The sequence below is a fragment of the Heterodontus francisci genome, chromosome 1 (assembly GCF_036365525.1).
Source record: "Heterodontus francisci isolate sHetFra1 chromosome 1, sHetFra1.hap1, whole genome shotgun sequence".
Lineage (NCBI taxonomy): Eukaryota > Metazoa > Chordata > Chondrichthyes > Heterodontiformes > Heterodontidae > Heterodontus > Heterodontus francisci.
In genome coordinates this window covers 151,504,208-151,792,565 of record NC_090371.1, presented here as the reverse complement: position 1 = coordinate 151,792,565, position 288,358 = coordinate 151,504,208, and the positions used below count along the sequence as shown (strand labels likewise).

At 43.5% G+C, this 288,358-nt stretch overlaps 3 protein-coding genes across 4 annotated transcripts in view; 1 reads left to right on the top strand and 2 right to left on the bottom strand.

The window, feature by feature from the left end:
* zcchc4 (zinc finger, CCHC domain containing 4) overlaps positions 1-2,238 on the top strand; it is a 132,527-nt gene extending 130,289 nt beyond the window's left edge. For both annotated transcript variants that reach the window (XM_068037257.1, XM_068037266.1), the window contains one exon: positions 537-2,238. In XM_068037257.1, the coding sequence (XP_067893358.1) occupies positions 537-735 (199 nt within the window). In that variant the 3' untranslated portion in view covers positions 736-2,238. The remainder of the gene's footprint in view (positions 1-536) is intronic.
* A 16,253-nt stretch (positions 2,239-18,491) lies between these two features.
* Positions 18,492-44,963, bottom strand: LOC137346337 (leucine-rich repeat-containing protein 4B-like). The gene is made up of 7 exons (XM_068009862.1): positions 44,766-44,963; positions 36,367-36,553; positions 28,597-28,700; positions 23,762-23,915; positions 20,029-20,246; positions 18,781-18,946; positions 18,492-18,667 (listed from the first exon to the last, which is right to left on the bottom strand). Exons 1-7 carry the CDS (start codon positions 44,961-44,963, stop codon positions 18,492-18,494), a joined length of 1,203 nt encoding a protein of 400 aa, XP_067865963.1.
* A 16,225-nt stretch (positions 44,964-61,188) lies between these two features.
* On the bottom strand, positions 61,189-209,847 carry anapc4 (anaphase promoting complex subunit 4). The gene is made up of 29 exons (XM_068037245.1): positions 209,760-209,847; positions 197,346-197,463; positions 185,501-185,606; positions 185,279-185,411; positions 181,579-181,653; positions 162,296-162,322; positions 162,160-162,204; positions 156,863-156,947; positions 152,388-152,498; positions 151,973-152,056; positions 151,355-151,441; positions 134,282-134,346; positions 131,504-131,546; positions 130,607-130,683; positions 119,417-119,517; positions 116,090-116,141; positions 113,193-113,248; positions 109,446-109,492; positions 107,529-107,585; positions 93,775-93,831; positions 93,254-93,347; positions 92,385-92,482; positions 92,224-92,285; positions 91,979-92,014; positions 91,732-91,833; positions 89,795-89,872; positions 74,191-74,361; positions 71,418-71,541; positions 61,189-63,928 (listed from the first exon to the last, which is right to left on the bottom strand). Exons 2-29 carry the CDS (start codon positions 197,451-197,453, stop codon positions 63,689-63,691), a joined length of 2,421 nt encoding a protein of 806 aa, XP_067893346.1. The 5' UTR covers positions 197,454-197,463; positions 209,760-209,847; the 3' UTR covers positions 61,189-63,688.
* Positions 209,848-288,358: the final 78,511 nt, after the last annotated feature.

Below are 288,358 nucleotides of genomic sequence, written 5' to 3'. Positions count from 1 at the left end.
TCGTTTATGTCATGGAATTTTCCTATTTGAATTTGGCGGACCCAGTGATATAGGCGACTTAGGTCGCCAGACTGCTGTCTGATTCCCTGACAAACCCGAGATATTCCCATTTCAAAACCAATCTGTTCTCTCATTAGTATGGGAGTGAGGAAAATCACGTGATTCCTGCATGACGTCACAGACTGTAGAACTGTGTTTTCCCTGCAGTCGAATGGTAGGTGTGTGAAGGTCTTTGATCTTCCGTGGGTGTAACTGAGAAGGCTTGCACATCGCTTTCTCCCAAGCCTTGGCAGTGTTGCCCTTGCACAACTGGTGCAAGGTGGTTCACTTACCTTCTCCCTCCCAATGGGAAGTAACTGATTTATGTTTCACTTCCTCTTGTTTGGCTGAGGTCAGTAATTCACCTTATAACTGCAGGCATGCACCCTACCACTTGGTGGCAGTGTGTTGCAATTCCTACAGCACCGCTACATGTATTACATTTAGAATTTTTCAAGCTATTAGATAATTTATGATTTATTTTGTCTTGTATACAGTGACGAGGCAAAACCACGTAAACGGAAAATATTCGAGACGGAGAGAGAGACCACCGTAAACAAATGTAAAAAACAAGCTGAAAAAATTAGTGCAGGAAAGAAGAAAACTATGAAATGGGCAACTGGGAAGTCAAAAAGAAAACAGAAGAGAAAGAAGAAGCAGCAATGTAGGGGACACACTGTGTGCAGTGCTAGATGATGATGCTTTCCTGGACAAGCACTGCCTAGTTTCTACCTTTGCAAGAAGAATAAACCATTTTTAAGGAGAATCTAGAAGTCATTCAGATTGTCGGTGAGGTGCATCTTTGCACAGCTTCTCCATCGCTACTTTCCCAGTGTCCGTGCCTTGTTTACTATAAATATTGGACATAATATTTGCTCTCTGTTGATCTGGAAGTAGAGTTGCATGAACTCTAACCCTAATCCTAAACCTAATGCGACACTTGTGTAGAAATAATTTAGAAGATCTTGGAAATGCTATTGGAGATATAAAACCACGATCATTTGTGTGCCTCCATTGGTGTAAAAATTTGAATGGCCTAAGTTTTCACCTTACTAATACAGCAGTTTTGAAATGTAAGTTTTAGATTCGAAGCATATTTTTCTAAATATATGTTCTCATTTGATTTGAATGGAAAGTTCTTTGAAACAAGTATGATCTTTTCAACTATTTTTCCATATGCAGAATTATCAATAAAACCTTCATTTTATTTGTTTAGTTTTGGCTTCCCTCTAAATAAGGTAATTTGAATCCTATTTGACTGTCAGATGCTCCTTAACAGTTAAGAGGATATGGAGGTCAAAAATTCATAGCTTTTGTTTATATTTGGTCTGCTCAATTAAAATAGCGTTTGGTGAGATTGAATTTGACTTTGGAGGAGTGCACAAGTTCCTTTCATGTTTTTTCTTTAGATTAATGTTGTATTTAAATATTTGATCCCCGTATCGTCAACTTTAAACAAAATAACTCACTTGAAAAATATCAAAGGGACCACATCAGAGATCTTGCTTCTTAAAAGTAAATGGAATCTAAGTAGTTTGGGGTGTAAGAGAAATTGCAAAATACTCCTTTCTAACAGACGATGTATCCTGTGGATTTGAATACACTGCTTTGTTCTTTTGTTCTCTTTTGAGCTATAAATCATTTATTGTTGCAACAAAGGAACATATTAATTTAAAAGAACAATAACAACACTGGTCACTCAATTAGAAATTTTGCAGAACATACAAACTGTAGCACTTGTACGTGAAAAATCTGACTGTGGCTTGTTAGGATTAACATTGCAATTTACAACATTTTTTACTTTAATCATTTTGGATGTGAATTGGGAAGTCTTTGAATTAGTTACAGAGTAATGCAGTGACGTATTGTTGCCATGGATTCTTCTCGCATTTTACCCTGTGCCAGTAATTGCCTTCAAATGTGAAGCTTATTGTTTTACTTCCATAAAAATGTAGTATTTAAATCAAAAAGAAAAATCTTGACTGATAAGTATGTGCAGTATTGAAGCCATTTTTATGATAGGCAAGTAATAGCTGAAGCTTGATATTGTGCATTTAGTTAACTCTTTTGGTTCTGCTGTGGACCTCAGCTGGTTTTGTATTCAACAGCAAAAATAATATATACTTTTTAATAAGTCAGCACTTTCCTGAGTCCATGAGTTTATTAAAGATTTTATGGGGAAAATAAAAACTAATAAGTTCAGGTCTTCACTAAAATCCGAGAGAGATTCTTTCTTATTTGTTTATCCTGAACATATCTTCAGGATAGGCTCAATATGCATTGAGTGGAAAATTACTGAACAACAATTAAGTATCTTGTGGCGAGCATCACAACTGAATCTAATACTGATAACTATTCTCGCTGGCAGGGGCATGTGTGTAGCTATCAGAAGTAGGAAGCTTCAATAGCTTTTCACTTTCCTAGCCCAGGGAAAGGATTTTTTTTTTTTATTCATTCATGGGATGTGGGCATCGCTGGCAAGGCCAGCATTTGTTGCCCATCCCTAATTGCCCTTGAACGGAATGGCTTGCTAGGTCATTTCAGAGGGCATTTAAAAGTCAAACCACATTGCCGTGGGTCTGGAGTCACATGTAGGCCAGACCAGGTAAGGACAGCAGATTTCCTTCCCTAACTGATATTAGTGAACCAGATGGGTTTTTATAACAGTTGACAATGATTTGATGGTTACCATTAAACTAGCTTTTTTTTAAAAATTCCAGACTTATTAATTGAATTCAAATTTCAGCATCTGCTGTGGTGGGATTCGAACCCATGTCCCCACAGCATTAGCCTAGGCTTCTGGATTACTAGTCCAGTGACATTACCACTAAGCCACCACCTATTGCAATCAGGCAATTCACTTATATCAGGGGCAGAACTGGTCTTGCTCAGTGCCACATTATGGAATGCATTTACTCACTGAACCACTGGGAACACTCACGTGTAATATTTTAAATTATCATGTTGTCAGCTCCAAATTCTAACCCTAACGCAGGCAAAAACTGATGTCTGGAATCAGGTACATTTTTCATTAAGGTAGGCCTTTTGTAAGAAAGACATATTTATGTAACATCTTGGAGGCTATCAACTGAGCCAAGCTGATACTGAGACATAAGTTATAGGTTCAAGTACTAATCCTACATTCAAGCACATGATATAGGCTGACACTCTAGTGCTGTACTGCAGAAGTGCTGCATTATTGGATGTGCCATCTTCTGGATGAAATATGTAAGTGAACATAAAATATCCCATGGCACTATTTGAAGAAGAGCAGAGAGTTCTCATGGTGTCCTGACTGACATTCATTCCTCAGAATGCACCACTAAATGCAGATTAATTGTTGTTTGAGATTTCCTGAGGATGTGATGAGACCCTATATAAATGTGAGCTCTTCTTACGGCTTAGAAATGTCTCAATATACTGAACATTTATTGAATTACTTTGAAGTGCAGTGATTGTTATAGAGGCAAATGTGGCAGCCACATTGTCCATATGAAGATTCCCCATACAGGAATGAGATAAGCAATAATGCCAACCCCACCACCTCATAAACCAAGAGACAAACTCTTTAAAATCAAGAGATTTGGTATAAAAATCATGAATGGCTATTTTTTCAAACACAAACCAATATAGATTGACAGTTGGTTTATAAACCTTGTAAGTGGCTTATTTAACCTCGTAACAGGTCAGAGCTCTTTCCAAAAACTATCACTGCATCTAAAAGTGCTTTACTAAAAACTTTCACTGAGTCTCACATGGAGCAAGAAGATCCCTTGCCTGTCCTCACTCAATGTCCACACACAAGTGCTTCTTCCGGTAGTGCCTGGTTACTCATCGGGACTAGGAACCACAGAGATTTTTAGTTTCCCCAATCCAGGGATTCTGACATCAATTCTGGCATCCCCACAATAAACCTGACCCAGATCCAAAAACACAGCACTGACAGCTCACATTTATAATTAAACTGGGGGAAGCAAACTTGAATGGGGTGAGAATGGATCTGGCCCAGATAAATTGGAATCAAAGGTTGGCAGGATAAACAGTACCTGAACAATGTGCTACCTTCAAAGAGATAATTTGGGCATATTTATTTCGAGATACAGCACTGAAACAGGCCCTTCGGCCCACCAAGTCTGTGCCAACCAACAACCACCCATTTATACTAATCCTACGTTAATCCCATATTCCCTACCACATCCCACCATTCTCCTACCTACACTAGGGGCAATTTACAATGGCCAATTTACCTAACAACCTGCAAGTCTTTGGCTGTAGGAGGAAACTGGAGCACCCAGTGAAAACCCACACGGTCACAGGGAGAACATGCAAACTCTGCACAGGTAGTACCCAGAACTGAACTCAGGTCGCTGGAGCTGTGAGGCTGCAGTGCTAACCACTGCGCCACTGTGCCGCATGTACAAGGTGCATTCCCACGAAAGGCAGAGCAAACAAATCCAGAACTCCCTGGATGACGAAAGAGAGATTAAGGTAAAGAAAAAATGTGCTTATGACAGGTGTCAGGTGGATAATACAACTGAGAACCAGGCTGAATATAGAAGGTTCAGAGGGGAAGTGAAGAAGCAAAAAGAGAGTATGAAAAGAGACTGGCAGCTAACATAAAAGGGAATCCCAAAGTCTTCTATAGGCATATAAATAGTAAAAGGAGGAGTGGGGCTCATTAGGGACCAAATAGGGGATTTATGCATGGAGGCAGGAGGCATAGCTGAGGTAGTAAATGAATACTTTGCATCTGTCTTTACCAAGGAAGAAGATGCTACCCAGGTCACAGTAAAAGAGGAGGTAATTAATACACTAGAAGGATTTAAAATTGATGAGGAGGAGGTATTAGATAGGCTGTCTATACTTAACTTACACCAGGGCCGGATAAGATGCATCCAGGGATACTGCGGGAAGTGAAAGTGGAAATTGCGGAGGCACTGGCCAAAATTTTCCAGTCGTCTTTAGATTCAGGGGTGGTGCCAGAGGACTGGAGAATTGCAAATGTTACACCCTTGTTCAAAAAAAGGTGTAAGGATAAGCCCAGCAAATACAGGCTAGTCAGTTTGACTTCAGTGATGGCGATACTTCTAATTCGGGGAAAAAATTAATAGTCACTCGGATAAATGTGGGTTAATTAAGGAAAGCCAGCATTGGTTTGTCGAGGGAAAATTGTGTTTAACTAATTTGCTGGAGTTTTTTGAAGAGGTAACAGAGGGGGTTGATGAGGGCAACGCTGTTGATGTGGTGTACATGGACTTCCAAAAGGCATTTGATACAGTACCACACAACAGACTTGTGAGTAAAATTATAGCTCATGGAATAAAAGGGACAGCAGCAACATGGATATGAAATTGGCTGAGTGACAGGAAACAAAGAGTAGTGGTTAATGGATTTTTTTTTGGGCTGGAGGAAGGTTTGCAGTGAAGTTCCCCTGGGTTCAGTGTTGGGACCCTTACTTTTCCTGATATAAATGGCCTAGACCTTGGTGTACAGGGCACAATTTCAAAATTTGCAGATGGTATAAAACTTGGAAACATTATGAACTGTGAGGAGGATAATGAAGAACTTCAAAAGGATATAGACAAGTTGGTGGAATGGGTGGGCAAGTGGCAGATGACATTCATTGTAGAGCAGTGTGAAATTATTCATTTCGGTAGGAAGAACATGGAGGGACAATATAAAATAAAGTGTACATCTCCAAAGGAGGTGCAGGAGCAGAGGGACCTGGGTGTATATTTGCATAAGTCATTGAAGGTGGCAGGACAGGTTGAGAACATGGTTAATAAAGCATACAGTATCCTGGGTTTCATTAATAGGGGCATAGAGTACAAGAGCAAGGAGGTTATGTTAAACTTATATAAATCACTTGTTCAGCCTCAACTGGAGTATTGCTTCCAGTTCTGGGGTGCCAGACTTTAGGAAAAATGTGAAGGCATTGGAGAGAGTGCAGAAAATATTCATGAGAATGGTTCCAAGGAATAGGAACTTCATTTACGAAGATAGATTGGAGAAGTTGGGACTGTTTTCCTTGGGGAAGAGAAGGCTGAGAGGAGATTTGATGGAGGTATTCAAAATCATGAGGGCTCTGGATTGAGTAGATAGGGAAAAACTTCCCATTCGTGAAAGGATCGAGAACAGGATGGCACAGATTTGAAGTAATTGACAAAAGAAGCAAAGATGACACGGGGCAAGATTTTTTCAGATAGTGAATGGTTGAGGTCTGGAATGCACTGCCTGAGAGTATGGTGAGACAGGTTCAATTGAGGCATTCAAAAGGGAATTAGATTCTTATATGAAAAGGAAGAATATGCAGGATTATGGGGAGAGGGCGGGGAGATGGCACTAAGTGAATTGCTCATTCGGAGAGCTGGTGCAGACACGATGGGCAGAGTGGCCTCCTTCTGTGCTGTAACAGATTCTGTGATTCTATATAGTGCCTTTAACGTAGTAAAAATGTCCCAAGGCGCCTCACAGGAGCGTTATCAGACAAAATTTGACACCAAACCATGTGAGATATTAGGGTAGGTGACAAAAGCTTGGTCAAAGAATTAGGTTTTAAGGAACTTTGTAAAGGAGGAAAGAGGAAGTGGAGGGGTAGAGAGGTCTCAGGAGGGAATTCCAGAGCTTAGGCAGCTGAAATCACCAAGTGTGGATTAATTAAAATCAGGAATGATCAAGAAATCAGAATTGGAGGAACGCTGGGATCTAGAAGAAGTGTAAAGATGGAGAAAGTTACAGAGATCAGGAGGGGGTGAGGTCATGGAAAGTCATTCCCGACCTGTGGCACTTAGCTACTCATTGGGAAATCTTTCTCAACCAATGGAGGAACCAACCTTGGATGCTTTTCGTCTACTCCTGCTTGTTGAATCAGGAATCTCAAATTTACCAAAAATAACATGCAGGTGCCACACTCTACCAGTCAGAGGAGAGGGTGGCAAATCTGAGTTTAGGAAACACACCCAAATAACTAAAAACAGGTATTTAAAATGTTCACCTTTCAGAGAAAGGACAGGTGGAATGGGTTACTGAACAGACCAAAAAGCCCACAGCTGGCTTACTGCAGTTATAATCAAATCACTAGAACTTGCCCATTTTCATAAAAGGGTGAATAGTTTGTGCAAGCTGGTGTCCCATTCAGCCTTTAGGGTTCATTATACTTTTTGAACACATTCCCTTCCTCCTTGGATGCTGAAATGAGGCACTGATTTTCAGCAGGTCTTTTTTTTTGCCTTCTCCTTCTGCTTCTTAAAGCTTTAATATTTTTTAATGTTCTTCTGATCAAATGCAATGAGGGTTGTGAGGAGTGTGGAATAGGAAAGATGAATTTGCATCAGTGCACTGAGAGAAGATGGAATTTGTACAGCCAGTAACTATGAGCATTTTTCTATATTAACAGATAAGCACCTTAAGTGACAGGTAAGTGAAATGCAAAGGATGGGTGAGGCAATTAAGTCTCTGGTTAAATAAAAACAAGAAATGCTGGAACCACTCAGCAGGTCTGGCAGCATTTGTGGAAAGATAAGCAGAGTTAACGTTTCGGGTCAGTGACCCTTCATCGGAATCAGTCTCTGGTTATATTGCATGGCCATTGTTTCCACTTTTTACCTTGGAGGCACTGTCAGGTTAGATACAGTCAGGTAACAAATGACCAACTCAGGTTTCTTTCACATTCTCTCTCTTCATATATACTGGAGCTTGCATCATGTTTTTTCACATATCTCCATTTGTGGCAGAATGATGCAATGTGTGGTACACAGGTTGTAGTGCAGTAGTGAGTGATGTGGCATTGTGGAGATATATATACATACAATGTAGTTCCCACGTCATTTTGGATAGTAGAACAATATAACATCCCTCTTTTTAAAAAAAATTGCAATACCTTTTTACTATTTGCATAACTTTTCTAAACTTTTTTTTTCTTTCGGCTAAACTAAAGAAAATTTACAATCAACTTTTACAATTAAACTTGTAAGTCTGAACACTTTATTCATGATATTCTGGTGGTAAGATATGCCTCATCTTGTGGACTTGGTTATCGTCATCCCTGTTTGCGATGAGTTGGTGCGCTGTACTGGCGATGGTGCATGTGTTGCTGATGTTGTAGAAGTTGTGCTTGGTGTTGGTGATAATGTTGCATCACTTGCTGGTGATGTTGCTGTTGTGTCACTTTTTGGTGATGTTGCTGATCATTCTCTCTCCTTTACCAGTTCTGGTGTAGGCTGAACATAACACTTTTCCTATTTATCTGCTTACCGGTTTGAGTCTCGCTGATGTATGATCTTGGAGTTTCAGTTTTACCAACAACTTTTGCTGGGTTTGAGGTTTTCTGGATTGGGTCTTGCACATGCACAAGAAGTCAGACAATGATTTGGCATGTTTGCTGAAGTGCAGACTTCCTTCAGTGATTTGTTGTCTTATTTCCTCATGGTCATTTGGAGGATGTATTTTGCTTGGTAGAGTTATCTTGTATTTTCTGCCATTCAATAGCTCCGCAGCTGATTTCATGTCAGCCTTGAGAGGTGTAGCTCGAAGTGGCTATAAGGCAAGGTTTGGGTCTTTCTTTGTCTCTCTGCATTTTATGAGGGTGTCACGCTCACACAAGGAGCAATTATGAACTATAAAAATGAACTGATGAATTAACCTTCCAAAATGGACATACTTTTGCTACAAGACAAAATGGAGTAAGAAATCAGGTGACCTCTCCTGTACTGGAATATACATAGTGACTGCTGGAGACTGAACCCATCAAAATGTCTGGACCAGCCTTGAAGGAAACATTAGAAATGCTAATGGCCCATTCAATGTTAATAGCCACCTTTTTCCACCAATTGGACTAACAATGAGCTTTGCAGACATTGAGTCTCCCGACTCAAACCCAGGATAATAGGTGTTACGAAACACCACTTTATAAAGATGAGAAGTAATCAAACACCATTGTCCTTGACATTGGCCAAGACTTTACCCTAGGCGGACGGGAATCTGCCATCGACTGAAAGGTCAGTGGCGAAACTGCTTCTACCTCACCTGGGAATCCGACCTGTATTTTGCAGGTCGCCAGGCTTCAATTAGTGTGAGGCAGGACTTCCACCCACTTGAGGTAGGAAGTCCCGCCTAACAGAGCTGCCGGCCAACCAGTGGGCCGGCAGCTCTTAGTCCCAGCAGCGCCACCGGGAGCAGCGGCCACTGCTAGGATTACAACCCAGTGTCAAGAAAAGATGTCGGAGAGCCTGGAGCAAAGGTAAGTTTTGGTTACCTCACCAGGGGTAATCGGTCGGGCCCCAGTGAGGCAAGGGCAGTTGATTGGGGGAAGGGGGGGTGGGGTGTGTTGGGGATAGGGTAGTGGGGGCGGCCCTCCATCGAGCACAGGGTGCCCGATCATGAGGGCCCCCCCGGGACGTTGAGAGTCGCCTGGTTTTGTTAAGCAGCTTCTCTCGGTCCTCAGCCACCTGACTAGCCATGGGTAAAATCCCCGTGGAGGCGGGTGAAGGCCCTTAAGTGGCCACTTAAGGGCCTTGATTGGCCTGGGACGGGTAGGCTGTTTTTTGCCGCTGCCACCCTGCGAATAGTGGTGGCAGGAGTGGCTCCCCAGAGCCTCCGACTCCATTTTGCGCCACCATCCCGCTCTTTGGGGTGGCGTAAAATTCCTGACATTGTATGAAAACACCAAGGGAGATAACCTTGGTCGCCTGACAGAAACCAAGCATAAGTTTTTTTTTTAAAGTGACTTTTCTGTGCAGAAAGGCAGTGCCAGAGAGAAAAGAGAGAGAGCCAGCAGCCAGGAGGCTGAGAGAGAGGTCTATTCCAGCCAGGAAGAGGACCCTGCTGAATACCATCTTTTAAAAACTACCTAGAGGCAGAGACGAAACTCCCTATCTGAGAGATTTAAACAAGATATTTGCAATCAGACTGTAACTGATATTTAACCAAAGATGTCTGCAGCAAAGCTGGAACTTTCCAAAGCTTAATTCCAGTGAACCAGGAAAAAGGGAAGAACAGGCCTGCACCATTTAAATTTTCCTCCCAGGAAAACAAACAAGGTTTTACCAGACCTAAATGCATGCTATCTTTTAATCTCTTATCTTTTCCTGTGTCTGTGTGTGTGTGTGTGTGTGAGATTGAGCGGGTGAAGTTGCAACTTTTTGTGTTTTGTTCAATGAACATTCACATTTTTTAAATTTACAAGAAAACCTGTCATTTGTCTGTTTATTGACTATTAAAATACCCAAGTGTTAAAACACAATTCTATCAACATATTGTCTGCGGTCAGTCGAGGTGAAGTAGGAAAACCATCCCAATTATCTCCCACCTGTCCGTAACCAGGGTCGTCTTGAGTGACTGGGCGTGTCTTTCTATAAAACCGTGCCCCTTGGGTAATGTGGTGATGAGGTTATGATGTTGAATCCATTCTGTTCAGCAAACTCCTTAAACTCTCTGGAGGTGAATCGGGTTCCATTATCACATTTTACCCTTTTAGGAATCTCTTGCTCAGCAGGACTTCTACTGCTGTGGTGATGTAGCTCTCAAATCGTTTACCTTTCTGATGAATGGGAACTTTGAGTAATAGCTACTATAAAATACCACTCTTGGTTGTGCATGAATAAGTCGTGCCACAGTATGCCATGGTGTGGGTGGTAACTCACTAGCCATCATCAGCTCTTTCAGCTGTGTATTTCTATACTTCTGGCATACACTGCATGTAGATACCATTTCTTCAATGTCATTGTATATGCCTATCCAGTACGTTGGAAGGATGAATGAGAACGGGCAGAGACTGCTTGAGTTGTGTACCTATCATAACCTCTGCATCACCAACTCGTTCTTTCACACTAAACCCTGTCACCAGGTTTCATGGAGGCACCCAAGATCACGTCGTTGGCACCAGCTAGACCTCATTGTCACAAGGCGAGCCGCCTTAAACAGTGTTCAAATCACACGCAGCTTCCACAGTGCGGACTGCGACACCGACCACTCCCTGGTGTGCAGCAAGGTTAGACTCAGACCAAAGAAGTTGCATCATTCCAAGCAGAAGGGCCACCCGCGCATCAACACGAGCAGAATTTCTCACCCACAGCTGTTACAAAAATTTCTAAATTCACTTGTAACAGCCCTTCAAAACACTCCCACAGGGGATGCTGAGACCAAGTGGGCCCACATCAGAGACGCCATCTATGAGTCAGCTTTGACCACCTACGGCAAAAGTGCGAAGAGAAATGCAGACTGGTTTCAATCTCATAATGAAGAGCTGGAACCTGTCATAGCCGCTAAGCGCATTGCACTTTTGAACTACAAGAAAGCCCCCAGCGATTTAACATCCGCAGCACTTAAAGCAGCCAGAAGTACTGCACAAAGAACAGCTAGGCGTTGCGCAAACGACTACTGGCAACACCTATGCAGTCATATTCAGCTGGCCTCAGACACCGGAAACATCAGAGGAATGTATGATGGCATGAAGAGAGCTCTTGGGCCAACCATCAAGAAGATCACCCCCCTCAAATCTAAATCGGGGGACATAATCACTGACCAACGCAAACAGATGGACCGCTGGGTTGAGCACTACCTAGAACTGTACTCCAGGGAGAATGCTGTCACTGAGACTGCCCTCAATGCAGCCCAGCCTCTACCAGTCATGGATGAGCTGGACATACAGCCAACCAAATCGGAACTCAGTGATGCCATTGATTCCCTAGCCAGCGGAAAAGCCCCTGGGAAGGACAGCATTACCCCTGAAATAATCAAGAGTGCCAAGCCTGCTATACTCTCAGCACTACATGAACTGCTATGCCTGTGCTGGGACGAGGGAGCAGTACCCCAGGACATGCGCGATGCCAACATCATCACCCTCTATAAAAACAAAGGTGACCGCGGTGACTGCAACAACTACCGTGGAATCTCCCTGCTCAGCATAGTGGGGAAAGTCTTTGCTCGAGTCGCTCTGAACAGGCTCCAGAAGCTGGCCGAGCGCGTCTACCCTGAGGCACAGTGTGGCTTTCGTGCAGAGAGATCGACTATTGACATGCTGTTCTCCCTTCGTCAGATACAGGAGAAATGCCGTGAACAACAGATGCCCCTCTACATTGCTTTCATTGATCTCACCAAAGCCTTTGACCTCGTCAGCAGACGTGGTCTCTTCAGACTACTAGAAAAGATCGGATGTCCACCAAAGCTACTAAGTATCATCACCTCATTCCATGACAATATGAAAGGCACAATTCAACATGGTGGCTCCTCATCAGAGCCCTTTCCTATCCTGAGTGGTGTGAAACAGGGCTGTGTTCTCGCACCCACACTTTTTGGGATTTTCTTCTCCCTGCTGCTTTCACATGCGTTCAAATCCTCTGAAGAAGGAATTTTCCTCCACACAAGATCAGGGGGCAGGTTGTTCAACCTTGCCCGTCTAAGAGCGAAGTCCAAAGTACGGAAAGTCCTCATCAGAGAACTCCTCTTTGCTGACGATGCTGCTTTAACATCTCACACTGAAGAATGCCTGCAGAGTCTCATCGACAGGTTTGCGTCTGCCTGCAATGAATTTGGCCTAACCATCAGCCTCAAGAAAACGAACATCATGGGGCAGGATGTCAGAAATGCTCCATCCATCAATATTGGCGACCACGCTCTGGAAGTGGTTCAAGAGTTCACCTACCTAGGCTCAACTATCACCAGTAACCTGTCTCTAGATGCAGAAATCAACAAGCGCATGGGTAAGGCTTCCACTGCTATGTCCAGACTGGCCAAGAGAGTGTGGGAAAATGGCGCACTGACACGGAACACAAAAGTCCGAGTGTATCAGGCCTGTGTCCTCAGTACCTTGCTCTACGGCAGCGAGGCCTGGACAACGTATGCCAGCCAAGAGCGACGTCTCAATTCATTCCATCTTCGCTGCCTTCGGAGAATACTTGGCATCAGGTGGCAGGACTATATCTCCAACACAGAAGTCCTTGAAGCGGCCAACACCCCCAGCTTATACACACTACTGAGTCAGCGGCGCTTGAGATGGCTTGGCCATGTGAGCCGCATGGAAGATGGCAGGATCCCCAAAGACACATTGTACAGCGAGCTCGCCACTGGTATCAGACCCACCGGCCGTCCATGTCTCCGTTATAAAGACGTCTGCAAACGCGACATGAACTCGTGTGACATTGATCACAAGTCGTGGGAGTCAGTTGCCAGCATTCGCCAGAGCTGGCGGGCAGCCATAAAGACAGGGCTAAATTGTGGCGAGTCGAAGAGACTTAGTAGTTGGCAGGAAAAAAGACAGAGGCGCAAGGGGAGAGCCAACTGTGCAACAGCCCCAACAAACAAATTTCTCTGCAGCACCTGTGGAAGAGCCTGTCACTCCAGAATTGGCCTTTATAGCCACTCCAGGCGCTGCTTCACAAACCACTGACCACTTCCAGGCGCGTATCCATTGTCTCTCGAGATAAGGAGGCCCAAAAGAAAAGAATCCAGTACACAGTTGATCTGGCTTGAAGCTTTCACTTTTCCATTCCCATGTGGCCTTCATGTATCTTCTGGAGAAGTTCTCTGCATTGTTTTGGGTATAATTATTCTGGATCTGGCCAGCAGAACACTGTCTTCTAGTGGGATGTCATCTCTGATTGTTCAATACTGCTGTATTACTGGTCGTGTTTATTGCTTTTTTTCTGGCCATCCCTGAATCACTTGCTGAGAGAATATCTGTAACTCTTCATCTTTAGTGGTCTTATTGGTTATTTGACTCAGTTTCAGTGGTGTTACATTCACTAGGTGATGTATCTTTATACCTAGATCTTTATCTCTTGTTTCTCATGTGACGACAGATAAGATAATGTATCCGCTAGCACCATTTCTCTTCTTGGGCTTGTATTTCAGAGTGAAATCGTAACTCTAAAGCCTCAAGAGTAAGCTCTGTAGTCTTGCTGGTGCTCTACACAGATGTTTGCTGTAGATCCGTTCTAGTGGAAAATGATAACTCTCCACTATAAATTTTCTCCCATAGAGATATGTATCGAATCTTTCACATCCGTACACCACTGCCTGAAGCTCTCTTTCAATGTTGGCATATCTGGTCTCTGCTGATGTTAGAGCTTTGGATGCGAAGGCTTTCCTTCGTGTACCAGGGCCCCTCCCAGTTCTTTTTGTAGAAGTATCTACTTGCAGAGTGACAGTTTTCACTCTGTTGAAGTATGACTGATTTGTCTCCTTGCATATTGCTTCTTTAAGTTTACTGAAAATCTTCTCATGCGACTCTGACCACTGGTACTCAACATCTCTTATCGGCTCTCGTAGGTTTGCTGTGTGCTCTGACGTGAGGTATGAAAGAGTTCATGTACTGGATTAAGCCAAGAAAACTTCTCAGATCTTTATTGTCTGTCAGAGCTCTCATCTCAGATTTAGCTGTGACTTTTCAGGACTTGGCTTGACTCCATCAGGTGTGTACATCATTCCAAAGAAGTGGCATTCTGACACCTTTACAATGCATTTATCTGCATTTAGCTTGATCCCAGCTTTTCTAGTTGTCTCTGTGGCATCATGTAGGTGGTAGTTATGGTCTTTCTTATCTGTACCATAGATCTGGATATCATCTGCTGTGCCAACTGCTCCTTTGCATCCCCTGTGTGTCTCATCTGTTTTCTGCTGGAACACATCCTGACTCACTTTAAGGCCAAAGGGTAGATGCAGGAATTTGTACCGTCCAAAGGGTGTGTTGAATGTTGTCAACAGCGAAGATTCCTGATCTAGCTCCACATTCCAGTAGCCATTTCTGGCATCAAGCTTGCTGAAAACTTTAACCCCTGCCTCTGCTGGTGTGATCTCTTCCAGTGTTGAAATAGGGTAGTGATTCCTCTTTATTGCTTGATTAAGATCTTTGGGACCTAGGCAAATTTGTAGCCGTCCATTTGGCTTCTCTCTCACTACGATCGATTTACCTAATCTTGTAGGCTCTGTGACTCTGGCAATCACTTTATTTTCTTCCATCTCTTTGAGCTCTCTTTCAAGCTTTCCTTTTAGCTCTATTGGTACTTTACGTGGTGAATGAATCACTGGTTTCTTCTTTGGGTCAATGGTGATGTGATACTCAAAAGCTTTAAAGCATCCAACCATCTCATCAAAATGTTCTGGATACATTTGGACCAGATCTTCTTTGCTTCTGATTGGAGGGTACTTTTCAATGGGTGTGCTACCTTCAACCTTCGTTGATGCCTCCTTCATCTCATGCTTTACTGAAATCAGCTGCAGCTCTTCACAACTGCTCAATCCCAAGATAGCTGGACTATCTGTTACAGTGACTTAGAATATGCAGTTAACATCTTTTCCTTTTTGTGTCCCTCTGATTTGGGTCATTCCCAGCTGTCGAATCACAATCCCACTGTATGCTGTCAGCATGACATTGCTTGGTTTCAGAGCATTTTGTTTGGGTTACCATTCTCTTTCACATTTTCAGGAAAGAGCTTCTGGTATAGTCTGAGCGGGATGATGTTACTCTGTGCTCTAGTATCAAGCTTCAGCTTCAGATTTATAGTTGCAGGCTTACCTCTCACCTCCTTCCATATGGTTGTGTAAATGTCCTTTCTCCGGGAACTTTCGCATCCAGACATTTCATGTATGTATATGGTTCCTGTGTCTATTGTGTCCTCAAACTCCCAGTCGTCATCCAGGGATTGGATGTTTTGGTTTCTTTTATTTCTCATTCGCCCTGTTGCTCTGTCTCTGGTAATTCCATTACCATCTACTTTTTTTGCCCTGCACATCTTTTCCTAGTGATTGGGCTTTCCACAAGCTCTGCAGTTTGATCCGTATGCAGGACATTTGTTTCTGTCTGTGAATGAGTGGAGTCATCCACATCTCTTGCACATCTTTCTTTCTGGTTTGCATTCCTTTGTTGCTGTTCACTGCATCAACCTGTTTCCTTTCCCTTGACTTAACTGAAGGTTAGCCGTTTGGGTAGTCACTGTCTTCATCGGTCTACTCGTGGCTTCATGTGCTCTGGCAGTGTCTACAGCCTACGATACTGTAAGCTTGTCCTTTCCAATTAAAGCTTTTTGTACATCAGGGTGTGCAGAATGATCTACCAGCCTTTCATCCAAGTCCTTGAATTTACACTAGCTGACTACGTTTCTCAATCTCATTAAGAAATTGTCAATAGGCTTACCTTGTTCCTGTTTTAGGCTCTGAAATTCATAATGGCGGATCTGATAGTTTGACTTTGGCTGGAGATGTGTAATGAAGTTCTTTAAAATCTTGTCTGGGTTTTGACTATTCTCCTCATTCATTTCCCAACTATTGAAAAGATCTAATCCTTCCTCTCCTGTCAACACAAGGATGTAACTGACCTTTTCCTTTTCACTAGTACCTTTCAGTAAACCACTGAATGTCAATTTGCACTTTTGCTTAAATTTTTCAAAGGTCTCCACAATGTCATCAGTCTCCCAATTCATCATGGGCTGGAACTGCGTGTTCATTGCTGCGGCGGCAGCCATCCTGTTTCTCACACGATTTACACTTATTTTTCTGGCACTAATTCAAGTTGTTTTTCACAGTCAAATTCATATTTACATCGCTCATAGGGTTTGAATTCTACTCCCAAACACCTTGCTGCCATCATGTTATGTCTTGTAGTTCCTAGAGCTTCTTGAGGAATCTCACTTTAGACACAGATACTGGAGCTTGATGATGTTTTCTCACATCTCTCCATTTGTGGTGGAATAATACAATGTGTTTGGTAGACAGGTTGTAGTGCAGTAGTGAGTGATGTGGCATTGTGGAGATGGATATACATACACTTGAACAATGTAGTCCTGTCGTTTTGAATAATGTAACAATATAACAGACCCATTCTTTGGTGTTCCCACAGCGTCTCAGTGGTGACATTAAAGCTGCAGCCGTGAGCCTCTCCCAGGGTCCTTGTTAACATGCCAACAACCCCAGGCAGGACATGGGAAGAAAAACGGGGATGGTTTAAAGAGCGAATGATTTACAGGGAAGCCGAGGCCTGGGACCAGGCTTCGCCACCATCATCATTACCGTCACCATGGTTTGGAGACTCATAAAGGATGAAAAGCCTCCACCATACAGCTGCAGACAGCACTACTCCAGGCCTCACACTCCCTTTGACGGAGTTACTGTGTTTGCGGGCCACTGGTCCCCCACTCCAGGCTCCCTCGCACCCCCCCTCTCCCCTCCCCTGACAGGGTGGGTTTGAGTCGCCATTCAAAAATTCCCAGATTCTACAGCCCTGTTTCAAGATCGCGAGTGAGGCACAATTTTACTTTGAAATCATGTCTCGTGATAAATTCATGACATTTGACATGTCTTGAAATTACTAGTTAGTCTGTTATTTTGCAATGTTGGAGGATTATTGAAGAAGAAAGTACATTTGGTACAGTTTTTGCATGTCATTTATTCTCCATATAATCTCTTTACCACCCTCCACACCATTCTAATTTGAAATGTCTGAAGTTTATTTAGTTTTGAATTGCTTTCTTCATTGTATGATCATTGCCTGTATTACTGGTTATGTAGTTTACATTTGTTGCTCTCTTTCCCCATCCACCCCTTCTCTTTAATGCACCTTAAATGACATCATTTCTACAAGCAGCCTTCAAGCTTTAGCAGTAGAAATTGTATTGTGGAGTAAGGACTGCAGTGGTTCAAGAAGGCAGATCACCACCACCTTCTCAAGGGCATTTAGGGATGGGTAATAAATGCTGGCCTGACCAGCAATGCCCACATCCTATAAACAAATACATTAAAAAAAAAAGTAAGAAACCCTTTGTATGATATTGAAGGGCCCCCAAAGGTGATGATAATCAGGGTGCTTTTGGTGTGTATCCTAAGGTTGCTTCTCAATCTCTCAAAACACTGTCTCTTGGAAAGATAGCATGGCCAATTCAAATGTAAACGTACCTGATACCTGAAGACACTAAGATTACAAATAAGGTATTTGTAAACAAATATAAAACTATTGCACCACACTGTATTTTCTACAATTTATGAAGCATTATATTTAAATTATATCATTTTAACTATGTGACTAACAACTCATGAGAAGCATTTTCTAGGTACGTAGCTATCAGCAGGAAGCAAAAGAGCCTTTGAATCCAAACACTTATTCATCTTCTAAAAATGTTACAATCTTTTTTACTACTTTAAAACTGATAGGCTGATGTTGTTCCATTCATTGCATTGGCAAATACAACAGAAAGCTTTTGTAAATCATTGCCTGTAAAAGTAGTACATTGTTGACTCTGAAGTGCTTTGGGACATCCTGCAGTTGGTATATAAATGCAAGCTTTTTCTTTCTTTTCAAATCTTCAATCGCTGTATTGGAGGCAGAGTATATAAGTAGAGATCAAGAATCAAAAATTGATGAGCTCTGGGATCATATGCCTGAACTTTGCAGTAGTAGGTAAGAGTTGCATCTATTTACGTTCATTTAAATGTTGCAGATTTTGAAAATGCAAAATGCATCCTGCTTATATAAGAGAACTGTTTGTGTCTTGCTCTTCATTCTCTTGCTGAGCAGATTCTACACTGTTGCAACCAGTCATGAGCAATGACTGTTGAATGGACTTCGCTGATGTTAAGTACATCACGGAGATGATGAGAATGAAAAGTGCAGCTGCAGCAACAATTATGATACCAGTGATTCCTGAAAAAAGGCAAAAAATAGTCACTCTTACTGGAGTGAGAAAAGCTGCCATGAAAATAAAGTAAAAATCCACAACTTAATAACTAGAATATGTAATAACATTTGAATGTTACCTTTTCCCAGAAATGAATATACAATGCCAGTTTTGTTTACATGAGATGCTTTTGGTAAAAATGCAAAATTGGGCTCTTTTGAGCAGTTAAAAAGAGAGAGTGACAGTTGGCTCATCCAGAGTCCTCTGAGGCTGTCGGGACTGTTACACAGCATATCCAGCTGTACCTGCAACTGTGAAGAACAAGAACCCAATATTACAGCCTGTATGAAATCTGGACGATACATGATGTACATTTGTTAGCATACTGTTCATAAAACCTTATCAAGGGAATGGCTATAGATTGTTATTTAATTAAAATCATGAGAATGATTCTCTATGCCTCTGACGTACTTTATCTGTTCAGTATTGGTAGGAGCAACCACCGAAAAGTCCTTGTGGAGACAAAGTCTGTCTTCACACTGAGGACACCCTCCATTGTTAGAAGGTTTGATCACCGATAAATGTTTCATGACAACGCGTAATCTGATAGACAAGTTTTGGGAGTACAATGGTTTTGTATAGTATGACTAGGGGGATAACGAAAGTAGAAAATAAACTTAGAAAGCAGAAAAAAGGTGAGTAAATATGCTAAATTGATGAGGAAGGATAGAACTGACATATATATTGGACACTACATTCTGGATGTCACCTCAGATATGAAATTTTATTATATAGATGAATATAAACAACCCATAGATCTCCAGGATTGATTCAGGGTTATAATCTTACCGATGATACAAGCCCTAAAGTTGAGGTCATCATGTGAACCTTAAGCTAGGTTACTACATTGAAATCGCAAGTGTACCACAAATAGTATGTCAGGATAAGGAAGGCTTTAAAAAGTGTATTCTGGCAGGCTGCATAAGTGTATGTGCTCTATTTTCAGTAAGTATTTGACGTAGTTTATAAGTGGGAATTTGCATTTGGAGCTGTGGGACCAAGTTCCAAATGAAATGTGGTTACTGAGTCACTCGGACAGTTCCAGGGAGAGGATATGTCAGACAGCAAAATTGTACTTGAGGTCTGAATTAATTATTTGGAGGGTAGGGGGTGTGGTGGAGTGGAATGTTTGTACTTTAGAGGAAGGTTAGAGTAATAGTGCAATTGACAATAGAGAGGAATCGAATATTGTACTTTTTAATGTGCAAACTTTCAAGACAGCCCTTGGGGTTTCATATTTGAAAAAGATGACTTCAGTTTCAACAGTTCCTTATAAATGAAATGTAAATGTTCTGCTATTAGTTTCAGAGAGATAGCACATTTGTACCTTTACAGCATCCAACCATTTTTTCATAGAGCACATGCTGGCATCACAGTGAAATGGGTTCTGGGCCAGTTTGATGCCCACAGCACCACTTGCTGATCGAATAATGGGATTGAATGTCTCTTTGGAAAGGGTGGCAAGCTCATTCCTTGACAAGTCCAATAGCCTCAGATTCTTCTGGGAGTTGAAGGCTGATTTGCTTATAAATGTAATTCCTGACCCTGTAAAAACAACTTGCTTTTTGAAATGAATAGATATAAAACATTAATTAAAAAGCAGATGAAACAATTCTGTATTAAGGGAAAGTATTGGCAATGGGTCCAAACCTTAAACTGGGCCAAACAGTGTCATTGAGGCAGGTTTATTTTATCTGACAGTTAACTGTGAATGTTGTTGTATTTGTATTTGTTTTCTTGTAAACAAGATATGATAATCAAAGATTGAATGGAGTCAGATAATTAAGTAAACCGCTTGCCTTAGCAACTGGTTAGCAAGCACAATAAAAATGATTTTGTAACCAGTCACATCAGTCAATGAATACAAAGGCTCATCAGACATTGAAAAGTGATATTTTCTGCCCCTATGCAAAGGTTCAGTTTCATACCCCTACATTTTGTTGGACAGTGTTACTAAATATTGGCAACTTAAACTGGTATCCGATCAGTTGTCTGAACTTTTTCACCTGTTTAGCAAATAAAATTGGATATATTAAAAGAAATTGAGAGGAATGAGTGGCAGCTCAGTCATTATCCGTCTCTGCAATGGATTTGTTCTCATTTGCTGTTCTATGTGTTACACAAAAACAACTTATATAGCACCTTTAACTAGTAAAACATTCCAAGGTGCTTGACAGGAGTGTTATCAGACAAAATTTGACACCGAGTCTGCTGATGAAAGTAGCCCCAAGTGTGAAAGTGTTGAAGAAATTTGATTGTCAAAGAAATTCTCCGGACTCAGACCTTGAGCATTAACAAATTTTATTGCATGATATCATGGGGAGCACACCTTTCCTAATCACGGACCGGTGCTACTCCAAAGCGCTCCAGATCTCCGCGGATTTATATAGTTCAACAGATGCCGAGCTGACAGTTTCCCAGTTATTTACAAAACCACAAGATAAGCACAGGACGGCCTACGTGACTATACACCATGCAGCATCCGAGGTCAGCTTCGCATGGGCGGCACAGTGGCGCAGTGGTTAGCACCGCAGCCTCACAACTCCAGTGACCCGGGTTCAATTCCGGGTACTGCCTGTGTGGAGTTTGCAAGTTCTCCCTGTGTCTGCGTGGGTTTCCTCCGGGTGCTCCGGTTTCCTCCCACATGCCAAAGACTTGCAGGTTGATAGGTTAATTGGCCATTATAAATTACCCCTAGGATAGGTAGGTGGTAGGGAAATATAGGGACTGGTGGGGATGTGGTAGGAATATGGAATTAGTATAGGATTAGTATAAATGGGTGGTTGATGGTCGGCACAGACTCGGTGGGCCGAAGGGCCTGTTTCAGTGCTGTATCTCTTAAAAAAAAAAAAAAATAAGGCTGTACATAATAAGCTATTATTTTCCTTAAGTCAATGCATTCTCCAGATACCACATTCGCCCGTTGATAACGTCTGTGTGGGTTGCGGTTTTACGTAGCAGGTTGCTGCAGACAAACGAGTCATTAAAGCAAAGAGCTGTAAACCCCAATGTCAGCAAAACTGCTACCACAAAAAGTAAATGTTTTTTTAAAAAGTCTGAACCATAACCCTACATTTCAATATGAAAACATGAATTGAAAATGGTCAGAACTGTAAAACATTATAAACAAAAAATGACAAACATTGGAAATACACAGTGGTCAGTCAGGAGAGGAAAAATTTGTTAATGTTTTGAGCAGAACTCTTCAGAATTGAAAACTAGAAGATAAATGAGCATTTTAGTAAAATAGGAAAAAGGGAGAGATAACAAATTGACATTAAATACCTCAATCAGAGTGGAAGTTAATGGGTTAAATGACCCGACGCCTGCTTAAAGGAAAGCAGGAAATTAAAGATCGTATAAGTGAGGGAATGAAAGACACTTTAATAAAGCAAGGGAATGTACAAACAGACGTGATAGCACGAGGCTCAGCCAAGGAAATTCAGGGGATATTTGGAAATAAACTAAAAGTCTGAGAGCAGATCTAAAGCAAAACCAAAATAAAGTTGAAGTCTGATGTTACTAATTTCGGTGCTCAATCTGTTTGGGGCTGGGGGGTGGGTGGGGAAGAGAGGGGGGTAGTGCAGCCAGCCCATGGGTTTCTCATTTTAATGTCTGCTGTTTCTGACGATTGGTTTGAGAATAGTTGGATCAGTGTAGCAGGCCAAGGAGAGAGCAGAGTGTGAATTGGAGGAATTATGGAATGGTTTTAGCACAGGAGGAGGCCATTTGGCCCGTCATGTCTGTGCCGGCTCTTTACATGAGCAACTCAGCTAGTCCCACTCCTCTGCCTTTTTCCCCGTAGTCCTGCAATTTCTTTCTCTTCAGGTGCTTATCCAATTCCCTTTCGAAAGCCCTGATTGTTTCTATGCTCTTTGAACTTGATTAGTATGTTTAATATTTCTCCTCATTTTATTTTGAATGTTATATAATTTCTAATCTCCTCTTCCAGTATCATGTCTACCTGATCCGTCTCCCTGGTAAATATTGAAGCAAATTAATGATTTAATATTTTTGCCATTTGGCTATTGTTGCCTGTGATTTTTTTCCTGTCTGTCCCTTACTGGTGCTATTCCAATCTGACTTGCCTTTTTTAAAACTTATGTACAGTACAAATTTTGTTATCCAGCACTTTACCAACTGGTATGCTCTATTATCTGGAATTTCCAAAATCTCCCAAAGCTCTCCTGGGCCAAATTTTCCCAAGTGCAGTCGATTACACTTGGCATTAGTTAGTGTAGTGATAGTCGTTGGAAAGGGCTGACTCTCAGGTGTACTACAGGTATAATGGTGAATTAACCCCAAAGGATTAAGGAGTCAACAGAAAGGGAAATCGGACAGGATGTAAAATAGGTGGCTGACTTGCTGCCATCCACTTCCCACCTGGTGCTAACAATTAAAATTGACCCTACATTCAAATTTCTGTCTAACTGTACAGTGCTGTGTCAAGAGATGGATGGATGTTTTGTTCCTGTTGCAGCTGTATTGGCAAGTGTAAGGGGGAGAGCAGGTCGAAATAGAGATGGTGGAAAAATGAAGAAGGTATTGGAGAGGGAGCGGTCCCTCTGGAGCATAGAGGAGCGAGGGGAGAAGATGTGGGATTGTATTGTGGATGGCACATGATCTGATTACAAAAGCAGGTGGGACAGAAGGTGGGGTATAAGGGTTGGAGAAGATGAGAGCAGAGATACAGGAAATAAAATAGCCACATTCAAATGTCATCTCGACTGTTGAGGGGAAACCTCAGCTGTGGAAGAATGATTCTGTCAAAATGCTTGTTTTTTTTTCTGGTTTTCGGCACTTAATTTTAATCAAAACCTGAACCCGACTTTTCTATTAAGGGACCTGCTGTGCATTTCCAACATCAGTATAAATTTCCCTTTATACTGGTCAAACTATACATAGGCTGTGTGATGAAATAATTATCTTCCTTTTGGAAGAAATTGCAATCATGTAATATCAATAAACTTCTAAATTAGAAGTACTAAAACAACTCTTGAATAATTTTAGAAGAATTACTTTAACACCCAATAAAAACACTAGCCAGTGTCCACTGTTACCTGACAATCGTAGTGTCTGTAGTTTGGTCAGTTTATGAAAGTACTGTGATAATACTCTATCAATCTTATTATCAGATAAGTCCAGGTCCTGAAGAAGTTGCATTTGATTAATGGCTGGTACAAATGTGAGGTTGAGGCCTCTGAGAATCAGCACCTGAAGGAAACAATTTAACTTCAGTCAAAGTCTTTTTGTGCTCTATATGCATGTGGAGATATTCACATCAACACTTTTCAGCTCAAAACGTTTACCAGATTCTCAGAGCAAAGTCCAGGTGATTAGTCTCAATGCCTTTCTTCATACTTGTCTGTAAATGTGCCTGACTACACCTGTGTTTGCTTCTTAGCTGCTGACTAATAATTGATTGAATTTAGTACATGAGATATGTCAGATATTTTCAGCACTTTCTCTTTTATGTTGTGCTGATCATGAATGTAAAGTTTCAGAGACCTTGGAAAATTGGACTGGTACAAACTGGACTTTTATCAGAGTCTGAATAGGATGTTTGCAGTCATTCTGACCTGTGTAACAAAAATGCTTAATTTAGACTACCATTTCCAATTTCTCGGAGTGTTGGTTACATTAGTGGCAGTTTTGTAGCATTCTGTGCTGCTGAAGTTCATTAAAGAGTATCCCTACAGGTTCACTTGGAGTGGTGAACCAGACCAGTGCCTCCACTGAAAAAAAATACCACTATCACAAGTGACACCTTCACTTCTGGCACATGGATATTAATGATGAGTGTGATTAAGGCAACTACCACTCCCACCATTGGACTCTGCAGTGCCACGTGCTCTTTTCTGTGTTGTGGAGCTATTGCCGTGTTTATGGCTGAATCTCATTCTGTTCTGGGATAATGAACTACTCTTATTCTTAAAAGTTCTTGGGGTTCCTCATTTCCACAAGGACTGGTTCAGACCGAATACTAACTCAAATTGGGTCCAAGTCAGCAAAGTGAAGCATTTGGGGTCCAGCCTTTTTGTCAGAAAAATGCATTGCAGCCTTGAGCTCTTCTGTCTAGAAAAAGGTTAAAAATAACTCTTGGTTGGCAGGGGGATCTGATTCTGTACCTTTATAAACCCTTTTAATTTAGTTTGATATTGAACTTAGAAAGTCTTAAAGTGTTGTCTCCAGTACAAATACTCCCTCACCACCCCTAAGTAGCGTAGAACACAACTCATCCTTTGCTGATAGTTTTAACTTGCTGTATTGAATTAAATCAAGTTTAGGTAAATGGCACAAGTTAAATTTCCTCTTACAATGTTGCACAGCAGGGTGGAATGTAAGATAGAATTTCATCCTCATCTTATTATGTACTGTCTTAAGGTCATTCAAAACCTAAGGAAGATTTAATTTGGTTTGGATAATTAGATCTGTACTGACTGCAATCACTCCTTAAAGAGGACTATTACTGTAACATGAAATAATTTTCCAGAATTTTGTGCTGTCAGCTGCAGATCACAAAATAACATAGGAACGTTTTGACACGTGGAAAACATTAGACTTGACAAGGCTGTCTCTTCTGCCTAATCTCACACTCGCGTCCATTTTCTCTCCCTGTCCCTCAATCCCTTGTCGCCAGAGAGACACTTTATTGCCTGTTAAGTCCAAATAGTGAAATCTTCAAAAAAAAAGTTTTAAAATGGGCTTTTCACAGAAGAAGGAAAATCTTTATTGAGACATATTTACATAAATGCTTGCTAGGAGTTGACTGATAATTGTCTGAAAAAACAACTGTTGTACCCACAGAAAACTCTGATGTAATGGGAACAGCAGAACCATGATTACTTCAGTAGATGGAAATGAATATGATAGTAAGGCACAGAATATTCGGGAATCATAGGGACATAAGAACAGGAGTAGGTCATTCAGCTGCTCAAACCTATTCCAGCCTTCAGTTAGATGATCTGTATCTCAACTCCATTTTCCTGTCTTTGTTCCATATCTCTTGATACCCAAACCCAACAAAAATACAGTCTTAAAAATTTCAGCTAGCCCAGTATTCATACTTAAAAAATTTCAGCTAACCCAGCATTCATAACCATTTTAGGAAACAGGTTCCAATTTCTCCCAAAACGTTCTCCCTGATTTCCATCTGAATGACCTAGCTCTGATTTGAAGACTATGCTCTCTTGTTCTGGATTCCTTCACCAGAGGAACTAGGTTATCTGTTTCAATTCTATCGAATCTCAAAGACATTTTAAACACCTCAATTAGATCACCTCTCAATCTTCTAAACTCCAAGAAATACAAGCCAGGTGTATGCAACATGGCCTTATAATTTAACCCTTTAAGTCCTGGTATAATTCTGGTGAATCTGCACTGTACTCCTTCCATTCTTCCACTTTCACCATCTCAACCACATCTGTTCTGACAATGCAACCTTCCATACCTGCACTACCAATATGTTGTCCTTTTAGCTCAACTGAGAACTTTCCCCCCACCCCCACCATGCATGATTGGGTCCTTGACCACGTCCATTCCATATTGCCCCGTTCCCAGAACCTTCCACCCAATCAGCCTCAGCATTCAACAGGTGCCATTTCTGCCATCTCTGGCATGACACCACCAGTACCAAATACGTCTTTCACTCCCCTTCCCCTTTCAGCCTCCAAGGAGACCATTCCCTCTTTGACACCCAGGTCTGCTCCTGAATCAACCACACCACTGCTACCCCTTCCTGTGCAAGCACAGGAGATGCAAAAACAAAACACTGCGGATGCTGGAAATTTGAAACAAACAGAAAATGCTGGAAATGCTCAGCAGGTCAGACTTCATCTGTGGAGAGAAAAACAGAGTTAACGTTTCAGATCTGTGACCTTCTGACAAAAGATCTGCCATTTTACCTCCTCCCTTCTCACCATCCAAGGCCCCAACACTCCTTCCAGGTTAAACCGCAATTTACTTGTACCTTTAATTTAGTAGACTGTATTTGCTGCTCACGATGCAATCTCATCTACATTGGGGAGGCTAAATACAAATACGAACATACGAATTAGGAGTAGGCCCCTCGAGCCTGCTCCGCCATTCAATAAGTTCATGGCTGAACTGATTACTCCACATTTCTACCTACCCCCGATGACCTTTCACCCCCTGGCTCATCAAGAATCTATCTACCTCTGCCTTAAAAATATTTAAAGACTCTGCTTCCACCGCCTTTTGAGGAAGAGAGTTCCGAAGACTCATGACCCTCTGAGAGAAAAAATGTCTCCTCATCTCTGTCTTAAATGGGTGACCCTTTATTTTTAAACAGTGACCCCTAGTTCTAGAATTGGTGATTGCTTTGCAGAACACCTTTGTTCAGTCCTCAAATGTGATTGAGTTTCCAGTCACCTGTCATTTAATTCTCCACTCTTTTCCCACTTTGATCTTTCTGTCCTCAGCCTCCACTGTTCCAGTGAAGCTCGAAGAACAGTACTTCATGTTTTGACTAGGCCCTTTACAGCCTTCTGGAATCAACATTGAGTTCAACAATTGCAGATCATAACCTCTGTCTCCCATTTTTGTACATCAGCTGTTGGTGATGATTCTGCTTTCCCATTTACACCTGTAGACATACCTTTGTTTCTTTACTTGTCCCATTACTATCTCTTCTTGCCTTTCACCATCATCCCTTTTTGTAATGTAATCTTTGCTATCTTCCACAGACCTTTCCTTTTGCTCTTTCCTCCCCTCTCACCTTTCCTCGCCTTGCTTAAAACCCATTATATCCCTAAATACTCCCAGTTTTGACCAAGGGTCACTGACCTGAAATGTTAACTCTATTTCTCTCTCCACACATGCTGGTAGACCAAAATTTTCTGTATTTATTCCAATATATCTTTTCTGAGGAGAGAGAAACAGAGTTACTGTTTCAGGCTGGTGACCTCTGATGAAAGGTCATCGACATGAAAAGCTAACTCTGTTTCTCTGTCCACAGCCGTTACCAGACCTGCTGAGTATTTCCAGCACTTGCTGCTTTTATTTCAGATTTCCAGCATCCACAGTATTTTGCTTTTATATCTTTTCTGAGACTTGGTGTCCAAAACTGAATGGAGTACTCCAAATGCATTCTGACCAAGGTTCTGTACAACTGAAGCATAACTTCCTCAATTTTGTATTCAAACCCATTAAGATAAAAGCTGACATTCCATTAGTTAGAATAGATGGGAAAGGAGGGTTGTAGTTGCTTGTGCCAAAAACACTTGGAGGTAAAGGAATTAGAACTAAGTGAAGAGGGAAAAACTACTCAGTTCAATAACATGGTTTCTAACAGCTAAAATAAAACCAGAGATTTGCTACACACTGCCAACTCAGCGTGAGAGGGAGGACAGGATTATTTATAAGGAGCATATGTGAACAGAGTAAGGTTATATTAATTGTTGAGTTCAACCAGCTAAATGTGAATCACAGGGAGCCACCCAACATGGTATTTATTTATATTCAATAAGGAGACAAATGTGATCTGGACAACTAAAGATCCAACAGTCTTGCATTAAAATCTAGTAACATAATGAAATTGATTATCAGGAACAAATTTAAGGACTATTTGCATGCGAATCATCTAGTGGATTACATGAGTTTAGAGGCAAAAGTTTCTGCCTGTGTAATCACTGACTTTTTTGAGAAAGTGGAGAGTGGAAACTCATATGATGTGCATTTAGATTACTAAAATGCCTTTGATAAAATTCTTTTAAAACTGAAACCCAAAGTAGAGGGATAAGGAATTGGGTGAAAAGAAAAGAAAGCAGCAAGTATGGTGGTAGTTATGGGAGTGATGAGCAGAGGGACCGAATAGCGTTGAACATGTACCTTCACCTTGTCAAAGCATTGTTCCCACATAAAGCTTTACACTTACCTTCATTTTTCTCAGAGGAATTAGTGCTTGATATTGAAAGTCTTGAAACTGGACCTGGGGTCCCAAGTACAGCTCCCTGAGCTCCTGCAAATCCTCAAAAGCACCTAATCAAAAAAAAAATTCCTTTAATATCAGTTTGTAACATTTTGATTTAAATCATGGTAGATTTTTGTCTTCATGCTTGGGTATTAATCTGACAGAATGGATTATCCACCTACCATAAAAACCACATGATTTACCCCAGTCTGTGAATTTGAAACAAAGATCTGATAATTATTAATGTGGTGTATTTTATAAGATAAATTTCACAAATTTGTGCTGCTAACTTGCACCTTTGCATTCTCGAGGTGCACATCGACAGAGGTCTGTGAATCTCATAGGATTTCTCATCTATGGGTAGAAAATCTAACAGAGTTTGTGAACCGCCCCACCTGACTTTCGTCTATGTGATCCAATACTCCCCTGGTGTCAGGAAGTACATCAAATTAGATTTTTAATATTCAAAAATATGTATTTTTGAAGTTGCTCTTCAACAATATTTAGCATCATGGCAACGGATTAAACAAATTAACAACTCACAAACTCAAGAATTTGTACCAGTGCTCAGATTTTTCTAGTCGGTATGGCCATTTTTATCATGCAGAAAACTGGTTTGGAAGTGGTAATATTCACGGGGATGCCATGTGTGGGCTCCATTCACTCATGAGTTCCATATTAGTTCAGGCCTGAAATTGCTGTTGCTAGTGCTTCATGCTGATATTGGTGAAAAATAGGTGAATCATAAAAATTACAGCACAATAGAAAGCCATTGTGCCTGTGTTGACGCTCGGTCTTCAACCTTTCCCCATAATAGTGGCAAGATGTTTCATTCTAAAGCACTCACCTGTCTCACCTTAATGAGTGCAAAGCCAGCATAAATATCCAAAACATAAACGTTTGAAGAAAGAAAGTTTTTTTTTGTTATGCCACAAATTAAATGCTGATGTCTGACGAATGTATGCCCTTGGACTGGATCATTCTTGTGAAGTGAGACCTATTCGCGTGTTGCAGATTTGAAGCCACAGACATCTTTTGGATGCAGGATTTCTCCAGCGGCAGATATTTCGATGTGACGTTTAAAACCATCACAGGATGCAACAAATTCCTGAAGGTCTTCAGGGACAGAGGAAGCCAGGCACTGCTGTCAATCCTCATTGCGGAGCATCAGTTTACTCTGCGCAACGGAACTGCGTGGTGACCATTCACACGTACAACCCCCATATCCCTGTGGTGGATGTGCATGTTCCTCACCAGGTACGGTGAGGTGGCTGGAAACAGCATGGAGGTCAAGGACCCATTCCGGATCTGGAGGAGCAAACAGCAGGTCAGGGTGACCTTGAAGTGGATGCCAATGGAGCCATCCTCCACCCTCCCTCCAGTTTCGCCATCTGAGGAAGTTGAGGTTTTCTGGTGTATGTGGGGCAGCTCACAGTGTATCAATTCGGTGAAAGACATCCTTTGGTCTGCCCGAAACTTGCTGGTCTTCCAGCGCAAAGAGTTGTCCACGACTGAATGTTGCAGACTGGCACATTCCAAGGTCCAGGACTACGTGCTGAGGGACGCTATACAGCTTGGGGCAGCTGCAGCAAAGGCTCAATGGGGAAAGACCACTGTGTAAGGTCCCCCGACCAAGCTGAACAAAGGGGCTGGATCCATGGAAAACCCCTTGAACTGTATCGGGAAAATTTTCATTTGCTGTAAAATGTAGAAATGTATATGGCATGACAAATGAAATGGAAGGGTTGTGAGGCAACTCATGATTGTATTGAAGGAAACTGATCACCCTTGCACTGTTTGTATTTTTTGACTTGGTGTTGTTTGAAACTGTTTGGTAATGTATTTTTTACAGATTTTTATGAATAAAATATAATTTGGAAATAAAAAAAAAAGCTCAGTGTGTCGCACCTGAGGCAAAACGGCACATATCGCCATCTATTTGCAGAATAACTTTCTGTCAAAACTGCAAGCCAGAAGGCCATTTAACGAAGGACTGTAAAGAAAACAAGTGCTGCAACCTGTGTAGGGAGGGCAGCTGTCTTTACAAGGCTTGACCAAAACGGTGTGCTACCTATACACAGGTGATTAAAGCAGAACTCCCTCAAAGGAGATTTATGCCCCATCCTCCACCAAGGTCCCCGGTGCACAAGGCAATGGGAAAGAGGGTATGGCATATGAGCAAAATGTGAAGGACACGTCAGCAATTAGCCTAACTCCTCAGCCTCCTCCAGAGAAATTAGCAGAGTCAATGGAAGAGGAGGCAGCAGCAGAACAATAAAGAGAGTGGCAAATGGTGAAAAGGAAAAACACAAAGAAGAAAACACGAAAGAAGGGAAAAGCCCCCATGCAAACTAACGGGGGACCAAGAAACTGATAAAGATAAAGTAGAAAATGAAAGTAAACTAGCGAGAAATATAAAAACAGACTGTAAAATCTTCTACAGGCATGAAAAATGGAAAAGATTAGCAAAGACAAACGTGGGTCCACTACAGGCAGAGACAGGGGAATTTATAATGGGGAATAAGAATTAGGGGCGGCGCAGTGGTTAGCACCGCAGCCTCACAGCTCCAGCGACCCGGGTTCAATTCTGGGTACTGCCTGTGTGGAGTTTGCAACTTCTCCCTGTGTCTGCGTGGGTTTCCTCTGGGTGCTCCGGTTTCCTCCCACATGCCAAAGACTTGTAGGTTGATAGGTTAGTTGGCCATTATAAATTGCCCCTAGTATGGGTAGGTGGTAGGGCAATATAAGGACAGGTGGGGATTTGGTAGGAAGATTGGATTATTGTAGGATTAGTATAAATGGGTGGTTGATGGTCGGCACAGACTCGGTGGGCCGAAGGGCCTGTTTCAGTGCTGTATCTCTAAACTAAACTAAAGGAAATGGCAGAGAAACTAAACAAATACTTTGGGCTGAATTTTATTAGCGTGTCGCATTTCACGGCGGTGCTCTTTGAAACCGGCAACTTTCCGACATGGAAGTGTGCTGCTGAACCCCCACGATATTTCACGCGGGGGCTCATTTAAATGAAGGGGGCGGAGCGGCTGCTCCCGATAACATCATCGGGGCAGCAGCTCCGTCCCCGGCAATGGTGTCCGGTGCCACCATACAAGCGCCTGTGCTATCTTTAAAGGGCTTCAAGCCCTTAACAAAAATTTGAATGTTTAAAGAAAAAGTACTTTGTAGATTTTTATTTTTAAAAATCTACAAGCTGGAGGCTCTTTCGCAACCCTGCTCATGTTTGTTTTATATGTCAATATAACGAGCATTAATTTTATTCCCACCCTGAACTTTCCCCCCCAACCATGTCACTTTTGCCCTTCAACTCATTCCCACCATCCCCACAGCCAATAAAAAACGTTTCCCCACTCCCCCTGCCCCCCACGCCCTGATAATTTCAGTCCTCCCCCCACCAGTGTGTCGCCTTGGAACTCCGCCGCCGGTAAAATGTGGCGGGGCTTTCTCGGCGCGAGGGTTGTGGCGGGCCGCTCCCGCAAGTATTTCACATGCCCCCCCCCCCCCCCCACTACGATCCACGACATCATGAGGCTGGTAAAATTCAGCCCTTTGTGTCTGTCTTCACGGAGGAAGATACAAAAAACCACCCAGAAATACTAAAAATCCAAGGGACCAGCAAGAATGAAGAACTGAAAGAAATCAGTATTCGTTAAAAAGTAGTACTGGAGAAATTAATGGGATTGAAAGTTGATAAATACCCTGGACCTGATGATCTAGATCCCAGAGTTTTGAAAGAAGTGGATGTAGAGATAGTGGATGCATTCGTGGTCATCTTTCAAAATGCTATAGATTCTGGAATAGTTCCTGAATATTGGAAGGTAGCACATGTAACCCCACCATTTAAGAAAGGAGGGAGAAAATGGGGAACTACAGACCTGTTAGCCTAACATCAGTAGTAAGGAAAATGCTAGCATCTATTATAAAGGATGTCATAACCAGACACTTAGAAAATAATGGTAGAATTGGGCAGAGTCAACATGGATTTATGAAAGGGAAATCATGTTTGACAAACCTGTTAGAGTTTTTTGAGGATGTAACTAGCAGAATAGATAAGGGGGAACCAGTGGGTGTGGTATATTTGGATTTTCAGAAGGCTTTCGATAAGGTCCCAAACAAGAGGTTAGTCGGCCTGTGTCCTGGGCCCAACCATCTTCAGCTGCTTCATCAATGACCTTCCTTCAATCATAAGGTCAGAAGTGGGGATGTTCGCTGATGATTGCACAATGTCCAGCATCATTCGTGACTCCTCAGATGCTGAAGCAGTCCTTGTAGAAATGCAGCAAGACTTGGACAATATCCAGGCTTGGGCTGATAAGTGGCAAGTAACATTCACGCCACACAAGTGCCAGGCAATGACCATCTCCAACAAGAGAGAATCTAACCATCTCCCCTTGACATTCAACAGCATTACCATCGCTAAATCCCCCACTATCAACATCCTAGGGGCTACCATTGACCAGAAACTGAACTGGCGTAGCCATATAAATACCGTGGCTACAAGAGCAGGTCAGAGGCTAGGAATCCTGAGGTGATTAACTCACCTCCTGAGTCCCCAAAGCCTGTCCACCATCTACAAAGCACAACTCAGGAGTGTGATGGAATACTCTCCACTTGCCTGGATGGGTGCAGCTCCAACAATACTCAAAAAGCTCGACACCATCCAGGACAAAGCAGCCCTCTTGATTGGCACCCCATCTACAAACATTCACTCCCTCCACCACTGATGCACAGTGGCAGCAGTGTGTACCATCTACAAGATGCACTGCAGCAATGCACCAAGGCTCCTTAGACAGCACCTTCCAAACCCGCAACCTCTACCAACTAGAAGGACAAGGGCAGCAAATACATGGGAACACCACTACCTGCAAGTTCCTGTCCAAGTCACACACCATCCTGACTTGGAATTATATCGCCGTTCCTTCACTGTTGCTGGGTCAAAATCCTGGAACTCCCTATCAGCACTGTGGGTATACCTATTCCAAATGGACTGCCGCGGTTCAAGAAGGCAGCTCACCACCACCTTCTCGAGGGCAATTAGGGATGGGCAATAAATGCTGGACTGGCCAGTGAGGCTCACATCCCATGAATGAATAAAAAAAAAGGCAAAATTAGAGCACATGGGATTGGGGGTAATACACTGGCAGGGATTGAGAATTGGTTAACAGACCGAAAACAGAGTAGGAATAAACAGGTCATTCTCAGATTGGCAGGCTGTGACAAGTGGGGTACTGCAAAGATCAATGTTTGGGCCCCAGCTGTTGACAATGATTTGGATGTGGGGACCAAATGTAATATTTCCAAGTTTGCTGATGACACGAAACTAGATGGGAATGTGAGTTGTGAGGAGGATGCAAAGAGGCTTCAAGGGGACTTGGACAGGCTAAGTGAGTGTGCAAGAACATGGCAGATGGAATATAAAGTGGAAAAATGTGAAGTCACCTACTTTGGTAGGAAAAACAAAAATACAGAGTATTTCTTAAATGGTGAGCAATTGGGAAGTGTTAATGTACAAAGGGACCTGGGCGTCCTTGTTCATAAGTCATTGAAAGCTAACATGAAAGTGCAGCAAGCAGTTAGGAAGACAAATGTTATGTTGGGCTTTATTGCAAGAGCATTTGAGTACAGGAGTAAAGAAGTCTTGCTGCAATTGTATAGAGCATTGGTGAGACTGCACCTGGAATATTGTGTACAGTTTTGGTCTCCTTACCTAAGGAAGGATTTACTTGCCATAGAGTGAGTGCAATGAAGGTTCACCAGACTGATTCCTGGGATGGCGGGATTGTCCTATGAGGAGAGATTGAGGAGACTGGGCCAGCATTCTCTAGAGTTTAGAAGAATAAGAAGTGATCTCATTGAAGCATACAAAATTCTTACAGGGCGTGACAGGGTTGTTGCAAGAAGGATGTTTCCCCTGGCTGAGGGTCTAGAACCAGGGCACACAGTTTCCGAATAAGAGGTAGGCCATTTAGGACTGAGACGAGGAGGAATTTCTTTACTCGGATGGTGGTGAATCTGTGGAATTCTCTACCCCAGAGGGCTGTGGAAGCTCAGTCATTGTGTATATTCAAGACAGAGATCAATAGATTTCTAGATATTAAAGAAATCAATATGGGGATAGTACAGGAAAAGGGCATTGAGGTAGAAGATCAGCCATGATCTAGTTGAATGGCGGAGCAGGCTCAAGGGGCCAAATGACCTACTCCAGCTCCTATTTCCTATATTTCATCAGAATGACATCGCTGTCTTCTGAAATGGCAAGTGTAGTGAGGCACCTCATGTACTGTATTGAAAAAAACTGATCTGTATTGCACTTTATGTAATGTCAAATTTGAACTGTTATGTAATGTAATTTCACAAATTTCATGAATAATGTAATTTTGGAAAGAAAGTTGTAAGCATGTCACTGTAATTATATTAGACCTGTATCAAACTATATACTCTATAAATATCTGAATATGCTGTCGATCTTTTGATGTAGTTTTTCTTATATTACAATTTCAAAAGTCCTAATGGACTGTAAAGCAGCTTGGGCCACCCTGAGATCACAAAGGGGACTGCATAAATGCAAGTCTTCTCTTTTGCAACAAATAAAAGTAAACTTACTATGAATGAGCATTTTGTTCAATGACCAAAGAAAGAGTAATATGTTGTAATTACAATATCATAAGACTCACTTTATCACATTGAAATATTTCAAAGCAGTTTACGCAATTTAATTTTGATCAGTTACCTTGGGTTGGATTTTATCTCGAGGATGGGGATCCCAGTGATAGGCCAGAAGGCCGGAGGAGATTGGGAATTGGGGAGTGGGGTTGGGGGGGGGGGGGTTACCCCACCTCGTAGCAGATCCCCTGCCGAAAGCAACGGCGGGCAGGCACTTAACTACCCACCGTTGGGGATGCCATCCCCTTTAAGGGACAAGATCCTGCCCCTAGATCTGCTGGCCAATCAGAGGGCTGGCAGCTCAGCAGTCCCAACAGTGCCATGGGGAGCTGTGGTCACTGCTGACACTGAAGGAGGCCCAGGACCAGGAGCAGCGCTGGAGTCCTGTACTGCAGATAAGCGGGGGCGGGTTTGCCGAGGCCAGTCAAGCAGGCCACGGCAAAGGGTGGCGGGGGGTGTTGAGGGCAGGGGTGTGGATGTTGGTACGAGGGCAGCCTTTACCACCAAGGGCCCTCTGTGAGCTACAGATTGCCCAAGTAGGAGGGGCATTCCGCCCCCCCAACAACCACCCCCCCAGCCTACAGGGAGGCCACCTGGTATTGCTAGGTAGCCTCCCCACGTGATGGAGTGTCTCCCTACTGCTGGTAAAATGCCAGCGGCAATGGGAAGCTGTCCTTAAGTGGCCATTTAAGGGGCTTCAATGGTCTCTGAGTGAGAAGGCTGTCCTCGGCCCCACCCCTGACAAAATTGAATGGAATCTGGAAGGCAACAGACATTCCACCCATCACCTGCCCACACTATTTTATGGAGTCCCGCGCCACTCTGCCCATCCCTAGAGGGCTGATAAAATTCAGCCCTTTTTTGACATGCAGTGAGTGTAATGGAGGTAAATGCTTAAGTCATTATACAAGCAACATCCCACAAACAGCACAAAGTTATAAGATCAATTAATTTATTTCTGGTGCCGTTAGTTGGGGGCAAAATTTGTGGTCAAGTTCCTGTCATGCGTCATGTGCTATAAACGTTTTGTCAATCTAGATGAGCAAAGGGACATACCTGATATAATTTCCTTGATGTTATTGTTGCTAATAACTAGGACTTGGAGCAAAGTGAGAGGGGCCATTGGTTTGGATGGAAACTCCATTAACCTGTTATCATGAAGATAGAGCTGCCTAAGACTGGATATGTTTGAAAATGCTGTGTCCTCTACAGCCTCTAAATTAGAACTGTTCAGAAGTAGGATCTGAAACCAAACAGAAAAGATACACATTAAGCAAATAATTTGATGATAAATATCAGCCTGATGACATTCCTAAATCCACATCTGGGGCTGAAATTTTCTCCATGGAGGTGGGCAGCAGGAGCTGGTTTGTTATCGCATCCAAAACCCACCTCCAGTGGGAATCTGATTAAAGTTAAGATTTTCACGGGAGTGAGCCCTTAATTGGTATGGAGACAGGTGTCCTGGCCACTTTGAGCCAGTGGGATAGGGAACGGAGGTGGGTCTGATAAAGTGGGGGAATGGTTTAAGCACCCTACAGCAGCCATCACTGAGGCTGGTGAGCCTGAGGAAGAGTTCTGCAGTTTGTGCCAAAGCCTTCCACAGCACCAGAGGAAATCAAGATGTCACAGGGGAGCTGGAGGTCTGGCACTAAGGGCAGGGCAGACCCTCTCTTCATGGATGCCCACCTGGATCTAATGCTGGAGGCCATGAGGGAGAGAAGGAGGGGCCTCTTCCCGGATGAAAAGAGGTCAGGAGGAGGCCACTTTGTCATGTAGCAAGGGCACCTCTCTCTTCAGCATCATCTCCCTCTGCCTCATCTTTCTCTGCTTCTCTCATCTCCTGCTACTGCTCCTCCCTCGATGAGCTGTCTCCTTCCAGGTCCACACCTCTTCATATGGCAAGGTTATGGAGCATGCAGCAGACCACCACAATGACCAAGACCCTTGCAAGAGGGTATTAGAGGGCACTACCCAACAGTCCACACACCAGAACCACATCTTCAGAAGCCTGATGGCCTGCTCAATAGTTGTCCTGCTGAGCCGGTGCCATTGGTTGTATTGCTTCTGTGCCTCTGTTTGGGGCTCCCGCGGAAGGGTTGAATAACCATCTCTTCAAGGGATATCCCTTCTGCTGTACAATCTATCCCTCCACTTTGGGGGGTTGGAGTGAAGATCTGCGGCAGCCTGGACTGGTGGAGGATGATGGAGTCATGGCAGCTGCCAGGCAAGTGAGCACGGACATGGAGGAAACTCTTGTTGTGGTATCAGATGAGTTGGACTTTGAAGGAATGGAAGCCCTTCCTATTGATGAATCTCACTGGTGGTTGCTGGGTGCCGTGATGGCCACATGGGTGCAATCAATGATGCCCTGCACCTGGGAGAATCCAATGATGGCGGCGATAGTCAATGTCCTCTGTGCCTGCTAGGCTGCATTTGACATGAAATTTATGCACTGTCCAGCCCTGACAAAGAGGGCATCAGTGACCAGCAAGATGCAGTGGTGGTCAGACGCTTGCTAGATGCCACCAAGGTCCACAGCTGATCCTTGAATGAGCCAGAAGCAAAGAAGTTCAAGGTCAGAGTAACTTTGACTGGAAGGGCATGGTGACCAGTGCTGCGAGGTGGCAGGTCTTTGTTGACGAAGGCACAGATGTCAGTAACCATCTGCATGGAGAGACACAGATTCCTGTGACACTTGGTCTCAGTCACCTCCAGGTAGCCCCGTCTTCAGCGGTAGTGTTGGTGTTGAGGGTTTGGCTTCCATTGTCTTCCTGCCCCTCTTTCCTCTCCTTTGCCCTCCTGCTGCTTGGGGTTCCACCTTTCCTGTGGAGGGTGTTGCCCTCTCCTTGCCACTGGGCCCAAAAACTGACAATCATTCCCCCATTGCCAGCTGCAGCTGCCCCTGTTCTTCTGCCTTCACAATGCCAGGGGGATGCTGACCCTAATTTGCAGATGATTTGAAACTTGGAAGCATTGTGAACCGTGAAGAGGATAGTATAGAACTTCAAAAGGGCATAGACAAGTTGGTGGAATGGGCAGATGAAGTTCAATGTGGAGAAATGTGAAGTGATACATTTTGGTAGGAAGAACATGGAGAGACAATATAAAATAAAGGGTGCAATTCTAGTTGAATGGCGGGGCAGAGGGACCTGGGTGTATATGTGCATAAGTCATTGAAGGTAGCAGGACAGGTTGAGAGAGCGGTTAATAAAGCATATAGTGTCCTGGGCTTTATTAATAGGGGCATAGAGTACAAGAGCAAGGAGGTTATGTTGAACTTGTACATGACACTAGTTTGGCCTCTGCTGGAGTATTGCATCCAGTTCTGGGCGCCGCACTTTAGAAAGGCTGTGAAGGCATGAGAGAGAGTGCAGAAAAGATTCATGGCAATGATTCCAGGGATAAGAAACTTCAGTTATGAAGATAGATTGGAGAGGATAAGGCTGAGAGGTAATTTAATAGAGGTATTCAAAATCATGAGAGGTCTGGACAGAGTAGGTAGGGAGAAACTGTTCCCACTCATGAAAGGATCGAGAACGAGAGAGCACAGATTTAAAGTAATTGGTAAGAGAAGCAAAAGTGACATGAGGAAAAACTTTTTCACACAGCGAGTGGTTAAGGTCTGGAATGGACTGCCTGAGATCAATGGAAGCATTCAAAAGGGAATTAGACAGTTATATGAAAAGGAAGAATGTGCAGGGTTATGGGGAGAAGGCGGGGGAATGAGACTAGGTGAAATGCTCATTAGAAGAGCCAGCACAGATGCGATGGGCCAAATGGCCTCCTCCTGCGCTGTAAGAATTTTGTGATTTTGATTCTATTCAATGCCCGTGACTGAATGCCCACTCTCTGTCACCTGTGCAGTGCCAAGGGCAGCTCCATTCCAAGTGTCAAGTCCCACTCACTCTCTTATGGTGTCAGGGTGATGCCCTGAAGCAGCCACGACTGCTTCCCCACTCTTTCCCCACCTCCATTCTGCATATCTGTTTCTGAAGGCATGGGTAACCCGTGTACCCCCTTAAAAATTTCAAGTTCCAGCCTTGACAAGCTTTTAAACTGTGTTAATTGGCCTCAATTGGGAGGACAGTGAGATTCCTGTCCTGTCCTCCCCCAACTCTGATAATTATTGCTGGCACCAGGATCGGCACCTTGAAATTGACGGGTGACCCTGTGCATGTATTTTTGGGGACACAACCAGGTCGTTCCTGACTTTGGAGGTGGGAGGGCCCTGAAAATTCAGCCCCTGATCTTTAGTGTTTTGTCAAGAGAACTATTGATAACTTCCAGATCACAGTGTGGGTTGTTACAAAAGTACTTCCATTTTTTGTTAAATTTTGAGGACTTGTGTTTTATTTGGGAAAACTGAAAAGGATTCCATGGATTTCTTTTTCACTGGGGTCATTCAAAGGACTGAGAGGTCTTGTTTGAAAACAACGTGTATTGGAAGTCACCTGTCTTCAGATAAATACCCAGCAGGGGCTTTTTGCCTTGGGGGAGATGTTTTTAGAGAAGATACAGGTCAAGATTTAAAGGGGTCAGGAGGCTTGACTCTTGAGATATTATTTTGATTTCACTTTGGACAGTCAGTTGGAGTTTTAAAAACCACCCTGGAGTGCAGTCACCCCAGCTCAACCTTTTCCATCTGTTTGAAAAGCCTGACAGCTTTTCCATCTCTTTGAGAAGCTGTTAGAAGCAAGTGTAAGAAATAAAAAAATTGATGCTACATTCATCTTGAAAGGCATGCTTGAAACCCCTGTTCCCACATTTCTCCTGAAACACTGGAAAACCCTGCTGGATAAATCCTCAACACCTCCTGACTGAATTGTTCCAGAGAAAGATCCCAGTGACAACTGCCTACGCATATTGGGATGCCAAACCAAAAAGAGACAACTGGCATCTTTCCATATCTTCTCTTTTTTTCTTCAAGAATTAGCAAGGAGTTGGCCAAAATATTCTTCTTTGTCTTTTTTTTGTAACAGAGTTCTAAAAAGAAAATCTCTATTTTTGCAGTTAAGCAGTGTTTGTGTGTGTGTGTTGTTACGACTGATTGCTCAAGACAAAGCTCCCAATCAAAATAAAACATTCTGATTGTGGTAGGAGAAACACACTGCTAATTCAGTCTCACCGCTCCACAGATTGCCTAAGATATCATTTTAAACTTTCCAAATTAAAGAAAACCACAGCCAAATTGACCATCTATTAACCCCCGAATGAGGCTAACCAAACCAGGTGTCTTTAGATCAACAAATTAACTGTTTAATTAGAAAAACTAAATTCTTAAACACTACGAAGGTATAAATAACATTTAAAATAGAAAAAAAAAATTAATGTCCTTACAGATTTACGCTCCTGCCGAAGTGGACTCTTCCAACGTGGAACAGTCTAAGGTTGCTTGAAGTCCTTATAGCCATCCGATGGGGGAAAAAAGGTTCTTCAACAGTAGAACAGTCCGTAGTCTAGTTCAGCAATTGAATTGATGCTCTTCTTTTCCAGTGATGCATTTCAGCAATTACAGTTCAGTAGTTAAAGGAATTGGTTATTTTCTTTTAAGCAATTAATCTGGTGTGACATCAGAATTCTGACAGTATAATAAATAGGGTTTTAATAAGCTGAGAGAGAGCTCTCATTTTCTTCAGTGTATGCTGGTCCAGCTGTCTGTCTGTATCTCAAAAGCCAGTTTTTCAGCTAGTTTCAAATGTCAATTGGCAACATTGTATCTCGTGTCCTTGGTCCTGAGTGGCTGTATCCTACGGCAATGAGAATGCATCCTTTGACTCAGTCTCTGATGCTTGCTGCGTTAAAGCAGTACTGATCCTGTTACAGCCTTAAAGGCACACTGCATACTTCCCCGAAACAAAACGACAGGATCATAATAGTGTGGCTAAGGTAAAAGGGAATTTTCATATTTCACACTGTGTGTTAATGCATTGCTTCATTACTGGTTAAGTCTTGTTTGATAATAAACTGATAATTTTGTTGTTTATTAAAGAAACCTGGTTGGTGTATTTTATTTTGGGATAAAGAGTAGTGTCCATGATTGACCGTATCGGTAACTTAATAAACATTTAAATATATGAAGTGACCCGTGGAGAAGTGGAACTAGAAAAGACAGCACACTCCTCCTGCCTCAGTTGTAACAGGATTGTCACCTTGTTTCTCATCACTATGATGAACTGTCCAGGCACAAAGTTGTTACATTGTTTATCACCATTACTATACACAGGAAAATAAGCACCGAATAAAGTAAAGGAGCCTAGGGTTGCCTTGATGTCTCAGTGGGTGAGTGCAATGTATGCAAAATTCTCCTTCCAATAATATGAATAGGCCTCTGCCCCCAAATTTCTGACATATGTTCTTGGCACACAGACTCTTCTACCAGAGCAATTATTCCATCTACTCTGAGAAACATAGAAACATAGAAAACAGGAGCAGGAGTAGGCCATTTGGCCCATCGAGACTGCTCCGCCATTCATTATGATCATGGCTGATCATCCAACTGTTCTGGCTTTCGCCCCATACCCTTTGATCCCTTTAGACCCAAGAGCGATATCTAACTCCTTTTTGAAAACATTCAATGTTTTGGCCTCAACTGCTTTCTGTGGTAGCGAATTCCACAGACTCACCACTCTCTGGGTGAAGAAATTTCTCCTCATCTCAGTCCTGAATGGTTTACCCCATATCCTTAGACTATGACGCCTGGTTCTGGACTCCCCCACCATCGGGAACATTCTTCCTGCATCTACCCTGTCAAGTCCTGTTAGAATTTTATAGGTTTCTATGAGATCCCCCCCCTCACTCTTCTGAACTCCAGCGACTATAATCCTAACCAACTCAATCTCTCCTCATATGTCAGTCCCACCATCCCAGGAATCAGTCTGGTAAACCTTCGCTGCACTCCCTCGATAGCAAGAACATCCTTGCTCAGATAAGGAGACCAGAACTGCACACAATATTTCAGGTGTGGCCTCACCAAGGCCCTGTATAATTGCAGCAAGACATCCTTGCTCCTGTACTCAAATCCTCTCGCTATGAAGGCCAACATACCATTTGCCTTTTTTACCGCCTGTTGCACCTGCATGCTTACCTTCAGCAACAGGTGTACGAGAACACCCAGGTGTCGCTGCATATTCCTCTATCTCAGTTTATAGCCATTCAGATAATCTGCCTTCCTGTTTTTGCTACCAAAGTGGATAACCTCACACTTATCCACATTATACTGCATCTGCCATGCATTAGCCCACTCACTCAATTTGTCCAAATCACCCTTCCACCCAGTTTTGTGTCATCTGCAAATTGTGAGATTTTACATTTAATTCCCTCATCTAAATCATGAATATATATTGTGAATAGCTGCGGTCCTAGCACCGATCCTTGCGGTACCCCACTAGTCACTGCCTGCCATTCGGAAAAAGACCCATTTATCCCTACTCTTTGCTTCCTGTTCACCAACCACTTTTCTATCCATCGCAATACACTACCCCCAATCCCATTGCGCTTTAATTTTACATGCTAATCTCTTATGTGGGACTTTGTCAAAAGCCTTCTGAAAGTCCAAATAAACCATATCCACTGGCTCCCCCTCATCAACTCTACTAGTTACATCTTCGAAGAATTCTAGTAGATTTATCAAGCATGATTTCCCTTTCGTAAATCCATGCTGACGCTGTCCGATTCTACCACTGTTCTCCAAGTGCTCTGCTATAAAATCTTTGATAATGGACTCTAGAATTTTCCCCACTACCAATGTCAGGCTGACTGGTCTATAATTCCCTGCTTTCTCTCTACCTCCCTTTTTAAATAGTGGGGTTACATTAGCTACCCTCCAATCTGTAGGAACTGTTCCAGAGTCTATAGAATCTTGGAAGATGACCACCAATGCATCCACTATTTCTAGGGCCACTTCCTTAAGTACTCTGGGATGCATACCATCAGGCCCTGGGGCTTTATCGGCCTTCAATCCCATCAATTTCCCCAACACCATTTCTCTACTAATACTGATTTCTTTCAGTTCCTCTCTCCCACTAAGCCCTGTGTTCCCCAACATTTCTGGTATGATATTTGTGTCCTCCTTTGTGAAGACAGAACCCCATAATAAGTGCCCCTGTTTCTGACTGTAAGGAACCTACATTTGTCTTCACCAATCTTTTTATCTTCACGTACCTGTAGAAATTTTTACAGTCAGTTTTTGTGTTCCCCGCAAGCTTGCTCTCATACTCTATTTTCCTGTTCTTCATCAATCCCTTGGTCCTCCTTTGCTGAATTCTAAACTGCTCCCAATCCTCAGGTCTGTTGTTTTTCCTGGCAAATTTATATGCCTCTTACTTGGATCTAATGCTATCTCTCATTTCCCTTGTAAGCCATGGTTTGGCTACCTTTCCCATTTTACTTTTGCACCAAACAGGGATAAACAATTGTTGCAGTTCATCCATGCGCTCTTTAAATGTTTGCCATTGCCTATCCATTGTCATCCCTTTAAGTAACGTTTCCCAATCCGTCATGGCCAACTTGCGCCTCATACCTTCATAGTTTCCTTTATATGTCAAGTACCTTATATGTTTCTTATATGTCAAGTAGATCTGCATTAATTGTTAGGCTTGTAAAATTTGATGTTTGGAATAAGGTGTTTGCCTTCTAACTTAGGTTTGCTATTTATGAGTAAGTGTGTCACAGGAATTCTGCTGAAAATTAACCTTAATTTTTAACCTCTGGAAAATCCACTTGACTACAAAATGATCCACAAAGCATTTTTGCATGAAATTCTTTCTTTAGTTCCCTATTTTTATAGCAGAATTATCCTGTTCATTTTAAATGAATTAATGCATCTCTTAAAATAACAAACAAAATAATTTCATGTGGACATGATCAGAGTTTATATATTACCATTACACAGTGCAATTATACCTTGTGTGAACTTTAAAAAGGATCTGATTTACATTCAATTTTACAGCAGTTAAGTTGGTCCTTTCTCTCATTTTGAGCAGCAAAAGTAACTTAGGTTTAAACTTCACAATACAGTCAGATTCACATTTACACATGCTCCAAAACAAACAACATATTTTGTGCATGAAATATTTCTGGAAGATAGATCATATTCTGAACAGCATTTTGGCAGTACATATTAGTACATTATTTTTGTTACTCTGCCTCTCTAAGTAAAAATTCAACCACTGACGCTATTTTGATCAAAAGAACCTTCTAATGTTCATTTCAATTAATTCTAGTAAGAAAACACTTGCTGCCTTAACTTTGGAAAAAAGATATACATCACAATAGTATTCTAAATTGAGAAGATTATTTTCCAATGTCACTTAATTTCCATAATTGCAAAATTACAAAAGTAGTACACTTATTTAAAAAAGCTCAAAATTTGCTTTAAAGAAACTTAGGTCTTCAATAAGTTTATAGTTTTTAATAAACTGCTAATGTTAAATGAAGAGACTCCAGCTTCTCACCTGTAATTGGTTGTAGTGGCTCAGGCAGTCATGATAGCTTCTTCTGAGTCTGAGGCCACTGAGGTTCAGAACAGATACATTTTTTGTAATGGATTCATTCAGTTCTAGTGGACATTGGGTTGAATAAGTTAGTGAGGTTTCCAATGAGGCAACATATGAAAACCAGGCAACTGCACAGAAAATGAGAGCAGAACCCATGTTCCCTGTTAGTCTGTCTTTTCAGATCCCCAGTTAGAACCATCAGACAGTTTTGTAAAAACAAAGATTCGTCCAGTTTTTTTTCTAACTCTGGCTTTATCAGCTTTAGTTCAATGGTAACTTTTACTTGGCTGTATATTTGATGTTCTGGAAGGATTGATACCCAGCTTGTTTAATGTTAACAGCTGTCATAATCCTGATCTGCAAAACCAGCAGTCTTGTATAAAAACTCTGTACAAGTAAAATAACAAATTATGTTTTCAACAGCAGATGCAGCTGAGGCTGCACAACTTGATAAGTAAATCTTGCTCCTTAAAATCTACTGCTCAAGAACAAAGCTATACTATTTGAAGCTCAGCTGTTGACCTTCTACAAGTCCAAGAAACGTGGGATGTATTTGGGCATTAATGCCAACAATTCTGATTTTCTTTCATTTCAAAAGTTCTTGATAACAGTTTTGAAACTTGGCTCCCGTCTATTCATTTAATTGCACTGTTCAACATCATTCTGGTTCTTGATGTGTAATATTTCTGGGAACTGGCCAATTTCCACTTTGATATTTTGACTAACTCATACATTTTGTTCAATCTTTATTCTGGCAGGTACAAATGCATCATACCCTAAACCAGGGTAGACACAATTGCAGCATGGAATGTAGCCCCAATCAATGTATCATGATTATTCATTTAAGAAGCCATCAAACAACATCAAGGACACGCTCAGATAACGTTTTATTAGAAATATGTGGGGCATCTACATATCATCTAATGAATGCTAGTGTGCAAGAGCACCTTTAGTGCTGGAACGTTGTGCCAAAAATGCCTATTAAATTTGAATACAAAAATTAACTCAGATTTGTGCACCTTTTAAGATGGATATGAAGAAGATGCTGAAGGAGTGCAGAAGGGATTCATTATGATTTTACCAGGCATGTGAAGTTTTAGTAATGAGGAATGCCTGGAGAAACTGGGACTCTTCCCATTTGAATAAAAGCTAAGGGGTGATGTGATAGACCCGTTCAAAATTATGAGAGGTTTTGATGAAGTAAAATTGTGACAAAACCAACACCAAGGTGTCACAGTCCTGTGTTATTATTTTTTCTCTTCTCGGAAATATTGTGGTGTGCCTTTGACTGTAAAAAGAACAGTGCACATTTAAGAACTCTCCAGAGGCACAGTGAGCCAGGGTGCATTCTGGTTTCCAAGCAACAGCCAGAGAAAGGGAGAGAGAGAGGACATGAGATTCAATGTTGCAGTTTGACTTATGAAAACTGGCTGGCTAAGACTGGTTTGCAGAGAAAGACTGTTCCAGCAATTGAAGGAATAAGCAGAGCTCTGAGAGAATTTAAACGGAAGGAAGAGAAGCTGTGGTATTTCTCTTTAAAAATTCTACAAAGCTTCAAGCTGACTTAATTCCATTAAAAAAAAGCTTTTTCTCTTTTACAACAAATTATTGATATCTGCTGCATTCATTATTGGGGGAAAAGAGTTTAATACTACAACAGCCGAACTGTTGAACCCCTATCTTTGGAAGGACATTCGATTTTCATCGGGCCTTGGAAGACTCCAAGTGAACTTTGATTGTGTTGTATTGGAAGACCATTCGTCAGGAATGTAATCTGCAGAGACTATTTTTTCAGTCAGCTAATTTAAAACTGAGTATATGTATACGAATGCAGGAATGAGATTTTAAAATAAGAAGTTAAAAGGTCTTTAGCTATTGGTTTATCTTAGTAGTGTTTAAGATTTTAGTTTTTTAAATAAATAGTTAATTCGTTGATATCTAAAGATACCTGGTTTGTTTCGCTTCATTCGGGGGTTACTAGATTGTTCAATTTGGCTGCTTATTTTTCTGATTTGGAAAGCTTAAAGAAATATGATGTGAATTGTGGAGCGACAGGACTGAATTGACAGTGTGTTGCTCTCACCGTGATCAGAATCATATATTTTGATTGGGGGCTTTGTCCTGAGCGCTCATAACATAAAGGAACAAAACGAGGTTACGAGATTTTATTCATTTATGCATGGGAATATTACATAATGTATAGTGATGAAAGTAGAGTCCATAATATTTTTATAAAAGGGAAGTGGTTCAATATTTGAAACAAAATACTTTAAAAGGGGATTAGGAATGGATGGTATAATGGGACTAAGTAGATAATGGTTTCAATTGCAATGGCCTCCTCCTATGATACATACTTTGGTTGTGTCTTCACAAAGGAGGACACAAATAACCTCCCAGAAATGTTAGGGAACCAAGGGTCTAATGAGAGGGAAGAACTGAAGGAAATCAGTATTAGTAAAAAAAAATAGTGCTAGGGAAATTAACGGGTTTAAAGGCTGACAAATACCCAGGGTCTGATAATCCACATCCCAGAGTACTAAAGGAAGTGGCCCTGGAAATAGTGGATGCATTGGTGGTCATGTTCCAAAATTCTATAGACTCTGTAACAGTTCATACAGATTGGAGGGTGGCAAATGTAACCCCACTATTTAAAAAAGGAGGGAGAGAAAAAACACGGAATTACAGACCAGCTAGCCTTACATCAGTAGAACACCCGGAAAGCATAAATGGTATTGGACAAAGTCAGCATGGGTTTACTAAAGGGAAATCATGCTTAACAAATCTACTGCAGATTTTTGAGGATGTAACTAGTAGAATAGATAAGGAAGAACCAGTGGATGTGGTGTATTTGGATTTTCAGAAGGCTTTTGATAAGGTCCCACATAAGAGGTTAGTGTGCAAAATTAAAGCACATGGGATTGGGGGTAATATACTAGCATGGATTGAGAATTGGTCGACAGACAGGAAACAGAGAGTAAGAATAAACGGGTCTTTTTCCGGGTGGAAGGCTCACAGTCTCAGGATATAGGGTATGCATTTGGAACTGAGATGAGGAGAAATTTCTTCACTCAGAGGTTGGTGAACCTGTGGAGTTCTCTACTGCAGAAGGCAGTGGAGGGCCAAGTCATTAAATATATTGAAGGAGGAGATAGATATATTTCTTAATGCCAAGGGGATCAAGGGATATGGGGACAAAGCGGGAACAGGGTACTGAATTAGACGATCAGCCATGATCTTTTTTGAATGGCGGAGCAGGCCCGAAGGGTGGAATGGCCTACTCCTGCTCCTATTTTCTATTTTTCTATGCTATAAAAGCTATTGTTCTATGATTCAGGTACTGCAGCACCAGATAGCTACTTGTAGCAGTACGACCACGTCACAAAAACACCACATACAGCTAGGTATAGATGATTATTGTAGTACCATCAAAAAACAAAAAATCACCAGCAGCTCTCATCACATATCTAATACCTGGTCGATACTCAAAAGGTGCTCAAAACCTGTCTGATTTTGAATGTTGAGCCTGGCTAAGGAGGGGTCAGAATTTTGCTTAAAAAAATTTGGCGCTAATGTTATGCACTTGGGGTTAGAAAACTGCAGGTATGTTTATACCGTAGTGCAGTAGTACCTGCAGGTAACAATTGATAATTCGTTAAGGATGCAGTGTGAGCTGTTATTGGGAAAACAACTAGGGCTTTATTGTCAGGATATCGAGTATAAAACAGAGAGTACAGTACTTAGGCTACATGAGGCTTCAGGACAACTGCACCCACTTTTGGTGAAGGGTAAGAAGCCTTTGGAAAAGCTGCAAATGAGGAAGGTCATAACAATGATCTTTGAGCTCTTTGTTATGAGGATAAGCGTCAATAGTTAGCATTATTTATGCTGGAGAAATGTAGTTTTAGAAGGGGATATAACTGAGATTTTACAAATGATGAAAGAATTGTCCTCAGTCCAGTTAGATTATTTTAGATGGATAAAAAGATTAGACATTATTTTGATAAAATCCACAGGCAAATACTGGGTTTGATGCCAAGAATTATTTTTGCAGTGACATCATCATTTGGAACGAACTGTTTAACAACATCATTATTCCTCTGGCGTGCGAGTACCAGGGTGATACAATGCAAACGCCATGGAACTTGGTCTTTTTCTCATCTAGCTCCTAAGAATTGATGGAACTCTAATGAGCAGCTAGGCTGGGGAAATATGGGCATTTTGAGGTTTTCTTGGGATGAGGAAAAGTTGTACTTCGAGATGATGCTATGGTTTCTGGCATTATCTGTCAGTTAAATCTTCAGATATTTACAAACCCATTTTTCTGTGTTGGCGACTGCTATGGGTTCACATTTCAATTGTTCTCTATTTATTACAGGATCACCAAATGACAATCGAATTTACCTTTAATTTTATCAATTTATCTTGTGGGATTAAACAATTTTGTTATGGAATCTGGGTATAATACCTACAGCCAATGACTGCTGTATTTTAGAATTATGGACATTGTTTTATTTAGGAAAACTAAAAAGGATTACATAGATGTTTTTTCACTGAGGTCATTGAAAGGACACTGAGAGGTCTTGTTTGAAAACAACATTTACTGGAAGTCACCTGTCTTCAGATAAATACCCAGCAGGGGCTTTTTGACTTGCGGGAGATGGTTGCAGAGAAGTGACAGGTCAAGATTTATAGGAGTCAGGAGGCTTCATGTTTGAGATATTGTTTTTGGTTTCACTTTGGACAGGGTGTTGGGGTATGAACTGTTTTGAAGGCAGTTGGAGAAAATCAGCCAACAGAGCAGTCACCATCAGCTCACCCTCTTGCATCTCCTTGAGAGCTTCCTGAGAATTAAGTGCAAGAAATAGAGAGACTGATGCTACATTTCTCCTGGAAAACCTGCCAAACTGATCTTCAACGTTGCCTGAAAAGAACTGCTCTAGAGAGATCCCAGTGACAGCTATCTACAGGTATTTGGGACGCCAAACCAGAAAGAGACAACTGACATCTTTCCATATCTTTTTTTCTTCAAGAATTAGCAAGTATTTGGCCAAAGTATTCATTTTGTCTTTCTTTTGCAACAGAGCTCGAAAGAGAAAATCTCTATTTTTCCAGTTAACTGGTGCGTGTGTGTATATGAGGGGCTAAGATTAAAAGGGAATTTTCATATTTCAATCTGTGTTTTAATGCTTTGCTTCATTACTGGTTATGTCTTATTTGATAATAAACTGATACTTTTGCTGTTTATTAAAGAAACCTGGTTGGTGCATTTTATTCTGGGATAAAGAGTAGGGTCAATGATTGGCCATATTGGTAACTGGGTAAACACTTAAGTATATGTTGTGACCTGTAGAGAGGCGGAACTAGAAAAGACAGTGCACTCCTCCCACCTCAGTTGTAACAATATCCATTGTGATATGTATTCCTCATTGTCCCATTCTTACAACTCAGGGTCCTTTCCTTGTCCTGTGGTGTAAGGCTCACTTTTTTTTTTACATCTGTGTTGACAATTCCTGTAAGATGATTCTCATGTTGTACAGAAAACAGTTATTTTAATATTGGCTCCTGAAGAAAATGTCCATGTATAAATGATTATCTTCGCATCCCAAGATGCTTGCTGACCTTGTTTTGGAAATTTGGAGCTGGTGATTCAGTGGCATCCTCCTTACAGCAGGACATTCAGGCTTCCCCTCCACTCTCTTGGTCAGTGATCTTCCTGGGCACAGTGAGGTCCTGCTCCAGGATTTAGTAACTCTGACTATTTATTGTTTACGTCACAGGTGAGTCATTAATAGCTGTTTTCACTCTTAATTGTTTCTGTAACAATTGGCTGTTTTGTCAAGAAAATTATTTGCTTATTTTTATTCTTCCAAAAATGTTGTACTTTTTACATGGGAAAATGCAATTAAATACTAACCAGATGAAGAATTAGGTGAAAATTATGCAAGTTTAATTGTCTTCCAAATTTTTTTCTTAATGTAGCTGGAGAAGCTCATTGGTCTGTTACGTGATGTTGGCTAACATTTGTGTTTTTGAGCGTTCTCTTTAAAATCAGAAATATCATATGTAATATTACTCCTCATATTTAAAAGGTAAAACTGCAAATTAAAATACCTGTTTAATTATTATGTCCATTTAACTCAGCCATCAGTGATTTGGTTATATTGATAAATGAATTCAAAAGTCAACTTTTGTCAGGAAGTTGTACATGAACTTGAATAAACCTGAAGACATTATAGTAAAATCCAATAGAAACACAAATCAGAATTGGATAGGGAAAATCTTTATGAAATCATAAATATTTTCTACCAGTTTATGTGGATCAGTTATATTAATTACAAGGCATAGCCCAAAAAATTAGATGACTTTTTCAACAGTGTGTTGAAGCAACCATTACTTCTTATATGAAAAGTGTCTGATGCAAGCGTAGAGACAAAGCTGGTAAATCAGTCTCCCTGCACAATGTAAGAGCATTGCAAACAAATTAGAATCCAGCACCGACAGTGTGCCTCTGCACAGTTGCATGTTCCCTCTTACAGAAATATCACTTCAATTGTATATTTAAAAGAACAGGTTGTCCAAAATATTTATTGCTTTATTTCTGCTTATTTTGTCTCTTTATTAAAAACACACATTACTTTGCAAAATTATATTTGCACATAGAATGTATACTAAATAGGAGTTATAAAATAAGTTTATATTGTCATATTTATTTTTCAAATAGTGAATATACTTCCAATCTTTGATTTGGTTATTTACTTCATTAAAACATACAAGGGTCAGAATTCCTCTTCTGCGGGTGGATCGGGAGAGGGGCTGAGGTTGTGGTGGGTGGGGGTGCAGGGAAATGTGCATCAAGATCTGGGTCAGAATTTCTACCTTCCCCAGGGAAGTATCCTCGAACCCATCCCAAAGTTAGGGGAATTTATATAATGCAGGCAGGTGCTCATGTCAGCAGGCAGAGACGCGAGCAGTTTCATTGTGACACTTTGCTGCATCATAAAGATTTAAGTTCCATACAAATAAAAATTTAAAGGTGCAATTTTAAATTTGCTGCTTTCCCAACAACAATCAGGCACAGAAGGAAAGCAGCTTATTAAATAAGACAGGGCCCCAAATAAAACAAAGTGCTGGAAATACCCAGCAGGTCTGGCAGCATCTGTGGAGAGAGAAACAGAAGTAATGTTTCAAATGTTAATTCTGTTACTCTCTCCACAGATACTGCCAGACCTGGTGTGTATTTCAAGCACTTTGTGTTTTTATTTCAGATTTCCAGCATTTGCAGTATTTTGCTTTTATTTTAATGCTAGACCCCAGTTCGTCCAGGGGAGAGGAAGGTCAGAGGAAATAGTGAAAATACAGCACGGGGTGAGATTAGAAGAGGAGATAGGGTCAGAAGAAAGTGAAGAGGAGGAGATGGAGGGACTTTAGCATTCAAGAATTATTGAAGTTTCCAATCTTTGACACCTGAAAGGAAGAAAAAAAGTGTTGTGCTAAAGTGCCAGATGAGGTGAAGGATGAAATAGAACTGTGGACCAGGATGCCTCTCCACGGTTGGTCAGCTGGGTGGGACTGCACTCGCCTGGTTTCATTTTTATCTACAGCGGTGAGAGTAGCCAAAGACCAAAAGGTCTGAAAATTACTGGTCAAAGACAAAATAAGTCTGAAATTGTTTTGACAAGGCATTATATAATTATAGCACTGTTAATGATCTGTAATGAATGCAAATGCTTCCAGGCAACTTCAAATGCATGGAAACATTAGTTTTCCCTTTGATTACTGCCACAACCATGGACCAATGCATTTGTATAAAATCACCAAAGTGACCTCAGCATTCCAACATTTAATACAGTTAGTACATCATATAATTGTGAAGGATGAAGTAAATTTTACCAGAAATGCCAGTTCCAATTAAAAAAAAAGCCCACCGGAAAACCATGAAGCTGTCCTAAATGTCGGAAGCAGCAGTTTCGACTCGCAGCAACTGTCAGCGAAACTGACGGTTCTGATTTTTTTTTTTTTTAACGCTGGCCTTTTGGGGCTGAAGGTTGGTAACTGCAAGGGTATCCCATCCTTTTCGTGTGAGGGGCCACGTTACAATTTTTGTCCTACATAGGGGGCCGGTGAGCAAATCTCAGAAAAGAAAAGCATTAGAAATTTATTCTACTATTAATCAAAACAACAAAAAATGTGCATCTTTTTCAACAAGTTTAAACAAGACGACTAATTTATTAACTTACTTTCTCACCACTATGTTGAATACTGATTTAGTGAGATACCTGCCATTGTTTTTGCTTGCACAAGTAGCCAATGTCTGCCCACATACTTGATGTAGCGATGCGGAGTACTATCGATGTCCATCTGTCAGGAGTCTCGCTCTCTCTAACCCTGCTCTCTCTCTGTCCCCCACCCCACCCCCGCGCCAGTGCTTGTTTAAAGGGCTGCCTGACTCTCTATGTTCCCTCAGCACCACTTCGCCCCGTGCCTCTGGCTGTGTGCTGGCCCTTCCCGCTCCCCCATTGGCCTCTCTCTTACTCTCCCCGCAGCAGCCATTGCTGCTCACTCCCTAAACGGCACAGAAACAGCAGGGACGGCTGATCCCAACGCGCCTGAACTGCGAACTGCCAATCAGCACTCACCCCATTTAAGCAGCCTGTTGTCAGTCACAGACAGGGCCAGATTGAAAGCTTTGGCAGGCTCGAAGCCAATGGCGGATTTCTAAAACTCGAATTTCAGAAACCCACCATTTGTCAAAATTTTCTCATCCCTGTATCTACCTAATTGTAGCCAGATAATCAGCTCCAATGGCTTCTCTTCCCTCTCCTGCACCATTTCCTGTGGTGTGCTCCAAAGATCTATTCTTGGCCCCTTTCTAGTTCTCATTTACACACTGTCCCTCAGTGACATCATCTGAAAACATGTCAGTTTCCATGTAGGCTGAACTTAGACCCACCCCCAGCTCTAAATTGTCAGACTGCTCATCTGACATCCACTACCAGATGTACAGAAATTTCCTCCAATATTGAGAAGACTGAAACCATTGTCGTTTGTCCCCAAAACAAACTCCAGTCCCTAGCCACCAATTCCATTCCTCTGCATGGCAACTGGCTGAAGCTGAAGACTGTTCACAACCTCGAGGTCATATTTGACCCCGAGATGAGCTTCTGACCACATATCCATGCTATCATTGAGACCATCTATCTCCACCTCTGTAACTGCCTGTCTCTGCCCTGCTTCTACTCATCCACTGCTGAAACCTTCATCCATGCCTTTACCTCTAGACTTGACTATTCCAACACAATTCTGTCTGGCCTCCTTCATTCTACCCTCTGTAAACTTGAGATCACCCAAACTCTGCTGCTCGTGTCCAACCTCGCGCCATGTTCCATTCACTCATCACCCCTCTGCTCACTGACCCACACTGGCTCCTGGTAAAGCAACATCTCAAATTTTAACATTCTCATCTTGGTTTTCAAATCCCGCTATGGCCTCACCCCTCCCTATCTCTAATCTCCTCCAGCCCCACAACCCTCTGAGTTGTCTGTGCTTCTTTAATTCTGACCTTGAGCATTCCTGATTTTAATCGCTCCATCATTGGTGGCTGTGCCTTCAGCTACCAAGGCCCTAAGCTGTGGAATTAACTCCCTAAACGTCTCTACATCTCTTTTTTCCTTTAAGACACTCCTTAAAACCTAATTCTTTGACCAAGCTTTTGGTCATCTGCCTAATATCTCATGTCGCTCAGTTTCAAATTGTGCTTTATAACATTTCTGTGAAGCATCTTGGGACATCTTATTTTGTTAAAGATGGTATATAAATGCAAGTTGTTGTTACTGAGATTAATTCAGAATTAGTCAGTGCTGCTGAAGAGAGGGGTCAAGAAAAAGCATGCATGTGGTTGCACATGCCATTGAGTGTGGATCTCAAGTGCAGTGACAGCAGTAGTTCAAGGAATGCTGAATATTTTGGAGATATCTGTAATCATGGTTGGATCCAAAACATGAAGGGTGTAATTTCATTTGGAATCCACATAGACTAACTTGGAGCTGGAGACAGTTGCTGAGGAAAGAGTTGTAGCTGTGGAAGTGAGTTTTGACAAATACTTAATTGAAAATAAACAGAAACTATTTCCAATGACTGAAGGGTTAATAACCAGGCAAAATGTGACTGGCAAAAGAACCCAATACAATATGAGGAAAAACTTTTTTTAAGCAAAGAGTGATGAGGATTTGGCGCACTGCCTGATAAGGTGCTGGATACAGATTCAATCATAGCCTTCAAAAGGGAATTGGATAAATACCTGAAGGAGAAAAAATTGCAGGGATATGAGGAAAGAGCAGGGGAGTGGGACTAACTGGACTGTTCTTCAAAAGAGTTGGCATAGATTTGTTAGCCTGAATGGCCTCTTTCAGTGCTGTACTGTTGTATGATTCCAGGCTCATTAGTATGACAGATACATGCTAAATATACAATGTCAGGGACCAACTGAGGCAGGACCATTGGCATCTTAAGATTTCAGTCCCACTTTTTTTTTACACTTGCATTTGTTCAGAATACAGTGCTTACAAGAAACATCTACTAAATTCTGATAAGTTAGGGCAAAGAAAAAGGGCCAGAGCCCTGATATAACCAGTTGCCATCCAAATTCCAAACTACAACTTGAAAATGCACCCACCTAGCAAAACTATAGGAAAATCAGGATGGCAGGGAGTAGCCCTACCTGTCTCATTTAATGACCACACTTTTACTGTGCCTGCTTTAAAGCTCTGCTCTGCCCCGTAAGAGAAAGCACAGGAATTCTTAGGCAAGACAAATAAATCATGGCAAGCCCGAGGCAAATGAAGGGGTTTCATGGTTACCCCCCGCCCTTTTATTTTTACACTAGCATGTCTGCATTTGTTACAGAGCTATCAATATGTGAAGGGTGAAATTAGGTGTATTTTTGTGCTTTTTGGGGACCACAGATGTGTTTTTGGCCAGCTGGAATATCCTATTTTGTCAGACGTGAATGTAATAGAGATTTCAGTAACAAGGTCATTGGAGTTCTTTTGAAATGAATTAGGAAGGGTTATGGCTAACTTACAAGGAGGCCAGAGTTTGGAAAATGAGTCCCTCTTCTGCTAGTTCTGTGGCATTAGGTGCTACAGTGCTGATGGGGCTGTGCAGGGTCAGGTGATCTGCCACCTAAACAGAATCAGTGTACCTGCTCTTTTGACTTCAAGCAGCAGAGGTGTGTGGAGCAATGTCACACATCACTCAGCATACAGCTGTCTATGGAGCTTAGGTGACATTCAGTTGGATGACCCCATACCAAAGGACAAAGCAGCACAGAAAGCTCAGACTTACAGTATCATAACTAGAGTGGCGGCAGGCAGACCTGGGAGGAATCGCATCCTGAGCGGGACCTGAAAAGGAGAGCAGGGCTTGAGGCCCATACTTACCTGAAGACTGGAGCAGCAGCTGGCTCTGTCTCTCGCTCTCTCTCACGCGCTGAGACTCAAAAGAGGAAAAGAAAGACTTAGTGACATCATGGGAAATCTGAAAGGTGATTGGTTGAGTAAGTAAATAGCTGTTAGTGCATTTAAATAGCTTAAAAAAGGGGAAAGATTTTTTTGAAAAAATCCTCAAAACCTACCACATAAATGATAAAGTGAGTACTAATAAGTGTGTTTTTTTTAATTAGTGTAATTTATCAAGGACTTTAGTGGGTAGTGTTTGGAATAGAACAAGGCCCCTATTGTAATTAGTATTTTTCATAGGGAGTAACTAATTAATCTAAAAGCAAGTCATGGCAGGAGAGCTCGCACCCATGATATGCACCTCCTGCGCTATGTGGGAAATCAGTGTCCCTGACGACCACGTGTGCAGGAAGTGTATCCATCTGCAGCTACTGGCTACCCGCATTATGGAGCTGGAGCTGCGGGTGGATTCACTGTGGAGCATCCGCGATGCTGAGGACATCATGGATACCACGTTGAGCAAGGTGGTCATACCGCAGGTAATGGCTGCGCAGGCAGAAAAGTGATGGCTGAACACCAGGTAGAGTAGTAGGCGCAGGCAGTTAGAGCAGGAGTCCCCTTGGCCATCACCCTCTCAAACAGATATATCACTTTGGATACTGTTGGTGGGGGGAGGGGATGGCCTCCCAGGGGAAAGTAGCAACAGCCAAGTTTGTGGCACCACGGATGACTCTGCTGTACAGCAGGGAAGGAAAAAGACTGGGAGAGCCATAGTGATAGGAGATTCAATTGTAAGGGGAACAGACAGGCATTTCTGTGGCCGCAAACAAGACTCCAGGATGGGATGTTGCCTCCCTGGTGCTAAGGTCAAGGATATCTCGGAGAGGCTGCAAGACATTCTGAAGGAGGAGCGTGAACAGCCTGTGGTCATGGTACATGTTGGTACCAACGACATATGTAGAAAAAGGGATGAGGTCTTGCAAGATGAATTTAAGGAGTTAGGAGCTAAATTAAAAAGCAGGACCTCCAAAGTCAGTAATCTCAGGATTACTTCCTATGCCATGTGTTAGTGAGTATAGGAACAGGAGAATAGACTAAATGAATGTGTGGCTGGAGAAATGGTGCAGGAGGGAGAGATTTAGATTCCTGGGACATCGGGATCGGTTCTGGGAAGGTGGGACCTGTACAAGCGGGATGAGTTACCCCCAGGCAGGACTAGAACCGATGTCCTTGCAGAGGCGTTTGCTAGTGCTGTTGGGGAGGATTTAAACTAGAATGGCAGGTGGATGGGAACCTGAGCGGGGAGACTGAGGAGGAGGAAACAAGGATAGAAATGAAAGACAGGAAACAAAAAGGCAAAGTTGATGGCATAGAAATAAACGGCAAGAAACAAATAGGGCCAGAGTGTGAAATAATGCTATGATGACGAAGAATGTTAAAAAGACAAGCCTAAAGGTATTGTGTCAATGCGCGGAGTATTCAAAATAACGTAGATGAATTAATCATACAAATGGATGTAAATGGATACGATATAGTTGCGATTACGGAGACATGGCTGCAGGGTGACCAAGGATGGGAACTGAACATCAAAGGGTATTCAATATTTAGGAAGGACAGGCAAAAAGGGAAAGGAGGTGGAGTAGCGTTGTTAGTAAAAGAGGAAATCAATACAATAGTGAGGAAGGATATTAGCTCAAAGAATCCAGATGTGGAATCTGTATGGGTGAAGCTAAGAAACACCAGGGGGCAAAAAACGTTGGTGGGGGCTGTATATAGACCCCCAAACAGCAGTGGTGATGTAGAGGATGGCATCAAACAGGAAATTAGAGAGGCATGCAATAAAGGTGCAACCATAATTATGGGTGATTTTAATCTACATATAGATTGGGCAAACCAAATTAGCAATAATACTGTAGAGGAATTATTCCTGGAGTGCGTACGTGATGGTTTTTTGGACCAATGCGTTGAGGAACCAACTACAGAACACGCCATCCTAGACTGGGTATTGTGTAATTGGAAAGAATTAGTTAACAATCTTGTTGTGCGGGGTCCCTTGGGGAAGAGCGACCACAACATGATAGAATTCTTCATTAAGATGGAGAGTGAGAGAGTTGATTCCGAGACTAGGGTCCTGAATCTAAATATAGGAAACTATGAAGGTATGAGGCGCGAATTGGCTATGGTAGATTGGGAACATTACTTAAAGGGTCGACAGTGGATAGGCAATGGCTAGCATTTAAAAAGCGCACGGATAATTTACAACAGTTGTTCATTCCTGTCTGGTGCAAAAATAAAACAGGAAGGGTGGCTCAACCGTGGCTTACCAAAGAAATTAGGGATAGTGTTAGATCCAAGGAGGAGAAATATAAAATGGTCAGAACAAGCAGCAAACCTGAGGATTGGGAGCAGTTTAGAATTCAGCAAAGGAGGACAAAGGGATTGATTAAGAAAGGGAAAATAGAGTATGAAAGTAAGCTTGCAGAGAACATAAAAACTGACTGTAAAAGCTTCTATAGATATGTGAAGAGAAAAAGATTAGTGAAGACAAATGTGGGTCCCTTACAGTCAGAAACAGGGGAATTTATAATGGGGAACAAAGAAATGGCAGACCAATTAAGTACATGCTTTGGTTCTGTCTTCACAAAAGAGGACACATATTACCACCCAGGAGTGTTGAAGAACATAGGGCTTAGTGAGAAGGAAGAACTGTATGAAATCAGTATTAGTAGGGAAATGGTGTTTGGAAAATTGATGGGATTGAAGGCCAATATATCTCCAGGGCCTGATATGCTACATCGCAGAGTACTTAAGGAAGTGGCCCTAGAAATAGTAGATGCACTGCTGGTCATTTTTCAAAATTCTATAGACTCTGGAACAGTTCCAACGGATTGGAGGGTAGCTAATGTAACCCCACTATTAAAAAAGGAGGTAAAGAGAAAACAGGGAATTATAGACCGGTTAGCCTGACATCAGTAGTGGGGAAAATGTTAGAGTCCATTATAAAAGATGCAATAGCAGAGCACTTGGAAAACAATGACAGGATCGGACAAAGACAACATGGATTTACGAAAGGGAAATTATGCTTGACAAATCTACTGGAGTTTTTTGAGAATGTAACTAGTAGAATAGATAATGGAGAACCAGTGGATGTGGTGTATTTGGACTTTCAGAAGGCTTTTGATAAGGTCCCACGTAAGTGATTAGCATGCAAAATTAAAGCACATGGAATTGGGGGTAAGGTACTAACATGGATAGAGAACTGGTTGGCAGACCGGATCTTTTTCCAAGTGGCAGGCAGTGACTAGTGGGGTACTGCAGGGATCAGTGCTAGGACCCCAGCTATTCACAATATATATTAATGATATAGATGAGGGAATTAAATGTAATATATCCAAGTTTGCAGACGACACAAAGCTGGGTGGGAGTGTGAGGAGGATGCAGAGAAGCTCCAGTGTGATTAGGACAGGTTGAGTGAGTGAGTAAATACATGGCGGAAATTGGTGGGATTCAAGGCCGATAAATCCCCAGGGCCTGATGCTCTGCATCCCAGAGTACTTAAGGAAGTGGCCCTAGAAATAGTGGTCATCTTCCAAGATTGTATAGACTCTGGAACAGTTCCTACAGATTGGAGGGTAGCTAATGTAACCCCACTATTTAAAAAGGGAGGTAGAGAGAAAGCAGGGAATTATAGACCAGTCAGCCTGACGTCAGTAGTGGGGGAAATTCTGGAGTCCATTATCAAAGATTTTATAGCAGAGCACTTGGAGAACAGTGGTAGAATCTGACAGTCAGCATGGATTTACGAAAGGGAAATCATGCTTGACAAATCTACTAGAATGCTTCGAGGATGTAACTAATAGAGTTGATGAGGGACAGCCAGTGGATGTGGTTTATTTGGACTTTCAGAAGGCTTTCGACAAAGTCCCACATAAGAGATTAGCATGTAAAATTAAAGCGCATGGGATTGGGGGTAGTGTATTGCGATGGATAGAAAAATGGTTGGCGAACAGGAAGCAAAGAGTAGGGATAAATGGGTCTTTTTCCGAATGGCAGGCAGTGACTAGTGGGGTACATAGGGATAGGTGCTAGGAACGCAACTATTCACGATATATATTAATGATTTAGATGAGGGAACTAAATGTATTATCTCCAAATTTGCAGATGACACAAAACTGGGTGGGAGGGTGAGTTGTGAGGAGGATGCAGAGAGGCTTCGGGTGATTTGGACAAGTTGAGTGAGTGGGCAAATGCATGGCAGATGCAGTATAATGTGGATAAATGTGAGGTTATCCACATTGGTAGCAAAAGCAGGAAAGCAGATTATCTGAACTTCTATAAACTGAGAGAGAGGAATATGCAACGAGACCTGGGTGTCCAGACTGATTCCTGGGATGGCGGGACTGACGTATGAGGAGAGATTGAGTCGGTTAGATTTTTTTTTTTAGATTTAGAAATACAGCACTGAAACAGGCCCTTCAGCCCACCGAGTCTATGCCGGCCATTAACCACCCATTTATATTAATCCTACACTAATCCCATATTCCTACCACATCCGCACCTGTCCCTATATTCCCCTACCACCTACCTATACTAAGGGCAATTTATAATGGCCAATTTACCTATCAACCTGCAAGTCTTTTGGCTGTGGGAGGAAACCGGAGCACCCGGAGGAAACCCACGCAGACACAGGGAGAACTTGCAAACTCCACACAGGCAGTACCCAGAATTGAACCCGGGTCGCTGGAGCTGTGAGGCTGCGGTGCTAACCACTGCGCCACTGGAGTTCAGAAGAGTGAAGGGGGATCTCATAGAAACTATAAAATTTTAACAGGACTTGACAGGGTAGATGCAGGAAGGATGTTCCCGATGGTGGGGGAGTCCAGAACCAGGGGTCATAGTCTAAGGATACGGGGTAAACCATTCAGGACTGAGATGAGGAGAAATGTCTTCACCCAGAGAGTGGTGACCCTGTGGAATTCACTACCACAGAAGGCAGTTGAGGCCAAAACATTGTATGTTTTCAAGAAGGACTTAGATATAGCTCTTGGGTTTAAAGGGATCAAAGGATATGGGGCGAAAGCAGGAACAGGTTACTGGGTTGGATGATCAGCCATGATCATAATGAATGGCGGAGCAGGCTCGAAGGGCCGAATGGCCTCCTCCTGCTCCTATTTTCTATGTTTCTATAATGTGGATAAATTTGAGGTTATCTACTTTGGTGGCAAAAAGAGAAAGGCAGATTATCTGAACGGCGATAGATTGGGAAAGGGAAGGTGCAGCGAGACCTGGGTGTCCTTGTGCCCCAGTCGCTGAAAGTAAGCATGCAGGTGCAGCAGGCAGTTAAGAAGGCAAATGGTATGTTGGCCTTCATAGAGAGAGGTTTCGAGTACAGGAGCAAAGATGTCTTGCTGCAATTATACAAGGCCTTGGTGAGACCACATCTGGAGTATTGTGTGCAGTTTTGGTCTTATCTGAGGAAGGATGTTCTTGCTATGGAGGGAGTGCAGCGAAGGTTGACCAGACTGATTCCTGGTATGACAGGACTGACATATGGAGAGAGATTGGGTCGATTAGGCTTGTATTCGCTAGAGTTTAGAAGAATGAGATGGGATCTCATAGAAACCTACAAAATTCTAACAGGACTGGACAGACTAGATGCAGGAAGGATGATCCCGATGGTGGGGGGAGTCCAGGACCAGGGGTCACAGTCTAAGAATAAGGGGTAAGCCATTTAGGACTGAGATGAGGAGGGAATTCTTCACACAGAGAGTGGTGAACCTGTGGAATTTTCTATCACAGAAAGCAGTTGAGGCCAAATCATTAAATGTATTCAAGAAAGAGTTAGATATAGTTCTTAGGGCTAAAGGAATCAAGGGATAAGGGGAGAAAGCGGGAACAGGATACTGAGTTTCGATGATCAGCCCTGATCGTATTGAATGGCAGTGCAGGCTCGAAGGGCCTGCTCCTATTTTCCTATGTTTCTATATTTTTCTCTGAAGCAAACATTTCATGTTCTAGTAATCTATGAAAATAATTTCTTCCAACCTCTCCCTTTGTTCATCGGACAGTCTTTAGTGTATGCCTCCTTGTTACCAATCTGCTAACCAGTGGGAAAAATCTTTTACTACTTACCCCATTACAACCTTTTAGGATCTTGAAATTTTTAACAGATACTCCCTTAGCCTTTCCCGTTCTCTGAAACATGCCCCAACTTTTTAACCTTTTTTCAAATTGATCCTCCCATGTCTGGTGATTTCTAGTGAATGCTGTACACTTTCCAAGTCTCTAATATCCTTCCTATAATGGGATGCCCAGAACTTCACACATGACTCCAAATGTAGTCCGGTCATGTACAAATTCGACGTCATGAACTTGCTCTTACATTCATTGCTCTTTGATATAAAACTTATAAATGTGACATTCTGATATTTTAGCAACGAACCAGTCAAAATCCAAGATGAACCCATTTGATGTAATAAGGAAACAAAATAAAATCACAGACAGGGTCTTGGAAGTTTTCACTCGGATGCATTTGAAATTACATAAATGTGAACAAAAGTAAATGAGGTAAAATCCTGAGAACATTCATATTGTGCAGAATAATAAACAACATTACTTAAAAAAGTGTCCGAACATTACAAAATACTTGCTGTACTATACAATCTTATATTTAATAATAGTGCACAAGGCAGCACAATTCAGATGGCAGAGACGACTGATTCTACACTCCATTTTAATTAGAAGTCTTTACGTTATACAGAAAATAATGTAGCAAAATATTAGATTCATTGATATGGTAATGTCAAAATTTCAGCAAGACGTAAGTAAATGGGTTATTTTGTATGTTTTTTCCTGTAGAGCAGAAGAATTAGTCAAAACTCCCTCCTTATAATTTATTGTGCTCATTAAGGTGAAGGATATTAGTGGAATACTTTCCCTCTTCCAAACACCTAGTGTCAGCATCTTGCACTGCCAAATCAGGTACTGCAGAGGTAGCTGCAAAGTAAATCTGCCTATTCCCCCTAACAATGAGGGGAAGGTTTCCTCTATGTGCCAGCTTTAGTGAAATTCTAAATGACTTTACAAAGAACAGGCTTACGATTTCACTACAATTAAAAAACAGCGCGCACAACAAATCGCACCAGCCAGTACCGACTCAGTATATATTCGTCTCCAACGTGTACAAAAAATACAAAAGCAAAATACCGTGGATACTGGAAATCTGAAATAAAAACAGAAAGTGCTGAAAATACTCAGCATGTCTGGCAGCATCTGTGGAGAGAGAAACAGAGTTAACATTTCAGGTTGATGACCCTTCATCAGAACGTCTGTGCATATAAAAAATAAACTGGATCAGTATGGAGCAGACTCGGACAGTATTTTTCACTGTTGATTGTTAAATGTAAACTGCTGTTATGACTCAAACTAACTCCAGGTTTCAGGTATAGGCTCCAGGGTGGAAGCATCATCCTCAGGCAATACAGGGTTCTCGACACCAGCAACATCATGGACATCAGAATCATCTTGAGCATTCACTGTCTCTTCCATCTCTTCCTTTGTCCCACTGACATTTTGAGACTCTGGCTCTTCCTCCTCTTCATCCACCTCTCCATCATCTTCTACATCCATTTCAAAAACACGCACATGTCGTAAGTTTGAACTGAGCTGTGGAATGATGTTAAATAGGGGTTAGTTAATACATTCGATGTGCCGAGTTCAGAATATCATAGAAATTTGTTGAGGTTTTATGCATATGCTTAATTCTTTTTCAATAAATGTTTAGGTACCACAATACAGAGTGGGCACAATGTGAGTATCCATCAAAAAAGTGAAGTAAAACTCATCAGTTGAGGTTCCTACCAGGCCAGAATCTGCTATCAAAGTAACTGAGAGACTAATGGTACTCTGTTATTAATGTGTAAACGGTATAACAACTTCAGGCAAGCAGCATATATCCAAAAGTTGCTGTGTGAGCTTTGTGAAAATGGCATTTTGCTGTCTACCTCACTATTGAAAGGCACCGAATGTCATGAAGTAGCTGTATTCACATGGCCGATACGAACTGAACCCACTGCTGATATTTAGGGATAGTAATTAGTGCAAGTACCCTTTAAATGGCACAACTGTTAATTACTGCCAATCAACCTCTCTGGCACTGTAAATTAACTATTACCCAACATGGAGTCTCATTCCTTCAAATTCTGAATTTTTCAGGGAGATTTTAAAACTGTCATTTTAATTTTTTTCTTACTTTTGCTTTCAGCCTCTTATTTTTTTAATCCAATTTTTATTTCTCTACCTGATTTGACATTGAATTCACCCACTTTAATTTACTCACCTTCTCAGTCCTGTTTATTTCATAATCCTTAAATCTGTTTGGTAAAGGAGAACCCTGTTGCTTTCCTTGTTCACTCAGGTCCTAGATGCTTTGTTTCCCTCACAGACGGAAAGAGCTGAACTTTCAGGAACTTAGTGGGCAAAAAGCGTTTGAGCTGAAGGGTGCAGGGGCAAGTCTAACTAATGGCAAATACTGTTAGATGCTCTTTATATAGATAAAATAAGTTTAGAAACATGCATATAGGTACATTAATACAAGCAGCAAGATAGGAACCAAATAATAAAACGTAGAATTTTTGGATTACAGTATTTTTAAATTATCCAGATGCTCCATTTCTGGAAGTCAAAAGGTTCTTTTTAAAAAAAATATTTACCTAGAACTTTGCATACTGTTGGCCCCACTTACTGCATATTGACACAAATCTTAGTCTTAAAACTTCAATGAAAACCTTCAGGGATAAACCCAACAGCAAACTGGTCTAAATACTCCTTGTCTTGGGAACTGTGCTGGTTTTATACAAGCATGACTCTGGCGACAACTGGATCAGCACAAGTATAGATTCTCAATATATATTACTGAAATAGCTGCGTGTACCCTAAAATACAATAGATAAAAGCATCGTTATAATGGAACTCCCCTTCCTCTTTCATCATCTTATTCCTACTATTTAAATATTTTTTTCTGTCTCCTTTTTAAGGAGCTTCCAATTTGCAGACATTGTATTTCGAGGATCAACTTATCTAATCAGTTTTTCCTGCTTTGCCATAGAGAAGCAAGCTACCTCCGTTTTACATTTTGTCCCAACAGTTGTGGGAGATCGTGTATACACACCCATTGCATTAGTACTTGAGCCTTAGGGAAGATTTATTTTCCTTTATCAGGATGTGAGGCTCCTCGAGAGGGTGCAGAGGAGATTTACCAGAAGGTTCCAGGGATGAGGGATTTTAGTTACAAGGTTAGGTTGGAGAAGCTGGGATTGTTCTCCTTGGAGCAAAGGAGATTGAGGGGAGATTTGATAGAGGTGTACAAGATTATCATAGGTTTGGATAGGGTAGACAAAGAAAAGCCATTCCCATTAGCTTATGATACGTGAACTGGGGACACAGATTTAAGGTTCTGGGCAATAGATGCAGGGTGGATGTGAGGAAGAACTTTTTTTACGCAGCATGTGGTAATGATCTGGAACTCGGTGCCTTATGAGGGTGGTAGAAGTAGACATGATCAATGATTTCAAAAGGAAATTGGATGGGCACTTGAGGGAAATAAATTTACAGGGCTACAGGGATAGAGCCCGGGAATGGGACTGGCTGGATGGCTCTACGGAGAGCCGGCATGGACTCGATAGGCCGAATGGTCTCCTTCTGTGGCAATCCCACTTAAATGTTATAACATTTAAAAATTTACTTTAAAGACAACTTCAAATACTGTAGATTGACCAGTGACTAAGTAACCCCCAAAAATGAGTGGATTTGATCAGGAGGGCTGTTAAAATCTCAAATCCGACCCTAACCCACCGACTTCTGGGTTTAACTGGCAAGTGTCTTTTCCACTCCAACCCACCCCACTCGTGACTGGACACTCCTCCCATGGCACGATCTCCCACTTAACCCTCCAGCCTTTCCAATCCCTCCCTCCCTCCTCTGCACTCTTCGGTCGCGGCCTTTTATCTCTCTCCCCCACCAAGAACTCCTCAACCGAGACTCTGTCTTCGACTTGAATTTCCTCAACTCGCTCGGTGCTACCCTAGTCCGGAGCAAGGTCGATAAAGCTTCTCAACAGCTGAAGAACAACAAGACCTCTGAAGCAGATGGAATCCCTGCTGAAATCCTGAAACATGGCAGCGATGCACACCTGACATGATTTCACAAACTCATATTCCTCACCTGAGATGAGGAATGTTTGCCAGGGGACTGCAGGGACACTGTGATCGTGACTGTATTCAAGAAGGGAGACAAGACCGATTGCGGCAACTACAGAGGCATCACCCTGCCATCTGCCACAGGGGAGATCATTGCAAGGATCCTCCTCAATTGCCTCCTCCCAGTGGCTGAAGAGCTCCTTCCAGAGTTGCACTATAGTTTTCGCCGCTGAGAGGCACCACAGACACCATCTTCACTGCACGGCAAATCCAAGAAAAATGCAGGAACAATGCCAACCGCTGTACTTTTTTGGCTGCACAAAAGTCTTTGACTCTGTCAACCGTGAAGGCTTATGGAGCATCCTGCTCAAATATGGCTGCCCTCAGAGGTTTGTCAACATCCGTCTCTATTCCACGATGATAGGCAAGCCGTGAACCTCACCAACGGAACTACCACAGACCCTATCTCAGTCAAGACTGGGGTCAAGCAAGGCTGTGTCATCGCACCAACCCTCTTTCTCCATTTTCCTCACTGCAATGCTACACATCACCTGAGCAGGTGTGGAGATAATCTACAGAACAGACCTGAAACTGTTCAACCTACAGTGGCTTCAATCCAAAATCACTCAAACCTCAGTCATTGAGCTTCAGTATGCAGATGGTGCTAGAGTGTGTGCTCACTCTGAAAATGAACTCCAGGACATTGTCAACTCCTTCGCCAAAGCATATGAGAAAATGGGTCTTTCACTAAACACTCGGAAACAAAAAATCCTCTTCCAACCGCTCTCACAGCACAACGCCACCCCCCGTCAATGAAGATCAATGGCGAGATCCTCGAAAATGTGACCATTTTCCATATATTGGGAGCCTCTTGGTGAAGGCAGACATAGACGATAAGGTTCATCATCACCTCCAATGTACCCCGCAGCCTTCAGCTGGGAGGAGGAGAATATTTGAGGATTAAGATCTTAAAACCCGAGACTAAGATTCTAGTTTACCAGGCAGCAGTGATCCCTGTGCTTCTATATGCTTTGGAGACTTGGACAACCTACATCAGGATCCTCAAAGCACTGAAGTAGTACCAGAGGTATCTCCGCCAGATCCTCCAAATGCAGTGACAAGAAAAGTGATTCAACAGCAGCATCCTCTCCCAAGCCAACCGGCCCAGCATTGGGGCACTAATCACCCAATAGCAGCTCTGCTGGGTGGGACATGTCATTCGCATGCCTGACACCAGATTCCAGAAGCAGCTGTTCTACTCAGTTGCAGCGGTGTCTACCATCTACAAGATGCACTGCAGCAACTCACCAAGGCTCCTTTGACAGCACCTTTCAAACCTGCGACCACTACCACCTAGAAGGACAAGGGCAGCAGATGCAACCAGCTGCAAGTTCCCTTCCAAGCCACACACCATCCTGACTTGGAACTATAATCGCTGTTCCTTGGCTGTCGCTGGGCCAAAATACTAGAACTCCCTTCCTAACAGTACTGTGGGTGTACCTACCCCACATGACTGCAGTGGTTCAAGAAGGCAGCTCCCCACCATCTTATCAAGGGCAAGTAGAGTTGGACAATAAATGCTGGCCTAGCCAGCGACACCCACATCCCATGAATGAATAAAAAAACGTAGAAAGGCAGAGTATTTCTTAAATGGTGAAAGATTGGTAAGTGTTGGTGTCCAAAGGGACTGGGTGTCGTTGTTCATGAGTCACTAAAAGCCAGCATGCAGGTGGAGCAATCAATAAGGAAGGCAAATGGTATTTTGGCTTTCATCGCAAGGAGACTTGAGTACAGAAGTAAAGATGTCTTGCTGTAATTGTCTAGAGCCTTGGTGAGACCGCACTTGAATTATTGTGTACAGTTTTGGTCTCCTTATCGAAGGAAGATATACTTGCCATAGAAGGAGTGCAAAGGAGGTTCACCAGAATAATCCTTGAGATTGTCTTATGAAGAGGGATTGAGGAAACTGGGCCTGTATTCTCTAGCGTTTCAAAGAATGAGAGATGATCTCATTGAAACTTACAAAATTCTTACAGGGCGTTACAGGGTGGATGTAGATAGGAAGTTTTCTCTGGCTGGTGAGTCTAGAACCAGGGGACATTATCTCAGTATAAGGAGTAGGCCATTTAAGACTGAAATTAAGAGGAATTTCTTCACTCAGAAGGTGGTGAACCTTTGGAATTCTCCACCCTAGAGGGCTGTGGAAGCTCAATCACTGAGCATGTTCAAGACAGAAATCGATAGATTTCTGAAGACTAACGACATCAAGGGATGTGGAGATAGTGCGGGAAAGTGGTTGAGGTAGATGATCAGCCAAGATCTAATTGAATAGTGGAGCAAGCTTAACAGGCTGAATGGGCTACACCTGTTCCAATGTTTCGACCACTCATCATCATCCGATGAAGAGGAGCAAAATATTGCCAGGGTGGCTGCAGCTGCAGCTCTAGCTGCCAAAGAAGCTTGCACCGGCCTCATAGAGGTACAGATAATGAACAAGCCTAAAGTCAAATGGAACTGAACGCTCTGGTTTCCCCCATCCCTCTGCATAAAGGTTGGGAACCAAGAGGTGAGATGATAATGCCATGGCTCAGTGAAAGAGCGTTGACAAAGCCCAGTATTTAATCAAACAGGTTCGTGATGTGGAAATGGACCTGCCATGTTGGCAGTGAACAAGCTGCTAAAATTCCACCCAACACCTTCAGTCTTGATAATATTTAGTTGGAGAAAACTTTTGCTCATTCAATACTGGATGTTGGACAAGCAGTCAGATAATTTAGAGACAGTGGAGGGATCAAGAGAGGTAGTGGTGATGTAGAGCTATCACCATATGTTTGATGCCTGACCACTGCTTTCAGATGATGTCGCCAAGGGCAGCACATAAATGAGAAATAGGAAGGATCAAGGGTAGAAGCTTGGCTGGGAGGGCGGTAGCGCCAGAGCTAATAGTGCAGGAGTGATTCTCTACCTATGACTGGATAGACAAGAATGGAACCAGGCCAGTGTGGCCACACCCAGCTGGAGGAAGATGGTATTATCATTGAAGTTACTGGTTACAATTTGCAAGCACCTCATGGTCCAACAGGCCACCGTTACTCACTATCTTTAATTTATTCTTTCATGAGATGTGGGCATTGCTGGCAAGGCCAGCATTTGTTGTCCATCTCTAATTGCTCTTAAGAAAGCGGTGGTGAGCTGCCTTCTTGAACCACTACAGTCCCTCTGGTGCGGGTACACCTACAGTGCTGTTAGGGAGAGAATTCCAGGATTTTGATCTAGCGACAGTGAAGGAATGGCGAAAGATTTCCAAGTAAGGCTGGTGTGTGACTTGGAGGGGTACTTGCAGGAGGTGGCGTTCCCATGTGTCTGCTGTCCTTGTTCTGCTAGGTGGAAGAGGTCGTGGTTTTGGAAGGTACTGTTGAAGGAGGCATGGTGAGTTGCTGCAGTGCATCTTGTAGATGGTACACTCTGCCACTGTGCGTCGATGGTGGAGGGAATGCCGATCAAGCAGGGCTGCTTTGTCCTGGATGGTATCAAGCTTCTTGAGTGTTGTTGAAGCCGCAATCGTTCAAGCAAGAGAAGAGTATTTCATCACACTCCTGACTTGTGCCTTGTCGATGGTGGACTGGCTTTGGGGAGTCAGGAGATGGGTTACTTGCTGCAGAATTTCAAGCCTCTGACCTGCTCTTGTAGCCACAATATTTATGTGGCTGGTCCAGTTCAGTTTCTGGTCAATGGTAGCCCCTAGGATGTTGATAGTGGGGAATTCAGCGATGGCAATACTGTTGAATGCCAAGGGGAGATGGTTAGATTCTCTCTTGTTGGAGATCTTCATTGCCTAGCACTTGTGTGGTTCGAATGTTACATGCCACTCACCAGCCCAAGCCTGAATGTTGTCCAGATCTTGCTGCATATGGACATGGATTGCTTCAATATCTAAGTTGTCTAGATTTACATACGGAGGACAGGTATTTTCATGAGAAAAGCAAGCTGCCAACACCTGTGAAACGTTTCTGCAGGATGAGTTGTTGCCTTCAGAAGATGAGAGGAAAAAATGCGAAGAAGTAGAGTAACTTTTCCCTTTAAAAAATTCACCTGGTATCCAGAAGCACTTTAAATAATGATGATGCTTGATCAGGCACAACATGAAGTTTAGATGCAAACTTATCAACTCTACTGTTCCACATCTATAGTGTGTTAGAATGATCAATTAATGGATAGGTAGAACAGTACGAGTTCCCCAGTTAGCACTAATTTGGAGTCCACAACATACCTAGCACCACATGTATTGGCAAATTTGCTGAATTCTCAACTTCACTGGCTCTAGAATGCCCGACAAGATAACTGCAGTACCATTTTCAGTCCCTAACAAAGTTGCTGCGGTTTTCTAATAATATAACAATTACAAAATCTTTAGGCACAATTATATAAGACTGCCATCACAGGGATGGGAGAAGTACAATAGGGAGTGTCCATCCTCAGTCAGAGCCACTCCCTGCCAATCAACATCAAAAGTTTGTATTTATATAGTGCCTTTAATGTAGTGAAACATCCCAAGAAGCTTTACAGGAGCATTATCAAACTAAATTTGACACCAAGCCACATAAAGAGATATTAGAACAGGCAACCAAAGCTTGGTCAAAGAGGTGGGTTTTAAGGAATGTCTTAAAAGAGACAAGAGGAGTAGACAGACAGAGGGGTTCAGAGAGGGAATTTCAGAGCTTTGGGCCTGGACAGCTAAAGGCATGACTGCCAACGATGCCGGGATTAAAATCAGGGAAACGTAAAAGGCTGGAATTGGAGGAAAGCAGTGATCTCAAAGGGTTATGGTGCTGGATGGGGTTATGGTGCTGGATGAGGTTATAGAGATAGGGAATAATTAGCCTCGACATACCAGGCCGTTAAGGTTAGGGGACAAAGTCATAGTTGAAATATATGTATGTTTATTGAATAGCACTTACCACACAGGACACCTTACGAATACCATTTACAGCAATGTACTGCGCTTTCATGTTCTCTAAAGTCCGGGATTGATTTTTAACGGTTACTGTGTGAACAGGAATTTGATTGGTCTGCTCATCTAGCCTGTAAATAAAACCAAAACTCAATTTGGAATACTGAAATGAAACTGGACATAGCATCACAAACATTTAGGATTGAAGTTTTAATTTAGTAGGACTGTTCTAATTTGTTTTATCGTTTAGAATTGAAAACATTGCTATCATTTTCACTTTATTGACAAATGTTTAAAAAGGGTGAACCGAATAGCCATTCATTCATTTTCAAAATTTTGATCTTTCCAGTAGATTGTACTGCAAACTGCTGACTTTGAGACCCAGACAAACACTATTTTGTGGGAGTTGGAGCTGGAGTTATACAGTCAAATCATGACTGAAGTTACATTCCTTTGCTTCAGTATGGCCTTCCCCAATCTAATTGTAGTTCATACAAATTAAGATCAGTCACTTCAAAATTAAGGAAACTTGCAGGGACTGTGGCTCTTTAAAAAATTCCTTCATATCATATCGTGTACACCACAATCAGTTATGAAAACTTTAAAAACTGTTGCATCCAGCACCTGAAATTATTAAAATACGTTAAGGTAATCAACAATAATCCACTTATAAAGTGATTTGTGGGAAATATTGCAGTATCACTACTTCCCAGTTATTTTGTAATTAAACAATAAAGTTAATAAAAAATCATTTAAAAACAGGTATGAGAAATATCAACATATTGTTTAACACAAGATTTGATTTCACTGAATAATTTTATGTATAATTCAACAAAACACAACAGTGCTGGCAAAAAAGTTACATAACAAATTCCCCTCCCTTTTCTAAATTAAAAGGCAACATGCCCTTTCAATGGGAAAGAATATAAAGGCATTTTGTTCATTCATAACCAATGGCCTCCAATCATATAAACAGTTTACAGGATATATATTTTGCAGATTTTGTAGGGGAAAAATCATTTTAGTTCAAATAATTTCTGACAGGACTTTGTCTATAACATGTCATGATAATAATGTCATCTAATATTCAACCACTAGATAATAGTTTGGGCAATGGAAATCTCCCTTTATTCTCTATTCTTATACTATTTAGGTTTACTTTCCTGAAAGTGGAGTAAGTGGAAGTAGTAGTGAAACTATTTTGCACTTTACATTTACAACAGCTTGTGTGAAAAAAAAGTAAATCTGTAAATCTTTTTTACTGTCCAAATATTTATAGCAAATATGATTAAATCAATGATTAAATAGCTTAATGTGGGTAAATATAACATATGAAATAGAAGCCGGAGTAAACTATACACCCGCTCGAACCTGCTCTGCCATTCTATATAATGGTTGATCTTCTGCCTCAGCTCCATTTTCCCCCCGCTCCCATATCCCTTGATGTCCTGAGAGATCAAAAATCTGTCTATCTCAACCTTAAATACACTCAACAATGCAGCATTCACAACCCTCTGTGGCAGAGAATTCCAAATCAAAATTCTGAAGAAATTTCTCCTCATTTCAGTCCTAAATGATCGGCCCCTTATCCTGAGACTGTGCCCCAAGTGCTAGATTCCCCAGTCCGACGAGGCAACTCCTCAGTGTCTACCCTGCCAAACCTTTCAGAATCTTGTATGTTTCAATGAGATCACCTCTCATTCTTCTAAACTCCAGAGAGTATAGGCCCAATTTACTCAGTTTCTCATCATAGGACAACTCTCTCATCCATGAGATCCATGGACATACCAAGAAAATAAATATCTAACAAATAATCAAAGAAATGTCAGAATATTGCAACTCCATTTTAAATTAAACTAGTTACTGTTCCAAGGTATGGCTGATGAACAGATATGAATTGGATTCCTACTTTTTTTCACTCATGATCAGACGTTGTTCCCTGCTCACTCCCACCTTACTCTGTGTCCAAACTTTGTCTCTCGAAGAGCTCAGTCCATGCCCCACCTCTGTCTAACATTAGTTCATGAATGTTCCTCTCCATTCTACAACTGTGTTAAGATTTGATTTGCTGCATCTTCACCTACCCTGGTTACTATCTAGTTTCCTCAAAAATAACTGAAGTCAGGAAATCAGTTGGAGCTAGAAGGATCTTTTGACTTTATTTAATTATTGTTATTCAGCAAGCTCCCAAATTTACTTTATTTTCTTCAAGGGAATTCCATAGTATGTAATTAAAAGAAAACACAGTGAGCAGCAAACATAAACCCGTTTTCTTGAACACACAGCTGAATAATCTGGGATGCATCATGAAGTATTAGGAGATTGTGTACTCAAAGCTGGGGACATTCACGAAGTTTGGTGCGAAGCTACAAGTCACATATGACAAACTGTTGGACCAATTGAAAGATAGGTTGAATAGGTTTGTTTTCTTTCTTGAATTGTTGAAAGTGTGTGTGTTTATTTATTATATTACAATTGCTATTTACAGGTTATATAGGGCATGGGTGAGGAATTATCACCGCAGCTGCTTCCCAAGACATTTCTTTTTGCTGCAATCAGAAATGTTACCAGAACTGGATCAACCATTTGACTGACCACTGGTTAAACAATTATGAGATCCAGTTGATTTTATGTTTCACAGATCTGATTGGTTGAGATGATCCTACAACACTACAGCATTGCACATTGACACTGAGACAAGACGCTTAAATTATTTAGATTAAAACAAAAGATACAGGATTTGAATGCCAAGTCTGGCATTAATATAGTTCATGTATTACCTTTTACCTGTATCCAAGCTCAATTCTTCCTCTGTTTCCTCACTGATGTAAATTGATGATAGCGGTAGCTGTGCCAAGATTCGACCTTTCTCTTCTTTGTCTAAGTGTCCCTTCAATAGTACTGTCAGCATTTCATCATCATAAAAACCAACATCCAAAAAGCTGAACTGACTAAAAAAAAAAAATACAAATTTTCAGTACTGAAAAATCCCCCTAAGTATAACCATAAGCCCTAGTCTGTACTGCCTGTGTTAGTCTTTCAACTATTACAGCTTTCAACACAGGTTTCCTTTGGAAAATATGCTTATATGATCAATTTCTAATACTCTGCTATAAAATAGAAATGCAAAAGACTGTGAAGCCATAGAACTCAATTTACAGGAAACTCGGCTAATATCCAACGCAAGGGAATGAAGACAAGTACTAAATAAGCAACTGAATTCAATTTAAAGGTTGTTGTTGGGTTAATTTATGTCTAACAGAAGATTGGTGTTAACATGCTGTCCAATAAAATGCCATCTCACAGGACTTTCTTCTTCTTCTTTGGCCTCCTTGTCTCGAGAGACAATTGGTAAGCGCCTAGAGGTGGTCAGTGGTTTGTGGAGCAGCGCCTGGAGTGGCTATAAAGGCCAATTCCAGAGTGACAGACTCTTCCACAGGTGCTGCAGAAAAAATTGGTCGTCAGGGCTGTTACACAGTTGGCTCTCTCCTTGCGCTTCTGTCTTTTTTCCTGACAACTGCTAAGTCTCTTCAACTTGCCTTTATGGCTGCCCACCAGCTCTGGCGATCACTGGCAACTGACTCCCACGACTTGTGGTCAATGTCACAGGACTTCATGCCGCATTTGCAGATGTCTTTAAAGCGGAGACATGGACGTCCAGTGGGTCTGATGCCAGCGACGAGCTCGCTGTACAATGCATCCTTGAGGATCCTGCCATCTTCCATGCGGTTCACATGGCCAAGCCATTTCAAGTGCCGCTGGCTCAGTAGGATGTATATGGTGGGGACGTTGGCCGCCTCGAGGAGCTCTGCGTTGGAGATACAGTCCTGCACCTGATGCCAAGGATCCTCCAGAGGCAGCGAAGATGAAATGAGTTGAGATATCGCTCTTGTCTGACATACATTGTCCAGGCCTCGCTGCCATAGCGCAAGGTACCGAGGATACAGGCTTGAAACACTTGGACTTTTGTGTTCCGTATCAGTGCGCCATTTTCCCACACCCTCTTGGCCAGACTGGACATAGCAGCGGACGCCTTCCGCATGCGCTTGTTGATTTCTGCATCGAGAGACAGGTTACTGGTGATAGTTGAGCCTAGATAGGTGAACTCTTGAACCACTTCCAGAGCGTGGTCACCGATATTGATGGATGGAACATTTCTGACATCCTGTCCCATGATGTTCGTTTTCTTGAGGCTGATGGTTAGGCCAAATTGATTGCAGGCAGCCGCAATCCTGTCGATGAGTCTCTGCAGATACTCTTCTGTGTGGGATGTTAATGCAGCATCGTCAGCAAAGAGGAGTTCCCTGATGAGGACTTTCCGTAATTTGGTCTTCGTTCTAAGATGGGCAAGGTTGAACAACCTGCCATCAGATCTTGTGTGGAGGAAAATTCCTTCTTCTGAAGACTTGAACGCATGTGAAAGCAACAGTGAGAAGAAGATCCCAAACAGTGTAGGTGCGAGAACACAGCCCTGTTTAATGCCACTCAGGATAGGAAAGGGGTCTGATGAGGCACCGCTATGCTAAATTGTGCCTTTCATATTGTCATGGAATGAGGTGATGATACTTTGGTGGACATCCGATCTTTGCTAGTAGTCTGAAGAGACCCCATCTACTGACGAGGTCAAAGGCTTTGGTGAGATTTATGAAAGCAACGTAGAGGGGCATCTGTTGTTTGCGGCATTTCTCCTGTAGCTGGCGAAGGGAGAACAGCATGTCAATGGTGGATCTCTCTGCTCGAAAGCCGCACTGTGCCTCAGGGTAGACACGCTCAGCCAACTTCTGGAGTGTGTTTAAAACGACTTGAGCAAAGACTTTCCCCATTAAGCTGAGCAGGGACATTCCACGGTAGTAGTTGCAGTCACCGTGGTCACCCTTGTTCTTATAGAGGGTGATGATATTGGCATCGCGCGTGTCCTGTGGTACTGCTCCCTCATCCCAGCACAGGCAAAGCAGTTCATGAAGTGCTGAGAGTATAGCAGGCTTGGCATTCTTGATTATTTCAGGCGCAATGCCGTCCTTTCCAGGGGCTGTTCCACTGGCTAGAGAATCAATGGCATCATTGAGTTCCGATTTTGTTGGCTGTTCGTCCAGCTCATCTATGACTGGCAGAGACTGGGCTGCATTGAAGGCGGTATCAGTGACAACATTTTCCCTGGAGTACAGTTCTAGGTAGTGCTCCACCCAGACTTTAGTCATGCGAATATTCTTGAATTTTTAAGTCTATGGCTACAGATTGTTTTAAAGTTAATTTTGCATTGGTATTTAATGTAGAAGAGAGATCCGTTACATCACTGACAGATAATTAAGAGGTCAGCTAATAAATGTGCCATTGTACTTAAAAAAAAAAACTTGCAGAAGATCTTTCACATCCTCCGGATATCCCAAACTCCCAAGCCAATTAAGCAATGTAGCCCAGATGTATAGTCACCTGACAGACAGTTTTCACACAGCAAAGTTCCTCAAACAGCAATAAGGTAGATAATCAGATAATCTTTTTTTAAAAATGATGCTTGAGGGATAAATTTTGGCCAGGAAATCAGCAAACCTCACTTGACTTTTCCAATAGTTTCATGCAATCTTTTACATTTAACTGAGCAGGTAGGACAGGCCTTGATTTAACATCTCATCTGAAAGACAGCATCTCAAACAGTGCAGCAGTATTGTCAGGAAGTGTCAGCCTAGCTTATGTGCTCAAGTCTCTGGAGTGGGACTTAAACTCAGGCAACAGTGTCAAGGCTGACAGTACTAAAAGAAGCATCAGCAGCATGTGTCTGTGTTGACATATTGATCTAAGCTTTAGTGATTACAGGGACAGAGCTAAGGAATGCCTGGCATAGTGAATATGCTAGGTTTTCACATTAAAATTCCAGGAATTAACTACAGTAGGCACAAATGAAGGAGGGTGCTTTGATAGCTGATTTGGTAAGCATGTGATACCTTATGCAGCGTTCCTTGCCTGTAATCAAGCAGGTTTGGGTGCATTCTGAAGAACGTTTTAGGAGATTTTGGAAATTTTCTAGGCCAAGTCACAGCCTAAACCAAGAGCATTAGCCAATTCTGATTGACTTGGATCGTCTTATATACTAAAAGGAAAAATGGAGAAAAGCTTAAAGAAATACAACAATTATAGTAATCAGGTAAAAGCATTCAACACAAAAAGGAAAAAAGCAAAGATGAAGAGAGAAACAAAAATAAAGACAAAAGGACAATGTACAGGAATAAACAGAAAAATAACCTGAACTGAAATCAGACAAAACAAAATATTTGAACACAAATTTAAAATTAATATGAAGAGTAAACGTGATCTGCACAAACTGGTTTCCAATGGATTAGAAGTAAACTTATTCAAAGGCAACATTAATTAAAAAATGTAGGCTGATGACTGGTTATCTTCACTAGTTTAAGATTCCTTCTACGACTGCATGCTGTTATAGATCTAGTATCAAATCTATATAGCAACACAAAATGGTCTTCAAACAATCAACAACAATTATACTTTTCTGCACCCTGTCTAATGCCTTAATCCTTTTGAAAGTGTGGTGCCCAGAACTGGACACAATACTCCAATTGAGGCCGAGCCAGTGTTTTCTACAGATTTATCATAACTTGCTTGTTTTTGTACTCCATGCCCCTATTTATAAAGCCCAAGATCCCATATGCTTTATTAACCACTTTCTCAACCTGCTCTGCAACCTTCAATGGTTCTCAATTCTATTATTCACCTGACATCCCTTTTCATACCTTACAGAATCATACAGAATCCCAGACATCGCCATCACCATCCCTGGGCATGTCCTGTCCCATTGGCAGGACAGACCCACCAGAGGTGGTGGCACAGTGGTATACAGTCAGGAGAGAATTGCCCTGGGAGCTCTCAACATCAGCTCCGGACCCCATGACGTGGCATGGCATCAGTTCAAACAAGAGCAAGGAAACCTCCTGCTGATTACCACCGACTGCCCCCCTCCCCCCCTCAGCTGATGAATCAGTACTCCATGTTGAACAGCACCTGGAGGATGCACTGAGGGTGGCAAGGGCGCAGAATGTACTCTGGGCGGGGGACTTCAATGTCCATTGAACACCATTAGTGACCGAGCTGGCCGAATCCTAAAGGACACAGCTGCTAGACTGGGTCTGCGGCAGGCGGTGAGGGAACCAACAAGAGGGAAAAAACATACTTGACCTCGTCCTCACCAACCTGCCTGTCGCAGATGCATCTGTCCATGACAGTACTGGTCGGAGTGACCACAGAACAGTCCTGCGGAGACGAAGTCCCATCTTCACATTCAGGATACCCACCATTGTGTTGTGAGGCACTACCACTGTGCTAAATGGGATAGATTTTGAATAGATCGAGCAACGCAAATCTGGGATTCCATGAGGCGCTGTGGGGCATCAGCAGCATCAGAATGCTACTCAACTACAATCTGAAACCTCATGGTCCAGCATATCCCCCACTGTACCAGTACCATTAAGCTGGGGGATCAACCATGGTTCAATGAAGAGTGCAGGACAGCATGCCAGGAGCAGCACCAAACATATCTCAAAATGAGGTGTCAACCTGGTGAAGCTACAACCCAGGACTACTTGCGTGCCAAACAGCATAAGCAGCAAGCGATTGACAGAACAAAGCGATCCCACAACCAACGGATCAGATCTAAGCTCTGCAGTCCTGCCACATCCAGCCGTGAATGGTGGTGGACAATTAAACAACTAACTGGAGGAGGTGGCTCCACAAATATCCCCATCCTCAATGATGGGGGAGCCCAGCACATCAGTGCGAAAGATAAGGCTGAAGCATTTGCAACAATCTCCAGCCAAAAGTGCCGAGTTGATGATTCATTTCGGACTCCTTCTGAGGTCTCCAGCATCACAGATGCCAGTCTTCAGCTAACTGGATTCATGCCACGTGATATCAAGAAACAGCTGAAGGCACTGGATACTGCAAAGGCTATGGGCCCTGACAACATTCCAACAATAGTACTGAAGACCTGCGGTCCAGATCTTGCCGCGCCCCTAGCCAAGCTGTTCCAGTACAGCCACAAAACTGGCATCTGCCCGGCAATGTGGAAAATGCCCAGGTATGTCCTGTACACAAAAAGCAAGATAAAACCAATCCGGCCAATTACCACCCCATCAGTCTACTCGCAATCATCAGAAAAGTAATGGAAGGTATCGTTGACTGGGTTGTAAACAAAGAACAAAGAACAAAGAAAATTACAGCACAGGAACAGGCCCTTCGGCCCTCCAAGCCTGCGCCGATCCAGATCCTCTCTCTAAACATGTCGCCTATTTTCTAAGGTTCTGTATCTCTTTTCTTCCTGTCCATTCATGTATCTGTCTAGATACATCTTAAAAGACTCCATCGTGCCCGCATCTACCACCTCCGCTGGCAATGCGTTCCAGGTGCCCACCACCCTCTGCGTAAAGAACTTTCCACGCATATCCCCCCTAAACTTTTCCCCTTTCACTTTGAACTCGTGTCCTCTAGTAATTGAAACCCCCACTCTGGGAAAAAGCCTCTTGCTATCCGCCCTGTCTATACCTCTCATGATTTTGTACACCTCAATCAGGTCCCCCCTCAACCTCCGTCTTTCTAATGAAAATAATCCTAATCTACTCAACCTCTCTTCATAGCTAGCGCCCTCCATACCAGGCAACATCCTGGTGAACCTCCTCTGCACCCTCTCCAAAGCATCCACATCCTTTTGATAATGTGGCGACCAGAACTGTACGCAGTATTCCAAATGTGGCCGAACCAAAGTCCTATACAACTGTAACATGACCTGCCAACTCTTGTACTCAATGCCCCGTCCGATGAAGGAAAGCATGCCGTATGCCTTCTTGACCACTCTATTTACCTGCATTGCCACCTTCAGGGAACAGTGGACCTGAACACCCAAATCTCTCTGGACATCAATTTTCCCCAGGACTTTTCCATTTACTGTATAGTTCACTCTTGAATTGGATCTTCCAAAATGCATCACCTCGCATTTGCCCTGATTGAACTCCATCTGCCATTTCTCTGCCCAACTCTCCAATCTATCTATATTCTGCTGTATTCTCTGACAGTCCCCTTCACTATCTGCTACTCCACCAATCTTAGTGTCGTCTGCAAACTTGCTAATCAGTCCACCTATACTTTCCTCCAAATCATTAATGTATATCACAAACAACAGTGGTCCCAGCACGGATCCCTGTGGAACACCACTGGTCACACGTCTCCATTTTGAGAAACTCCCTTCTACTGCTACTCTCTGTCTCCTGTTGCCCAGCCAGTTCTTTATCCATCTAGCTAGTACACCTTGGACCCCATGCGCCTTCACTTTCTCCATCAGCCTACCATGGGGAACCTTATCAAACACCTTACTGAAGTCCATGTATATGACATCGACAGCCCTTCCCTCATCAATCAACTTTGTCACTTCCTCAAAGAATTCTATTAAGTTGGTAAGACATGACCTTCCCTGCACAAAACCATGTTGCCTATCACTGATGAGCCCATTTTCTTCCAAATGGGAATAGATCCTATCCCTCAGTATCTTCTCCAGCAGCTTCCCTACCACTGACGTCAGGCTCACCGGTCTATAATTACCTGGATTATCCCTGCTACCCTTCTTAAACAAGGGGACAACATTAGCAATTCTCCAGTCCTCCGGGACCTCACCCGTGTTTAAGGATGCTGCAAAGATATCTGTTAAGGCCCCAGCTATTTCCTCTCTCGCTTCCCTCAGTAACCTGGGATAGATCCCATCCGGACCTGGGGACTTGTCCACCTTAATGCCCTTTAGAATACCCAACACTTCCTCCCTCCTTATGCCGACTTGACCTAGAGTAATCAAACATCTGTTCCTAACCTCAACATCCGTCATGTCCCTCTCCTCGGTGAATACCGATGCAAAGTACTCGTTTAGAATCTCACCCATTTTCTCTGAGTCCAAGCATAACATTCCTCCTTTGTCCTTTCTGGTAGTTTTCGATTCGGGGAGGTGTCCCAGAGTCGAATAGTCAGATGCCACTCGATGTCTCTCCAGGAGAAATTAATGAACAGTCTATGATGGGTAGGCATTCAAGGCAGTTCGTCTGCAGCAGACATCACACAGACCTTTCAGCAACAGGTCTATTTAAATTGTAAAGTAGCAGTTTAACAGTAGAAACTTCCTTGAGAGTTCACGAACTTCCAAAAAAAATACAAAAATGTAACAGGACTCACACTCTAAGAGGAGATTTTTCTGAGACTGGAGACTACCTTCAGCAATGCAGGCTTCCTCTCAGCAAAGCAGCCTCTCTCCATAGAGCAGTGTTCCTCCCGAGTATTGCAACTTCTCTTCCTCTGAGTCTTTTCGCTCTCTTCAGGCATAAACAGCAACAAGGGTTTTAGCTTCCATTTATTAGATATTCTGAACTCCTTCAAAGTTGTTTTAACCTCATGAAGAAATCAGAATTTCACTTGATCTGGAAGTTATTTTCAGGAGAAAAAGTGTTTTCTGGGCTATATTCCTGGCCAGTCTCCAGCAGTAACTCTTTCAGCTGCTCATAGCCCACTGGTTTCTACTTTCACTGCCAAAATGGAACTGCAAGCTTTCTCAATAGAAGTCATAAGACTGTCATAAAACCATCAGGTTGGCTGGATGCAAATTGCCCTGCAGTCTGGACTCCTTCAAACACTAAACCTGTTATTGTCCACAGAGGTTTTTCAGTCTTAAAGGCACAGAGCTCCTAGTTTTATTAAAAGAACAAAAGTGCTTATAACACTCCGAAACCCAGAGTTCGAGCTCTTACAGCTGACATTTCCTGTATATGTGGCTATCCAGGACACGACAAGCATCCTGGGGTTCCCACATGGAACAGGATGTGCACTCCACTGGTCTGAAGTGTTTACTAAGGAAGTGGAATCTGACAAAATATTGGGAGAAGCGAGGAGGGTAGAGGCAATGGATAGGAGAAAAATTGAGGAGGGGAGGTACTAAAAAAGCTGGCTATGCTTCGGGTAGATAAGTTACCTCGTCTGGACAGCTTGCATCCCAGGTTGGTAACGGAAGTGGGGATGGAGATCGCCAGAGGGCTTGCCATAATCTTTCAATCTTCCCTGGATATGGGGGAGGTGCCAGAGGGTTGGAGTGGCAAATATTCAAGAAAGGGTGTAAGGACAGTCCTAGCAACCACAGACCAGTTAGTTTAATATCAGTGGTGGGTAAGGTTATAAAAACAATAATCAGGAAAAATCTTAACGGATACTTAGAGAGGGTCGAGTTAATTAAGGATAGCATGGATTTGTAAAAGGCAGATCATGCTTGACTGATCGAACTGAATTTTTTGATGACGTAACAGAGAAGGTTGATGAAGGGAACGTAGTGGATGCTGTTTATATGGATTTCAAGAAAACATTTGACAAGGTACCACATAAAAGGTTAGTTAACAAAATTGAGGCTCATGGAATAGGAAGGTCAGTGTCCAATTGGATAAAAAAATTCCTTAAGGACAGAAATCAGTCAGTCGCAGTAAATAGTTGTTTTTCAGACTGGAGGATGGTAGACAGTGGTGTTCCCCAAGGGTCAGTGCTGGGACCACTGCTTTTTTTGCTGTTATGTAAATGACTTGGATCTTGGAATACAGAGTAGAATCTCAAAACTTGCTGATGCCACCAAACTTGGAAGTATGGCAAACAATGAGGATGAAATGAACTGCCTGCAACAGGACACAGATAGGCTAGCGCAGTGGGCAGACAGCATTTAATACTGACAAGTGTGAGGTGATGCATTTTGGTAGAAAGAATAGGGAGAGGCAATATATACTTAATGGCGTAGTTCCAAAGAGTGTGCAGGAACAGAGGGGCCTGGGGGTGCATGTACATAGACCTTTGAAGGTGGAAGGACATATTGAGAGAGTGGTTAGTAAAGCATATGGGATCTTGCGCTTCATAAACAGAGGCATTGAGTACAAAAGCAGGGAAACTATGTTGAACCTTCATAAAGCTCTGGTTAGGACCTAAATAGACTGAACTGCGTCCAGTTCTAGTCACCATACTTCAGGAAAGATGTCAGGGTCCTGGAGAGGGTGCAGAGCAGATTTACCAGAATGGTTCCAGGGATGGAGGACTTTAGTCATAAAGCTAGGTTGGAAAAGCTGGGTTTGTTCTCCTTAGAACAAAGGAGTTTGATGGGAGATTTAATAGAAATGTACAAGATTATTACAGGCTTAAATAAGATAGACTAGAAAAAACTGTTCCCATTAACAAATGGTACAAGGACTAGGGGACACAGGTTGAAGATTTTGCGCAAAAGATGCATGGGGAATAAAAGAAATCATTTTTTTACGCAGCGGATGGTAATGACCTGACAAAAGGGTGGCGGAAGCAGAGACAGAGACAATCAATGACTTCAAGAGGAAGTTGGATGGCCACCTGAGAGAAATAGACTTGCAGGGCTACAGGGATCGAGCTGGGAAATGGGACTGACTGCATAGCTCCATGGAGCGCTGGCATGGCCTCGATGGGCTGAGTGGCCTCCTTCTGTGCTGTAAATGATCTTATGACAATAAAGAGCTCCCAGCATTTCTTTTGTGTCGATGCTCACTGTTAAAAATTACAATGGCCTATCAAATCCCGATATATCTATCCGTTTGCCAAATGTGTTATCAAGGATCCTTAAAGTTGAAATGAATAGATTAAAATCCTGTGTTGACATTGGTTCATTTGATAGAGACATTAAAAATCTATCAGATTTGATTTGTATATACAACAACTATACAAATAAAAAGATTCCTTTTTTAAGGTAAGTTGACAAACTGGCTTTAGATACAATTACAACAACCCTGCATGAATATACAAATCGACTTAGGTTAGCATTGATACCTACGTGCCCATTCAGTTCACGTACAGACACTGATTTTTTATTTGCCTCAGTAAACTAAGTGAAGTTCGGGATTCAGTGTTTGCTGAGAAGCTCCCAGCACCCTTGGTGTCCAGAGGTAAGTGGTTTTACTTCAATTCAACATCAAAGTAAATAAAACTGCACCATTTTTTTGCACTTAGAACGCCAGGCCACATCCATTATTTTTTTTAACCGAATAACCGAAAAGTATAACATATGCAAGCCAGAATGAGTGGAACAAAAATTAAAAATATTTTGTGGTACTTTGGCTTTTAGTCAATGAACCTTGCATTATGCTTCATTCACACAGAGTTATATTGAGTATTCAATAGTTACGGTGCTTAAAGCAACACCAGTGCATCGCTATAGCAATTGTAGGTAAACTGTTAAAGATGACCACATTCAGCATATGAATATTTGACCTCCTTTCAACAATGTTTTCTTATTTTCAAACATCATCTCTGCTCTGGGTATACTGAATGGCTGGGTTGATTTGCTCTGATAAAATGTACACACCTGACAAATTACAACCTGTCTTTCCTCTTTCCAGATGCCTACTGATCTGCTCTATATTTGTAGCATTTTCGGTATTTATTTTAGACCCCCCTCCCCCAACATTTCATCAGTCTATTCAGCTTGTAATGTAGACGCTCAGCAGCTGACACCAAAACAGAAACAGATGTGGTTGAACAGCTTTTAAAAAAATTATTCATGGGATGTGGGCGTCGCTGGCCAGGCCAGCATTTATTGCCCATCCCTAATTGCCCTTGAGAAGGTGGTGGTGAGCTGCCTTCTTGAACCGCTGCAGTCCATTTGGGGTAGGTAGACCCACAATGCTGTCAGGGAGGGAGTTCCAGGATTTTGACCCAGCGACAGTGAAGGAACAGCGATATAGTTCCAAGTCAGGATGGTGTGTGACTTGGAGGGGAACTTACAGATGGTGGTGTTCCCATGTATTTGCTGCCCTTGACCTTCTTGTTGGTACAGGTCACGGGTTTGGAAGGTGGTGTCTAAGGAGCCTTGGTGCATTGCATCTTGCAGATGGTACACACTGCTGCTACTGTGCGTTGGTGGTGGAGGGAGTGAATGTTTGTAGATGGGGTGCCAATCAAGCGGGCTGCTTTGTCTTGGATGGTGTCGAGCTACTTGAGTGTTGTTGGAGCTGCACCCATCCAAGCAAGTGGAGAGTATTCCATCACACTCCTGACTTGTGCCTTGTGTTTGGTGGACAGGCTTTGGGGAGTCAGGTGGTGAGTTACTCGCCTCAGGATTCCTAGCCTCTGACCTGCTCTTGTAGCCATGGTATTTATATGGCTACTCCGGTTCAGTTCCTGGTCAATGGTAACCCCTGGGATGTTGATAGTGGGGGATTCAGCGATGGTAATGCCGTTGAATGTCATGGGGAGATGGTTAGATTCTCTCTTGTTGGAGATGGTCATTGCCTGGCACTTGTGTGGCGCGAATGTTACTTGCCACTTATTAGCCCAAGCCTGGATATTGTCCAGGTCTTGCTGCATTTCTACACGGACTGCTTCAGTATCTGAGGAGTCACCAATGGTGCGGAACATTGTGCAATCATCAGCGAACATCCCCACTTCTGACCTTCTGATTGAAGGAAGGTCATTGATGAAGCATCTGAAGATGGTTGGGCCTAGGACACTACCCTGAGGAACTCCTGCAGTGATGTCCTGGAGCTCAGATGATTGACCTCCAACAACCACAACCATTTTCCTTTGCGTTCGGTATGACTCCAGCCAGCAGAGGGTTTTCCCTGATTCCCATTGACCTCAGTTTTGCGAGGGCTCCTTGATGCCATACTCAGTCAAATGCTGCCTTGATGTCAAGGGCAGTCACTCTCACCTCACCTCTTGAGTTCAGCTCTTTTGTCCATGTTTGAACCAAGGCTGTAATGAGGTCAGGAGCTGAGTGGCCCTGGCGGAACCCAAACTGAGCGTCACTGAGCAGGTTGTTGCTAGGCAAGTGCCGCTTGATGGCACTGTTAACACCTTCCATCACTTTACTGATGATTGAAAGTAGACTGATGGGGCGGTAATTGGCCAGGTAGGACTTGTCCTGCTTTTTGTGTGCAGGACATACCTGGGCAATTTTCCACATTGCAGGGTAGATGGGAGTGTTGTAGATGTACTGGAACAGCTTGGCTAGGGTCGCGGCAAGTTCTGGAGCACAGGTCTTCAGTATTATTGCCGGAATATTGTCAGAGCCCGTAGCTTTTGCAGTATCCAGTGCCTTCAGTCGTTTCTTGATATCACGTGGAGTGAATCGAAATGGCTGAAGACTGGCATCTGTGATGCTGGGGCCTTCAGGAGGAGGCCCAGATGGATCATCAACTCGGCACTTCTGGCTGAAGATTGTTGCAAATGCTTCAGCCTTATCTTTCGCACTGATGTGCTGGGCTCCCCCATCATGGAGGATGGGGATATTTGTGGAGCCACCTCCTCCAGTTAGTTGTTTAATTGTCCACCACCATTCACGGCTGGATGTGGCAGGACCGCAGAGCTTAGATCTGATCCGTTGGTTGTGGGATCGCTTCGTTCTGTCAATCACTTGCTGCTTATGCTGTTTGGCACGCAAGTAGTCCTGGGTTGTAGCTTCACCAGGTTGACACCTCATTTTGAAGTATGCCTGGTGCTGCTCCTGGCATGCCCTCCTGCACTCTTCATTGAACCAGGGTTGGTCTCCTGGCTTGATGGTCATGGTAGAGTGGGGGATATGCCGGGCCATGAGGTTACAGATTGTGGATGAGTACAATTCTGCTGCTGCTGATGGCCCACAGCGCCTCATGGATGCCCAGTTTTGCATTGCTAGATCTGTTCGAAATCTATCCCATTTAGCACGGCGATAGTGCCACACAACACGATGGACGGTATCCTCAATGTGAAGGCAGGACTTAGTCTCCACAAGTACTGTGCGGTGGTCACTCCTACCAATACTGGCATGGACAGAAGCATCTGCGGCAGGCAGATTGGTGAGGACAAGGTCAAGTATGTTTTTCCCTTGTGTTGGTTCCCCCACCACCTGCCGCAGACCCAGTCTAGCAGTTATGTCCTTTAGGACTCGGCCAGCTCGGTCAGTAGTGGTGCTACCGAGCCAGTCTTGGTGATGGACATTTAAGTCCCCCACCCACAGTACATTTTGTGCCCTTGCCACCCTCAGTGCTTCCTCCAAGTGCTGTTCAACATGGAGGAGTACGGAGTCATCAGCTGAGGGAGGGCGGTAGGTGGTAATCAGTAGGAGGTTACCTTGCCCATGTTTGACCTGATGTCATGAGACTTCATGGGGTCCGGAGTCGATGTTGAGGACTCCCAGGGCAACTCCCTCCCTACTGTATACCACTGTGCCACCACCTCTGCTGGGTCTGTCCTGCTGCTGGGACAGAACATACCCGGGGATGGTGATGGCAGTGTCTGGGACATTGTCTGTAAGGTATGATTCCGTGAGTATGGCTATGTCAGGCTGTTGCTTGACTAGACTGTGGGACAGCTCTCCCAACATTGGCACAAGCCCCCAGATGTTAGTCAGGAGGACTTTGCAGGGTCGACCGGGCTGGGTTTGCCATTGTCGTTTCCGGTGCCTTGGTCGATGCCGGGTGTTCCGTCCGGTTTCATTCCTTTTTATGGACTTTCTAGCGGTTAGATACAACTGAGTGGCTTGCTAGGCCATTTCAGAGGACATGTAAGAGTTAACCACATTGCTGTGGGTCTGGAGTCACATGTAGGCCAGACCAGGTAAGGACAGCAGATTTCCTTCCCCAAAGGACATTAGTGAACCAGATGGGTTTTTACAACAATCGACAATGGTTTCATGGCAATCATTAGACTAGCTTTTTAATTCCAGATTTATTAATTAAATTCAAATTCCACCTTCTGCTGTGGTGGGATTCGAACCCATGTCCCCAGAGAAATACCTTGGGTCTCTGGGTTACTAGTCCAGTGATAATACCACTACGCCACCGCCTACCCCTACCCTTCAAAGTGTGCATACTATAGCTATGTACACAATACCTCACTTACTAAATCATTTTAGTAAATCACAGAATCAGAGAAATGTTACAGCACTGACGGATGCCATTCAGCCCATCATGTCTGCACCAGCTCTCCAAATGAGCAATTCACTTAGTGCCATTCCCCCGCCTTCTCCCCGCAACCCTGCACATTTTTCCTTTTCAGATAACTATCCAATTCGCTTTTAAATACCTCGATTGAACCTGCCTTCATCACACTCTCAAGCAGTGCATTCCAGATCCTAACCTCTCGCTGTGTGAAACAGTTATTCCTCATGTCGCCATTGCTTCTTTTGCCAATTGCCTTAAATCTGTGCCCTCTCATTCTTGATCCTTTCCCGAGTAGGAACCATTTTTCCCTATCTACTGTTACGACCAGGTGAGAAAGTTGTCTAGGGGTCTTTCTCAGCCTTCACCTGGTCTTATTGTAACAGGATTTAATTTTTAAACACACTGTGGTTTGAGCTCCCCCTTGGTGAATCCTTGTTCACGGCTTTCCAATTATAAGGCAAAGGAATGAGCACAAACAGGCTTTCTTAGGTTTAAAGAAAAAAAGCAAAATTTATTAAAACTTAAATTCTAATTCGGTTAACGCCTACAGATACATGCCGCGCCTCACGCTAGCATGTCTACACTATACGCACATGCAAATAGAGACAGAAAAGAGAAGAAAAAAGAGAGGATGAGGCAATATCAGAAGAGTTTCTTGTTACTGTGCTTCGAGCTCACTGTAGTCTTTTGGTATGTAGTTCTTGCTTGTAGGTAATTCTTGCTTTTCATTGGGGCCCAGTATTCTTCTTAAACCTTGTTCACTGTAGGAGACTTTTCTCTCTTGGGGTTCCTGTGTCTTCAATGAATTCCAAAGCTGGTGAGAAAGAGATGAGCAGACAGGAGAGAGGTCTTTTCAGTCCAGGAGCAAACAGCTTTCTGTGTTCAAATTCTCTGTGGAAAGTTCAAAAAACTCCAACGGGCAGTTAGTCATGTGACTAAACTGGTCTGACCACATGTGTTTGTGTACTGGGCCATTTTAGCAGTTAACCTGGAATGCTAGCCTCTCCACCTTCAACATCTAGTAATCAAAAGTCCATTGTGGATTAAATTGGAACAGAGAGTGGTCCCTTTGTCCTTTCCAAGTACTGTCTGTTACTTTGCAAATGTCTTTCCAGTCAAGAGTCTGGTGGGTTTTTTTCTTAAAACAAGTTCTTTCTTTACTCCAGTAACAGTTTAAAAATAAATGTTCGTGTGGCGAAATATGTGCGCCTCATTCTTGGTAGGTGGGGGCCTGCATGACACTACTCTGCCGAGATCCCTCATGATTTTGAATACTTCTACCAAGTCTCCTCTCAGCCTTCTCTTCTCCAAGGAAGATAGTCTCTTAGAATAATTCACAATGATTTTACAAGACTAAATATTTAAAGCCAAAGTTCCACTAGGGCTCATGCTAAAAAGTATGAACAAGCTGGACACAGTAAAACAATCGGAATCTCACCTTTCCTTGTTACTGTCATTTCTGGTGCTACACAAAAAATCTCCAAACTCTACAGCAAGCAGCCAATTAGGAACAGACCTATAAAAAAACCATCACAAATCAGAATATTTAAATTTAAACTAGAGTCCTTAAGATATTACCTGGATGAATATTAAAACATTGCATTAAAAACCAAATACTTCTTTATTCAGATCAGTATTCAATTCAATTTTGACATTTCTGAAATTAAAAATCTCTCTAGGAAATTTTCCAATTAAACTGGCTGAAATCCAATCAAAACATTTCATTAAAGCATTGCATTATTGTAATTAAGTTAGATGTAAAATGTTTAGATCTTTAAAAGATATTTTCCAGCAAAATTAAATTTATGCTCACTAAAGTAAAGGACGTCAGTGGTCATACTTCCCTGCTTCTGGAAATTAGTGCTAGCATTAACTAGTCCCAGGCCAGGTACAGACAAGTGCATCTCTTTCCAATATGGAAAAAGAGATATCTTAATCTCAACTTCAGAAGAGCATTTTTCACTGCATCAATAAGAAGTTTTCTAATTTCTACTACAGCCTTCCTTGGGCATTTTTAGGTTACCATATTTAGAGTACTGTGCCAGATTCTGAGCAGTTTTGTGTCATGGGCACAGCACTTACAGGCTTGAAATTTCACTGAGGACCCTTATACTCAAAAGGGAGAGGTCTGCTTCATTTCATTGGGTCCTGCCCAGGGATAACCCACTGCATCACCTAGTACCCCAAGGCACTTTCTTTTTTATCATTCAAGATTTTAGCACCTGAATTTTACTTTTAAAAATAAACATATGTCTCCCCCAACAGCTTAGTGAGTTTTCTCAGTGATTAAGCTCAGCATTCAGACCAGGGAAGGCCCGAGATTTGATCCCGAGTCTATGAGTTAACTGATCTCAGCTGGTGGCATTCAGGGCACAATAACTTACTCCAGCACACCTGGATTGGAAAAGGGAAAATCCGCCAGACCTCCTGATAGTTCTATTCCAGAAAGCCAGTTGGTGAAGGATAGAACTGGAGCCAATTTTTACACATGTTTATATTTATTCACAGAGTTACACATTACTAGCATACACCTCCTAACCCAACAACCACAGTTTTAGACTGTGTCTATATATCGGGCTCAATTGAATCCCCAGTTAATGTCTACCATCTGCTTACAATTAATATACAAGTAACACTGATCACTACTCAGCAACCTCTGTTTTAAGTATTTATGTGTGGCTAGGGATTGGGCTCAACTGTAATGTTCCTGCAGTTAAATAATTTGTCACCACTCACCAAAATTCACACATGAACAACATGTGGGCCATGTACTGAGAGTGATTAGTGCTAATCAAACCATATGTATTGGCCTCAGCAGGGTTTCAAGAACAGGCAGAAAAAATGAAATGGGAGTCGGCTTGGTGGACATAACTTTTAAAAATAGTCCTAGCAGTGGACATTTAGTAATCTAGAGAGCGGTCTAATGGGTAAGCAGCTGTTACCTTGAATAAACTATGGTGCAAAGTTGTTACAGAATGAGTGGCACATTAGTTAATTATAGTGTGGTTATTTTAGATCACCACACAGAATGATGAGACAATCTTGGGGACTTTCAGCAGCTAAAGCTAGGCATTTTCGAATTCTTTTCTACACTTGTATCTATAGATCAACTGAATGTCTCTGCTGATCCTCAGTACATTTATTATGCTATAAGGATCTGTAGGATGCGATTTATAAACAAGTGATCCATATATCTCGTAAGTGGCAAATCAATTAGATAAAGATAACTGCATATTTATTTAATCATGCACTGTTGCTTCAGGTTTTGGGATTAAAATATATTAACACTCTACGCAATTTTCATAGAATCAGAAAAATAATTACTATTATAAAAGCACATGGGTTGCAAATATCACATATTGTCCCAGTTCTCACCTTGAAAGGTCTGTGGGTCTTCGCATAATGTAGATTATAGAGGATTCAATGCTGTGCATTGTGAATACAACATACTGTAGATTTGAAGACTTATCATTCCAACTACAAAGAAAACGTATGGCAGGTTTAAGTTTAGCTGCCAGAAAATTGGGGGGGAAAATGAAAATTACAGAAGAAAACTATTATATCTCAATTCTGTAAATGACTGATTGTGAACACTAACAATTAAAGATAACAGTGAACTTACAATGATGGCAGTGAAAATCTGGGCACAACACCCTCACTGAAATTAAACAGAAACAAGTATATTAACAACATACAACTGTTAATTTCAACAAAGAAGGAAACTACTCTACTAACATAGCTTGTTATGCAGGAAACAAAGTTAATATACGAGAGTTCTGTTTCAATTTAAATTATTACACTTATTTAATACAGCTGAAAAATTAATTCACTCATTTTTTTATAGAAAACATAAAAATGAAGTTTTACGTTGGATGTAGCTTATACAGAGGCATGTAGACAACTTGATGTATAGAATTTCCGATCACTTCCTGTGAAAGAAACCAAAAAGAAAATACAAGGAAAATTATGAAATTAATTGTGTCGTGGTTTCACTGTAACAAAGGTGACTGTATGAATGGAATACTTACAGCTGGTTTTTGTAGGCAACTATCAATCTGTGCTTCCACTAGCCTTTTAACATAATGTAATGATTTCTTGGGAAAATATGGAAAAAGCAAGGGGCTTTCTGCAAAGAAAATTAAAACATTTTAATTATCCTGGCACTTCTAATGAATTAACAACTGATGCAAAATCCTAAATTATGAGGTTAAAATAAAAATATCTGTAAACTTAGTATTATAGTATATATTGAGAATTTGTATGCAAGGTATCTGAAAAGAGTGCCAGATGGAAACAGAGGTTGAAAACTTATACCAGTTATTCTAAAGAAGCCCGATACCAATGTAGGAGGTTTCCCATTCAAGGTGATTTGTTGGCTTAGCAAGAAAATTCTTGGTCAAGCTAGCTGAGGCAGAGGTCAAGGTTCAGGTTTGTGGGTGCCTCTCATTCTGCAACAGTCTGTATGGCTCAGTTTTGGGCTGGAAGAGACACCTCACCTTCTAAACTTATTGGCAGGTAATTCAACAATGCTGAGTTTATAAAATGATGAGAGCCCATGGGTCAAAAGGCAAACTTTACATAATTTATTATTTTGCTGTCATGGGAAACTATCAAATGCTTGACACAGCTCCCTATACTCTGCCCCAACAACGTGCCTCAGCCTATTCCTTGAGGCAGAAGTAGGATATTTCCCAGTTAGCATTCTCCTTAGTAGAATTGCCAATTTGTGCCAAGTTCGGAGCATGGCATTAGGATCTTAGTTGAGGCTACTCAAAGTGCTATCAGAGAAAGGCATCAACTCACAAAAAAGTCTGGTCCAGATGTTAACCCAAGTCCTACACCCTAGTCCCCCTTTTACCACAAACTTTAAATTCAAAGTGCTCAGCATTATTTGTACCTTTAAGATGGACACTATTCTGCAAGAAGGAAAACCATGGATTGCCTTCAGTCTCTGGAGGAGTTACTAAGTCATCATCCTCATCTTTTAAATACTGTAAAAATATAAATTGCAATTGTGCAAAGTTAAAAAACTTCAAATTTAATACTGAAATACCTCAAAGGCTTGACTTTCTGGAGAGGAGCGAAATGTAACAGATGTAAGTAACATTTATTCGTTGAAGCTTAATCAAAAATCATCACATTTCAGCTGCATTCCTACAAGAATACACAAGTTTTCTAAAATGTCTTTGAGAGTCAACTACAATATGTACACTAAGCTATGCATTATTCTCCAATTGACTTGTTAGCTTGAATTAATATTTATAAAAAATTAGCACATCGTTCTCATATTGTAAATAGAAAGACACTTGAGACACACTATTCATAGAAATAAAAACACCTGATTTAAAATAGCATTTAGAAAATCAATATTACCAAATATTAAGCCACACAAAATTTAATGATACAAAAATGGCATACCTGACCAACTCTCTCCACATTAAAATATTGACCCTTTTGATCATAAAGCTCTGGTGCCTTCAAGAAACAAAACACAAAGCTTGGTTGAAAATCAGCACATTGGGAGACATTTTTTGCTAAATAATTTATAAACATAATTGTGGTATAGACTATATTAAAAATGTTATTTTTATCCAACATAAGGCGGCTACATTCCCTCAGTTTAGTGTACATTCAATTGTACAGCTCCAAACTGTCCCACACGAGAGCATGACTACCCGACCAAAACGGACCAGACATGTGTCAGGTTCAGGTCACTCTTCCTAGTCCGACTTTTGGGCTCGGGTCGGACGCCACGACGTCAAGGCAGGAAACGTGCATTTGGACTCCGCACTAGGCTGCAGTGAACGATTCCATCCAAGGAAGAGCACGATCTCGTCAATAAAATTGATTATATTCCGGTGGTCAGGTCGGGCACGGGAAAAAGTCAAAGGGCTCGGGCCGGGTCGGGTTTCATTTGCAGACCCGAGCAGGCCTTTATCCCACACTAAGAAAGAAAAATCATGATGCAGTTGGGTTAACAGGATGAACATCTATCAGATGAAAGAGGACCAAACCTATCCAGAAGTAATCGACAACTCTGCTTCCTTAGTATTAGCACACAGTTAGAATTATACCAAAGGAGGACAAAAAATGGCACTGGAACTAAATGTTACAGGTAACTTAAAATGACATACTGTTTTAATGCTCCATAGCTTCAATTGTCAAATCAAGGCAATAATACTTGTTGAAAGTGTGCAAAGTACTTCAGTTACCTGTCTTACAGATCATAGAACATAGAACAGTGCAGCACAGTACAGGCCCTTCGGCCCACGATGTTGTGCCGAACCTTTAACCTACTCTAAGATCAAACTAACTACCTACCCTTCATTCTACTATCATCCACGTACCTATCCAAGAGTCGCTTAAATGCCCTTAATGTATCTGCTTCTACTACTACCGCTGGCAGCGCATTCCAAGCACCCACCACTCTCTGTGCAAAGAACCTACCTCTGACATCTCCCCGAAACCTTCCTCCAATCGCCTTAAAATTATGCCCCCTGGTGATAGCCCTTTCCACCCTGGGAAAAAGTCTCTGGCTATCCACTCTATCTATGCCTCTCATCATCTTGTACCCCTCTATCAAGTCACCTCTCATCCTTCTTCGCTCCAATGAGAAAAGCCCCAGCTCCCTCAATCTTTCTTCGTAGGACATGCCCTCCAGTCCAGGCAGCATCCTGGTAAATCTCCTCTGCACCCTCTCTAAAGCTTCCACATCCTTCCTATAATGAGGCGACCAGAACTGAACACAATATTCCAAGTGTGGTCGAACCAGGGCCTTCTAGAGCTGCAGCATAACCTCGTGGCTCTTAAACTCAATCCCCCTGTTAATGTAAGCCAACACACCATACGCCTTCTTAACAACCCTATCAACTTGGGTGGCAACTTTGAGCGATCAATGGACATGGACCCGAAGATCCCTCTGTTCCTCCACACCAACAAGATTCCTGTCTTTAAGCCTGTATTCCGAATTCAAATTCGACCTTCCAAAATGAATCACTTCACACTTTTCCAGGTTGAACTCCATCTGCCACTTCTCAGCCCAGCTCTGCATCCTGTCAATGTCCCGTTGCAACCTACAACAGCCTTCCACACTATCCACAACTCCAGCAACCTTCGTGTCATCGGCAAACTTGCTAACCCAGCCTTCCACTTCCTCATCCAAGTCATTTATAAAAATCACAAAGAGCAGAGGTCCCAGAACAGATCCCTGCGGAACACCACTGGTCACCGAGCTCCAGGCTGAATACTTTCCATCTACTACCACCCTCTGTCTTCTATGGGCCAGCCAATTCTGTATCCAGACAGCCAACTTTACCTGTATCCCATGCCTTACTTTCTGAATGAGCCTACCATGGGGAACCTTATCAAATGCCTTGCTAAAATCCATATACACCACATCCACTGCTCTTCCTTCATCAACGTGTTTTGTCACATCTTCAAAGAATTCAATAAGGCTTGTGAGGCATGACCTGCCCCTCACAAAGCCATGCTGTCTCTAATCAAATGAAGCTTTTCCAAATAATCATAAATCCTGTCTCTCAGAATCCTCTCCAATAATTTGCCCACTACCGACGTAAGACTGACTGGTCTATAATTCCCAGGGTTATCCCTATTCCCTTTCTTGAACAAGGGAACAACATTTGCCACCCTCCAATCATACGGTACTACTCCAGTGGACAGTGAAGACACAAAGATCATCGCCAAAGGCACAGCAATCTCTTCCCTCGCTTCCCATAATATCCTTGGGTATATCCCGTCTGGCCCCGGGGACTTATCTGTCCTCATATCATTCAAAATTTCCAGCACTTCCTCCCCCTTAACCTCAACCTGTTCAAGCATATCAGCCTCTTCCACGCTGTCCTCACAAACAACCAGGTCCCTCTCACTAGTGAATACTGAAGCAAAGTATTCATTTAGGACCTCCCCTACTTCCTCCGACTCCAGGCACAAGTTCCCTCCACTATCCCTGATCGGCCCTACCCTCACTCTGGCCATCCTCTTGTTCCTCACATAAGTGTAGAACGCCTTGGGATTTTCCTTAATCCTACCCGCCAAGACTTTTTCATGTCCCCTTCTAGCTCTCCTAAGTCCATTCTTCAGTTCCTTCCTGGCTACCTTGTAGCCCTCTAGAGCCCTGTCTGATCCTTGCTTCTTCAACCTTAAGTAAGCTTCCTTCTTCCTCTAGACTAGCTGTTCCACATCTCTTGTCATCCAAGGTTCCTTCACCCTACTATCCCTTCCCTGCCTCATCGGGACAAACCTATCCAGCAGTCGCAGCAAGTGCTCCCTAAACAACCTACACATTTCTGTCGTGCATTTCCCTGAGAACATCTGTTCCCAATTTATGCTCCCCAGTTCCTGCCTAATAGCATTATAATTCCCCCTCCCCCAATTAAATATTTTCCCATCCCGTCTGCTCCTGTCCCTCTCCATGACTATAGTAAAGGTCAGGGAGTTGTGATCACTATCACCGAAATGCTCTCCCACCGAGAGATCTGCTACCTGGCCTGGTTCGTTGCCAAGCACCAAGTCCAACATAGTCTCCCCTCTAGTCGGCCTATCTCCATATTGAGTCAGGAAACCTTCCTGGACACACCTGACAAAAACTGCTCCATCCAAACTATTTGCACTAAGGAGGTTCCAATCAATATAAGGGAAGTTGAAGTCACCCATGACAACAACCCTGTTACTTCTGCACCTTTGCAAAATCTGCCTCCCAATCTGTTCCTCCATGTATTTGTTACTATTGGGGGGACTATAAAAAACTCCCAATAAAGTGACTGCTCCTTTCCTGTTTCTGACTTCCACCCATAATGACTCAGTCGACAAACCCTCCTCGACGACCTCCCTTTCTGCAGCTGTGATACTATCCCTGATTAGCAATGCCACTCCCCCACCTCTTTTACCTCCCTCCCTATTCCTTTTGAAGCACCTAAACCCCAGAACATCCAACGTCCATTCCTGCCCCTGTGATATCCACGTCTCCGTAATGGCCACAACATCGTAGCTCCAAGCACTAATGTTGAGGAAAAGCCCTCAATAAGTTAGCCAATGGAATAGCTGCAGAATGATCTCATAACTTTCCCTGCCAGCTTCTGCCCTGCCAGGGAATGACACAGGAAGACTAATTATGATCCTTGCTGTCCAATCTAAATGGATTATTTGAACGCTGTCAGAAAGTTTCTTCTGGCCTGAAAGGATGGATGCTTTCACCAGTCAGGTACAGCAAGCGAATCAGTGCGAAAGATAAGGCTGAAGCACTTGCAACAATCTTCAGCCAGAAGTGCCGATTTGATGATCCATCTCGGCCTCCTCCTGAAGTCCCCAGCATTACAGATGCCAGACTTCAGCCATTTCGATTCACTCCGCGTGATATCAAGAAACGACTGAAGGCACTGGATACTGCAAAGGCTATGGGCCCTAACAAAATTCCGGCAATAGTACTGAAGACCTGTGCTCCAGAACTTGTCACGCTCCTAGCCAAGCTGTTCCAGTACAGCTACAACACTGGCATCTACCCTGCGATTTGGAAATTGCCCAGATATGTCCTGTACACAAAAAACAAGACAAATCCAACCCGGCCAATTACCGCCCCATCAGCCTACTCTCAATCATCAGTAAAGTCATGGAAGGTGTCATTAACAGTGCCATCAAGCGGCACTTGCTTAGCAATTACCTCAGTGACGCTCAGTTTGGGTTCCGCCAGGGCCACTCAGCTCCTGACCTCATTACAGCCTTGGTTCAAACATGGACAAAAGAGCTGAACTCAAGAGGTGAGGTGAGAGTGACTGCCCTTGACATCAAGGTAGCATTTGACCCAAGGAGCCCTCGCAAAACAGAGGTCAAGAGGAATCAGGGGGAAACCCTCTGCTGGCTGGAGCCATAAGTAGCACAAAGAAAGATGGTTGTGGTTGTTGGAGGTCAATCATCTGAGCTCCAGGACATCACTGCAGGAGTTCCTCAGGGTAGTGTCCTAGGCCCAACCATCTTCAGCTGCTTCATCAATGACCTTCCTTCAATCAGAAGGTCAGAAGTGGGGATTGCACAATGTTCACCACCATTGGTGACTCCTCAGATACTGAAGCAGTCCATGTAGAAACGCAGCAAGACCTGGACAATATCCAGGCTTGGGCAGATAAGTGGCAAGTAACATTCGCACCACACAAGTGCCAGGCAATGACCATCTCCAACAAGAGAGAATCTAACCATCTCCCCTTGACATTCAATAGCATTACCATCGCTGAATCTACCACCATCAACATCCTCGGGGCTACCACTGACCAGAAACTGAACTGGAGTAGCCATATATATACCATGGCTGCAACAGCTAGGTCAGAGGCTAGGAATCCTGCAGCGAGTAACTCACCTCCTGACTCCCCAAAGCCTGTCCACCAAACACAAGGCACAAGTCAGGAGTGTGATGGAATACTCTCCACTTGCCTGGATGGGTGCAGCTCCAACAAGACTCAAGAAGCTCAACACCATCCAGGACAAAGCAGCCCACTTGATTGGCACCCCATCTACAAACATTCACTCCCTCCACCACCGCGCACAGTGGCAGCAGTGTGTACCATCTACAAGATGCACTGCAGCAACGCACCAAGACTCCTTCGACAGCACCTTCCAAACCCACGACCTCTACCAACTAGAAGGACAAGGGCAGCAAATGTGTGGGACACCACCACCTGCAAGTTCCCCTCCAAGTCACACTGGGCGGCACAGTGGTTAGCACCGCAGCTGCACAGCTCCAGCGACCTGGGTTCAGTTCTGGGTACTGCCTGTGTGGAGTCTGCAACTTCTCCCTGTGACCACGTGGGTTTCCACCTGGTGCTCCGGTTTCCTCCCACAGCCAATGACTTGCAGGTTGATAGGTAAAGTGGCCATTGTAAATTGCCCCTAGTGTAGGTAGGTGGTAGGGAATATGGGATTAATGCAGGATTAGTATAAATGGGTGGTTGTTGGTCGGCACAGACTCAGTGGGCCGAAGGGCCTGTTTCAGTGCTGCATCGCTCTATGACTCTATGACCATCCTGACTTGGAACTATAGCGCCGTTCCTTCAGTGTCGCTGGGTCAAAATCCTGGAACTCCCTTCCTAACAGCACTGTGGGTGTACCTACCCCACATGGACTGCAGCGGTTCAAGAAGGCAGTTCACCACCACCTTCTCAAGGGCAATTAGGGATGGGCAATAAATGCTGGCCTGGCCAGTGTCGCCCACATCCCATGAATGAATAAAAATAAAGCAATTACATATGAACATAAGCAATAGGAGGAGTAGGCCATTCGGCCCCTCAAGCCTGCCCCGCCTTTCAATAAGATCAGGGCTGATCTGATCCAGACCTCAACTCCTCTTTCGTGCCAGCTCTCATAGCCCTCAAATCCCTATTATTTCAAAAATCTATCTACCTCCTCTTTAAATACCATCAGTGATCTCGCCTCCACAACACTCTGGGTTGAGAATTCCAGACATTCACTACACACAGAAAAGAAATTCCTTCGCATCTCAGTTTTAAATGAGTGTCCCCATATTCTGTAACTATGTCCCCTAGTTCGAGATTCCACTACTAGTGGAAACATCTTCTCAACATCTACTCTGTCAAGCCCCCTCAGAATCTTGCACATTTGATATAAGATCACCCCTCATTCTTCTAAATTCTAATGAATAAAGGGCTATCCTGTTTAGCCGTTCTTGATAAGTCAACCCCTTCATCCCATGAATCAGCCCAGTGAATCTCTTTTCAACTGCCTCCAATGCCAATATATCCTTTCTTAAATACGGGGACCAAAACTGCACATCGTCCTCCAGGTATGGCCTTACCAACACCCTGTACAGTTATAACAAGACTTTCCTATTTTTAAACTCCAACCCCCTAGCAATAAAGGCCAAAATTCCATTTGCCTTCTTAATTACTTGCTGCACCTGCATGCTAACTTTTTGTGTTTCATGTACAAGAACACCCAGATCCCTCTGTGCTGCACTTTTTAAAAATCTCTCTCCATTTAAATAATAGTCTGCCTTTTGATTCTTCCTACCAAAGTGCATGTCCTCACACTTTCCTACATTAAACTCCATCTGCCAAGTTTTTGCCTACTCATTCAACCTATCTAATATCCCATTGCAGATTCCTTATGTCCTCATCACAACATGCCCTCCCACCTATTTTTGTATCGTCAGCAAATTTGGATATATTACACTCTACTCCTCCTCCAAGTCATTAATATGGATAGTAAATAATTGAGGCCCTAGGACTGATCCTTGTGGCACTCCACTAGTTATGTATTTCCAACCTGAAAAAGACCCATTAATCCCGACACTCTGTCTTCTGTGAGTTAACCAATCCTCAATCCATGTTATTATATTATCTCCAATACTGTGAGCTCCGATCTTGTGTAATAATCTTTTATGTGGCGCCTTATTGAATGCCTTCTGGAAATATAAATACACTACATCTACCATTCCCCCTTTACCAACTCTGCTCGTTATATCCGCAAAGAACTCTAGCAAATTTGTCAAACATAATTTCCCTTTCACAAAACCATGTTGACTCTGTGTGATTGTGTTAAGCTTTTCTAAATGTCCCGCTATTTTTTCCTTAATAATGGACTCTAGCATTTTCCCAACAACTGATGTTAGGCTGACTGGCTTTTTTAAAATTCATTCATGGGATGTGGGTGTCGCTGGCTCGGCCAGCATTTATTGCCCATCCCTAATTGCCGAGTGGCTTGCTAGGCCATTTCAGAGGGCATGTAAAAGTCAAACACATTGCTGTGGGTCTGGAGTCACATGTAGGCCAGACCAGCTAAGGACAGCAGATTTCCATCCCTAAAGGATGGAAACCAGATGGGTTTTTACAACAATCGACAATGGTTTCATGGCAATCATTAGACTAGCCTTTTTTTTTTAAATTCCAGATTTATTAATTGAATTCAAATTCCATCTTCTGCTGTGGTGGGATTAGAACCCATGTCCCCAAAGCAATACCCTGGGTCTCTGGGTTACTAGTCCAGTGAGAATACCACTACGCCACCGCCTCCCCTCTATAGTTTCCTGCTTTTTATCTCCCTCCCTCCTTGAACAGGGGTGTCACATTAGCGGTTTTCCAATCCACTGTGACCCTCCTGGAATTCAGTAAGATCTGGAATATTTCGACCAATGCCTCCACTAGCTCTGCAGCCACTTCCTTTAAAACCTTTGGATGTAGGCCATCAGGTCCTGGCAACAGGCAGTAAAAAGAGCAAATGGTATGTTGGCCTTCATAGCGAGAGGATTCGAGTACAGGAGCAGGGATGTTTTGCTGCAATTATACAGGGCCTTGGTGAGGCCATATCTGGAATATTGTGTGCAGTTTTGGTCTCCTTATCTGAGGAAGGATGTTCTTGCTATAGAGGGAGTGCAGCGAAGGTGTACCAGACAGATTCCTGGGATGGCGGGACTGACGTATGAGGAGAGATTGAATCGATTAGGATTATATTCACAGGCGCTCAGAAAAGTGAGGGAGGATCTCATAGAAACCTATAAAATTCTAACAGGACTTGACAGGGTAGATGCAGGAAGGATGTTCCCGATGGTGGGAGTCCAGAACCAGGGGTCAGAGTCTAAGGAAACTGGGTAAACCTTTCAGGACTGAGATGAGGAGAAATTTCTTCACCCAGAGTGGTGAGCCTGTGGAATTCACTACCACAGAAAGTAGTTGAGGCCAAAACATTGAATGTTTTAAAGAAGGAGTTAGATATAGCTCTTGGGGCGAAAGGGATCAAAGGATATGGGGGGAAAGTGGGAACAGGCTACTGAGTTGGATGATCAGCTATGATCATAATGAATGGCGGAGCAGGCTCAAAGGGTCGAATGGCCACTCCTGCTCCTATTTTCTATGACTTGTTTGCCTTTAGTCCTATTAGTTTGTCAAATACTTTGTCCCTCATGATAGAGACTGTTACAAGATCTTTCCTCCCATTAGCTCCTTGCTTATCTAATATCTGTGCAATGTTTATAGTATCCTGCACCGTGAAACCGATGTAAAATATTGGTTCAAATTATCTGCCATTTCCCTGTTCCCCATTATCAATTCTCCAGTCGCATCCTCCAAGGGTCCCACGCTCACTTTAGCTGCTCTCTTTCTCTTTATATACCAGTAGAAGCTCTTGCTGTTTGTTTTTATATTTCTTGCCAATTTAATTTCATAATCAATTTCTCCCTCTTTATTAGCTTTTTAGTCATCCGCTGCTGGTTCCTAAAAAAATCCCAATCCTCTGGCCTACCGCTAATTTTCGCCGCTTTGTATGCCTTAGTTTTTCATTGGATACTCTCCTTGACTGCCTTTGTTAACTACGGGTGGTTCATCCTACTCATTGAGTCCTTCTTTTTGACCGGAATAAATTTTTGCTGAGTGTTATGAAATATCTGCTTAAAAGTCTGCCACTGCTCATCCACTGACCTTTCCCTCAGTCAATTTTTCCAGCCTGCTTTAGACAACTCTTTCTTCATACCTCTGTAATTGCTCTTGTTTAAGTTGAGGACACTGGTTTGAGACACGAGTTGCTCGCCCTCAAACTGAATTTGAAATTCTACCACGCTACCCCCAAGAGGATCCTTAACTACGATATCTCTTATCAATCCTACCTCATTACACATTACTAGATCTAAAATAGCTTGTTCCCTGGTAGGTGCTGCAACGTATTGCTTTAAGTAACAATCCCTGATGCACTCTACAAATTCATCTTCCATGTTACCTCTACCAACCTGATTTGTCCGCCCTTATTACGTGCCTACATTATTTCCCGATTTATACTTTGTCCTTCAGTGAGGCAACTCTTTGGGGGCCTAGAAATGACTTCCACCCAAACTGATTCCATATCATGATCTATTGCACCTATATCACTACTCATCACCGCAGTGATACCTTCCTTTATTTAACAAAGCTATCCCACCTCCTTTTCCTTTTTGCCTATTTTTCTGGAACTTCGAATACCCTTGAATATTGAGTTCCCAGCCTTGGTCACCCTGCAACCACGTCTCTGTAATATCTATCAAGTCATACTCATTAATTTCTATTTGTGCCGTTAACTCATGTATCTGGTTACAAATGCAGTGTGCATTCAGATAAAGAGCCTTAAGCTTTGAATTTTTGCCATTATTATTCATTCTGGTTCTAATTTCTGCTGCACTCTTCTGCTTATATTTTCTGTCCCTTCCTGTCACATTTTGATTACCGCTCACCTCTTCACTACCCTGCACCTCTGCTCTCTCGTTTCTTTTCAATTTTCTAAACTTCCCTTCAATTGAACCCTCCCCCCACTAATTAGTTTAAAGTCCTATCTACGATTTGCCAGGACACTGGTCCCACCATGGTTCAAATGGAGCCTGTCCCAATGGAACAGCTCTCTCCTTCCCCAGTACTGGTGCCAGTGCCCCATGAATCAGAACCCATTTCTCCCACACCAATCTTTGAGCCACGCGTTTACCTCTCTAATCTTATTTACCCTCCGCCAATTCGCACGTGGCTCAGGTAGTAATATAAAGATTATTACCTTTGTTGTTTTGATTTTTAATTTAGCCCCGAGCTGCTCATAGTCCCTCAGCAGAACCTCTTTCCTCGTCCCACCTATGTCGTTGGTACCTACGTGGACCACGACAACTGGACCCTTCCCCTCCTACTCCAAGTTCCTCTCCAGCCCAGAAGAGATGTCCTTAAATTTGGCACCAGGTAGGCAACACAGTTTTCGGGACTCCCTGTCTTTTCTGCAGAGAACAGTATCTATTCCCCTAACTATGCTATCCCCTATTACTACTATATTTCTCTTTTCTCCCTCCACTTGAATGGCACTCTGAACCACTGTGCTGTGGTCAGTTCGCTCAACCTCCCTGCAACCTATAGGAAAGCAAATGCTAAGTTGCCCTTTATTGCAAGAGGGCTGGAGTACAAGAATAAGAAGTCTTGCTGTAATTGTACAGTGCTTTGGTGAGACATCTGAAGTACTGTGCACAGTTTTGGTTTCCATATCCAAGGAAGGAGATACTTGCCTAAGAGGGGGTGGAACAAAGGTTCACTAGATTGATTTCTGGGATGAGAGGGTTGTCCTATGAGGGGAAATTGAATGAAATAGACCTATACTCCCTGAAGTTTAGAATAATAAGAAGTGATCTCATTGAAACATAAGATTCTGAAAGAACTTAACCAGGAAGATGCCGTGAGGCTGTTTCCCTGGTTGTAGAGTCTAGAACTAGGCGGCAAAGTCTCAGGATAAGGGGACAGCCATTTCGGACTGAGAGAAGGAAAAACTTCTTCACAGAGTTGTGAATCTTTGGAATTCTCTACCCTAGAGAGCTCCGAATGCTCAGTCATTGAATGTATTTTTCTTTATTCATTCCTCGGATGTGGGCATTTATTGCCCATCCCTAATTGCCCTCGAGAAGGTGGTGGTGAGCTGCCTTCTTGAACCGCTGCAGTCCATGTGAGGTAGGTATACCCACAGTGATATTAGGAAGGGATTTCCAGGTTTTGACCCAGCGACAGTGTAGCAATGGTGATATAGTTCCAAGTCAGGTTGGGGTGTGGCTTGGAAGGGAACTTGCAGGTGGTGGTGTTCCCATGCAACTGCTGACCTTGTCCTTCTAGGTGGTAGAGTCAACGGTGTGGAAGATGCTGCCAAAGGAGCCTTGGTGCATCACTGCAGTGCATCTTGAGGACGGTACACACTGCTGCCATTGTGCGTCGAAGGTGGTGGGAGTAAATTTTCATGGATGGGAGACCAATCAAGCAGGCTGCTTTGTCCTGGATGGTGTTGAGCTTCTTGAGTGTTGTTGGAGCTGCACCCATCCAGGCAAGTGGAGGGTATTCCATCACATTCCTGACTTGTGCCTTGTAGATGGTGGATAGGCTTTGGGGAGTCAGGAGGTGAGTTACTCGCCGCAGGTTTCCTAGCCTCTGACCTGCTCTTGTAGCCACTATATTTAAATGGCTACTCCAGTTCAGTTTCTGGTCAATGGTAGCCCCTAGGATGTTGATAGTGGGGGATTCAGCGATGGTAAGGCCGTTGAATGTCAAGGGAAGATGGTTAGATTCTCTCTTGTTTGAGATGGTCATTGCCTGGCACTTGTGTGGTGCGAATGTGACTTGCCACTTATCAGCCCAAGCCTGGATATTGTCCAGGCTGAGATCGATAAATTTTTGGAGTCTAAGAGAATCAAGGGATATGGGGATCAGGCGGAAAAGTGAGTTAAGGTTGAGGATCAGCAATGATCGAATTAAATGACGGAGCAGGCTCGAGGTGCAATAAGACTGATTCCTGCTCCTATTCCTTATGGTCTTTCAAGTAACCTGTAATAAATTCAATAAAACATTATTACTACCAAAAACTCTTCACTGAATTACAAGAATACATTAGAAATTATATTATAGATTATATTATGCCAATATCATCACCCTCTATAAGAACAAGGGTGACCGCGGTGACTGCAACAACTACCGTGGAATCTCCCTGCTCAGCATAGTGGGGAAAATCTTCGCTCGAGCCGTTTTAAACAGGCTCCAGAAGTTGGCTGAGCATGTCTACCATGAAGCACAGCGCGGCTTTCGAGCAGAGAGATCCACCACTGACATGCTGTTCTCCCGTTGCCAGCTACAAGAGAAATGCCGCGAACAATAGATGCCCCTTTACGTTGCTTTCATAGATCTCACCAAAGCCGTTGACCTCGTCAGCAGACGTGGTCTCTTCAGACTACTAGCAAAGATCAGATGTCTACCAAAGCTACAAAGTATGATCACCTCACTCCACGACAATATGAAAGGCACAATTCAGCATAGCAGGGCCTCATCAGACCCCTTTCCTATCCTGAGTGGTGTGAAACAGGGCTGTGTTCTCGCACCTACACTGTTTGGGATCTTCTGCTTCCTGCTGCTCTCACATGCGTTCAAGTCTTCAGAAAAAGGAATTTTCCTTCACACAAGATCAGATGGCAGGTTGTTCAACCTTGCCCGTCTAAGAGAGAAGACCAAAGTACTGAAGGTCCTCATCAGGGAACTCCTCTTTGCTGACGATGCTGCATTAACATCCCACACAGAAGAGTGTCTGCACAGACTCATCGACAGGATTGCGGCTGCCTGCAACGGATTTGGCCGAACCATCAGCCTCAAGAAAACGAACATCATGGGACAGGATGTTAGAAATACTCCATCCACCAATATCAGCGACCAAGCTCTGGAAGTGGTTCAAAAGTTCACCTACCTAGGCTCAACTATCACCAGTAACCTGTCTCTCGATGCAGAAATCAACAAGCGCATGGGAAAGGCTTCCACTGCTATGTCCAGACTGGCCAAGAGGGTGTGGGAAAATGGCGCACTGACATGGAACACAGAAGTCCGAGTGTATCAAGTCTGTGTCCTCAGTACCTTGCTCTATGGCAGCGAGGCCTGGACAACGTATGTCAGCCAACAGCGACGTCTCAATTCATTCTATCTTCGCTGCCTCCGGAGAATCCTTGGCATCAGGTGGCAGGACCGTATCTCCAACACAGAAGTCCTCGAGACGGCCAACATCCCCAGCATATACACCCTACTGAGCCAGCGGCGCTTGAGATGGCTTGGCCATGTGAGCCGCATGGAAGATGGCAGGATCCCCAAGGACACACTGTACAGCGAGCTCATCACTGGCATCCGACCCACTGGCCGTCCATGTCTCCGCTTTAAAGACATCTGCAAACGCGACATGAAGTCCTGTGACAATGATCACAAGTCGTGGGAGTCAGTTGCCAGTGATTGTCAGAGCTGGCGGACAGCCATAAAGGCGGGGCTAAAGAGTGGCAAGTTGAAGAGACTTAGCTGTTGGCAGGATAAAAGACAGAAGCGCAAGGAGAGAGCCAACTGTGTAACAGCCTCGACAACCAATTTTATCTGCAGCGCCTGTGGAAGAGTCTGTCACTTTAGAATTGGCCTTTATAGCCACTCCTGCTTCACAAACCACTGACCACCTCCAGGCGCTATCCATTGTCTCTCAAGACAAGGAGGCCAAAGAAGAAGATTACAGAACTATACAAGTTTATAGTTTGGCTCTGGAAAGCCATCAATTTCCTAAAGGAGCAGTATTCTTAGGCACTTCCCTCTTTCCTCCAATTGCAAACCCGCATCACATATGAAAACTGAATGAATCAAGAATAATTACAATTGAAAGCTTACCTCTTTAAAATGCTCAGACAGAAAGTCAGCAACAAAGGATACATCTCTATGTGTCATCTGTATTTAAAAAAAAAACTTAAAATAAATGGTTGGTGAATAATAAGTTTCCATTTAATATAATAAGCCTCATTAGTTTCTTTAGAGATACTGAAACAGACCCTTCAGCCCACCGAGTCTGTGCCAACCATCAGCCACCCATTTATATTAATCCTACATTAATCCCATATTCCCACCTTCCCTCAATTCCCCTACCACCTACCTATACGAGGGGCAATTTACACTGGCCAATTTACCTATCAACCTGCAAGTCTTTGGCTGTGGGAGGAAACCGGAGCACTCAGCGGAAACCCACATGGTCACAGGGAGAACTTGCAAACTCCGCACAGACAGTACCCAGAATCGAACCTGGGTCACTGAGGCTGCGGTGCTAACCACTGCGCCACTGTGCCGCCCCCAAAGTTCCACTATTCTGGCCACTAACAAATTTACATTTTAACTTGGTGTCTAATGACATGGTTTTGACTGATTTGCAACAAAACATTCAAAATGACATGGTTCCAAAACCATTACAAATATACCTTTGTGAGCCATACTGTAAGATACAGACTCTTGAAACATTTGGACTAGGAGTCAGACAATCATCCTGGCAGACCTACTCTGCCATTCAATTAGATCATGGCTGATCTGCAGCTCAACTCCATTTTCTTGCCTTTGCTCCATATTCTTTGCTACCCTAACCTACGAAAAAAGTGAAACTAAGAAGGAGGCTGAGCATCAGTTTTGACTGCATTTGATTCCAATTACAAATTGTAACCTCTACGACTAAAGAAATTGATTGTTCATAATATCTGCTGCTGATCAATGCCCTCAGCTGGTAAACCTCTATGAAATAAAATGCCATTTAACTGTCATTTTCTTCCAAAAGCAAAGAATAATGTTACTAAATAAAATTGAGTTGTTGTTGCAGACTACAGTGCATTTTTTGGAAGCATCAAATTACACTTTAGTTCTGTTCTGATTACACACCTGAAATGTTAACCAGTTTGTTCTCTTTACAAGCAGACTGACCTTACTACACTATAGCTATAGCTTGATTACAAGAGGCAGTTGGCCAATTACAAGCAGCGTTTTACATTTGGTTATTTTGCCCATCTCTGCAATGATGTATCCAAAACACGGACTGCAAACGCTAAAGAACTTTATTTGCAACTGTTTCATCAGGAAATGCTTAAACTGAAGAAAATGCGATGACTTTTCTTAAACAACTGGAATTTAAAAGACAAGTCAAAGTGGAAGAAAACCTTTAGGGGGAGCTGCAATAGTGTTTTTTAATTCCAGGTGTTCCCCCAATTTATAGTGGAACAACATATATAACTTAAAGATAATAAAAACAAAATAAAATTCTTAGGAAAAAGAACATTAATTTTCCTACCTGTACTGAGACCTTCCAGTTCAGGGCTTCCTTACTGTTAGGCCACAATGCAGCATCACAAATGTTTATGTTCAAATCCCACCATGGCCTTGCTTCTCCTCATCTCCATAACCTCTTCCAGCCCAATAATTCTACCTTTGAACTCCCTCTTCCTCTGTCTCTGGCCTCTTATGCATCTCTCCCACCCTTTCAATCCACCATTGGCAGCTGTGCCTTCAGTTGCTTAGGCCACACATTTGGATCTCCCTCCCTAAAGGCCTCTGTCTATCCACCTCTTGCTCCTCTTTAAAACCTATTTCTTCAACTACATTTTTTTGGTCACTCCTTCAATTTAGGCATTTTTTTTTCTCCATCCGCCTATGTGAAGCACCTAGGAAGACTCTTCTCTGTTAAATATACTATATAAATGCAGGTTGGTTTTGTCCTTGTTAATGTTAAAAATAAAAATCCAACTCTACAGCTTTGAATGAACTACTGTAATTTACCTTGTTTAGTTCCGGCAAAACATGATCATCAGACATCCTCAACATTGCTGAAAAACAAAATGAGCCTGATTATACCATGAGCATTTGTAGCAATATCATATATATTAATTGAAAATATTTAGATAACACTTTTCAGCTCACACAATTATGAAAGACAATGTTGCAAATACTGTCACTTGAAACAAACATCAGTTTAGCAAGCTGTCACTTAACCCTTGTTAGGTGAAAAAAAATCAAGTGAGACAGATAGAAGTAGCAGCTAGCTATTACTGTAAAAATCTGAAGCTTATGGGCTACTGACTTGAGCACGGAAAACTGTGAAAAGTTTAAAATAATTGTTTAACTACAACAGTTATATTAAGCATATATTTTTAAATTACTATATAGATATATATAGATTATATCAGATACAAGAGAAATGCCACGAACAACAGATGCCCCTCTACATTGCTTTCATTGATCTCACCAAAGCCTTTGACCTCGTCAGCAGACGTGGTCTCTTCAGACTACTAGAAAAGATTGGATGTCCACCAAAGCTACCAAGTATCATCACCTCATTCCATGACAATATGAAAGGCACAATTCAACATGGCGGCACCTCATCAGACCCCTTTCCTATCCTGAGTGGCGTGAAACAGGGCTGTGTTCTCGCACCCACACTTTTTGGGATTTTCTTCTCCCTGCTGCTTTCACATGCGTTCAAGTCCTCTGAAGAAGGAATATTCCTCCACACAAGATCAGGGGGCAGGTTTTTCAACCTTGCCCGTCTAAGAACGCAGTCCAAAGTACGGAATGTCCTCATCAGGGAACTCCTCTTTGCTGACAATGCTGCATTAACATCTCACACTGAAGAGTGCCTGCAGAGGCTCATCGACAGGTTTGCGGCTGCTTGCAATGAATTTGGCCGAACCATCAGCCTCAAGAAAACGAACATCATGGGGCAGGACGTCAGAAATGCTCCATCCATCAATATTGGCGACCACGCTCTGGAAGTGGTTCAAGAGTTCACCTACCTAGGCTCAACTATCACCAGTAACCTGTCTCTAGATGCAGAAATCAACAAGCGCATGGGAAAGGCTTCCACTGCTATGTCCAGACTGGCCAAGAGAGTGTGGGAAAATGGCGCACTGACACGGAACACAAATGTCTGAGTGTATCAAGCCTGTGTCCTCAGTACCTTGCTCTATGGCAGCGAGGCCTGGACAACATATGTCAGCCAAGAGCGACGTCTCAATTCATTCCATCTTCGCTGCCTCCGGAGAATCCTTGGCATCAGGTGGCAGGACCGTATCTCCAACACAGAAGTCCTCGAGGCGGCCAACATCCCGAGCTTATACACACTGAGTCAGTGGCGCTTGAGATGGCTTGGCCATGTGAGCCGCATGGAAGATGGCAGGATCCCCAAAGACACATTGTACAGCGAGCTCGCCACTGGTATCAGACCCACCGGCCGTCCATGGCTCCACTTTAAAGACGTCTGAAAACGCGACATGAAGTCCTGTGGCATTGATCACAAGTCGTGGGAGTCAGTTGCCAGCGTTCGCCAGAGCTGGCGGGCAGCCATAAAGGCGGGGCTGAAGTGTGGCGAGTCGAAGAGACTTAGCAGTTGGCAGGAAAAAAGACAGAAGCGCAAGGGGAGAGCCAACTGTGTAACAGCCCCGACAAACAAATTTTTCTGCAGCACCTGTGGAAGAGCCTGTCACTCTAGAATTGGCCTTTATAGCCACTCCAGGTGCTGCTCCACACACCACTGACCACTTCCAGGCGCTTATCCATTGTCTCTCAAGATAAGGAGGCCAAAGAAAAATAGAGATGATTTATTATATTGAGTTATCTTTAACCCTGGACAGACTTGCAGCCTAATCCATATTCACATGCATAATTTGATAGGGTATTGCAGAAAGGGCCTGAGGCAGTGTACCGTATTTACAAGAGCTGAATTTCAGATGTGAGGTGGAAGTGATGGCTCTTGACAGCACATGATCAAGTATGACATCAAGGAGCTCTAGCAAAACTGAGGTCAATGGGGGTCAAACAGAAAATCCTTCAGTGTTTTGACTAATATCTGAAAACAAAGGAAAATGGTTGAGGTCATGCAAGGACTGCAGAGGTGCAAAAAGACCCACCACCACCTTCTCAGGGCAACCAGGGGTGGACAATTAATGTGGTCTTGTCAGGGTTCCCCATATCCCAATATCAAATTTTAAAAAGTACACTAGGAACACATAACAGAACACAGATATAAAGTATAACTTCATGAATTTAAAAATTGATAAAGATAATTTCTTTCTTGGAAAATAATTGATCTAGAGCTGGCTTACTATATTTGTTCATTTTTTGGAACATAGCCCTTCAGTCCCTCGAGCCTGTTCCGCCATTCAATTAGATCATGACTGAACTGCATCTTAACTCCATTTACCCGCCTTGGTTCCATACCCCTTAATACCCTTGCTTATCAAAAATCTCAGTTTTTACATTTTCAATTAACTTAGCTAAAGTCTGCCGAGTCGAAGAGACTTAGCAGTTGGCAGGAAAAAAGACAGAAGCGCAAGGGGAGAGCCAACTGTGTCACAGCCCCGACAAACAATTTTTTCTGCAGCACCTGTGGAAGAGTCTGTCACTCTAATATTGGCCTTTATAGCCACTCCAGGCGCTGCTCCACAAATCACTGACCACCTCCAGGCGCTTACCCATTGTCTCTCGAGACAAGGAGGCTAAAGAAGAAGAGCCATAATAGCTTTTTAAGCGAAAGAGTTCCAGACTTCCACGACCCTTTGTTTGAAGAAGTGCTTCCTGATATCACCCCTGAATGGACCGCTAAATTTCTCTACTCCTCCACAGTTCCTAGCTTCTCACCATTTAGAAAATATTCTGATTTGTCTTTCTTGAATCTAAAATGGATTATCGTGCACTTTTCCACAGTGAATTCCATATGCCATAGCTTTGCTCACTCACTTAATCATCCAATGTCCCTTTGCAACTGTCTGCTTCCATCTACATTACTTACTATGCCACCTAAGTGTCATCAGCAAACTTCAATACACAGCTCTCTATTCCATCTACTAATTATTTCTAAATATAGTGAAAAGTTGAAGCCCCAGTTCAAGTCCTTGGAGGACACCACTAGTCACATCTTGCCAATTGGAGTACAAATCCATTATCTCCACTAAATGTTTCCTACTTCGTAAACAATTCCATACCCATGTGAAAAGATCGCCTCCTATTCCACTCTTTCATTTTTCCCCAACAGTCTCTTGTGTGGAACCTTATCAAATATCTTCTGGAAGTCCATATAAACAACATTCTTCATTTTTCAATCAGTGATGACCAGAATCGAGCCTTGTTATGAGATGACTGATAGTTAAGTGGTTATTTAACCAGACGTAATGGAATTCCATGAAATTGCTTTTAAAAATAAGTTGATCAACCTTTGCCCATGCTCTACTCACGTCAACAATTTCTATCAGAGCGAAGGATAATGCAATGAACATATTTCTAACTCTACATTCAGTATCCAACCTGTGTGTCTGGTACAGCTTCTCTTAAATACCCCGACAATGTGCATAATATGCTTAACCTTGTCCAACCTACTGCTGAATTAGACTCTTACGCTCAACAGCTTGTCTTTCATTCCATCTTGTTAGCTGGATCTAAGTCAAGGACCCACAAATAAAGCATCATTTAAAATTATGAGATGGAACTAAAATGTGTTAAATAGAACATGGAAGTAAATGAGATTTTGTTCACCTGCATATAGCCATCGGAAAAATGCCTTGAAGCTTTTCATACTACTGTCTATAACCCTGAAAAAGAACAGGCCATCTTAATATTAAAATCAAGTTTGCTATTAATGGTTGTATTCAAGATGACATCAATATTTTCTTAGTTTCTGACATGGTGTGACATGTTTCTGACACGCGATAGGGATAGCACTAATGACTAATGAATGTCCAAGTTCAGAGGAGAGAGTGACAAATTTTCCACAATTCTAAAAAAAAACACAGAAGGACCATTCAGTACAATGAGGCGGGGGGAGGGGGAGGAATTGCATAACATCAGGTTCAAAGGCAATTCTACATACATGCACCATAAAAACTCTTGAAATTATTTTATATATTATTTAACCTTAATGAAGAGTCATCTCTAGAAATATTATTGGGGGGGAAAAGATTTCAGTCTAATTTAGATAAGAATTCATATTAGGCTTAATCATGTGGAGGTTCCAAGCTAACTAAAGCACCTCCTATATGTATTTTCTTTCAGTTATTGCATGGGAAGGGGGAATTCGGGCCTCCTCTTTCAAGAGGAGAAAAGGCTCTAGAACCTTCTGCTGATAAAGTCACTTATAACTTGGGACACTCACCAGTAGGAGGAAAGATAAGGTTCCCGAAAATGTGTGCACGCAGTTGACTTTTGCCAATTTTGCTTTCAGTATTTATAAGCGCTGTTTTAAACAGTCTATGAGATAGCCCCCAGATATTGAGGTACACAGAGAGAAATTTAATTTCCCTCATTTCCCAGTATGCCCATATCTTTCCCCCTACTGTATTTCATCATCTATCTGCAAGTATTTATTTGATTATGCACCTCTCTCTCCCAAACTATACTCTTCCTTTGATTCTATCTCATAACTTCCCTTTAATGCCTATGTTGTCTCTTCCTCTGCCCCATGGAAAAGGAAGCAGACCAACTGTTTAAAATTTTTCTTTCAAATTTCATTAATTTTGAAATCTAACCTCATTTGGGTTTTCAAGCAAATGCCCTTAACTATTAACTCTTGAGAACTTAAGAGTAATCTGAGAACTCAGATTTTGTGGTAACAGTCAGGCTGTCAGAACTAAATTGGACAGCAACCTCCAGTGACCTCACGTGCAGTCAAACACTAAAAACAGGAAAGTGCTATTTAAGTTGCCTTGCTCCTCCATAAGCTTTGTCATAATAGTATCTCATAACATCACCCGACTTCACCTGTCTCAGCTCATCCTCTGCTGAAACCCTCATTCATGCCTCCATTACCTCTAGGCATGACTATTCTAACATATTCCTGGCTGGTCTCCCACATTCTGTCCTCTATAAACTGGAGATCACCCAAAACTCTGCTGCCTGTGTCTTTACTCACACCAAGTCCCGTTTACCTCACTGACCTATAACTCCCAGTCAAACATCATCTTGATTTTAAAATTCTCATCTTTGTTTTCAAATCTCTCCATAGTCTCACCCCTCCCTACCTCTAATCTCCTCCAGCCCCACAACCCTCCAAGATATCTGCGTTCCTCTAATCCTGGCCTCTTGAACATCCCTGATTTTAATTGCTCCACCATTGGTGGCCGCATCTTCAGTTGCCTCGGCCCTAAGCTCCGCCGTACCCTCCCTAAACCTCTCCGCCTCTCTACCTCGTTTTCCTTCTTTAAGACACTCCTTAAAACCTCTCTCTTTGACCAAGCTTTTGGTCATCTGACCTAATATCTCCAAATGTGGCTCGATGTCATATTTTGTTTTGTAGTGCTCCTGAGAAGCACTTTGGGATATTTTGTTATGTTAAAGGTGGTGTCTAAATATATGTTGTTTTTGTTGTCGTTGAAAGACTCTGCATTGAAACACTTAGAAGGGTTTGATGCTGTGGTACTTACATGATAGAGACCTATTAAACATGCCAGAAAAAGTTAGGGTTTGCCCATCCCAGTGCAAGTAAATTTTTAAGGGAGTGATAAGTCTTAATTACTACCAAACAACCTTTCTGGCACTAGAAACTAACCTTGATATGTGGAGTGCATTCCTTCAGATTTTAATTACTGTTTGAGATTTTAAAAAAATTATAAACTGATTTTTTTTTTAAACTTTCTCTTTTTGTCTTTTCACTTCCTCTTAATCTCACCATTCTTTCCCTCTCTATTTTGCTTTCAGTACATAATTTGGAAGTGAATTATCTGTTGTAACTTACACTTCCTGGTTCAGACTTTGTGGGTCTCAGCAAGGATTCTTCAATCTGATTGGTTATGAAGATACACAATTGCTTTCCCTGCTCACACAAGTCCCAGATCCCCTGTAGAGATCGTTGTGCTGAAATTGATTCCTAATCACTGCAAGTTTCAGTGAAAAAGCCCATAGAAAGTCTGTGGGCAAGTATAAGTATAATAATCGGCTGGTGCCCTTCGTTCTCTGCTGACCACAAAATCTGAGTCAATGTTAATATTAAATTATTATCCATGTTAGAAATATTACAAAAATATGCAGATCTACATGATTTAGAACTATCTATTTATTGACAACAGAGTAGAAATCAATGTCTTCACTGAACTTGAAATGTCAGAATTTCTCAGGGGTGTTGTGCAGACAAATATTTTTAATGAGTAGAAGCTCTTCAAAAAAAAAACTACATATGTGGCCTAAAAAAGCACTTATTTAAATGTACTTCTACCTAAAGTATTATAATCTTTTAGTATGCTATACATGACAATTTGTCACATCCTGAACTATGGGTTTCAACTACAGGTACCTATTTTTACAAGACACTCGGTTTTCATACATTTCATCATCCACAGTTACAATTGCTACTTAACTGCACTTATTACTTGTTACTGGTGAATCAAGATCTGTACACAAAACAAAATCTTACCCAACACCTTACTTTCATTTGCACTTACTGTAACAATTCATTTGCTTTCAATATAAATGTTCCCACAGCATTTATGGCATCTTTGAAAGAAAACAAATAATTTACTTAAGTAAAATATTGAAAAATAAAATATCAAAATTTAATCTTGGGGTGATTTGGTGGTGTTCCAATATGCCATATCAATATGCCATATCCCAAAGAATTTTAAGACATGGATTTACAGCCTTGATTCCTGAGCCACAAGTTTCCTTGTCTTAGCGTTAAGTGCTTTGGGTATGTAATTGGACAGCATGTGATCCTGGGTTGGTTTTGAATCTGTAATTGTAACGAGAAAGAAAAATTCTAAGGGGAGAACCCACTGAAAAAAAGTTAAAGATAGTATCAAACTTAAAGAAAAAGCATATAATTGCACAAAGATGGGTGACAGGTCAGAAGATTGGACAGAATGTATAAAAAACAAAGAATGACTAAAGGATTGATGAGGAGGGAAAAATTGTCAGCGTTGGTCCTATACAAAGTGAGTTTGAGGAATTAATGGAAAATAAGGAGAAAGGCAGATGAATTGAACAGGTATTTTACATCGGTCTTCACTATAGAGGATACAAGTAACATCCCAGAAATAGCAGTAATTCAAGAAATGGAAGGGAGGGAGGGAGGAACTCAAGTAGTGGTACTGAGCAAATTGTTGGAGCTGTGGGCTGACAAGTCCCCAGGTCCTGATGGACTTCATCCTAGGGTCTTAAAAGTGTGAGATAGCTGATGCAATGGTTTAATTTTCTAAAATTCCCTAGATTCGGGAAAGGTTCTATTAGATTGGAAAATAATGAATGTAACTCCTTTATTCAAAAAGGGAGGGAGACAGGAAGCAGGAGACTACAAGCCAGTTAGCTTAACATCAGTCATAGGGAAAATGTTAGAAGCTATTATTAAAGACTTTATAGCAGTGTACTTAGAAAAATTCAAGGTAATCAGGCAGAGTCAACATGGTTTTGTGAAAGGGAAATCATGTTTAACCAATTATTGCAGTTCTTTGAAGATGTAACATATGCTGTGGATAAAGGGGAACCGATGGATGTACTGTACTGAGAGTTCCAGAACACATTTGATAAGGTGCCACATCAAAGGTTATTGTGGAAAATAAAAGCTCATGATGTAGGGGGTAACATATTAGCATGGATAGAAGATTGGCTAACTAACAGGAATCAGGCAGTAGGCATAAATGGGTCATTTTCTAGTTGGCAAAATGTAATGAGCGGTGTGCCACAGGGAACAGTGCTGGGGTCTCAACATTTTACAATTTATATAAACGACTTGGATGAAGGGACTGAAGGAGTTCACGGGGTAACAGCGAGAGGGGACCGGGACATAGAGCCCAGGAGAGCGAGCGAGCCAGATTTCACCAGGAAACAGCAAGAGGGGAGTGGGGCATAAACAGCCCGGGGCAGGGTAGGGGGTGGGGGGAAGAGGGGGGCGAGAGAGAGAGACAGAGAGAGAGAGAGAGAGAGAGAGTGTAAGACTGGATAGGCTCGGGTTGTTTTCCTTAGAACAGAGGCAGCTGGGGGGGTGGGGTGACTTAATTGAAGTGTACAAAATTATGAGGGGCCGAGAGTAGACAGGAAGGACCAGTTTCCCCTTGCAGAGAGGTCAATTGCCAGGGGGCACAGATTTAAGGCGATTGGTAGAAGGATTAGAGGGGACATGAGGAAAAACTTTTCCACCCAGAGAGTGGTGGGTGTCTGGATTCGCTGCCCAGATCGGTGGTGGAGGCAGAAACCCTCAACTCATTTAAAAAGGTACCTGGACCTGCACCTGAAGTGCTGTAACCTGCAAGACTATGGACCAGGTGCTGGAAGGTGGGATTAGAATGGGCGGCTAGATTTTTTTAGCCAGCACAGACACAATGGGCTGAATGGCCTCTTTCTGTGCTGTAACTTTTCTATGGTTGCTAAATTTGATGACACAAAAATAGGTAGGAAAGTAAGTTGTGAAGAGGACAGAAGGAGGCTACAAAGGGATATGGATAGGTTAAGGGAGTGGGCAAGATCTGGCAAATGGAGTATAATGTGGCAAAATGTGAAACTGTCCATTTTGTCAGGAAGAATAAAAAAGCATATTATCTAAATGGTGAGAGATTGCAGAGCTGATTTGCAGAGAGATCTGGATGTCCTAGTGCATGAATTGCAAAAGATTAGCATGCAGGTTCAGTAAGTTATTAGGAAAGCAAATAGAATGTTATTCTATTGCAAGGGGAATTGAATACAAAAGTAGGGAGGTTATGCTTCAGTTACACTGGACATTGGTGAGACCACATTTGGAGTACTGTGCACAGTATTTAAATATCCTTTATTTAAGGATTTAAATGCATTAGCAGTTCAGAGAAGGTTTACTAGACTAATACCTGGAATGGGTGGGTTGTCTTATGAGGAAAGGTTGGACAAGCCAGGCTTGTATCTGCTGGAGTTTAGAAGAGTAAGAGGCAACTTGATTGAAACATATAAGATCCTGAGGGGTCTTGACAGCGTGGATGTGGAACAGATGTTTCCTCTTGTGGGAGAATCTAGAACTAGGGATCACTGTTTAAAAATAAGGGGTCACCCATTTAAGACAGAGATGAGGAGAATTTTTTTCTCTCAGAGGGTCGTGAGTCTTTGGAACTCTCTTCCTCAAAAGGCAGTGGAAGCCGAGTCTTTGAATATTTTTAAGGCAGTAGATAGATTCTTGATTGGCAAGGGGGTGAAAGGTTATCAGGGATAGGTGGGAATGTGAAGTAATCAGTTCAGCCATGAACTTACTGAATGGCACAGCAGACTCAAGGGGCTGAGTGGCCTACTCCTACTCAAAACTTGTATGTTTGTATGTGACAATACTGGGGACAAACAGAGAAGCATTGGAAAAGTCCTGTGAGCAGGTTGCCTCCGTGCCTCATAAGACAAAAACTGGTCTGTGTTTTGTTTGCATATAATATCAATTCAAACCAGGAACGAATAAGCAATAGCTCCAATAAAGTCAGCCATTGATGTGAATAATAAACTACAAGAAAAAGCATTATAATTCCTAAAATTCCAGGATAGAGCACCATCATTACATCCTTTTAAAAAACAAATTCGATGTGTTTGTGAAATACAAAGTATGAGGACTGCACTAACAAATGTTTAAGTTATCGAGAATATCTATTTTAAGCAACAGAATTCTGATCAAAAGTTAAACAAGTCATTTAAACAATACAATGAATAAAGAATTCAACAGGTCATTAGTTCTCAACAATAGTTTTTATTGTTTCAGCTTAATGGTCAGCTGCGTTGTAAAATTGCAATGGTATTAAGCATTTAAAGGCTTAAAAACATTTAGAATGTACCTTCTATGGCTGGCACATCTAACCCTAAAGGTTGGTATTTCTGTTTCCACATAGCCATTCCCTTTAGCTCATTTAAATGATACAGGAGAGCCTCTGAGCCACTGTGTGTGATAGTGAGACAGAAAAACATCAGCTTTGCAAGATAAAAGAAAATATTACACATCATAACTTAATTCTGCATCCTAAAAATATTACCATATAAAGTAGGATATTTAAACTACTGCGAAAATAAATTGCCACATTTCTAAAAGCCTGTTCTCTCTATGACATTTTCTGTATGTCACACACATTATTTGGAAATCACCATTCTGTAACAGTCACACTTACAGCTTCATAATTCTAGCACTCCATGGAACTTCATAAACCCCAGACCCCCCAACTTGAGACTCACCAACGAAAGGAGGAACTTGCATTTACATGGCACCTTTCATGGCCTTAGGATATCCCAAAGCACTTTACAGCAATGAAGAATGTCTGGAATGGGCAGTTAAATAGCGCCATCGATGCCTAATTATCATGTAAACTACTGAAATCTGCTACCAATATAAAACCTCAACAGAAAATTGGAATGAATGTTACATGGGTGGAAATCTAGTGTACTAGAACTCTGCTCATTTTCCAATCACCTTACTGTCTGCTTCACACCTGTTAAGTGGGCAACCAGAAAAACTACCTTAAAAAGCTACTAATCCAACAGGGCACAGGGACTGAATTGCCTTCTGTAAATTTGACTTAATGAGGTCATTTAGGACCAAGGTGGATCGTTTTTCCAATTGCTGTAACAAGGTATGGTGGTGTATGGTACAAGATGAGCAACCCTGAGCTCATGAGCTTAAATCTGACTTTCACAAATTGTGAAATTGATTTCTATGTATTACGAACCAGTACCCAGAAAGAATGACTGTGTAAGCTACTAGATTGCTGTAAAAACTCATCTGGTTCACTGATGTCCTTCAGGGAGTGAAACCGGTCACCCTACCTTGTCTGATCTTGTGCAGACATGCCAACTTTTGTGATTTGATCATGAGAGTCATGATTTCTCAACCAAAACCAGCCTCACTCACAATATCCTAAGAGGGTTGCAAAATCTCACAATTTTTCTATTGCTGACATTTGCTCGGTGAGTCAGGTCAAGACCACGTTGAATCAGCCCCATCCTATGGTAAGACATAAAGCTCAGCAACAAGGCTATGTGTGCAATTGTGAGACTGAATAATCTGATCACTTTATTGTGCAGTGTGCAGGTAGACCAATCTGTTCCATTATGGCTATAATTTCAGGGTGGCTCAGTAGCGCAGTGGTTAGCACCTCAGCCTCACAGCTCCAGCGACCCGGGTTCAATTCTGGGTACTGCCAGTGTGGAGTTTGCAAGTTCTCCCTGTGTCTGCATGGGTTTTCTCCGGGTGCTCCGGTTTCCTCCCACAAGCCAAAAGACTTGCAGGTTGGTAGGTAAATTGGCCATTATAAATTGCCCCTAGTATAGGTAGGTGGTAGGGAAATATAGGGACAGGTGGGGAAATATAGGGACAGGTGGGGAAATATAGGGACAGGTGGGGATGTGGTAGGAATATGGGATTAGTGTAGGATTAGTACATATGGGTGGCTGATGGTCGGCACAGACTCGGTGGGCCGAAGGGCCTGTTTCAGTGCTGTATCTCTAAACTAAACTAAACATCACGTTTCAAAGGTTCTGCTTATCACACACACAGTTCCCTCAGTTTTTTTTATTATTCATTCATGGGATGTGGGCGTCACTGGCAAGGCCAGCATTTATTGCCCGTCCCTAATTGTTCTTAAGGTGGTGGTGGTGAGCTGCCATCTTGAACTGTTGCAGTCCATGTGGGGTAGATACACTCACAGTGCTGTTAGGAAGGGAGTTCCAGGATTTTGACCCAGCAACAGTGCAGGAACGGCAATATAGTTCCAAGTCAGGATGATGGGTGGCTTGGAGGGGAACTTGCAGGTGGTGTTCCCATGCACTTGCTGCCCTTGTCCTTCTAGGTGGTAGAGGTCGCGGGTTTGGAAGGTGCTGTCTAAGGAGCCTTGGTGCGTTGCTGCAGTGCATCTTGTAGATGGTACACACTGCTGCCACTGTTCGTCAGCGGTGGAGGGAGTGAATGTTTGTGGATGGGGTGCCAATCAAGTGGGCTGCTTTGTCCTGGATGGTGTCGAGCTTCTCAAGTGTTGTTGGAGTCCATCCAGGCAAGTAGAGTATTCCAACACACTCTTGACTTGTGCCTTATAGATGGTGGACAGGCTTTGGGAAGTCAGGAAGTGAGTTACTTGCTGCAGGATTGCTAGCCTCTGACCTGCTCTTGTATCCACAGTATTTATATGGCTACTCCAGTTCAATTTCTGGTCAATGGTAACCCCGAGGATGTTGATAGTGGGGGATTCAGCAAAATCGTAATGCCATTGAAGGTCATGGAGAGACGGTTCGATTTTCCCTTGTTGGAGATGGTCATTGCCTGGCACTTGCGTGGCGCGAATGTTACTTGCCACTTATCAGCCCAAGCCTGGATATTGTTCAGGTCTTGCTGCATTTCTACACGGACTGTGTCAGTACCTGAGGAGTCGTGAATGGTGCTGAACATTGTGCAATCATCAGCGAACATCCCCACTTCTGACCTTATGATTGTAGGAAGGTCATTGATGAAGCAGCTGAAGATGGTTGGGCCTAGGACACTACTCTGATGAACTCTTGCAGTGATGTCATGGAGCTGAGATGATTGACCACCAACAACCACAACCATCTGTAAACATTAAGGTTTCAATACTTACCTCAGCCACACTGTAAATATATAAACAAAGTGACTCTTGACAAAGCAGAGCATGCGCAGAGTGATCACGGACATCATCAGTGCGTGCGAACAATTAGCAGCTTGCCAGTATGAATGCGCGCATGACGTCACCATGCAATGTCACCACCCCACAACAGGCATCTCCACTCACCCGAACAGTACCCCGCTCCCTCCCACCATCCCTGCTTCAATCACTGCTTCACCCCGCTCGACTGCTCACTCCTCACCACGCTGCTGCCTTCTCTCAGTCACTCGCTCCCGCCCCACCGGCCACTTTCCCACCTCAGTCACTTGCTCCAGGCCTCTCTGCTTCCCCCCCTCAGTCCAGGCCTCATCGCTGCTTTCCCCCTCCCCTTGGACAATCATTCCCTGCCGCACTGCCTGAAGAAACAAAGCCGGCCGTGAGACGTGATGGGGCGACGTGGCCGAGAGGAGGGAAGTGGCGTAGCCTGGAGTGAGTTAGGGGTGTGGGGGGAGTAGAGAAGTGGCGGGCGAGCAGCCGGTGGCGGGGGGAGTGGCGAGGCCTGGAGCGAGTGGCTAAGGGAAGGCAGCAGGAAGCGAGCAGCGAGAAGATGGCTGCAGGAGGGAACGACGAAGAGAAGTGTGATGGCAGGAGGGAGTGGGGAACTGTTGGGGGTGGGATGGAGGCAGCGATGGCGACCATTGAGGGGATTTTCGAGTTGAATTTGTTTTTTTGTGATAAATTGAGCAGCGCCATCTTTATTACTGGCAGCTGCCTGAGACGTCGCAGACAGTGACGTTTCAGCAGATGAGGCTGCATTTGCGCATGTGCCAGTACTGCGCCACCTATTGGCTGTTAGCAGGAAACGCAGCTATATATGAAAGCTTTGATTCTCTTTTTTTCTCCCGTTCCCTCTTTCTTGTTCTCACTGTGTAGTCCTTATTTCGTCTGCCCTTCCATTCAGTTTTTTTTGTTTTACACTACTGTATCGCTGTCTGTCGAATGGCCAGACAACCCGCCAAGAAAAAGCTGAGTTTAGGTTGGAAGGTTGAGGCTAAATTTTGTGACCTCTCTGCCATCAGATGTTTGGCTGCTGCACTGTCCCACAGTCAGAGCACTGATATAGTACTGGGGGCTGGAATTTATAAGCTTGCCGTCGAGCTTCAAAAATGGTGGTCCGCCCATGTGGACCACACGACACTGAGCCATGATATTCAGCGCAGCGGCTTATTTAAATGGCTGGAGCGGACCACCCCCACCCCCCCAATGATGTGGAGGGGACAGAGGATCTCTCTTTGGCAACGGCATCAGGTGCCACTGCACAGGCGCCGATGCCATTTTTAAAGGGCTTCGAGCCCCATCATTACATTTAAATGTTTAAAGGGATATGGGTTTTAAAAAATTAAAATAAATGATCTACCCCCTCTCCCACACCCCACCCAACGACCACAGATCTAATTCCTTGCCCTCTTCCTCCCCCAAAATACTTACCTTCTGCACCTGACCTTCCCCTCCCACAATAAAGTTCACCAATTTTTATCTTTAACCCTTCCCACCATCCCCTACACCAATATTAGTTTGACCCCGCTCTCCACCCCTCCTCACACTGACATACTTACCTGCTGCCCCCTCCCCACCAATGTCCCGCATCGGACCTCCACACAGAGGTCCGAAGGCCCGGGGGTACCAGCCAGCGGCACCAATATTGGAGCGGGACAGACGTCGGGAGTGGGTAAGTGATTAATTCATTTATTTGCATTGTTATAAGTATTTAAATTCTGCTCCCAACACTGAGTGGTGGGGTGGAGAGGGGGGGGGAAATGCAGCCGCCATGAGGCCTCGCCGCTGCTGGCAATATGGGGCCGGGCCTTCCTGGGTCGGGCCTCTGCTGGAGGCATTTTCCAGACCCATCCCCCACCAAGACCCCCAACGTCGGGGGAGCTGTAAAATTCAGCTCTACGAGTAGGGTTTGGGGGAAGAGAGGGGTACTAATCATGATCAACTTTCCTTGGTCACTGATCTCTTGCACTCTAAGGAAGCAGCACTTTACTGTGCAGAAATTTAGGTTTCCCTACCTTTCCCCTTGTGGGAATGTACCTTGACTGTACCCAAACCATCTCCTCTATAAAAGCAGCCCACTGTTCCGTTACAGATCACTCTCATCCCACTGAAGTTGGCCTGGCTCCAATTACATACTTTTATTCTAGATTGGTCGTTGTCCTTCGTTATGGCTAACCTAAACCTTAAAATACTATGATCACTGTTCACTGTTCCCTAAATACTCCCTTACTGACCCACATCATTCCTCAGAACCAGATCCAGCAATGCCACCTTCCTCATTGGGCCAGAAACATACTGGTCAAGAATATTCTCCTGAACACACTTCAGAAATTCTTCCCCCCCCCCCCCCCACCCCTCTTTGTGCTTTACACTAGTACTATCCCAGTCTATATTAGGACAATTAAAGTCCCACGTTATTACCACTCTATAGTTTTTGCACCTCTCTGTAATTTGCCTGTACATTTGCTCCTCTATATCTTTCCCACTAATTGGTGGGCTATAGAATTACACCCAAGAGTGTAAAGGAACTCTATTGTTTTTTTAACTCTAACCAAATAGATTCTGTCCTTGACCTCTCCAGAACATCCTCTCTCTCCAGCACTGTAACATTATCCTGAATCAATATTGCCACCCCTCCTCCTTTCTTTACTTCCCTATCTTTAATGAACACCTTGCACCCAGGGAAATTTGTTACCCACTCCTGCCCTTTTTTGAGCCAGGTCTCTGTTATTGAGCTATTTGTGCCTGCAGCTCAAACTTATTTACCATGCTTAGTGCATTCCCTCTTACTCTGACCCCACTTAATAGTTTACTATTTCTTACTCCAGTACTGTTTCTCCTAATCCTTTGTGCAACTTCTTTCTCTTTTCTAATGCTACATCCCAGTTCCCACTGCCCTGCCAAGTTAGTTTAAACTCCTCCTGACAGCACTAACAAACCGTCCCACAAGGACATTGGTCCTGGCTTTGTTGAGATGCAACCAGTCCAGCCTGTAGAGGTCCCAACTCCCCCAGAACCAGTTCCAAAGTCTCAGAAATCTAAAATCCTACCTCTTGCACCAACTCTCCAAGCACTGAGTCGGATCTATCCTCCTATTTCTATACTTGCTAGCGAGCGTCACCAGGAGTAAACCAGAGATTACTACCTCCAAGGTGCGCTTGCTAGTCTCTTCCAAGACCCTGAAAATCTGCCTGCATAGCCTCATCTCTCTTTCAACCTACGTTGTTGGTACCAATATGGACCACCACCTCTGTCTATTAACTAATCCCCCACAGAGTGCTCTGCAGCTGCTCAGTAACATCCTGGACCCTGACACCAGGAAGACAACTTCCATCCTGGAATCACATCTGCAACCACAGAAATACCAGTCTGTTCCCCACCTGTAGAATCATCTATCACTATTGCTTCCTCCAGCACCCCGTGTACAGCCGAGCTACCCGTGGTGCCATGGACTTGGCTCGAGCTGCATTCCCCAGAGAAATTATCACCCCGTACCAGTACTCAGAACTGAATACTGATTAGAGAGCAAGATGCACTCAGGGGATTCCTGCACCACCTGCCTGGTTCTGCTTGGCTGTCAGACGGTCACCCATTCCCTGTATACTTCCATAATCTTGAGCTCCGGGTGGCCACCTCCTAAAAACTGCCATCTACAAAACCCTCAGTCTTGCAGATGAACTGCAGTGACTCCAGCTGCCGCTCAAGCTCTGAAACCTGGAGCTCAAGTTCCTCCAGCTGACGACACTTCCTGAACATATGGTTGTCCAAGACATTAGAAGTGTCCTGGAGTTCCCACATGAGCAGGATGCGCAATCCAAGGGATTGCTATGCCCTGCCATGCCTCTAATTATTAGACTAACTAAAATTTATCAGCAAAGAACTTTATACTTTAAAAACAAACTTAAGATTTAAAACCTGATTTAATTATTTTAGTTCCTTATCTTAGATCCTTACCACAAGACTTATCCTTTTTACTGATCTTACTTCCCTTTGGTTCTGCCACTCCTTCCTCTCCGTACTGACACTGACATCACTCTTTCAATTTCTGCCTGTGCTATTTCCGGCCACAAGCCTACTACTCTGTTGCTGCACCTTTTATCCTGCTCTGTTCTCACTCCTCTTGATCTGGGGTTTGCTCTGCTCAGCACACAATCTTCCTGTTCTCAGACCTGTTCTCTCATTGCCCCTTTTCTCACCCAGCTCCCACTCCTCCTGGTCGAATGACAATACAAACTTTTGTTTTTAAAATGACTATTCCATTCACTTGAGGATCCACCTGAACTTTAACCTCAGGAATCTAATCCTACAAAAACTAAGAGTGACAGCCCTTTCTGACAGTGTCTGGGGTTGAAATGAATCAGCTCTCAGAGATTCAAACCCACAAGACTGTGGATTGAAGACTTGGGGGAATTAATGATTGTGGATGCTTGGGCTGTCACATCAGGTTTCTACTTGCCAAAGGCTGCAGAGCAACTTCTCTCCCACACTAGCCTCTCAGCGATGTTCCAGTCTCTAAACTTGCTCTAATGGGGAGTGTGTACGTACCTGGTGAGCTAAGTCCAACATTAACTTTGCAAGCAGGCCCAAGGTTCAGCTGAATCTACAGCAAAGGCATCCAACCAATTGGTCCTGCTCCAGAAACATACTTATCTAGTTCAGGACCCAGAAAGCACGATGTTACTCATATCAGAAGTATATATCTGTGCACTTCTAAGATCAAGAAGAGTTGATAGAGTAGGCCACCTTGTGTTCTATGTTAGTGGCAGTCTGTTAGCCCAGTTTTGAGGATGGACTGTGAAGACTGGAAGTGCTGTGTATTAAATTCCCCTTTTGTGTGGTGGTGGTGTTGCTTTGCTGCCTGACAACTGATTTGCAGCAAGTTGTGAAGAATTGAATAAATAGTTGAGGGTGAAAAAAATCTGCACGGCTATGGGGAAAGAGCACATGGGATTAACTAGATAGTTCTTTCAAACAGCTGGCACAGGCACAATTGGTCGAATGGTCTCCTTTGTGCCATATCATTCCATGATTCAATGTGAGTAAATGGGAAGTGACTTGGTACCCTGGAACTCTATGCTTTCTTCAGGTCTGGATCATTTATTTGGAGTCAGCTGCATTGAGAAAAAATTGTTTTGCTGCAGATTTTCTGAATTTACAAGCAGGTTCTGCTTATTTAGAAAATTCACTTTTTGGAGAAACAGAGGGTAGGGGGTGGGGGAGAAGAAATACAGCTAAGTATAATTTTTCTAACCCACCCTCAAATGCAAGTATCTGCTTCATTCAGAGTATAAATCCAACAAATTTAATCCAAGACCTGGCTAAATTTCAGTTTTATAGACATTTTCATCCCTCTACTGAAGACACTTTTCTTCCTATACCAGCACCATTGTTGTGTGCTTTCTCAATAACACTTCTTCTGTGCATTGTGTCCTCCACCTTTACAAATCTGACTCATTCTATTATTTTCCTTTAGTCTAATTAGAATCTCCTTCAAGATCAATTATTTTTAAAAGGGAAAACTAAACCATAATTGTTGCTGTTTATTTTCTTAGTTAATTTAGGCTCACAGAGTCTGGAACAGCACCAGTTCAGAATACCATTATATATGTAAGCAATGACATTAAACAATTCTGATTTTTATTTAAAAAATCTTTGGTTAATCACCTACTTTATAGGTTTTTTTTCCCTCAATAATTTTAAAATATCTTTCATCACGTATTGCATAGTTGTAGGACCGCAAATCTGTCCTGCTCTGAAATATTTTCAATTTTTGAAGTGATTCCTTTATTAGCCGAAGTATAGAATATAAGAGCAGGCAGGTTATGCTGGAACTATATAAATCATTGGTTAGGCCACAACTTGAGTACTGTGCGCAGTTCTGGTCACCTCATTACAGAAAGGATGTCATTGCACTAGAGACGGTACAGAGGAGATTTATGAGGATGTTGCCGGGACTGGAAAAATGCAGCTATGAGGAAAGATTGGATAGGCTGGGGTTGTTCTCCTTGGAACAGAAAAGGCTGAGGGGAGATCTGATTGAAATGTACAACATTTTGAGGGGCCTGGATACAGTGGAGGTGAAGGGTCTATTCACCTTCGCAGAGAGGTCAGTGACTAGGGGCATAGACTTAAAGTGATTGGTAGAAACATTACAGGGGAGATGAGGATAGGTTTTTTCACCCAGAGGCTGGTTGGGGGTCTGGAACTCATTGCGTGAAAGGGTAATTGAAGCAGAAACCCTCACCTCATTCAAAAGAAGTCTGGATATGCACCTCAAGTGCTGTAATCTGCAGGGCTACAGACCAAATGCTGGCAGGTGGGATTAGAATGGGTGGAACGTTTTTTGGCTGGCACAGACACTATGGGCCAAGTGGCCTTTTTCTGTGCAGTAAACTTTCTATGATTCAGACACTTAAAAAAGGCAGCTCTGAGTTGCAGCCTATATATAATTTATACTGAATGGCTATCACTTGTTATTTGTATGTTTGTATTAACTGGCACTATCACATTTCCAGTAACTCAAATTTGGAGGTGGTGGTACATACGCCACTGTAGATAAATGTATTTTAATGTATTAATTCATTAAGCTGGGACACGTGGGTTACATTTCATCCTGTAAAATGGCAGTTGTTTCAGGCAATAGTGACTGTGGTCGGAGGGTGGATCCTTCTTTAACACTTGCGGGTTAACAGGTAGGATTTTTAAAAAGTTTTTTTTTCATTAAAAAGAATCACAGTTTTGGTAAAGAGCTCTGACTTGTTAGAGATTAAGTAAGCTGCTAATGAGGTTATAAACCAACCATCAATCTATATTGGTTTAACTTTGAGAAAAATCGAAACTCATGATTTTTATACCATTGCTGTATAAGTGACTCCAGTCCCATAATTAACCAGGGATGGGTAATAAATACTGCTTTCTTGTGTTGCCCACATCAATTAAAAAGATTTCACTGTAGCAAATGTTTTTTTCATGTTGGTAGTGAAAAATTGGGTCAACGTAATTATCTGCCTTCCTTTCTTTCATGGATTAAAGTATCCATGGACAAGTAAACACATTTCATTTAAAAGCTGGAGCAGCAACTGGTTTTACTTTTCATGTGAATACTCAACAATTCCTTCCGCTTTGAAATTTTGACTAGCAATTAATACAATTGCGCAGTTAGAGATGTCATTTCAATGAATGATTGTGACAGGTAAAAATTAACGAGGACAAAAAAAGCTATACCCAACAGTCCCAAAGCAGTTATGCTTTTCAGATTCATAATCAATCTTATCTTGTTTTTCCAACTAGTTCTGTCTGTTTGACATCTGTTGATCGGGCAACTGGAAAATTTACCCTACTGTATGTAGAAATAACAAAACTTGCAGTGTAAGTTGACTTTATAGAACAATGCTGCTTTCATTTAGTTTTTAATTTGTTTCAATTGGCAGTGTTGCACAAATTTGACAAATAGTTCCCCCCAGTTTAATGATTAACTTTTAACATGGTTATTATGAAGTGGTACCTTCCGTACTGCTATTGAAAGCTCTGAATTTGAATTTCTTCCCTCCTGGAGGTCTGATATTTTTGTTTACATGCCAGATTCCTGGACTTCATTTTGTTGCTGCATTCCACTACAATAGTATCATTGAAGCAAAGCAGGTTTTCAGTTATATGTGCAATCTGTGGCTACAGTCAGGTGCCGACTAGATAGATAGCCAACACGGTGGTGAGAGAAGGGAGACTCTCTGGAGCACATAGCTCACTCCACTTTGCTGCAGTCTGTTTGGGCCTTTGACACCTGATTTACATAAAATAGCTCAGATTTTAAATCCACTATTCATTGATTTGCTTTTAAGCAATTTGAAAATTGTTCCTTGGTGGAGGCTGGAAAATCCATCTTCACTGCATAAATGATTCTGGGGTTGGAAACTCGGTTGAAATCAAGAGTACATCTTCACGGTAGCTGGAGCTACGGCCCCAAAAGAAACGTCCCCGACGCAAGAAGAACTGGAAAATCCTGACCCACAAACATAGTGTTGCAGCAAAACTGAAATCACTTCACAACAATAACAACTTGTAGCGTGAATGCAACAGCAAACAGTTCACTGTTACATTCCATTCTAATTTTTTTGGATCTTTCCTTAAGATATCATTCAGTAGAGAAACTTACAGCCAACATCGAGATTGCATACTTTGTTTGATCAACATAAAACATTTTTTAAAACATATTTGCTTAATATATTCCAATTGCAATGCAATGGAAACAAACCATCCGTTACAGCTATTAGCTAGTATAAAGGCTTGGAAATTTAATTTAGCCTAATAAACAATCCCAAACTGTATATACAGTCCCATTTCCTCCATTATAAAAGGATGATACTTTACCTTTGTAAGTGACTAATAACCAGTTTCTGAATACTAGAATAAGACGACTCAATGGACTGTCCAAGCTTCTTTAAACCCTGTTAGTTTTAAACAAAGCAAAAGGTTTGTTTATGTAAAAAGTAACCAATTGTACTAATCACAAATGGACAGCATCAAGTTAGGGAGAAATGAAATCCATACCGTCAACATTTATGTTGGCATCTTCAAAAATCACTATTACGGTTTATTAAGAAACTTTCTCCACATTCTGGGCTTGTTTTTCTGGCTTGGCAGGACTCCCTGCGCCGGGAAGAAAAGGCGGGGGAGAATCCTGCCCCAATCACGGGGCCGGCAGCTCAGTAGTATCAACAGCAGCTCCAGGAGCGATGGCCACTGGAGGTACTACAGAGGCCTTGAACCCAGGCCCAGAGCTGGAGATCCGGACCAGAGGTCAGTGAGGTGCAGTCAGCAGGGCCAGTTGGGAAGGGGGCGAGCGAAAGGGAGGGTGGACATGCAGTGCAGGGAGAGGGGGGGGTCCAGAGAGTTGGAGTTTTTCCTGGCAGGGGTCCTCAATGGGCCACATATTGCCCACGGAGCAGCCCCCCCCAACCCCAACAAGCCTGCAGGAAGAGCACCTCATATTACTGGGCTACCTCCCAACATGGTGGAAGCCCTCCCCGCCGCAGGTTAAATTCCAGTGTCAGAGGAAGAGGCCCTTAAGTGGTCATTAATATGCCACTTAAAGGACTCAATTGGCCTCTGGGTGGGAAGGCAGTCGTCAGCCTATCCCACTCCTGACAAAATTGCTTGATGAGCGGGGAGAGGGGTGGAGAATGGGAGAATGGGCCCCCCGCTTCAGACCCTGCCTGAGAGGAGCCAATAAATTCCAGCCCTCTGTGTATCTTTTAATACACTCACCTTAACTGTTAGCTGGTTCATTAACAAGGACTGCAACTCTGGACTACAAAACAAAACAAGAAGTGTAAGTCACAGCCAGAAAATGTAAAAGTGTTGATTTCTTGTCTATTTTTACCCAATATATTATGATATAATCTGCTCCACTACAAGCTACAAGTTTTACATTTTTATATTTTGCACCCTAGCCCCACAAGCATTGTTATGGTTCAGTCACAGAGATAAGATTTTCACTGTTCATTATTGCAGGATTATAAGTGTGTGCATGGAGAATATATTTACTATTTTGCTATAAATAGCCAACAGAGATGTCCCCCACCCCGAATGGGTTTTCAAAATCAAGCAGTGATTGTGCACCTTGTTCCATTCCTCTTACCTCTCATTCAAAATCCTTGGTCTCTATTGCCCTCCCAAGCACGATAAAATATTTCTCACTGAGCTATCTTCACTGCTTTCCTCCCTCAGACTCTGCATTAAATGATCTCTCATCCTCAGTAATTTCAACTTCCATGTCAACTCTTCAAGCTCTCTCTCTTCAAAGTTCACTGCCCTCTTATCTTCCCTAAATATCACTCTCCATGCAAACTTCCCTCCCAATATTCATGGCTACCCCCTTGACTTTGCCATCACATGTGGACTTGCCAATTCCATTGTATCAATCACAGATAAGGCCATCTCTCATCACTTTCTTGCATCGTTCTCCATCCACATGCCTTCCATGCCCCAACCCTACCTCCTTCAGTATCCGTACCTGAAAAAAAACTATCCCCAATTCACTTACAGTTCCACTTTCAAAATCCCAACTGTCTAGCCTTTGGCCTTCCGCTTGCCACAACATTTCTGCAGCAACTGATTTGTTCAACCGCACCCTCTCTTCCACCTTTGATGCCCTAGTCCCCAATAAAATTATTACTGTCCCTCATCCTGGCCATTCCCCTCGTACGGCCTTCATCTCTGCTCCATAAGTCCATGGGATGCAGACTTGAAAGAATAGGGCAGACAACTGGTTTAGCCATCCACTGCTAGATCTGGCTGGAACACATAAAGCACTGTTGGGGCCAGCCCTCGTCTGCTAATACTGCTTACTAACCCCCCAGGATCATCTTGGAATGCAAAGATAATCCCACTTTATTTTCTCTACTGAAAACTGATACCTTAAAACCCCTCTCTCCCGTCTTCTTCACCGTCACGTCCAACAATAAGTGCGAGGAGCTCATGGACTTCTTTGTCACTAAGATCAAGACCATCCAATCAGCTGCCTCTGTTGTGTCCCTCCCTTCCACTAGCCCACCAGCCAAAGTTTCTCTAAAGCTTCCCCCTGACCTAGCCCTGAACTCTCATCTTTCTCTAGTTTCTCTCCCATCTCCCCTCATGCCCTCTGAGCTCATACTGTGCACGAGAACCACCTCCTTCTCCCTCGACGCTATTCCTAGTATGATCACCTGACTTCCCCTCCTGGTGCCCATGTTAGCTGATATGGTTAACCGTTCTCTCCAAGCAATGTTCCTCTCTTCTTTAAATCTGCCATCATCACCCATCTCCTCAAAAAAACCAACCTTTGACACTACCGTCCTTGCAAACAACCACCCCTTCTCCAACATCCTTTTCCTTGCCAAAGTCATTGAACGTGTTGTCGTCTCACAAATTCATGTCCACCTTTCTGGAACTCCAAGTTTGAATCCCTCCAATCAGGTTTCCACCCCTGTCACAGTACCGAAATCATGACATAGCGTTAGTTTTCACATTTACACTGACAACACCCAGCTCTACCTCACCACCTCACTCGACTCAACTATTGCTAAATTGTCAGACTGCTTATCTGACATCCTGTACTGGATAACCAGAAAGTTCCTCCAATTAAATATTGGGAAGACTTAAACCATCGTTTTCAGTCCCCACTCCAAATTCCATTCCCTCGCCACCCATTCCATCCCTCTCCCTCCCTGGTGACTAAACCAGACAGTTTGCAACCTTGGTGTCATATTTGACCACAAAATGAGCTTCCAACCACATGTTCGCGCCATCACTAAGACCACCTATTTCCACTCCCAGAACTTCGCCCCGTCTTAGTTCATGTGTTGCTGAAACTCTCATTCACGCCTTTGTTACCTCTAGACTATTCCAATGCAGTCCGGGCTGGTCTCCCACATGCTACCCTTTTCAAACTTGAGGTCATCCAAAACTCTGCTGCCCATGTCTTAACTTGCACTGTTCACCTATAAGTCCTGTGCTCAGTGACCTCCGCTGGCTCGGGGTCAAGCATCGCCTTGATTTTAAACCTCTCATCCTTGTTTTCAAATCCCTCCAAAAGCTACAAATAAAGAAGCTATGAAACAATGAAAGCAAGTATTTTGATGTTTGATAAAAAGCCTCGACAACTAGCCACGGTGTAAGTAGGCAAAAGTGAAATGGACACAATCTGCATGCCTATACTTTTATAGATATAAAAAAAAAGTTTCTCATCATTAATCCATGTGTACTCTACCTTAATATTAGTGCAACAAAAATACAAATGCAAAATAATGTGGATACCGGAAATCTGAAATAAAAAGTGAAAATTCCAGAAATACTCAGCAGTTCAGGCAGCGTCTATGGAGAGAGAAACAGAGTTAATGTTTCAGGTTGATGACTTGTCACCAGATCTGCCAAATATTTCCAGCATTTTCTCTTTTTATTTTATACTTAATATCAGTGTGGCTGGTAGCCAAATTATAATGAACATTCACAATGTATTATAAGCAGATTTTATTAACCTGAGGCAAATTGTTTCAATTAACCAACCTAGCTTTACCCCACATTAACAGTTCCATGAACTCCTCCTGCACTGAAGTTTTTGTACTTTTCTCCTGAAAACAAAAATATAAAATTTAAGAGTTTTTGGCACATAATCTCTCACCAGAGATTCCATCTGTAGCATAGGTTATTACACAGCAATGGAAACAAATTAGCAAAATTAAATTCCACACCAGAGTCATTAACAATGAGAGGGGAAGAGTGGTCTGGAAAATATATCCAGCGAGTCAAAATTACATACGAACATACGAATTAGAAGCAGCAGTAGGCTACTCGACCCCTCGAGCCTGCTCCGCCATTCAATAAGTTCACGGCTGAACTGATTACTCTACATTTCCACCTACCCCCGATAACTTTCCACCCCCATGCTTATCAAGAATCTATCTACCTCCGCCTTAAAAATATTCAAAGACTGCTTCCACTGCCTTTTGAGGAAGAGAATTCAAAAGACACATGACCCTCTGAGAGAAAGGATTTCTCCTCATCTGTCTTAAATGGGCGACCCCTTATTTTTAAACAGTGACCCCTAGTTCTAGATTCTCTCACAAAGGGAAACATCCTTTCCACATCCACCCTCTGAAGACCCCCCAGGATCTTATATGTTTCAATCAAGTCGCCTCTTACTCTTCTAAATTCCAGCAGATACAAGCCTAGCCTGTTCAATCTTTCCTCGCAAGACAGGATTTAACAGGCGATGCACACTAGTCATTATATTGCTCCAATATGCATTTTAAAAATATCTTTTTGCCTAAGTTAGGGGCAGGATTGACAAAGAACACAAGAAATAGGAGCAAGAGTAAGCCATTCAGCGCCTTGAGCCTGCCCCACCATTCAATAAGATCATGGCTGATCTGTCCCAGGCCTCAATTCCTCTATCGGGCCTGCTCCGCATAACCCTGGACTCCCAGGGATTTCAAAAATCTATCTACCTCCTCCTTAAATACAATTAGTGACCTAGCCTCCACAACTCTCTGAGGCAGAGAATTCCAGAGATTCACCACCCTCTGAGAGAAGAAATTCCTTCGCCTATCAATTTTAAATGTGTGACCCCTTATTCTGTAACTATGTCCCCTAGTTCGAGATTCCCCCACCAGTGGAAACATATTCTCAACATCTACCCTGTCAAGCCCCCTTAAAATCTTACATGCTTCAATAAGATCACCTCTCATTTTTCTAAACTCCAATGAATAAAGGCCTAACCTGTTTTAGCCGTTCTTGATAAGACAACCCCTTCATCCCAGGAATCAGCCTAGTGAACCTTTTCTGAACTGCCTCCAATGCATATATGCTTCCTTAAATACGGGGACCACAACTGTACACAGTACTCCAGGTGTGGCCTCACCAACACCCTGTACAGTTGTAATAAGACTTCCCTATTTTTAAACTCTAACCCCCTAGCAATAAAGGCCAAAATTCCATTTGCCTTCCGAATTACCTGTTGCACCTGCATGGTGACTTTGTGTTTCATGTACAAGAACACCCAGATCCCTCTGTACTGCAGTATTTTGTAGTCTTTCTCCATCTAAATAATAATCTGCCTTTTTATTCTTCCTACCAAACCTCACACTTTCCCACACTGAACTCCATCTGCCAAGTTTTTCCCACTCACTTAACCTATCTATATCCCTTTGCAGATTGTTTGTGTCCTCATCACAACATGCCTTCCCACCTATTTTTGTACCATCAACAAATTTGGATACTTAACACTCTGTCCCTTCCTCCAAGTCATTAATAAAGATAGTAAATCTATAGTAAAAGGAAGAGAAATATCAGGCTGAAAGGAAGCTCAATGTGGAAGCATGAAATGGGATCTGTGAGCAAGTAATGGAGAGATACAGCACCAAGTGACTATTTGGGACATGGCAAAATGAATATGCAGCTATAAAAGGGGCATGCAAGGACGGTTTCCAAGTTCGATACTTCAGGACACTGTTTCCATAAAACAGCAGTACACCATTCTTGGCAGCAGATGCTGACCAGACACAGTGTTGTGTACAATACCTGCAGAAGCTAAGAACAGATGCTGTAGAAGATAGCAGGGTTTAAAGAACCTGACCAGGCAAGATTATCTGCATCAGGGACATTGCCCAAGATCGTAAGCCACAAACCATCAAACTGTTCTCCATTTACCCATGTCAAGCCCTCATGCAACTGTTTGTAGCCCTTTCATTGCAAATCATGTATGCCAGGACATGCCTTCAAGAGGTAATGGACAATTGTTTCACCTGCTCACATATTCCAAAGGCATAACATCTCAAAACGTTATAAAGTAACATTGCTGAATGACGTGTAGCCACTTGCTGACACATGGCGTACACATTACATTTGTACTATTCCACCTTTCAGGATGATAACGTTATTCTTCTGCTTGTACAAGATGCGACAGAGAAAGGCCTTCCTGGTGAGATGCAGACTGCAATGACACATATCTTGCAAAATGCCCATGTAGATCTGCTCTGGGAGCCCACACAATTGGGTTATTGCAGTTCTGTGCGATCCTCAAGTGCAGGCGATCATCCCTCCAATCATCTTTCTGCAACTCATTCTCAATCTCCTTGGGGAATGCCCAGCCACATAGCTTGAGCATCCAGTGCAGCACAAGCAGAAAATAGCATGTAGCTTATGCCAGTGCACTGTTGGCAATCACCCTCCAAACTTTCTAACTACCCCAAGCCAGTGTACAAGTGCTACCAGTGCACAGCAATGGATAATGTTCTCATATGATTGGGAAGATGGTCCAGACCACATTATTTATTTGGAGCATAAAGATTCTTGCATATGATCAACTAACAAAGACAGGCTGGAATAACTCTTCTAACAATGCTCGTGAGGACCAAACTTTCCCCTTGCCATGTAGTTGTTCATTTGCTAGTTTATAATATTTTAAGCATTTGGACCTTATCATGCAACATAATGCTTGATGATGAAATTATCCAAAGTCTCACTGCCAAATGAAATGTCACAACTTTTTTTTTAAACAATCTCAAATTCAATCCCCACTCTGTGTTCATCTATATAGAAAGTGACAGTACAAGTGGTCTATAAAATTTACTCGGTCAGGACTTATCTCTAAGATTATAGAGATATGGTTCTGTTATGATCCCGTAGTTTCTTTTTTTCAGGAAGAATGTGGTGTGCCTTTAAGGCAGCAAGCTCTAAACATTGAGTCAAAGCGTGCGGTCTCGGTGCCCGGGATACACACTCTGACTGAGCATCGAGAGATACATTGTTACAATTTAATTTTGAACTGGCTTATAGTGGAAACAAATTGTTCTACACTGAGACACAGACAGACAGCTGTGTGTTAGCACCTGAAAGGAGCGCTCTCAGACTATTTAAACCGAGGGAAGAGAATTTAGTCTGTTTATTTATTATTCTCTCAAAATTCTAAAAGGTCAAGCCAAAACAAGAGATCTCTGCTAATTTAAACTGAAGGAAGGGAAGCTAGAGTGTGACAATCTTGAATCCCTCAAAAATTTTAAAGCCAGATTGATTCATTAAAAAGTGTTTGCAAGTTGTTAATTGTTGGAATTCATCGCAAGAGGAGGAAAGCATCAATTTCAATTTCTGAATTAGACTACGGACTGTTCTACTGTTGACGAACCTTTTTTCCCACCCCATCGGACAGCTGTGAGGGCTTCAAGCAACCTTGGACTGTTTTACATCTGGCAGGAGCATAAATCTGCAAGGACTCTAATTTTTTCTATTTTAAATGTTATTTATATCCTAGTAGTGTTTAAGAATTTAGTGTTTCTAATTAAACAGCTAATTTGTTGATTTAAAGACACCTGGTTTGGTTAGCCTCATTCGGGGGGTTAATAGATGGTACAATTTGGCTGGGTCTTTCTTTAATTTGGAAAGTTTAAATGATATATTAGGCGATCTGTGGAGGGACAGGATTGAATTAACAGTGCGTTTCTCCCACCACAATCATAATCTGACTGGAGCAGTTGGTCGTAACAGTTCGCATCAAATTATGATCATCTGATTTTTATGTTCTCCTATAAGGGAGAACAGAATTAATGAATGAGACTTTTGAGAAGTTACATCACTGACTAAATAAATCAAAAAAGCAGTTTTGATATCGAATACCCTCATAGCACCAGGTCATTGTACCAGTTGCACTCTCCTTTGAATGTCTCCCAGTTGTTTTTGGTATGAAGGTCTTTTACCTTTGAAAGTGTACTTGTAGAATTCTGAAAATTTTTAGGATTTATCGTATCTTCGGCAGAGTTTTAATCAGTTTAAATTTATCCTTTGGCTTCTCAACAGATTAACATCCAGCGTAGGTCATCAATCATCCATTGTCTTAAGAGCTACAATATCTTGGGATTAAGATCTTGAACCTATCTGGTAGAATATTAACTGCTCTCTGACTTGGAGTAGCAAAACAAAGTGTTTTTTTGCTTAGAAAGATCGCAAAAAACAGAATATTTACTTGTTTTGGAAAATAAAATAGTTGTGTGCAAAATTCCTTCACTGTCACTGAGTCAAAATCCAGGAACTCCCTTCCTTACAGCACTGTTGATGTGCCTACACCCCAAAGACTGCAACGGTTCCAGATGAGAGCTCACCACTACCTTCTCAAGAAAAATTAGGGATGGGCATTAAATGCTGGCCTAGCCAGTGACACCCACATCCCCGAACAGATAAAAAAATGTAACAGCCGGCCTTCCCAGAATGAATGATAAAGGTCAGATTTTTGAACCCATGAAGTAACTGTCTCTTTCCTACTATGTATGAATCCACTCAATCAGCAATGACGACAGAAGATTCCTCAGCTGGACGGACAAACCACACTGTGAAAATGAAGAGAACATCCAACGTTCAAGCAATAGGAAAAAAACCTACTTCCTATTGGTCACAAGTCCTGTAGGTGGACCACACTCCGGGTCTTAGTGGGGTGGATGCACAGGAGCCACAGAATGGGAAGTACCTAAAATTGGAGCATTTCTGAACTGGCTCCAGCATGAGTGATGGGTTGCATGCTGGTATGAGGTTCTGGAAGCCCAACTACAGACACAAAACAAGATGCGCGTGTATGAGAAACTTGTGTAGAAATTGGATAGGAAACTGGCTTTTCTCAGTCAGAGTAATTGTCGTTAGCCTCTCTTGGAGTCCTTCAAAGACTTTCAGCAGTTCTTTGACTTAAAGTGGAAGCACCACTCCTGTTAACTGAAGTTGGAAAAGCTGCAGCTTCCAGAGGTTGCAATAAGCTGGCTGGAAAAACATTGAATGCCTTCGATATATGTCCACAGGCAATGTATCACGCTCCTGTATCCAAGATGAACAGCCTGCTTCTGCAGCAAGGTAGTCTATAATCAATCCTCAAGCAAGGGAATAAACAATATCATGGAACTATTTTTTTCTCCTCTGTTTAAAACGGTGTGCCTTTAAGACTCTGTCTAAAAACAGTGTACCTTTAAGAGTGAGAAGCTTTCATATTGTGTGCCAGCTGCACCTGCTTCCAAGGCAACAGCAGGAGAGAGAAGGCATGTTCTGTAATTGTGTCAACTGACTGTGTGTAAAAGACTGGCTGTAACTGGTTTGAACGGGAGACAAACGAAGCGTGCTGTACACTGAAGGAAGAAGCTGTCTATTTCTCGGCAGAAAACAATCTGCATTGAGCTCAGACTGTTTGCCTAAGGAGAAAATGTACCCCTGGAAAGAACATTTTCATGTTGGAGGTAGTAAATTCCGTTTTACTTCAAACCTCTAGTCTGCTACAGAAATAACTCTCTCTATTGCCTGTTCGTGTTTGCTGGAATTCTCAGTAACGTTTCTACTAAAAGACTGCCAATTTAAAAATCCAAGTAGACCTATTGCTGTGCTTTTCGTTGAAAGACGCCTGCTGCAGCTGAACTACTTTGAATGCCTATCTATTAAAGACTGTTTCATCAAATTTTCCTGGAGACTTCAAGTGGCATCTGATTACTCTACTCTGGGACACCTCATCAACTGGGAACATAACCCACCAGGACTTACAACCTAGCTACTTATTTTATTCCCAAGCAACACCATTTTTTAAACAACCAGTTATCCGTGTTTTCTTGAATGTATGTGTGTGTGCATGGGGTTAAAATAAATAAGTTATAAGGTCTTTAGACATAAATTTATCTTAAGTGTTTAAGACTTAGATTATTAATAGTTAATTTGTTGTTCTTTAAAGATACCTGGTTTGGTGTATTTTATTCTGGGAGTTAATAAAGTGTTTAATTTGGCTGTTTTCCAGTTAGGTGGGAAAACTTTAATATGCTGCAACCTGTGGAGTATTGGGACTGAATTGACAATGCACTGCTCCTGCTACGGTCGTAACAACAAGCATTTAAATAGCACCTTTTACAAAGGAAAATTGACCAAGACACTTCACAGATACTAACAGTGAGCCAAAAGGTATTTGGAGGGGTGACTAAAGGTTTAGTGAGAAAGATAGGTTTTAAGGAGGGTCTTAAAGGAAGAGATAGAGGTGGAGAGAAGAGGAGTTTTAGGGAAAGAATTCCAGAGCTTAGGGCCTGGATGGATGAAAGGAGAGCACCACTGATTTGGTGAAGGGAGTGGGAACTGTGGAAAAGACTAGAATTGGAGAAAGTAAGTTCTTGAAAAGCTGTAGGGCTGTAAGTTTTAGAGATCTTGAGGGATTTGAACACAAGAATGAGAATTTTAAGATGCGGGTGTTAGTCGAACAGGAGCCAATGTAGGTCACTGTGCACAGGGGATGATGGGAAAGCAGGTCCTGGTTGGCGGAAGGGAAGGGATGTTGGGCAGCAGAGAGTGGGATGAGCTCAAGTTTATACAGAATGGAGACCAGGAGAGCACTGTGTTAGAAGATCTGGAGGTGACAAAAGCATGAATGAGGGTTTCAGCAACAGATTGGTTGAGGCAGTGTGAAGACAGGCTATGTTACGGAGGTGGGTGTAGGCACTCTTTGTGATGGAGAGTATACGGGGTCAAATAGGATGCTGAAGTTTCGAACAGCCTGGTTAAGCCTGAGATGGAGGGCAGAGAGACCAATGTAATCAGTGGTAAGGGAATGAAGTTTATGAAGGATTTAGTAATGAAGAAGATCTTGTACCATTTCCACCACAGCTTAACACTGTGATAATTGCTGATGAGCAAACCCAACCAAATGGACTCGACAAATAGTAATGCTTGATAGTGAAAGTAGTTCAGCTGTTTTGGACTCACATTTGGACAATACAAATTTAATATCCTGGATAGTCACCGTACCATGATGGGAGAGAGTCTGAAACATGATTGCTGAATTAGTGATCAGTGTGGTAAACAGAGATCTATAGAGATGCAATGGAACCACTACGTTTCATCTACTCTGATTCACGTTTTCACAATTCACCCCAGACTCCTTGGGCAGTGGTCTACAGGGAAGTGGACTGGGCAAATTCCGTCAGCTAGCGTAATGAACGTTGGACCTTGTACCATGATTATGTGTGGAAGGAAGAGAGGGAGTGGGGAAGGAAACGGGGGAAGAGGTGGAGGGGGAAGAGACGGAAGAGAACGAAGAGGTGATTGTGGGGGGGGGGTGGAAAGAGGGGGGGGGGTGGAAAGAGGGGGGGGGGTGGAAAGAGGGGGGGGGTGGAAAGGGGGGGGGGGGGTGGAAAGGGGGGGGGGTGGAAAGAGGGGGGGGGTGGAAAGAGGGGGGGGGTGGAAAGAGGGGGGGGGTGGAAAGAGGGGGGGGGTGGAAAGAGGGGGGGGGTGGAAAGAGGGGGGGGGAGGAAAGAGGGGGAGGGAAGAAAGAGGGGGAGGGAGGAAAGAGGGGGAGGGAAGAAAGAGGGGGAGGGAAGAAAGAGGGGGAGGGAAGAAAGAGGGGGAGGGAAGAAAGAGGGGGAGGGAGGAAAGAGGGGGAGGGAGGAAAGAGGGGGAGGGAGGAAAGAGGGGGGAGGGAGGAAAGAGGGGGGGGGTGGAAAGAGGGGGAGGGAGGAAAGAGGGGGAGGGAGGAAAGAGGGGGAGGGAGGAAAGAGGGGGAGGGAGGAAAGAGGGGGAGGGAGGAAAGAGGGGGAGGGAAGAAAGAGGGGGAGGGAAGAAAGAGGGGGAGGGAAGAAAGAGGGGGAGGGAAGAAAGAGGGGGAGGGAAGAAAGAGGGGGAGGGAAGAAAGAGGGGGAGGGAAGAAAGAGGGGGAGGGAAGAAAGAGGGGGAGGGAAGAAAGAGGGGGAGGGAAGAAAGAGGGGGAGGGAAGAAAGAGGGGGAGGGAAGAAAGAGGGGGAGGGAAGAAAGAGGGGGAGGGAAGAAAGAGGGGGAGGGAAGAAAGAGGGGGAGGGAAGAAAGAGGGGGAGGGAAGAAAGAGGGGGAGGGAAGAAAGAGGGGGAGGGAAGAAAGAGGGGGAGGGAAGAAAGAGGGGGAGGGAAGAAAGAGGGGGAGGGAAGAAAGAGGGGGAGGGAAGAAAGAGGGGGAGGGAAGAAAGAGGGGGAGGGAAGAAAGAGGGGGAGGGAAGAAAGAGGGGGAGGGAAGAAAGAGGGGGAGGGAAGAAAGAGGGGGAGGGAAGAAAGAGGGGGAGGGAAGAAAGAGGGGGAGGGAAGAAAGAGGGGGAGGGAAGAAAGAGGGGGAGGGAAGAAAGAGGGGGAGGGAAGAGAGAAAAAAGAGCAAGAGAAAAAAAAGAGAGAAAAAGAGAAGCGAGAACGAGGAAAAAGAAAAAGAGAATGCCTGCTCTCTGAAGATGTACAGCGAAAGTTTCAGTAAGAACAGAGAAGAGGGTAAAAGAGGGGGGGGTGTGGCATTGTTAATCAAGGAAAGTATTACAGCGGCAGAAAGGACGTTTGAGGACTCGTCTACTGAGGTAGTATGGGCCGAGGTTAGAAACAGGAGAGGAGAGGTCACCCTGTTGGGAGTTTTCTATAGACCTCCGAATAGTTCCAGAGATGTAGAGGAAAGGATAGCGAAGATGATTCTCGACAGGAGCGAGAGTAACAGGGTAGTGGTTATGGGGGACTTTAACTTTCCAAATATTGACTGGAAATACTATAGTTCGAGTACTTTAGATGGGTCTGTTTTTGTCCAGTGTGTGCAGGAGGGTTTTCTGACACAGTATGTGGACAGGCCAACCAGGGGCGATGCCACATTGGATTTGGTACTGGGTAATGAACCCGGCCAGGTGTTTAGATGTAGGTGAGCACTTTGGCGATAGTGATCACAATTCGGTTAGGTTTACCTTAGCGATGGGCAGGGACAGGTATATACCGCAGGGCAAGAATTATAGCTGGGGGAAAGGAAATTATGACGCGATTAGGCAAGATTTAGGATGTGTAGGATGGGGAAGGAAACTGCAGGGGATGGGCACAAACGAAATGTGGAGCTTATTCAAGGAGCAGCTAATGCGTGTCCTTGATAAGTATGTACCTGTCAGGCAGGGAGGAAGTTGTCGAGCGAGGGAGCCGTGGTTTACTCAAGAAGTTGAAGCGCTTGTCAAGAGGAAGAGGGCGGCTTATGTTAGGATGAGACGTGAAGGCTCAGTTAGGGCGCTTGAGAGTTACAAGCTAGCCAGGAAGGATCTAAAGGGAGGGCTAAGAAGAGCAAGGAGAGGACACGAGAAGTCATTGGCGGATAGAATCAAAGAAAACCCTAAGGCTTTCTATAGGTATATCAGGAATAAACGAATGATAAGAGTTAGAACAGGGCCAATCAAGGATAGTAGTGGGAAGTTGTGTGCGGAATCAGAGGAGATAGGGGAAGCGTTAAATGAATATTTTTCGTCAGTATTTACAGTAGAGAAAGAAAATGTTGTCGAGGAGATTACTGAGATACAGCCTACTAGGCTAGATGGGATTGAGATTCACAAGGAGGAGGTGTTAGCAATTTTGGAAAGAGTGAAAATAGATAAGTCCCCTGGGCCAGATGGGATTTATCCTAGGATTCTCTGGGAAGCCAGGGAGGAGATTGCAGAGCCGTTGTTGTTGATCTTTATGTCGTCATTGTCGACAGGAGTAGTGCCGGAGGACTGGAGGATAGCAAATGTTGTCCCCTTGTTCAAGAAGGGGAGTAGAGACAGCCCTGGTAATTATAGACCTGTGAGCCTTACTTCGGTTGTGGGTAAAATGTTGGAAAAGGTTATAATAGACAGGATTTATAATCATCTTGAAAAGAATAAGTTCATTTGCGATAGTCAGCACGGTTTTGTGAAAGGTAGGTCGTGCCTCACAAACCTTATTGAGTTTTTCGAGAAGGTGACCAAACAGGTGGATGAGGGTAAAGCCGTGGATGTGGTGTATATGGATTTCAGTAAGGCGTTTGATAAGGTTCCCCACGGTAGGCTATTGCAGAAAATACGGAAGTATGGGGTTGAAGGTGATTTAGAGCTTTGGATCAGAAATTGGCTAGCTGAAAGAAGACAGAGGGTGGTGGTTGATGGCAAATGTTCATCCTGGAGTTTAGTTACTAGTGGTGTACCGCAAGGTTCTGTTTTGGGGCCACTGCTGTTTGTCATTTTTATAAACGACCTGGATGAAGGTGTAGAAGGGTGGGTTAGTAAATTTGCGGATGACACGAAGGTCGGTGGAGTTGTGGATAGTGTCGAAGGGTGTTGTAGGGTACAGAGGGACATAGATAGGCTGCAGAGCTGGGCTGAGAGATGGCAAATGGAGTTTAATGCGGAGAAGTGTGAGGTGATTCACTTTGGAAGGAGTAACAGCAATGCAGAGTACTGGGCTAATGGGAAGATTCTTGGTAGTGTAGATGAGCAGAGAGATCTTGGTATCCAGGTACATAAATCCCTGAAAGTTGCTACCCAGGTTAATAGGGCTGTTAAGAAGGCATATGGTGTGTTAGCTTTTATTAGTAGGGGGATCGAGTTTCGGAGCCACGAGGTCATGATGCAGCTGTACAAAACTCTGGTGAGGCCGCACCTTGAGTATTGCGTGCAGTTCTGGTCACCGCATTATAGGAAGGATGTGGAAGCTTTGGAAAGGGTGCAGAGGAGATTTACTAGGATGTTGCCTGGTATGGAAGGAAGGTCTTACGAGGAAAGGCTGAGGGACTTGGGGTTGTTTTCGTTAGAGAGAAGGAGGAGGAGAGGTGACTTAATAGAGACATACAAGATAATCAGAGGGTTAGATAGGGTGGATAGTGAGAGTCTTTTTCCTCGGATGAGGATGGCAAACACGAGGGGACATAGCTTTAAGTTGAGGGGTGAAAGATATAGGACAGATGTCAGAGGTAGTTTCTTTACGCAGAGAGTAGTAGGGGCGTGGAACGCCCTGCCTGCAACAGTAGTAGACTCGCCAACTTTAAGGGCATTTAAGTGGTCATTGGATAGACATATGGATGTAAATGGAATAGTGTAGGTCAGATGATCGGCACAACATTGAGGGCCGAAGGGCCTGTACTGCGCTGTAATATTCTAAAAAAAATCTAAAAAGAAAGGTTGTGAAGACTTGAACCTGTTTTGAGTGTCGAAGCAGGCAGAGGAGTAAAGGACCCACAGGATCATGGGAAATCACATTATTCACCGATGTCCAGGCCGGAAGTGCTCGGAGAAATGTGAGAAATTAATATTGATTGTGAGAAGTCCGGAAGATCCAACCCATTGCAACTGGGAGGAGTTTGGGACTTCTAACCACAAAGGATTCTGTCATCAAAAAAGAACCGTGTAACATTTACGTATGATGTGAGGTTTTCAGGTGTTTAAATAAGCTAAGAAAATACATTTATTTGTAATTTGGGTGTGTCAGCTACTTACAAAGTACTGTTTAGGTAACTGGAGATCTCTTTGATTTGAGTTGTTCTAATAAGTCTTAAACCGTGAAATCTTGCCGTGTAATTCGTTAAATTGGTCTGGGAGCTCATATCTCGTATTTTTCATGTTAACAGTCTCTCTGAGGTTCTATCAAATTGGGGGCTCAGGTCCGGGATACAAATTCAGAGGCTGAAAACAGGTTCACCTGAATTTTCCAGTTTTAAATGCAAAAGTAATTGTGAAATTTTGTTCAATGTTTATAAAAAGGGAAAAACATAATGAGAGTAAACTAGCCAGCAATACAAAAACAGATTGTAAGAGCATATAACAGATTATAAGTACATATAAAGGAAGAGAGTAGCTAAAGTAGACGTTGGTTCGTTAGAGGCAGAGACAGCAGAAATCATCATGGGGAATGAGGAAATGGCAGAGGCATTGAACAAATATTTTGTATCTGTCTTCACAGTAGGAGACACAAGTTCACACCAGAAATAGGCAGTAACCTAGGGGATAAAAAGAGTGAGGAAATTAAGGATATTGATATCAGCAGAGAAAAATTATCAGAGAAACTTGAGGGGCTAAAATCTGACAAGTCCCCGGGACCAGATGGCCTACATCCTAGGGTTCTAAAAGAGATAGCTGCAGAGATAGTGGGTGCGCCAGCTATGATTTTCCAGAATTCCTTAGATTCAGGAATGGTCCCATCAGATTGGAAGTTGACAAATGTTATGCCGCTTTTCAAGAAAGGAGGTAGAGAGAAAACAGGAAACTACAGGCTAGTTAGTCTAACATCGGTCGTTGAGAAGATGCTGGAAACTATTATTAAAGAAGTCTTAACATTGCACTTGGAAAAGCATAGTAAGATTAAAACAAGTCAGCATGGTTTTACTAAAGGGAGATCCTGTTTGACAAATTTATTAGAGTTTTTTAAGGATGTAACTAGTAGAGTGGATAAAGGGGAACCAACAGATGTAATATACTTGGATTTTCAAAAGGCACTCGATAAGATGCCACATAAAAGATTAATAGGCAAGATAAAGGCTCATAGTGTTGGGGGTAATATATTAGCATGGATAGACGATTGGTTAACAGACAAGAAGCAGAGAGTGGGCATAAATGGGGCATTTTCAAGTTAGCAGGCAATGAACAGTGGGATGAAAAGACAGAGAGTAATGTATTGAAGTTAGCTGATCATACAAAGCTCGGTGGAAAAGTAAACTGCGGGAAGAGGTAGAGAGGCTGCAAAGAAATATAGACAGGTTAAGTGAGTGGGCAACAAGATGGCAAATGGAGTATAATGTAAGGAAGTGTGAAGTTGTTCATTTTGGTCGTAAAAATAGAAAAGCGGAATATTTTTTAAAAGGTGTGAAACTGCTAAGTGCTGATGTTCAGAGAGACTTGGGGGTACTCGTACAAGGAACATACAAAGTTAACATGCAGGTGCAGCAGACTATTAGGAAGGCAAATGGCATGTTGGCCTTTATCGCAAGGGGATTAGAGTACGGGAATAAAGAAGTCTTACTAAAATTGTACAGGGCTTTGGTGAGATGGCACCTAGAATAGTGTGTGCAGTTTTGGTCTCCACATTTCAGAAAATATATACCGTACGGCAGTGCAGTGAAGATTTACTAAATTGGTCCCTGAGATGAGGGGGTTGTCCTATGATGAGAGGCTGAGTAAATTGGGCCGATATTCTCTGGAGTTTAGAAGAACGAGAGGCGATCTAATTGAGACAAGATTCTGAAAGGGCCTAATAGGTTAGAAGCGGAGTGATTGTTCCTGCTGGTCAGGGAATGTAGAACACTGGGACACAGGCTGGAAATTTACGCCACCCCGATGAGTGGAATGGTGGCGGGGGGAGGTAGGCGTCAAACGGAGCGGGAGGCACCGCGAGACCTTCCCAACCCACTCCTGCCTCCGCTTTCACTTTACGCAGGGCGGCGGTGAAAAACGGCCCACCTGCCCCAGACCCTTAAGTGGCCACTTAACAGCCTTCGCCCACCTCCACACGGATTTTAAGCGTGGCAAGTGAGCGTACTGAAGCTGGGAGAAACCACCTAACGAAACCAAGCGGCTTTCGAACGTCCCGGGGACTGCCCTCATTTTCTGGCACCCTGTGCCTGATGGAGGGCCGCCCCTCCTTCCCTCCCAGTCTACCACCCTTGCCTCGCCGTGGCTGACCAATTACCCCCAGGAAGGCAACCAAAACCTACCTGCCTTCCTGGCTCCCAAGCATCTTCTATTCATGCTGGGCTACAGTCCCAGCAGTGGCCACCACTCCTAGTGGCGCTTCTGGGACTAAGAGCTGCCGGCCCGCTGATTGGCTGGCTACTCAATTAGGCGGGACTTCCAACCTCAAGCGGGTGGAAGTCCCACCTCACACCAATTGAAGCCTGGGGACCCACGAAATACGGGTCGGATCCCCAGACGAGGCGGAAGAGGGATCGCCACCGACTTTTCAGTCAGTGGCTGGCTCCCATCCGCCTACTGTAAAATTTCAGCTACAGTCTCAGGATAACGGGCCAATCATTCAAGACTGAGAGGAGGAGAAATTATTACACTGAAAGGGTTGTGAATCTTTGCAATTCTCTACCTTAGAGGGTTATGGATGTTCCATCGTTGAATACATTTAAGGCTGGGATAGATAGATTTTTGGTCTCACAGGGAATCAAGGGATATGGGAAGTGGGCAGGAAAGTGGAATTGAAAAGATTGGATGCCCACCAAAGCTACTAAGTATCATCACCTCATTCCATGACAATATGAAAGGCACAATTCAACATGGTGGCTCCTCATCAGACCCCTTTCCTATCCTGAGTGGCGTGAAACAGGGCTGTGTTCTCGCACCCACACTTTTTGGGATTTTCTTCTCCCTACTGCTTTCACATGCGTTCAAGTCCTCGGAAGAAGGAATTTTCCTCCACACAAGATCAGGGGGCAGGTTGTTCAATCTTGCCCGTCTAAGAGCGAAGTCCAAAGTACGGAAAGTCCTCATCAGGGAACTCCTCTTTGCTGACGATGCTGCTTTAACATCACACACTGAAGAGTGCCTGCAGAGTCTCATCGACAGGTTTGCGGCTGCCTACAATGAATTTGGCCTAACCATCAGCCGCAAGAAAACGAACATCATGGGGCAGGACATCAGAAATGCTCCATCCATCAATATTGGCGATCACGCTCTGGAAGTGGTTCAAGAGTTCACCTACCTAGGCTCAACTATCACCAGTAACCTGTCTCTAGATGCAGAAATCAACAAGCGCATGGGAAAGGCTTCCACTGCTATGTCCAGACTGGCCAAGAGAGTGTGGGAAAATGGCGCACTGACACAGAATACAAAAGTCCGAGTGTATCAGGCCTGTGTCCTCAGTACCTTGCTCTATGGCAGCGAGGCCTGGACAACGTATGTCAGCCAAGAGCGACACCTCAAATTCATTCCATCTTCGCTGCCTCCGGAGAATACTTGGCATCAGGTGGCAGGACCGTATCTCCAACACAGAAGTCCTCGAGGCGACCAACATCCCCAGCTTATACACACTACTGAGTCAGCGGCGCTGGAGATGGCTTGGCCACGTGAGCCGCATGGAAGATGGCAGGATCCCCAAAGACACATTGTACAGCGAGCTCGCCACTGGTATCAGACCCATCGGCCGTCCATGTCTCCGCTTTAAAGACGTCTGCAAACGCGACATGAAATCCTGTGACACTGATCACAAGTCGTGGGAGTCAGTTGCCAGTGTTCGCCAGAGCTGACAGTTTACAGCGGATGCATTATTGGCTGTAGCAGAACATATGGGAGTTAGTTTAAAATCAAAAGCCAAAAAGACAGAAATCGAAGTGTTGGTTCAGCATTTTAACCTTGAAGAGCAAAAGGGTAATTCTGTAGCTCTCATATTGAGTTAACTAGAATTCAGTTACAAATGAGGCAACTGGAAAGGGAAGAAAAGGAAAAAGAAAGACAATTTCAACTTGCACTGAAACAGTTTGAATTCAAGGAGAAAGAAAAAGAGAGTTATAAAAAGAAGAGAAGCCAGAAAATTTGAACTGGACAGACAGGGAGTGACAGGAAGGCTTGACGATGAATTTGATATAACTCCTCGCTTTGATTTGGCAAGGAATAGTGACTTAGAACCTAAATTCAATGAGGAAGGAGTTGAAATGCACTTTTGTGTCCTTTGCTAAAATTGCTATGAGGTTGCAATGGCCGTAGGAATGTTTTATTGCAAAGTGTGCTTGTGGAAAAAGCATTAGAGGTGTATTCAACACTTTCGGAGGAACAGTCAAGTGATTAGAAAGTGGTTAAAACTGCAGTTCTCAATGCTTATAAGTTGTTACCAGAGGCTTACTAGCAAAAATTCAGGAATTTAAAAAAACAGGGTCAGACATTTATGGAATTCGCGAGAGAGAAGGAAAAGATATTTGATGGTTCGTATTGGTCCCTAAAGGTTGAGCAAGATTTTGAAAACCTTAGGGAAGTAATCCTAATGAAGGAATTTAAAAATAACATCCCTTCAGGAATAAGGTCCCATCTAGATGAATGTAAATTTGGTAAAATAAGTAATGCCGCAGAAATGGCTTGCTGATCCATTATGCTTTATTTCACAATTGGTGCTAATTGAACTCAATTTGATGAAATTATTTTCCTTGGAAATACTCTGTCATTATCTATAAAATAGAACATAAAAGTACCCTCTCGGCATCAAAATTGCTGTCTTATCCTGTGCCTATACATCAGAAATGTGAAGTGTTATGGCAAAGAAGAGGGCAGTCTCAACTAGAGGCCTGCTACCCGACCCGAGCCCGACGGGACCCGATGACGTGTGTCGGGTTCAGGTCGGGTCATGTTGCTCTTCCAGTTCCGGCTTTCGGGCTCGAGTCGGACACACAAAGTAAGAATTGCATTTTGCTCTGCTGGTAAGTGTTAAAAGTTAAAAACCTACCTGAGCTGGGAGTCTGGGACGTCAAGGAGGGAAACTCTGAGTCTGAGCAGTGAGCGAATAAGCGTTTCTATGATGTCATCATTCTCATGCTGCAGCTTCCAGCAGATTCAGAGTCACAAGGTAGGTAAAGGGAACATTCCGGTGGTTGGGTTGGGATCGGGCCGGGTCGGGCTCAGGTCCGATGTGGTTCTGTCAAGTTCGGGTCGGGTTGTTTTTCCCTGACCTGAGCAGGCCTTTAGCCTCAACACAGAAGCGAGCACTTCTGCGTACATTGAAAACTGGGTATGATGCAAAGCTGTAAGGCTAGTCCTCAAGTTAATTACTACACTTTAAATCTGAAAGCTCTTTAAGAACACGATTTACACTGTAGGAACTACAGAACATGCAATAAATAAAATTTAGTACATTGCACAGCTAAAATAGAATTATTTACATCAGTACTGACCTGTACAAACTTTGTTAGTCTTAAGTCCATTTGCATTAAAATATCTTCCCAGGCTTCACACATGCAGGCCAAAGATAGCTTTTGGTACTATCAGTTTAAAAAAAAACAAGGAAGTTAACAGTAAAGACTGATACAGTGAAGACCAAGATTAACTTTTTTTAAATAACAGTTGATCAATTATTATAATATCCAATCTATTAACAAATTCTCTGCCAGGCAGATACTGTTTGGTCCCTCCTCCTGAAGGAAAGAAGGCCTGGCAAGTAAGTTTGAAGCTGTAGGATCTTGTGTGCTAGAGGTGTGAAAGAGATTACAACTTTGTTTTTTGATGTTTGGTAGGTGATTGTACTTAGTTAAGTCACAAGGTGTGGTAGTAATTGAAAGCAGGCAGAACTTTTTTTGCTTCTAGGATATTTAATTGGTCTAGTGAACCAGTCAGAAAGCTAAGCTAAAATAACTTCTGTATGTACATGACAGATTGTTGCCAATTTTTAAAAAAGTCTATGTATGGCATCAGGCACAAAAAATTATAAGGATAGACAGATAAGTTCGATACTCTGAATAATTAATCTTCAAGGTGTGGACTCAAGTACTTCAGATTTGCAACTTTATGTGTACCTGGAGGAGTGTTGAAATGTGAGTGAACTTCCGGGCCATGCGAGTTACCTCAGGCAAACAATCTGATAGCAAAGTGGTATCCAACTATATAAACAAATGATAAGATCAGAGAAAAGTCAACATTGTTACAAAATTAAAACTTTTGTTCAAGTAGCCTTTGGAATTCTACACAATGCCTGTAATTGATGCTTCAACAAATAGGTATAACTTAATACAAACTAGTAGCTCATTGAATTTGATATCGTAATCAACCATAATAGTTTTCTATTGCAAGTTCAATGGGAATTTTCAGATCATTTGCGTAGCTACAAGGACATTGTTATTTGAAGATATTTGTTTTATGAAACATACAAGCCTATACCAAGTAGATTAGATATTATATATACATTTCTGGGCAAAGGTCAGGAAATCCTACCTGAAAGTAACAGATAATTGGCTCCGGTTCCTTGGATAGTTGAACTTCTGTGATTACAGACAACGCTTTCAGGTCACTGGACAAGCAAAGATCCAGACAACGACCAGCAATCTGCAGGAGAAAATCATTTTTAGTATAACATTGATCCATGTTTCACTATTCATCTTCTAAATAAAAGACAGAAACTGTTCTCCCAAAAAAATGGAAAACAAAAGAATTTTTAGCAAGTGGAACAGGCCATTTTTGATGAATCTGAATTCCACAACCTATATCCTCACCAGAGCCCTCAATCCATTTCCTTTGCCAATAAACTATTTGTTGCCTCTTGAACACAATTATACTATTCGCTTTATACCCTCCTCTGATAGCCAGAGTGTTCTTGGTATAATGTTGGACAATGTTCATCGTTCAGAAGGAATTGAATCCATAGCAGTTGAAATGTAGCAATTGGTAACGTAGGTGAGGATGAAGTTTGCCAGAGAGACGTTGTTGATGTTTTGAGTGGATTGGATACTTACGAGAAGGTGGGATCCAAAAGTCTAGTAGACTGCAGGCAGATTCATGGCGCCATTTCCAGGTTGTGGTTGGTTGTCCTTATCTGCCCACTCTGTGCTGCTTATGCCTCACTGCATATAGTTGATGGTGATGCTAGATACTTTTTGCCAAACTGTAGTGCAGCAAGTTTGTCAAGTGTTGCTTTGGCTCAGCATCCATTTTTGCCCAATTACACCTCTGTGAAATGCTTTGGGATGGTTTTCTATGTTAACGGTACTATTTAAATCCAAGCAGTTGTTACTAATGATCTGTCCAAGCAGCTGAAGCTTTGTTTCAACACTCCAACAATATGCTTCACTATGATTCTGGTGGCTGTGTGTGCTTCATTATATTGATCTCGTACCATTATCACAACAGTCTCCAGAACTTGAGTATTACTGAAAATAGAGACATTTTGTCGAAGCTTTTCATTTTGCACTCATCAGGACCACTCGCAAGACCAATGTAAGGGAAACAACAAATTTATACGGTATGAGAAGAGAGTGCTGACTGGTTGGCAAGTGGACTCTGATTGGTAGAAGTGTTGCCATGGAGAATGCACCAGTATATGGTGACTGACAATTAACTGACAAATTTTGTTTGAAACTTAAACCAGGAAGCTGGACTCTGATTGGTCAAGGCATTGCCGTGAGGAATGAACCAGTGAATGGCTGTCACTTATTTTGTTTAGCTGAAACATGCGCAATGTGTGTACATGTTCTTTCTGTCTGCAAAGAACAGGGCCCTGTGTATTAATATATGTAGCTTCCAGGACGCACAAATGCGTCACACTGCGAGCCCGACTGACCATCCTAAATTGGTTGTCAGCATAATTCTTAGCACACTGAAGGTTATTTAGCAAATGTTGTCCAATCGTGGAAACACATCTAATTTTGGACACTGTGTTTTGAGTTTTGCAAGCATGGGCTGATTGAGTGACAGCCAATCACTGGTTCATTCTTCAGGGTAATGCCTTGACCAATCAGAATCAAGCTGCCTGGTTTAAAATTCAAACAAAGCTTGGCAGTTAATGGTCAGTCACCATAAACTGGTGCATTCTCCATGGTGGGACGGAAATCACACCTGCCAAATGGACACATATTAATGTTGTCACATAGGACACTTCTAGAACCTTTTTTACTGTACATTGCACATACCTTGTTTAAGAAAACCAACAGAGTTAACCAGCTGAAAACATAGTTGCACATTTGCATTCTGAGAGACAGTTGAACACAGGGACAATGGAAATGCTCACTGATTCGATTAACAAGATAGGTCTGGGTCATCATAATCCACATTCTTTATCTGGATAAGAGCCAGAACTCCACACCCTACTGAGTGTGTCTGGGTAGTTTTGAAATCAACAACCCTCCCAGAAAATGCTGTTTCAAACAAAGAGATGATTTACCTGCTGGCCAGACTGGGGACTGTTTGAATTGTGCCTCATAGAAAGGTAACAGACTGAAAGTTGAGAACCAAGGAGGAAGGTCTCCGCTCTCTCTGTGTCTCTCTCTCAAGCAAAGTCCCAGGGACCCACAGTAGCAGCTTAAGCCTCAAGACAGAGCACCTCTTCAGCCTTCTGGTACCAGAGAAGCAAGCTTGAAATTGTGCACTGGGCCCCAGCGAGAACTCCAAGACCTCAACTTCAACCAAGGACTTTATAACAAAGATAAAATACAGTAACTATATTCCATTTGTTGCCAACTCTACTTCAACCGCCACCACCCTCCCCGCACCCCCCCCAATTCTTTCTCCCCCTCTGTATCTATTTGTGTGTGTGTTTCTCTTGTATACACGCTAGCGTGGTTGCGTCACATATTTTAGTAGTTTTAACCAAGTGATAAGGCTAATAAACTTGCATCTTTCTTGTTTAAGCCTAAGAAAACCTGTCTGATTGGTTCATTTACAATTACAATTTGAGTGCAGTGAGCCAGAGCTCACTGAGGGAGTAAGCTAAAATCACTGTGTTTTAAAAGATAAACCCTGTTATGGACAAACCAGGAAAAGGGCAAGAGGGGAGACTGAGACCCTTTCCTCATCCAGTTGTAACAATGGCAACGCCTCTACCAATCATAGCCCAACTTGCCAACCCATCAGTACTCTCTTCTCATCAAGTATAAATTTGTTCCTTCCCTTACATTGGTATTCTTGTGAATTGTCCTGATGAGTGCAACACGAAAAGCTTCGATAAAATGTCTCTATTGTCAGCAATACGCAACTCCCAAGGAAATCATGAGCCAAGGCTGGGTGATATCCTTGCTGTCCAAGGAGCAATCCAATCAATGTTTTTGCCTAGTTAAATAATGGCAGTGCTGTGGATTTTAGAAAACAATAAGGGCATTGAGACTGCTGCTGTTTTAACAAACAATGGCATGCATAATTATGTGCTTATAAATAGACTAGCTGCACAGTAATTGATGGAATTACTCTCGGTTCATGAAATCTGTGGGGTTTGGGGATTGTACAGAGGCATGTGTGCCATCAGTAATACCCCGTGCTTTGGGGAACTGGTTACACAAGACCAGGGCTCTGTTGCCCTGCTAGCTGCTTCCCATTGGAAAAGGAGTAGAGGAAGTAGCGCTGCCAAACAAAGCACCTGTCACATGCTTTATGCATCAGTGAACCTTCTAATTGCAAACCTGGAGAAATAGCCCCTGCTATTCTTTGAACAGAATCAGTTGTGTAAACATTCAAGGCAGCAGTCACCTAAACAGCCATTGGCAAGAGCTGGAACACCTCAGCCTAGGTCACAGTGGCCTGGATTTTGTAGTAATAAATACTCTTATCAGTGCTTACCATTATTATGGAGTAAATCACACAGTAACATCCAGTGTCTCACATATACAGTAAAACACACATGCCACAACAATCGTAAGTTGCCATGTAAAAGCCCATATAAAGTCCTTGGGCAACTGTAAGAATAATGAACAGCGAGTGCTGTTCCTTTGTGGTTGACCGGAAATCTGAGCCAGTATATTTCTGTGATTGCCTCTCTAGTGAATCACAAGCAGCAAAGGCAGATCTCCTCAGATACATCCAGGTAGATGTGATTTGGTCTGTAGGCGTGGGTAGTTGGATAAGGATGCATGCAGCAAGACCCCCTCAGGATGTAAACACACCTTTCTCTTATGCTTCCTTCAATCCTTCTCCAAACCCAGCAGATGTGGAGCTATACCCAGTAAGATGCTCATGTCCAGAATTGTGTTGCAGCAGCTTGAAATTAAGAGCTTGTAACAAGTCACAAATGAAAATAGGAGCTTTCAAATTAATGTAAAAAATGCAAAAACGTCACAAATGAAAACAGTAGCAAATAGTGAAGATGTAAAGAAATCAATCAAGTACTGTAAGAAAGTAAGTTGCAAAACTAATAACAAACTTTGCTTTTAAGTAACACAAGTGTTACAGCTTTGTAAAAATAACAGATTCCATATGGCTGTTGCCTGTCGTTCGTGTTTGGGGAATGTTTATTCGCTAGGTGAAGAACACAGGAAAAAAGAGCAGAGACTCACTAAGTACAGACTAAGGTTGGCTATTTTAATAATATGTGGGAGGGGATGAGGGGTCTTGCCCTTTCCCCTCATTCTTCTCTTGTATTCCAAGTGGAGTGTATATTTTGAGGAAAACCAAGAAGAAATTGGTCTTTGACACTGCACAAAGATAGGGGAGGAGCAGGCAATCAACTGACATGACCAAGACGAAAGTAATTTTTTTCCCCTATACAAAGACATTAGAACAGGGATCAGAGCAGGAGACTTTCTGACTACTAAAAAGACCTATGGTGTTTAAACCTGCAGCCGACAATTCCAAGCACTAAACCCTGTAAAAAGAACCTTGAGGCCATGGAAATAAACTGAACATACAAATTTTGTCTGGTGAGGTACAATGCAAAGATACTTGACTCTACAATTTTCACAATAAAGTCTATGCAAAAGCCGCCATACCTGTGTTACTGTTGCAATCTTGTACATTCCATATGCATATAATTCAATGAATCCAGAATCTCCTCCAAGAACAAGGGTATTTAGCCTGGCAGAAAAAGAACAGAACATTTAAATTCGAATTCGGAGGGTACTATTCATCATTTACAATAAGCAAGTTAAATCTTTCTAATCATGTGTGGCAGGAACAAACATTTGCCAATAAAACAATATCAAAAAGTCTCCAAAGATAAATTCTGCTAATCTGAAATGATACAAGGTTGTTCAGTTACAATTCTGTATTCTGGACAATATTTCTGTGTCAGACATTGGTCCAGTTAAATAACAGTAAAATTAGAAAATGCTGGAAATACTCAGCAATTCAGAGAAAGTCAGGTGTAAAAGCTAGGTTTTTTTGGGGGGGGGGGGTGGGGGAGACCAAATAGTTATCGTAATTATTATTGAGGAGTGGGAAGGGGGCAAAAGAAATGTACTTATTTAATTTTGGTGTCTATTTGAAAAAATATTTAAATAAACTGGCAGGGTTGGCTGCCCTTTAAAAATGGCATCAGTGCCTGCACACAGGCAGCTGATGCCACTGCCGGGGACAGACAGCCCGCCCCTCCATCAGATTGTGGCGGGGGGTGGGCCGTCCCGACTATTTAAATGAACCATCGCGTTTAAGGTCATGGTGGCTCTTTGGCTTACGGGTGGGCCGCCATCTTTTGAGCTCACCGCTGAGATCAGCGGCGGGCTCATAGAATCCAGCCCCATTTTGCACCATTGGCATAACTAAAAGGCGAATGTATCCTTAGTGGAAAATTTCAGAAAAAAAAACAGGAACATAGAATCTCATAATATAGTGTTCAGTGAGGAATTCTTTACTGAAAAGCTTTACGACTTCATACTCGTTTTTCATGGATTTAGCTCACTGCACTGGCCCTTATCTATATATAAAGCTAAACTCCAATTTAAAAAAATATTTGCACTGGAGACTTATCATCTCAAAAATGCTGGGTCAAGTTCTGCTCAGTTCTTATTTTCTTTACCATAGTGTGAAAAATATCCCACTATGAAGCAAGGACAAAATGTGATGTAGGACGAAATTTTTCTAGGAGAAGAAAGGCACGCAAATTTGAGTCAGTGAATTACTGGTGTACTTGGCACCGGCAATGTTGAGTATTACAAAGAATGGATTGAAAATGCACCAGTGCTGTTATCTAAATTGTAATTTGCATTCCAGCATGTCCTGGCACCCAGTATCAGAGAAGAATTCTGTTCACATTTGTGGCATTCTAAGATCCATTGCAGAAGCAGTCATAGGACCAGAAGTAGGCCATTCAGCCTCGTGTCGCTGTTCCCATTATAATAGTCAGTTATAGAGCACAGAAACAGGCCCTTCGGCCCATCGTGTCTGTGCCGGCCATCAAGCACCTAACTATTCTAATCCCATTTTCCAGCACTTGGCCCGTAGCCTTGTATGCCACGGCATTTCGAGTGCTCATTTAAATACTTATTAAATGTTCTGAGGGTTTCTGCCTCCACCACCTCTTCAGGCAGTGCGTTCCAGTTTCCAACCACCCTCTGGGTGAAAAAAATCCCTCTTCAAATCCCCTCTAAACCTCCTACCCCTTACCTTAAATCTATGACCCCAATTATTGACACCTCTGCTAAGGGAAACAGTTTCTTCCTATCTAACCTATCAATGTCCCTCATAATTTTGTATACCTCAATCATGTCCTGCCTCAGCCTTCTCTGCTCTAAGGAAAACAACCCTCGCCTTTTCAGTCTCTCTTCATAGCTGAAATGCTCCAGCCCAGGCAACTTCCTGGTGAATGTGAAAATACCTCCTGTATTCACATCTAAATCATTAATGTACACTACAAAAAGCAAGGGACAAACCCTATTCAATCAGCTCATGCCTGACCAGTACCTCTTATGATTCTAATTCCATTTATCCACCTTGTTCCATACTTCTAGATACCCTTACCTAACAAAACTCTATCAATCTCAGTATTGAAAATTTTAATTGGCCCATCATCAACAGCCTATTATTGGAAAGAGTACCAGATTTCCACATTGTATCTGGAATGAGCTGCCTGAGGAGGTGGTGGAGGCAGGAACAGTAGCGACATTTAAGAGGCATCTGGACAAGTACTTGAATGAGCAAGGCATAGAGGGATATGGAATTAATGCAGGCAGGTGGGATTAGGCATTATGGTCGGCATGGACGCAGTGGGCCGAAGGGCCTGTTTCTATGCTGTACGACTCTATGACTCTATCCCTTTGTGGGCAAAAGTGCTTCCTGATTTCACACCAGAATTTTCTACATCTAATTTTAAAATTGTGATCCCTTGTTCTGGATTCCCCCACTATAGAAACAATTAGTTCTGTATCTACCCTATTAAATCCTTTTGGCATTTTAAACACCTGTTAGATCACTCCACAATGTTTTATACTCAAGGGATTATAAACCAGGTTTATGCAATCTGTCCTCACAATTTAAACCTTGAAGTCCCAATATCATTCTGGTGAATCGGAAGGTCTGTACAAGGCTCTACACAACTGAAGAATTACTTTCTCCCTTTTGCATTCCAAGCTCCTTGAGTTAAAGGTCAATATTACATTAGCCCTTTTGATTACTATTTGTACCCATTCATTAGCTTTTTGTGATCTGCATACTTGGACATCCTCTACTGTTCCCAATTTCTCAACATTAAGAAAATACTTCGATTTGTCTTTTTTCCCCACATTAACCTCCATTTGCCGCCGTTTTGTCCACCCAATCTGTCCATGCCGCTTCATAGCTTCCTGCTCAAATGTCCAGGTGCTAAGTCCCACTATCCATCATGACAGATTCTAGTAATTTTCCCACAATTGATTAGACTGAAAGTTCTGCAGTTACTTGGTTTCTCTCTCCCTCCCTTCTTAAATAATGGAGTGACATTTGCAATTATCCAATTCAACAGCACAATTTGAGAATTACGACAGCTTTAGAAAATTATGGCTAATGCAGCTGAAATTTCCTGATCTATTTCTTTTAACACCCTGGGGCAGAAACCACCAGGTTCTGGAAGCTTGCCTACCTTAAGTTCCATTATTTTCTCTTTTTACTTATAAAATCAGTAAGTTCTTCCTTGAATTATTTTTAGTTTCCCTTTTACTGTTAGTATTTGATCCTCTGAAGATGGATACAGAGTATTCATTTAACAAGTTTGCCATTTTCTTCTTGTCCATTGTTTTATCTGTGTCTGTCTTTAGTAGGCTTACATTCCCCTTACCATTCTCTATCTCTCAATATATTGATAAGATCTTCTACTGTTAGCTTTGATATACTTCCACAAGTTTTATTTCCATTTGTGCACCTCTTGGAACTCTCTTTGTATCACTCTGTTACTTCTTATAGTTCCTCCAGTCCATTGGCTTTCGACTCACCTTCCATTTGTGTAAGCTTTTCCTTTAGCTTGATACTGTATCTTACTTCATTTGTTACCATGACTGCTGAACTACACAAGTGCAGCTTTTGCCTTTTAGTGTACTGGATTTCATTCTACCAAACAATTTTTATTTTTTTTAAAATAGCTCCCACTCTTAACCATTCAACCCAAGTTACTGTGGTCAATTCATGCCTCACCCCTTCAAAATTTGTCTTAAGTTTTAAACATTGGTTTGCCGCTCCCCCTTCCCCTCCCTTTCAAATTCAACCATATTATAGTCCTTGTTTGCAATATGTTCTCTTACTGTCAGATTGTTAACTAATTCTTGATCGCTACTCATTAAAAATTGCAGTATGGCATGTTCCCTTGTCGTTTCTAAAACATAGGTCTAGAAATTCATTTGCAAGAAAGATTATTTGAAACATTCAAAAAGGTCAACATTATCCAAACAGAATAGTTCACCTGAGAGGCATCCCTGTCACTGGACTTAATATCCACCCCATCACCAGTGCACTAAGGTTCCGGAAGCTATGATGGGTACAGTAGCCTAATGGTTACGATACAGGCGAGCAACCCAGATGTCCCAAGTTCAAAACACGCCACCATGGCAAGTTAGGAAAACTAAATTCACTAGAATTTGGTAAATATTGGTTAGCACCAGAAAATGAGAGCATGTCATAAAAATAAACAACTATCTAACGTTCTTCAGAGAAGGAAATTTGACACACTTAGCTTGTCCGGCCTACATGTGATCCAGTTCCACATTATGTGGTTGACTCTCAATGCCTTTAGACCAATTTGCAAGTGTCAAATAAAATCTGTCCTTTCTAAAGAATGCACAGCAGTAATTTACTTCAACACCAACTCCTTCCCCTGCAATACCTGTTTGTTTAATTTGTTTATGGGATGTGAGCATCCCTGGCAAGGCCAGCATTTGTTTCCCATCACTAATTGCCCTTAAGGAGGTGGTGGTGGGCTGTCTTTTTGAACCACTGCAGTCCATGTAGTGTAGGTACATCCACAGTGTTGTTAGGAAGGGAGTTGAAGGAAATGCGATATAGTTCTAAGTCAGGATGGAGTGTGGCTTGGAGGGGAATCACCAAGAAGGAGAAAAGCAGCAATGACATGAGAAATAAAACCAGAAAGTGCTGGAAATACTCAGCAGGTCTGGCAGCGTCTGTGGAGAGAGAAATTGAGCTTAACGTTTCAGGTCTGTGACCTTTCACCAGTTCTGATGAAAGGTCACAGACCTGAAATGTTAACTCTGGTTCTCTCTCCACAGATGCTGCCAGACCGGAGTATTTCTGGTACGTTCTGGTTTTATTTCAGATTTCCAGCATCCGCAGTATTTTGCTTTTATTTTAATGACAGGAGAACACTAGCAATCCCAAGTTCCGCTCCACATAATACATCACCTTTACTTGGAAATACACTACCATTTCTTCATCGTTGCTGTGTTGTGTGTGTTCTGGAATTTCCTACATAACACCATTGTGGAAGCAGCAAAGCACTAGAAATACAGCAGTTCAAGAAGGCCCTTTGCTACCTTCTATGAGCAAATGGTTTAGACAATAAGTGAAATCTTGCCAGCACTGCCCACATTCTGAGAACAAATAAAAAAAGAATGTATGCAGTGCTTGTTATCCTGGTGATACCACACTTTAAGGACAAAAAATGTGAAGAGCGACTTTGCCTCTATAAGTAATGCTAATTTAGGAAATTAAGGAAATGCACAGCTTGAGAATAATTTCTGAAATTGCAATGTTGTCGTTACATGCTACATCAAACGAAATAAATTAGCAGCCTGGTCATATTCTTTTCAGCAGCCAAACTACACACATTATTAGGAATCTCTTTTTGAGAATGGGAGAGAAAATAAAATACCTTTTATCACCTAAAAGCTTTGTGATTTCATCTGACTTTTCTTCACTAAAAAAAAAGAGAGAAAATACACATTAGTGGCTAGGTAAACAGCTAAATCTATTTTTAATTTTCAAAGGCACACAACATTTGGACATACCTGAAAATCTTTGCAGAGGTACTGTAACTGATAAGATAAAGGAAAAACAAATACATATGCATTAGAAAAACATATATAAAGTGCCACGAGTGCAGTATTCAGGGGTGAGTGGCCAAAGACAAAAAAAAGTCTGAATTTTTTTTGACAAGAAATCATGTAATTATAGTACTGTTAATGATCAGCAATGAATGCAAATGCTTTCAGGCCACTTCAAATGAGTAGAAACATTAGTTTTTGCTTTGTTTATCTTTGATTACTGCCAAGACAGTGGATTCAGCATTCCAACATTTAATAAAGTTAGTACCCACATCATATAATTATGAAGAATGAAGTAAATTTTACCAGAACTGTCAGTTCCGTTTTTTTTTAAAAAGCCTGTCGGAAAACCACGAAGCTGCCCTGAAGGTCGGAAGCAGCAGTTCTTATTCACAGCAACTGTCAGTACAACTGACAGTTCGAATTTATTTTTTTACAGCTGGTCTTTTGGGTCTGAAGGTCTGAAACTAAAAGGGTATCCAAACTTTTTGTGTGAGGGGCCACATTACAATTTTTGTCCTACATAGGGGGCTGGTGAGCAAATTTCAGAAAGATAGAGGCATTAGAAATTTATTTTACTATTAATCACAACAGCAAAAAAATGTGCATTTTTGTGAACAGGCTTTAAATGAGAAGACTATTTTATTATCTTACTTTCTCGTCACTAAGTTGAACACTGGCATTGTTTTTGCTTGCACAAGTAGTCAATGGCTGCCTGCACACCATGTAGTGATGCGGAGCATTCCGGATAGACGTTCATCTGACAAGAGTGTTCACAATTGCTCTCTACCCACCCCGCCTGTGTGTCTCTCTTCGTCCCGCGACGCACCATCTGTCTCTCTCTTTCCCCTCCCTTACCGTTTTGTTCTCTGTGTCTCTCCCCCCTCGCCCCTCTCTCTCCACCCCCAGTCTCCCTGTCTCTCTCCACCCCGTCGTTCTTCACTCCCCTATCTCCCTCCCTTCTCCCTCTCCCCCACACCCCCCCCCGGTCTTCCCCACCCCATCGCTCTCGCCCCCTCTCTCCATGCCCCCAAGTCTCTCTCTCTCCTCCTTCTCCCCAAGTCTCTCTCTCACTCACTGACAGTTCCTTTTTCTTTTTAAAGCCAGTCTTTTTCTCAAAGTTGGAATGGGAGAAGCCAATGGCAAATTTCCAATTCTTAAAATAACTTTACAATTATAATAGCGATTTAAGTAACAGTGAAAACACGAGGGAGCGATGAAATAAAGAGTTAATGTGAAACATATTCCAAAAGTAGATGAGGAAGCCCCAACACTTCCCCACCCAACTCAGTGTTGCACAGATTTGTTAAATCAGGTTTGACTAACTTTGACTAAAACTCTGATGAAGTAACAGAGAGGATTAATGAAGTCAGTGCAGTTGATGTATATATGAACTTTCAAAAGGTGTTCAACAAAGTACCACATAATAGACATGTTCGGAAAATTTAAGCTAATGGGAGTAACGGGCAGTAGCAGTGTGAATAGAAAATTGGCTAAGGGAAAGAAAGCAGAGAGAGGTGGTGAATGGTTGTTTTTCAAAATGGAGGAAAGTGTGCAGTGATGTCTCCCAGGGATCAGTGTTGGGACCACTATTCTATCTGATAACAAATTGTATTTATATAGTGACTAGAACATAACAAAACATCCCAAGGTGCTTCACAGAGGCACTGTAAAACAAAATATGACACCAAGCTACACAAGGAGATATATGGGCAGATGACCAAAAGCTTGATCAAAAAGACAGGTTTTACGGAGAATCTTAAATGAGGAAAGCAAGGTAGAGAGGGAGGGAATTCCAGAACTTAGGGTCGAGGCAGCTGAAGGCACGGCCAGCAATGTTGGAGTGATTAAAATCAGGGATGCTCAAGAGGCCAGCATTAGAGGAGTGCAGATATCTCAGAGTGTGGTGGGGCATAAGGAGATTACCAAGATAAGCAGGTGCCAAGCAATGAGGGATTTGAAAATAAGGATGAGGATTTTATAATCGAGCTGTTGCTTAACCGGGAGCCAGTGTAAGTCAGTGAACACAGGGGTGATGGGTCTACAGGAATTGGTGCGAGTTAGGACACAGGCAGCAGAGTCTTGGATGACTTCAAGTTTACGAAGGATGAAATCAGGGACGCTGACCAGGCGGGCAATAGAATAGCCAGGTCTGGAGGTAACAAAGGCACAGATGAGCATTTCAGCAGAAGAGCTGAGACAGGGGCAGAGTCGGGCGATGTTACGAAGGTGGAAATAGGTGGTCTTAGTGATAGCATGGACAAGTGGTTGAAAACTCATTTTGGGGTCATTTTGGGCGGCAGCAGGTCACTCTGATGTCTGGAGGAGGGTGGGGGCAGGAGTGTTAGGAGTGGCAGTGGCCCAGGTTGGTTTTGTGGAGTGTGGACGAGCACTCTTGCTCCTCCCAACCACATGAAAATATAGAGGAGCTTAGCTTCGGCCAGACTTCCAGCTGATACTCGTTGGAAAATGTATAGCACGTATTCCAAAATGGGCAAATGGAATCCTATGTAAGCCATAGGCCTCTGAATACCATTTTAAATAGGCCTACCATCTGACTCAGGGCAGCTTCAGCCATCCAGCCATAGGCCCAGGGTAGTATAGCCACGACCACAACTGGACAGTAGGTAATTGCCCAGTATTTTCAGGGCAAAAAAAAAAATCAAAAATTTTACCCCCGGAGGTCCAACTAGTCTGCCATTCGGCTGAACCAGCATTTGTATTTAATTACATATTTCTCCAAGGCATTTGTTCAACTTTGCCTCGAAGATAGATATAGTTGCCTCTATAACTTCCCTTGGTAAGCATTCCAGTAATCGGCCACTTCCTTAGTAATGTTGTCTTACATCCTACTTTATTCTATTCTTTTCAGCTTACAGCACATATCTCCTCCTACTGATGCTTTATGCCAACACAAATAACCCTAAACAATCTGCTGCATTCCTGAACTTTATTATTTTGAACATGTTAATCATATTCCTTTTAATCTATTCTTTTCCAATGAGAGAAGTTCCACATCCTGAACAGAAAACAAAAATGCTGGAAATGCTCAGTTGGTCAGACAGTATCTGAGGAGACAGAAACAGGGTTAATGACCAGCCTTTCATGCCCACCCTGGGAGCAGGCTGAGAGATGTAAAATCGAGTGGGAAGCGGGGGCGCTGCTCCCACCGCCTACCCATTCCTGCTGCTATTTTACTGGTAGCAAGGGAGGTGGGAAACGGCCTGCCTGCCCCAGGTCAATAAAGGCCCTTAAGTGGCCAATTAATTGCCACTTAAAGGTCTCCTTTGGTCACCGCTCATATATTACCTGTGGAGGACAGGCACTTTACCACTTTAGGGGGCTGCCCAGTAATACCTGGCAGCCTCCTTGCGGGTGGGGGTTGCCCGCAGCACAAACCGCCCTTGCTTGAATACCCCCCCCCCCCCCCACCCTCTCGATCAATTCCCCCCCAGCCTCGCCAGGGCCCAGCCAATTGTCTCCGGTGAGGCCCCACACACTTCACTCCATTCTGAGGCCTCCTCCATCTTGCTGGTCCTGGCTGGGTGCAGTCCCAGTGGTGGCCACCGCTCCCAGTGGCGTTGCTGGGACTGAAGAGCTGCTGGCCCTCTGATTGGTTGATGATCTTCCATCACAATTCAGCAAGTTAGAAACATAGGTTTTAAGCAAGTACAGGTAGAGAGAAAGGAGGGGGAGGAGGAAAACAAACAAAAGGGAAGGTCAGTGACAGAGTGGGAGGCAAAAATGATTAAATGTCAAAGGATGATGGTGAAAGGCAAAAGCAGGTGGGGGTAATGGGACAAGAAAATAAACAAAAATGGGTCTAGAGGAGTTGCAAATAAGAGCAGAATCAGCAACAGAAACTGCTGTCTGAAAAATTGAGAGGTGTGGCTATGATCTGAAATTGTTGAACTCAATCTTGGCTCCAGAAGGTTGTAAAGTACCTAATCGAAAAGCGAGGTGCTGTAGCGTGAACTTCGGTTGAGCTTCATTAGATGCACTGCAGCAATGCACCAAGGCTCCTCAGACAGCACCTTCCAAACCCGTGACCTCTACCACCTCGAAGGACAAGAGCAGCAGATGCATGAGAACATCACCACCTGCATGTTCTCGTCCAAGTCACACACCATCCTGACTTGGAACTACATCGCCGTCCCTTCACTGCCGCTGGGTCAAAGTCCTGGAACACTCTTCCTAACAGCACTGTGGGTGTACCTACCTGACAAGGACTGCAGCGGTTCAAGAAGGCAACTCACCACCACCTCTCAAGGGCAATTAGGGATGGCCAATAAATGCTGGCTCAGCCAGTGACACACACATCCCATGAATGAATAAAAAAAAATTAGAACAACGTAGGTGGCCAAGGACAGTGATGTCAGAGTGGGAGTGGGGCACAGAATTAAAATGACAAAGGACTGGAAGCGCGGGGTTACGCTTGCGGACTGAAGGGAGGTGTTCCGCAAAGCTGCGTTTGGTGTCCCTAATGTAGAGGTGACCACATCATAAGCAGCGAATACAATATACTAAATTGAAAGAAGTACAAGCAAATTGTTATTTCACCATAAAGGAGTGTTTGGAGCCCTGGATGATGGGAAGGTAGGAGGTAAATGGGAAGGTAGGAGGTAAAAGGGAAGGTAGGAGGTAAAAGGGAAGGTAGGAGGTAAAAGGGAAGGTAGGAGGTAAAAGGGAAGGTAGGAGGTAAAAGGGAAGGTAGTTTCAAGATGGCTCCTGGGCTGGAAGCTCCCTAGGAAGCTCCCTTGCTGTTCAACTCTATCCATGGCCATCTGCTCCCATCCCTAACGTTTTCTCCCCCAATCTGCCCTCTTAAACTGTTTAAATTCCCCTGGCTCTTTAAATCAGTTCATTTTAGCCCTATCTAAAAGTTAACAGTTAGTTTAGTGTATGTTACCTGGGCCCACTGCCCTCCCCCAGCCACACCTGCTCTTTGTTTTCTCAATGAAATTGATCCGGATGAAACTGACGAGAACAGCTGCCGATACTTTAATCTCCGATCCTGCTGTCTTCACAGTCCAGAGTGTCTGCAGCCACGGCATGCGGTAAGTCCATTGAGGTGAAGAAGGAGCTGCGGGACCCGAGAGAAGTCCTGTGAAAAGGTGCCCCGAACACCCAAAACATTCACGAACGGCCCCCCCGGCCGCAACTTCAAAGCGCCCGCGGGAGATGGCTCGGAGAGCATCTGCAGCGCACTGTCGGCAATGCTGCATGCCTTTATTTAAACCACTGCAAAAAAAAAACCCTTAACAAATGTAATCACCTCTAAGTCTGCCAAATGATGCTTCACCTCCCGAAGGACGTGGATGAGCTTTCCGGACGTCGATGGTGGGCACTGAGGAAATGGCTTATTACCTGCACCAGATTCCACCCCCCCTCCCCCCCCCCTTTACCCCCCTTCCACCCCCCCCCCCACACCCGTCCCCTTCCCTGCTCCACCCTCTCAGCTCACCCCCTCACAACCCCGTCCCAGCCCGCCCCCCCTCGCACCATCTTCACCCCGCACCCCCTTCCCCTGCACCCCCCCCACCCCCTCCCTCTACCCCTCCCCCTTGCATCCCCTCCTCCCACCGGCACCATCCTACACCTGTGTAGGGGCCCCAACAACCCCACTGCCTTGTGGGCGTCTCGGGAGAGACCAAGGCTAAGGGAGTAAACCCTAACAGAAAATCTGGAGCGGAACCCCGTAGGCGGTCATGTGTCACCTTTGGCATGTTTCCGGCAGTTCCTGCAGCCATACTGGTGCCAAACGTCGTGTCCTGCACTCCTTTGGACCCCACCAGAAAGGCCGAGAGGGGGGTTTTGACGACTGGGCAACTCTCAACCTCCATAAATTTGCCCAGGCATGCGCCATGGAGAGGTCACTCCATAGTTGCCTCACAGCGACTGAAACAACACGGAAGGCAGCAGTTACGGGTTATAAGTCCAGATAAATTGGCGTAGAAACTGGGCGCCACGGGTTGCCTTTGTCGGTGGGAGAGGTCATTGCACCTCACTGGACAGCTACCGCCCGCCTCAAACCGGGCAGCCCCCGGTCAATAAGGTTCTGTCCCGCCACAGTCTGCCTGCTTCAATGGGTGCTTGGAGCTCAGGGTCATTGCCCGAAAGGTGGACTGATACACCGCACCAAACAACATGAAAAAAGGAAAGAAGGTACCAGCCCTTCGCTTTGCAAGCTGGAACGTCAGAACTATGTGTCCTGGCCTGTCGGAAGACCTTACACAAATCAACGATTCTCGGAAGACCGCCATCATTAACAACGAGCTCAGTAGACTCAATGTGGACATTGCAGCACTTCAGGAGACTCGCCTCCCCGCGAGTGGCTCTCTAGCAGAGCAAGACTACACCTTCTTCTGGCAGGGCAGGGATCCTGAAGAACCAAGACAGCATGGAGTGGGCTTCGCCATCAGAAACTCCTTGCTCAGCATGATAGAGCCTCCCTCAAATGGCTCGGAACGCATACTGTCCATCCGACTGCTCACCACCTCTGGTCCAGTACACCTACTCAGCATCTATGCTCCAACACTCTGTTCCGCACCTGAAGCTAAAGACCAGTTCTATGAACAACTCCATAACATCATTAGCAGCATCCCCAACACCGAACACCTATTCCTGCTGGGGGACTTTAATGCCAGGGTTGGGGCCGACCATGACTCATGGCCCTCCTGCCTTGGGCGCTATGGCGTTGGAAGGATGAATGAGAACGGGCAGAGACTGCTTGAGTTGTGTACCTATCATAACCTCTGCATCACCAACTCGTTCTTTCACACTAAACCCTGTCACCAGGTTTCATGGAGGCACCCAAGATCACGTCGTTGGCACCAGCTAGACCTCATTGTCACAAGGCGAGCCGCCTTAAACAGTGTTCAAATCACACGCAGCTTCCACAGTGCGGACTGCGACACCGACCACTCCCTGGTGTGCAGCAAGGTTAGACTCAGACCAAAGAAGTTGCATCATTCCAAGCAGAAGGGCCACCCGCGCATCAACACGAGCAGAATTTCTCACCCACAGCTGTTACAAAAATTTCTAAATTCACTTGTAACAGCCCTTCAAAACACTCCCACAGGGGATGCTGAGACCAAGTGGGCCCACATCAGAGACGCCATCTATGAGTCAGCTTTGACCACCTACGGCAAAAGTGCGAAGAGAAATGCAGACTGGTTTCAATCTCATAATGAAGAGCTGGAACCTGTCATAGCCGCTAAGCGCATTGCACTTTTGAACTACAAGAAAGCCCCCAGCGATTTAACATCCGCAGCACTTAAAGCAGCCAGAAGTACTGCACAAAGAACAGCTAGGCGTTGCGCAAACGACTACTGGCAACACCTATGCAGTCATATTCAGCTGGCCTCAGACACCGGAAACATCAGAGGAATGTATGATGGCATGGAGAGAGCTCTTGGGCCAACCATCAAGAAGATCACCCCCCTCAAATCTAAATCGGGGGACATAATCACTGACCAACGCAAACAGATGGACCGCTGGGTTGAGCACTACCTAGAACTGTACTCCAGGGAGAATGCTGTCACTGAGACTGCCCTCAATGCAGCCCAGCCTCTACCAGTCATGGATGAGCTGGACATACAGCCAACCAAATCGGAACTCAGTGATGCCATTGATTCCCTAGCCAGCGGAAAAGCCCCTGGGAAGGACAGCATTACCCCTGAAATAATCAAGAGTGCCAAGCCTGCTATACTCTCAGCACTACATGAACTGCTATGCCTGTGCTGGGACGAGGGAGCAGTACCCCAGGACATGCGCGATGCCAACATCATCACCCTCTATAAAAACAAAGGTGACCGCGGTGACTGCAACAACTACCGTGGAATCTCCCTGCTCAGCATAGTGGGGAAAGTCTTTGCTCGAGTCGCTCTGAACAGGCTCCAGAAGCTGGCCGAGCGCGTCTATCCTGAGGCACAGTGTGGCTTTCGTGCAGAGAGATCGACTATTGACATGCTGTTCTCCCTTCGTCAGATACAGGAGAAATGCCGTGAACAACAGATGCCCCTCTACATTGCTTTCATTGATCTCACCAAAGCCTTTGACCTCGTCAGCAGACGTGGTCTCTTCAGACTACTAGAAAAGATCGGATGTCCACCAAAGCTACAAAGTATCATCACCTCATTCCATGACAATATGAAAGGCACAATTCAACATGGTGGCTCCTCATCAGAGCCCTTTCCTATCCTGAGTGGTGTGAAACAGGGCTGTGTTCTCGCACCCACACTTTTTGGGATTTTCTTCTCCCTGCTGCTTTCACATGCGTTCAAATCCTCTGAAGAAGGAATTTTCCTCCACACAAGATCAGGGGGCAGGTTGTTCAACCTTGCCCGTCTAAGAGCGAAGTCCAAAGTACGGAAAGTCCTCATCAGAGAACTCCTCTTTGCTGACGATGCTGCTTTAACATCTCACACTGAAGAATGCCTGCAGAGTCTCATCGACAGGTTTGCGTCTGCCTGCAATGAATTTGGCCTAACCATCAGCCTCAAGAAAACGAACATCATGGGGCAGGATGTCAGAAATGCTCCATCCATCAATATTGGCGACCACGCTCTGGAAGTGGTTCAAGAGTTCACCTACCTAGGCTCAACTATCACCAGTAACCTGTCTCTAGATGCAGAAATCAACAAGCGCATGGGTAAGGCTTCCACTGCTATGTTCAGACTGGCCAAGAGAGTGTGGGAAAATGGCGCACTGACACGGAACACAAAAGTCCGAGTGTATCAGGCCTGTGTCCTCAGTACCTTGCTCTACGGCAGCGAGGCCTGGACAACGTATGCCAGCCAAGAGCGACGTCTCAATTCATTCCATCTTCGCTGCCTTCGGAGAATACTTGGCATCAGGTGGCAGGACTATATCTCCAACACAGAAGTCCTTGAAGCGGCCAACATCCCCAGCTTATACACACTACTGAGTCAGCGGCGCTTGAGATGGCTTGGCCATGTGAGCCGCATGGAAGATGGCAGGATCCCCAAAGACACATTGTACAGCGAGCTCGCCACTGGTATCAGACCCACCGGCCGTCCATGTCTCCGTTATAAAGACGTCTGCAAACGCGACATGAAATCGTGTGACATTGATCACAAGTCGTGGGAGTCAGTTGCCAGCATTCGCCAGAGCTGGCGGGCAGCCATAAAGACAGGGCTAAATTGTGGCGAGTCGAAGAGACTTAGTAGTTGGCAGGAAAAAAGACAGAGGCGCAAGGGGAGAGCCAACTGTGCAACAGCCCCAACAAACAAATTTCTCTGCAGCACCTGTGGAAGAGCCTGTTACTCCAGAATTGGCCTTTATAGCCACTCCAGGCGCTGCTTCACAAACCACTGACCACCTCCAGGCGCGTATCCATTGTCTCTCGAGATAAGGAGGCCCAAAAGAAGGAGGTAAAAGGGAAGGTGGGAGGTAAAAGGGAAGGTGGGAGGTAAAAGGGAAGGTGGGAGGTAAAAGGGAAGGTGGGAGGTAAAAGGGAAGGTGGGAGGTAAAAGGGAAGGTGGGAGGTAAAAGGGAAGGTGGGAGGTAAAAGGGAAGGTGGGAGGTAAAAGGGAAGGTGGGAGGTAAAAGGGAAGGTGGGAGGTAAAAGGGAAGGTGGGAGGTAAAAGGGAAGGTGGGAGGTAAAAGGGAAGGTGGGAGGTAAAAGGGAAGGTGGGAGGTAAAAGGGAAGGTGGGAGGTAAAAGGGAAGGTGGGAGGTAAAAGGGAAGGTGGGAGGTAAAAGGGAAGGTGGGAGGTAAAAGGGAAGGTGGGAGGTAAAAGGGAAGGTGGGAGGTAAAAGGGAAGGTGGGAGGTAAAAGGGAAGGTGGGAGGTAAAAGGGAAGGTGGGAGGTAAAAGGGAAGGTGGGAGGTAAAAGGGAAGGTGGGAGGTAAAAGGGAAGGTGGGAGGTAAAAGGGAAGGTGGGAGGTAAAAGGGAAGGTGGGAGGTAAAAGGGAAGGTGGGAGGTAAAAGGGAAGGTGGGAGGTAAAAGGGAAGGTGGGAGGTAAAAGGGAAGGTGGGAGGTAAAAGGGAAGGTGGGAGGTAAAAGGGAAGGTGGGAGGTAAAAGGGAAGGTGGGAGGTAAAAGGGAAGGTGGGAGGTAAAAGGGAAGGTGGGAGGTAAAAGGGAAGGTGGGAGGTAAAAGGGAAGGTGGGAGGTAAAAGGGAAGGTGGGAGGTAAAAGGGAAGGTGGGAGGTAAAAGGGAAGGTAGGAGGTAAAAGGGAAGGTAGGAGGTAAAAGGGAAGGTAGGAGGTAAAAGGGAAGGTAGGAGGTAAAAGGGAAGGTAGGAGGTAAAAGGGAAGGTAGGAGGTAAAAGGGAAGGTAGGAGGTAAAAGGGAAGGTAGGAGGTAAAAGGGAAGGTGTTGCATCCCCTGCTCTAATACAGGAAGGTGTGGTGGGAAAGGGAGGGGCTTGAAGGGTGGACCAGGGTCTTACAGAGGAAAATTGGAAGCAAAGTTAATGACATTTTCCAGTTAGGGGCGAGAACAGGAAGCTGCACCAACACAGTCATGAATGTACCAATAATAAAAAGCTGAGGGACAGGACTGGAATAAGACGGGAACAAAGAATGGAGTGCTGAAAATTCAGAGGAAGTAGAAAAATTGAGATGGCCGATGTCACGCTGGCAGCTCCCAATGAAAAGGCCTAGAGAGAATAAGAGAAGAAAAAAAGACTTGCATTTATATAGCCTTTCACGACCAGATGTCCCACAGTGCTTTACAATCAATCAATTAAGTACTTTTGTAGTGTAGGCAATGTTGTTTTGTAGGAAACGCAGTAACCAATTTGAGCACAGCAAGCTCCCACAAACAGCAATGTGATGACCAGATAATATGGTTTTGTGCTGTTGATTGAGGGATACTAATTGGCTAGGACACCAGGGATAACTCTCCGGTTCTTCTTCGAAAGTGCCGTGGGATCATTTACGCCCTGACAGGCCATGGTTTAACATCTCATCCAAAAGACAGCACCTACAACGGTGCAGCAAGACTCCAGAAAGAGGTGTCTAGGTGGAATGAGAATTCTGAAGACAGAAGAGTCCACTGTGGGGTGGGCAGATTCCTGGCCAAAGTAGGAAGCATGGAAGTGAAGGCGGCAGAAGAGCTCAGCATCATGCCGAGCTCAAAATTAATTGAGGTGGGAGCAATAGGGGATGAAGCTGAGGCCTTTGCTGAGGACTCTTCATTCTGAAGTCTATCTCCATGTTTTATTTTCCAGCTCCCTTATTATTTTAATAGCTCTCATCAATTGAGCTACATTTTTTTTTGCTAGTGCAAATTCCAAAACTGAACACAATATTCCAGCTGGGACTTGACCAATCCTCTGTATAATTATATATAATCTATAACTATTCCATCTCAAGTATTTACTTCCTTTGATCTATTCTCCATTCTTCTTTGTATGCAATCCAACTCCAATTATCTATTTCATATTTACAGCTGTCGGGATGTTGGCTTGAAATCCTCATGGCTCTATCTACTATGACCCCAAAATCCTCTTTCCTGCCCTCTCTTAGTATTTTCCCATAATTCTCATTGCATGTTCCATGTCCCCAAATGTTTGGCTACATTTAGCTACATTAAAATGCATCTGTTCATTGTGCACCCACCTCCCCAAATAGTCTCGGTCCTTCTGTAATTTTCCCAATTCTCCGTTGTGTCAATCGCAGCTCAGTTCGTAGCACTCTTGCCTGAGTCACAAGATTGTGGGTTCAAGTTCCACTCTGGGACTTGATCACAAAAATCAAGACTGACAATCCACTGCAAACTGAGGGAGTGCTGCACTATCAAAGGTGGCGTCTTTTGGATGAGACATTAAACTGTAAAAGATCTCATGGCACTATTTTGAAGAGCAGAGGAGTTATCCTCAGTGTCCTGGCCAATAAGTATGCTGAAACATTAACCTTGTTCTCTTTCCACAGATGCTGCCAAACCTGCTGAGTCTTTCCAGCACTTTTTATTTCAGATTTCCAGTATCTGCAGTATTTTGTTTTTATTTTAGTTATCCCAATATTTATCCCTCAAGCAACATCACAAAAAAAAAAATCATCTGGTCATCATCACATTGTTGTTGGTGAGAGTTTGCTGTGCACAAATTAGTTGCCAGTGATTACACTTCAAAGTACTTAATTGGTTGTAAAGCACTTTGGGACGTCCAGTGGTTGTGAAAGGCTCTATATAAACCCAAGCCTTTGTCTTTCTTTTTTGTATTTACCCTTGTTATTTCAGTGTCATCCACAAACTGAGATGAAGTTACTTGTGTCTTCTTCTGGATCATTTATAAAAATTTTGAAGTCTATCTGCCCCAATACCAAGTCCTGTGAGACTTTTCCCCTAAATCCTGTCCAGAATACTTCCTATTCACAGACAATGTTCAGCAACTTTCAATTAGTCTCAGCACCATCTCTTTTTCTAACCTTCACAAAATGGGATTAGCATAGATTAAAACAAAAAAAAAACACAACTTTCTTTCAAATTTGTCAGGAAAACCCTATATGCCAAATGAGAAATATTAATTTAATTGGTTGGAAACTTACATTAGACCTTTTAATGGAAAATTCCTACAAGTTAACTTTTTAAAAGCTAGCAGCCAAGATGGCCACTGCAATTTAATGTGAAACACTGGGAGACTGAACTGGAGATGAAAAGTCCAACAGCCCAGCCAGAACAATGGCTTGCTCTAGGCCATTCCCACCCATTGACTTTGAAAGAGGTAACCTACTCCAAGTATACCCTGGGGCATGTAGCACCTTGAATTTCACAAGAAGATTCCAGAAAAAACCTCATTAAAAACAAAGGAGTTTGATAGAACCATGTGACTGCTTGCGCAGTTCTGAAGAAAGTAAGTTTTGTCACACAGGCAGCAAACAGGCAATAACTGAAAATACAGCAACGAAGCAGGCAGCTCTCTCTCTCTCTTTCCCCCCACCCCACCCAGAAAATATCAAGAGAAGGCCAGGCTGCGACTGGGAAACCCCCCAAGCCTACAGACTGCTACAGCCAGCAACTAGGGGAAGAGAATCAACAATCCATTCTGGCTTCAGGAGTCCTGAGCAAAGCAAGCCAACCACAGAGCATGTGGCCCAGCAAGGACTTAAAGACTGCAACTTCAGCAGAGGACTTTTGGATTTTAAATACTGTATTTAAATTCCATTTATTCTGGACTTTAATCCAACCACCAAATCTGTTTCCCTCTGTAATCTATTTGTGTGTGAGGCTCTCGTGTGAATGTGTGCATGAATGTGTAGCATATTTCTACTACTTTAAAATTGGGTTACAGTGTTAAGTGTAATAAACTTAGCTTTTTCTTGTTTAAACTCAGGAAAACCTGTCTGATTGGTTCTTTTGCAATTACGTTAAGAGGTTCAAGGTCAAACAATCACGGAGGTGGTTAGCACAACCACTGATGTAAAAAAGGAATATACCCTGTTGCGGTCAAATGAGAGGAAGGGGAAAAGGGGAGCCTGAGAAACTCTCCTCACCTGGCCATAACACTTACATTAATTTGAATACTTACAGGTTTAACAATCATACAACTAAAATCAGATCATGACTCTAAACACAAATAACCACTCATATCATCATGTAGATCTCACCCTGAATACTTAATCAACTCAAACAAATTAATCCAAAGACTTCAAGAGCTCCTGGGAATTTTATACACTTTGAGCTGGCCATTTAAAAAAACTCTCCAGCTCATACATTGACGTTGAAGAATCAAAATGTTAGAGTAATACTGCTGAGATGAATAAACTACTTCATTAATTTGCAAATATAAGAGCACCAAATTGTATACTTTGACACAGCATTGTTTTCAGAATATAAATTCAGGGGACTCTCAGTGCTGCATGTCTGCAATGAGTGTGAAGAAGGAAGTTTGCCTCCAGTAGCTGCCACTCTCTTCGGTACAGGACAAGAAGCTGATTGCTGAGTGACTAGTAAGTTATTCTAATTCGCATTGTAATAAAAAGTTTTAGTTACGTTACGGCAGGTCAGCTCGGCCAAGTGGAATATACATTCTGTGGTATGTGGGAAGTCATGGACGCACCACGTGTCCTAGACAAGCACATCTGCAGGAAGTGTCACCAGCTGCAGAAGCTTCAGCTCTGGGTTTCAGAACTCGAGTGGAGGCTGGAGTCACTGTTGTGCGAGGCAGAGGACTACATGGATGGCATGTTTAGGGAGGTGTCACACCGCAGGTTAGGAGCATGCAGGCAGAGAGGGAATGAGTGACCGCCAGGCAGTTGAAGAGAACCAGGCAGGGAATGCAGGAGTCCCCTGAGTCCATCTTGCTTGCTAATCAGTTTTCCACTTTGGATACTGGTAAGAGCGATGGTTCCTCGGGGGAGTGCAGCCAGAGCAAAATCCATGGCACCACGGGTGGCTCAGCTGCAAAGGAGGGGAGGAAGAAGAGTGGAAGAGCAACAATGATAGGGGATTCAATGGTCAGGGGATCAGACAGGCTTTTCAGCGGCAGTAAACGTAACTCTAGGATGCTGTGTTGCCTCCCTGATGCCAGGGTCAAGGATGTCACAGAGAGGCTGCAGGACATCCTTCTGGAGAGGGTGAACAGCCAGAGGTCGTGGTCCACATTGGTACCAATGACATAGGCAGGAAGAGGGATGAAGTCCTGAAAGCAAATTTTAGGGTGTTAGGAAGGAAACCAAAAAACAGGACTTCCAAAGCAGTAATCTCAGGATTATTCCCAGTGCCACGTACTAGTGAGCACAGGAATAGGAGGATTGATCGATTGAAGACGTGGCTGGAGAATTGGTGTAGGAGGGAGGGTATCAGATCGCTGAGGCATTAGGACCGGTTCTGGGGCAGGTGGGACCTGTACAAGATGGACAGGCTACACGACCAAAACATACATCCTCACAGGGAGATTTGCTAATGCTGTTAGGGAGGGTTTAAACTAGCTTGTCAGGGGGATGGGAACCTGAGGGGTAGCTCAAATTGGAAGTAAAGCTGGTAACAGGAGGTAGAAAAGTAGCAAGTGACATTAGAAGGCAGGTGAAACAAAGGTGAGCATCAACCATGCTGAGAATGCAGAATGTCAAGACGGCAAGGTTAAGGGCACTCTACCTGAATGCACGCAGCATTTGCAACAAGGTAGATGATATGAAAGGCCCAAATAGAGTTAAATGGGTATGATCTAATTGCCATTATGAAAACATCGCTAAAGGGTGACCAAGACTGGGAACTGAATATTCAAGGACATTCTACATTTTAGGAAGGACAGGCAAAAAGGAAAAGGAGATGGTGTTGCTCTAATAAGGGATGGGATCAGTACATTAGTAAGGGAGGATCTCAGATTGGAAGAACAAAATGTGGAATCTCTTTGGGTGGAGCCAAGAAACAGCAAGGGACAGCAAACATTGGTAGGAGTCATTTATAGGCCACCAAATAGTAGTGGTAATGTGGGGCATGGTATTAATCAGGAGACTAGAGAAGCATGTAGCATGGGTAATACAGTAATCATGGGTGACTCTACACATAGACTGGGTAGATCTAATGAGCACTGGTGCTGTAGAGGATGAGTTTCTGGAGTATGTTAGGGATGGTTTTCTAGAGCAGTATGTTGAGGAACCGACTAGAGAACAGTATTAGGTCATGAGAAAGGGCTAATTAATAATCTTGTTGTAAAAGAACGTTTAGAGATGAGTGACCATAATATGATAATGTAAAATTCTATGTTTGAAAGTGAGGTGGTTCAATGTGAAGCCAGGATGATAAATTTGAACAAAGGAAATTATGAAGGTATGAGGGGCAAATTGTCTGAGGTAGATTGGGAAAATACATTAAAAGGTATGACATTACATAGGAAATGGATAGCCTTTAAAGAAATATTACATAGTTTACAGCAACTATACATTCCTTCAAGGCACAAAAACCCCAAAAGTAAAGGTAGTCCACCGTGGATAACAAAGGAAGTTAAGGATTCTGTAAGATTAAAAGGCCTATAAAATTGCCAGAAATAGCAGTAAACCTGAGGATTGGGAGGATTTTAGAATACAGCAAAGGAGAATGAAGAAACTGATAAAGAAAGAGAAAACAAACTATGAATGCAAACTAGCAAAAAATATAAAAACGGACTGTAAAAGCTTCTATAGGTACACAAAAAGGAAATGTTTGGCTAAGACAAATGTGGATCCATTACAGGCAGAGACGGGAGAATTTATAACGGGGAATACAGAAATGGCAGAGAAGATAAATGATTAATTTGTGTATGTCTTCACTGAGGAACAAACAAGAAATCTCCCAGAATTAGAGATCCAAGGGATTAGGGAGAATGAGGAATTGAAGGAAATTAGTATTAGCAAGAAGGTTATATTGGAGAAATTAATGGGGCTGAAGGTTGGTAAGTCCCCGACATCCCAGAGTGTTGAAAGAGGTAGCTTTGGAAATAGTGGATGCATTGGTGATCATTTTCCAAAATTCTATAGATTCTGGTGCAGTTCCTGAAGATTGGAAGGTAGCAAATGTCACCCCACTATTTAAGAAGGGAGGGAGAGAGAAAACAGAGAATTACAGACCTGTTAGCCTTACATCAGTCATTGGGAAAATGCTAGAATCTATTCTAAAGGATGTGATAAATGGACACTTGGATAATAATGATCTGACTGGGCATAGTCAACATGGATTTATGATTGGGAAATCACATTTGACGAATCTGTTGGAGTTTTTTTTGAGGATGTTACCAACAGAATTGATAAATGGGAGTCGGTGGACGTGGTATACTTGGATTTTCAGAAGGCTTTTGATAAAGTCCCCCACAGGAGGCTGGTTACCAAAATTAAAGCACATGGGATTGGAGGTAATATATTAGCATGGATTAAGAATTAGTTAACAGGCAGAAAGCAGAAGGTAGGAATAAACGGGTCATTCTTACATTGGCAGGCTGTGACTCGTGGGGTACTGTAGGGACCAGTACTTGGGCCCCAGCTGTTCACAATATATAGCAATGATTTTGATGTGGGGACCAAATGTAGTATTTCCAAGTTCATGGATGACACAAAATTAGGTGGGAATGTGTGTTTTGAGGAAGATGCAAAGTGGCTTCAAGGGGATTTAGACAGATTTAGTGAGCGGGCAAGAATGTGGCAGATGGAAATAATGTGGAAAAATGTGAGATTATCCACTTTGGTAGGAGGAATAGATGTGCAGAGTATTTCTTAAATGGTAGAGATTAGAAAGTGTAGATGTACAAAGAGACCTGGGTGTCCTCGTCAATAAGTCACTGAAAGCTAACATGCAGGTGCAGCAAGCAATTAAGAAGGCTAATGGTACGTTAGCCTTAATGGAAAGAGGATTTGAGTACATGAGTAGTCAGGTCTTTCTTCAATTGTATAGAACCTTGGTTAACCCACACCCGGAGTACTGTAGTTTTGGTCCCCTTATCTTAAGAAGGATATTATTGCCATAGAAGGAGTGCAACGATGGTTCACCAGACTTGCTCCCGGGATGGTGGGACTGTCCTATAAAGAGAGATTGGGGAAACTGGGTCTGTATTCTCCAGAGTTTCGAAGAATGAGAGGTGATCTCATTGAAACATACAAAATACTTAAAAGGGATAGACAGGGTAGATACAGTCAAGACGTTTCCCCTGGTTGGGGAGTCTAGAACCAAGGGACACAATTTCAAAATAAGGGGGAAGCCACTTAAGACCAAGATGAGGAGAAGTTTCTTCACTCAGAGGGTTGTGAATCTTTGGAATTCTCTACTCCAGAGGGCTGTGGAAGTTCAGTCATTGGGTATGTTTAAAGCAGAGACTGACAGATTTCTAAATACCAATGACATAAGGGGTTTTGAGGATACTGTGGGAAAAAGGCATTGAAGTAGATGATCCGCCATTATCGTACTGAATGGCGGGGCAGGCCAGATGGGCTGAATGGCCTACTCCTGCTCCTATGTTCCTATGTTCAATGTTCCCAAAATATCAAAAACTTACTCTGCCATACCCATGTTAATTTTCCCCCTCTTTTTCTATATTCTTGGTTTCAAATTGGATTTCATATTATTTATCAAAATTTCTCTCATTTTATTTATATTCTTCGTTATGTTTAAATGCTAAGCTTATCTTTTATCCTATTTATACAGGCTTCATCATCTGTTTTGGTGCTGAGATCCAAATCAACATAAATATTCTTTACTTAATTGAAAATCAAAACAAAGACCAGTTTATTAGCTGGTAGTGAACCACAATATTGAAGTTTCCGTGGCTACAATTAAAACAATGAGGCCAAACTTTTGATTTTCTTTTTACAGTGCTTCAACCACTGAATGATACACCTTTGGCACTCCACAAGCAGAAACCCAAGATATCACTGTGGATTAGTTGTATTACTTCCACAATAAATTACTGAAAGCATTTCAAGTGCATCAATTTTTATTCAGCTGACTGACACAATAAAGTAAAATTGTCGAATAGTACCAACAAATAATTAAAGTCACCTTACCATTCTCTGGCATGATAATGGCCCGCATTTTGCGGTTAGTGGCGTACTGACAGCAGTCGCCACTGACCTCGACAAAAGCTGCCCACAAAGATCCAGCGATCTCTGTTGCGTTGATTTCACCTTTTCCAGCACTAGTTTGATTCTGGCGCCAAGTCAAGGGAATCTCAAGTCAACCTGCAATGATGATGTCATCAAACAGGCTGAGCAGTCAATCACATTGAAAAATTCTCAGAAGTAAATTCACCAGGAAGCAAAAATGCACTGATTATCATTCTCTTAGAGACTGAAATAAAGATTGGGTCATAAACATAGGAATAAGGTAGAATCTGAAACAACATCAACAAACTTTCATTTTTAAAAAAATGTATTAGAAACCTATGGAATTTTTAGCAATGTAGAAATCTGACATTCCACAAATATAAAATTAGTTTAGGCCAGAGAGATTGCTTCGCAGTAGTTATCACTTAGTGCACAATTAAAATCACAGTTACGCTTCATTCAAGAAGGCATAACATTTTTAGTTTTTTTTTTACAGCAATATTACAGCAGAAAAGGGGAAGTTTATGTTAGTTCAAGTGATCTATAAAGACTTCCGTCTGCAGGGACAACAACAGCACACCCTATGGAGCAGCAGGGAATTAGTGGTGGCAACTTCTGAATCTCCATGTTTATCTACCCATGTGCAGATGCCAGAAGTTGCTGTTAGCTTCACATTTGTAATGACAGCGAACGCTGACAATTTCTCCATCATTACAACTGCAAAATCCAGGCCAATGGCATTTCATTCTGGTCACATCTCATTAAATTTACCTTTTTGGTAGTGCAGGCAACTTGGGCAAGAAAAGGCTTCCTTCTTCATCTATTAAACTGGTTGAGGTAGTAGCACTGGAAAGAAGTGTTAAGAACAGCAAATGTTAAATGATAAGCTGAAATAGCTACATCTTCAGCTATATCCAATTTTTCTCTTCTTTAGAGTCTTTGGGAGCTTATATTTTATTCCCGACATATTATTATTGGTCTCTCCACATCATGTCTGCCCAAAACATGTCATTTGCTGTCTCACCTTCATTAATGTCACTTGGGATTGTACTGCAGTAACAGAATAAAAAAAAGTTACTCTCTGATCACTCATTATGACATACAGCAGTGGTCTGGGATTTTTCCACCATGAAGGATTGTTTACTCAGTGCATTATATATAAAGCCATTTATAAAGAATGTGTTTATGAAAAAGAAAAAGGAAGCATTCGTAAGGGTTGGAAGGCTGGGAACAGACGAAGCCCTTGAGGAATATAAAGAAAGTAGGAAGGAACTTAAGCAAGGAGTCAGGAGGGCTAAAAGGGGTCATGAAAAGTCATTGGCAAACAGGATTAAGGAAAATCCCAAAGCTTTTTATACGTATATAAAGAGCAAGAGGGTAACCAGGGAAAGGGTTGGCCCACTCAAGGACAGAGGAGGGAATCTATGTGTGCAGCCAGAGGAAATGGGCAAGGTACTAAGTGAGTACTTTGTATCAGTATTCACCCAAGAAAAGGACTTGGTGGATAATGAGTCTAGGGAAGGGAGTGTAGATAGTCTCGGTCATGTCGTTATCAAAAAGGAGGTGGTGTTGGGCGTCTTGCAAAGCATTAAGGTAGATAAGTCCCCAGGGCCTGATGGGATCTAACCCAGAATACTGAGGGAGGCAAGGGAAGAAATTGCTGGGGCCTTGACAGAAATCCTTGTCTCCTCATTGGCTACAGGTGAGGTCCCAGAGGACTGGAGAATAGCCAATGTTGTTCCTTTGTTTAAGAAGGGTAGCAAGGATAATCCAGGAAATTATAGGCCGGTGAGCCTTACGTCAGTGGTAGGGAAATTATTAGAGAGGATTCTTCAGGACAGGATTTACTCCCATTTGGAAACAAACGAACTTATTAGCGAGAGGCAGCATGGTTTTGTGAAGGGGAGGTCGTGTCTCACTAACTTAATTCAGTTTTTTGAGGAAGTGACGAAGATGATTGATGAAGGAAGGACAGTGGATGTCGTCTATATGGACTTCAGTAAAGTCTTTGACAAGGTCCCTCATGGCACACTGGTACAAAAGGTGAAGTCACATAGGATCAGAGGTGAGCTGGCAAGATGGATACAGAACTGGCTCAGTCATAGAAGACAGAGGGTAGCAGTGGAAGGGCACTTTTCTGAATGGAGGGCTGTGACTAGTGGTGTTCCGCAGGGATCAGTGCTGGGACCTTTGCTGTTTGTAGTATATATAAATGATTTAGAGGAAAATGTAGCTGGTCTGATTAGTAAGTTTGCAGATGACACAAAGGTTGGTGGAGTTGCGGATAATGATGAGGATCGTCAGAGGATACAGCAGGATATAGATCGGTTGGAGACTTGGGCGGAGAAATGGCAGATGGAGTTTAATTCGGACAAATGTGAGGTAATGCATTTTGGAAGATCTAATGCAGGTGGGAAGTATACAGTAAATGTCAGAACCCTTAGGAGTATTGACAGGCAGAGAGATCTGGGCGTACAGGTCCACAGGTCACTGAAAGTGGCAACGCAGGTGGATAAGGCAGTCAAGAAGGCATACGGCATGCTTGCCTTCATCGGTCGGGGCATAGAGTATAAAAATTGGCAAGTCATGCTGCAGCTGTACAGAACTTTAGTTAGGCCACACTTAGAATATTGCGTGTAATTCTGGTCGCCATACTACCAGAAGGACGTGGCGGCTTTGGAGAGGGTACAGAAGAGGTTTACCAGGATGTTGCCTGGTCTGGAGGGCATTAGCTATGAGGAGAGGTTGGTTAAACTTGGATTGTTTTCACTAGAACTATGGAGGTGGAGGGGCGACATGATAGAGGTTTACAAAGTTATGAGCGGCATGGATAGAGTGGATAGTCAGAAGCTTTTTCCCAGGGTGGAAGAGTCAGTTACTAGGGGACATAGGTTTAAGGTGCGAGGGGCAAAGTTTAGAGGGGATGTACGAGGCAAGTTCTTTACACAGAGGGTGGTGAGTGCCTGGAACTTGCTGCCGGGGGAGGTGGTGGAAGCAGGTACGATAGCGATATTTAAGAGGCATCTTGACAAATACATGAATAGGATGGGAATAGAGGTCCCCAGAAGTGCAGAAGGTTTTAGTTTAGGAAGGCATCAAGATCGGCGCAGGCTTGGTGGGCCGAATGGCCTGTTCCTGTGCTGTACTGTTCTTTGTTCTATGACTTTGTTACGCATAGCTGCGTTGGAAATCTTCCCTAACATCACACTTCACTCACCTTCTTCCTGTAACGACTGAGTTTAAAAGCACACCGAATGTTTAAAATAAAGTCCAATGCCAAGATGGAAAAGTCAGAACAATAAAGGGTTAGTTATCAAAGAACCAAATGGACTTCTCCTGACCAAGTTTTTATCAAAAATTAAAATATAGGTTGAACAAAAAGATTGGGAGAGTGCTTTCAAGATAAAATAGTGCCCCCTTCAAATCAACTGGCAAAACAGGTCTTAAAATACTTCTGTCAGTATTGAGGACTTATGACAGGCCAGATGTTATTGGAAAAATAATGGCATGTTAATGATGCAATTTCAGGAAATTAAGAAATATGCCATGAGTTGGGACTTTCCAGAATTGGTTGCTTTATTCCATGGTTTGCTTTGCACAAACAGCACCTCACCCTTAGCCTTCCTGTTATTCTGAGGAATTTGCACATTCATTGTCCATTAATCTTGCTGCAGAAAGTTAGGGCTGGTACTAACAGCGTATAAGAGTGCACTGTGATAACTATTCATACAATCCCAAATCAACCCCTCTTCCCAGAAAGAGAACCATTAAGCTATTCAGTTAAGAGATTTTAAAAATCCCAAATGTTTCCTTCCTGGCTATCTCTAAATAATCTTTTTCCCCCTCTTTATTTCTCTTTCTGTACCTAATTTTACTCTAACTCATCCACTGTAATTCTCACAGCTTCTCTGTCGTTCCTTTGTTTCTTTCTCAATCATTAAATCTCATTAGATAAAGTGATACACTATTGGCTCCGCCATTCACTGAAGTCTTAGATGGCCTGTTGCCTTCCCCACTTCATTATCAGCTCCTATTTCCAGCAAGTGCAGCACAAAGAATTTTCAAGCTTAAGCAGCTGAAAAATGCTGAATGACAGGCACTGCAAGATATCCCACTCCACCAAGATTTGGCCCAAATAAAGTAGCATTTTAGTCCTGAATGCCTCAAAACATTTGAAATTAGATTTTGCTTTCATCAAAAACAAGTTTATTAAAAAAAAATGCATCAACGTAATTGCAATGAAGACTGAGCTTATGTTCTTGATACAAAAGCAGAATACTGCAGATGCTGGAAATCTGAAATAAAACAGAAAATGCTGGAAAACACAACAGGTCTGGCAGCATCTGTGGAGATAGAAACAGAGTTAACATTTCAGATCTGTGACCTTGGTTCTGATCAAAGGTCACAGACCTGAAATGTTAACTTAGCTTCTCTCTCCACAGATGCTGTCAAACCTTGTATTCTTGGTTACCTTTTTGGATCCATCACCTCAGTCCAGTGCATACAGGTGACTAAGTTTTCCAAGGAGAAAAAATGTAGGATCTCTGCTTTTTCCACGTCACATAAAACAATTCGCCGAGTGTCTGCAAGACTAAAGGCTAAAACTAGTAGGAAAAAAAAAGGATTTATTATAAACATAATACAAGTTAACAACTACATGAGGTTATGAATTCTGGCGCATTTGGTGCTTCACCTTTTCCATCTGGCCTCCATGCTAATGAAGTTACTTCTTTCCCTGTATTTTCATTAGGTGCCAAGCTCCACACACGCTGAAAGTGGGCTAGACGATGAAGCAAAACCTAAAAATTAAACAAAAATTTTCTATGGTATTCTTTTGATATACTAGGAGTGTCTCGCCCTGTTTTACATTACAGCTAACAATAACTCTGTTGCAGTCTAAATTAAAAACACAACACATATTATCTGCACAATTGACTTTTGTACAGAAGCCTGAATGGAAACATAAAAGATTTACAGAGCAGGAGGCAGCCCATTGTGACTGCGCTGGCTGTAAAGGAGCTATCCAGCCTAACCCCATTTTCCAGCTCTTGATTATAATAGTTGCAGAGAGGACTGGACATCAGATAACTCCCTGGTCATTTTCAAATAATGCCATGGGACATTTTACATCCACCCAAGAGGCTGGGCAGGCCTCGGATCCAACATCTCACCGAAAAGGAAACACCTCCAACAGTGCAGCATTCCCTCAGTACAGAAATGTCAACCTAGATACGTGTTCCAGTCACTGAAGTGTGACATGAACCCATAGACATGCGACTCAGAGATGAGAGTGCTACTACTAGACCAAGGCTGACACTTGGTAATTGTCAAGCTTCTAGGGCAAAAATACAGGATGAAATTAATATTAAGACGTGCTAATTTAAAGACAAGTGGATAAATCCCCAGGCCCAGATAAGATGTATCCCAGGCTGTTGTGTGAGGCAAGAGAGGAGATCGCAGGGGCGCTGACACAAATTTTAAAATCTTCTCTGGCCACAGGAGAGGTGCCAGAGGATTGGAGGACAGCGAATGTGGTACCATTATTCAAGAAGGGTAGCAGGGATAAACCAGGTAATTACAGCCAGTGAGTCTAACATCAATGGTCGGGAAACTATTGGAAAAAATTCAGAGGGACAGGATTAATCTCCACTTGGACAGGCAGGGATTAATCAGAGATAGTCAGCATGGCCTTGTCGGGGGAGATCGTGCCTAACAAATTTAATTGAATTTTTCGATGAGGTGACTAGATGTGTAGATGAGGGTAAAGCAGTTGATGTAGTCTACACGGACTTCAGTAAGGCTTTTGATAAGGTCCCGCATGGGAGATTGGTCAAGAAGGCAAGAGCCCATGGGATCCAGGGCAATTTGGCAAATTGGATCCAAAATTGGCTCAGTGGCAGGAGGCAGAGGGTGATGGTCGAGTGTTGTTTTTGCGATTGGAAGCCTGTGACCAGTGGTGCACCGCAGGGATTGATGCCGGAATCCTTGCTGTTTGTAGTGTACATTAATGATTTAGACGTGAATATAGGAGGTATGATCTGTACGTTCGCAGATGACACGAAAATTGGTGGTGTCGTAAATAGTGAGGAGGAAAGCCTAGATGACAGGACGATATAGATGGGCGGTAAGATGGGCAGAGGAGTGGCAAATGGAATTTAATTCTGAGAAGTGTGAGGTGATGCATTTTCAGAGGACTAACAAGGCAAGGGAATATACAATGGATGGTAGGACCCTGGGAAGTACAGAGGGTCAGAAAAACATTGGTGTACTTGTCCACTGATCACTGAAGGCAGCAGCACAGGTAGATAAGGTGGTTAGGAAGACATATGGGATACATGCCTTTATTAGCCGAGGCATAGAATATAAGAGGAGGGAGGTTATGATGGAGCTGTATAAAAAACTAGTTAGGCCACAGCTGGGGTACTGTGTACAGTTCTGGTCGCCACACTGTAAGAAGAATGCGATTGTACTGGAGAGGGTGCAGAGGAAATTCACCAGGATGTTGCCTGGACTGGAGCATTTCAGCTATGAAGAGAGACTGAAAAGGCTAGGGTTGTTTTCCTTACAGCAGAGAAGGCTGAGGGGGGACCTGATTGAGGTATACAAAATTATGATGAGCATAGATAGGGTAGATAGGAAGAAACTTTTTCCCTAGCGGAGGTGTCAATAACCAGGGGGCATAGATTTAAGGCAAGGGGCAGGAGGTTTAAGAGAGGATTTGAGGAAAATTTTCTTCACCCAGAGGGTGGTTGGAATCTGCAACATACTGCCTGAAGGGGTGTTAGAGGCATGTACCCTCACAACATTTAAGAAGTATTTATATGAGCACTTGAAACGCCATAGCATACAAGGCTACAGGCCAAGTGCTGGAAAACAGGATTAGAATAGATAGGTGCTTGATAGCCGGCACAGACATGATGGGCCGAAGGGCCTATTTCTGTGCTGTATAACTCTATGACTCTATGACAAGCTGTATGGATTTCCAATAGGCAAGTTGTGCCTGACAAATACAATAAGAGTCCTTTGAAGGAATGATGGATTGTAATGATAGGAAGTACAATAGATGTCATGCATATTGATTTTCAAGCCTTTTGATGAGATGTTGCAGAAGTCTTGCGAATAAAATAAAGGCACACAGCATTAAAGGGAATGTAGCAGGATGATTAATAAGAAGCCAGTTAATGGACAGAACAGACTCGTGGTTAATGGATTCTTTGTGAAGTGGTAGGATACAAACAGTGGTATCCACCAGCAATTAGCATTGAGGCATGTATTCTTCTCTTGCTTAATATATGTATTATGTTCTGGCTTGGTTACACAAGCACAATATCAAAATTTGCAATGAATCAAGTGTGTAGCTAGATATGCAACTTCAGGATATAGGTTAGTAGGTTAAGAAAAAGAATGAAATTTCATAGAGAAATAAGGAGAGGAAATCTAAACTAAAAGGTAAAATGGAACAGAGAAGCAGGAAGACAGTTGAACTATAGAGTTCACAATACAGGAGGAAGCTATTCAACCCAACACATCTATACTAAGCACTCCAAAATTAATTCTACTGCCCTGTTCTCTGCCCATAGCCCTGCACTGTCCTCTGCTTCAAACATTTATCTGATTTTCCCTTTTAAGATGCAATGGTGTCGGCCTCAGCCATTTCCGATGGCAAACTCTTCCATGCTCTCACAATTCTACTTGTAAAGAAATTTCTCCTTACTTGTCCTCACACTATCTTGGTGGCTTTTTTAAACTGATGACCTCTTGTCACCAACCTCCCAACCAGAAGTAAACAGCCTTTGCCTGTCCATTCCATCAAAACCCTTGCTAATTTTAAAAACCTTCATTAAATGTCCTCTTAACCTTATTTGTTCCAATGGAAATATAGCCAGTATATCAAGTTTCTTTCCCCCAAACTATAGCTTCCAATCCTTGGCATCACCTTGTGGAATCAGCACTAATCCCTCTCAGTAGCTTTAATTTCCTTCCTATAATTAGGCACCCAAAACTGCACACAGTTCTGTTACTGTGGCCTAATCAATATTTTGTACAAAATTACTTCTTTACTCTTACATTCTATGCCCTATTTATAAAACCCAAAATGCAGTTAGCCTTTTATAAAAATAGCTTTATTAACTTGTACTCTCGCATTCAATGAATGATGCATTTGAACCCCATGGTCTCTATTTAGCCACATCCTTCAGAATTTTTTCATTAAGTGTATACTCCCATTCCTCACTTTCCTCCCAAAAAGTATTACCTCACATCCATCCACAATAAACTGCATCTGCCATTTGTCTGCCTATTCGCAAAACTGTCTATATCTTCCTTGCTGTTTCATCAGCATATTGAAATTTTGCTCCATATGCCAAAGTGCCAATCATCTTCATATACCAAGCGTAAAAGTGGGCTAGCACGGACTTCTGGGGTTTACTACTTCCAACCCTTCTCCAATTTGAAGAACAGCCTTGCTTCCACATTTCCTTTTATACCATACACTCGATTTTCCCAACAATCCTTCTAAAAAAAAAAACTTATGAAAATCTATACATACAGCACCTATTGAATTCCCATCATCTCTCCAATTGGTTACTCCTTAAAAAATTTAAAACACAACTTGCCTTCAACAAATCTGGCTGTCTATGATTAACGCATGATTATCTGAATGTTCACTAATTTTATGCCAATTATGGATTCTAAAAGTTCCTTGACAACTGCATTAGCCTAAATGGCCTATAGTTACCTAGTTAATCCTTTTACTTCTTGAACAAAGGTGTTATACTTCCTATTCTCTAGTCCCACGACTCAACTTGCATATTTAAGGATTTAAAAATTGAGGTCAGAGCCACTGCTACCTCCTCTCTGATTTCTTTCAACACTCTAGGGTGCATGCTTTCAGGACCTAGTGATTATCCACACTGAGTTTGTTATTTCTTTGAGCATTCATTGCTTTTCTACAGGTACCTCTCACAATTGTTTCATATCCTCCATCTTTGAGTGGTCATACTGTCTAACCATTCTTTTACTTTGTCTATGGTTATAACAAGTAACATACACCACACAAGTGGCAGGCAATGACAATCTCCAACAAGAAAGAGTTTCACCACCTCCCCTTGACATTCAACAGCATTGCCATAGTTGAATTTCCAATCAACAACATCCTGGGGGTCACCACTGACCAGAAACTTAACTGGACCAACCACACAGATACAGTGGCTACAAGAGATATATTCAGCAATAACTCATCTCCTGACATCCCAAAGCCTATCCACCATCTGCAAGGCACAAGTCAGAAGTATGATCCTATTTGATCAGCCATGATCATTGTTACGACCAGGTGAGAAAGAGGTCTCGGGTTCCCTATCAGCCTTCACCTGGTCTTACTGTAACAGGGTATTAATTTTTAAACAAACTGTTTTTAGTGCCAACTTGGTGAATCCTTGTTCACCGCTTTCCAATTATAAGGCAAAGAAACGAGCACAAACAGGCTTTCTTAGGTTTAAAGAAGGTGAAATTTTATTAAACTGTAATTCAGTTGATGCCTACGGATACACGATGTGCCTACGCTAGCAGGCACACGCGACACAGATATGCAAATAGAGACAGAAAAGAGCAAAAGAAAAATAAAGTGGAAAGGTTTGAGGCAATCTCTGAGGAGGGTTTTTTTTTTTAAACTGTGCTTCGAGCTCGTTGTAGAGTCCTTGATTGTAGGTTGATCTGGCTTTTCGTTGGGGCCCAGTATTATTTTTAAACCTTGTTCACTAAAGGAGACTTTTCTCAATTGGGGTTCATGTGTCTTCAGTGGGTTTTAGTTCCATGAGAAAGTGATGGGAGCAGACAGAAGAAGAGGAGGTCTTTTTCAGTCCAGGAGCAAAGAGCTTTCTGCCAGTTCAAACACTGTCCCCACAAGTTAAAACTCCCCAAGTTAGCCAGCAGGGTAGTCATGTGACTGGTATAACCACTTCTGGCTTTGTGCATTGGATGGGTCAGGGAATGGTCCTTGGAACCCAGCAGTGTCTGTTAATATGCAAAAATATCTTTCCAGCCAGGGGCTTGGCAACCCCTTGTGTCAAGTCTTCTTCCCAGCAACAATTTGAAATTTAATGGCCATGTGGCAAAATTAACATGCCTCATTCTTGGCAGTTGGGGGCCTACATGACAATCATATTGAAGGGCAGAGCAGGCTCAATGGGCTGAATGGCTAGCTCCTGCTCCTATGTTCCCAAGTGTGATGGAATACTCTCCTGGATGCAGCTCAACACCACAAAAAATGTTACCACCATTCGGGACAAAACAGCCCACGAGATTGGCACCCCATCCACTGACACACTGTGGTTGCAGCGTGCACTATCTTGCACTACAGCAACTCACCAAGACACCTTTGACAGTATCTCCCAAACCCATAACCCTAACCACCTAGAAGGACAAGGGCAGCAGACTCATGGAAACACCACTGCCTACAAATTACCCTCCAAGGCATACACCATTCTGACTTGGAAACATATCGCTGTTCCTTCAGCACTGGGTCAAAAATCCTGGAACTCCTTACTGAACAGCACTGAGTGTTCCTTCATCACATGGACTGCAGTGGTTCAAGAAAGTGGCTCACTACCATCTTCTCAAAGGCAATTAGGGATAGGCAATAAATGCTGGGCTCACCAACGATGCTCATGACATGAATGAATAAAAAAAGACTTGTTTTTAAAATGCCAATCTTTTCTCATATTTCCTTTACGCCTTTCTCATGTCCTTAATTAGCCTTCCCATTGCATTTCCAATATTCCTCAAGATTTTCTTTAGCAATCAATGTTAGTCAGTGTTACTTTTATCAGATGCCTTCTGAAGTTTCTGTTTAGACAATCTATCCAAACCTTCATTTTGTTTGGACAAAAATAGGAGTTTCCTTATTAAAACAGTCAAATTATATCCATCACTGATCGAAAAAATTACTCCTGGGTGGGCTAAGGAGACACAATGATCAAATTCAATTCTCTGAAGCAGATGTCGCTGTTTTCTGTCCCTATATCCCCAAAGGAATTGACTGAATAACAACTGCGTTCCTTTGCCTTCATCTTTCTCAACAAATTCCATTATTTGGTGGACCCGCTTTTTGCTTTGTATGAATATATTTACTTTGTACTTTATCCATCTCATAATTGATAATTCCCCACTGCTGACCCAACAACCTATTTGCTAACTTTTTTGCTCGGCGAATTTGAACAGTATCCCTTCTTACCTCACTGAACATTGCTGTTTCCAATTTAGCACCATGTAACTTTTCATTACAATTTTCCATTTTTACATTGAACTATACTGTGGATGCTCTTTGTCACAAAAATGTGCTAGGTCGAATGATGATTTTTTAATCCACTGGCTGGAAACCTGAGTATTAAACTAGTGGAGACGAACCACTCAAACCTTGCAAGCTTGCCTTCTGACCGTGAACACCGAGGCATATTCCCTGTTGCAGACTGTGTAATTGATCTGTGTTTGGTTGTGTTAGTCTGTTCAGCGATCAATTCTCACTGTGCTTAATTACTTAAGCCTGAGGGTGGAGCTCGTAGGTAGAGTACTTTCCGGAAGGAACAGAGTCTCCCTTGAAGGAATTCAGCCGCATTGCTGTCGCCTAGAGAACTACGGAATCAGCGTCCACATCTTCAAATCGGAAGCCTCAGGACCACCAAAGGAAAGTCGTGCAACCACCGAATTCAGCCTCAAGCCAGTTGAGTCAGTATCCTCCACAAACTGTATACCCTTTTATTTCTCTGGATTCTAATTCCACCAATCTATCCTTCCCCATTCTGTAACCTATTTGCTTGTGTGTGCCTGTGCGAGAAAGTTGGAATGTATTTTAATACTTTACTTAGATCGGTTTAAGTTCAATAAAGCTAGCTTCTTTCTTTGTTAAACTCAAGAAAACCTGTCTGATTGTCTTTTTATGATCACAGCACTTAAATACGTAACCACTCACTGAATTGGCAAGTATATCCACTTAAAGAAATAAATCTGTTGTGGTCAAACAAAGAGAGGGAAAAGAGAGGAACCCTTCGACCCCTCCTCACCTGATCGTAACATCTTTCTCCAAAATCCTCCTACTCTCACATCAGCGTTCTACCCCACTTCATTGCTCAGGCCCAAATCAAGCCAAATTTCTTTCTTTTCTTTACTGTCGCTGGGTCAAAAACCTGGAACTCCCTTCCTAACAGCGCTGTGGATATACTTACACCAGATGGAGTGCAGCAGTTCAATAATGCAACTCACCACCACCACGTTCTCAAGGGCAATTAGGAATGGGCAACAAATGCTGGCCTAGCCAGTCACACACTCAAACCATGAAAGAATAAAAAAAGTAACAAGTTCTAGGAATCAAGCAGAGCTGAACGTAGGATAAAAAAGAGGCAACACAGCTTTGGACGAATTGAAGTCTTTTAATCAGTTCCTGCAATCCTGAAATGTTATCATATATGTTATACAACTTTGACTTCTGTTCCATTGTGATCACAAGATTACAATCCAGATTAATTATTCATCTTGCACAAGGTTTATGCCCTCTAAATTAAACCAATTAGCAAAGTCAACTCTTAGAAATAGGAAAATGTGCAACATGGTTGCATTTGGCACTTTCACATTCAGGTTACCTTATCAATACGAGTTTTGAGCAATAAATGAAAATGTAATTCAGTGCTGATATTCTGATGAATAATGTAGCTATCATGTATACCATATCAAAAAAAATTACAAAATGTTAGAGAAATTGATACATCAGTTTCATTGACAAGATTATTTTATTGTGCTTCCCACAGATTGCAAGAGTTTATTTTAATAAGTTCCTATATTGCTAGTGTCAAAACAACAGCACCTCTGTACCTTTCAGATATCATTATCACATCACGCAGCAATGATGAAAGTGTAGTGTGCTAACTCAGTGCACTAATGAATCTCTATATTCTTAGAAATACTTGGCACTAAAAAAAATCCCGTTTCTATTAGGATCATTGGAATACAGCTGCAGTTGGTTTCAGAAGACTCACATTAGACTTATTTTTCTCCTCAGAGTTTATCAAATTCAGTGCTCTTTTCTTAGCCAGTCTTGTTAAAATATAACTTCAGAGCTCAGATAACATTTTTACACCACTGAACTTCACCCCTGTGGTTCAGGGCAACAATTGAACATTAAAAAAAAAGGTTGTTCATGAGGTGTGGGCGTCGCTGGCTAGGCCAGCATTTATTGTCCATCTCTAATTGCCCTTGAGAAGGCGGTGGTGAGCTGCCTTCTTGAACCGCTGCAGTCTTTGGGATGTATGTACGTCAACAGTGCTGTTAGGAAGAGGGTTCCAGGACATTGACCCAGCAACAGTGAAGGAATGGCGATATAGTTCCAAGCCAGGATGGTGTGCGGCTTGGAGGGAATGTGCAGGTGGTGATCCCATGCATCTACTGCCCTTGTCCTTCTCGGTGGCAGAGGTCACAGGTTTGGAAGGTGCTGTCAGAGGAGTCTGGGTGAGTTGCTGCGGTCCATCTTGTAGATGGTACATAGTGCTGCCACTGCGCATCAGTGGTGAAGGGGTGAATGTTGAAGTGGTGAATGGGGTGTCAATCAAGCGGGCTGCTTTGTCCTGCATGGTGTCGAGCTTCTTGAGTGTTATTGGAGCTGCACCCATCCAGGCAAGTGGCGAGTATTCCATCACACTCCTGACTTGTGCCTTTAGATGTTGGACAGGCTTTGGGGAGTCAGGAGGTGAGTTAGTCGCCACAAAATTCCCAGCCTCTGACCTACTCTTATAGCCACAGTATGTGTATGGCTGGTCCAATTCAGTTTCTGGTCAATGGCAACCCGCAGGATGTTGATAGTGGAGGGAAAGTGCTTGATGAAGCAGCTGAAGATGGTTGGGCCTCAGACACTATCCTGAGGAACTCCTGCAGTGATATCAAGGGCAGTCTCATCTCACCTCTTGAGTTCAGCTCTTCTGTCCATGTTTGGACCAAGGCTGTCATGAGGTCAGGAGCTGAGTGGCTCTGGCGGAATCCAAACTGAGCGCCAGTGAGCAGGTTACTGCTGAGCAAGTGCCGCTTGATAGCACTGTCAATGACTCCATCCATCACTTTGCTGGCAATCGGGAGTAGACTGAGAGGGTAATAATTGACCGGGTTGGACATTGTGCAAATACATTCTCAGGTTACTTGCTCAGCAACCTCTGTGCTCTCTCTGGGCCATATATTGTAACACTTTCTACTGCATTTATCCTTGTATCTCCTGCTGTCTGGGAAATGGAGGTGAACTGCAACTGGGAGAAACAAGCAACTTCAGTTCGGTCAACCCCACCAACATAGCTACCACGCACTTCTAATTTGCATTAATAGTTACTAATGTGATATACTGTTTATAAACTATACAATATGGCAAAATTATATATTGCAGAATTTCTACTCTCAATCATCAGTAAAGTGATGGAAGGTGTCACCAACAGTGCCATCAAGTAGCACTTGCTTAGCAATAACCTGCTCAGTGACGCTCAGTTGGAGTTCCGCCAGGGCCACTCAGCTCCTGACCTCATTATAGCCTTGGTTCAAACATGGACAAAAGAGCTCAACTCATGAGGTGAGCAGCATTTGACTGAATATGGCATCAAGGAGCCCCAGCAAAACTGAAGTCAATGAGAATCAGTGGTAAAACTCTCCGCTGGTTGGAGTCATACCTAACGCAAAGGAAGATGGTTGTGGTTGTTGGAGGTCAATCATCTCAGCTCCAGGACATCAAAGCAGGAGTTCCTCAGGGTAGTGTCCTAGGTCCAACCATCAATGACCTTCCTTCAATCGTAAGGTCAGAAGTGGGGATGTTCGCTGATGATTGCACAATGTTTAGCACCATTCACGACTCCTCAGATACTAAAGCAGTCCGTGGCCACATGCAGCAAGACCTGGACAATATCCAGGCTTGGGCTGATAAGTGGCAAGTAACATTCGCACCACACAAGTGCCGGACGTTGACCATCTCCAAGAGAAAATCTAATCATCTCCCCATGACATTCAATGGCATTACCATCGCTGAATCCCCCACTATCAACATGCTAGGGGCTACCATTGACCAGAAACTGAACTGGAGTAGCCATATAAATACCGTGGCTACAACAGCATGTCAGAGACTAGGAATCCTCCAGTGAGTAACTAATCTCCTGACTCCCCAAAGCCTGTCCACCATCGACAAGGCACAAATCAGGAGTGTGATGGAATACTCTCCACTTGCCTGGATGCATGCAACCCCAACAATACTCAAGAAGCTCGACACCATCCAGGACAAAACAGTCCGCTTAATTGGCACCCCATCTACGAGCATTGACTCCCTCCAACACAGACGCACAGTGGCAACAGTATGTACCATCTACAAGATGCACTGCAGCCATGCACCAAGGCTCCTTAGACAGCACCTTCCAAACCCATGACCTCTACCAACTAGAAGGACATGGGCAGCAAATGCATAGGAACACCACCACCTGCAAGTTCCCCTCCAAGTCACACACCATCCTGACTTGGAACTATATTGCCATTCCTTCACTGTCGCTGGGTCAAAATCCTGGAACTCCCTTCCTAACAGCACTGTGGGTGTACCTACCTGACATGGACTGCAGCGGTTCAAGAAGGCAGCTCACCACCACCTTCTCAAGGGCAATTAGGGATGGGCAATAAATGCTGGCCTAGCCAGCGACGCCCACATCCCATGAATGAATTTTAAAAAATTTATTAGCTGTCCACCATCAATTCCATGTTAAGGCATACAGCTTAATCAAATGAATTACTCTGAAAATGTTTTTAATGGAAGCTTAGAAAATGTTAAAGTGCTTTTCCTCTGTTGACATAGAATATCGCTCTTATCCTACTTTATAAGGTTCAGTAATAGAAGTTAAGCAAACCGTAATCACATGCTTCAGAGCATGTTATCATAATATTCAGAAGTTAATGTCTGGGAAAGCCAACTACAAAAAACTCTTAAAACACCACATAGTATGTGCATTAAAATATACTGTAGTTGCTGAAATACAAAGCTTTACATTGTGGATTTTATTACTTTTGCATTACTCTTCTGCATTTTATCTCTATAATATTGACGTCTTTAACACATCCGTCACATATCAGACATCACAATTTTCTGAAGAGAAATAATCATTGCAGAAAGGCATTAAAACTTTGAAATACTTGTGAATTTGCAAAATTCTCTGAAATGAGACATTGCAGTCTTAAAGGAATGTGTCTCCACTTAAGTGTCAGAGTAATACATTGTGCATTACACTGTATAATACTCCAGTACTTTTAAAGCAGAAAATCATCTAACTTATCTGAAATTATGACATGGCAATCTTGAATTATCATAGTCAGGCACTTCATTTTTTACATGATAAATGCAACAGTGACTCTCCCTTTTTGTTTACAATCCAGACTTGTACCAATATTATAAGCAATCTTAATACTGCATATAAATGTATGATTATATTCATATCACAATTATGAATCAATTTCCAGGCACAGTAATAGCACAAGAAATCAGTTACCTCTCCAGCTTTGTTAGCAAGTGCAATGAGGTCCCGCTTAGGGGACCACACCATGTAAAGTATTTCATTGGGAAGTTGCTTCTCTCCAACCTGTCGAAATGCTGGCATGACAACAAATCTGTCAATAAAAGAAAATGAGTTAGTGCCAGTCCCCGAGATTAAACACAGCACAGAACCGTAAACAGCAGAAATATGAAGAGTAACATATTCAGCAAGTGCGACACAGATTGCATACATGATACTGTGTTTGCCTTTCATAACATCTGCCAGGACTGTCTGTGTGCCATCCATTAGGATGGACAATTCCTCATTGTGGCAAGACAGGGATACTAGCATGCCACCTGCAATAAGTATACCAATTAACACAGAGTGTTAGCCAAATAAGAACAAAAATAGTGTTTGTGGTCATCTATCCCTTTCTATACATCTGAGTAGCAGATCAACTCCAGGCAGTTATCCACAGTCTTGTAAACCTTCATATTCCTCCAATCGAAGGCAAAGATAACGGACTCTCTAACCTCAGCCAAGACAGTCCAAGTGGCATACAAAACCTCCAGTCCAAGATACATCCCGGAGACAATAGCCACTCAGGCAACTCTAGTGTTCCCCAAACTAGCATGTATCCTACTGAAACCTTTCAACCTTGTCTAACAGATTGTAATTTTCCAAGACACTAGAGAAAACTACAATTACACCACTACCCTAAAACGCCACAGACCCCATTCTCTGTTCAACCTGTAAACCTATATGCATGCTCAAAAGTGATCCTGGCCACAGCCATCTTCAACTTAGTCCCCTAATAAAGCCTGAATGGTCAGTGTGGACTATCATTAGAGGTGAACCAAATATCTGATCATTGCTGTGCACCATCACAGCAAAAGTAATTACTTCCCTTTCATTTTGTTTCCTCCCTGAACGCAAAGACATCTTTCAACCAGGTGGAATGGAAATTTTTTCTTGTGTAATCAGGCCTTTGGTCAATGCTCAGGAAATGGATTAGATTTGCCCCAATTCTCTGTCCAGTGAGGGCCCGGACAAAGTTGCCCTCAAACATGCTTCTTCTAATTCCTCATCATAGCACTTTTAGCTGTAAGCAAGAGTGTGAGCTCTGACATTTATGAAGGCGCCAAACACATAATATTGCTAAATGCCATTCTACTCTAAATTTTAAACTAATCCTTCTGCTTCATCATCCAATTTTTAAAAAAATCCAAGAGCATCTAACTTTCACGATAGTAGATTAACCATTTCAAAAAATAAGGGCGTAAGTTTTGTCCCACATATTAGCAAGCAATAGCCCTTGGCATGATCAGTGTCTGGATCCAAATATTTAGGGATAGTTGTAACTCACGGAAGCAAAATGGATCAGCAGAATGAGGACAGTCTTATAACACTTAATTTCTCATCAGTACTTTCACCGACATATCAATGACAGCCTATCAAAACAACTTATAATGCATAGCCCTTATTTTGAGACTTAATAAGACACTATATCAATGCAAGTTCTTTCTTCAACTTAGTTCCAAAATAGTAATTTCAAGAAGCCTCATCAGTTCTTTGAGTACCCGTAACAACTTGGGAGCATGTGACCTTGATGAAAAACATTTGTGTCAGCATGACATTTCACAAAACCCTGTGTTTGTCTTCAGCCAGTACGGCAGTACAGTAAAAAGGGAACTGGACAAGGACTCCAATCTCAATTATATCTCTCTTTCCTTTTAGCCAGACCAGCTGGCTTACATGGATTTTCAAAAAAAAACTGTGAAAGATACCACTAGACCTACCAGAGACATAACAGCACATAGAAGAAAAGAGACAAAGAGACGGCTGAAAGTTGGAAAGCAAAGGACAGGTGGAAAGGGAAGTTTCTCAAGATGGAAACATGAGTGTATTCCATAGGGATCTGGGTTAGCACTGCAGTTACGACCGAGGTGGGAGTAATGCACTGTTAATTCAGTCCCACGACTCCATAGGTCATAGAAGATTAGTAAGTTTTCTCACCTACTGGAAAAGTGCCAAATTAATCATTTCATTTATCCCCAGAATAAAGCATGCCAAACCAGATTTCTTTAAGCAACAAAATTAACTATTTATTAATAAATCAAGTTTTATATGATAATGAGATGAATCTATATGTATGAAAAGAATTGATATCTCTAATCTTCCTAACCCTCATGCATACACATACATTCAATTGTCAATGGTTAACCGGAGGAAAACGGAAATATTGACTTTACAATAGTTGCTTAGGAATAAATAAATAACTGGGATGTAACTTTTGGTAATATTTTCCTGGATCGTTGAGGTGTCCCAGAGTCGAATAGTCAGATATCACTCCAGGTGAAATTAATGAACAGACTACGTTGGGTAGGCGTTCAAGGTAGTTCGTATGCAGCAGGCGCCACACAGATTTTTCAGCAACAGGTCTATTTAAATTTTCAAGTAGCAGTCTGACAGTAGAAACTTTCTTGAGAGTTCAGGATCTTCCAAAAATACAAAAGTCAGCAGCAGCCTTCTCCACAGAGAACAGCAATTACAGAAGTCACACTTCAGACAGGAATTCTTGAATGGAGGCAACAGCAACCTGCCCCATCTGAAACACAGGCTTTCTTTCTCCAAAATAGTGTTTCTCCACAGAACAAAGAACAGTACAGCATAGGAACAGGCCATTTGGCCCTCCAAGCCTGCGCCGATCTTGATGCCTGCCTAAACTAAAGCCTTCTGCACTTCTGGGGTCTGTATCCCTCTATTCCCATCCTATTCATGTATTTGTCAAGATGCCTCTTAAACGTCTCTATGGTACCTGCTTCCACCACCTCCCCCGGCAACAAGTTCCAGGCACTCACCACCCTCTGTGTAAAGAACTTGCATCGCACATCCCCTCTAAACTTTGCCCCTCGCACCTTAAACCCATGTCCCCTAGTAACTGACTCTTCCACCCTGGGAAAAAGCTTCTGACTATCCACTCTGTCCATGCCGCTCATAACTTTGTAAACCTCTATCATATCGCCCCTCCACCTACGTCGTTCCAGTGAAAACAATCCGAGTTTATCCAACCTCTCCTCATAGCTAATGCCCTCCAGACCAGGCAACATCCTGGTAAACCTCTTCTGTACCCTCTCCAAAGCCTCCACGTCCTTCTGGTAGTGTGGCAACCAGGATTGCACGCAATATTCTAAGTGTGGCCTAACTAAAGTTCTGTACAGCTGCAGCATGACTTGCCAATTTTTATACTCTATGCCCCGACCGATGAAGGCAAGCATGCCGTATGCCTTCTTGACTACCTTATCCAACTGCGTTGCCACTTTCAGTGACCTGTGGACCTGTACGCCCAGATCTCTCTGCCTGTCAATACTCCCAAGGGTTCTGCCATTTACTGTATACTTCCCACCTGCATTAGATCTTCCAAAATGCATTACCTCACATTTGTCCGAATTAAACTCCATCTGCCATTTCTCCGCCCAAGTCTCCAACCGTGGCGCAGTGGCTAGCACCGCAGCCTCACAGCTCCAGGGACCCGGGTTCGATTCTGGGTACTGCCTGTGCGGAGTTTGCAAGTTCTCCTTGTGTCTGCGTGGGTTTTCGCCGGGTGCTCCGGTTTCCTCCCACATCCAAAGACTTGCAGGTGATAGGTAAATTGGCCGTTGTAAATTGCCCCTAGTGTAGGGAGGTGATAGGGAATATGGGATTACTGTAGGGTTAGAATAAATGGGTGGTTGTTGGTCAGCACAGACTCGGTGGGCCGAAGGGCCTGTTTCAGTGCTGTATCTCTAAATAAATATCCTGCTGCATCCTCTGACAATCCTCATCATTATCCTCAACTCCACCAACCTTTGTGTCGTCCGCAAACTTACTAATCAGACCAGCTACATTTTCATCCAAATCATTTATACATACTACAAACAGCAAAGGTCGCAGCACTGATCCCTGCGGAACACCACTAGTCACATCCTTCCATTCAGAAAAGCACCCTTCCACTGCTACCCTCTGTCTTCTATGACCGAGCCAGTTCTGTATCCATCTTGCCAGCTCCCCTCTGATCCCATGTGACTTCACCTTTTGTATCAGTCTGCCATGAGGGACCTTGTCAGAGTGTAGCAATTTCTCTTTTCTCTAGGTCTCTTCCTCTTTGATACAGGAATTATTTTTCGAGTGTGTATTTTCTGGGCTGTATTCCTGGCCAGTTTCCAGTGGTAACTCTTTCAGCTGCTCACAGCCCCAATTTCTTCTTTCACTGGCAAAATGGAACTGAAAGCCTTTTCAATAGCAGTCACACGACTATCGTAAGACCTTCAGGTTGCTTGGATACAAATTGCCCTGCAGCCTGGACTTCAAATACCACAAGTCTCTGCAGTCACTGTTCATAGAAAATAGCAACAGGTCTTAAAGTCATATAGCCTCCTAGTTTTTGTTTTAGAAAAAAACAAAACACTTATGATAATGCTCTTATTTAATGAATACTTTATGATTTGGATTTAGGAATTGCAGGAACAATATTGAAATATGCGCCTTTACGGTGTTGTCAGCATGTGAAAAATAGGTGAGAAAATTTGCAGGAGAACGTAGACAACGTCATATGATGGGCTGACTTGTGTCACATGTAGTTCAATGTAGAAATCTGAAGTAATACATTTAGGAAATAAGACAAGGGAAAGGAAATACACATTGAAGGACAAGATTTGAAATGGACTACAGGGGGAGAGAAATCTCGGCGTACAGGTACAAATCATTAAATGTGACAACACATGCAGGTAAAGCCATAACAAGGCCAATGGAATACTTGGCTTCATATCTAGAGGAAGCATTAGCACTTGATGTTAGTTAGGCCACAGTTATACTGTGTACACTTTTATGCTCTCCATTATGAAGATATAAAAGTAACGGAAAAGGGAAAACATAGATTAACGAAAAGGAAAGAGGAATTAAGAGAGCATTAAGCGGTTAGGCCTGTTTTCACTGCAAGTGACATTATGGGATGATCAGAGGCTGAAAGATTATTTAATGACAAGGTAATACAGTAATGAAAGGACATTTGTTACAGGGTAGTATCGTGGTTATGTTACTGGACTACAATCATGAGGCCTGGACTAATGACACAGCAGCTGGGGAGTTTAAATGTAATCAATTGAATAAAATTTGGAATAAAAAGCCAATTTTTAGTAATTGTGATGATGAAACTATCAGATTGTTGTAAAAACCCATCTCGGTTATTACTGTCCTTTAAGAGAAGGAAATCTGCTTTCTTTACCCAATCTGGCCTATATGTGACTCCAGACCCACAGCAATGAGGTTGACTCTTAACTGTCCTCTGCAATGGCCTAGCAAGTCACTCAGTTGTATTGAAAGTGGTTCACCACCACTTTCTCAAGGGCAATTAGGGATGGGCAATAAATCCTGACCTTGCCAGCGATTCCCACATCCAGTGAATGAATAATAAAAAAAAAAATCACAAAGCAAATTAATCCCAAGTTTAGAAAACAATTCTTTACAGAGGTGTCTTGAAAATGGAAATAGCTGCCACAAGCCAATGATCAATATATGCTGTTTGATAAATAATAGAGTCAGACTAAGTGCGTCATTCAGAGACTAACAGCTGTTTTCACTAAGGAGGATGCTGCCAATTTCACAGTAAAGGGGTAAGTAGTAAAGAAATTTGATAGGGCAAAAATAAAGTAGTACTTAAAAGATTTACAACATTCGAAGCAGAAAAGTCACCTGGTCCAGATGGGATGCATCCCAGTTTGCTAATTAAAATAAAGGTAGCTACAATCTTCCAATTCTCCTTAGATATAGTGTTATGATCATCTAATTTATGTTTTTTTTTTAATGGTTACCTTTAGTTTTGGGGCAATTAAATTGGTAAATGCAAGGTAATTGGAATTCAAAAGGTTGCAGGACCACCCAAGATATTTACACTGCAAAGGTTTTTGCAAGTGTACTTAGAGTCAGAGGGGTGAAAGTAATAAAACAGCAGGTGGACTCATTTAGTTGGAGAACTGGAGTCAGTAAATTTGAAGAGAATTGCCCCGTCTTTGTTAGCAATGTGACTTATCTATGTGGTTATCCAGAATCAGAGATGTTTTGGAGTTGGAAGTAATTAGCTTAAATTTCTATCTAGGACATCCCAGATGTACCACATTGAAGATAGATTATGCAGGGAGCTGTCTTTTGGTCAGGTGTTTTTATTGTGTTTTGCTCACGGAAAACCAGTTTCTGTTTGGAAGCAGCTTGAATCAGGCGGAGAATCAGCCAGAAGCTGAGAAGGAGCAGAGAGACCATCAGGAACCAGGGGTGTTTCTGATTTCAAGTATTTGGTAAGAGAAGCAAAAGTGACATGAGGAAAATCTTTTTCACACAGACAGTGGTTAAGGTCTGGAATGGACTGCTTGGGAATGCGATGGAGGCAGGTTCAATTGAAGCATTCAAAAGGGAATTAGACTGTTGTATGAAAAGGAAGAATGTGCAGGGTTATGGGGAGAAGGTGGAGGAATGGGACTGAGTGAATTGTTCTTTCGGAGAGCAGGTGTGGTCTCGATGGGCTGAATGGTCTCCTTCTGCACTGTAACAACGCTGTGATTTGAAAGAAGCCCATGCTCAGGCTGAGGTAACCCAAATTTATGAGGTGTTGAAGGAAAGTTGGAGGATTCACTGAGTTGAATGCTAGAGGAGGAATCCCCAAGAAACCTCACCACAGTAGATAGCTGGGAAACTAAGGAAAATTAAAGTGAATTCCTGAGAGCTGTAGTATGCTTCAAATTGGTCCCAGGAGAATTGAATGAACCTTCAAGATCCTGTAACATATATGGGAACTCATGGGTGAAGGTAAAAGTCAAATGGTAGTGTTCTTTTGAGATTTTAAGTTTAATGTATGTGATTACAAAATATGTTAAATTGGTCGTGCTTTCTTTGTTTAACTTTTGTACAGTGACGTTTCTATTATTTAAAAGATGAAATCCTGTGGCGTAATTCTTTCAGTAATAACTGGGAGTTTGAATTTCTTTGTAAAAAAAAATTACTGGTCTCTAATGAGATCGTAACAATCGGAATAGTGCCAGAGGACTGGAGGATTGCAAATAAACCCTGTTCAAAAAGAGGAAAAAGGATAAATCTGGCAACTACAGGCCAGTCAGCCCAATATAGGTGGTGGGGAAACCTTTAGTGACAATAATCTGGGCCAAAATTAATTGGCATGTGAAAAATATGGATTAACAATTGAAAGCCAGTCTGGGTTTTTTTTAAAGGCAAATCATGTTTGTTTTTCTTAATTAAGTTCTCTGATCAAATAGTGGAGAGGGTTGATGAGAGTGCGATTGGTGTTATGTACATGGACTTTGAAAAGGCAACACATAACAGACACACTAGCAAAATTGAAGTTTAAAGGGGTAGTGGCTGTGTTTATACATAATTGGCTAACAGAGACTACTGATGAATAGATGTTTTTCAGACTGGAGGGAAGGTGCAGCGGTGACCACCCCCCCCCCCCCCCCCCAACCCCCACGCCGATCTGCAGAGATCGGTGTTGGGACTAATGCTCTTTGATGCATTTTAATGACTTAGACTTGGGTATACAAGGCAGAATTTCATGGTTTGCAGATGACACAAAGCTGGGAAATATATTGAACAGTGAGGAGGACAGCAAGAAACTTCAGGAGGATGTAGACAAATTGGTGAAATGGGCAGACACATGGCACATGAAATTTACTGCTGAGAAATGTGAAGCGTTTGATTTTGGTTAGAACAATGAGGAGTGAATGTAAACTACATGGTGCAATTTTAAAGGGGGTGCAGAGATCTGATAGCGTACTGAAGTCTCTGAAGATGCAGGACAATTTAAGAAGGCTGTTAAACGAGCAAACTGGACTCAAAGCTCTATAGAGAGGTATAAAGTACAAAAGCAGGGAAGTCATGCTGAACCTTCATGAAACACTGGTTAGGAACCAGCTGGAGCAATGTATCCAATTCTGGGCATCAAATTTCAAGAAAGATGTCAAGGCCTTGGAGATGGTGCAGAAGAGATTTCAAAGAATGGCATCAGGGATAAAAGACTTGTTATGTGGAAACAAAAGAAATTGGGGTTGTTCCCCTTTACAGTATATCAAGGGAGATTTGACAGAGGTTTTCAAAATTAAGGAGGGTTTTGATAGTGTAAATTAGGAGAAAATGTTTCCAATGGCAGAAGGGTCATTAACCAAAGGACATAGATTTAAGATAATTAGCACAAGAACTAGAGGAAGATGAGGGGAAATTTGGAAAATAAAATTTACATTTCAAGTTATGATCTGGAATGTACTGCCTAAAAAGTTGGTGGAAGTTGATTCAATAATAACTTTCAAAAGGCAATTGGATAATTCAGAGTTCTGATGGAAGGTCACTGACCTGAAACGTTAACTGTTTCTCTCTACACAGATGCGGCCAGACCTGCTGAGTATTTCCAGCACTTCCTGTCTAGACCCATCATTTTGAACACTTCTATCAAATCTCCTCTCAACAGTCTCTTCTGCAAGGAGAACAACCCCAGCTTCTCTAATCTAAAGAGTGACGAGGGGACATGAAAAAACACTGGCAGGCAAGATCAAGGAAAATCCCAAGGCATTTTATAAGTGTATTAAGGGCAAGAGGATAACCAGGGAAAGAGTAGGGTCCATTAGGGACCAAAGTGGCAATCTGTGTGTGGAGCCAGAGGACATAGGTGAAGTTTTACATGATTACTTTTCATCTGCCTTCACTATGGAGAAGGACGATGTAGGTGTAGAGCTCAGGAAGGGGGATTGTGATATACTTAAACATATTAGCAGTGAAAGGGAGGAAGTATGAGCTGTTTTATCGGGATTAAAAGTAGATAAATCCCCAGGCCCAGATGAGATGTATCCCAGGCTATTATCTGAGGCAAGGGAGGAGATTGCAGGGGCTCTGACACAAATTTTCAAATCCTCTCTGGCTACAGGAGAGGTACCAGAGGATTGACTGACAGCAAAATGTGGTACCATTATTCAAGAAGGGTAGCAGCAGGGATAAACCAGGTAATTACAGGCCAGTGAGCCTAACATCAGTGGTAGGGAAACTATTGGAAAAAATTTTGAGAGACAGGATTAATCTCCACTTGGAGAGGCAGGGATTAATCAGGGATAGTCAGCATGGCTTTGCCAGGAGGAAATAGTGTCTAACTAACTTGATTGAATTTTTCGAGGTGGTGACTAGATGTGTAGATGAGGGTAAAGCAGTTGATGTAGTCTACATGGACTTCAGTAAGGCCTTTGATAAGGTCCCACATGGGAGATTGGATAAGAAGTTAAGAGCCCATGGGATCCAGGGCAATTTGGCAAATTGGATCCAAAATAGGCTTAGCGGCAGGAGGCAGGTGGTGATGGTCGAGGGTTATTTTTGTGAGTGGAAGCCTGTGACCAGTGGTGTACCGCAGGGATCAGTGCTGGGACCCTTGCTGTTTATAGTGTACATTAATGATTTAGATGTGAATATGGGAGGTATGATCAGTAAGTTCGCAGATGACACGAAAATTGGTGGTGTCATTAAAAAGTGAGGAGGAAAGTCTTAGATGACAGGACGATATAGATGGGCAGAGCAGTGGCAAATGGAATTTAATCCTGAGAAGTGTGAGGTGATGCATTTTGGGAGGACACACAAGGCAAGGGAATATACAATGGATGGTAGGACTCTAGGAAGTACAGAGGGACCTTGGTGTACTTGTCCATCACTGACGGCAGCAGCACAGGTGGATAAGGTGATTAGGAAGGCATATGGGATACTTGCCTTTATTAGCCGAGGCATAGAAACATAGAAAATAGGAGCAGGAGTAGGCCATTTGATCCTTCGTGCCTTCTCCGCCATTCATTATGATCATGGCTGATCATCCAACTCAGTAGCCTGTTCCGGCTTTCGCCCCATACCCTTTGATCCCTTTAGACCCAAGAGCTATATCTAACTCCTTCTTGAAAACATTCAATGTTTGGGCCTCAACTGCTTTCTGTGGTAGCAAATTCCACAGGCTCACCACTCTCTGGGTGAAGAAATTTCTCCCCATCTCAGTCCTGAAAGGTTTACCCCGTATCCTTAGATCCTTATATCCTGCATAGAATATGAGAGCAGGGAGTTTATGATGGAGCTGTATAAAACACTAGTTAGGCCACAGCTGGAGTACTGTGTACAGTCCTGGGCACCACACTATAGAAAGGAAGTGATTGCACTGGAGAAAGTGCAGAGGAGATTCACCAGGATGTTACCTGGACTGGAGCATTTCAGCTATGACGAGAGACTGAAAAGGTTAGGGTTGTTTTCCTTAGAGCAGAGAAGGCTGAAAGGGGACATGATTGAGCTATACAAAATTGAGGGGCATTGATAGGTTAGATAGGAAGAATTTTTTTCCGTAGCAGAGGGTTCAATAACCAGGGGGTGTAGATTTAAGGTCAGGGGCAGGAGGTTTAGATGGGAATTCAGGGAAAAAAAATTTCACCCAGAGGGTGGTTGGAATCTGGAATGCACTGCCTGAAGAGGTGGTAGAGGCAGGAACCCTCAGAACATTTAAGTATTTATATGAGCACTTGAAACACCATAGCATACAAGGCTACGGGCCAAATTCTGGAAAATGGGATTCGAATAGTTAGGTGCTTGATGGCCGGCACAGACACAATGGGCCGAAAGGCCTATTTCTGTGCTGTATAACTCTATCCATGTAACTCAAGTCCCTGGAACCATTCTCCCAAATCTTTTTTACACCCTCTCATTCTTCCTAAGGTGCAGTGTCCAGAATTGTACGCAATACCCCAGTTTAGGCTGAACCAGTGTTCTGTAAACGTTCACCATAACTTCCTTCCTTCTTGCACTCTATGCCTCTATTTATAAGTGTAATTTATAGGCGCGTATTCCATTGTCTCTCGAGATAAGGAGGCCCAAAAGAAAAAAAATTATAAATGGTACTGAATGGCAGAGCAGGCTCGAGGGACCGTATGGTCTACTCCTGCTCCTATTTCTTCTGTTCTTAGAAAGTCCAAGATTTCATATGCCTTTTTAACCACGTTCTGAACCTACCCTTCAGGTTCAATGATGCCTGTACACATACCCCCAGGTGTCTGTTTCTGAACCCCCTTTAGAATTATCCTCTTTATTTTGTAATGTTTCTCCTCATTCTTCCTAGCAAAATGCATCACTTTGCACTTCTCTGCATTAAATTTCATCTTCCACCAGCTTGTCTACATCCTCGAAGTCTGTCACGACCACCTTCATTGTTCCAAGTTCTGTCATCTGCAAGTTTTGAAATGATGCTCTGTACACCCAAATCTAAGTCATTTATATACATCTAGAGAAGTAGCAGTCCTAGTACCAATTCCTGGGGAACATCACTGTATACTTTCCTCCAGGAAAAAAACACCGTTCACTCCTGCTGTTTCCTGTCACAGCCAATTTCTTTCTCATGTTGCCACTGTCCCTCTTATTCCATGGGCTTCAACTTTTCTGGCAAACTTATTATGTGGCACTTTATCCAATGAATTTTGGAAGTTCATATACACATCAAGCACATTACCATCAAAAAACTCAACCAAGTCACCGTACCTTAGAAAGAATATATTAGTTTTTCAAGGAGCTAAGTACAGATTCATCAAAATGTTATGACGCAAAGGGATAGATTAGGAGGGATTACATGAATTTTGCTAGTACTCCCTGGAATATAGACAAAGGGGGAATTTGTTTTTTTTTAGGATTTTTGAAAGGAATTGATGCAGAAACCTTTTACATGGTGGGGGAGTATAGGACAAGGGAGCATAACTTATAAATCAGAGCCAAGCCATTTTGGTGAGAAGTTAGGAAACACTTCTTCACACAAAGGGTGTTAGAAGTGTGGAAATTTCTCCCACACAAAGCAAATGCTAGCTCAATTTATTTTAAATCTACAAGCAGTAGAATTTTAAGTCAAGGGATATGGAGCCAATGCAGGCAGGATGGAGTTTAGGTGCAGATAAATCATCTCACTGAAAGGCAGAACCAGCTCGAGGGCCTGAATGGCCTCTGTTGCCTATTAAAGGTTGGGGGGGGGGGGGGGGGGGGGGTGTCCTGTTACAGGGTCCGTAACTGACCTGGTGCACAATATGTTTGCAGTATTATCACGATTAAGAACGTATTTATTCAGCTGTGTTTGCATCAAAAAGGTAGGTCACATCTTTAAAAGAAAGTGACTGAGGGGCTATTCTGGTGAGTGATAGAATACCGGGGTCTTCAGTGTGAGGACGGGCCCGCAGAGCGACATCCTTAATGATTTGGTCACTGCTTTCTGGCTGCCTCCAACCTCAAGCCGCCGCTGTTTTATGGAGGACAAGTTGGTACGAGTCGGGCCTGCTGGGAAAACAGATTCTGACAACTCCAAGCCCGAAACCGGGCTGAGGGAGTAATGATGAAGGCTCTTACCTGCGCCCCGCTTCCACAACAAGCTCCTTAACTCAGCACCACTCACTTTCAAACCGGCAGCACACATACACACACTCCCCGCTGCTGGAGTATCGCGAGAACCTGAAATAAGACGTTGTGCTCCGCAAGGTATCGCGCATGCGTCTGAGCACTAAGCCGGCGGGGGCGCGCGGCGTGAATGGGGGTCGGTGAGAGTGAGCCGTGCTGTTGTGAGCGGAAGTGGGCGGGTGCTGAACGAAGGGTGGCAAACCCTGGGCAATCAACTGAGGATTAGTAGGTGCTAAATTAGACGAGGCGGCAAATGCATCGCAGCCTAACTTCTGCTGCCTTTGCCACCAATTAAAAAATCGTTTTAGAATTAGTATAGGCATCCATCTGTACTAATATGAACTAATTTTTTTTTCTTTGGCCTCCTTGTCTCGGGAGACAATGGGTAAGCGCCTGGAGGTGGTCAGTGGTTTGTGAAACAGCGCCTGGAGTGGCTATAAAGGCCAATACTAGAGTGACAGACTCTTCCACAGGTGCTGCAGAAAAAATTGGTTGTCGGATCTGTTACACTGTTGGCTCTCCCCTTGCGCTTCTGTCTTTTTTCCTGCCAACTGCTAAGTCTCTTCGACTCGCCACACTTTAGCCCCGCCTTTATGGCTGCCCGCCAGCTCTGGCGATCGCTGGCATATGACTCACACGACTTGTGATCAATGTTACAGGACTTCATGTCGCGTTTGCAGATGTCTTTAAAGCGGGGACATGGACGGCCGGTGGGTCTGATACCAGTGGCGAGCTCGCTGTACAATGCGTCCTTGGGGATCGTGCCATCTTCCATGCGGCTCACATGGCCAAGCCATCTCAAGCGCCGCTAACTCAGTAGTGTGTATAAGCTGGGGATGTTGGCCGCCTCGAGGACTTCTGTGTTGGAGATGCGGTCCTGCCACCTGATGCCAAGTATTCTCCGGAGGCAGCGAAGGTGGAATGAATTGAGACGTCACTCTTGGCTGACATACGTTGTCCAGGCCTCGCTGCCGTAGTGCAAGGTACTGAGGACACAGGCTTGATACACTCGGACTTTTGTGTTCCGTGTCAGTGCATCATTTTCCTGCACTCTCTTGGCCAGTCTGGACATAGCAGTGGAAGTCTTTCCCATGCGCTTGTTGATTTCTGCATCTAGAGACAGGTTACTGGTGATATTTGAGCCGAGGTAGGTGAACTCTTGAACCACTTCCAGAGCGTGGTCGCCACTGAATTGTGCTCAAGTTGACATTCAGTTTTCTGGACGCCTAGGCCACACTTCTCTACCGGACAAAATTGTAAAGTACAGCTGGTGATACTCTGATCTTCTGTCCTGTTGTCTACATCATCCAGAGCGTCTGCGGCCATGGCGAACGGTAAGTCCAGTGCAGAGAGGAAGGAGCAGCGGAACCCTTGGGTAATAAGATGTAGTACCGAGGGGAAGCATTGAGAAAAACCCCGAACACGTAAAAAGCCACGACCCGGCCCCAGTTGACTCCATCGCGGAACGGCTCCTCAGCCACAACTTCAAAGCGCCCGCGGGAGATGTGCGGCTCGTAGTGTATCTGCAGTGCAATGTTGGCGAATTCCTGCTGGTACTGGCGCCCGAGGCTGTCGCCCACCTCCCGGAGGACGCAGATGAGCTTTCCCGGCGTCGATGGGGGAAACTGATGAAATGTTTTATTACCTGCACCTCCTTTTTCCCCTTCCCAGCTCCCCCCTCCCAGCTCATCTCCCCCGCACCCTCTTCCCCCACCCCTCCCCCCCTCGCAACCCCTTCCCAGCTCCCCCCTTGCACCATCTTCCCCCTGCATCCCCCTCGTATCCCCTTCCCACCACCCCTCGCACCCCCTCCTCCCACCGACATCCACCAATCCCTGAGCAGGGGCCCTAACAACCCCACTGCCTTGTGGGCGTCTTGGGAGAGTCCAAGGCTAAGGCAGTAAACCCTAACAAAAAATCTGGAGCGGAACCCCGTAGGCAGTCATGTGTCACCTTTGGCATGTTTCCGGCAGTTCATGCAGCCATACCGGTGCTAAACGTCGTGCTCGGCCCTCCTTTGGACCCCACCAGAAAGGCCGAGAGGGGGGTTTTGACGCTTGGGCAACTCACAACCTCCATACATTCACCCAGGCATGCGCCATGGAGACGTCACTCCATAGTCGCCTCACAGCGACCTAAACAACACGGAAGGCAGCAGTTAGGGGTTGTAAGTCCAGCTCAATTGGCGTAGAGATTGGGCGCCACGGGTTGCCTTTTCGGTGGGAGAGGTCATCGCACCTCACTGGACAGCTACTGCCTGCCTCAAACCGGGCAGCCCTCAGTCAGTAAGGGTCTGTCCCGCCACAGTCCATCTGCTTCAATGGGTGCTTGGAGCTCAGGGTCATTGCCCGAAAAGCGGACTGCTACACCGCACCAAACAGCACGAAAAAAGGAAAGAAGATACCAGCCCTTCGTTTTGCAAGCTAGAACGTCAGAACTATGTGTCCTGGCCTGTCGGAAGACCTTACACAAATCAACGATTCTCAGAAGACCGCCATCATTAACAACGAGCTCAGTAGACTCAATGTGGACATTGCAGCACTTCAAGAGACACACCTCCCTGCGAGCGGATCTCTAACAGAGCAAGACTACACCTTCTTCTGGCAGGGTAGGGATCCTGAAGAACCAAGACAGCATGGAGTGGGCTTCGCCATCAGAAACTCCTTGCTCAGCATGATAGAGCCTCCTTCAAATAGCTCAGAACGCATACTGTCCATCCGACTGCTCACCTCCTCTGGTCCAGTACACCTACTCAGCATCTATGCTCCAACAATCTGCTCCCCACCTGAAGCTAAAGACCAGTTCTCCGAGGAACTCCATAATATCATTAGTAGCATCCCCAACACCGAACATCTGTTCCTGCTGGGGGGCTTTAATGCCAGGGTTGGGGCCGCCCATGACTCATGGCCCTCCTGCCTTGGGCGCTATGGCATTGGAAGGATGAATGAGAATGGACAGAGACTGCTTGAGTTGTGTACCTAGCATAACCTCTGCATCACCAACTCGTTCTTTCACACTGAACTAAATTATACAAGTTTAAAATCCTTGAAGGTGACAGGACAAATTGAGAACAAAGTGACTCCTGACAAAGCAGCGGCCCGTTGATGTCATCAGAACAATCCAAGATGCGCACATGCACAGCCTACATCTTGCCAGGACTGAGTGATGCATGCGTGGGAGGATGTCATCGAGCAGCGTCATCGCTTATCCGCGCCTGGTCCATCTTCGTGCATGCGCATGCATGATAAATCATCGGGTATCCAGCCCCCCACTCGACTGGAGGGAGCGGCTGAAGCTCAATCCCCATCACTCGCTCCCCCCCACTTGCTGCTCTCCCCCCTTGGCAACTCGCACCAGACCTCGCTGTTCCCCCACCCCCACTCCCCTGGATGATTGTTCCCTGCTCCTCGCCACCCGGTTCTCCAGCCGCTCGCTCCCACTTCCCCACTCCCCACCCCCCTCGCCACCCTGCTCTCCAGCCACTCACTCCCCTCTTCCCCGCTCCCCCTCCAGCCGCTAGCACTAGGCCACACCACTTCCTTCCTCTTGACCACTTGCTCCTACGTCGCCCCGTCACCCCTTGCGGCCCACTTTGCTTCTTTGGGTGGCGCATGGAGAACGATCAAACGTGGGAGCGCATGGCCAAGAGGAGGGAAGCAGCGCGGCCTATAACTAGCAGCTGGAGGGGTGGGAGTGGGGAATGAATGGCTGGAGAGTGGGGTGGCACGAAGCAAGGAGTGAGGAACAGTCTGGCGGGGTGTGAGGGGGAGCAGTGAAGTCTGGAGTGAGCTGCTGAGGGGGGGAAGCGACCGGTGAGGAGGAGGGAGGAAGGGGAGAAAGCGAGTTGCTGAGAGGGGAGAGCGGCCAGTGGGGCAGGAGATGGTAGCTACGTTCGGTTGAAATCAGTCATATAAAATGTGGATAACGAATTGGCAACACATTTTATACTCTGCCTGACTTTCTTCTCCATCGATCGGGGTGCCAATTCACTATCTCCCAAAAGTGTCAGAATGTAGAAATTCTATCATTAAATTCCTTTTGTATTCAATAAGATTCCTAGAATATTCAATGTATCTGAGGATTACAGTTAGTATCCTATACTACATATTAGTATATTACTGAGCTTCCCATCCAACTTAATGTAAAGTTAATCTAAAAGCAAAATACTGTGGATTCTGGAAATCTGGAATAAAAACAGAAAGTGCTGGAAAAACTCAGCAGGTGTGGTAGCATCAATGGAGAGAGAAGCAGAGTTAATATTTCAGGTCAGTGACCCTTCTTCAGAACATTATTAATGTAAGGTTAGTTTGCTAGAACAATCTAGCCATAAGCATTTCTTGGGGTAAATTGAGCAGCGCCATCTTTAATCCTGGCAGCTGCCTGAACGTCAGACACTGACGTTCCAGTGGAAGAGGCTGCATTTGCGCATGTGCATGTATTGTGCCACCAAGTGGTTGCGTTGTCAGCAAATGCAGCCAATTGAGAATGTTGTTAAAACAGCAGATAGGATCCTTGGCTTTATTAATGGAGGAAAAGCATACAAAAGCCAGGGAGTTATGCTAAACCTTTATAAAAGATTAGGCCTCAGCTAGAGTATTGTGTTAATTCTAGGCACCACATTTCAGAAAGAAGGGCAAGCCCATGGAGCGGGAGCAAAATAGATTTGTTAGAATGGTTGGAGGGATAAGAGAGACTTCAGTTATGTGGATAGACTGGAGAAGCTGGAGCTGCACTACTTAAAGTGGATAGTTTAAGGGAAGATTTGATGGAGGTGTTCAAAATCATGAATGGTTTGTTGGTGTAGATAAGGAGAAACTGTTTCCGGTAGCAGAAGGGTCAGTAACCAGAGGACACAGATTCATGGTGATTGGCTAAAAAACAAGAGGGGACATGAGGAAACATTTGTTTTAAACAAGGCAAGTTGCTGTGGCCTGGAATGCACTACCTGAAAGGGTGGTGTAAGCAGATTCAATAGTAACATTCGAAAGAGAATCGGAGAAATACTTGAAGCGGAAAAAAATTACAGGGCTGTACGGAAAGAACAGGGAGTGAGAGTAACTGGATAACTCAACAACAAGCTGGCGCAGGCAGGATGGGCCAAATGGTCTCTGTGCTGTATCATTCTACGAGTTTATATTTCTTTCTGATAAGGCACAGAAGTAAAAGACTGCATTTAAAATAGGAGCAAGAGTAGGTCAGTCAGCCCCTCAAGCCTGCTCCATCATTCAATTAGATCATGGCTGGTTTGTACCTTAACTTCATCTACTCACCTTAGTTCCGTAACTTCTAATGTGCTTGTGTAAGAAAAATCTATCAATCTCAGTTTTTAAAATTTCAATTGACCTCGTCTCAACAGCTTTTTGAGCCAGATTTCCTCTACCATTTGTACCCTACATAACAAAAGTGACTACACTTCAAAAGTACTTCATTGGCTTTAAAACACTTTGGGACAATCTGTGATTGTGAAAGGCACTATAGAAATGCAAGTCTTTTATTTTGAATAAGTGCTTCCTGACATCATCCCTGAATCACCTAGCTCTACTTTTAAGGTTATGCTCCCTTGTTCTGGGCTCTTCTACCAGAGGAAATAGTTTCTCTTTATCCTCAAAGAGCTATGGATGTTCAGTCATTGAGTATATTCAAGGCTGAGATCAACAGATATTTGAACTCTAAGGGAATCAAGGAATATGGGGATCAGGTGGGAAATTGGATTTGAGGTTAAAGATCAGCTATGATCTTACTGAATAGCAGAGCAGGTTGGAGGAGCCGTATGGCCTACTCCTCATATTTCTTATGTACCCTAAGAACTCCATTAATCATCTTAAACACCTCAATTAGATCATCACTTAATCTTATATACTAAAGCGAATAAATAACCTATCCTCATAATTTAACCCTTTTTGCCCTGGTATCATACTGGTGAATCTGTGCTGCAACCACTGCAAGGCCAATATTTCCTTCCTGAAGTGCAATGCCCAGAACCGAACTTAAATGGGATTTAGCCACAGCTGTAAATAACTGTAACATAACTTCCACCCTTCTGTATTCCAGCTCCATTGAGATAAAAGCCAGCATTCCATTAGCCTTTTTTTTTGTACAAAGAAATTAAGGGAAGTTGCTTGGACTGCCAGAAAGTAGAAAGTGGTGTCTCGCTGAGATCCATTCAGTGACATGTTGTTCACTCGATGCAGAAATAGAAAGAAAGACTTGGATTTTGAAAGTCCCTTTCACAACTTCAGGATATCCCAAAGCACATTACAGCTAACGAAATGATTTTGAAATATCATCACTGTTAGGAAAAGCAGCAGCCAATTTATACACAGCAAGCTCCCTTAAACAGTAATCAGATAACTTCCTAGACCATCTGTTTTAGGTGTTGGTTGAGAGATTAATGTTTGCCAGGACACCAGGAGAACTACCCTGCTCTACTTGGAATAGTGCAGTAGGATTGTTTATGTCCCCCTAAGAAGGCAGGCTTGACGTATCATCCAAAAGATGGCATCTCCGACAGTGCACTATTCCCTCAGTATTTCACAGAAGTGCCGGCCTAGATATGTGCTTGGCTTTCTGGAGTCAAGCTTGAACCCATAACCTAATGTTTTAAGTGAGAGTGCTACCATTGAGCCAATGCTGACAACTAGAATGATTTGGACTTGGGAATTGGTGGCATGATGTTGAAGTTTGGAGATGATACCAAAATGGGGTGGCATAGCTAATATTGTGGAGGACCGTTTCCATGGGTCCCTAGCCAGGTAGTGAATCTGGCTGGATGTCAGGAGGTACCAAAGGAAGTTCTGTTTAAATGTGGCCCTGCCATTAGGGCATGTAATCCCCAACCTGTACTGGGCCTGCGTGCATCTTTCCACACACCCGCCCCTTACACAGACGCCACCTTAATCAAGGCCGCCTATTGTTTTAATTTCAATTCAAGGCTTATATAGTTTTATGCTACTAAGATGAAAGTGAAATGATTCAGCACACAATGACTGGTAGATGGAGCCTCTTATTTAAAAAAATTATAATTGAGGGAAGTTCATTTATTGTCTATTACGGAACATGCGCTGATCCTTTTAATGGTCTATGAACACATGAGCATGATAAGAACATCTTTGTTTCTTCGTCTGTTTTATTTGTAACATATTTGCTTTATGGTATTTTCATTTTATTTTAAAAGTGATTATTTTGCTACTTTTCAGACTGTTCATTTTAAAATCAGTGAGAACAGCATTTTCAGTAATTTTAGTGCAGTTATTTCCCAGAAAGGGTAGATTGGATGATGAGAAATGTGGTACCTTTACTTTTTTTCTTTCACCCATACTTTAATTCACCTATCTTCCATTATTACTTATATTTACATCATCTATGTGTTGCATGATTCTATGATTCTACAATTCAATGAGACAGGTTCCCAGGCCATCAGCAGTTGCATTAGATGGATCCAAGAAGACCCAGCCATCAATCTACCTTCCCTTGCTGTGAGGCATTGCCACAGCTCTGCTCGATAGTTCTTCAATATGACACAGCAGAGATTGTGAACATACTTTGAGGTAATCACAGGTACTTATGCTGCATGTACCTCCATGTGCATCTTGTTTTTAATCGATTGATTCCTTCTCCATGGTTGCTCCCTATCTCCATTTGGAAACTTTTCCTTGGCTCAAATTGAAATCGACAAAGAAAAAAAAACACATGTTGGGATGGGACAGGTGTAGATGGCACTATTTTCTCTCTGAATTGGAATACCATTGCAAAATCTTCTGACTTGCAACAAAAAATAATGAAACTTCATCATGGAGGATACAGCAACGATTTACATTTATGCGTAGAGCTCCTCATAAAGATAAATATCTCACTGGGCTATACTGGGGCAAGAGGTGACATCAAGCTGGAAGTATAAACATTTGGTGGGGGTGGGGGGAGTGGCGGGGAGGTGTGCAGACTGAAGACAAAAAATTGGATGTTATTTGGATTGGAGAACAGTTGGAAGTGAACAGTTCCCAGGAATCAGTGTTTGGCTCTCTTGTTTTTGGTATATGTAGCTGCTTTGAAATTGGATATAGGGAGCACAATAACAAAATTTGCTAATAACACAAAGTACAGGATTTGGCAAAAGCAGGGAGGACTGCACAAGACTTCAAGCAATTTATACAGTCTAGCGGAATGGGCAGACATGTGGTAGATTACCAATTACTGCCTCGTTTCCAACCTCCCTTTTGTCACCTCCCAGCTCTTTGCATATCTCTCCTGTAACTCCTTGTTTGATTCCTTCCAGTGTATTCAATTTATGCAATTTTCACAGCCCTAACACAAGCCACAAATTACATCCTCTGTGCCTCAGTGCATTATCCTTCTTCATCCTCCTTGACCTCTCCACAGCATTAGACATAGTTGATCAAGTCACCATCTTCCAAAGCCACTCTATTGTCTAACTTTGTGGGACTGTTCTTGCATGGTTTCAGTCCTATCTCACCAAAGTTATCCAGTACATCTCCAGCAATGGCTTCTCTTCCTACTACGCACCATCTCCTCACAATGCCTGATTTCCTACTCCCTCTCTGCTACCCCCCCCCCCCCCTCCCCCTTACCCCTCTCCCCATCCCCGATGCTGGACAGGTACAATGTGCCTGATGTGTGCAGTGCCAATCCAGATTCAGCTGCAGCCAAATTTAGTGACTTGGCTATTAAACACCAGTGCAAGTCGATCTCCTGGTAGGGCCTTGTGCCTGAAAATGGGGGAGGAAAGAGGTGTACATGATAGGGTAACAGCAGCCAGAAGGCTTCAATGCCTGCAATACGGTGGATGATTTTTAAAAAAATTGTACGAGTCTTTAGTGTCCTCTTCAGGTTGCTGCCAAGCCCCTTTGACCTTCAGATAAAATGGAGTCCTGTTGCAAAGACCACTGCCAGCTTCATGGGATGCTCATGTGCCTGGGCACTCCTGGGCCTCAATAAGAGGAAATAGATGCAAAAGGCCAAGAAAGCCTACTTCCACCTCATTAACTTCTTGAATGCTGGGCCTCCACCAGTTGCAGGTGCAGGCCAAGTACTGCTTTCAGGGAAACTCCAAAAACCCAATTCAATGTAAAGCAGACAGAGACATGATATAATATGTTCCATCTCTTTTCCTTGATATGTGTGCCTGAGTAATGGGTGTTCACTAAAGACTTTTTCATGAAATCTGTGCTTCTCTAAAATCAGCAGTAGATTGACCTCAGAAATGCCACTTTTAGATGTTTGTTTCTGTGGATGATGAGAGACTGACTTAATTTTTCATTTGTCATAGTTAGAAATTAAACATAATCTGTACATTTAAATAGGAATATTTTTCAAACTTTTGGGAGAAATGGCAAATTAAGTGATAAACTAATTATAAATTGCTCAATTTGCAGTTCCATTGCCTATAGTTTTGAGGGAGGGGAAAAGGAAATCCCTTATAAAAATGCAAATTTAAAGAGCTTTCAGCAGTGAAGATTATTACATAGTACGTGGACCAGAGTAAAGATGCCTCTGGGATAAACGCCAAATGTAATAATTAAGTTTTCTTCATTTTGTTCAAAAACATCATAGCAGTGATTTCATTATTATTCAATTAGTTGCTAATAGGAGACCAGCCAAAAGTAGTCATATCTTTTTTGAAGTTCGCAACTTTTTAATACTCTAGGCAAAGATCAAATAAAGTTGTGATTAATGTCCAAAGATCAAATAATTAAGTATCTATTCCTTGTGATGTCTGTGTTCTGATATTGTTTTTCCTGAGATTTTTTTGAAATGTTCTAAACTACTTAAAATTTGTGAAATTTAGAATTTTTTCAGCTAATTTGTCTAAAACACGATAAGCTGTTAAAAATTAGATTTTATTTCCTGAAGGAAAAAGTCTTAAAATTATTTATTTTATCTGTGTTTACAAGTTAGGCTTTCATGAAAAAACTTTTGGTACCTTTGAAACTCCTTCAAGCATCTTTAACTTGTTTAGGTCATAAAAGATTTTATAGATTTAGTTTGCTGAAGTAAAATGTCTCTAAAACGTTTTAAGTTGTTTAAAATGTAGATGACTGAGCTCTGTATTCATTACACTGACTTTTTTTCAAATACAGGTTGTTAAACTTAGTTTTGAATTATTTTTTGATCTACCACTTGTTCCCCTTTTTTCTTCTATCCTTCCATCTCCTGAAGGTGGTGACTCATTCTGTATGCTGTTCCACTGGTGTCAACAGCCATCCTTCACCTTTACCTCACCCAAATGATCATTTTTGATGTGAGTCTAATCAGTGAACCCAAGGCTATTTCAGTATGGAGGGAATTATAATCAAACCCAGCTCTATCTTCACATGTCCATGTGCATGCACTTTACAGCATGGCTGTAAAGAGGAGAGTGATCAGGAGAAGGAACACTGGATTTATTTTCCATAGTCCACATTTATTTAAACAGGAGGGGTTTAGCAAGTGTAGTTTTACATGTGATGCTATAAAATGTTTATAACAATGTTTGACTGAGATCAGTTAATTTAGCTTGTCAATTTGGGACTATCTTGGCCCTTATCACTGGGAGTGCATCCACCAACTATCGAGCAAGCCCCGCCCTGTATTATCTCAATTCCGGGGAATTACAACAGCAGTAATGTGAAAGAATTAGGTTTCCATCCATGCCACAGTACCAAAATGGCACTTATCAAAATCACAAATGACATCCTGTGTGACAGTGACAAAGATAAACTTTCCCTCCTCGTTCTTCTCAATCTGTCTACAGTCTTTGAAACAGCTGACCACACCATCCTCCTCCAGTGCCTCTCCACTGTCATCCAGCTGGGTGGGACTGCTCTCACCTGGTTTCATTCTTATCTATCTAATGATAGCCAGAGAATCACTTGCAATGGCTTCGCTTCCTGCTCCCTTACCGTTAATTCTGATGTCCCCCAAGGATCTATCTTTGGGCCCCTCCTATTTCTCATCTACATGCTGCCCCTCAGCGACATCATCTGAAAGCATAGTGTTAGTTTTCCCATGTATGCTGACGGCGCCCAGCTGTATTTCAGCACCACCTCCCTTGACTCCTCCAATGTTGCTAAATTATCAGACTGCTTATCGACATCCCGTACTGGATGAGCTGAAATTTTTCCAATTAGGTATTGGGAAGACTGAAGCCATTGTTTTGGGTTCTGCTCCAAACTCCGTTCCGTAGCTACTGACTTCATCCCTCTTCCTGGCAACTGTCTGAGACTAAAGCAGACTGTTCACAGCCTTGGTGTCATATTTGACCTCGAGATGAACATCAACCACATACTCGTGCCATCACTAAGTCCGCCTATTTCTACTGCCATAGCATCACCTGACTTCACCCCTACCTCAGCTCATCTGCTGCTGAAACCCTCATTCATGCCTTTGTTACCTCTAGACTTGACTATTCCAATGCAAGTCTGGCTGGCCTCCCACATTCTACTCTCCGTAAACTTAAGGTCATCCAAAATTCTGCTGTAATGTCTTAACTCGCACCAGATCCCGTTCCCCTATCACCCTTGTGCTCACTGACCTACAGTTGTTCCCGGTGAAGCACCATCTTGATTTTAAAATTCTCATCCTTGTTTTCAAATCCCTCCGTTGCCTGGCCCCTCCCTATCTCTGTTATCTCCTCTAGCCCCACAACCTTCCGAGATACCTGCATTCCTCTAATTCTGGCCTCTTGAGCATCCCTGATTTTATTCACCCCAGCAGTGGCCGCGCGTAGGCCCTAAGCTCAGGAATTCCCTTCCTGCACCACTCTGCCTCTCCACTTCGCTTTCTTCCTTTAAGATACTCCTTAACACCTACCTCTTTAACCAAGCTTTTGACCATCTGACCTAATGGGCTGAATTTTATTTGGATGGCGGGGGTCACGGCAGTGGCACCAGAAGTGACTTAACGGCCTGGAGACACAGGGCCCATCCAATTAATGAGTGGGGACCATCAACGGCAGCATTACCTGACTCAAAGGCAGGTGCTGGCGCCATCTTTAAAGGGCTGCCAGACCTGCACGCAGTGCTGTCTTGTTGCTAAGGATTGCTTCAGCAACAGTGCTGAAGACTGCTGTGGCACACCTGAAGACCCCTGCTCCCTTGTAGCAGAATGAAGACCCAAGGAGCAGACTAGGAGACTGCTGCCAATGTGACAGAGGGAAGGCACTGGATGGCCTCATAGTATACTGATGTCTCCCTGCAGGTTCTCCTCCAGGCGCAATGGCAAGGCGAGAGGGCCTCTTCCCAAGGAACGGCAAGTAGCAACTGTCCTGCCTGACCAAGTAAGCCTGGGTGGTGATTGCAGAGGAGGTCTACAGTCGTAGTGTCAACCCCCCCGAGCATGGGTGCAGTGCCACAAATGGGTCAATGACCTCCTTTGCTCTGCCAGGGTGAGTCCTCCAAACCACCTTCTTCTTTGGGACTTGCATGTGGCAAAGCGAGGGGGTATGCTAGAAGGGGAGGGAGTAAGCAACCAGGCGGTGGCAAGGGGTGCAGCAGCAGCATATCCTTTCAGATGCATGGCAGCATCTCAGCAGCAGCCATCCATCCATCTTTGCTGACCCACATCACGGAGAGCAGACATATGGAGGAGGCATTCGTGAACCACCATCATAGGCCAAAGGGCTCCCACCTGTCTAAATATTGTGCTATTCTTCCTGGAGAAACTAACAGTTTTCCTCCTGCTGCTTGCAAGAGAAACGGGCACACAACAATAAAGAACAGGCATCCTAGACATCCATGCTCTGATCCTGGCAGAGAAGGAGGCGCTGGAATTTGCAGGGTCGCACAGTGGTATATGTGTTTGTTCATGGCGAAACAGGACTGTCAACCTAAGGGAGTGAGTGCACGATTGCGGGGTCACGAGTGCATCTGGGCGACACATGATGCATCGTGTCTATGTGACCACCACCAGCAATGTAGATCTTCACTTCAGGCATGGATGGAATGAGGAGATGTGGAGCCCTTAACCCCTGGATGCTTTTGTTGTCTCATGCAGGTCTCGGTAATCCCAAAGGAAACGTGGCTGCAGAAAGCGGGGGCCAGCTGTCCATCCCTGAGGAAGAGGAGGGATCCTCAGAGTGTGCAGTGTCACATCATTCCACAACACCCTCCACCAGCGCAGATACGCTCATGTCGGTGGGTATGCGTGCCCTCCTGGCGTCGAACTCCGTGGCAGACTGCTGCCGGCCCCATCTTTTGGCACCCTCCACCCCCACCACGGAACTCGACGTCGAGGGCTTGGTAAAATGCAGCCCTTGTTGTAGCAATGTGGAGTATTCCGGATGGATGTCCATCTGTCCGGAATGATCTTCATCACTGCCTCTCCCTCTTTCTTGCTCTCTTTCCCTGTGTGCCCCTCTCTGTATTGTTTTCCCCTCTCTGTGTCATCCTCACTCTTTGTGTACCCCTGTCTCTCTGTTCCCCCCTCTCTGTCACCTTCTCTCTGCCCCCTTGATCTCTCACTGTCCCCCTCTCTCTCTCTATCCCCCCCCCCTTATCTCTCTTTCTCTGTCTCCCTCTCTCTTTCTCTCTGTTCTCCTCTCTCTGTCTGTCCCCCCCCCCCCCCCCTCCCCCTCTCTGTCTGGCCCCGAACCCCTTACAGTTGTGGGAAGCAGGAGTGCTCAGCACAGCAGCTTTGTGGTTGGTCAGTTTTTTTTTAAACTTTGCGCTGTCAGTTTCACAGCTGACAGGTGCTGACATTGGGAACTGTGGTTTCAGAACTTCAGACAGATTCAGGGTTTTCTGGTGAGTTCCGACTTTTTTTTTTAAAAGCCCGCCGGAAAATCCTGAATCAGTCCAAAGTTGGGAAACCGCTGTTCCTGCTCCCAGCACCTTTCAGCTGTGAAACTGACAGCACGATGTTTTGAAAGGCCGGTCTGAAAGAAGAAGACAATGGGAAATTGCACATCTCTGAAATACATCCGGGGGCTGGATGGAAACGTTGACGGGTCAGATCCTGGCCTGCAGGCCGTATGTTGGACAACCCTGAGTTAGACACATTACAGTGCAGCACAATATGTCTTTAAACAAAAAGGCTATGGTAGGTCAAGCTGTTCCGCAATTTCACTCTGGGAAATTTGCACCCAGTCAGCATTGCAAATACTTAAAGGAGAAACAACTGAGACTTCAGTTGTTAGAAGGCAATTTTACCCTAACTTACCTGCTGGGAAAGTGACGGGTGTGGGTGTAATGCTGATTTCACCTCCTCCCCCCCCTCCCCCCACCGCCCCAATTCTACTTTCCAATCAAGGCGGAAAACCTGCAATGCACCCAATCCTGTAGGTTTCTTCACTCCAATTGCAAAACTGATAAGATACCTGTCCTTGCTCATTATTGCTTAATAAAACACAAGTGAGGATTAACAATGCCAAAGAAACAAAACTATCTCTGTTAGATGAGCTGTCCATTATCACTGGAGCAGTCATAACTTAGATTAGGTGGAACTGAAATCAATGGAAACCAGTAGATCCAATGTACAGGGGTCCAAAATATTTTATCTGTGTTACTGATAGATCTTGTTCAAAGTCTAAGTAAACATTATAGATGCCTGCTGAAAATTATAATTCACCAATTCTGGAAAGCAAAGAAGGAAGCAACATTATTAGAAGAAACTGGTCTAGGAACTTTATCACCCCCAAAAACCATTGTGCAGGGCGCAGGCTGCATATGTCTTTAAATGTGGTTGCAGAGACCATGTGAAATTGGTGCTGGAACCTCATTATACTGAGGCACGCATGCAGCCGGTGCTACTCAAGCCACTTATTGGCAGTGCGCCAATTTGGGGTGGGTGGGATTTCAGGCGTCACTGATGACACAGCAGCGAGCACCTTTGAAAGCAGAGGAGCACTATGGCTGCAGGAGCAGGAAATTCTGGAAATCTTCAGGCATTGCTGCAGAAACTGCAGAAAGGACAGCTATATCCTCCAATGCTACTTTGGAGGCCCTTATGCAGGCAGTCTTCAATTGAAGCATTCAAAAAGGAATTAGACAGTTATATGAAAAGGAAGTATGTGCAGGGTTAAGGGGCGAAGGCAGGGGAATGGAACTGAGAGAATTACTCTTTCAGAGAACTGGTGCAGACATGATGGGGCCGAATGGCCTCCTTCTGCACTGTAACAATTCTGTGATTCAGTGGACAGAAGGAGGAAGTTCGTGGCCGAGAAATTCGATTGCATGCTAAAACGGATGTGCAGGGTGGGCGGCACAGTGGTGCAGTGGTTAGCACCGCAGCCTCACAGCTCCAGCGACCCGGGTTCAATTCTGGGTGCTGCCTGTGTGGAGTTTGCAAGTTCTCCCTGTGTCTGCGTGGGTTTCCTCCGGGTGCTCCGGTTTCCTCCCACATGCCAAAGACTTGCAGGTTGATAGGTAAATTGGCCATTATAAATTGCCCCTAGTATAGGTAGGTGGTAGGGAAATATAGGGACAGGTGGGATGTGGTAAGAATATGGAATTAGTGTAGGATTAGTATAAATGGGTGGTTGATGGTCGGCACAGACTCGGTGGGCCGAAGGGCCTGTTTCAGTGCTGTATCTCAAAAACTAAACTAAAAGTGCATGCGTTCACATTAGTGTAAAGACCATGTAAAATTGGCGCTGTCATTTCATTATAATGAGTCAGGCATGCAGCCAATACTACCCGTGCTGTTCATTGTTGTGCCTGTTTGACAAGGCGTGGGACAGTCAGGATGGCTGATGTCGCTTAAAGGCAACCAGTACTTTTTCAAGGAAAGGTGCATTTTCGTTGCAGACAGCCAGAATGCTTCTGAAAAGAGAAATGACATGCTGATTGGGCCCTCAGGTAGCCAATGCTGTTTTGAATGTCCTGATCCGTGCAGTGGACCAGAGAAGGGAGGTCTTCAGACTCTTATATGTCCATTTCGCAACCGAGAAATGGTCCGTGTGATCCAATTTCTAAGCATTTTTTTATTGTTATCTCCGATAATGTTTCTGTATATTTGTTTTCTTGCCCCGATTTTCAGTTTTTACAGTGCCCTTGTTTTTAAATTTCCTTTCTTGCATTTTTTCTATTAATAGTAGGTAGTCTTCATTTTTTTCTCTCTTATTTTCACACTTGTTCTCCACATTCCTTTTTAATTTATTTTGTATGATATTTCCAGTTTCACTGGCTATAAGTTTCTCCAGTACTAAGACCTTCAGGACACTAACGGAATCAAGGAATGTGGGGATAGGGCGGAAAAGTCGATGGGAGGTAGATGATCAGCCATGCTATTGTTGCATCGGGGCAATATGGCCTATTCCTGCTTCTATTTTTTATGTTCTTACATTTACATTCTGAGCTCAAAAGTAGTTCCAGTATATCCTCCAAAAGTTCAGTTCTTTTGCTTGATTGTTGACTAACATTGGCTGCATAGGTTTATAAGAAATATTAGCAAAGTCTCCAGTGTTCTTTTCTTTTTCTTTTGGGCCTCCTTATCTCGAGAGACAATGGATACGCGCCTGGAGGTGGTCAGTGGTTTGTGAAGCAGCGCCTGGAGTGGCTATAAAGGCCAATTCTGGAGTGACAGGCTCTTCCACAGGTGCTGCAGAGAAATTTGTTTGTTGGGGCTGTTGCACAGTTGGCTCTCCCCTTGCGCCTCTGTCTTTTTTCCTGCCAACTACTAAGTCTCTTCGACTCGCCACAATTTAGCCCTGTCTTTATGGCTGCCCGCCAGCTCTGGCGAATTCTGGCAACTGACTCCCACGACTTGTGATCAATGTCACACGATTTCATGTCGCGTTTGCAGACGTCTTTATAACGGAGACATGGACGGCCGGTGGGTCTGATACCAGTGGCGAGCTCGCTGTACAATGTGTCTTTGGGGATCCTGCCATCTTCCATGCGGCTCACATGGCCAAGCCATCTCAAGCGCCGCTGACTCAGTAGTGTGTATAAGCTGGGGGTGTTGGCCGCTTCAAGGACTTCTGTGTTGGAGATATAGTCCTGCCACCTGATGCCAAGTATTCTCCGAAGGCAGCGAAGATGGAATGAATTGAGACGTCGCTCTTGGCTGGCATACGTTGTCCAGGCCTCGCTGCCGTAGAGCAAGGTACTGAGGACACAGGCCTGATACACTCGGACTTTTGTGTTCCGTGTCAGTGCGCCATTTTCCCACACTCTCTTGGCCAGTCTGGACATAGCAGTGGAAGCCTTACCCATGCGCTTGTTGATTTCTGCATCTAGAGACAGGTTACTGGTGATAGTTGAGTCAAGGTAGGTGAACTCTTGAACCACTTCCAGAGCGTGGTCGCCAATATTGATGGATGGAGCATTTTTATAAGAAATATTAGCAAAGTCTCCAGTGTAATGTGATAACATCAATGAATCCTGCCAGTATTTCATAGAATACTTCCGATTGACGGACTACTTCAATTACAACAACAACAACAACGTATATAGCGCCTCCATAATAAAGGCATTCCACAGTAGCATCCTAAAACAAAATATGACACTGAGCCACATAAGGAGATAGTGGCCAGGATTTTACTGGGCCTGTAAGAGCAGGGTCAGTGGCAGGAGGGGCTGTAAAATGTGGTCAAGGTGCACTCGCATGGAAGTCCAATATCGTGACGTCGTTTCCGAATTTTAAGAGCAGCAGGAAAGATGGAGAGTGGGCTTCTCACAGCAACGTGGCAGGACATCAATTCAGGTAGTTTAGAAGGCAATCACCTTGAATTTAAATGCAATTAACTGAGATTTTACACTGCACTTTGGATTTTACAAATGGCACAGGGGCATTCAGAGTCCTGACCGATTAAAGTTAGTGGCAACAGGGCAAGGCTTCAGTGCTGCCTTTGCCAGCCAGCTATTCTGAAAGACAATGTTAGTTGGAAGGGGGAGAGTGGAGAATGGAGGCTATTGTCGAATGGCGTCAGAGGACTTGTGAAGGTGCCGTTACCAACGGGTGTGGGGTGTTCTGCAAGGGACATAGACGGACAGTGGCACTTGCTCCCCAGGGAGTAACAAGGGGAAGAAAGTGCAAGAGAAGGAGAAAGACCAATTGGCATGGGACTGATCCACCCAGTCTTTGTGGCACACCCCCTCCCCTACTACCACCACCACTGAAAAGGGGCAGCAGCGCAGAGACAGGCAGGACCAGGCACCAGCAGGGCCACAGCAGGAACAACAGGTGCAGCAAAAGGGTGCAGAGGGGCACATCGACAGCGTCCTGTGCGAAGAAGAGCCTATCCCTGGGAGAGACTTTACATTACACAGCTCAAATATCTGTACATGTCCAGGTGGACGTGTCAGCACAGACTAAGGGTCTCCAAGGAGGCGGTCACCAATCTATGAGCCATGCTGCAGAACGAGCTGAGACCCACAGTCTCAGGAAACGGGGTATGCCATTTAGAATTGAGATGAGAAATTTCTTCACTCAGAGGGTGGTGAACCTGTGGAATTCTCTACTGCAGAAGGCAGTGGAGGCCAAGTCATTAAATATATTCAAGAAGGAGATAGATATATTTCTTAATGCCAAAGGGATCAAGGGATATGGGGAGAAAGTGGGAACAGGATACTGAATTAGACGATCAGCCATGATTTTATTTGAATGGCAGAGCAAGCCCGAAGGGCCAAATGGTCTACTCCTGCTCCTATTTTTTATGTTTCTATGTTTGGTGGATACCCAATGTGCGTCACCCTGAAGATCACCATGACACTCAACTTTTACAGGATCTTTCCAGGGAACCACAGGGGACGTATGGGTGATCTCCCAGGCTGCGGCTCACTGGTGCATCAAAGAGGTGAACAATGCCCTGTTCAAATGGGCTGGTGACTATGTGCATGACTGAGTGGACCTGGACAGTCAGGTGGAGCGATCCATCGACTTCGGGGCCTACTGGATTCCCCCAGGTGCACGCATGTGCCCAGCAAGGCTCCCAGCAACCAGCCAGCGACCTTCATCAATAGTAAGGACTTCTATTCCATCAATGTCCAACTGGTCTGCGACCACCGAAAGCAGATCCTTCAGGTGTGTGAGTGATACCTGGGAAGCAGCTATGAGGCCAACATTCTCCCGCATTCCCAGGTGCCAGAGCTGTTTTGACACCCACCCACCCCGCTCACCTTCAGGGATGGATGCTTGGGGGCAAGGGGTACCCAATGAAGATATGACTGCTCATACCTGTGAGGAACCCTTGCACTGCAGCAGAGGAGAGGTACAACACCTGCCATGGGTCCACCCGAGCGACCGTTGAGCAGGTCATTGGGCTGCTGAAGATGAGATTCAGGTGCCTGGATCACTATGGAGGCCCACTTCAGTACCCCGCAGTGAGGGTCTCATGTACTGTAGTGGTCTGCTGTGCTCTGCACAACCTAGCACTGCAGGGGAGTATGGGGTAGGGTTGGCCTTGAATAATGTGGATATCATTGATCACCATTCCACAGCCTATAAGGAGGATGTGGAGGAGGCTGCTGAGCAGGCAGCACTGGATGAGAAACTCTCTGCACCAGGAGAAAGGGGGAATGACAGACATGCAAGGGAGGCTAAGGGCAATCACATACTGAACCGTTTCTTGTGACCCTGATACCCTTTCACAAACACTTTTATGTGGACATGCTGTCACCTCCTTCATCTTGCACTCCATTGCCGAGCACTCAGGTTCACAGTGCACACTGACAGAGCTGATGAGCTGATCAGATGTGGCCTCCTCCAACACTAGCAGCCCATTGAGGGAGTAAGGTTGTAGATGACATCTAACAAGGCAGCAAGAATGGAAAGGATGACCAACAGCAGTGACTCTTAACATTTATTGGTTGGCCCAAACTTCTAAAGCCTTAGCATTTACAAAGTCGAAACACCTGTGAACACAAAGTACATCTAAATGCTCCTCTGAACGCGTTTACGTGTGCTCCAATGAGGTGCTGCCCCAGCACTAGCAGCAGCGGTGGAGGCAGGCTGCTGTGCGGGCTGCCTCGTAGCCTGGGATGACCTTGGCGGCCATCCTCTGGCTGCCTGAGGCCTGGAAAGCCCCGGCATCTTGGCTCTGTCGTCGCATCTAGTGGAGGCACTGGGGTCATTGGCAGAGGGGCTGAGAAGCCACTGTCCACACCAGTAGTGCCCTGTGTTACGACTACGTGGTGTGATGTGGATGGTTCCCATTGTTCAACTCCCCACCTGATCGCAGCAAGTGTATTTGTATTAGAGTTTAACTTCTTAATGTTTTCAAATAAACAGACAGCGACAGGTTTTCTTGTAGGTTTTGAAAAAAATAGAAAATCAATTGTTTATTGATCAATACACTTTATCCCAAAATCATCGCAACCACATCCACTCATGCATTCGCTCAAATACACAGACACACACAACAGGCAGACAGAGAAGGGTAAAAGGAAGGTAACATTTAGTGGCAGGGGGTGGGGGGGAAGGTTACAATAAATCTGTTGAATTCTCTTGGAAATCAAGTTCTCAATGGATGCACACCTGAGACAACTGTAGATTTCTTTCTTGATTTGAAGGTTCCGTTGAGGACAGTGGGCTACTTCTGGCTCTCACTGCTGTATAATGTAGATGTTGGACTCTGCAGCTTGACCACAACACAAGCTGTTAGGATGTTGTTTCTCTCTCTCTCTCTCTCTCGCTGGTTGTCTTTTTTTAAGGTAATCTGTTATCTTTCACCTCCTGTTAGGAGACACTCTGGTCTCTTCCCCATGGTGATCGCACAATGGCCCAGGAGGTGACTACTTCACACCTTCTTTGTTTCAGAAGGAGACATTCAAGTCTGGAATGTTTCAGGATAAGTGTAGGATGGGTTCAATTGACAACTTTTAGCTTTGAAGATTTGTCCTTTGAATATACAAAAGGCCAATCCCTTTTTTTGGTGGCCATTTTGGATTGTTGTTCAATTTTAAAATAAAGGTTCATTTTCTAAAGGCAAAGTCTGTTTTTCATAACTCATCAGATTTAGTCCATGATTGTTTTATCATCACACTTCTGGTATGCATGACACATGTGAGGAGCCCCCAGAAGCAAAAAGCAGCCACTGCTCCTCCATTGCAAGGCATACTTGCACTTCCCTGCTGACCTGAGAAGGATGAGTAACTGGTGTAGAATCCAGGTGCCTTGTCCCCCTCTCACCTTGCCAGTGCTGCATAGAGCTCATGGAAAAGGCGATGGCCTGCAGGTCTGTGCGCATCTCCGGCATCCAGTGAGTGGTTTGCTGGATCAGCTCTCCATGAAGATCACCAATCTCTCGATGCAGGAATCCTGCATGCACACGCTTGAGACATACAGCACTCATGGTTTGGATGAACCCCCACCCCCCCCTCATCTGACTATGGCTGAGCTTAGCCTCTGGCAGCTCCGCCAGATGTTCCCTTCATTCTCGCTGCAGCTCCAGCAGGTGCCATGTTGCTGACGACTCAAGGCATGTCATCAGCCTGAGGCTCAGCATGGGCCTGGCCTCCCACAGTCCTCCAACTGTCAGTAGCCTCGGCTCTCACAGCCTCCATCAGCTGCTGAGGCGCATCTGTGATGTGCTTACCAACTTGTGATGCTGAATCTAATTGTGAGCACATACCCACCGACATGAGCGTATCTGCGATGGTGGAGGGTGTGGGGGAATGATGTCACACTGCACACTCTGAGGATCCCTCCTCTTCCTCAGGGATGGACAGCTGGCCCCCGCTCTCTGCAGCCACACTTCCTTTGGGATTACTGAGACTTGCCGGCCTGATTCTCCTGGTGGCGGTGAGGCTCTGTGGCAGCCCTGCCCCTGCCGTTGATGTGAGACGGGACCTGGATTTCAATATTTAAATCAATTGCATGCATAAATCTAAATGAACTTACCTTCAGTCTTCCAGTGCCACCACAATCCTTGGCGCAGCGGCCAGCACTCCCATGCCTTCAAATCCCCGTCTGGGGAAAGCTAGCATGACACTGGCGGGGAGAGGGGAGGAGCTAAGATTTTTAGTGCGGGGGGAATGGGGTCAAATAAATGTAATGGGTGTAGGGGATGGTGGGAAGGGGTGAACTTTAATCTTGGTACAGTCAGGGGGGTGGGGAAGGTCAGATTTAAAAGATAAGTGTTTTGCGGGGGGAAGGGCAAATAGTTAATGTAATTGTTATTAGGAGTGGGAAAGAGGAATACCTTTTGGAGGATGTATCTTTAAAAATTCAAATTGATCGTCAAGGCTGGCTGCCCTTTAAAAATGGTGCCAGCACCTGCGCACAGGCAGATGATGCCATTGCTAGGGAAGGACAGCCTGCTCCCCCTCCACAAGATTGCGGGGGGCGGGGGGGAAGGGGGTGGGCTGCCCTGGCTATTTAAATGAGTCACTGCGCGTGAGATCATGGCGGCTGTTTGTCGGCAGCCCGAACGTGTGTGCTGCCATTTGGTGAGCTCACCACCAAGATCGGCAGCGGGCTCTTAAAATCTAGTCCAAGTGTGCAGGCAAACATTGACCAATTGTGCAAGCAAAAAATGCCAGGTATCTCACTAAATCAGTGTCCAACATAGTGATGAGAAAGTAAGTCAATAAATTAATCTTCTCATTTAGAGCCTCTTCACAAAAAATGCACATTTGTTGTTGTTTTGATTAGTAATAAGATAAATTTTTAATGCCTTTATCTTTCCAAAAATTGTCTCACCGGCCCCCTATGTAACAGAAAAATTGTAATGTTGCCCCCCACGCGAAAAGGTTGGACAGCCCTGGTCTAACTACTCCTTCCATTATAATTAACAACTGTATGGCCGTATTACAGCAATTACAATCCAGTTTACAATCTGTTCTAAGCTTCTTGCCAAACTTGACGTGACAGTTGAAACTGATAGAATAGTAAATTACTATTAATAAGTAAATTACTTGGCAAAATCATTACTTAATTAACAGTTTTCCTTTGCACCAGAGGCTGTTCACGTGTGGTAAGCAGCAAAACTCACCATAAAATGTGTGAGTTTATCACCATCAGCTTCTGCACCACAGCATGGAGGTGCAGTGCACTGCAAGTTGGTTTCAGCAGATAAGCAGGAACCCATGTAAAACCCCTTGGTCGACATGCACCAGAAAATGATTTTGGTATGTAATGCAAATGTACATTGTAAATATAACCTGAAACGGCAAGGGTAGTGAGGCACCTCATGTACTGTATTGAAAGAAACTGAACTTCATTGCACTTTATGAAATGTCCAATTTGAATTGTTTTGTAATGTATTTTTACAAATTTTATGAATATCTTTGGAAAAAAAGACATTGGTTTCTGCAGATGGAGGTGACTAGCTCTCATGCTTTCTTACCTCCTCGAGTCTTTAACCCATTATTGGGAAACAGTTCCATAGTTTTCATAATCTGAACCATGCTCCCCCTAATGCCTCAGTAGGTTTATTTATTGAGTAGCTGAACTGGCAATAAGATGGCACAATTTCCCTCAACTAACATAGGATAGGAAGAAACAAAGGCTGACATTCTCATTCTTAGGGCTGAATGTTAACGTTTTGACCCACTTGCAGTGAGGCCGGCAGCAGGTTGAGAACCCAACGGTTCAGGTAGCGGGTTTTTCTCTGGGTCTTGAACTGAGCCATGGCATTCGCAATATGCTTCTGGGTTTCCTGGACAATCCTGCCTCTGACTGTTGAAGCCTCAGTATTTAAGGCAATCCAGTGAGGTACAGATTAGAACCATCCGACAACTGGAGTGATGGAGTCTCAAAGAGGGAGGACCACCTCTCTGGTTCTCTGAGGCATCCCTAGAGACCGTGCAGCAGAGAGATTTTGTTCCCAGCTGTAGGGAGGCCTGTCTCTGAAGCCAGGCAGGTGCGCCTGGAAGTGGCTGAGGAGTTGAGCAGCAGGAGTGTGATCCCTCGCTCATGGATACAATGCCGTAAGAGGTTCAATGACCTCCTCAGTGCAGGAAAGGTGAGTGACATGCCATATTCAAGTGCCAACCCCCCACACTCTGACTTCTCTAGCCTTCTCCTGCACAGCAGTCCTCAAACCAACACACCTTGCAGGTGCACCCATCCCTATCTCTATCTTTGTCGAGGCACCTCCTCAAATCTTGATCTGAACAGCCAACATTGATACTCACCCTCATCTTATTGCCATCTCACACCCATCCCTCACAATCACCCTCCACAAATGTTGTCATTCCATCCTCTCAAAATATTCAATTTCTCACACTCATATCTCTCTGCTTTTCTCCTTGCAGGAGAAGAGAGCACAGAACACCAGGGAGAGACAGAGAACTGGGGTGGCCCACCAGTGATAGCCACCCTGACTGCTGTGGAGGACGAAGCACCAAACATAAGCAGAATCTCAGCATGTATGGTCATCGGAGATGGGGTTTTTCCAGATACCCGGGGACAGAATTAGATATCACATGGCCACACAGAATACAGCACTCACTCCTTAAAGCATTAGTGTCGGCTGCCACTGATATATGATGATCAGCACAATGTTGAATTTGAGCCCTTTAACCTTGTCAGTTCTAATTCATGTATTTTATTTCCCACAGTGTCCCTCAGGAGCTGGTGCTGGAAAAGGAAAATTACTCAGAAGAGGGCACGCACTCTGACAAAGCACCGTCACAAGATTCAATTGCCTCCTCGACTAGCTCAGATACACACACTTCGGTGCAGCCATAAAGACAGGCTGTTGGGTTGTCACATGGTGAGCCACACATCACAAGTGAGCAGGATCAGGTTTTGGAGACAGGGACCACAGTGGAGAGTCCCCATCGGAGGGAACAAGAAACCTGTGGGCTGGCAGTTAAAGCCAGAATCCAAGGTTAAAGATGCAGTCAATTGGCTTTCAGCATATATTGTCAAACCTACCTGAACCACGGTGTTTCCCAGAGACTAACAAATGTACATGAGCTAATTGGGGAAATTGACAGGTTCCTGTTGGTTTCCCGATACATTGGCATTTTTTGCTTCTTTAACCTTCGGCACACACTGACACTCCCCTCTTAACCTGGGCATGGTCGCATAGTGGTTACGTTGCTGCACTAGTAAACCAGACACCTGAACTAATGCTTGGAAGACATGAGTTCAAATCCCACCATGATAGTTGGGGAGTTTAAATTCAATTAATTAATACATATGAAATAAAAAGCTAGTCTCAGTAATAAGGATCAAGAAAACACAGGATTGTTGTAAAAGCCCATCTGGTTCACTAGTGCCCTTTACATACGGAGTAGGAATAGAAGCAAGAGTTGGCCACTCAAGCCTGCTCTGCCATGGCTGATTTGATTGTAACCTCGACTCCACATTCCCGCCTACCCCCGATAGCCTTTCACCCACTTGCTTATCAAGAATCTATTTACCTCGACCTTAAAAATATTTAAAGAGCCTACTTCCGCTGCCTTTTGAGATAGAGCGTTCCAAACACTCATGCCTCTCTGAGAGATTTCTCCTTGTGTCTGTCTTAAATGGGTGACTCTTATTTTTAAACAGTGACCCCCTAGTTCTAGATTCTCCCACAAGGGGAAATGTCCTTTCCACATCCACCCTGTCAAGACCCCTCAGGATCTTTTATGTTTCAATCAAGTCAGCTCTTACTCTTTTAAACTCCAACAGATACAAGCCTAGCCTGTCCAACCTTTCCTCATAAGATAACCTGCCCATTCCAGGTCTTCATCTAGTAAACCTTCTCTGAACTGCTTCCAATGCATTTACATCCTTCCTTAAATAAGGAGACCAATACTGTACACAGTACTCAGATGTGGTCTCACCAATGCCCTGTATGACTGAAGCATAACCTCGCTACTTTTGCATTCAATTCCCCTCACATAAACAATAACATTCTATTTGCTTTCCTATTTATTTGCTGTACCTGCATACTAACGTTTTGTGGTTCATGCACTAGCAAACCAGATCCCTCTGCATCTCAGAGCTCTACACTCTCCTACCATTTAGATAATATGCTTTTTTAAAATTCTTCCTGCCAAAATGGACAATTTCACATTTTCCCACATTATACTCCATTTGCCAGGTATTTGCCCACTCACTTAACCTATCTATATCCCTTTTTAGCCTCCTTATATCCTCTTCACAACTTACTATCTTTGTGTCATCAGCAAATTTAGTAACCATACCTTTGGTCCCTTCATCCAAGTCATTTATACAAATTGTAAAAGCTTGAGGCCCCGGCACTGATCCCTGTTGCACACCACTCGTTACATTTTGCCAACCAGACAATGATACATTTGTGCCTACTGTCTGCTTCCTGTTAGCTAGTCAATCTTCTATCCATGCCAAAATGTTGCCCCCTACACCATGAGCTTTTATTTTTTGCAATAACCTTTGATGTGACACCTTATCAAATGCCTTCTGGAAATGTAAGTATAGTACATCTACCAGTTCCCCTTTATCCACAGCACATGTTACTTCTTCAAAGGACTCTAATAAATTGGTTAAACATGATTTCCCTTTCACAAAACCAGACTCTGCCTGATTATCTTGAATTTTTCTAAGTACCCTGCTATAACGTTTTTAATAAAAGCTTCTAACATTTTCCCTAAGACAGATGTTGAGCTAACTGGCCTGTAGTTTCCTGTGTTCTACCTCTCTCCCTAATTGAATAAAGGAGTTACGTTGACTATTTTCCAATCTAATGGAACCTTCACAGAGTCTAGGGAATTTTGGAAAAATAAAACCAACGCATCAACTATCCAACTAGCACTTCTGTTAGGACTCTAGGATGAAGTCCATCAGGACCCAGGAACTTGTCAGCCCGCAGCTCCAACAATTTGCACAGTACCACTTTCCTGGTGATTGTAATTTTCTTGAGTTCCTCCCTCCCTTCTATTTCCTGATTTACAGCTATTTTGGGATAGGTAAGGAAATCTGGCATTCTTATCTGGTCTAGGAACATACAAACAAGAGTAAGCCATTCAGCCCATCGAGCCTGCTCCGCCATTCGGTTAGATCATGGCTGATCATCTACCTCAATGCCACTTTCCTGCATTATCCCCTTATCCCTTGATGTCATTAGTTTCCAGATATCTGTCGATTTCTGTCTTGAAGATGCTCAATGCTTGAGCTTCCATAGCCCTCTGGGGTAGAGAATTCCAAAGGTTCACCACCCTCTGAGTGAAGAAATTCATAGAGTTATACAGCACAGAAACAGGCCCTTCAGCCAACCGTGTCCGTGCCATCCAGCCTATCCATTCTAATCCCATTTTCCAGCACTTGGCCCGTAGCCTTGTATGCTATGGCATTTCAAACGCTCATCTAAATATTTCTTAAATGTTGTGAGGGTTCCTGCCTCTACCACCCCTTCAGGCAGTGTGTTCCAGATTCCAACCACCCTCTGGGTGAAATTTTTTTTCCTCAAATCCCCTCTAAACCTCTTGCCCCTTGCCTTAAATCTATGCCCCCTGGTTAATGACACCTCCACTAAGGGAAAAAGTTTCTCCCTATCTACCCTATCTATGCCCCTCATAATTTTATATAACTCAATCAGGTCCCCCCTCAGCGTTCTCTGCTCTAAGGAAAACAACCCTAGCCTATCCAGTCTCTCTTCACAGCTGAAATGCTCCAGCCCAGGCAACATTCTGTGAATTGCCTTTGCACCCTCTCCAGTGCAATCACATCCTTCCTATAGTGTGGTGCCCAGAACTGTACACAGTACTCCAGCTGTGGCCTAGCTAGCATTTTATACAGATCCATCATAACCTCCCTGCTCTTATATTCTATGCCTCGGCTAATAAAGGCAAGTATCCCATATGCCTTCCTAACCACCTTATCTACCTGTGCTGCTGCCTTCAGTGATCAATGGACAAGTACACCAAAGTCCCTCTGACTCTCTGTACTTCCTAGGGTCCTGCTAGGATGGTGTGCAACATGGGGGGAGTGACCACATAGGCGATGGCAAGGGGGTGTGGCAGCAGCATATCCCTTCTGATGAATGGCGGCATCTCAGCGACAGCTGGCCATCTGTCTTTGCTCACCCCCACCATGTCCCTTGAGAGCGGACATCTGGAGGAGACATTCGGGAGTCCCCATCATGGGCCAAAGGGCTGTCACCTGCAGAAGTGTTGTGTTCATCTTCATGGAAAGACTATATGTTCCTCCATCTGCTTGTAGGAGAAACAGGCCCACAATGACAAGCAGACGGCCAGGACTGGTGGAGGCATCCCCGATTTCCTTACTCTGATACCAGCAGAGGGCCAGCAGAGGAGGAGGCCCTGGAACTGTCTGGTTTGCAGGATGGCCGGGCGATTACAGATTGTGAGACAGGAGTGTCAACCCAGGAGAGTGAGGAGGCATAGTACTCATGTGTCCACCACTGCCTCTGGAGTTGGCAACATGGAACCTGCTGGAGCTGCAGTGAGAGGTAAGGGAACATCTGGCGGAGCTGCCAGAGGCTATGTACATTCATATGCAGATGAAGGAGAAGTCCATCCAGGCCATGGTGCTGCCATGTCTCAGGCATGTGTGTGCATGGCTTTCTCCATTGAAAGGTTGGTGACCCTTATGGAGAGCCAGATCCAGCAAACTACTCAGTGGATGTCAGAGTTATGCACAGACCTGCATACCATCTCCTTGTCCATGACCTCAATGCAGCAGTAGCAAGGTGAGAGGGGGAGGAATCGTCCGGAATCTCCACCAGGTCCTCGTCTTTCTCTGGTCAGCAGGAAGGTTTTTTTTTAGATTAGAGATACAGCACTGAAACAGGCCCTTCGGCCCACTGAGTCTGTGCCGAACATCAACCACCCATTTATACTAATCCTACACTAATCCCATATTCCTACCAAACATCCCCACCCGTCCCTATATTTCCCTACCACCTACCTATACTAGTGACAATTTATAATGGCCAATTTACCTATCAACCTGCAAGTCTTTTGACTGTGGGAGGAAACCGGAGCACCCGGAGAAAACCCACGCAGACACAGGGAGAACTTGCAAACTCCACACAGGCAGTACCCGGAATCGAACCCGGGTCCCTGGAGCTGTGAGGCTGCGGTGCTAACCACTGCGCTACTGTGCCGCAGTGTGTGTCTTTCAAGGGTGGAGGCTGCCTTCCATCTCTGGGGGCTCCTTTCAGGGCGCTTCGATTGTTGTCAGCGGATCCTCAGCCCCTCTGCTAGTGACCCCAACTCCAGTAGCTGTGACAACAGAGGAGGGTCCTGCACCCCTGTGCAGGAGCCCCTTAGCATGCCAGGGCACTCCAGGCCTCAGGCAGCCAGAGGAGCAGCATGATCAGCAGGCTGCCTCCACCACAGCTGCAAGAACAGGTGTTGCACCTCATAGGAACACACGTAAGACGTGAAGAAGAGCACCAAGATGCACTTGGGGTTCACAGGTGTTTGGACTTTGCACTTGTCAAACCTCGATGCAGTAGTGGCATTCAATAAATGTCACACATATCATTGGTAGTTGATTATTCATTTCTTGTTGCTTTGTCAGATGTCGAAAATACTCTTGCTCCCTCAGTGGGCTGTTAGTGTTGAAGCAGGTCACATTTGGTCAGCTCCTCAGCTTTGTCAGCATGCATGGTGAACCTGGGCACTGGGCAATGGGGTGCAATATTAAGATAAGTCATTATTGCACTGATATTGAAAAGGCATCAGGGTTACAGGAGATTATCCTGAGTCTCCCTTGTGCTTCTATCAGGGCCCCTCGCCTCTAGTGCAACGGATTCCTCATCCAGTGTTGCTTGCTCAGCTGCCTCCTCTGCATCCTCCTCATCAGATGAGGAGTGGCAATCAATGATGTCCTCATTATGCAAGGCCTTCCCTCCACTGTAGTGCTAGATTGTGCAGAAGCACAGAAGACCACCGTGATATGAGAGACCCTTGCTGGGGCATGCTGAATGGCGCCACCAGATCAGCCGAGCTACCTGAATCTCATCTTCAGCAGCCCAATGGCCTGCTCAATAGTCGCTCGGGTGGTCCTATGGCAGGCATTGTACCTCTCCTCTGCTGCAGTGCAAGGGTTCCTGACAAGCATGAGTAGCTATGTCTTCACTGGGTACCCCTTGTCCCTGAGAATCCATCCATGAAGGCACGCAGGGGGTGCCGGGAAAATTGTGGCACCTGGGACAGTCGAAGTATGTATATGTCGTGACTGCTTCCCGGGTACCAGGCACACACTTGAAGGACCCTTTCAGTGGTCATAGACCAGTTGGACATTGGTGGAATGGAAGCCCTTCATGTTGATGAAGTCCGCTGGCTGGTCTGTGGGAGCCTTGATAGCCACATGCATGCACTTGATGACACTTGCACCTGAGAAAACCCAACGATGGCCCCGAATCTGATGGCCGTCTCTGCTTGACTGTCTGGGTTGGTTCGGTAACACACATAGTCGCCAGCCCTCTTGAACAGGGCATTGGTCACTTCCTTCAAGCACTGATGGGCCGCAGTCTGGGAGAACCTACACATGCACCCCCCCCCCCCCCCCCAAGTAAATTCCTGAAATTATCCGAATGCGTAAAACTTGAGTGCCACTGTGATCTTTAGGGCCACGCGCATTGGGTATCCATTGGACCCCATAGGTCACAATTTATCCTGCAGCATAGCGAATAAGTCAGTGACTGCCTCCCTTAAGAGCCATAGTCTTCACTGACACTGGTGCTCGGACATCTGCAGATAGTTGAGGCATGTCCGGTACACTCTCTCCCACAAATAGACCCTTCTTCGAGCGGCAGCCTTTTGTCGCTCCCCCAATGTACCTCCTACTCACAAGGGCCATGAAGTGGATCAGTCCCATGCAAGTTGGTCTCTCCCCCTCTCATGTGCTATCCTTGTAGTCGACCTCGCCCAGAAACTTCCCCTTGCTGCTCTCTTTTGAACATGCACCACTTCACCACTGCGTCCCTTGCAGATCGCCCACCCCACGCCGCTGTTGAAGCCACTGTAAAGGACTACCATCCGATGCAGCTCCCACCCTACAGGACCACCATCCGATGCAGCTCCCACCCTACAGGACCAGCACTCGATGCAGCTCCAACCTTTCTAGGCCCCCTGCCGATGGCTGGCAATGGCCTCACCCACCCCCCACCATTCTTCCTCTTGGAGCCAAGAAAGAATTTCAAAATGGCTGGCTTCCAGATGCGACACTGAGGCCTTGCCTCATGGCGCCATCTTTAACCGGTTGGGGATCTGAAGGCCCATGATCCCCATGTGCCATTCGTGAAATGCAGAACACCATATAATTCAATTCAACTACATGAAAATTCCATTTAATTACCATCTGAACAAGCTAAATTGATGTCCTGCCTCAAGGTAGTGGCAAATCCACCCTCCATCGTTCCCGCTGCTGGCAAAATTCTGTACTGCGTCACGATGTCGGGGTTCTGTGCAAGTGCTTCACCTTCCAATTTTTCAGCACCACCGTGCCCCCCCCCCCACCACCTTAGCCACCACTACCTACGCCCACTCTTTCAGGCCCAGTAAAATTCAGCCCATAGTATCCCCAGGGAAAGAACAAAGAAAATTCTTCAGTTTATTTCAACTAATGATTTTTATTGCTCAATCCTCTTAATCTTTGCAATGTTGCAGAGTAAAACTGCACTAGACTTTGACTTATTAAACAGTAAAAGAGCAAGCGAATAGTAGCAGTATTTTACTTTTAATGTAGTTATGCTTAACTAACTCCATGTGTAATAGAAAAGCAATAAATAGTCCACAGCTACTGTGCTAAACCTTAATGTAAGTAACATTCTTACATATTAGTTGTTTTTCTTTTCTCGCTGTCTACAGAAAATGTCTCTCTATCTGAATTTGAAGGCAGATTGATAACTATTTTCAAACAAGTGTTCCAAGATCAAATAAATTTAAATAGCCAAATGTTAAAATACAAAAACCTACCAAACACATATTTGAATGAATCCCACAAGATGTTAGTATTTGAATTGTTTGGCTTGACTTGTCTTTTAGATTTCAGGCGCAGATGAACTGAATAAATCTATAACAGTTATATCAAAAGTAACAAGGTAAGCTGGATAAAATTTCTGTGAGTTAAATGCAAGTGGGAATTACATGAGCCCATTCTTAAATGTTAATAAACAAGAAATTTTTAAATAGTGTTGCTGACATAGGATATGACACTTTAACAGACATTTATTTTCATTTTTCATGTCCAGCTTCGATTTAAGTTTGCAAGTAATTTTGCCAAAACAATATTTGCTCCATCATTTGTTTTATTTTCTTCACTTATAGGTAAATTATCTGATAATGTCCGCACTAACCAGTTATATATGTTTTCGATTGTATATTGAAGAACAATTGCATAACCATAAAGCCAGCTATGTGATGCTATGGACTTTCTGTTTTTATATCATGTCACGAACACATGCTATGTCGAATGATGATTTTTTGAATCCAGCAGCTGGAAACCTGAATTAAAATTTTAAAAAGGGTGATTGCTAGCAGCTAAAATGGCCACCGAATTTTGTATCAAAATCCGCTACATTCTAATGCATCGAAAGGGAGTCAAATTGTCTTGCCTGCCCCCTCCAGAACAATTCCTAGACATGAACTAACTAAGTTGCAAAAGGAGATACACACTGAGACAGGCCCACCATCTGTGTGTTTTAAGCTGGGGTTTTCTCTCTGCAGCAGGCAAGCAATTGGACACTGATCAGAAGACACCCAAGTGGGGTCCCCCTCTTTCTCTCTCTCCCCAGTCCACCTGGCAAGTTTCGAACCCTATCAAGGCCGTGACCACCCTAAGTCTATCATTACTGCAGACAGAGACCCCATGAAGGAAACCATAGGCATCGCTGTTCTCCAGGAAAACCCAAATCTGCTAGCCATCTCTACAAGCCGGAAGCCTCAGGACTTCCGAGTACAGCCAGAAGACAACCAAGTCATAAAACTCCACAGACTGTATAACCTTTTTATTGCTCCGGACTCTAATTCAACCAATCTATCCTTCCCCACTCTGTAACCGATTTGTGTGTGTGTGAACCTCGCGCGTGTATGTGTGAAAGTTGGAGCGTAGTTTATTATTTTGTTTAGATAGGTTCAAGTACAATAGAGCTGACCTCTTTCTTTGTTAAACTAAAAAAAACTATCCAATTTGTTCTTTTATGATCAAAGCATGTAAATAGTTAAACACTCACTGAATTGGCAAGCACATTCCCTTTAAAAAAAAATGAAACCCTGTTGCAGTCAAACAAGGACAGGGACAAGAAGGGAGCCCTTCAACCCCTCCTCACCTGATCGTAGCAATCACGATAACTTTTATTGTTCTTTTATTCACCCCACAGCATAGATTGATAATAGCTAAGAAAGATATTTTCCTGTACAGTTCTCCCTATTCCTCTGAAGACAGTGATTCATTTGAGAGTGTGCTTCTATGGGTCCCAGCACCTTTTTGTTATCCCATCCTAGTGTCCAAATTGGCTAAATTGTCAGCAGGCTGCCGGATTGTGGAGTTCATCAAATAAACATCAAAGTTAGCTCTGATTTTATCTTCTCTCAGTGTCGACAAATACATATTTTCCAGCAATGGTTATTAGATAGTGATCAGAACAATTTGCTTGGTTGATTATTTACAGCCCTGTTTTGCCTGAAGACACAGTAGTGCTGTCAGCACTAGTGGTTTAGATCAGCTAACTCAAGATAGGACAGGGATTCTGCTTAGGTCTTTCGTCGCCTATTTTATTAAGTACCTTGAAATATAATGCATTTATCTACGGAGCTGTCAAAGCAACTTGAAACCATTTTTAAAAAAAAAATCATCTCTAAGCTATACTTTACAAAGGTTAGGAAAACTCAGAAACTTGACATTAATGGAATCTGAGGTGTTTACTGATAAACCATTCAAACTTCAAGCTCTTGCTTTGTGATGCCATCAAAAACATTGAACTGAATAAATGCCAAGTAATTCAAAGTTGAGCATCCATCAATGAATGTATGGAATAAACAAACACAAATAGTTTCCTGAAAGGACACAAAGCTATACTGAAATTCCATTAAAAAAAAAGAAATCAACTTGTGCTAGTTTCCAGTGCAAAATGGACAGCACGATGCACCTGCAAGCATTGGCTGGAGGTCCAATTTAAATTGGATCATGGGCTTCACTTGCATTGAACCTGTGAGCTGTGTGTTGGGTATCCTGGTGCAACTCACTTGTCAGGGCCTCAGAGTTTGGCTGGTTATGATGTAGATTCAGCCCACAAGTGGATCCTAGAGAGGGAGGGGCAGGCAAAATAGAGGGAGTCATCCCGGGCTGGCAGTGGCCAACAGCATTCCTGTTTCTCCTGGCTGAACAAGCTTGCAAATATTAAAAAACGTTAATTATCTTTTTGGAGTGGCCCCAGCAGTCCCTTTAAGGATCACAGATTAGGCTGCTCAAGACCCAGAATAATTGGGTGGAGCACACATGGTGCATGCTCTGGCCATTAGCTGACCAATTTCACGCATGTTCCTACAACTAACATTAGGTTTCTGACTTACCTATGCAAGGCGTCTAATGCCTATTTTAGGCGGGCGCCTTGCACAGTTAGAAGATAGCAGCTTCCAACTGGAAACCATGCATAATCTTTGGACAGTTTATCTTTATGGTAGTCTAAAATGTGACAGTTATAACCAAAACTTACCTGATGAGGTATGCAATTGTGGAACCTGAGGTGAGCCACCCTCGGACAAGGGGTGTGAGTTTGCCTGGTCAGTATATTTCTCACACTAACTGTTCCTTAGGAATGTGTCATGTCTGGGTGATGAGATAAGAAGAGTGTTGTTGAAGCATAATGTCTCTTTCTGTTATTGCGCTGTACCAGCTGCATGGCCAATGGTGAGATAGATATGTAAACGAAGGATTGAAAATTATTGTATCTTATTCGTTTAGAGCAAAAACTGAATTGTAATATTATTGGTGCTTTAGAATGCAAATTAAGGATTGAACTATTGTTGTAAGATTATTGGTTGCAGAATAGTATAATTGCCATTGTTTTACTGAAATTGTTCAGAACTTCGCACTGAGTCTCAATGTGAGCTCTACTGTGTTTGTTCTCCTTGTGCACAAGTTAATAAAGTAGATTGCGAGTACTCATCCGAGGAAGTTTTGATTTATTTTACTATAGTTTCTTCCACACAATCATTATAACACACACAGCTTGTTCTTTGAACTGTACACCTCACAATATTACAGAATGCACGTAGATTGAAACAAAACATTAAATGACAAGGAATACAGGAAAGGAGATTTTTAAAGTGCCTTACATAATAGTAACATGTTTCTTGGATACTCATCAGCAGAACAATTCAGGAAGAGTAATAGTGAAAACCATTCACACTTTACTTCAAAAATGTGTTTAGACATGCTTTTATGCAAAAATTCTGTCTAGTGCGTAACATACAAATCTCAACCAGTAACAATGAAGCCACAATTCTATCTATTGATGTTTGGAAATGTCGCTTGGCTTGCATTATTTATATATTTTTTCTCTTTCCTCATATGCTGCTATTGTCTTTGCTAAATGAATAATTTCAGCACAAATCCATGAAATATTTGAGATTTTTGTAGGTCCATAAATGTTAGGAGATGTGGGTACTGTGGCCTAAATGCATCAAACTTGCCTGGATGAGTGCAGCTCCAACAACACTCAAGAAGCTTGACACCATCCAGAACAAGGCAGCCTGCATATGATTGGCACTCCATACTCCACCTTATTCACTTAGTCCACCACCAGCGCACAATGGCAGCTTTGTGTACCAACTTGCTAAGCCTCTTTCAACAGCACCTTCCAAACCCGCAACCTCTACCACCTCGAAGGACAAAGGCAGCAGATGCATGAGAACACTACCACCTGCAAGTTCCCCTCCAGGTCACACACCATCCTGACTTGGAACTATATCGGCATTCCTTCACTGTCACTGAGTCAAAATCCTGGAACACCCTCCCTTCCTAACAGCACCGTGGGTGGACCGACCCCACATGGTTCGAGAAGGGAGCTCACCATCACCTTCTCAAGGGCAATTAGGTATGAGCAATAACTGCTGGCTTTGCAAGTGATGTTCACGTCCCACAAATGAATTAAAAAACCCACAAAACGTAGAAAATGTCAATTTTTACAGGGAATGGCCTTACAATGTGTTATCTTACATTAACAGAATTTTAGGATACCTCTGTGCTTGGAGACTGAGATGATATATTGGAGCCTGCTCTCATTACTCCAAAATCAACTGCAGTCTTTGAAAGACAAGCACACATTTTAAAGATTTTATGTTCTCAAAAAAATCAATTTCAAATATGCTTGGTAGAGTATGTCCAAGGTGGACACTGCCTCTGTAACTGATATATATAGAAACACAAAGGAGGGTATCCTCAATGTGAAGGCGGGACTTGGTCTCCACAACAACTGTGCGGTGGTCACTCCTACCAATACTGTCACGGACAGATACATCTGCGGCAGGCAAATTGGTGAGGACGAGGTCAAGTATGTTTCCTCCTCTTGTTGATTCCCTCACCACCTGCCGCATACCCAGTCTAGCAGATATGTCCTTTAGGACTCGGCCAGCTCGGTCAGTAGTGGTGCTACCGAGCCACACTTGGTGATAGACATTGAAGTCCCCCACCCAGAGTACATTCTGTGCCCTTGCCACCCTCAGTGCTTCCTTCAAGTGCTGTTCAACATGGAGGAGTACTGACTCATCAGCTGAGGGAGGGCAGTAGTTGGTAATCAACAGGAGGTTTCCTTGTCCATGTTTAGCCTGATGCCATGAGACTTCATGGGGTCCAGAGTCGATGCTGAGGACTCCCAGGGTAACTCCCTCCCTATTGTATACCACTGTGCTGCCACCTCTGCTGGGTCTGTCCTGCCGGTGGGACAGGACATACCTGGGGATGGTGATAGCAGTGTCTGGGACATTGTCTGTTAGGTATGTTTCCGTGAGTAATACTAAGTCAGGCTGTTGCTTGACTAGTCTGTGGGACAGCTCTCCCAACTTTGGCACAAGCCCCCAGATGTTAGTAAGGAGGACTTTGCAGGGTTGACAGAGCTGGGTTTGCTGTTGTCGTTTCCGGTGCCTCGGACAATGTCGGGTGGTCCGTCCGGTTTCATTCCTTTTTATCGACTTCGTAGCAGTTAGATACAACTGAGTGGCTTGCTAGGCCATTTCAGAGGGCATGTAAGAGTTAACCACATTGCTGTGGGTCTCGAGTCACATGTAGGCCAGACCAGGTAAGGAAAGCAGATTTCATTGCCTAAAGGACATTGGTGAACCAAATGTGTTTTTAAAACAATTGACAATGGTTTCATGGCCATCATTAGACTAGCTTTATAATTCCAGATTTATTAATTGAATTCAAATTCCACCTTCTGCTGTGGTGCAGTCTGTGTGGTGCTGCACATGGGTGCAGTCTATGACCCCTCGCACCTGTGGGAATCCCACAATGGAGCCGTAACCGGTGGCCCTCTGGAACTGGCTCCCAGGGTCCGTCATGAAGTCACCAGCCCTCCAGCAAAGAGCATCAGTGACCTCCCTGATGCAGCAGTGCACTGCTGATTGAGTGACACATGAAGGTCTCCAGTGGGCCCCTGAAATGATGCAGAGGTCTAAAAAAGCCGCTATCACCTTGATGGCCACAGGCATAGAATGTCCACCTATGCCCATGGGCTGCAGGTCATCGTTGAGCAGGGCACGGAGATGAATCACCGTCTGTCTCGACATCCCCAGTTGCCTCTGATACTGGCACTCTGAAATCTGCAGGTCTGTCATTCGGGACCTGTAGTTGAGCAGAAATCTGTATTGGCGAGCTCTCCTTGGGGGCCGCTGCTGCTCATGATGGGGCCCTGTACATGGGCTGCACCTGCCTGGTGGTTTTGCCTGCAGTGCATATGGATCCTCACAACAAACAGATCAATGAATATAGGAACTCAATCGCAAAGGCTTCCACTCTTCAAACGTGCAATTAGCTTGTGACCTTAGGATAAGAATCATGCATGTTTGTGCATGTTTCCCAGAGAGCTGTCATGACTCCTACATTTGAGGAACTCCCATCTCCATGTGACACTTAAACTCGGTTCCTTCACTTCTTCGAAGGTTCCGAACAGGGTAGCCATTGATGTTGACTGGTACATCAGATGCTTTCATGCATCAACTATGTACCATGGCATGGCATTGCCCATTTTAGCTCCCCTTAAGAGTGGCACAGCATGACCATGTTCAGATTGTAACAGCTGCATCGATTGCCCCACCAGCCAGATCACCTTTCCATGCCTACTGTTTTTGGCACCTTCCCCACACAGGGTAACTGGAATGTCATTGCTCCTTCACTCACACAGACAAACAATGGCACAGAGTGGACACCGTTTATGAAGGGAGGTAACGCAGTACCTCACTTCATGGCTGCAGAGCTGTTCCTCCTGTAACACCATCCTGCCCTCCTACCTCTCCGACAAGTGTACAGAGATCCCACCACTAGTATGCAGAGTTGAGATCCTGGTATATCCAGACTTACCTGCACTGTGTCCGATGACTCCTGTCCTGCCGGCTTTTCTCATTTGTGAATGGGATGACACGTAGCAGCTGCCCGTTCAATGAAAAATACAGAACTGTGAAACGACAGGCAGCAGGTTGCATAAGCAGGCAAAGTAAGTAGCACTTTACATATGTTAATTGGGGTGCCGAGTGGCAAGTGGCCGCATCAGGGGACATACCCGACGTCATGAATCATGGCGGGCCTATCACGGAAGTGTTTCTGGGGCCCCCCACCACAACCACTGATGTCAGAGGGCTGGTAAATTTCAGCCCAGCATGTGTGTTTTACCTTCTGGAGTGAGTGGCAGATAAATTCAAGTCTGTTGAAGAAGAGTAAAAAGGAGAGAAGACCACAACCCAGCTTCATTTTCCAATATCTCTGAAGGACGCTGAGAAGTCCATGGTGTTAATTCATCTCACTTCCTGTCTTTGAAGAATATCTGAAAAATTACTTCTCAACACAGCCTGACAAAAATTGTTCTGGAAGATCCTAGTGACCTATTTAAGTGTACTCAGAAGTTGACTGTATGCCAGTTTTGGAACAACATATTGGATAGTGAGAGTCTTTTTCCTCGGATGGTGATGGCAAACACGAGGGGACATAGCTTTAAGTTGAGGGGTGATAGCTATAGGACTGATGTTAGAGGTAGTTTCTTTACTCAGAGAGTAGTAAGGGCGTGGAACGCCCTGCCTGCAGAGTAGTAGACTCGCCAACTTTAAGGGCATTTAAGTGGTCATTGGATAGACATATGGATGAAAATGGAATAGTGTAGGTCAGATGGTTTCACAGGTTGGCGCAACATCGAGGGCCGAAGGGCCTGTACTGCGCTGTAATGTTCTAATTCTAATTCACCCTCCACATTCTTCTTGTTTAATAATAATTTGATAAGTACGTGAGTCCAACAAATCATCCACAACTCAACAAATGGGCCACCATGAATGGCATAAAAATCTATTTCTTTAAAACAGAGTAAATTGATATTGCCCAAAGTGGCTGATTTTAAAATATTACTAAGGCTGGGCAATAATGCAGTTGTAAAGCATGTTCAAGAATAGAGGGAACTGGGGGTGCATGTGCATCAACCTTTGAAGGTGGCAGGACATATTGAGAGAGTGGTTAACAAAGCATATGGGATCTTGGGCTTCAGAAGTAGAGGCATAGAGTAGAAAGGGAGGAAAGTTTTGCTGAATCTTTATAAAGCTCTGGTTAGGCCCCAACTAGAATATTGCATCCAGTTCTGGTCAACACACTTTGGGAAGGATGTGAAGGTCCTTGAGAGGGTGCAGAGATTTACCAGAATGGTTCCAGGGATGGGGGATTTTAGTAAAAGCTGGGGTTGTTCTTTCTGAAGCAAAGGAGATTGAGGGGAGATTTGATAGTAGTGTACAAGATTATGACAGCTTAGATAAGTTAGACAACAAAAAACAGTTCTCATTAACTGATGGTACAAGATCTAGGGGACACAGATTGAATGTTTTGGGCAAGAGATGCAGGGGGAATGTGAGGAACAACTTTTTTATGTAGCATGTGGTAATGACCTGGATCTCACTATGAGGGTGGTGGAAGTGGAGACAATCAATGATTTCAGAAGGAAATTAGATGGGCACTTGAAGGAAATAAACTTGCAGGGCTACGGGGACTGAGCGAGGGAGTGGGACTGACTGGATTGCTCCATGGACAGCCGGCAAGGGCTCGATGGGCTGAATGGCCTCCTTCTATGCCGTAAAAGTAAATGACTCTATTTTGACAATTGTGCAGTCGGTACAGCTGGTCAGAGAAGTTCTTAGCTCAGACAAATCGTTATTAATGTGAAGGAGTTGTCTGATAGACACACTGGTCTCCAAACCTTTTTTGTACATGCAGATAGAAGCTATTTTATGTAAACTTGCTGGGAAAAGACATAAGGTAAAAGTGCATTTAATAGTAAATGTTGCCAATGCACAATATTTCTGATGAAGGGTCACTGCCAAAAAGCTAACAGCCTGTAAATCTCACTGGCCCATTCAAAGAGTTGGAAGGCAGCAGGATGTAACTCTCACCTGTCATTTGAACAGACAGTTGTCTGTGACCAAATCTTGGGGACAGGATTATTAGAACATTGGAGGTGGTCAATAATACTATAGTGGTGCCACAGAGGTCACTGACCTACTGAAGGCACTCACAGTCTGAACTGGACTGAAGAATATTGGCCACAGAAATGTTTCTATTTCTAGTTACAGAGGGCAAGTAGATAGACCAGAAGAAAGGTAAATGGAATTCTTAGTTTTGTATCCAGAATACAAAAGTATTGAAACAATTTACGCAACCTTAGTTAGGTCGTAGTTGTGTGTTCAGTTCTCAGCACCTGACTGTAGGAAAGATAGAAAAGCAATGGAAAAGTTGCACCATAGATGCACAAGAATATTCATAGGGATAAATGATCACAGCTATGAAGAGAAACTTCTGAAGCTAGAACTTTCCTGATGGGAGCTGAGAGGTGATGTGACAGAAGCATTCAAATTTATGAAGAGTTATAATAATATAAAGAGTGATGAACAGTTATCGATTGTTGTGAAGTTGGTAATGAGAGTCACAGATTTAAGATAATTGCAAGCAAATTAAACAGGAAATGAGAAAAAAAGCCTTTACACAGAGGGTGGTTGAAATTCACTGCCAGAAACTGATGCTGAAGGAGGTTACATGAGAGCTTTTATAAAGGGTATTTGATAGTTGCCTGAATAAGAACAATATTAAAGGGTATGGGCAGTGGGCAGGAAGTTGGAATTTGACCAGTGGCTCATTCGGAGAAAACCAATGGCAGAACTGATGGAGCCAATATCCTGTTTCTTTGTTGTAAAATTCTATGGTCCCAATATTTAGGGGGGGGGGGGGGACAGGGAGGGAGCGGGAGGTCAGTGGGAGGGAGACGAGAAGTGGATAAGTCAGAGGTCCTGCCAAATTTGCTGTGGAGCAGAGAGGAAGGAGGGAGAGATTATGGGTTGGCGGGACATCAGGGATGGCTGTGGATAGGTTGGGCGTGTGGAGATTATGGGTTGGGGGAGTCCATGGATTGATTGTGGAGTGGGGTTGGGGAGCATATGGATAGATTTGGAAGGAGTGGAGAGAACAGGGGAGGTAGGCCATTGACAGATCAGGTGGGGTTGTGACTAGATCAAGGAACTGGATAGATCAGGGGAACAGAAAGACTAAGGGGGCCATGGATAGATTGGGTGTGGGGCAGAGTCATGGATAGATCAGGGGGTCACATGGTCTGATTGCGTGAAGTGGGAAACAGGTTAGCTTGATGGGCAGGGGTGAAGTACTCCTGCTTCTCCTGGTCCACAAGCAGTGCAGGAATCACTTGTTGCATCCATCTGTTCTTGCCTCTCTCCCTCAGCCATTAAATTTAAAACACTGCTACAATGTGTGGCATACAGCCTCATTAAAATATTTAAATTACAGACCCACCTCCGGAGAGCAGGTTTTTCTCGTGCACCACTAACCCCACCGCCCCCACCCCCACCAACCTGCTTCCATTAAAACCGGAATGGTGGGCGCACTGGTTGGGGTCGAGATTCCCTTTTTCCCAACTTTAACCTCCCCCCCACCACATCTTTGGCAGGGGCTTAAAATTCTCCTGCCCTCCTCTGAATCCATGAGTGAAAAGTTAAACTGTTACAGGGGCATGTAAAGAACAAAGAACAAAGAAAATTACAGCACAGGAACAGGCCCTTCGGCCCTCCAAGCCTGCGCCGATCTAGATCCTCTATCTAAACATGATGCCTATTTTCTAAGGGTCTGTATCCCTTTACTTCCTGCCCATTCATGTATCTGTCTAGATACATCTTAAAAGAAGCTATCGTGCCCGCGTCTACCACCTCCGCTGGCAACGCGTTCCAGGCACCCACCACCCTCTGCGTAAAGAACTTTCCACGCATATCCCCCCTAAACTTTTTCCCTTTCACTTTGAACTCGTGACCCCGAGTAATTGAATCCCCCACTCTGGGAAAAAGATTCTTGCTATCCACCCTGTCTATACCTCTCATGATTTTGTACACCTCAATCAGGTCCCCCCTCAACCTTCGTCTTTCTAATGAAAATAATCCTAATCTACTCAACCTCTCTTCATAGCTAGCGCCCTCCATACCAGGCAACATCCTGGTGAACCTCCTCTGCACCCTCTCCAAAGCATCCACATCCTTTTGGTAATGTGGCGACCAGAACTGCACGCAGTATTCCAAATGTGGCCGAACCAAAGTCCTATACAACTGTAACATGACCTGCCAACTCTTGTACTCAATACCCCATCCGATGAAGGAAAGCATGCCGTATGCCTTCTTGACCACTCTATTGACCTGCGTTGCCACCTTCAGGGAACAATGGACCTGAACACCCAAATCTCTCTATACATCAATTTTCCCCAGGACTTTTCCATTTACTGTATAGTTCACTCTTGAATTGGATCTTCCAAAATGCATCACCTCGCATTTGCCCTGATTGAACTCCATCTGCCATTTCTCTGCCCAACTCTCCAGTCTATCTATATTCTGCTGTATTCTCTGACAGTCCCCTTCACAATCTGCTACTCCACCAATCTTAGTGTCGTCTGCAAACTTGCTAATCAGACCACCTATACTTTCCTCCAAATCATTTATGTATATCACAAACAACAGTGGTCCCAGCACGGATCCCTGTGGAACACCACTGGTCACACGTCTCCATTTTGAGAAACTCCCTTCCACTGCTACTCTCTGTCTCCTGTTGCCCAGCCAGTTCTTTATCCATCTAGCTAGTACACCCAGGACCCCATGCGCCTTCACTTTCTCCATCAGCCTACCATGGGGAACCTTATCAAACGCCTTACTGAAGTCCATGTATATGACATCTACAGCCCTTCCCTCATCAATCAACTTTGTCACTTCCTCAAAGAATTCTATTAAGTTGGTAAGACATGACCTTCCCTGCACAAAACCATGTTGCCTATCACTGATAAGCCCATTTTCTTCCAAATGGGAATAGATCTTATCCCTCAGTAACTTCTCCAGCAGCTTCCCTACCACTGACGTCAGGCTCACCGGTCTATAATTACCTGGATTATCCCTGCTACCCTTCTTAAACAAGGGGACAACATTAGCAATTCTCCAGTCCTCCGGGACCTCACCCGTGTTTAAGGATGCTGCAAGATATCTGTTAAGGCCCCAGCTATTTCCTCTCTCGCTTCCCACAGTAACCTGGGATAGATCCCATCCGGACCTGGGGACTTGTCCACCATAATGCCTTTTAGAATACCCAACACTTCCTCCCTCCTTATGCCGACTTGACCCAGAGTAATCAAACATCTGTTCCTCACCTCAACATCCGTCATGTCCCTCTCCTCGGTGAATATCGATGCAAAGTACTCGTTTAGAATCTCACCCATTTTCTCTGACTCCACGCATAACTTTCCTCCTTTGTCCTTGAGTGGGCCAATCCTTTCTCTAGTTACCCTCTTGCTCCTTATATATGAATAAAAAGCTTTGAGAATTTCCTTAACCCTGTTTGCTAAAGATATTTCATGACCCCTTTTAGCCCTCTTAATTCCTCGTTTCAGATTGGTCCTACATTCCCGATATTCTTTCAAAGCTTCGTCTTTCTTCAGCCTCCCAGACCTTATGTATGCTTCCTTTTTCCTCTTCGCTAGTCTCACAATTTCACCTGTCATCCATGGTTCCCTAATCTTGCCATTTCTATCCCTCATTTTCACAGGAACATGTCTCTCCTTCACGCTAACCAACCTCTCTTTAAAAGCCTCCCACATATCACATGTGGATTTACCTTCGAACAGCTGCTCCCAATCTACATTCCCCAGCTCCTGCCGAATTTTGGTATAGTTGGCCTTCCCCCACTTTAGCACTCTTCCTTTAGGACCACTCTCGTCTTTGTCCATGAGTATTTTAAAGCTTACGGAATTGTGATCACTATTCCCAAAGTAGTCCCCTACTGAAACTTCAACCACCTGGCCTGGCTCATTCCCCAACACCAGGTCCAGTATGGCTCCTTCCCGAGTTGGACTATTTACATACTGCTCTAGAAAACCCTCCTGGATGCTCCTGACAAATTCTGCTCCATCTAGACCTCTAACACTAAGTGAATCCCAGTCAATGTTGGGAAAATTAAAATCTCCTATCACCACCACCCTGTTGCTCCGACATCTTTCCATAATCTGTTTACATATTTGTACCTCTATCTCACGCTCGCTGTTGGGAGGCCTGTAGTACAGCCCCAACATTGTTACCGCACCCTTCCTATTTCTGAGTTCTGCCCATATTGCCTCACTGCTCGAGTCCTCCATAGTGCCCTCCTTCAGCACAGCTGTGATATCCTCTTTGACCAGTAATGCAACTCCTGCACCCCTTTTACCTCCCTCTCTATCCCGCCTGAAGCATCGATATCCTGGGATATTCAGTTGCCAATCATGCCCTTCCCTCAACCAAGTCTCAGTAATAGCAGGGGTAGTGGACAGCCACCAGTCATAAACACAGCCCATTCTTTTCTTCCACTTGTTAAAAACGTTAGACTTGCCTAAAATAAAGGTTTGAAAGTTAAATCCAAATTTCTTTCAAATTCTTTCAGAAAAACAAAGAAAATGTCAGAATATTCAGGGACATATTCTCTACCTTTGATGTCAAACAGATCCACAGATTGCATGTTGGGAAATGCTGCTAACCAAACATGTTAAGAATGTACAGTTTCCATTGCTGGGAAGTTCTGCAAACTGAACATGTTCAGTTGGAAAATCTTTCCTCCTGATTTGAGGTAAATATGTTGGGTTGAGATTTTAACTTTTGAAGCAAGCTGTGGTCTTGAAGTAAAAACTTTAACCAAGGCCCAATTCAGTGGGTAAATGTCATTATGCAAATGTCATCGAGTTATTGCAGCAGAGAAGGCAGCCATTTGGCCCATTAAGTTCATGCTGGCTCTCTGTAGAGCAATTGTGAAACGTCTAAGTTTTTTGAATTTTATTTATTGTGTTTAAAGCCTTATTTTGGACATTACAAATTTCAGAAATTGAGAAAAAAAGTCAGTTTAAAAACTCGTCAAAAACTTTTTGAATTATTCTATTGGCCAATCAACAAACCATGACATTGAATTTTCCTGGAAAATATAGGGCACATCAGCAGTGCTCACCCTGAACTACTGACACAATGTTGGAGCAGCACCATGCCGTGCCAAAAACAAAGAGACCTGGCTAGCCCACAAAGAAATGAGCTTCTTTGCTGTACATGGCATAAGTGGATTTCTTGGTGAACGTAATCGATTGCCTCCAGGGTAGTCCAGGAACTCCCCAGACACATCTCCTAGCTTCTCCTACTGAAAAACAGGAGAATGGGATCCTGCAAAACTGGATCCTGCCACATTTTCCAGTTCCCCTATGGGGAGATGTGTACTAGCTATGCCGAATTGAAATTTTGCGCTCAGAATGCATTTCCTCATCACAGAGAGAGACAGATGGCGAAAGGGGTAGACAGACAAAGACAGGCATAGAGATAGGTGGAATTAATCCCAAACACCAAATTTAATCTTTGCAGAGATCTCTTAGAAAGTTACAAACCAGTACCATCAGATTCATGCCCTACCCCTTCCCTCACTGCTGACAAGTAACAAGAATCAACAGGCAAGCCAAATCTCACTGTCTTGACCCATTTCTGCTAAACCCCTGGTTCCCCCTTCATAGTAATGCCAGATCAAAAAATCCCCCAAACCCTGGCAGCAGAGTGACTACAATTTGGGGTAGAACCTGAAACTGAAATGAGGGGCTGAATTTTGAAATCCTGGTGGTGTAAAAGTATGTGCGTGCGTGATTTGAAAATCACGTTCTTGGAGGTCGGCACTGGCTTCCGCTGCCTCCAGAATGTGAAGTTTTTTAAAAGGGATGCCCGGAGGGAGTGAACATCAAGTATGAATGCCTCCAGTTAATTGGCAGTTGAGCTCATTGAGGAGCTCATTGAAAGGCTTGTCAGGAGCAGTTTGGAAGTTTCAATAGGAGGGCACGGGGGAAACATGATGTCTGGAACATGACATGGTGTAAGTCATGAACACTTGGGGCCCATAAGGGCAGCTGGAAGGGCTGTTTAACATATTATAGAAGCCCTGATTAAAGCTTAACTGCTTAAAAAGTGCCTCAAAGTAGCCATTGCTGCAGTGGAAAGACTTGCATTCGGCAGTGGTGAGTGGTAGGAACCTGGAGAGGTGAGGCTGCTAACATCACTTGGGCAGCTGGGGTTGGCAAGGGAAGGCCTGATAAGCAAATGTGCATCAATTGAGGGAGTTGAGGTAGGAGAGGCAACTCTGACATTGGACAGAGCAGCTAGGATGAGTTTCAACAGATGCATCCTCCTGGGCAGCAGGAGGCCAGAGGAGTACAGCGAAGGGCTGCAGGGGAAGAAGGCACTTACCCTAGACATGGGGTCTACCGCCCAAGAATTAGCTACCTGCAAATGACAGAGGCCAGTGCCGATGGAGGCTGTGCCTATCCAAGCAGATGGTCTCAGATATTTGTGTTTCAATCCACAATGTCCTGAGGTCTCATGGCCCCCATGGCAGTCCCCTACCTGCAGCCGTCAGGTCACCATCACCCTGACTTTCTATGCAAGCAGGTCTTTCCAGGGAGCAGCAGACCTAAGTGGTATCTTGCAGTCAGCAGCTCATCACAACATCAGACAGGTCATGGATGCCATATTCTGGAGCATCCACGATGACACAGATGGGCCAGAGCAGGCACAGAGGGCTTTGGGCTTTGCCGCCCTCAGTGGATTCCCTCAGGTTTGAGGGTCATCGATTACATCCACATAGCCATCAAGGCACCGACAAACCAGCCAGTCAGATTCCTGAGCAGAAAGGACTACCGTTCATTGAATATGCAGCTGGTCTGTGATCACAGGAAGTGAATCTTGCAGGTCTGTGCCTGATTCCGGGCAGCTGTCACGACTCCTTTATCCTACAAGAGTCCAAGATGCCATATCTCTTCAGGCCCACATCCAGTCTCTGTGGGCAGCTGCTGGTGAATAAGGGTTATCTCCTAAAGAGATGACTCCTGATGCCTATCTGATACCCAGACATGGATGGAAAGAGGAACTACAATATGAGCCATCTAGTAACATGTATCTGCATTGCCTTGTCAGTTGGTGCTCTCCAATATGCCAGCAAGAGGGTCTCGCATTCGTTGTCTGCTGTGCTCTGCACAACTAGACAATGCAAAGAGGCCTGGAGATGGATGCAGAGGAGGACCTGGAACGCCACTCCACCTCGGAGCAGGACTGGGAGGAGGATGAAAACGATGAAGAGGTAGAGTCAGGATTCACTCAGGAGCATGCCCAGTGATGGTGTCCCAAGTAAACTGCAGGCTGGCATGGCCACAAGAATCACAGAACCACAGAACTGTTACAGTGCAGAAGGAGACCGTTCAGCCCATCGTGTCTGTACCAGCTCTCCGAATGAGCAATTCATCTAGTGCCACTCCCCCACCTTCTCCCCGTAACCCTGCACATTCTTCCTTTCCATATAACAGTCTAACAGTGACCCCCCAGTTCTAGATTCTCCCACAAGGGGAAACATCCTTTCCACGTCCACCCTGTCAAGAACTCTCAGCATCTTACATGTTTCAATCAAGTCACCTCTTGCTCTTCTAAATTCCATCGGATATAAGCCAAGCCTATCCAATCTTTCTTTGCAAGATAGCCCGCCCATTCCAGGTATTAGTCTAGTAAACCTTCTCTGTACTGCCTCCAACGCATTTACATCCTTCCTTAAATAAGGAAACCAGTACTATATATAGTACTCCAGATGTGGTCTCATCAATGCTCTGGATAACTGAAGCATAACCTCCCTAGTTTTGTATTCAATTCCCCTCGCGATAAATGATAACATTCTATTAACTTTCCTAATTACATGCTGTACCTGCATACTAACCTTTTGCGATTCATGCATTAGGACACCCAGATCCCTCTGCATCTCAGAGCTCTGCAATCTCTCGCCATTTAGATAATGTGCTTCTTTTTTATTCTTCCTACCAAAGTGGACAATTTTCACACATTATACTCCATTTGCCAGGTCTTTGCCCACTCACTTAATCTATCTACATCCCTTTGCAGCCCCCTTATGTCCTCTTCATAAGTTACTTTCCGACCTATAGAATAGTGGGAATGGAGGTTAAGGCAGTTGAATGTTCCTCCTGCAGAATGTGGGAGGTAAATGTTGCCAAGAGTGTCCCTGCTGACTGCATCTGCGGGAAGTGCACCCAACTCCAGCTCCTCGAGAACCGCGTTCGAGAACTGGAGCTGGAGCTGGATGAACGTCGGATCATTCGGGAGGCGGAGGGGGTTATTGAGAGGAGTTATGGGGAGGTAGTCACACCTCAGTTAAAAGAAGTAGGTAGATGGGTTACCGTCAGGGGAAGGAGAGGGAACCAGCAGGCAGTGCAGGGATCCCTGTGGCCGTTTCCCTCAACAACAGGTATACCGTTTTGGATACTGTTGTGGGGAACAACTTACCAGGGGTAAGCAATGGGGTACAGGTCTCTGGTGCAGAGTCTGTCCCTGTTGCTCAGAAGGGAAGGGGGAAGAGGAGCAGAGCATTAGTCATTGGGGACTCCATAGTTAGGGGAACAGATAGGAGGTTCTGTGGGAACGAGAGAGACTCACGGTTGATGTGTTGCCTCCCAGGTGCCAGGGTTCGTGACGTCTCGGATAGTGTTTTTGGGATCCTTAAGGGGGAAGGGGAGGGGGAGCAGTCCCAAGTCGTGGTCCACATAGGCACCAATGACATAGGTCGGAAGAGAGATGGGGATTTAAGGCAGAAATTCAGGGAGCTAGGGTGGAAGCTTAGAGCGAGAACAAACAGAGTTGTTATCTCTGGGTTGTTGACCGTGCCACGTGCTAGCGAAGCGAGGAATAGGGAGAGAGAGGAGTTGAACACGTGGCTGCAGGGATGGTGTAGGAGGGAGGGTTTTGGTTTCCTGGATAATTGGGGCTCTTTCTGGGGTAGGTGGGACCTCTACAAACAGGATGGTCTTCACCTGAACCAGAGGGGTACCAATATCCTGGGGGGGAGATTTGCTAGTGCTCTTCGGGCGGGTTTAAACTAATTCAGCAGGGGGATGGGAACCTAAATTGTAGTTCCAGTGTACAGGATGTTGAGAGTAGTGAGGTCAGGGATAAGGTTACAAGGATGCAAGAGGGCACTGGCAAGCAAGAACTTGGTTTAAAGTGTGTCTACTTCAACGCCAGGAGCATCCGGAATAAGGTGGGTAAGCTTGCAGCATGGGTTGGTACCTGGGATCTCGATGTTGTGACCATTTCGGAAACATGGGTAGAGCAGGGACAGGAATGGATGTTGCAGGTTCCAGGATTTAGATGTTTCAGTAAGAACAGAGAAGATGGTAAAAGAGGATGGGGTGTGGCATTGTTAATCAAGGAAAGTATTACGGCGGCAGAAAGGACGTTTGAGGACTCGTCTACTGAGGTAGTATGGGCCGAGGTTAGAAACAGGAGAGGAGAGGTCACCCTGTTGGGAGTTTTCTATAGACCTCCGAATAGTTCCAGAGATGTAGAGGAAAGGATAGCGAAGATGATTCTCCACAGGAGCGAGAGTAACAGGGTAGTTGTTATGGGGGACTTTAACTTTCCAAATATTGACTGGAAATACTATAGTTCGAGTACTTTAGATGGGTCAGTTTTTGTCCAGTGTGTGCAGGAGGGTTTTCTGACACAGTATGTAGACAGGCCAACCAGGGGCGATGCCACATTGGATTTGGTACTGGGTAATGAACCCGGCCAGGTGTTAGATTTAGATGTAGGTGAGCACTTTGGTGATAGTGATCACAATTCGGTTAGGTTTACCTTCGCGCTGGGCAGGGACAGGTATATACCACAGGGCAAGAATTATAGCTGGGGGAAAGGAAATTATGATGCGATTAGGCAAGATTTAGGATGCGTAGGATGGGGAAGGAAACTGCAGGGGATGGGCACAATCAAAATGTGGAGCTTATTCAAGGAGCAGCTACTGCGTGTCCTTGATAAGTATATACCTGTCAGGCAGGGAGGATGTTGTCGAGCAAGGGAGCCGTGGTTTACTAAAGAAGTTGCTCCGCATGCCGCTGGCCACCTCCAGGCGCTTACCCATTGTCTCTCGAGAAAGGGAGGCCAAAGAGAAGAGTATACTTTATTCTACCGGTATAGCTTTGTCAGTTGCTACGACAGGGAGAGGGAGGATTTATTCAGGGCGGCACAGTGGCGCAGTGGTTAGCACCGCAGCCTCACAGCTCCAGGGACCCGGGTTCGATTCCGGGTACTGCCTGTGTGGAGTTTGCAAGTTCTCCCTGTGGCTGCGTGGGTTTTCTCCGGGTGCTCCGGTTTCCTCCCACAAGCCAAAAGACTTGCAGGTTGATAGGTAAATTGGCCATTATAAATTGTCACTAGTATAGGTAGGTGGTAGGGAAATATAGGTGGGGATGTTTGGTAGGAATATGGGATTAGTGTAGGATTAGTATAAATGGGTGGTTGATGTTCGGCACAGACTCGGTGGGCCAAAGGGCCTGTTTCAGTGCTGTATCTCTAATCTAATCTAATCTAATCTAAAAATTGAAGCGCTTGTCAAGAGGAAGAAGAAGGCTTATGTTAGGATGAGACGTGAAGACTCAGTTAGGGCACTTGAGAGTTACAAGCTAGCCAGGAAGGATCTAAAGGGAGAGCTTAGAAGAGCGAGGAGAGGACACGAGAAGTCATTGGCGGATAGGATCAAGGAAAACCCTAAGGCTTTCTATAGTTATATCAGGAATAAAAGAATGACTAGAGTTAGATTAGGGCCAATCAAGGATAGTAGTGGGAAGTTGTGTGTGGAATCAGAGGAGATAGGGGAAGCGTTAAATGAATATTTTTCGTCAGTATTGACAGTGGAGAAAGAAAATGTTGTCGAGGAGAATACTGAGATACAGACTACTAGGCTAGATGGGATTGAGGTTCACAAGGAGGAGGTGTTAGCAATTTTGGAAAGTGTGAAAATAGATAAGTGCCCTGGGCCAGATGGGATTTATCCTAGGATTCTCTGGGAAGCCAGGGAGGAGATTGCAGAGCCTTTGTCCTTGATCTTTATGTCGTCATTGTCGACAGGAATAGTGCCGGAAGACTGGAGGATAGCAAATGTTGTCCCCTTGTTCAAGAAGGGGAGTAGAGACAGCCCTGGTAATTATAGACCTGTGAGCCTTACTTCGGTTATGGGTAAAATGTTGGAAAAGGTTATAAGAGATAGGATTTATAATCATCTTGAAAAGAATAAGTTCATTAGCGATAGTCAGCACGGTTTTGTGAAGGGTAGGTCGTGCCTCACAAACCTTATTGAGTTTTTTGAGAAGGTGACCAAACAGGTGGATGAGGGTAAAGCCGTGGATGTGGTGTATATGGATTTCAGTAAGGCGTTTGATAAGGTTCCCCACGGTAGGCTATTGCAGAAAATACGGAAGTATGGGATTGAAGGTGATTTAGTGCTTTGGATCAGAAATTGGCTAGCTGAAAGAAGACAGAGGGTGGTGGTTGATGGCAAATGTTCATCCTGGAGTTTAGTTACTAGTGGTGTACCGCAAGGATCTGTTTTGGGGCCACTGCTGTTTGTCATTTTTATAAATGACCTGGATGAGGATGTAGAAGGGTGGGCTAGAAAATTTGCGGATGACACGAAGGTTGGTGGAGTTGTGGATAGTGCCGAAGGATGTTGTAGGGTACAGAGGGACATAGATAGGCTGCAGAGCTGGGCTGAGAGATGGCAAATGGAGTTTAATGTGGAAATGTGCGAGGTGATTTACTTTGGAAGGAGTAACAGGAATGCAGAGTACTGGGCAAATGGGAAGATTCTTGGTAGTGTAGATGAGCAGAGAGATCTTGGTGTCCAGGTACATAAATTCCTGAAAGTTGCCACCCAGGTTAATAGGGCTGTTAAGAAGGCATATGGTGTGTTAGCTTTTATTAGTAGGGGGATCGAGTTTCGGAGCCACGAGGTCATGCTGCAGCTGTACAAAACTCTGGTGCGGCCGCACCTGGAGTATTGCGTGCAGTTCTGGTCACCGCATTATAGGAAGGATGTGGAAGCTTTGGAAAGGGTGCAGAGAAGATTTACTAGGATGTTGCCTGGTATGGAGGGAAGGTCTTACGAGGAAAGGCTGAGGGACTTGAGGTTGTTTTCGTTAGAGAGAAGGAGGAGGAGAGGTGAATTAATGGAGACATATAAGATAATCAGAGGGTTAGATAGGGTGGATAGTGAGAGTCTTTTTCCTCGGATGGTGATGGCAAACACGAGGGGAGATAGCTTTAAGTTGTGGGTGATAGATATAGGGCAGATGTCAGAGGTAGTTTCTTTACTCAGAGAGTAGTAGGGGCGTGGAACGCCCTGCCTGCAACAATAGTAGACTCGCCAGCTTTAAGGGCATTTAAGTGGTCATTGGATAGACATATGGATGAAAATGGAATAGTGTAGGTCAGATGGTTTCACAGGTCGGCGCAACATCGAGGGCCGAAGGGCCTGTACTGCGCTGTAATATTCTATTCTATTCTATCTTTGTGTCATCAGCAAATTTAGCAATCATACCTTCGGTCCCTTCATCTAAGTCATTTGTCAAATTGTAAAATATTGAGACCCCAGTACAGATCCCTGTGGCACATCTTGCAAACCAGAAAATGACCCATTTATGCATACTCTCTGTTTCCTGTCAGCTAGCCAATCTTCTATCCATGCTAAAATGCCACATTTGTGCTGTGACCTTTGCTGTTTTTAGTATATATAAATGATTTGGAGGAAAATGTAGCTGGTCTGATTAGTAAGTTTGCGGACGACACAAAGGTTGGTGGAGTTGCGGATAATGATGAGGATTGTCAGAGGATACAGCAGGATATAGGTTGGTTGGAGACTTGGGCGGAGAAATGGCAGATGGAGTTTAATCCGGACAAATGTGAGGTAATGCATTTTGGAAGGTCTAATGCAGGTGGGAGGTCTACAGTAAATGGCAGAACCCTTAGGAGTATTGACAGGCAGAGAGATCTGGGCGTACAGGTCCACAGGTCACTGAAAGTGGCAACGCAGGTGGATAAGGTAGTCAAGAAGGCATTCGGCATGTTTGCCTTCATCGGGCGGGGCATAGAGTATAAAAAATGGCAAGTCATGTTGCAGCTGTACAGAACCTTAGTTAGGCCCCACTTAGAATATTGCGTGCAATTCTGGTCGCCACACTACCAGAAGGACGTGGAGGCTTTGGAGTGGGTACAGAGGAGGTTTACCAGGATGTTGCCTGGTCTAGAGGGCATTAAATATGAGGAGAGATTGGAAAAACTCGGATTGTTTTCACAGGAACGACGGAGGTGGAGGGGCGACATGATAGAGGTTTACAAAGTTATGAGCGGCATGGACAGAGTGGATAGTCAGAAGCTGTTTCCCAGGGTGGAAGAGTCAGTTACTAGGGGACATAGGTTTAAGGTGCGAGGGGCAAAGTTTAGAGGGGATGTGCGAGGTAAGTTTTTTACACAGAGGGTGGTGAGTGCCTGGAACTTGCTGCCAGGGGAGGTGGTGGAAGCAGAAAGCGACGTTTAAGAGACATCTTGACAAATATATGAATAGGAAGGGAATAGAGGGATATGGGCCCCGGAAGTGCAGAAGGTGTCAGTTTCGGCTGACATCAAGATCGGCGCAGGCTTGGAGGGCCGAATGGCCTGTTCCTATGCTGTACTGTTCTTCGTTCTTTGTTCTTTGTTCTATTAAAGGTTATTGCAGAAAATAAAAGCTAATCATGTCGGGGATAACATTCCCTCCGCTCCCGCCGTGCACCTCTCTCTCCACTCCCACCGTGCTCCTCTCTCTCCATTCCCGTCGTGCTCCTCTCTCTCCACTCCCACCGTGCTCCTCTCTGTCCGCTCCTGCTTTCCTCCTCTCACCGCTACCGCCGTGCTTCTCTCTCTCTGCTCCCACCGTGCTCCTCACTCTCTGCTCCCGCTGTGCTCCTCTCTCTCCACTCACGCCATGCTCCTCCCTTTCCACTCTCGCTGTGCTCCTCTCTCTCCACTCTCGCCATGCTCCTCCCTTTCCACTCTTGCTGTGCTCCTCTCCCTCCGCTCACGCCGTGCTCCTATCCCTCTCTCACCGCTCCTGCTGTGCTCCTCTCTCCTCTGCTCTCACCGTGCTCCTCTTTCTCTACTCCCGCCGTGCTCCTCTCTCTCCGCTCTTTCCATGCTCCTCTCCCCACCCCCACCATGCTCCTCGCTCTCTCCGCTCTCGCCGTGCTCCTCTCTATCCACTCCCTCTGTGCTCCTCTCTCTCCACTCCCTCCGTGCTCCTGTCTCTCCACTCCAGTCATGCTCTTCTCTTTCCACTCTTGCTTTGCTCCTCCCTCTCCGTTCCCTCGGAGCTCCTCTCTCTCCACTCCTGCCATGCTCCACTCTCTCCACACTCGCCGTGCTCCTCTCTCTCCGCTCCTTCCGTGCTCCTCTCTCTCCACACTCGCCGTGCTCCTCTCTCTCCACTCCTGCCGTGCTCCTCTCTCTCCGCTCCCACCGTGCTCCTCTCTCTCCACACTCGCCGTGCTCCTCTCTCTCCACTCCCGCCGTGCTCCTCTTTCTCCACACTCACCGTGCTCCTCTCTCTCCGCTCCTTCCGTGCTCCTCTCTCTCCACACTCGCTGTGCTCCTAGCTCTCCACTCCTGCCGTGCTCCTTTCTCTCCGCTCCCACCGTGCTCCTCTCTCTCCGCTCCCGCCGTGCTCCTCTCTCTCCGCTCCCGCCATGCTCCTCTCTCTCTCTCCGCACCCGCCGTTCGCCTCTCTCTCTCTCCCCATCCGCCGTGCTCCTCTCTCTCTCTTCACCACCGCCGTGCTCCTCTCTTTCCACTCTCGCCATTCTCCTCTCTCCGCTCCCGCCGCACTCCTCTTTCGCTCTCTCCGCTCACGCCGCGCTCCTCTCTCTCTCCGCTCCCACCGTGCTCCTCTCTCTCTCCGCTCCCACCGTGCTCCTCTCTCTCTCTCCGCTCCCGCCGTGCTCCTCTCTCTCTCCGCTCCCGCCGTGCTCCTCTCTCTCTCCGCTCCTGCCGTGCTCCTCTCTCTCCGCTCCCACCATGCTCCTCTCTCTCTCTCCGCTCCCGCCGTGCTCCTCTCTCTCTCCGCTCCCGCCGTGCTCCTCTCTCTCTTTCGCTCTGTCTCCGTTCTCCCTTCCACTATTACACTGTAAAGAATCAATTTTGGTAAGTTACATTAAAATCAGGGGAATGACTATATACAAGAGGTAAGAATATAAAATCGTATTCAGAATCAATTCATGAATGACTTTCATTGTCTCCTAAAAAAAAAATTATTTCACAATTGCTTTTATTTCAAATCAATATAGCAGAATAGGAAATCTCCTGCTAATTATCACTTACCACTCTCTGTGAGCTGTTGAATCAATACATCTCTGTGTTGAACACCACTTTGAAGAAGCACTGAGGGTAGCAAGCGCACAGAGGGTACTCTGGGCGGGGAACTTCAATGACCCTCACCAAGAGTGGCTCAGTAGCACCACTACTAATTGAGCTGGTGGAATCCTGAAGAACATATCAGCCAGACTGGGCCTGCAGCAGGTGGTGGGAGAACCAACATGAGGGAATAAACTATTTAACCTTGTTCTGACCAATTTTCTTGTTGCAGATGCAACCCTTGACACCATTGGTAAGAGTGACCATCGCACAGCCCTTGTGGAGATGAAGTCCCATCTTCATAATGAGGACACCCTCTATCATGTTGTGTGACACTACCACTGTGCTAAATGGGATAGATTCAGAGTAGATCGAGCAGCTCAAAACTGAGCAGCCATAAGATGTGCTATGGGCCATCAGCAGCAGAATTATATTTCACCACAATCTCTATGCTCATGGCCCGGCATATCCTTCACTCTAGCATTACCATCAAGGCAGGGAACCAATATTAAAGGTCACATGAAACATTAATGCTGTTTCCCTCTCCACAGATGCTGCCAGACCTGCTGAGTATTTCCAAAATTTTCTGTTTTTATTTCAGATTTCCATTATCTGCAATATTTTGCTTTTATTAAGGCAGGGAACCAACCCTGCTAGGAGCAGCACCAGGCATACCTAAAAATGAGGTGCCAAATTGATGAAGCTACAACAGGACTCCATGCATGCTAAACAGTGGACCAGTATGCGATGGTCAGAGCAAAGCAATCCAACAACCAACATGTTACATCACAGCTGTGCAGTCTTGCCACATCCAGTCATGAATAATGATGGACAATTAAATGGGAGGAGGAGGCTCCATGAACATCCATATCCTCAGTGATGGCAGAGCCCAGCACATCAGTGCAAAAGTCAAGGCTGAAGTATTTTCAACCATCTTCAGTCAGAAGTGCCGAGTGGATGATCTATCTCGGCCTCCTCCTGAGGTCCTCAGCATCACAGATGCCAGTCTTCAGCCAATCCGATTCACTCCACGTGATATCAAGAAATGGCTGAAGGCACTGGATATTGCAAAGGTTATGGGCTCCGACAAATCTGGCTGTCGTACTGAAAACTTGTGCTCCAGAACTCTCTGTGCGCCTAGCCAAGTTGTTCCAGTACAGCTACAGCACTGGCATCTACCCAACAATGTGGAAAATTGCACAGGTGTGTTCTATCCACAAGAGTCTGGATAAATCTACTCTGACCAATTACCACACGATCAGGGATCATTGACAGTGCTATCAAGCAGCACTCACCTGCTCACTGATGCTCAGTTTGGGTTCCACCAGGGACACAGGACTGCAGACCTCATTACAGCCTTGATCCAAACATAGACAAAAGAGCTGAATTCCAGAGGTGAAGTGAGAGTCACTGTCCTTGACGTCAAAGCAGCATTTGACCAGGTTTGGGATCAAGGACCCCTAGTAAAACTGAAGTTAATGGAAATCAGGTGGAAAAGTCTCCACTGGCTGGCATCATACCTAGCCCAAAGTAAGATAGTTGTGGTTGTTGGAGGCCAAACATCTCAGCCCCAGGACATTGCTGCAGAAGATCCTCAAGGTAGTGTCCTAGTCCCAGTCATCTTCAGCTGCTTCCCTCCAACATACGGTCAGAAGTGGGGATGTTCTCTGTGGTCAGTTCCATTTGCAAACAATGAAACAGTCTGTGTCTGCATGCAGCAAGACAACATTCAGACTTGGGCTGATAAGTGACAAGTAACATTCACGTCAGACAAGTGCCAAGTCTCTAAACACCTACCCCTGACATACAACAGCTGGATCTCCCACCATCAACATCCTGGCAGTTACCATTAACCAGAAACCTAACTGGACCAGTCACATAAACATTGTGTCTACAAGAGCAAATCAGAAGCTGGGATTTCTGTGATGAGTAACTCACCTCCCGATTCCTGTCCACCATCTACAAGATATAAGTAAGAAATGTGATGGAATACGCTCCACTTGCCTGGATGAGTGCAGCACCAAAAGCTTTACACCATTCAGGGCAAAACAGCCTACTTGATTAGCACCCCATCCACCACCTTAAACATTCACTCCCTGCACAACCGATGCTCAGTGGCAGAAGTGTGTACCCTATACAAGATGCACTGCAGCAATTCATCATGCCTCCTTCGACAGCACCTTCCAAACCCACAATCTCTTCCACCTAGAAGGACAAGGTCAGCAGATGCATGGGAACAGCACCATCTACAAATTCCCCCCCAAGCCACACACCTAGCTTGGAAATATATCGCCATTCCTTCACTGTCGCTGGATCAAAATCCTGGACCTCCCTTCCTAACGGCACTATTGGAGTACCCATACCACATGGACTACGGTGGTTCAAGAAAGCTGCTCACCATCACCTTCTCAAGGTCAATTAGGGATGGGCAACAAATTCTGGTCTTGCCAGCACCACCCACAACTCATGAAAGAATTTAAAAAGTCTGCCCAGTGAAGACTGGCATTTCTAAGCTTTATTTTGGCGAACCCAAAGAGTCTGGTTAGTTCACAGCTGTTGGGTTCACCGCGGGACCAAATAAAGGTTATTTGTCTTTGTATCAAAACTATTTTGAATGGATCTTCTTATGCCAGCGCTAGCACTAGACCTTCATTTTTCCTGCATGTCCCCTTTCATCCTCTTTACCGTTACTGGCCCTGTCGGGAGCTGCCTGCTTCATTGGCAAGGCAGCAGCAGCTCTCATTGGCTGGCAGCTCTTGGAGGTGGGATCCCATCTTTAATGAAACGGGATCCCAGCTCCTGAAACTTAGATTTAAAAACACCGGAGGATCGCTCTGGGGATGGGGGTGGGGGGGGCGGGTGGGGGGAGACACAAAAAGGCAGAGGCGGGTTTTCCCCTGCCTTTTTGGTCTCGCCTCCAACACAAAATCCAACCCTAAGAATTGTTACAGTGCAAACATAGATATGGCTTCTGAGTTTTCCAAATATTTCATGAACAGTGTTTTATAATCGAGAAATTACACAGAAAGATAGAATGTGAGTACGATGGAGCGCCTCTGCTGACAACTTTAATTGTTTTCATTGCAGCCTTCACAGCTGCTCTTGAAACTCAGACAACTGGCAATTTGTCTCCAGGGGCAAATATTGACATGACTTCCAGAGGGTCACATCATTCCCAAGCCAATAAATACCCAGAAGTTAACCGGCGGCCTGAAAAGACAAAAAAAAAACTAACCTAGTGGTGTGCCTTTTAAATAGCACTGCTGCGGAGTCCTGTTTGCATCATGGGCTGCTTCGCGGAAATATTACTTAGTGAATCAGACACTGGGGAAGCCAAATTTCACAAAAGGGCCCTAAAACAAGCACAGGACTATTTAAATATTTAATGAGTCATTTTAATACGTCTTAGGCATGCCGTGGACACCTACAGAGGAGGCTAATCCAATGTAGCTTGTGATGCACTTTCAGGGCTGCACTTTACCTTAGGCAGACAGGAATTTGCCACCGTTGTAAAAGTTGATGGCGAACCCGCTTCCGCCTAGCCCGGGGATCCGTCTCGTATTTTACGGGTCTCCAGGCTTTAATTGTCCTGACGTGGGACTTCCACCCTCTTGAGGGAGGAGGTCCCGTCTAATTGAGCTGCTGGCCAACGGCGGGCCGGCAGCTCTAATCCCAGCAGTGCCATCGGGAGCGGTAGCCATTGCTGGGACTGCAGCCCAGCCGACGCCATGGAGCCAGGAGTAAGTTGAGCATACCTCACCAGGGAGATCGGTCCTTCCCTGGTGAGGCTGAAGTGGTCCTTTGTGGGGTGGGGGGGGGGGGCGTCTTGGGTCCTGGGGGTGGGTTGGGAGGTGGGGGGGCCCTCAATTGGGCACCCTATGCCTGCTTGCCATGGCGCCCGCCACCAGCGCACGGAAAGGCCGGCAGCTATCGTTGGGCGGCCTTTCACGTTCCCATGCCTGCTTGCCATGGGTAAAATATCTGTGGAGGCGGTGAGGGCCCTTAAGTGGCTGTTAAGTGGTCACCGAAAGGCCTTGATTGGCCTCGGGCCGGCGGGCCATTCCCCTCCACCCGCCCCGCTCGATCGCCGTAAAGTTGACCAGAGGCGGGAGCGGGGCGGGTAGGCCTTCTGCTCAATTTTACGTTGCCCCCATCTGACCTGCTGGGGCGGCGTAAAATTCAGCCCTCAGTGTAAAATGAGTGCAAGCACACCACCAGCCATATTGGATCCTTTGGCAACCATTTTATACCTTAAAATGGGTGTGGCACAATGACATTTCTAGACCACAGTTTTTACCTTTTTATCTTTGACTTTGTCTGTCAGTTGTCATGGTCCATTTGAGTACCAACAACATAGGTAGTACTAAGAAAGAGGTTCTGCTGAGGAAGTGTGAGCAGCTTGGGGCTAAATTAAAAAGCAGAACCACAAAATTAATAATCTCTGGATTACAACCTGAGCCAGGAACAAATTGGCATTGGGTAAATAAGATCAGACAGTTGAATGTGTGGCTGAAAGATTGGTGTGGGAGAAATGGGTTTTGACTCATGTGGCACTGGCACCAGTACTGGGGAAAGAGGGAGCTGTACCGTTGGAACAGCCTACACCTGAATGACGCTGGGACCAGTGTCCTGACAAATCATATAACTAGGGCTGTAGAGAGGGCTTTAAACTAAATAGTTGGGGAGGGAGGTTCAGGTGAGGGGAAATTTGGAAAGTTAACGCAAAAAGACAAGGTAATAGTGCTGGGTGGCGATATGGGTAATGATAACTAGAGTGTGACAGGAAGGTACAGAGCGTACAAACATAAGACTGCAATAGCAAATAAGGTCAGAGTAGGGAAAAATGGGAAAAAGACAGAATTAAAAGCTCTTTATCTGAATGTATGCAGCATTTGTAACGAGATAGATGATTTGCTGGCACAAATAGAAATAAATAGGTATGATATGATAACTATTACTGAGATGTGGTTGCAAGGTGATGAAGGCTGGGAACTAAATATTCAAGGGTATTTGGCATTTCTGAAGGATGGCAAGAAAGGAAAAGGAGGTGGGGTAGCTCTGTTAATAAAGGATGCAATCAGTACAGTAGTGAGAAATTATCATGGCTCAGAAGATCAAGATGTAGAATCAGTTTGGGTGAAGAAAAGTATTTTATCGGCCCCCTAACAGTAGCTACACTGTCGGAAAGAATATAAATCAAGAAATAATGGGGGCTTGTAGGACAGGAACTGCAATAATTGTGGGTGATTTTAATGTTCATATAGATTGGACTAATCAAATTGTCAAAGGTAGCATGGAAGATGAGATCATGGAGTGTATTCGGGACAGTTTCTTGGAACAATATGTCCTGGAACCAACCCAGGAGCAGGCTATTTTAGATCTGGTAATTTGCGATGAGATAAGATTAATAAATGACCTCATAGTAAAGGATCCTTGAGACAAGAATGATCATAACATGACAGAATTTCACATTTAGCTTGAGGGTGAGAAGTTTGAGTCTGAACCTAGTGTCTCAAACTTAAATCAAGGCAATTATAAGGGTTGGCTAAACAGAGTTGGTTAAAGTGGACTGGGAAAATAAAGTAAAAGGTAAGACAGTAGAGAAGCAGTGGCAGACAGTTAAGGAGATATTTCATAACTCTCAACAAAGATATATTCCATTGAGAAAGAAAGACTCTATGAGAAGGATGCACCATCCGTGGCTAACTAAGGAAGTTAAGAATTTATCAAATTGAAAGAAAAGGTGTATAATGCTGCAAAGATTAGTGGTAGGCCAGAAGGTTGGGAAAATGTTAAAAATCAGCAGAGAATGACTGTAAAAAGAAGAAAAAATTAGAGTATGAGACTAAACTAGCAAGAAATATTTTTAAAAAGACAGTAAAAGCCTCTACAAGTATATAAAAAGAAAGTAGCTGAAGTAAGTTTTGGAGGTTGAGACTGGGGAATTAATAATGAGAAACAAGGAACTGGCAGAGACTTTGAGCAAGTATTTTGTATCTGTCTTCACTGTAGAAGACATGAAAAGCATCCCAAGAATAGCAGAAAATCAAGGGGCAAAAGGAAGGGAACAACTTAAAACAATCACTATCACTAGGAAAACTAATGGGACAAAAGGCTGACAAGTCCCCTGGACCTGATGGCCTGCATCCGAGGATCTTAAAAGTAGTGGCATCAGAGATAATGGATACATTGGTTGTGATCTTCCAAAATTCCCTAGATACTGGCAAGGTTCCATCAGATTGGAAAACTGCTAACTTAACACCTCTATTCAAGAAAGGAGGCATGTGACAGAAAGCAGGAAATTATAGGCCAGTTAGCCTAACATCTGTAATTGGGAAGATGCCGGAATCCATTATTGAGGAAGTAGTATCAGGAATTTAGAAAATGATAATGCAATCAGGCAGAGTTAACATAGTTTTATGAAAGGAAAATCATGTTTGACAACTTTACTAGAGTTCTTTGAGGATATAACAAGCAGGGTGGATAAAGGGGAACCAGTAGATGTAGTGTATTTGGGTTTCCAAAAGGCATTTGATAAGGTGCCACATAAAAAGTGACTACACAAGATAAGCGCTCATGGTGTTAGGGTAATATATTAGCATAATAGAGGGTTGGCTAACGAACAGGAATCAGAGGATCAGGATAAATGGGCCATTTTCAGGTTGGCAAACTGTAACTAGTGGAGTGCCGCAGGGATTAGTGATGGGGCCTCAACTATTTACAATTTATATTAATGACTTGGATGAAGGGAGCAAGTGTATTTATTGTAGCCAAATTTGCTGATGATACAAAGATAATTAGGAAAGCAAGTTGAGGAGGAAACAAAATGTGTGCAAAGAGTTATAGATAGGTTAAGTGAGTGGGCAAAAATTTGGCAGATGGAATATAATGTGGGAAAATGTGAGGTTGTCCACTTTGGCAGGAAGAATAGAAAAGCAGAATATTATTTACATGGAGAGAGACTGCAGTTTGCTGTGGTACAGAGGGCTATGATTGTCCTTATACATGAATCACAAAAAGTTAACATGCAGGTACAGCATGTAATTAGGATGGCAAATGGAATGTTGGCCTTCATTGCAAGGGGGATGAAGTATAAAAGTAGGGAAGTCTTGCTACAACTATACAGGGCATTGGTGAGACTGCACCTAGAGTACTGTGTACAGTTTTGGTCTCCTTCCTTCAGGAGGGATATACTTGTATTAGAAGCAGTTCAGAAAAGTTTCATTAGACTGATTCCTGGGGTTAAGTGGTTCTCTTATGAGGAAAGGTTGAGCAGGTTGGGCCTTTACTCATTGGCGTTTAGAAGAATGGAAGGTAATCTTCTTGAAACATATAAGATTCTGAGGAGGCTTGACAGGGTTGATGCTGAGAGGATATTTCCCCTCATGGGGGAATCTAGAACTAGGGCACACTGTTTCAAATAGGGGGTCTCCCTTTTAAGATGGAGATGAGGAGGAATTTCTTCTCTCTAAGGGTCGAGAATCTTTGGAATTCTTTTCCCGAGAGCAGTGGAGGCTGGGTCATTGAATATAGTCAAGGATGAGTTAGACACATATTCCTTCTATGAGGGAGTCAAGGGTAATGGGGGCAGGCCAGAAAGTGGAGTTAAGACAACAGTCAGATCAGCCATGATCTTATGGAATAGCGGAGCAGGTTCGAGATGCTGAATGGCCTGCTCCTGCTCCTATTTCTTATGTGCTTATCCACCTAATACAAAGATCTGCAACCTGCAGCTCCGAGGCCACATGGAACTCTAACTATCTCATTTGCAGCTCTCAACCTTTTCTGTTTGGATCATATTAACATGATTAGTCATAATACCGTAGAGAAGGAATTCATGGAGTGTATAGGGGATGGTTTTCTGGACCAATACATTGAGGAACCAACTAGAGAACAGGCCATTCTAGACTGGGTATTGTGTAATGAGAGAGGAATAATTGACAATCTAGCTGTGTGAGACCCCTTGGGATGAGCGACCATAATATGATAGAATTCTTCATCAAAGTGGAGAGTGACGTAGTTGATTCTGAGACGAGGGGCCTGAATCTTAATAAAGGAAATTTCGAAGGTATGAGGCGCTAGTTGGCTATGATGGATTGGGAAACGTTACTTCCAGGGATGATGGTGGATAGGCAATGACAAACATTCAAAGAGCGCAAGATTGAACTGCAACAATTGTTTATTCCTGTCTGGCACAAAAGTAAAATGGGAAAAGTAGCCAAACCATGGCTTACAAGGGAAATTAGAGATAGCATTAGATCAAAGGAAGAGGCATATAAATTCACCAGAAAAAACAACAGACCTGAGGATTGGGAGCAGTTTAGAATTCAGCAAAGGAGGACCAAGGGATTGATTAAGATGGGGAAAATAGAGTACAAGACCAAGCTTGCGGGGAACATAAAAACTGACTATAAAAGTTTCTATCGGTATATGAAGATAAAAAGATTGGTGAAGACAAATGTAGGTCCATTACAGTCAGAAACAGGGGAATTTATTATGGGGAACAAAGAAATGGCTGACCAACTAAATGCATACTTTGGTTCTGTCTTCACAAAGGAGGACACAAATAACATACCAGAAATGTTGGGGAACACAGGGTTTAGTGAGAGGGAGGAACTGAAGGAAATCAGTATTAGTAGAGAAATGGTGTTGGGGAAATTGATGGGATTGAAGGCTGATAAATCCCTAGGGCCCGATAATCTACATCCCAGAGTACTAAAGGGAGTGGCCCTAGAAATAGTGGATGCATTGGTGGTCATCTTCCAAGATTCTGTAGACTTTGGAACAGTTCCTACAGATTGGAGGGTAGCGAATGTAACCCCACTATTTAAAAAGGGAGGTAGAGAGAAAACAGGGGATTATAGACCAGTCAGCCTGACGTCGGTAGTGGGGGAAATTCTAGAGTCCATTATCAAAGATTTTATAGCAGAGCACTTGGAGAACTGTGGTAGAATCGGACAGCGTCAGCATGGATTTATGAAAGGGAAATCATGCTTGACAAATCTACTGGAATTCTTCGAGGATGTAACTAGTAGAGTTGATGAGGAGGAGCCAGTGGTTGTGGTTTATTTGGACTTTCAGAAGGCTTTCGACAAAGTTCCACTTAAGAGGTTAGCGTGTAAAATTAAAGCGCATGGGATTGGGGGTAGTGTATTGCGATGGACAGAAAATTGGTTGGCAGACAGGAAACAAAGAGTAGGAATAAACGGGCCTTTTTCCGAATGGCAGGCAGTGACTAGTGGGGTACCGCAGTATAATGTGGATAAATGTGAGGTTATCTACATTGGGAGCAAAAACAGGAAGGCATAGGCTATAAACTGAGAGACGGGAATATGCAGCGAGACCTGGACGTTTGAGTACACCAGTCGCTGAAGGTAAGCATGCAGGTCCAACAGGCAGTAAAAAAAGCAAATGGTATGTTGGCCTTCATAGCGAGAGGATTCGAGTACAGGAGCAGAGATATCTTGCTGCAATTATACAGGGCCTTGGTGAGGCCACATCTGGAATATTATGCGCAGTATTGGTCTCCTTATCTTGCTATAGAGGGAGTGCAGCGAAGGTTTACAAGACTGATTCCTGGGATGGCGGGACTGACGTATGAGGAGAGATTGAGTCGGTTAGGATTATATTCTCTGGAGTTCAGAAGAGTGAGGGGGGATCACATAGAAACCTATAAAATTCTAACAGGACTTGACAGGGTAGATGCAGGAAGGATGTTCCCGATGGTGGGGGAGTCCAGAACCAGGGGTCATAGTCTAAGGATATGGGGTAAACCTTTGAGGACTGAGATGAGGGGAAATTTCTTCACCCAGAGAGTGGTGAGCCTGTGGAATTTGCTACCACAGAAAGCAGTTGAGGCCAAAACATTGTACGTTTTCAAGAAGGAGTTAGATATAACTCTTGGAGCTAAAGGGATCAAAGTGTATGGGGCGAAAGCAGGAACTGGTTACTGGATTGGATGATCAGCCATGATCATAATGAATGGCAGAGCAGGCTCGAAGGGCCAAATGGTCTCCTCCTGTTCCGATTTTCTATGTTTCTATGCACATGTTTCCCCATTCAGTTAGATCATGACTGATCTGGACCTTAACTCCATTTACCCATTATTATTCTATACCCCATGATACTGTCACTGTTACTTTTGGCAGCTACTTAAATGCCAGCCTACATTTTTTTAAACTGCAGAGTCTTCATCCAGACTGTGACATTTTTGTCCTCCAGATACATCCACTTCACTTTCAATGGTTGTTTTAAAGGCACCAATTTCTTGTGTGATTTCCTGTCCCCCATGTTATCACACTCGGTGCGCAATGTATCAGTGGTGGAGGAAGTGTGTTTAAATTATATACATGAGCTGGGTTCACAATATCCAATGTGCCGAGCTCTCCACATGCCACAACCGGCAAGATACTGCCTCGGTGCCACTTATGCTGGGATCTTAATATTGACCTCAAGCTATTAACTTAACACATCCGTTTGCCAAAGGCAACGATTTTCACTGATTTTCACTACTGACACTATTTTTAGTAAAAGACCTTTTTCATTCTACACATCCTGATTTAAATAGGTGGGCAAGTAAATGATCGCATATAGGAAGGATCTGCATGTGGTGAGACAGCAGGCACAAGTACACTGTGGCTGGGTCAGGGGGCAAGAATAGCTCAGGTGTCAACTCACTGGAGGGCACACAGAAATGCCTCATCTCTCTTCTTGCACCTTGTCCTGCTCTCCATGGCCTCTGCTCATTCTCCCAGTCATGGCCACCCATGTCTGAAAGCAACTGGTTTGTGCACAACCCTGTAAGTCACCAAAAAAGTACTTCAGCACCAGCCAGACTACTTCCTGTAGACTAGTGAAACATTTAACTAGTATGGAAAAACACCCAGAATGAGTAGAATTTTAACAACCAGAAGAAATAATCCAGCAACTAACCTATAAGTAGTTCATGATTCCTTTAAATTGTGCTGGTAGTGAGTTCTTCATGCTATTGAACACATGTTCAGCTGTGCAATGTTAAGACAGGGCATAGGCAGCAGCGTTGAGCCTTAAAATGGCAGCTCAGGCATGATGTCATAATCTATCTGCTCTGCATGTGCCAGCAGCGGTTAAGTGCACTCGCGTAAACCCCTTTACAAAAATGGCCTCCAACGCACTTCCTGTTAAAAGTGTGTGCCTGCATCACCAATGCCATTTTGATAGTTTAGAAGGCCTCCTATCACCCAAAACAGGCACTACAGAGCCCAATTTTTCCCCATAGTGTGTGGATATTTAAGTAAGAATTAGATAAATATGTGAGAGAGTCAGTAATACATAGACTTCAGTTTTTGCAGCCAGCCAGATGGACCTTCCTATTTTCCTACATTGCCACATTTCAGAGTTGAGAAACTGATAAATATTCAACATGAAGCATAAAAGGTATAGTCTGATCTAAAACAGTAATTCAATTTGCAATGATAGATCCGTACTTTTACAAGTTTGCAGCTGAGCCACACGGACTGGGAAGGTTCAGGTTTTGATTCTGGGTCTGTGCTGAGGTAGTTGTCAACTAGGATGATGCTAAGGGTGCCAGGATTGGCTTCAGTGTCTCTGGTTACTGAGGGGAAAATCAACCAAAGTACCTGAATGTTATCAAGAGACATGCTAAAAAAGTGCATGCATTGTTATGAGCGAGGCTGGAAAAGTGCACTGTCTTTCTCTAGTTCTATTTCTCCATGGGTCACAACATATATTTAAAAGTGTTACCCAGTTACCAATATGGCCAATTATATAATTTATTTTTGTTTCAGAATAAAATCCACCAACCAGGTTTCTTTAATAAACAACAGAATTATTAATTTATTATAAAACAAGACTTATTCAATAAAGATGCAGAGCTTATTAACACACAGGTTGAAATATGAAAGTTCCCTTCTAAATTAACCCAATGCTCACACATACACCTGTTAAAGAAAAGTACGTTTTCTCTGCCGAGATGTCTTTACAAAAAGGACAAAAACACTTTGGATATATACTTGTTAATTCTTGAAGGAAAAGGATAAGATATGGTATGGTATGTTCCCATGTGGTCCCTTATTCTGGCATCCAAATACGCTGTCACTGAGATTTCTTTTGGAGCTGGAGCTCTTCAGGCAACGTCAAGGCTTAGTCTGGCAGGCTTTCCAGGAGATATGCAGCATCATTTCTCCAATCCTCACTCTGGATTCTCAGGGCTTCTCAAAGAGGTGGAAAAGGATGAGCTGGTGGCTTCTCTCTGAGCAGGCTTACCCCCAACTGAAGCAAAACAATATCCAAAACAAAAAAAACACTTGACCACCATAAATCTTGACAAGTCACTTCTCTGTAAACAACTCCCCTAGTCATCAAGACTCTTGCTGTTTACTTAGACATGTTACTTCTAGTAAGGGTTTTTTTTTAAACACATGTCCTTCTAGTGACCTTTTAAAACAAAAAAAAAAGTCCAGCACCTATGGGATCTCTTCAGTCTTTCAAATGAATCAATTTCCACAACTTTGAAACACAAGTCCTCAAAAAAAATTTAAAAATGGAAGCACTTTCATAACACCATGCAAATGAGATGAGGGCAGGGTTGTGCTGTCCTGTGATGTCACTGTAGTTGAATAGCTCACAATACTCATTCTCAAAGCTCATATAAAGAATGGCTACTTGGGTGAGGGAACAAAAACAAAACATACATCACCAAGGAATCAAGGAAAATATATATTACAGAAAGGAAGGAATTTGCCTCCAACATTTCTCACCATTATTTAGCAGACTCAGCAAGCGTAATTGTGCAGTAGATGATATGTGATATGTTTTAGAACAATTACCATTGCCTGTGACATAAAGATAGATACGATGGTGTTAACTAAGGGGCATAGGTGTTCATTGGCAAACATTCCTTTAGAGAGCTCAGGTAAAATGTTAAAAGATTAAAGATAAGGTTGACATATTTCTGTTTACACTTATTGCATATCCAAAATTCATACTAGAACTTGAACTCCATTAATTGCAGCTGTAAAATATGTGGCTCCTTCTCCCTTTGTACTTCGTAGACTCATCTACTCCACTTCACATCAGCAGAAATGCCTCACCCATCTTTAATCTTTTGACATTTTGCCAGAGCTCGAAATAAACCATCACTAGAGAAGTTTCATCTTCTACAAAGAATATTAACTAGTTACCTTCAGCAGCACTTTGTTGCAATCATGGACAGATTTGGGTAATTCCCTTGTCTTAAATAATCTTATGAATTTTAGTACAGAAGGAAGTTGAAGCTGGGACTGTTCTCCTTAGAGAAGAGAATGTTGAGAGAAGTTTTGACAGAGATGTTCAAAATCACAAGGTGTCTAAACAGAGTAGATAAAGAGAAACTGTTCCCATTGATGGAAGGGCTGAGAACCAGAGGACACAGAATTAAGGTGATTGACAAAAAACCCAAAGGCAACGTGAGGAAAAATTTAGGTTAGGATCTGGAATGCACTGCCCGAGAGGGTGGTGGAGGCAGATTCAATTGTAGCTTTTAAAAGGGAATTTGATAAGGATCTGTAGAGAAAACAATTGCAAGGCTACAGGGAGACGCCGGAGGAGTAGGACTAGCTAAATTTCTGTCATAGAGAGCTGGCACAGACTTGATGGGCCAACTGGCCTCCTTCTGTGCTGTAACCATTCTATGATTTTTTTTGTTCTTACATGGGATGTGAGCATCACTGTCAAGGCTAGTATTTGTCGCTCATCCCTAATTGGCCTTGATTCTGTAAGTTATTTGTCCTTGTGTAACTGTATCTGTACTTGTGCCAGCTACCCAACAAGGGGAGTCTCTTCATTATCCCATTTCAGTGCCCTTTCCTTATACCCTTTAAAGTAGTTCTTCTTCAAATGTTTATTTCCGTAAATGTCATGCTTGATTGTCCTACATAACAAGAATCACGACATTTTAAAATCATTGTATGTGCAGTGTTTTGTGATGTTGCTGAGAGATAGCTATATAAAGATAAAGTTTTAATTTTATCAATACACATTTTTGATAAAGCTTTTCTAATAACTTTATTCATGAAAAAATCCCTATGATCTGTCAATTAGGCTATCAAGCAATTAGCAAAGTGCTCGTGACTAGTCACACGATTAAAAATTTGAATCTCAGCTAATCTTGGTTTGAATTGCATATTTAATTGATACTGTTGTCGGTGGCATCGCTAAGCACTGATGTGCCTGCTTCACTACTAATTGTTTCTGGCTGCCATTTTGTTTATACTGCTATCAATTCTGGCCTATGTGCAATATGTCAACTTGTCTTTACTGTTAGCAGAGTTGATTTGACTGCCAGAATAAAGGCTGATTACAAGATAAAGACATTATTATAAGAAGCAGTATTTATGTTAGATTAACAACAAAATACAGAGACACAAAAGCAAAATACGGTTGCTGCTGGAAATCTGAAATAAAAACAGAAAATTCTGGAAATGCTCAGCAAGTTAGGCAGCATCTGTGAAGAGAGAAGCAGTTAACGTTTCAGGCCAATGACCTTTCATCAGAATTGGAAAAGGTTAGACATGTAACAAGTTTTAAGCAAGTATAGAAGCAGGGAAAGGGGCAGGAGAGGACAGAACTAAAGAGAAGGTCTGTGAAAAGGTGGAAGGCAGGAATGATTTGAAGAACAAAGGGATGATGGTGCAAGACAAACAGGGATGATGATAATGGTAAAGAAACAGAATATGGGTCTAGAGGAGGTGTAAAAGGGAATAGCAGAATCATTACCAGCGAACTCAATGTTAGCTGAAGGAACAGCACCTCATCTTTTGATTAGGCATTTTACAGCATTGACAACTCAACAATGAGTTCCACAATTACAGATCATAACCACTGGCCCTATTTATTGAGACACTGTTGGCTTAATTGGAACAGTGTAGGAGGCTAAGGATAAAGAAGTAAGGGGGGGGGGAGCGGAGCAGAGAATTAAAACGGGAGATGACCAGAAGCTCAGGATCATGCTTGGAGACTTTTTTTTTTGTTTCAAGGCATCAAGGAGCACTAGCAAAACAGGAGTCAATGGGAATTAGGGGGAAAACTGACTGCTAGCGCAAAGGAAGATGGTCGTGGTTGTTGGAGGTCAATCATCTGAGCTCCAGGACATCACTGCAGGAGTTTCTCAGGGTAGTGGCCTAGGCCCAACCATCTTCAGCTGCTTCCTTCAATCATCAGGTCAGAAGTGGGGATGTTCGCTGATGATTGCACAATGTTCAGCACCATTCGCAACTCCTCAGATACTGAAGCAGTCCATGTAGAAATGCAGCAAGGCTTGGACAATATCCACTCTTGGGCTGATAAGTGGCAAGTAACATTCGCGCCACACAAATGCCAGGCAATGACCATCTCAAACAAGAGCGAATCTAATCATCTCCCCTTGACATTCAATGGCATTACCATCGCTGAATCCCCCACTATCAACACCCTGAGGGTTACCATTGACCAGAAACTGAACTGGAATAGCCATATAAATACCATGGCTACAAGAGCAGGTCAGAGGCTAGGAATCCTGCGGCGAGTAACTCACCTCCTGACTCCCCAAAGTCTGTCCACTACCTACAAGGCACAAGTCAGGAGTGTGATGGAATACTCTCCACTTGCCTGGATGGGTGCATCTCCAACAACACTCAAGAAGCTCGACACCATCCAGGACATAACAGCCCGCTTGATTGGCACCCCATCCACAAACATTCATTCCCTCCACCACCAATGGACAGTGGCAGCAGTGTGTACCATCTACAAGATGCACTGCAGCAACGAACCAAGTCTCCTTAGACAGCACCTTCCAAACCTGTGACCTCTACCACCCAGAAGGACAAGGGCAGTAGATGCATGGAAACACCACCACCTTCACATTCCCCTCTAAGTCAAACACCATCCTGACTTGGAACTATATCGCCGTTCCTTCACTGTCGCTGGGTCAAAATCCTGGAACTCCCTTCCTAACAGCACTGTGGGTGTACCTACCCCAAATGGACTGCAGCGGTTCAAGAAGGCAGCTCACCAACACCTTCTCAAGGGCAATTAGGGATGGGCAATAATGCCGGTCTGGCCAGCGATGCCCACATCCCCCAAATGAATAAAAAAATACATTTATGACATAAAGGTATAAAAGTTATATAATTCTTAAAAACATGTCCATAAAATTATTTGTTGCACCTTAGAGTTCCCTGCAGCAACTTTATTCTGCATAGACCTACGCTTCTCCCTGTGGACTGTGGTTTCTTTTCTGCTCCATTCTTGGAGCGAACAATCTCCATCTTGGTTTTCACTGCTAGAATTTCCAAGGCTACTCATATATGCAATGTCAGTATGCCTTCGTGCCTCTTTTGGAGCTTACAAACATATGCCTACGAGTCTGATATTAAACATGTCACCACCCACCCCTAATCCGAACCACCTTTGAAACACTGCTATTTCAGTCAAGGATCTTGAGACCAGATCTTCATATGCAACACCCACTTTATGGCAGGGTTGGCACTCTCTGATAGTGGCATTAGGCTAGTGGAGTCAGGACCACATCAGGAAGTCAGCAGGAATCAATTCAGCAGTCAGCTTGATGGGGTTCAGTGTCATATTGGGAGATCAGCTTGGAGCCTGCACCACTGAACATCACAACACAGCAGTTGTTCTCTTATAGAATTAAATTGTAAACTTTGGAATCCAGTACAAGCTACAGGTGCATACTAAGGTTGCATTACTTAATAGTGGAAGACTCAATACCATACTTTCTGTCTTCAACTATATAACTGTTCAAAACATGTTTAGCAAATAGAAATGTTTCAGTTAAGAAGAAAATTGAAGATTCCTTACACAGTTTATTAATTTATAGGCTCCGATATTTACAGAGAGGTGGGAAGGGAGTGGTGTGAGGGCTGTGAGGGAGACGCAATGTTGCAAAGGCTGGGAAACCTGGAAATGAAGATAATGTGGGGGTCCTGACAAATTTTACAGCAGGACTTAATTTGAATTTTTTTCTTCATTTCCCAGACGGCAGCCAGCCAGATGGAAAGGTTGACTAGCTGTCAGTTGGGAAGTCCTGGCTGGAAGCCTGCAACCAGGGAGAAAAGAGGGAGAGAGAGAGATTGTGGGTGGTGGGGGGGGGGGGGGGGGGGATGGTTAACAAGATCATGGGTCTGTGAGGAGATGGTGGGTTGGGGGAGATAGTGGTGGGGGGCAATCATAGGTCGGGGGTGATCATGGGGGGCCTTTGGATTGTGGCGAGGGTGGCCAATTGCAGGGAAGGAAACGGATATGCTTGAGGGACCAGGTTGGGAAGATGGAAGCAGTTCTGTTCCTCATGGCCTACAAGCAGTACTGGAAAGGCACTAACCTGCTAGATTGAGCTGACAGATTTCCTCAAACCCTGGCAAACACAGCTTGCAGACATTAAATCTAAAAGCCTGTTAAAATTTGAGGCATGCAGCCTCATTAGCACATTTAAATAACTGACCTGCCTCTTGACAGCAGGTTAATTGCTTGCCCCTCAACGCGGCTCGGTTAAAAGTGGGTTCGGGTTGGATTTCAAACTTTTGAAATTTTAGCTCCTGCTGTTCAAGGGTAAAATTCCCCCTTTAATCTCTTAAAATCAATTTATTTGACTCAACCAATTAAATCAAAAAAACACCAAAAGTTGAAAACAATTCAGAAATAATCTTGATCAGATAATTACTGTAACATAACTGCTCTAAAAACATAGAATTCCCCTGAGCTATATATAATACCCACTGGGCTGGATTTTGCAATCAGCGGTGAAGCTATGGCACTTGCGTTGACCTCAAAGAAAGCTGCGTAGTTTTTCCCTTTCCCAACAGCAGTTTAAAATCAAGGGGTTCTCTTGGGAGCAGCAATGATGTTAGCAAGCAGGGTAAGCAGCCAATTACATTGAAGTATATATACATGGCAAACCAGGAAGTTAAATACATTTAATATCCTTCACTTTTAATTTAAATTTCCAGTTAGCAAAATAAATTATTATATTGGATTTAGGTAGAAGCTAAAAAAAAAAACTTTAAAAAAAAATTAACTATATGTGGAATCTTTTAATCCTAATGGAGAAACTTAATATTCAGAAAATATAAAATTGGCTTTTCAGGGCCAGAGTGTTTAGCAGTAATTATGAAGTTAGCACAGTTAAAAATTTCGTTACACCTCATCCAATTTTTTTCAAGGGTTTTTAATAGTGAGAACAGTGTAAGAATGAACATTCTCATCAATTCAATTGATTTCCCATTAATTGCAGTCTAGTGGGGGGGGGGGGGGGGGGAGGGGGGGAATGAGGTTCATGAGGAGGGGCATGCCTCAACAGTGCACCCTCTGGAGAAGTGCAGAATTACTCACAGCAACGTTTGGATTTCCCCATGCAGACAGTTTCAGTGGAATAATGACAGCAAATGCTAACAATTTCACTGTCATTACCACCGCAAAATCCAGGCCATTATTTAATAACTGGAATAATCAGAAGCAATGCCTAGCTTTTTCAACTATAATTCCCCATATGTCATCAGTTAAAAAGTTGTATGGGAACATCACCACCTGCAAGTTCCCCTTCAAGTCACACACCATACTGACTTGGAAATGTATTGCTGTTCCTTCATTGTTGCTGGGTCAAAATCCTAGAACTCCCTTCGTAACAGCACTGTGGATGTACCTACACCACAATGACTGCAGTGGTTCAAGAAGGTTGCTCACCATTATATTCTCAAGAGCAATTAGGGATGGGCAATAAATGCCAGTGATATCCACATCCTATGAATTAATTTTAATATGTAAAATATAAATAAACAGATAAAGTGAAATGGATCAACATTGCTAATGCAGCAAATGATCAACTCTATGCACTTGGATAATTAATTAGCCATCAATGTTAAGGTAACTTCAAAAGATTAAGGAATCACTAATCTACCTACAATCTCTTCCAGTATGATTACTGGACAAGGTTTACTGATTTAAATTCCCCAAAACAGCACACAAAAATAATCACATGTAAGAACACTAATAAATGGCAGCTGAAGCAGATCATTTATTCGGTATAATTATATATTTGCGTTGTGTTCACGCCCGTCCCAAAAATACAACTGGGAAATGACACAAAGATGAAACAAATAATCTCTTTGCATTGCCTGTACATCAAACTTAACATTTGCCCGAGGTAAATGATAAACTAAACGAGTGTTCATCAATATACAGTTCCAATACATTTGCGAGCCCATTTTTTCACCTTCATACTTTTAAATAAGTAAAATAATGAAGCTAAACATTCAGTTTGCTAGCCCATTCCCTACCCCGAATCAGCAAGAACATTCCTTCTCTCAAAAGATCTCCCGCATTCATTGATCTTACCTCTAGCCAATTGCAGTAACAAGCTGGCACTGAGAATACACAGAAATGGATCCTGCAAAATATACTCACCTGGAGATGTTTGAAGCCTGAATACCCACAAACACCGTTGTCAAGTGCTGTACCTCTTCCCCAGGAAGACAAAAGATACATTCTCCACTGATAACATTTCAACAACAACAACTTGCACCGTCATCATGAGTCATACATGGTATGTTGCCTCCCTAGTGCCAGGGTAAAGGACATCACGGAAAGGGTACAGGATATTATGCAGGGGGAACATACAAACATATGAACATATGAATTAGGAGCAGGAATAGGCCACTCATCCCCTCGAGTCTGCTCCGCCATTCAAAAAGATCATGGCTGATCTGATTGTAACCTCAACTCCACATTCCCGCCTACCTTTCACCCCCTTGCTTATCAAGAATCTATCTACCTCTGCGTTAAAAATATTCAAAGACTCTACTTCCACCCCCTTTTGAGGAAGAGAGTTCCAAAGACTCACGATTCTCTGAGGGAAAAAATTCTCCTCATCTCTGTCTTAAATGGGGGACCCCTTATATTTTAACAGTGTCCCCTAGTTCTAGATTCCCCCACAAGAGGAAACATCCTTTCCATATCCACCCTGTCAAGACCCCTCAGAATCGTACATGTTTCAATCAAATCGCCTCTACTCTTCTAAACTCCAGTGGATACAAGCCTAGCCTGTCCAATCTTTCCTCATAAGACAATCTGCCCATTGCAGGTATCAGTCTAGTAAACATTCTCTGAACTGCTTGCAACTCATTTACATCCTTCCTTAAATAAGGATACCAATATTGCACACAGTGATCCAGATGTGGTCTCACCAATGCCTTGTATAACTAAAGCATAGCCTCCCTATTTTTGTATTTAATTCTCCTCACAATAAACGATAACATTCTATTAGCTTTCCTAATTACGTGTTGTACCTGCATGCAAATCTTTTGTGATTCATGCAATAGAACACCCAGAATCCTCTGCAACTCAGAGCTCTGCAATCTCTCACCATTTAGATAATATGCTACTTTTTTATTCTTCCTGCCAAAATGGACAATTTCACATTTTCCCACATTATACTTCATTTGCCAGATTTTTGCCCAGTCACTTAACCTATCTATATCCCTTTGCAGCCTCCTTAGTCCTCTTCACAACTTACTTTCCTACCTATCTTTATGCCATCAGCAAATTTAGCAACCACACCCTTCATCCAAGCCATTTATATAAATTGCAAACAGTTGAGGCCCCAGAACTGATCCCTGTGGCACACCACTTGTTACACCTTGCTAACCAGAAAATGATCCATTTATGCCTACTCTCTGTTTCCTGTTAGCAAACCAATCTTCTATCCATGCCAATATGTTACCCCCTACATCATGAGCCTTTATTTTTCACAATAACCTTTGATGTGGCACCTTATCAAATGCCTTCTGGAAATCTAAGTACAATACATCCACCAGTTCCCCTTTATCGAAGGCATGTGTTAGTTCTTCAAAGAATTCCAATAAATTGGTTAAAAATTATTTCCCTTTCACAAAACCACATTGACTGTTTGATTACCTTGAATTTTTCTAAATGACCTACTATAACATCTTTAATAATAGCTTCTAACATTTTCCCTATCACAGATGTTAGGCTAACTAGCCTGTTGTTTCCTGCTTTCAGTCTCCCTCCCTTTTTTAATAAAGGAGTTACATTGGCTATTTTCCAATCTAATGGAACCTTCCCCGAATCTAGGGAATTTTGGAAAATCAAAACCAACGCATCAACTATCTCACTAGCCATTTCCTTTAAGTCCCTAGGATGAAGTGCATCAGGACCTGGGGACTTGTCAGCCTGCAGCTCCAACAATTTGTTCAGTACCCCTTCCCCGGTGATTGTAATTTTCCTTCAGTTCCTTCCTCCCTTCCATTTCCTGATTTACAGCTATTTCTGGGATGTTACTTGTATACGCTACGGTGAAGACTGATGCAAAATACCTGTTCAATTCATCTGCCATCTCCTTATTTTCCCTTATTAATTCCCCAGACTCACTTTCTATAGGACCAACGCTCACTTTGTTAACTCTTCTTTGTTAAATATCTATAGAAACTCTTACTATCTGTCTTATATTCCTAACCAGCTTTCTTCCGTACTCTAATTTTTCCCTCCTTATTAATCTTTTAGTTATTCTTTGCTGTTTTTTATATTCTGTCCAATCTTCTGACCTGCCACCCATCTTTGCACAATTATATGCTTTTTCTTTAAGTTTGATACTATCTTTAACTTTTTTAGTTAACCACAGATGGTGGGTCCTCCCCTTTGAATTTTTCTTTCTCGTTGGAATGTATCTATTCTATGTGTTCTGAAATATCCCCTTCAATGTCTGCTACTGCATCTCTATTGACCTATCCCTTAACCTATTTTGCCAATTCACTAGGGAGGAAGTTAAAAAGTCAGAGCTTGAAGGTCGTAATCTCTGGATTACTCCCAGTGCCATGCGCTAGTGAGAGTAGAAATACGAAGATAGGGAGGATCAATGCGTGGCCTGAAGCATAGTGCAGGAGGAAGGGCTTCAGATTCTTGGAGCATTGGGACCAGTTGTGAGGCTGAAGGCCCCTGTTCAGAGGAGATGGGGTTGCTCCTCAACAGGACTGGGACCAATGTCCTGGCGGGGAGGTTCACAAATGTGATTGTGGAAGGTTTAAACTAAATTGGCAGGGGGCAAAAGAAGTAGAAAAAAAGAAAAACGTACATAATGTGAGGATGTTGGACAGTACTAGAGAAGGGAATAGTTCCATATCAGGTAGGAGCAGACTGAGAAGGTCAATGATGAATGCAAAGACAGGATTATAATGTATGTATTGAAATGCGCAAAGTGTGGTGAATAAGGCTGGAGATCTACAAGCACAAATAACAGTTTGGGAATGTGATGTAGAGGCAATAATGAAATTGTGGTTTAAAAATGGTGAGGACTGGACATTTAATATACAAAGATATAAAATGTTCAGAAAAGATAGAGGGGAGGTAGGATGGCAGTACTGATTAGGAAAGACATTGCAGTGTTGGAAAGAGGGGATGTTCTTGAGGGGGCAAAGACATATTCCAATTAATTAGAGTTGGGAAGCAAAAAGGGTATGATCATGCAAGGGTATTCTATAGGCCTTCAAATAGTGAGAAAGAGATAGAGGAGCAAATCTGCAGGGAATTCATAGAAATATCCAAGAAATCCAGAGTGGTGATACTGGGGGACTTTAATTACCCAAACATTGATTGAGATAATAAAAGCAAAATACTGCAGATGCTGGAAATCTGAAACAAAAATAAAAAGTGCTGGAAATACTCAACAGGTCTGGCAGCATCTGTGGAGAGAGAAGCAAAGTTAACGTTTCA

What these genes read in the sequence shown, in the direction of transcription:
- LOC137346337 (XM_068009862.1), bottom strand. Translation starts at nt 44,963, where the DNA reads ATGGGTTCTGCTCTCATTTTCTGTGCAGTTGCCTGGTTTTCATATGTT. An exon ending in GCCACTACAACCAATTACAG is followed by an intron (nt 36,554 to 44,765) that starts GTGAGAAGCTGG and finishes GTTTGGTTTCAG; the next exon opens with ATCCTACTTCTGAACAGTTC. An exon ending in AATGGTTGGATGCTGTAAAG is followed by an intron (nt 18,947 to 20,028) that starts GTACAAATGTGC and finishes TCACAGTTGCAG; the next exon opens with GTACAGCTGGATATGCTGTG.
- anapc4 (XM_068037245.1), bottom strand. Translation starts at nt 197,453, where the DNA reads ATGCCAGCATTTCGACAGGTTGGAGAGAAGCAACTTCCCAATGAAATA. An exon ending in TTGCTAACAAAGCTGGAGAG is followed by an intron (nt 185,607 to 197,345) that starts GTAACTGATTTC and finishes TTTAATTTTTAG; the next exon opens with GTTTTGCTTCATCGTCTAGC. An exon ending in AGACCCACAGACCTTTCAAG is followed by an intron (nt 89,873 to 91,731) that starts GTGAGAACTGGG and finishes GTTTTTTTATAG; the next exon opens with GTCTGTTCCTAATTGGCTGC.